This window comes from Astyanax mexicanus, chromosome 20 (assembly GCF_023375975.1).
Source record: "Astyanax mexicanus isolate ESR-SI-001 chromosome 20, AstMex3_surface, whole genome shotgun sequence".
Lineage (NCBI taxonomy): Eukaryota > Metazoa > Chordata > Actinopteri > Characiformes > Acestrorhamphidae > Astyanax > Astyanax mexicanus.
Window position 1 is genome coordinate 29,163,138 of NC_064427.1, and position 288,358 is coordinate 29,451,495.

At 37.4% G+C, this 288,358-nt stretch overlaps 6 protein-coding genes and 2 long non-coding RNA genes across 12 annotated transcripts in view; 4 read left to right on the plus strand and 4 right to left on the minus strand.

Moving 5' to 3' along the window:
* Positions 1–5,314: 5,314 nt before the first annotated feature.
* Positions 5,315–10,930, minus strand: LOC125784913 (uncharacterized). 3 transcript variants are annotated; one of them, XR_007427531.1, is made up of 8 exons: positions 10,700–10,930; positions 10,221–10,401; positions 10,046–10,086; positions 8,171–8,232; positions 7,347–7,444; positions 6,284–6,379; positions 6,115–6,185; positions 5,315–5,879 (listed from the first exon to the last, which is right to left on the minus strand). It is a non-coding gene; the product is annotated as an uncharacterized LOC125784913 (long non-coding RNA). The 3 variants fall into 3 exon arrangements; XR_007427530.1 differs by having other exon boundaries at positions 10,226–10,929; XR_007427529.1 differs by having other exon boundaries at positions 10,221–10,929.
* A 7,431-nt stretch (positions 10,931–18,361) lies between these two features.
* On the minus strand, positions 18,362–132,617 carry LOC103024460 (fibrillin-2). Its single transcript, XM_049468551.1, has 65 exons — positions 132,081–132,617; positions 127,946–128,028; positions 126,672–126,770; positions 126,333–126,431; positions 124,652–124,747; positions 118,276–118,473; positions 110,798–110,923; positions 106,968–107,093; positions 99,567–99,719; positions 98,311–98,565; positions 97,375–97,512; positions 96,927–97,046; positions 96,329–96,454; positions 95,326–95,448; positions 95,008–95,130; positions 93,173–93,325; positions 91,132–91,185; positions 90,860–90,985; positions 84,417–84,542; positions 81,674–81,793; positions 80,989–81,126; positions 77,749–77,799; positions 77,367–77,492; positions 72,044–72,271; positions 71,806–71,931; positions 71,061–71,189; positions 70,796–70,921; positions 69,859–69,984; positions 68,396–68,518; positions 66,755–66,880; positions 65,016–65,141; positions 64,341–64,463; positions 64,106–64,228; positions 63,289–63,414; positions 62,003–62,125; positions 61,431–61,553; positions 61,155–61,316; positions 60,003–60,071; positions 59,557–59,682; positions 58,898–59,023; positions 58,005–58,157; positions 57,836–57,907; positions 57,628–57,753; positions 55,231–55,356; positions 53,766–53,891; positions 53,517–53,633; positions 51,451–51,579; positions 51,214–51,333; positions 49,724–49,849; positions 48,198–48,350; positions 48,042–48,107; positions 47,167–47,292; positions 46,688–46,807; positions 45,725–45,847; positions 45,036–45,167; positions 44,796–44,921; positions 43,211–43,417; positions 42,650–42,775; positions 42,387–42,509; positions 40,636–40,752; positions 39,383–39,511; positions 35,454–35,573; positions 23,434–23,665; positions 22,717–22,891; positions 18,362–21,744 (listed from the first exon to the last, which is right to left on the minus strand). The coding sequence occupies exons 1-65, from the start codon at positions 132,260–132,262 to the stop codon at positions 21,370–21,372; spliced, it is 8,697 nt and encodes a 2,898-aa protein (XP_049324508.1). The 5' UTR covers positions 132,263–132,617; the 3' UTR covers positions 18,362–21,369.
* Positions 132,618–141,320: 8,703 nt separating this feature from the next.
* LOC103037512 (long-chain fatty acid transport protein 6) lies at positions 141,321–160,035 on the minus strand. The gene is made up of 10 exons (XM_007252443.4): positions 159,351–160,035; positions 152,934–153,140; positions 151,192–151,350; positions 150,152–150,276; positions 149,709–149,903; positions 148,833–148,923; positions 147,630–147,828; positions 145,124–145,221; positions 144,070–144,200; positions 141,321–143,192 (listed from the first exon to the last, which is right to left on the minus strand). The coding sequence occupies exons 1-10, from the start codon at positions 159,826–159,828 to the stop codon at positions 143,016–143,018; spliced, it is 1,860 nt and encodes a 619-aa protein (XP_007252505.2). The 5' UTR covers positions 159,829–160,035; the 3' UTR covers positions 141,321–143,015.
* A 3,867-nt stretch (positions 160,036–163,902) lies between these two features.
* Positions 163,903–197,587, plus strand: slc27a6 (solute carrier family 27 member 6). The gene is made up of 10 exons (XM_049468534.1): positions 163,903–164,537; positions 167,802–168,011; positions 170,879–171,037; positions 174,659–174,783; positions 181,425–181,619; positions 186,648–186,738; positions 188,043–188,241; positions 189,489–189,586; positions 191,687–191,817; positions 193,752–197,587. The coding sequence occupies exons 1-10, from the start codon at positions 164,054–164,056 to the stop codon at positions 193,926–193,928; spliced, it is 1,869 nt and encodes a 622-aa protein (XP_049324491.1). The 5' UTR covers positions 163,903–164,053; the 3' UTR covers positions 193,929–197,587.
* Positions 197,588–200,735: 3,148 nt separating this feature from the next.
* On the plus strand, positions 200,736–206,111 carry LOC111195079 (uncharacterized). 3 transcript variants are annotated; one of them, XR_002651478.2, is made up of 4 exons: positions 200,736–201,628; positions 203,089–203,336; positions 205,500–205,653; positions 205,770–206,111. It is a non-coding gene; the product is annotated as an uncharacterized LOC111195079 (long non-coding RNA). The 3 variants fall into 3 exon arrangements; XR_002651477.2 differs by lacking the exon at positions 200,736–201,628 and having other exon boundaries at positions 202,643–203,209; positions 205,770–206,109; XR_002651476.2 differs by lacking the exon at positions 200,736–201,628 and having other exon boundaries at positions 202,644–203,336; positions 205,770–206,109.
* Positions 206,112–207,387: 1,276 nt separating this feature from the next.
* On the plus strand, positions 207,388–218,898 carry isoc1 (isochorismatase domain containing 1). Its single transcript, XM_007252445.4, has 5 exons — positions 207,388–207,702; positions 209,417–209,536; positions 212,955–213,158; positions 213,409–213,525; positions 215,673–218,898. The coding sequence occupies exons 1-5, from the start codon at positions 207,433–207,435 to the stop codon at positions 215,817–215,819; spliced, it is 858 nt and encodes a 285-aa protein (XP_007252507.2). The 5' UTR covers positions 207,388–207,432; the 3' UTR covers positions 215,820–218,898.
* A 1,655-nt stretch (positions 218,899–220,553) lies between these two features.
* minar2 (membrane integral NOTCH2 associated receptor 2) lies at positions 220,554–227,604 on the minus strand. The gene is made up of 3 exons (XM_007252488.3): positions 227,400–227,604; positions 224,314–224,556; positions 220,554–222,541 (listed from the first exon to the last, which is right to left on the minus strand). Exons 1-3 carry the CDS (start codon positions 227,586–227,588, stop codon positions 222,350–222,352), a joined length of 624 nt encoding a protein of 207 aa, XP_007252550.2. The 5' UTR covers positions 227,589–227,604; the 3' UTR covers positions 220,554–222,349.
* A 3,672-nt stretch (positions 227,605–231,276) lies between these two features.
* Positions 231,277–288,358, plus strand: part of chsy3 (chondroitin sulfate synthase 3) — a 72,337-nt gene continuing 15,255 nt past the window's right edge. Inside the window, exons 1-2 of the mRNA XM_015606676.3 lie at positions 231,277–232,905; positions 237,389–237,672. Coding sequence (XP_015462162.2) covers positions 232,275–232,905; positions 237,389–237,672 — 915 coding nt within the window. The 5' untranslated portion in view covers positions 231,277–232,274. The remainder of the gene's footprint in view (positions 232,906–237,388; positions 237,673–288,358) is intronic.

Here is a 288,358-nt window from a genome sequence, read left to right on the forward strand (position 1 = left end):
ATCTCAAATGTGCAGCTTATAATAGTAAATAAAATAATGTACTATGTAATTGTGTAGAACACAAACTGTATAAACACAAACTTTAATTCTAGAATTGATATACACTATCTGCTGCTGTCAGTACAAATGGATGGCTGGATCAAAAATCAGAGGGAAAATATTAAACTGGGGATTCACAAAAATGCTTTTTCTTAAGTTCTTAAGTTTATACTTAACTTAAGAGGTCTGTTTTGGTTATTTTTCTTAATGTTTATTTTGTACCAAAAATTCCAAAAATGGAATAATATATATACCTTTATGATACACTCACATTTCAGTGCTTGGTTTGACTCTGTTTTTTTATTTTCCTAATGTTTTCTTAAGCCTTCACATCAGTGTCTCAGCACTGGCATTCAGAGCCCCTTATTCACCATTGTACTCCATTGGACATTTCAGGGACAACAGCCTTTTTTGCCCAATTATAAACACTCTTCTTGTAAAAGTTATCCAGACATAGGTTAAAAAAAACAACAACAACAAAAAAAAAAAAACAGTTGAACTATAAAGTATTGAAAGACTAGGATACTAAAAGCCAGTAATGTTAGCCCTGCTAAGACGTCCCTTTGCTGATCAATAGCTGGTTAACAAGATAGCCTCACAGTATACTGTATGTTTTTTTTTTTTTACTGCCCTTGAGCTTTTATTTTTTTTTATTTGTACTGCAGTAGAAATGTGTTTTTAGAAACTTGGCTTTATTTGTCTCACTATCTTTATATATCAGTTGCTTTAAACATTATAATGTTAAGCATAATTTTATTTATAAATTTAAATATAACAAAACATAAATGTTGTTTTAATAAACGTTAGCAATAAATAATCTCAAAATAACACATCTAAAATACAGCAGACTAATAGTTTAAACCATTAAACCCAGCCTTTCATTGAGCTGAGAGAAAATTAAGTGTGCTGTTCAATTTCCAACGTTAAGAAATGGGTTAGACAAGCTATACTAATGCACCGTCCATCATCTCAGCAGCAGTTCAGCTGTGACTTTTGGAAGAAACCAAAGTCAATGGAAAGGAGGGGGGGGGGGGGGGCTTGAGGGTGTCTGAGATTTAATATAACAATATTATTTTAATATAACTGTTCATAGTTAATTAAAATACTTACTCTGAATTACATAAGAGTGCTAGTAAAATATAAAATAAAATAAAAAAATATATATAAACATTTCGGGCACCGTAGCCCCCACACCTAGTTTTGAATGGTCGTGTCTCCCCTGATTCAGTCAGTTACAACAAGACGGTCGCCCTTTTCTTCGGGATCTTCAGGGAGTTTGCAGGAGGTGTAATTTATGGGGAACAATCATTAATGTTGGGTTAAATAATCTAGTGTTTTTTCACTCTGGTGCTGAAGGTCCGCTGCGCTGCTCTTTTATTGTGTTTCCCCTTTACTCTGTTTTCATTAAAAGCCCCTCAGTCTTAAAACAGCGGCAGTAAAACAGGCGAAGCGGTGGGCCTCCAGCAGCAGTAGTGATAACCCTGCCGGTGTAGAGTGGAGCAGCGCGAAGGGAGCTCTTTCAGTCCCGGTGAGTAATTTAGCTAGCTGGCTGTTTAAGCTCTCGGTGAAGCGCGGTCTTATTATAATACTAAACTACAGCGTGGTGAGTATTTAAACTGAAGCGTGTTAATGGCGAATAACGCTGTAAGATAGCTATGGTGCAAACCGAGCTACGGTGGAGCTGGCTAAGCTAATTAGCTTAGCCAGCTCCACCGTAGCTCGCTAGCCTTAGCTTCAGTTAGCCCGATTACCTGCAGCAGCTGCTCGTTCAGAAAAAAAAAACACAACCAGCGCTGTTTAAGAGCTGCTTTACGAGCTTCTCTCCCAGCATAGGGTGTGTTTTTCTCAATCAGCAGCTGCTTTTAAACCACGCTGTAGTTTAGTAATAAGATCGCGCTTCACCGAGAGCTGAAACAGCCAGTTAAATTACCTAACAGGACTGAAAGAGCTCCTATCGGTTCTCCGGTCTAATTCGGTCTAAATAAACCAAAACACCTTTTGGTTTATTTAGATTTAAGTTAGCAGTTTGTTCTCTTTAGACAAAAAACGAAAATAAGAATAAAATAAATAAAATTGAATAAATAAATAAATAATAAATAAAATAATAATAAAATAAGGGGGGGGGCAGTCTGCGCATGCGCCAGATTTTGCGGCCGCGCATGCGCAGAAGACCGCAAAAAAATCGGTCTACTGCGCATGCGCCAGATTTTGCGGCCGCGCATGCGCAGAAGACCGCAAAAAAATCGGTCTACTGCGCATGCGCCAGATTTTGCGGCCGCGCATGCGCAGAAGACCGCAAAAAATCGGTCCACTGCGCATGCGCCAGATTTTGCGGCCGCGCATGCGCAGTGGACCGATTTTTTGCGGTCTACTGCGCATGCGCCAGATTTTGCGCATGCGCAGAAGACCGCAAAAAAATCGGTCCACTGCGCATGCGCCAGATTTTGCGGCCGCGCATGCGCAGAAGACCGCAAAAAAATCGGTCCACTGCGCATGCGCCAGATTTTGCGGCCGCGCATGCGCAGAAGACCGCAAAAAATCGGTCCACTGCGCATGCGCCAGATTTTGCGGCCGCGCATGCGCAGTGGACCGATTTTTTGCGGTCTTCTGCGCATGCGCGGCCGCAAAATCTGGCGCATGCGCAGTGGACCGATTTTTTGCGGTCTTCTGCGCATGCGCGGCCGCAAAATCTGGCGCATGCGCAGTGGACCGATTTTTTTTGCGGTCTTCTGCGCATGCGCGGCCGCAAAATCTGGCGCATGCGCAGTAGACCGATTTTTTGCGGTCTTCTGCGCATGCGCGGCCGCAAAATCTGGCGCATGCGCAGTAGACCGATTTTTTTGCGGTCTTCTGCGCATGCGCGGCCGCAAAATCTGGCGCATGCGCAGACTGCCCCCCCCCTTATTTTATTATTATTTTATTTATTATTTATTTATTTATTCAATTTTATTTATTTTATTCTTATTTTCGTTTTTTGTCTAAAGAGAACAAACTGCTAACTTAAATCTAAATAAACCAAAAGGTGTTTTGGTTTATTTAGACCGAATTAGACCGGAGAACCGATAGGAGCTCTTTCAGTCCTGTTAGGTAATTTAACTGGCTGTTTCAGCTCTCGGTGAAGCGCGATCTTATTACTAAACTACAGCGTGGTTTAAAAGCAGCTGCTGATTGAGAAAAACACACCCTATGCTGGGAGAGAAGCTCGTAAAGCAGCTCTTAAACAGCGCTGGTTGTGTTTTTTTTTTCTGAACGAGCAGCTGCTGCAGGTAATCGGGCTAACTGAAGCTAAGGCTAGCGAGCTACGGTGGAGCTGGCTAAGCTAATTAGCTTAGCCAGCTCCACCGTAGCTCGGTTTGCACCATAGCTATCTTACAGCGTTATTCGCCATTAACACGCTTCAGTTTAAATACTCACCACGCTGTAGTTTAGTATTATAATAAGACCGCGCTTCACCGAGAGCTTAAACAGCCAGCTAGCTAAATTACTCACCGGGACTGAAAGAGCTCCCTTCGCGCTGCTCCACTCTACACCGGCAGGGTTATCACTACTGCTGCTGGAGGCCCACCGCTTCGCCTGTTTTACTGCCGCTGTTTTAAGACTGAGGGGCTTTTAATGAAAACAGAGTAAAGGGGAAACACAATAAAAGAGCAGCGCAGCGGACCTTCAGCACCAGAGTGAAAAAACACTAGATTATTTAACCCAACATTAATGATTGTTCCCCATAAATTACACCTCCTGCAAACTCCCTGAAGATCCCGAAGAAAAGGGCGACCGTCTTGTTGTAACTGACTGAATCAGGGGAGACACGACCATTCAAAACTAGGTGTGGGGGCTACGGTGCCCGAAATGTTTATATATATATTTTTATTTTATTTTATATTTTACTAGCACTCTTATGTAATTCAGAGTAAGTATTTTAATTAACTATGAACAGTTATATTAAAATAATATTGTTATATTAAATCTCAGACACCCTCAAGCCCCCCCCCCCCCCTCCTTTCCATTGACTTTGGTTTCTTCCAAAAGTCACAGCTGAACTGCTGCTGAGATGATGGACGGTGCATTAGTATAGCTTGTCTAACCCATTTCTTAACGTTGGAAATTGAACAGCACACTTAATTTTCTCTCAGCTCAATGAAAGGCTGGGTTTAATGGTTTAAACTATTAGTCTGCTGTATTTTAGATGTGTTATTTTGAGATTATTTATTGCTAACGTTTATTAAAACAACATTTATGTTTTGTTATATTTAAATTTATAAATAAAATTATGCTTAACATTATAATGTTTAAAGCAACTGATATATAAAGATAGTGAGACAAATAAAGCCAAGTTTCTAAAAACACATTTCTACTGCAGTACAAATAAAAAAAAATAAAAGCTCAAGGGCAGTAAAAAAAAAAAAACATACAGTATACTGTGAGGCTATCTTGTTAACCAGCTATTGATCAGCAAAGGGACGTCTTAGCAGGGCTAACATTACTGGCTTTTAGTATCCTAGTCTTTCAATACTTTATAGTTCAACTGTTTTTTTTTTTTTGTTGTTGTTGTTTTTTTTAACCTATGTCTGGATAACTTTTACAAGAAGAGTGTTTATAATTGGGCAAAAAAGGCTGTTGTCCCTGAAATGTCCAATGGAGTACAATGGTGAATAAGGGGCTCTGAATGCCAGTGCTGAGACACTGATGTGAAGGCTTAAGAAAACATTAGGAAAATAAAAAAACAGAGTCAAACCAAGCACTGAAATGTGAGTGTATCATAAAGGTATATATATTATTCCATTTTTGGAATTTTTGGTACAAAATAAACATTAAGAAAAATAACCAAAACAGACCTCTTAAGTTAAGTATAAACTTAAGAACTTAAGAAAAAGCATTTTTGTGAATCCCCAGTTTAATATTTTCCCTCTGATTTTTGATCCAGCCATCCATTTGTACTGACAGCAGCAGATAGTGTATATCAATTCTAGAATTAAAGTTTGTGTTTATACAGTTTGTGTTCTACACAATTACATAGTACATTATTTTATTTACTATTATAAGCTGCACATTTGAGATTTGATTTTAAGCCTTTTATATGAGAATGGCACTGACAGCGCTTCTGAAAAAGGTCACCTCTAAAACTGCTGATTCTAAAGAGTTTAGAGTTGCATGCCCACCTGTAAGACCAGACTTTTTACTTCTAAAAAAACAAGTCACTCAGATCTATCCTTAAAAACAATTGCAGAAATTCAGCAACCCAGATCAGTTGTTAATTCAAAAAAGTGACAGACAAGTGTTACAGAGACATTAGTATTTATTTCAATACATGTGTACTACAAAAACATGTTTCTGCACACATAACCATTGACCATTTCACAGTGGCAGCCTCGATTGCTTTATTTGATGTACACTCAAGCTTAAAGAGTAAGATTTACATTTTGGAGGCTTAATATGCTAAACTGACACAAACATTTGTCTTCATTTAAAGACAAAAAAAAACATTTGACAAACAAATGCATAATATTGTGGTGTATGCACGGCTCAGTAAAAAGCTCTTACAGTGAAGATGGGGGATGGACATAAAGTTGAGGTTATATAGCTATAGCTTTAGGGGCACAATATGCCCGAATCCAATCCCTAAACATCACTCACCTTTTATAAGTGTGTGAAAACCTACATTAGAGCAAAGATTTAGACCTTGTGCAGGGCTTAAGGGTTTTAGTTGAGATACACAAGCAAGTGTCGTCTGCTACATAAGTGCAGGGTCACTGAAAGACACGGTCACACCAAAGTCCTCCTTGTAGATGTCCCAGGTTTTGGACTTACGTGGGTTGTCCAGTTCCTCCCTTGACAGATAGAGCCTGTTTTGGGACCAAAGCATTATAGATTGCATTCAAGCAGCAGTCCATATGATTTTTCGTTTTACATTGAAAGCAGTAATGTTACTAAACTGAGAGGGGACAAAATATCAAAATATTCTAATTAATGAATTAAGTGGCCTGGCATTTTTATATATAAAATCTAAAACCAGAGTGGTCTGGTAGGTAAACAAAGCCAGTGTCTGCTTCTGAGGACAATGGACAGCAAAAACCTCACCTGTTGTTCTCTACAAATGAAGTGTTGAACCAGAAATAGAAAGGATAGTCCTCATACCCCTTTGGAAGACCCTGGGCATAGAGAACAATAGAGAAAAAACATTTTGCCAAACAACTGGAAAAAACGATCCATAAAATCATTCTTACGTTACAATAGATTGGGAACTTACAGCCCTGGATTCAAACATGACCTTAACATCACCACAAACCACTGGCCCTTCCTGAAAGCTGATCACCACGGCATTGTTTTCAGTATCTGGGAACAGCTGGTAAAATATGAGAACACAGTATATGAGCGAACAGTAAAATAAACACAAAGGAACAAAAGACAAACATCTGAAAGACCTTTCCCAACAATTACAATGTGATTTATGTTTTTAGTGGGCTGCTACTGTCTTTAAAGGTTCAATATTATGAGCTTATTGAATATTTAAAAGTTGTTCTTTAGTACATATTTAAAATATGATTTGGGGTTAAGATGATACCGATTCACAAACGCTTTCACTAGTGTATGTATGTACAAAATCTTTTAATAGTGTATGTAAGGCTGTTTTTTCACACTATAGTTTGTTTGCTCTGGTCCAAGTCAGGTAATTAATTGATTCTCTTGGAGCATTTCCCTCATGGTTTGTTGTTTTAACAGAGGATACAATTCAAGCTCACCAAAATGAGTCACAACAATCTTTGTAATCTCTTTGGTTGTTGGTCAGAGCTGTCTTGGCTGGGAGCAAGAAAGTAAACAGATTTCTGTGCAGTTTAACATGGAACACCAGCAGAGGTGGCATGTGTTCATTTGACTGACTCCACATCTTAAAACTGACAGAGTATGCTTGACAGATGGGTTGGATCAAGGTCAGATCATGTTCACATCACAAACCAACCAATTCAGAGTTCAGACCAACAGTTCTCAGCAGTCTCATTGCAGTTGTGATTACTGTACTCATCCATGTCCAAACAAACAGCACTACACGTAAATATGAACAGTTTATTTTGACAAATAAAAAAAGTAGGTGTGAAATCACCCTAAACTACTAAATCATTTAGGGGTTGTGGGATTAGCCCACTTCACATGTCTGTTCTGGATATGCCATATAGCTCTGGTTTTAATTAGGAAACCACTGTGTTTAAGGTTCACAGTTTTTCACTTTTTTGTACTGAAACTACTCTTGTCATTTGACTATGAGGAAGTAAACACAGTTTTATACTGTAGAAAACCTTTAAAAGTTAGCTTACCCTACAGTTCGTCTGCGTGGCACAGACACACTGGAACACCTGCTCTCTTTTCACTATGATCCGCACCTTCAGATCACTGCCATTGCCCTTTCCCACACCTGCACAACAAACACAGCAATGCCCAGGAGCATTAAATTACATAACCAATATACATAACAGTGCAGTCACTCTGAAAGGAGCAGACTGACTGCAGATTTTAATTGGAACTACACAGGAAACAGCCCTTAAACATACACTGCCCCCCAAAAGTACTTGATAAGTCAGTCTCATTTCTTTATTTCTGCTTTAGACTGAAAACAAATTGGGTTTGACATTAAAAGATGAATAGGAGACAAAAGGTCAAAAATTCAGCTTTTGTCCGAACTTACCAATTTGTCTTCAATATTCATCTTTAAATTATATTTTTGTTACACCAAAATGTTTTCACTAGAGCAGAAGAAAAAAAATCAATTGGCCTCAGTGTTTCAATACTTTTGTAGGAGAGTGCAGACATACAGCTCTGGAAAAAAAAAAAACACTTAAAAATCTCATTGAAAACCTCTGGAATATAATCAAGAGGAAGATGGATAATCTCAAGCCATCAAACCAAACTGAACTGCTTGAATTTTTGCACCAGGAATGGCATAAACTTATCCAAAAGCAGTGTGTAAGACTGGTGGAGGAGAACATGCAAAGATGCATGAAAACCATTTTTTTCCCCAGAGCTGTATGTTTAACTACTTGGTCTCAGTCTTCAACTGAGCACAGCAGAAACTAAAGGAGCAGTTCTGACACACTGAATATATACATACACATTCACCCCACCCTCAGGAGAAATACAGTACCTGCGCACTCTCAAACTAAACGCTGTCAATCAACCATGTACACACCATCGTACCCGTGCGCCCTGTTGCAACAGAAAAAACAGTTCTCAAGCTGACTTGATTCGAAATGCTCAAGGGCCCTTATCAAATATTACATTACAAACACATTTTCTTTTAACTTAAATTCAGCTGGTCAGCCATTGTGTGTTTGTTTCTTTAGTCTGGCACCCCTGCCGTCTATGAGACTACATACGTAAGAAGAAGAGGACAGCCGGGCATAAGCATAAACAGTGTACAATATGAAAAATAAAGCGTCTACTGTCGAAATTTACTAAACCTCATGCGATTATTAAAAGATCTTAAAATTGTACAACATTCTACATCTATATTTGGTACAAAATATATTTGGCTCATTGTTAAACGGGTTACCAGAGTAACCACTCGACAACCACCTTAAAGACCCTAGCAACCATCTGGAATACAACTGCACAGAAATCAGCTAGGAACACAACACAGTAGCCATGTAGCAGCACCTTAGCAGGAAGTGGGAACCATTTCAGCAGTGAATATTATTAGTACTGTATCTTTAACATTGAATTCCATTTAATTAACTGTGTCCTGTGTCCATGGTTTGGTTTCCCAAACAGAGATTAAGCCTTTCATTTGTAGCAGAGATGGAGAGACAATAAAAACAGAAAGACAGTAAAATTAATCAAAATCTTGATTAAATACTTTTGCTAGTTTTAGTTTCCTCACTGTTTCCCCTGATTGTTGCAGTCACCAGGACAGTCATGTGTGAACTGTATACCTAAAGTCTTACACACCTGCCTAAAACAACTCTCTCAAACAGAATTGCTTTAGGTTTCTTCAGGTTTATGACCCCCCGTGTAACACTTCTCTATAAAAAGTACAGAAGTACAAACTGTAGCTATGCAACAAACCTTTTTCTGCTTTTATGGAGAGTAAAATATTGGTCACACAATTCAAGTCAAGTCAATTCGGAAGCAAATCTATTTGAGACAACTAACTGCAGTTAGAAGTGACTGCATATTGAGTGTCCAGCAGATTTTGGCTGGATCACCCACGGAGTTAAGCTGCAGAGCAAACTTCAGACACCCAACATAAACCCTATTGTGAAGCGATTAGCTTTATCTATGGAGTAATGCATTTTTTCTTCATGACATCAGGAAAATACAGTATTCTTTGCTTAAATGACTCAGGTGGGAGCAGCTAATCATTTTACGTATTGCATTCCCCATCGAAAACATGTGATAAGAATATTATAACCAACTTACAATAAATACAGAAATACAGTAACATGTTCATAACAAACAGCTCTGGAAAAAAATAAAGAGACCACTTTAGTTTCTGAATCAAGTTTCTCAGATTTTGCAATTTATAGGTATATGTTTAAGTAAAATGTGTATTGCTGTTTTATTTTATAAACTATGGACAACATTTCTCCCAAATTCCAAATAAAAATATTTTAATTTAGAGCATTTATTTGCAGAAAATTATAAACAGCTGAAATACCAAAAAAAGATGCAGTTCAGCTTTGTTTGTTGTTTGATGGCTTGTGATCATCCATCTTCCTCTTGATTATATTCAATTTGGTAAAAATTGGTAAAATCAAAGAAATTGATCATTTTTAAGTGGTCTCTATTTTTTTCAGAGCTGTATGTAGGCAACAGGCTATGCTACACAATCACTTGCCTTAAACTGAGAGAAGCTCTGCACCTCTGAGGAGTCATGTGGTTCACCTTCTGAATTTGATGGCAATGACATTCCCTCAAACTGGCAGTGTAGTTCAACATGTCACTGAGAACACAATAACACAAAGTTCAATATGTGAATAAGAGCTTAGGTTCTCTGCCCAAACCCAACCCAAGGTCTGACCTGGCTCGAGATTTCCCACCACTTTCCTCAGGTTCCTCGGGCTAAAGAAAATAATATAGTTATAAGTTATTTTCATTTTATATAAAGCTATGAATCAAAATATAGCAGAAACAAATCAAACTGTTTTTAAAAAAAGTTGCACAAGTGCAAAGTGCACACTGTCCATATTACGCACTTCACCTGCCGCTGCGCTTTCCTCCAAATGTGCTGGCTCCTTGGCAATGCTGCATCAGCAGCAGCTCGAAAAGAAGCGGTGGCTGACTTCACATGTATCGGAGAAAGAGTGTGCTAGTCTTCATCCTCCTGGTGTGTTGGGGCATTACTAGTGATAGGGGGAGTCCTAACGAGTGGGTTGGCTGTGTAAATTGGGGAGAAAATGGGAAAAAAATATAAATAAAATTATAAAAGAATTTATTTTCTTTTCTTAAACCATGTTATATTATACTAGATTAGAGGAAAGTCATTCAGACATTGTTGTAGCCTAATGTTTAGGCCTTTGGATCATTGTTTGCATTGTTCATGTTATAATCTTTTGGAGATCTGTTCCTAATAATTAATAATATTTTTCTTAAATAATAGGTCTTATTCATTCTTCACTCATTCTAAACAGAACGAAAATGTTTTTTAAAAGCTCAGTTTTAATGCTCTACTTACTCAAAAAATGTCAGGTTTAATTCGGGCTTTGGCTCAAAATGACAGTGTATGGGGCAGGTTGGGTCGAGCTCTAATGTGAATCCTTATACTGCATTCCATCTGAACTAGGAATTCAGAACTGGAAATTTCCAAGTTCTAAGTAGAACATTTCAACTGGAATAAACCCACAAGTTCAGAACGCAAGATGGCTGCACCAAACATCCACAGTAGTAAAAGCAGTAGTATTTTACGTTTCATTAGCACGTCTAGCTGTTCATGTTTCCATTGTGTGTGTGAATGTGCGTCTGGTATCCCTGACAATGCAAAAAATTATAAACTGGGACATATAATGTGGGACATTTTTTGGTTACATTTGCTATAAAACACTGGTACATGATTAATAATTAAGTTGTAGTAAACATGAAAGTCTTTAGCTTATTTTATAATTCCCTCTGGAAAAAAAGAAAACAAGGGTAAAATATGTATACACATGTAGATTACAAATAGTGTTAACCTATAAATTTAAATTATTTTCTGTGCCTTTTCTATGCTTTCGCAGCACATTTTAATGACCATAGCGTGTTTAAAACATCAGAGTAGACAAGAATGTATTAAATATATTTAAATAAAAAAAACAACAACATTTATTTAAGCAATGCTAAGACACAATCTTCAATAATAAAATGTGTCAAATTCTGAGCGCTCCATAATGTAGGGCTAAATTACTTCACTCTGCACTGATGTATTAATCAGCTCAGGCCCATTTTAAACACTGATAAACATTTCTAATGTTTAACCTGTAAACAGTATGTCACACTTTCATCAAACATGATATAGAATCTTCTGTTTAAAACTTTGAACAGAATCAATTTTTAAATAAACTAATTTGGCATATATCTGGCTGTCAGGGAATATGTTTAGGTTGTGTCTATATTGTGTAGATTCTTTATTTTTTTAACAGCTTTTAAATGCATCTGTTTAAATGTTGCCTTCTTGTCACCATTACTGGTAATTTACTTGCATATATAACCAATATGCTTCCCAAAGAGTGGAAGAGAGCAAGAGCTTAATTACAGCCTAAACACCTAGATTTTTCTCTGTGAATTTACAGTTATATTCCATCTGAAACTCCAATCCAAGTTATCAAATTATTTTTTAAATAGCTTTTCTCAGTCGATAAACAGAGTCGATAAACGGAGTCGATAAACAGAGTCAATAAATGGAAACACAAAGATCACAAAGAGTAAATTTGACTTTGACTTTGTTTTTTTGTTGTTTTTTTTTTCCAAAACTTATCCAGGCCTGAAAATGACTATTTTCAAGTTCCTTGACTTTTCCAGGTTTTTCATGATCTAACTTACTGCAGAGATTGTAAACTCTGTAATGATCGGGATGCTTTGTGTCCAGTTTCCTAAATACAGCAAATTGTAACATTGTTACATAAAAATCTGTTTAAATCAATAATTCAGCTAAAATAATTGCCTTCTACAGACTTTTCAGTTTTATTTTATTTTCTTAATTGTTAAGCTTACTTTTATGGGATTTCTGTAGAGTGCCTGCTTTCCAGGTGAGGGAAAAGACACGGCAACAAACATTATTAACTATTGGATCCCAAACCAAAAGCAGAAAATCTAGATTCAAATAAGATTACATAATTAGGTAAAGCATCCCAACCTGTGACATAGGACGATCTGAAGAGTACTAGTCTTCTTCTTTAAGGAAAACCTGGAAGTAGCCTGGCCCAAGCTGATTTTATACTTTAAAATGAACTGGCAACATGGCATACCAATCCATAATGCACAATTTTTTTTATGTAAAGCTGATGTTCTAGTGTGATTTTGAAGGACTTTTTAATCTTGGGCCAGACCAAATACACATGATCTGAAGAGAACTAGTCTTCTACTTTAAGGAAAACCTGGAATTAGCCTGGCCCGAGCTGATTTTAGACTGCACAATTAATTGGCAACATGGCAGCACAAAAAAAATATTATTTAAAGCTGATATTCCAGTATGATTTTGGACTTTTTTTTCAGACCAAATACTCATGAGATGAAGAGTTCTGGTATTCTCAAAATCAATGCTTTATATTCATTATTTCTGTGCAAAATGGCTTTCATGTCATGTTGCCAATTCATTTTAAAGTATAAAATCAGCTTGGGCCAGGCTAATTCCAGGTTTTCCTTAAAGTAGAAGACTAGTACTCTTCAGATCATGTGTATTTGTTCTGGCCCAAGATTAAAAAGTCCTTCAAAATCACACTAGAACATCAGCTTTATATTCAATTTTTTTGTGCATTATGGATCGGTAGGCCATGTTGCCAGTTCATTTTAAAGTATAAAATCAGCTTAGGCCAGGCTATTTCCAGGCTTTCCTTAAAGTAGAAGACTAGTACTCTTCAGATCATGTGTATTTGGTCTGGCCCAAGATGAAAAATTCTTTCAAAATCACACTAGAACATCAGCTTTACATAAAAAAAAACTGTGCATTATGGATCGGTATGCTATGTTGCCAGTTCATTTTAAAGTATAAAATCAGCTCAGGCCAGGCTAATTCCAGGTTTTCCTTAAAGTAGAAGACAAGTACTCTTCAGATCATGTGTATTTGTTCTGGCCCAACATGAAAAAGTTCTTCAAAATCACACTAGAACATCAGCTTTATATTCAATTTTTTTGTGCATTATGGATCGTTATTCCATGTTGCCAGTTCATTTTAAAGTATAAAATCAGCTCGGGCCAGGCTATTTCCAGGCTTTCCTTAAAGTAGAAGACTAGTCCTCTTTAGATCATGTGTATTTGGTCTGGCCCAAGATGAAAAATTCCTTCAAAATCACACTGGAACATCAGCTTTACATAAAAAAATTGTGCAATTTGGATCGGTATGCTATGTTGCCAGTTCATTTTAAAGTATAAAATCAGCTCGGGCCAGGCTAATTCCAGCTTTTCCTTTAAGAAGAAGACTAGTACTCTTCAGATCATGTGTATTTGGTCTGACCCAAGATTAAAAAGTCCTTCAAAATCACACTAGAACATCAGCTTTAAATTAAACTTTTTTGTGCCTTATGGATCGGTATGCTATGTTGCCAGTTCATTTTAAAGTATAAAATCAGCTCGGGCCAGGCTAATTCCAGGTTTTCCTTAAAGTAGAAGACAAGTACTCTTCAGATCATGTGTATTTGGTCTGGCCCAATATGAAAAAGTCTTTCAAAATCTCACTGGAACATCAGCTTTACACAAAAAAAAATTGTGCATTATGGCTCGTTATACCATGTTGCCAGTTAATTTTAAAGTATAAAATCAGCTCGGGCCAGGCTAATTCCAGGTTTTCGTTAAAGTAGAAGACTAGTACCCTTCAGATCATGTGTATTTGGTCTGGCCCAAGATGAAAAAGTCCTTCAAAATCACACTAGAACATCAGCTTTACATAAAAAAATTGTGCATTATGGATTGGTATGCTATGTTGCCAGTTCATTTTAAAGTATAAAATCAGCTTGGGCCAGGCTAATTCCAGGTTTTCCTTAAAGAAGAAGACTAGTACTCTTTAGATCATGTGTATTTGGTCTGGCCCAACATGAAAAAGTTCTTCAAAATCACACTTGAACGTCTGCCTCATATTTTTTGAGCGCAATGGCTTTTAAAATATAATTTTATTAAATATATATTTAATTATTTATTGTAATATATAATTATAAATTCAGTAATTAAAATAAATATTTTACAATATACAAAATTACATTTAATACGATATTGTATATTTACATTGTTAATAAACAGATGTACTGCTTTTCTTCATTCTATCTCCTTCAGTGTTGATCTGTGAGGTGTTTAATATAAACAGTGGGTGTTTGTGAACGCTCCCTTTAGTTCACAGTGGTTCAGTGAAGTGGCAGCTGCGAATATCAAACCAACTTCAGCAGGGGAATACGAGGCTGCGAATATCGAGCCAAACGAATCTGGAACTGCGAATATCAAACCAACTTCAGCCTCGTGAAATAAATAATATCAACTTTAACGCGTTATTAAAAGCGGATTATTGGTCGCTCCACGAATCCACGCATATCTAATGAATCAGCAGACCCTTATTATGCAAATGAGCTCTGTCAGCCAATCAGGCGCCGAGTTCAGCGAGCTGAAGGGGGGGGGGCAACGAAGTCCCAGCACAGTTATAGGAAGACAGAACACTTCAATTTATATTATTATTAATTTCCTAATGAAGTAATTCTTATCTATTTATGTCAATAGTAGAGAGATAGACAATAAAGGACAGCAACATCAGAGACAGACAATGGAGGGCAGCAACAGAGACAATGGAACAAAGCAACAGACAACTGAGGTGAGCAACAGAGACAGACAATGAAGTCACATCACAGATGTAGGAAGTTTGAGTAACACTTACATTTATATCAAATTTATGTTAACAGTGGGGAGCAACAGACGAACAAATAAGGACAGCAACAACAGATTCACAACAAACTTATAATAAATAAAATATGTCTAAATTAAAAGGTTTGAAGTGTGCTCGTGTATTTAGGGGGCATTGGAGTAGAGAGCCAAATGAAGTCCACTTTTGGGGGAAAAAGACCCCCCCCCCATCACAATGCTGGCTACGGGCCTGCATACTCAGTATTTTAACACACTTTTTATGCACATATTTTAACCTTTTAACTGTATTAAACAGTTTTTAGAGATTTTAAATACCTTGCCACATAGGCACTTTATAAAATAAAATAAAAGTAAATCCAAAATATACCAGGGGCTACCAATAAATATGTTTCTCTGTACAGTTTATTTTGTGTACATTTTCCTGGATCCTCTGAAATTCGAAAACGTTTAAGAGTCTTAATGAGAAAAATGCTAGCTTTAAGCTAATGCTACAGGGGACTCGGCAGGGGACTCTTTTCGGCGCAACACCAGCGAACTCCGTCCATATGTTTACAGCATATTACACCCAGCTGCTACAACTAATGAACTAACTGAGCTGACAGTATTACAGCAGGAAATAGCCAACAGCACGGAATTACTCCAGAACCAGCTTTTAACGCTGTAGCACGTTTTACCAGAGTAACTGAGACCAGTGATAGTATAACCAGTATTATAATTAGAGCTCTATAGAGAATAAAAATAACATTAAACATAAAGTTTGTATGAAATTTAATTGTAAAGGTATCTGCTGCTGCTGTGCACTGAAAGCTGTTCGCTCCCATGTTTGGAAGAATGCTTAAAACTGGCGGAGTGGGCGTGGTCAGCTCAGACAGAGATTCAGGGCACCAGCAGTCAGTCCAGAACCAGCTGACAAATGGAGATTTAAGGGGAACGCCTTTTTAAGCCCCGCCCACCCGTGAAAACTGTGCTAAACTCAGAAGCAAAAAACTGAAGCAGAAACAAAGGTGAGATTCCAGAAGCAAAAGTCTTTAACAGAAAAAAATCCACAGAAATTTCACTGGCTGCTGTGTAAAATATTCCTTTGTTTAATTTGATAAAAAAAAACTGGAGAGCGTACACGTTTAGAAAGAGAAGTGAGTCTTAGAAAATCAATAATTCATTGTCAAAAGAGGGGATAATGGATTTAAAATCTACTTTTATCATATGATTTCTTTGTTCTTATTTTTTTACCGCTCTGTATTTGGATCAGGATATTTCAAGATATCAAGATGTCTGTATTTGTGTAGTTCTATAATAAATAAGTCCATCAGTTAAAATGGATTTAACAGTAGATTTTAAAAAAATCAGCTTGTTTTTGATCCACTCTGATAGTAAGTTATTGATTAGATTTTCATATGACTGTATACTGATTCCTGCTTGTTATAAGCTCCTGCTTTTTTCTAGTAAAGCTCTGTGTCTGATAGTATGTACAGGCTGATGATGTTATCATCATGCAATCAGTGACTAAAGGCATAAAAAAGCACCAACCAATACATGAACAAAAAGCTCAAAATGCTCCGTCATCCTTATATCCTGTTCTGGGTTTGGTTTTTGAACAGGAAGCACAGCATGTTACAGGACTTCATGTTACAGTGGCTCTCGTAAAACACACCCAATATGAATCCAAACTGCCATAAGCTTTCAGTACTGCATTTAAATTCAGCTCAAATTATTTTATATATTTCTTATTCAATGTTAAAATGGACACTGTGAATACAGGCAAACAATATTAAAATATTTGAGAATAACCCTTTAAAAAAGTGTTACCAAATGTTCTCACTGTTAATGACCAATTAAAGGTAATATATAACAATATTTGCCAGGAAAATTTCAGGAAAATCAGCCTTTTACCCTCAAAATAAAGAAACTAAACCCCTCTGCCCACTAATGACTGCTGGATATGATTAAATACTCATGGTTGTGTAATAATAAAAAGAAAACAAGCGCACGGCTTATTTTCTGTCTCGATTTACATAACATTTGCATTCAATTTTACAAGAAGCTGTGGGTATCTGTGGTAGCAGCTGGTGACTCAGCTCAAATGACTGTCACGGATTTATTAGCAGCTCATAATGCAATTCAAATAAAATTACCCTCCCCTTAAACTCCACCTAACTAAAGACACACTGCTACACCAAGCGAGCTTCATCTAAAACCTGTTCAGGACTAAATTAAACACAGAGGGGGTTTTATACACAGCAGCTCATAGGGGGCTAAACTACTGGTTTTGGGGCCCCGGATAATGCAGGACTACATAGTATCACATGAGTTTAATATATCAATATTTTTTAAAACTATGTTTTATAGGGTAAAGCGATTCATTTAGTGCTGTGTTTAAACCCTGGCCACTGGTTTGATGTCTTGTGATCATCCATCTTTCTCTTTATTATATTCCAGAGGTTTTCAATTTGGTTAAATTAAAGTGATCACTTAAGTTTCTTTGATTTTACCATTGAAAACCTCTGGAATATCACAGCCATCATACCAATATTTGCACCAGGAGTGTCATAAAGTTATCCAAAAGCAGTGTGTAAGACTGGTGGTGGAGAACATGCCAAGATGCACGAAAACTGTAATTAAAACAGGGTTATTTCACCAAATGAATATGAACTTGTTTTCTTTGCATTATTTGAGGTCTGAAAGCTCTGCATCTTTTTTTATTATTCCAGCCATTTCACATTTTCTGCAAATAAATGCTCTAAATTACAATATTTTTATTTGGAATTTGGGAGAAATGTTGTCTGTAGTTTATAGAATAAAACAACAATGTCCATTTTACTCAAACATATATCTATAAATAGCAAAAATCAGAGAAACTGATTCAGAAACTGAAGTTTCCAGAGCTGTATATAAAAGTCTAATATATCGTCTTCCTTACAGTATCGCAGTATATAACAATATATTGTAACCCCTGTGTTGTGATGTATGTCACCACGTGCATTTCCTATAACTGTAGGCCAGAACTAGGCTGTGACTTGCACAGTTCAAATCATCGAAAGCACTGCAAAAGACAGATTTTTCACTCAGATAAAAAACTCTTTAATACTGTGTTTTTTAGGACGAAATTGATCCTTATTCTTGTAGCAAAATCATAACAGAACAAACTCCACTTTGTGGCAGAGAATGCAGATTCATGCTCTCCAATCTTGGCCTTAATATAACACTGAAAAGTGTGATACTAAATTAAAAGGTGAACCTGCCCGAACCCAAGAAGTGAATGAACAGAACCATCTGTTTCTGTTTCTTGGTGGTATTTTTTTTGGTAGACTTTGGTCACCAATTTTGATAACTTCCTGTGCTCCTCCTACGTTGTTTTAGTGCCTACCAAAAAGAAAAAAAAATAAATATATATAAAGTCAGTTTAATGAAAAAGTTAAAGCTATCATATATACACAGGCGTGAATCTACACTTGGCATAATAGTGTTCAACTCTGAATAAAAGAAGTGTTTAAATCTGTAAAAAATAGTCAATTAAAACAGGCACTTTTGGTGGCTTCTCTCATGTAAGTCCAAGTGATTAGGGTGTTTTCACACTAGCCTTTATTTTGATTGGACTCGGGAGCGCTTGCTATGAAAAGTTTAGACAGTCTGACCAGGAGCGCTCCAGAACACAGATATCTGGTCCTCCTGAAATCAGTGTGGAGTTTGCTCCAGCACTGCATTTAAAGTTGTTTGATTGGTTAATTTAGTCACACTGAAAGTATAACTGCTTGAGTGTTTGTATTTAAAGAAAACACTAAAAAGTGATGAACATATATGCTTTACAATTTAGCAGAAAAATTCAAAGCAGAAAAGTGACATTTGAAACTGAGCAGTTTGGATGAAATTCTTCTGCGTGAAAGCATCAGAGATAATGAGCCCTGCCTCCAAAAGAGCCCAGAATAAATCCTGGATACAGACTTATGTACACTGACCATCCAAAAAAAACAAAAAACATAGTTGCACCCAAAAGAAATCAATAAACAGGAGGTCCAACAAATATTTTCAGAATGCACACCCTGATCGATTCCAACCGGAAAATACTCGTCCACCACGTACTGCCACTGTCTCAAAAGCTTACCTTTTAGACACGGATGCTTTACCATGGTCAGCTGCATCTCCACACCAATCTCCTGCTAAAAATGTGATCAAGATTTGCCTATATTAGTCGAAATATTTAAACCTTGCGAAAAGTATTGCAGTTTTGCACATTCTATTTTTGACAATAAGTATATCTGGGACATGTGTGAAAACACCCGAAGAAGGGAGATCATTATATTTACATGAGCATCAGAATCACTGCAGTGCATCCTGCTTACAAAAGTGTCCTTTACTGAACCTGATAGAGCTGAAGTGATGGAAGCTGTGTAAGAATGAAAAAATAAACTGGCGTGGTCAGCAAAGTGTCCACATTTGTAAAGATGATCCCCTCTCTGGGGAACACGGCCTCTGCATGAGAGCTGCATTACACTTCAGTGAGCAGCACCATTCAGAAATACCCCTATAAGCGTACTGCAGGCCTTCATGAGCACAAATATATACGAAACGAAATATACTATTCTCTCGGCATAAAAACTGTCGGATAAAAGCTTACTGCTGGTGTGTTCCTGTAGGTTGACCACTGGACCCTGTGGAAAACTTCAAGGGGAATTCCACCTGTATTTATTAATGATTTCTGCATAACTCAAGTCATTTGTATGTAAACAGAGTCGAGCAGTTTGATTTATATATGAATTACACTATATGGACAAAGGTTTTAAGACATACCTCTTAATCACTGAATTCAGGTTTTCCATTAGTCTCATTGCCATAGATTTTTAAAAATCAAGCACTTAGCCATGTAATCTGTAAATGGTTATATTAGAAAGTGAAAGCTTTAATGATTCGCTGCAAAGTGTCCGATCTCGTAAAGTGCTGATGAGCCTAATGCAGAAAAGTCACCAATGCTCTGCTGATCAATAACTGTAGAGTTCTGAACCAAGTGCTGTTAGAGCTGAAAATGAGGGACCAAACACAATTTAATGCATTTAGATTCAGAATGGAACGCTATAAAAGCTCCAGTAGCTGTAAAGTCTATTATGCACCCTGTGCAAGGCTCGATGCGATGCTCATTGCTGTCATACTTCTCATCAACAGTCTATTTCATGCCTTGCACCTGCGTCGTTTAAGTAGTACAGACGCATGTAAATATATTTACGCTTTTTCGATGGGCGTGGTGGTCTGGAAGTGAGGGGTATTCAGGTAAATTTCTGGTGTATTAATATCTTGATAGCAACAACACACTTACACGACCTAAATCAAACTGCACGGTGAACGGTTGATGGCTCACCTGTAGATCGCTAAAACAGGGCCCTAGGTGTCTCAATACTTGTGTCCATAGAGTTTTCATTGTTCTGTAGAATCTTAGCATAACATAATTTTTGTATTCTTAAAGAAAAACAGACTTCTAAAGCATTTAATGCTCCTAAATTAAACCATTTGTCAGACACTGTTTACATCTTAGTGACTGAATTATGAGGAAGAAAAAACAGTGGAATTCTATCTTAAAGCAAGGATTCAGACAATAATGTGCACACTTTCCTCCTTAACACAAATGCAGGCATTCGGAAAAGACATGTTTGGGGTGTGAAGTTTGCTTTTTTTTAGTTAGCTTAGCATTAAAAATAAGGTACCATGAGTTACCTCACAGTCTTTAAGTGGAGTTGACCTGAATAGAACCACACATTCAAGTGACTTAAATCTGATTTGAAGTGACTGGATTTGATATGTTCACACAGCCCTAAAAATGGTTCATATTGAGTCATATTAAGGCAAATAATCAGATTTGAGTCTTCACGTTTCTTCACATTTTAACTGCATTTCTGGGTGTACCTACAGTGCTTGTTGTAGATACTAATACATTTACCCCAAACTCATAATCAGTATGTTTATCCACATTTTAAGATAATAGTATGCAAGAAACCTAATTCTATCATCAGTCCTACTTGAGAATAATTGAGGTAAGTGCATGATGATCCAGATGTGCAGTTTACATGATGCTAATTACTGCTTCCAATACAAGATTTGATTAAATAAGCAAACCTCAGACACCCAGCATGTTTTAGCTAAACTACATTTCAGAGAAAGAGGACAGTTGTGTACGTTTCATTCTTGGCCAAACCACCGCTTTAAGCTTGCGGTTAAACGTCTTTTGAAGCTGATACGTAGCACCCATCGTTCAAAAAGAGAGCTGCTGTTCTTTGGTGAGTGTGAGTAGGTTTCACAGCAGAGTCACATGGGCCACACAGTGGCGATCTACTGCAGTCTGATGTGCAGTTTCATGCGCAGGTCCTGGCCCAGCTCTCCGGAGAGGTAGTCTCTGTCCCTGCCATCCTCCAGTTCACGTAGCTCTGTGTGATTGTACAGTGGAGAGCTGCTGATCTCCAGCTCGTATTCTCCTGCAGATGCCTTTTCATGCAGGCAGTGCAGGTAGCTGAGGCCCTGGCGCTGCTGGAGACGGAAGATTCCAGCTCGGTTGCCCGCTCTGATGGAGTAGAAGACGTGGTGGGTGAGCGGCTTGATGGCAGGCACCAGCTCCAGGATGTGTTCTTCAGGACTGCACTGGGACATGCTCAGCACTAGGACTACAGGCTGTTCCATGTCCACACTGGCCAGGCTGACTGGAGCTTCCTGCACAGAGTGAAACAAATACAATAATGTGGGGCTAATGATCACTCTCAGAACTGCATGATTCAGTTTAATCCAGTTCAACCAAGTCTTATGGGAAATATCCTTTAATTTAACATCTCTGAACAAACTGAATACTGAGAGTATTGACTAATATACACTACTTGGATGTCACTGTCAATTGTTATAGATAGCTGTGTGTTATACATTATCTATTTAAAATTACATGTTTTTACACTCCGTATGGGACTTGGGTCGTAGCAATATATGTCCACTACCAACGAACCTGTGGGTCATGGCACCATGGTAAGAGCCAAAAAACAGCATCACACAAGCAGAAAGACTGGAGTCCACATACCACTGCTATCTTCATCAGCCATGGCCAGCCGCATGGCCAGACCTACCTGTCTGAAAATCTGTTTGAGGTGGATTATTGCAGGGCATAATTAGGAAATCTATATAGAGATATCAAGCATGTTGCATTACACAAGTGCTACACACTACTAAATATGACCAAGAATTGCTAATATCAATATACATTTTGAATCATTTACTGTTTCTGATAACTATTTATATATATCTTCCTTCCAAATAAGACTGCAGTCCGAGCAAGTTTAGTCTATTTTTGTAGTTATTTCTTTGACAATGAGGGACCTTAACACCAAAACAAAGGTTGAGGTATGTGTTCAATTAAGATAACTGGTCAACTCTGAACATTAAACCTCCCTTGGCTGATTCAGACCTGCCAACCTTGAGAAAAAAATGATACAGCGCAGCTGTGACCACAGTTCATTGGAAAATTAAATGTGGATGAAAGTAGTGGATGGCTCAATAGATTAGCGTTTGTGCTAACCGGCCAAAAATCAAACGTGCCCATTATCATGTTGGCAGGTCCACTGATTGACACACTGTACACAATGTTAAAGAGAAAATTATGTCAATTTGGTTTTGCATCAAACCAGGAATTTCTCTCACCTCCTCGGGCTCCGTTTCATTGATAGTGCGTCTCTTCCTGATGCCTCTCTTTTGGGGACTGTTGATATTGCACTCATAGCAACCTTCAGGAGAAAGGCTGTTATCCTCGACTGCTCCAGCTGCACCCGCAGAGCTGGGACGGCTCTTCCCAAAGCTCAGGCCTGACACACAGTGTCTGCACACACACAAACACAATTGATCACAGCAGTATTAAATCTGATCATGTTTTAAGGTAATGTGAATTATCAGTTCAGATTATGCCTAATAGTGGGTGACAGATCTCTACTCATCATTTCTCAAATCACATTTTCAAGTGTACTAGGTATATGTGACAGAATGCATTACCATCCACAGTGGACAGCACCATGGGTGATAATGACAGTGGCCAGCTGTGTCTGGCTAGAATTGTCTACAGGAACAGATGGGCGACTCTGGCTTTGAAATTAAGTGAAATTACAATTACATTAAATGGATATCCCACAGGTCCATACAGTATTCTTTAGGATAAGCTTCCACAGGACATGGCAAAAGTCATGGGACGTGATATTAGTTAATGTCCCATGTATTTTGGCCTGTTAGTCAAGTACTGAGTTAACACTGTACAGCAACAGCAGCATGTCTGGGTTGTGTGCTTTAAAAAGTCAGTTAGAGCATCAGTTACCAGCACTGTACTCCTACTGTCTCCCTCAGGCCACCCCACCCCTCTTCCTTCCTCACCCTTGGCCGACTCTGTAGTATCCAGGTGGGCAGCCACACAGATAGCCTCCCTGCGTGTTGGAGCAGCCGTAGTTGCAGGGGTTCTTGAAGGAGGTGCACTCATCTACATCATGGCAGCTGGTGGAGAATTGCTCAAAGGTGTAGCCAGAGGGACAGGCGCACTTGAAGCTGCCCAGCGTGTTGTAGCACGAAGCACTACCACAGGTTCCAGGAGTGGAGCATTCGTTTTCATCTGCACAAAAAGAGTTAGGCTTTACAGAGCTTTGTGTGTGTGTGTGTGTGTGTGAGAGAGATTACGTTTCAACAATTCAGTTGTATTTATATTGCATATTATTCCTTACTAATAAAGAGTAACGGTTTATTTTACCTTGAGTGTATTGACAAATATCTTTCAATAATGATTACTTATCTTAGTATCTATAATTACATAATTATTGTGTGAAACCTTGTATTTTATAGGCATTAACCAATACTCACATTATATTTGATCATTTTTACTCACAGTGTATTTTACACGCATTTATATAAAAGATTAACCAATAATCACAATATATCCTTTACACATATAGTAAAACATTGTTTGATATGGCATGTGACTAACACAGACTTTATTATATGACAGATTAACCCACATTAACATATAACATATGAGATGTAGCTCAGGCTTGAAGTATTTTGTTTTACTGCATGACCCTAACTAACGGTCATCAATTCGACTGGTACGGGGCTAATTTGCTACAAAAAGGCTATTAGATCAAAGCAGCCTTTTGGTGAGTGAGTGCCTCCCTAAAAAACCTCTGCTTCAAAGCGGGGGGTGACGCACACACACAGATAGTGCCAGGATGGAAGAACACAGTCAAGGTCAAACACTAGTGGTCCAGTCAGACACGTGCATGCTAACATGAGATGATTTTAACAACGCCTCATCAACAGGCTTACGTCATTTTGGGTATAAAACATGGAGTCAGATCAGAGGGGGTCAGAACTCTTACTGAGACGGCTGTAACACTGTCTTATATGTATTGGTTCTCCTGAATATTCAGTACTTTGTAATAAATACTTGGTTGCTTTCAACTTCACCTCCATCTGTCTTGACTCTCCATTCAACGAACATGCAAGGGAGTCGTAGCCCAGGCGAGAGGTGGGTGCGGACCCACCTTTCAATTTTCATTTCTACGACAGATGGTGACCCCGACATTTTGGACCCTAAAGAGTCTAACAGAAGGGCAGCATCCGACGCCAACCCACTCACGGCCGAACTTCTACTAAAAAGGTAAGCAGAGCCGGTTTTATCAAATTCTGCATATTGGTTATTTCTAAATTTGAGTGGATCGGCGGCCTGGCTGCTGTCCGGAGGGAAGCAGACAGCATACTGAGCTGTTTATAAAAAAGAAAAAACAAAAAGTAGAAGCTGTTCCTACTCAAAGGTTTATAAAAAGATTAGATGTTGTTCCTAATCAAGGGTTAAGGATTGGATGCTGGCGTCTCCCCCCGGCTTCTGACGAGAAGTTCGGATAACGGCCAGGTGCAAGGCTCACCTCGATATTGATCCGCTCGCAAAAAGCCAGAGTAGACGCTGTTCCTACTGACCTCTATTTTTATTCGGTTTAAAAGAGCAGAAGTTGTCCCTGCTCGGGTAGACGAAGTACACTACTTCTCTATTTTAATTCGGTTAAAAAGAGCAGATGCTGTCCCTGCTCGGGTAGACACTGTACACTACTTCTCTATTTTGATTCGGTTGAAAAGAGCAGATGCTGTGCCTGTTCGGGTAGCCGCTGTACCTACTTCTCTATTTTAATTCGATTAAAAAGAGCAGATGCTGTCCCTGCTCGGGTAGACGCTGTACACTACTTCTCTATTTTAATTCGGTTAAAAAGAACAGATGTTGTCCCTGTTCGGGTAGACGTGTACCTACTTCTCTATTTTTATTCGGCTGGAAGAAATAACAAAACAAATAAAACGGGGTATACATGGCAGTATAAACTATAAGTTTGAGGGAAGTGAGTCTGTGGCCGATAAGTGTAAGAGAGTATGCGTGTGTATGTGTGCTTATTCCAGGGACTGAGTGTGTCTGACTTTGTGATTGTGTATGTGCGACTGACAGAGAGAAAAAGAAAAGGGTCTGCGAGTGTCTGTTACAGGGATTAAAAGTGTGCGTGTCCAGTTTTCCGGAGAGAAACACAGCCTTGTGTGGCGGAGAGATAAAATGTGTGTGCGGCAGCGAATCAAAGAGTGTGTGCGAGAGAGTGAGCGCTGCTGAAATGTGTGTGCGTATGTGTTAGACTTGTGTGTGGAACTGTGAGACTGAAAACAGTGTGTGCGTATGCGTTACAGTGTGTGCGAGACAGACTGAATGCAACATAAGTGTGTGCGTATGTGTTGGAGTGTGTGGGTGCTCATGTGTGATTGGTTGAGTGTACGAACTCTTGTGTGTCAACGAAATAGGAATGGATGAGTCCCACTGCAGGGGAGGAGTCCAAGGTGAAGTAGGTGGGGTTGGTTCAGCTTCTTGGTTTTAGACTGAGAAGTTGGTTATTTGTGAATTAACACTTGTGAGATATCATAGAAAATAGAACATCAGTTCAGTAGGGAAATAGAGTAATACACAGTGAAAATGGGGGACAGAGGTGAACAGGGGGAAAAGGCTTTTGTATGGGTAGATAGATAGATATATATATAAGAAAATATAAGGGCAAAAAACCTAACTATACAAGGTAAAGATCTATTTGTAAACGGAGCAGTGCAGTAGATATTACTAATGGTCATAAATAATTAAATAATTAACAGAGTAAAGTGCGATGACATCGATTACGAAAGTGACTGATGTGACATAGAACTATAACATGAGATAATATAATATAATATGCATACGTTATCAGACAGTTATCAGACAGTTCTAAAATGAAAATGTGAAAATGTGAATACCCAATCATGAGTACAGTGTACTTTAATGTAAGCAAGGTTGGGGAAGTGTTAATATAAATAATTAAGTTGTGGAATAATGTCAGAGAGGTGTGTGACTGGATAGATAATTAGAGAATTTAGAGAATTTAATAAAGGGATTATGGGGTTGATTCGCAAAACAAATAAAACAGAAAAAAAAAAGAAAAAAAAAAAAAAAGAAAAGGGGGAGTCAGAATTGAGGAAAATAATTGGCTTAATTTTGGGTAGTGGACTATATCTTGGGGGCCCTAACCTAACAGGGACATATGTCTAACTCTATATTATATAAGCAAATCTAATAATGAAAATAATAAAGGTGTGTGGCTGTGTCGGAATCGTTTCCTATTGCAGAAATACATTTTTACCCATATAGTTCCCTATTAATTACATTATATTCTAATCATATTGTAAAGAAGATGTATGCTAGAAATTCCACATTAACATGGTTTATTATTTGATTTTTAAATGATCAGTTAAATAAATAGAAAATGCTACATAGTGAATAGTGAATGAGTTAATGAGTGAGCCATTCCAAATACAGCTTTTTCTATCAGGTGATTTAGTTAATTATCTTACTGTCCGTTTCTTATTCAGACTGATCTCAGTTCAGTCCTACCTGAATGAGATCTATATAAGATAGATGTAATATCTAATTTCTCTAAGTTTTATGCATCTCCGTCTATGCTGATATTTTGATTATCTTAAGAGCGATAGTAGATTTCAGAAAACAGTGAGGACAGACTTTATTTTTATTATTATTATTATTATTTTTTAAGGAAACGCAGTGTTGCATCTATTTCAAGCTACAGGGAATTTGGTATTTTTCTGATAAGGAGACATAATCACATGTATTGAAAAAATGAGCTTTCTATTTTGCTTTCAATATGCTTTACTTTCTTTCTGTATAGTATTAAATTAGACTAAAACGAGATCTGGAAAACAGCATAAATTTAGTTTTCATGCTTATACAATGCCACCTATAAAACAAATGCATAATTTTCTGGCTGTAGCATGAACAAAATCAGCTAAGCAATATAAACTTGTTTCATCTGCATAATGGTAAGGTTTGCAATCTGAGAAGCAGAGCCAGCAATATAATTTATGTATATATTAAATAAAACTGGACCAAAATTTAACCTTGTGGTACACCTTTAAGGTACGGATGCCAAATCTAAATAATTATTCATTGACATGCACTCTTTTGGGTCTATTTCAGAGCAGTGGCATAAAAGCAAATAATTTAGGCTAAATTAAGTGGGAGAGAAAAGGTGATAATGATGGTAATAAATAAGATATGTATACAATAATAACAAATGATAAACCATGGGTACTTGGGGCCTTGCACAGGCTTTTACGGTCGACACCAGAGTGTGCGTTTATGACAGTGTGACATACCTGGGTTTGCGTTCCCTAACTGTCAGGAACTCTACGGCACTGAATGTTGATTAAACAGTGCTGCTACGCTGTGTGTGGTTCAGTGTGATAGGCTGGTTAGCCAAAGACGGGTAAGATCCCAACGTACTACAACGGGACAACCTAAGGCAGGCACAGTCTCGATCTGACCACCACATGCATTTTAACAGAAAACGGAGAAAACATCGTGGACGGGAAGCACAGCCCAGGGGGAGAGTGAGTGGATGAATGGAGTGATGGGGTGTGTGTCAGTGGAGGCTTGTGCAGGGTAGACCAGCCCAGTGGACAGGGGAAAGACAACAGAGGGTGGAGCAATTTTGTGTTAAGTTTTCTGAAACAGAAATTCTGTTTCAGAAAAAGGGGGAGATGTAAATAGATCACCATTATTACCACCATTATTCGCCCAACCATTATTTTTTACTTTTTTCTTGACTTTTAAACCTATTACCTTTTTCATCCCTCACCACTATTACTAAAATTTTTTGACCAATCATTATTTTATAGATATAGAGCATTTTTTAAACTTTTAGCTTGTTTATCTCTTAAAGTTTGATTTTAAAACAACCACTATGCAGATGAGCAATTACTTTCAGCAATATTGTAAAAATTTTAGCTTTTAAGACACACTCAATCCTAACTTTAAAATATGAAATGTAGACACAAAATTAGACTTTCGCTATTCAACATGTAAGCCATTTTTTGAACAAGAAAAACAGTAAGTGAGATTTGATAAATTGTTTAAGGAAATAGATGTATTGTTGATAATTGTGAAAAGCAATCTGCTTGGCATTGTATATGCATAAATACATATTTAACATATTGAAAAGTAAATGTAAAGCATTGTTCGGATTTATTTGCTAAAATAACGTGGACAAAGCAAAGCATAACATCTGTGTTTATTAATATTGATAATATTATTGTCTGTAATGGAACGATTGATACAGAGAAAAATAATCACGTTCCACTTCTCCCAATTCTTAAAGCACTAAATAAAATCAACTAAATATAGAAATCAAGTCTTTATAAAATCTTGGGAATTGAAAAAGTCAGAAACATAATTTCTTAGTAAAATAGCACACTGCAGAAAATTAAAGTGGCAGGTAAAATAATATAGCCACAAGCGGTGATTCTAAAGTCCAAGCAAGAGTAACCCAAGAAAGCCCAGTACATCAATATGGAACCATTCCTGAGACAGAAGCCACATTATGTGTAGTTTGTGCAGAATTTAAAACTTTGGGCCCTGATATTCTATCAGTCAGTGTGGATATGGAGGGGAAAATAGAGCAGCTGATCATTACGATCTATGTAAAAAACATGATTTAGATGTATTTCCAGGTGTTTGTTTCTTATCTATTATCTATATAGTATTACCAATACAATATGAGAAGATCTACAGGAAGCTTTAAGTGGGAGGCTTAACAGCAGGTGCGTTTAAAGCAGCAGTTTTGTGCTGTGAAGCAGTAAAATATGGTCTGTACAATGATGCTGCAGAGTTGAGGTGTGTGATCTTTAGCTTGGTTAGTGTTTGTGAGAGTGGAAGTGTTTGAGTTTGTGAGTGTGTGCATGCATGAGAAATAGTGTGTGTCTAGTGGTAAACTGGGTGGTGAACATTAGTAGTGTTTGTAAGATCTAATTTGGATATAACAGAGCCACAGGGAAGCAGTTACACTAAAAGGGAAAGGGATGTGAACAAAAGGAAGGTAAAAGCAAGTAATTAATGGTGATGATAATTAAATGTTGCAATTTAAAATTGAAAATTCCTAAAAGTTAGGGATTTAAAGAAATGACTAAATGTTAGGGATTTAAAGCACTTTTGACAGTAAAGATCATGATTGAGTATAACTGAAAATCAGGACAACTGAAGAAGGTAAGACAACAAAAATTGGGCTTAAATCTGTGCACAGACAAAATTTAAATATGAAATAATTAACTTCCAAGGGGAAATTAGAGCTCGAGTTAAGTGTGATAAATGTATTTTAACCATGTATTTTAACTTGCAGGAAGGAGACACGGAGGACCCCTTAAAAGACTTCCAAAATGAATAGAGAACCTTAAACATGATTATAACGAATACAAAAGTCTCGTTTCAGATCTGTTTACACAGGGGGAGAAGGAGAACGTGGTGCAAAGGTGGACCAGTCCAGACACAGAGTGGGTGCTCCTCCGCCATTACGCACGAAAGGGGAATGAGCATGGCTGGATTGGGCCTTTCCAGGTGACTGAGAGAACAACGTACGCAGATCAACTGATCTGGCGAGGGTTCTACAGCTGTGCAGCAACAGAGATCGCTCACAGAGCCAGAAGGAGAGGTGAAAACAACAGCTGAATCGTCTGACTCAGATGGAGGCCCGCAGCAGGAAGGAGGGGTAGCAGAGCCCCCGCAGCACGGGCCTGGCCTGGCCACAGCAGAGAAAAGATTTCTCAGAGCACAGCAGCAGCAGCACACAGCCTGGCTGTGACCGAGGAGAGGAATTGAGGGAGTGACTCATTCAGCAACGTTTCGATTGCGTCAAAGTACACTACATACAGAAACTCTTAAACACATCTCATTAAAAAACACACATAGTCTTATCACACACCAACTCATACTTTTCATTCACTGATATTGCAGACATCAAGGTAGTATACCTTCAGAACCCTGAAACAAGAAGAAAGAAGAAACGAACAACACGAATTGCAACTTTGACATTTACACATATAGGGTTATAAACTGTGATTTGCTAAATTAGGGGGGGAACACATTATTTTTTCTTTACAGGTTGTACTGAACATTGCTTTCCTTTACAGGTGGCCGAAAGACTCTTGAAAAAACGAAATTGTAAAAAAAAAAAAATATATACACTCTGTAACCTTAACACTTACACATATAGAGCTATAGATAATAAGTTTACTAAATACTGGGAAACTTAGAGGGAAAACACATTTATGGTTTAATAATGGCTTGCTTGGTACGGAAAAAGGGGGTGGGACAGGTCAAAGTACGGACACTATAACGAACCAGCATTTCCTCTGGTTATTCCAATATGGCTCCAGATAATAATAACAGTTGCCCTCATGGGTATAATGATAATAACACTGACCATTGTCTCAAAACAAGAACAACTAACAACGGTAGAGGGAACAATTGTAAACACATCAGCAACCGTACACCCGACAAACGCAACAGCTAAAGACCAGCCCACACAGCTTAATAGAACCAAACGATCAACCATCAATCAGCCTAACTCAAAATGCATCAGGCGCTGGGGAGGTATAGAATTAGACTAATATTGGGGTGAGATGACAATATGGACAGTGAACTTATGCGACGTGGTTACTTGTGGTAAGCAGGGGTCCAAGGGGGAAGCGGTGTACTTGTGTTGGTCCCGTGATGATAATCTTAAGTGTAACCATAAGGGGGATTCTGACGAAGACCTTCACATTAACATAAAAAGGTTTTTCACCTCATTGCAGCATTTTTTTCAAGTTGAGAAGCTAAAATAGAATGTGCATTTTACTATATTGTTTATTTTTTCATATATTTTTTTTAAATAGAATTTTATTATCATTTGAATCTTATATGATCCAGAATAATTCTCATTACCGTTACAGTAAATGACGAAGCTGGATCAACGGTTCGAAACATTTTTTGATGATTAATTTTTGATTAATAGTTCCACAACAAATCCCATCAACTTAACAGCACAGTCCTTGACAATTACTTTGATCTTTTTTATTTATTTATTTATAGTTAAGCAACTCTCATTACCGATACAACATTTGTAAAATATCTTTTATTTTTTTTTTTTTTTTAATTAATGGAAATTATTTTAGAATATGTTTGATCAAAAACTCATGGGGACAACAGGTGAGGGGTATACTATAGTAAAATGAAGAAACGTTATTATAAGATGTGAAACTTTTAAAAAATTAACATTTTAGATCCATAACGGTAATGAGAACACAATTAAATGGTAATGAGATGCTCTTAGCTAATTTCACACATAACTTAAAATGCTAATATGCTAACAACCTATAACTTTGCCAGCTGTCAAAGCCTTATATTGTGATAATATTCATGAAATAATTGATTTTTATATTTTTAAAATTTTTAAATGAGTATTAAACCATAACGGTAATGATAATACACAGTGTAACTGAGGACAGTTTTAGTAATATTAACACAGATTTCTCAAAGGGAGAGAATAGTGACCAACTGATCTTATCTCCATTTTGAAGCTTGTATCTGAAGTGATGCATCATGGGATAGCTGATCAATTTAAAGGCACAGTGTAATTTTTTAGGGGGGTAAAATCATGAAACGGTAATGAGAAAAATTGTTCGGACACAGTTATTTTGTTTAAAATCAAGTACATTTTTTGTTCAACACAAATAATATTTATATTATGTATAAATGGTGATATTTTAAATGACTTTAATCTATTTTATTGATTCGATATGCTTAGTACTTTTAATATGGTTTAACTTAAAATTAGAAAGAAGGGGTACGGACACATAACGGTAATGTGAATTTCCATACATTTTTTATTTAATTTATATAAAAATAATTTTATATGAACAATTGATCCATACAGTACTACCTATTTGCTTTACACACAATATCGGAGTTTTTGTGAATTGAGTACTGATTTAAAAAAAATTGTCATGGACATGTTCCCTGCAGCTTCATGAGAATCACTCATAACACCGACCAAACAGCTTACAAGGCCAGACCTTGTAACAAGTGGGAAACCGTAATTAGGTCAACGCATGTTAATTGGGATCCAAGCGAACGCTGGGCGACTCGTGAGCGGGAGAACTGGAATAGTATTAACATACAAAGGGATAATGGTCCGATAAATAATCTGATAACCATTGCATTAGAGTGGCAATCTGATCCTAATGGGGAAAAATCATTTTTCATAGGGGTCCGGGTGGATGTAAGTGGTAATGACCCTGTGGGATGGATCAAAGTTAGAGCTACAGATAAACCGACCTATACTGGAGTGTGAGGAAGAGCTGGAGGAAATGCTGGAAACCAACCAGTCTGGGGGATGATTTTATTGCAATGATGTCACTTCCTCCTTTGATAGAGTTCGAATTATTGGTCGCCTGGTGGCAGAGGGACCGTGGGAGAATTTTTCCTGTCATAAATTGGTTGGAAGGCTGCCGGAACAGGTTTTCGCTCCCACCATTAGCAAAATGTTCACACATATGTTTATCAAGTGTTGAACATATGTAAATACATATTTGGAGGAATTACGATGTGTTGACGTATCTGGTTGATACGTCAAAAGGGAGAATTAAAGAGTAACGGTTTATTTTACCTTGAGTGTATTGACAAATATCTTTCAATAATGATTACTTATCTTAGTATCTATAATTACATAATTATTGTGTGAAACCTTGTATTTTATAGGCATTAACCAATACTCACATTATATTTGATCATTTTTACTCACAGTGTATTTTACACGCATTTATATAAAAGATTAACCAATAATCACAATATATCCTTTACACATATAGTAAAACATTGTTTGATATGGCATGTGACTAACACAGACTTTATTATATGACAGATTAACCCACATTAACATATAACATATGAGATGTAGCTCAGGCTTGAAGTATTTTGTTTTACTGCATGACCCTAACTAACGGTCATCAATTCGACTGGTACGGGGCTAATTTGCTACAAAAAGGCTATTAGATCAAAGCAGCCTTTTGGTGAGTGAGTGCCTCCCTAAAAAACCTCTGCTTCAAAGCGGGGGGTGACGCACACACACAGATAGTGCCAGGATGGAAGAACACAGTCAAGGTCAAACACTAGTGGTCCAGTCAGACACGTGCATGCTAACATGAGATGATTTTAACAACGCCTCATCAACAGGCTTACGTCATTTTGGGTATAAAACATGGAGTCAGATCAGAGGGGGTCAGAACTCTTACTGAGACGGCTGTAACACTGTCTTATATGTATTGGTTCTCCTGAATATTCAGTACTTTGTAATAAATACTTGGTTGCTTTCAACTTCACCTCCATCTGTCTTGACTCTCCATTCAACGAACATGCAAGGGAGTCGTAGCCCAGGCGAGAGGTGGGTGCGGACCCACCTTTCAATTTTCATTTCTACGACACTAAGCACATGGGAACAAGTGGTTTAGTTGGTGTATTTCCTGGCCAAATTCTAGCTATTATATAGCTCTGGAAAAAAAAGAAGAGACGACTTAAAAACGATGAGCTTCTTTGATTTTACCAAATAAAAAACCTCTGGAATATTATCAAGAGGAAGATGGATGATCACAAGCCATCAAACCAAGCTAGACTGTTTGAATTTGTGGACCAGGACTGGCATAAAGTTATCCAAAAGCAATGTGTAAGACTAGTGGAGGAGAACATGCCAAGATGCATGAAAACTGTGATTAAAAACCAGGGTTTTTCCACCAAATGTTGATATCTAAACTCTACGAATATGAAAAGTTTATGAATATGAACTTGTTATCTTTTTATTATTTGAGGTCTGAAAGATCTGCATCTTTTTTGTCATTTGTCTTAATGACAATATTTTTATTTGGAATTTGATAGAAATGTTCATAGTTTATAGAATAAAACAACAATGTTAATTTTACTCAAATATATACCTATAAATAGCAAAATCAGAGAAACTGATTCAGAAACTGAAGTAGTCTCTTATTTTTTCCCAGAGCTATATATGAAAAGTTTCATATATAAAATAATTTTTTTATTTAATTTTTTGAGTTTTGTTTTAATAGACAGTACTTGTCTTGTTCCACAGAGGGTGCTGTTGTTCAACTGCTTCAGTTTACAATCTAACAAGCTTCCAAATGTCTGATTTCTCACTGTAATAAAACAAATGCCTTTAATCTCTGCTCAGGCGGTGTTGTGAACAATTCTATAACTGGCAGGCAACCTATATTATGTGCACACAAACAGAAAACAGCAGCTGTGAAAAACAGTGGTGAACTGAAATATGTGTGGCTGTCTGTCAGCAACTATAAACAATATGTAATGTTTAGATTAACAGATTTACTAACGCTGTTCATATAAAACAAATGACTCTTGTTGGGCGGCGTTAAGAATGTAGTGCAATGCGAAAAAGCGCTATGTACACACTTACTAATGTTTTATTTCCTATAGGTCCACTCAGTGGATTTGCCTACAAATCTATAATAAAACCAACTCTACAGTCTCAGAATTGCATGCATATTACACTGACATGTCAAAAGTCATAGGATACGACAGGGATATGTAAGCTGGTCATGAAGTGTTACCTCAGGGGATGCTTTGGAAACACTCACACTTGTAGTTGTGAGGCTTATCTTGTGAGTGAGGTTGAGCTCTGGCCAGTGTGCTCATGGCAAGGATATGTAAATTATCAGAGTATTAGTGAATTTGGCCTGATATACTGAGTGTCAGATGGATAGACATTCCATTTCTGAAGTTGCTTGGACTTTTAAAATGACTCGATCCACAAAATTATCACATTTGTATCTCTTGTAGTATCAGATATTGAAATCACAGCCATACACTTAATACACGAGGCCCCACAGGCATATCTTGAATGTCACTGCAGTGTTCTTTAGTTGGGACATGAATGAACAAATGCTAGTTCCTGTCTATATGTCTATATATATATTCATTTATATACCAACTTACTCACCAACACACTGGTTCCACTGGTAGTGCTGGGTGTAGCCTTGTGGACAGTTGCAGCGGTAGCCGCCCAACATGTTCTCACAGCCAAACTGACATCTATGGTTGCTGTCACACTCATTAACATCTACATAAAGACACAGAGACGGAGACAGAACAAATAATGTTTCATATATTGCAGAAAAGAAACATTTTATTAAACTACTGGTGATCAAATTTTGAACTTTTTAAATGTTCAACCCTGCTCAAATTCTCACAAATATCATTTGGCCAGAGCAGTTCTTGGAGCAAAAGTACAGAGATTTGTGTTTGATTACAGTTACTGCTGCTAAAGGGGAATATACACAGCTACTGAAAAGGGAGCTATCAATCAAGAACTGGGTGTTGAATATATTAATACACTTGAAATAAATACATAATCATCATATTGTTTTTCTTTTTTCAATTGAAAGGGTTTGGTTTATCCCTTAAAATGCCATGTCCCATATACTGGCTACATATGTAGATGATACAAACCATTTATTCTGCAGTAAAATAACTTATTTACTTCCTAAAAGCTTGAGGGCTTTAACATCTCCTACAGGAAATCTCAAGAAGCTGCCTGTTCACTCACTACTCCACTAAATAATTCCAGATCAGTAAAAGGAACCAAACCCAAATTCTGCATGTTTGAAAATAGGTGTTAAAAACTAGACAAATATAACGAAGTTAAAGAACAAAAAAAGTTTGTAGTGAAGTTTGTGGATACCACTTCAAATTAATGCACTCAACTGTTACACCAATTGCCCATCCAATTATTGCCAACAGAATAAAACTCCATGCATGTATAGCAGGCTATGAAACTTATAGAGAATTGTCACCAGGTCTAATGCAAAGCATGGGCTAGAGGGGTATAAAGCCCCCAATGATGGTGTTCCATCCAATACTTTTGGAATAAGTTGGGGATGATGATCATCCAACATCCTCACCTCACTAACACTCCTGTCACTGAATGCAAACAAGTTTTTTTCTTTTCAGAAATGCTTCAAAATCTAGTAGAAAGGGTACTTCCTGAAGACAGCTACTTCAACAAAAACAGGATAAACAAATTTTAATACCCTTGGATTCAGAAAAAGAAATGAATAATGTTATAATAATGTTCCAATTATGTTGTCCACAGACTCGTGTCATAGCAAGCCTATACCATAAAGACGCTCAGATTTAAATTCTCATAATCCAGTTTACACATATATAATGTATGTCATTAGTCGTTTTATATCATGGTATATCTTTTACTGCACCACCCTTGCGGCGTGGAGCCATTCGTTCGATCTGTGATGTGGTGGCACTCTTTCCTTCGCTTTCCTCCCAGATGGTCTTGTGGCATCATAACAGCATTAAATGAACTTAATGAGAAACTAAAAACCTTCCCTGGGAATGTAAAAGTGCCTTTTACGTTCAAACCCTACCAGAAATGCAGCAATTTCCAAGGAAAAATGAGCCAGCGCTGTAGCAAACTATTAATGTGAACCGGATTCGCTGGCTCCGTGCGAGCTGGCAGTTTGACAGTACATCAGTTTTCAATATACTTATAGAGAATGAAAGGCCTGCTGCTGCTGCTGCTATACAGCTCAGCCTTCTTCACATCAGTTCCCGTGAGACAGTGGCTACATTTGCTGGTACGTTTGCCGGCCTCTCTCTGTAAACTGTATAAAGCATGGTCATGATTCAAGGCTGTATTTAAAATGACTTTACTACATCACATGCCATAACTGTATACAGTTTAGAGTGTAACCATGTAGCTATTCACCTCTTAAAATGTTTCAGAACAGAGCCAGTGTAATATCTGGGAGCTGAGCCATAGTAGAGCCAAAGGCACTAACCACTGCCCCACACAGCCTCACGCTCATAACCGCAGATTAAAACTCTCCCACTGGACTGAAGTCAGTTGTTTAGTGTAAGTAGCCACGAGTAGATCGTTTGGAGAGTGCCAGCAGGAGCTGAGGTTTATGCCCTGCAGATTCCAACAAAAAAAAATCCACAAAAAAAATCCACAAAAAAATCCACAAAAAATCCAGAATCTCAGGTTTGAAAGGAATTTAAGAGGCAGGTTATGGCAGCAGTGGAAGTGACTAAATTTCATGTTTTTATTTTGACACTCCAAACATTTAGATTACGTTTACATGCTAAATAATAATAATTATTCTATAATTGTTTTTATTAAAAAAAAAATTCCCCCCATTTTTTCCCCAATTTACAAGGCCAATTAGCCAACCCACTCATTAGGACTCCTTCTATTACTAGTGATGCCTCAACACCAGGAGGGTGAAGACTAGCACATGCCTCCTCCGATAAATGTGATGTCAGCCACCACCTCTTTTCAAGCTGCAGCTGATGCAGCATTGCTGAGTAGCATCACAGCGCACTCGGAGGAAAGCGCAGCGACTCAGTTCCAATACATCAGCTCACAGATGCCTTGTGCTGCGGACATCACCCTTTGTAATGATGTGGGAAGAGAGCGCTATTTACCCACCCAGAGAGAGCAAGGCCAATTGTGTTCTCTCAGGGGTCCGGTAGTCGATGGCAAGCTACATGAACAGGATTCCAACCACAATCTCCTGGTTATAGTGGAAGCACTTGGGTAAAACTCCAGCAATAATCCGATTTTTAATTTCTACCAATAAACTCACAGAATCATGTTATGCAAATTTCAAACTTCCTTCCAATGCTCTTTGTAAACAGAAATCAATGAACACAGTTTTTAGACTTTTATCTAATGTTCCCAAACAAGATAACGTTTTTGTAATTGGATTTCCTTACAGTCAGCTGGCCTAAACCTCCATCACCTCAGTTAACATGCAATTCCTAATCTGATTACTAAGGATTTACATGAATTTGGGTGATCTAATAATAAAAAAAAATCCAAAATTAGATTTTTGCTTTGCAACCAGCCAATAAACTCACAGAATAAGATGTGACACACATATCATGTAAAACCCAAGCTTCACAAAAAAAACAAAAAAAACATCTAGCCACAATATGAACATCAACTTGTAGATGAGCAAGATTTAAATCCTGTTTAATTTTGGTTTAAGCCTTGCTCCAAAAGTGTTTTGTCTCGTGGAAGCTGTGTTAAATGCTGCTCACTTATTTCTGGTTCCAGGTCTGTTTTTATGCATGTGTTTTTATTTACTTGGACTGAGAAAAACTAAGCTAAAATCCAGCTCAGATTTCTTAATCTGATTATTAAATCTGCATTTGCTGTTTACATGACTACTCCAATTACTGCAGAAACCTGATTATAAAAATACACATGTAAAATAGTGGATTCTGAGAAAAGTCTAATAATATACTCATTTGTATCTTTTAACTGCATGCAGAGCTGTAGATAATGACAGAACAAGCTTGGGATGAGCTCTTTAGAGGAGATCTTCAGCTGCTGTGATTTTATTAGCGAATTCCCTCGTCACATGCTTTTAATGAGCCGGGCTGAATCAGGTTTCAGCTCTCAGGACAGTGCTGCTTTCAAGCATGAGAAATCCGGATACACCAACATCCAGCACTGCCGGCCACATGAACAACACCTCCCTGCTCCACTGACCTCTGAGCTGCACTCAACCATGTAGAGCGGATATATCTGACCTGGCATTTAGCCACACTCACATTCATATGATCATCAGGCTGGAACTGCTGTGACAGATCAGAATCATGTAAATTAACACTTTATTTAGTCCAAATTCTCTCTCTTTCTGTCATTTTCTCTAAAGCAGTTGACTGTAGAAGAATTTTGTGAGTAAGACTGTGTGAATTATCTAATTGAGATGTGTTTCATCTGATATACCTTATCTATTGTGTAGGTTAGTGTGTTTGTTTTCTTGCCACATTCTCAACCCCCTTGTTTTCAGGTGACACCCACCTTACAGTGGCACACAAATTGATGATTCATGAATATATTACCTTCACAGTGCAGTCCAGATGTGTCCAGGCTGAATCCTCGCTGGCACTCACAGCTGAAACTGCCCGGTGAGTTCTGGCAGAGGCCTTTAGCCCCACACAAGCTGGGTTCTGCTGCACACTCGTTATGATCTGTGAGAAAGAACACCCAATTTTCAGTAAAGAGAATTGAAATATAGATATAAAAAATTGTTGACAAGCTGCTGAATTTCAAACAGGCCACACCAAAACAAAAAGATATATTCCACATTAACAATAGCTTCTTATATGCTGACTCCCCTCTATTTAACTCTTTAAGAAATATGTAAAATAATTGTTTAAATATTGCTTTTTAGACAATGTAAAGAACACCTTCCAGATTTATAATACATGAAATATGTGAAGTGTAAAAGAACAAAAATCATTTCATCGCAAATTTGACAGTATAAAAATTCAATTACATTTTTTTTAACAAATACAAGGTTTCTGTTTGACTATAATTTAAATAAACACAATATGGACAAAGGTTTTGGGACACCTACTCATTCACTGATTCGGCACCTCAACGCATCCCAAAAGAACTGGATGGCGCATCACTGTTCTTCTCCACTGCTCCACAGCTCAATGTCTAATGCCAACACCAGGCATTAGACATAATGCCAATAGGTTCTTGTTCATCTATTGGCATTTTTTGCTGTTTATCTATTATCTGCTCCATATACTACTGGTAAAACTTATTTTTTATTTGGTTTCAAACTTTTATCTTATTTTATCTTATTTTCTAAAAGGCTAATAAACCTACCCACTTGTTAAAGATTTCTCACTAGTGACACCACAACACCAGGAGGGTGAAGACTAGCACACGCCCTCTCCAATACATTGCTGCTGATGCAGCATTACTAAGACGAATCACAGCGCACTCTGAGGAAAGCGCAGCGACTCGGTTTCAATACATCAGCTCTTGTGCTGAGCTTGTGCTGAGCGATATCACCTATTGGGGTGATGAGGGGAAAGCGCGCCATCTACCCTCCCAAAGAGTCCTCTCTCAGGGCTCCGGCAGCTAATGGCAAGAAACAGGATTTGAACCGGTGATCTCCTTATCATAGTGGCAGCGTTTTAGGCTGCTGGACCACTCGAAGCTTAGTACTATAAAAGCTTTGCCAGCAATGAGTTCTAAGTAGCTGAATGTGTTTATTATTATGAGGGGTGTCTACAAACATATAGTCATATATTATATTTCAGAATACTTTTGTGTGTGTGTGTACATGTGTACTCACCTATACAAGCTGTGTGGTGTTGTGTGAATCCTGGAGGGCACTTGCAGGTGAAGCCACCGATAGTGTTAACACACATAAACTGGCAGTTGTGCCTCTTCACCTGGCATTCGTCCAAATCTTCAAAGCAACAGCAAAAAAACAAAACAAAAAAAAACAAATTAACTCCATACCTCAACCACTTTAGCACAAGCGCTGTGAAATTAAACTTGCTTCTAGACAGATTTTCCAGTTCTTCATGTTTTCCACTCTGAATGATATCAGCTCTTTTAATAAAACCTAATAACATTTTTACCTCTTTACCAAATTACAAAATTCACAAAGGGAAAAAGAGGGATTTCTTGTTTTATTAAAGAAAGCTAAGCAATAGTTAAAGACCCACTTTATCTGCTAATGTATGCAACCAAATATTCCCTGTATTTACTCATCACTCACATCACACTGCTGTGGGTCAGTGTGTTCCTCACCATGGAAAATAGCTTGAACTCTGTGACTCTTGTGGCTTTTCGAGCATGAACTGTTTGGTTCAAGTTCTCTGACAGTGTTTTACTGAGGGTACGGATCATTCTAAGTAAGACTTGTTTGGATTAACGTTTTGTTTGCTTGTATACTACAGATCTCAGTCTTGCAGTGCTTGTGTGACTAATCACTACTAATGCGCTCTTTATGAGTTTTGAATCTGTGTTAAATGTGATCTCACAGGTTCACGATTATAAGGACACTTTCATATTAAAGTGATTCCTAAAACTAAAACAATGTGACTACATTTGAAATATTATCCAAATCTGCAGAGAATATTACAATTTACATTAAAGATAAACCACGACACAGGGCATCTTCCCACATGACTCACATTACTACCAACCCTGCTCTAGGCTTTAACATTTTTATTGTCTTAAGGTTAAAATGTACCAACCAGTCAGCAATAAGTGGACAATAAGCAATAATAAGGACATGATCTCAATCATTTTTGCTGAGCTTGATAATGCCCTTTATGCTGTATTCCAATATCTGAATATTCTTTATTCTTTTTTATCCCTGCTCTAGGCTTTAACCCTTTTATTGTCTTATGATTAAAACCACCAGTTAGACTTGTAAACAATAATATGACTCTAAACACACCGCTACACTGCTTCTCCCTAATAATCAATATGATTTTGAAGCTTCCATTTTAATGTAAAAAATGCTACACACTGTTGCTTTTCCAGAACTGAAAACCCAATACATTTTCCGCTTGAAATTTAAGGACTTTTCCTGAACAAAGGCAAGATTCTAGAAAGCAAAAAAAACCTTTCTTCATTCATATTGTATAACAAAAAGCTGTACACTATCAGGGTACATATATTATTAAGGGACATTTTTGAGCCTTAGAACAAGGGCACATACAGAATGTTAATACTGCACAATGCTTAGAGAAATGTCCTATCATTTGACAGAAAAGGATAAACTAAAGACGATAGTGGACACTGTGATGACAACTGCTCTTTCATCGCTCAGCAATAACCACTCAACACATCTCAACCGTGTAATGCTGCCATACTGGAATGTGATCATATGATCACCAGAAAAGCCCCATAGTCTGCCTTAATTAAAATCTGTAGAAAAGAGATTTTAGAAAAAATGAAAAATGCCCATAAATGTCCCTGAAAGACGGATCAAAGTCCTTTCCTTTAAAATGCAGCATGACGCGTCCAACACACAGTACTTTACTGTTAGCAAAGCTTTAGAGGAACAGTCGCGAGACAAAACCTCACCTTTACATGACCTGCTGTCCTCTTGAAGGATATAGCCACGTGGACAGGAGCACGCATAGCTGCCTTCTGTGTTCTTACAGATGAAATTACACGGCTTTGGAGACATAGCACATTCATCCAGATCTGAAGAAATAACAAAAAGGTCACTGGGATAAGTATCATATGAAATATGGTAAAAACAGCATTTATATGTTTAATAATATGTTTGAAAGCAAGATTTCTGAAACATGTTTGTGTGTGTATTTAAGTGAAAAGTGCCTTACCCACACAAGCAGTGCCTGCTATACTGGCTGTATATCCCGAGTTACAGTGACATCTGTAGGAGCCCATGGTGTTGATACACCTGCCATTCTTACACACATCTGGTATTACCTTACATTCATCTATATCTGTAGATGTTAAGATACCATATGTTTAGTGATTATATCAATTATCAAGCAAGAACCCACAATACATCAAAAATACTCAAACTCAAAATACAATGTTTATATATGATCAAAATTCTTGATCTATTTGACCTTTTTCCTGTTTATACAGTGATTATTGGTCAAATAAACGATGCTATTACCGTATAACTAATTTAGCTTCATAGCACCAGCACAGATACAAACAAGTAAGTATCACACAGCAAATTTAGCAGTATACTGGAAAATCCAATTCATTTAAAAGCCAAGAAATAAATATTAATAATTTATAACCAACCAAGTATTCATGTCCTATAACACTAGGATAAATGTCTTTGTTAAAGCCATGATCAGTAATGAACAGTAATATTTGCTAATTAAATGAGTGGTAAACTATAACTCTGATGATAAACTGCAGACCTGTGCCATCAGTAGCGTATCCGTGCCCATGTGGGCACAGTTTCTTGTACTTGGCAGTGCCAGGCAGAGGGCACAGCTCGCACTGATTCCCCCAGCCATGGCCACCGTCGCAGCAGCACTGGGACTTGGTGATGGCTGTTCGGCTGCTGGAGGACATCTGACACATGGTCTGCAGCACCTCCGTAAAACAGAAACCCTGCCTGTAGTCTAGAAAATATAACGAAGAGAGATGAGCTGACAAGAGACTGGATTTGTGAAGGTGCTGATTCAACTGCATCAATTGTTATGTTTGGATTTATTGCAATTGATTACCAAAAGACATATCCAAGTGAATTATGTTAAAAAATAGGTTTCAAAATATATTTAAGTTGTGAATGTTGTGTAATACAAAAACTAAGAAAGGCTGGCACTACTACCCTAAATGGTAAGCAGGCCTGGATACAAAAAAAAGGACTTCTGTATTTTTCACACTATTAGGCACACTATCAATAAATGTCTATTTTCTGGTCTATTTTCATACACAAGGCGCACCAGAATATAAAGGCACTTGTTAGGGACAGGGGTGTCGCCATATTTCCCTTCTAATTTAGCTAAGCTGAGCTAACGTAAGTTAAGTAAACAAAACTGTAGTTCTTTAAAAAAAAACAAAAAAAAAACACTTTTTTTAAGACGAGTCAGACAAGTCAAACCAGCGCTGGATATTAATCTACACAGATTTCTCTCCAGAAACTGTTCATTTGGGTGAGTAAAGAGCTTCCATTTATTTACAGCAAGCTTAGATTTCCACTAAGGCTGGAGCATTAGCATTAGCAGCTAACCACTAATGCTACCTAACTGCTGCCCGACAGCGCTACACTAAGGAACCCTGAGTGTTCCGGTAAAGCAGGGCACTATTAGCTAGCGGTTTGTCCCGCGTAGCTAGTTTTAACACGCAGACTACAGGCTGATAATACTCACCTCTGAACAGCTGAATGGCTAGCGCTTAGCAGGAAATGCTAATACTGGTGGAGAACTAAAATGAAACTTCTGTGTAACTCTGCATTTTACCAGAGTGGCTTTACTGCTCCTTTTTCTGACCAGTAAAATTCATACATAAATCGCATCAGATAATAAGACACACTGACTATTTTTGAGGGGAAAATGTAACTAGTTTAAGTGCGCCTTAGAGTTCGAAAAATATGGTATATGGGGAAAAAAAAACAGGTGCCAACAGATAGTGATGGCATAAACCTAACAAAGGAAAACCACAGCAACCACCCAACAAGCCCATATCAAAAACATGAACTTCTCAGCTAATTTCAAAGTTTATTTTGTCTTAGGAAAAATGTGTAATCCCTGGCTTCACAATATGTACTACATGTGGTGTATAAATATAAGAAAATTGGTGTAGGTCAAATAAGTAGGTCAACTGTACTACTTTAACAAGATTAAAAGGAGTTACAGTAAAATCTGTGGAGGCATAATGTGGTGAATAATCAGAACTGTCATTAAACTGAATCATAATGAGCTCAAAAACCTTCTACACACAGAGACACACCAATCCACATGCTCTTTTATATTATAATTTAAGTAAGTAAAGACTTACCTAGGCACTGAGTGTGTGTAGGGTCAGGCTGGAAGCCTTCTCCACACTCACACATATAGCTGCCTATGGTGTTCACACAGCGGCCATTCTCACAAATACCAGGCTTAGTACGACACTCATTCTCATCTGCAGAGTAAGAGAGTCACAAACAAGGTAAGAGATCTGTAGCAACACAGCACATCTATTTTAGCAGTATGTAATCAATATATCTTCCAGTGATCGAGGAAGGAACTTTCTGACCTTGACACAATTCATCGTCCATCCTGCGAACCATCCCGGGAGGACAGATACACATAAAAGTGCCAATGAGGTTCTTACAGGTCATGCCTCTGGTGTCACAGTCGTGTAAGCCCTCCACACACTCATCGAGGTCTGCAGAGTAAAGAGTAGGGATACACAGAAGAAAATTGTTACACTCTGCTGAAAGAAAATCTGTAATATCCTTTGTGCTTGATGATGAAATTATGTGACTGATATAAATTTAAGTACAAATTTTAATTGAATTATTTCACTCTCAAAAAACAAGCTGGGAATCCTGAACATTCAATTGATTCCACATGTGTTTGTATGAACAACAGGAGATTTTTTTTATGGTTTGAATTGCACACAATTATTGTTCTACATGCATATATATAAATTTGTCCTTTTCATAATAATGAACAAACTGGACAGTTGTCATATGTTACAAAAATTATAAAACATTTTCACATTGTTTTACATTTCAAATAATTTACATTGTGTCAAAATGGACCAATGGAAATGCTTAAATATTATTTGGATTAAAATCTTTGTACATTGTCTTTTTTTCCACCTGATTTTCCACCACGGAGGTAAAACAGCTTTTCTATTTTGCTCAAATCTCACAGGTAATATTATACAGAGTTCACTGACTGTATCTGTAGGAGATAAGACGGGAGCTGCTGACTCACCCTGGCACATTCTGCCGTCCTCTCGCAGTGTGTATCCGGAAGGGCAGGAACACTCGTAGCCTCCGAAAGTGTTGATGCAGCGAAATGCACAGAGCAGAGGATTCTGCCCACATTCATTTATATCTGTCATATGCAGGAATAAACAGATAACAATAAAAAAAAGCTATGCTTTTAACTTCAGACTAGACTAAAGCAGTGTGACTGTGATTAACATTCAAGGTAACTTTAATATTTTAAGCAAAAACTCATTAAAGGTAAGTAATATTGAGGACTTTTTAATCTGTGATATTTAGTCCTGTAAACCATCTAAATGCATTTACAACCAACATCTGTCTGCACTCTGTAAGTCATATGCATAAGAAGAGACTGGGTATGTTCTCTAGAGATGCTCTGCCAGGACTGCAATGCAGTGATTTTCAGTTCTTGCTACATTCAGTGGCTTCTTGCCCTCACTCGTCTTCAGTAAGTGATATGAATACCAAAAGGGGTTCAAAACTGTCTCAGAAACAACCCTCAAAACATCAGGCAGTGGTTTCCTATATGCAGTGGTCAGTGTCTAAAAAAAAGCACCCAGTAAACTGAGGCAACAAGGTCATGAGCACCACAATTTACAGTTTAGAGTTACAATCAGTTTACAGGATGTAAATAACCTGGTGCTATTTTTTTCAATACAAGATTCCACAAGACATCTTTAGAGGTTGAGGCACAGGGAACCAATCAGTATTAGGCAGGTAGTTCTAATGTTATGGCTTAACAGTGTGAGCACACGTATAAAACTTTCTTACATGGCAGTTGATGTTGAACTGCATTTGCTCAAACGTTAGACAATACAGCCAATACATCATATTCAGTAATGTATAACTGTAGCAAAGTAAGTATATTGTAAATAAATTGAGAAGTATTGCAATTTGTTTAAAATAAATAGATAAAAGAAACACTATGAAGGAAATGTTTGTGTTTTACCTTCACAAGCCATCATAGGCCCTGGTTCAAAACCTTCCTCACAGTTGCACTCAAAGCCACCAATCACATTAGTGCAAGTGCCATTTCCACAGGGATTTCCCACGGCACACTCGTCAACATCTGCGTGAACAGAAGGAACTCATCAGAGGCAAAACTTGGAAATCTCAATCTAGACTATGTATTTGGCTGGATTATTAAGCAAGCAGGTTTGGCGTTACATGTGAGCTTACTACAAATCATTCATAGCTACATTAGAGCTGACTTTGGTGAATCAAGAGTTTGATTGCTTTTCCAACAAAGTGCCTTGCTTCTGTAAACTTACTGTGGGAAAATGTGCTTCTGTATTCTCTAATCATGATGAATGTGATGTTTGACTTATTTACCCTCCAGTGCTGTTAAAGCGGTAGCAGAGGAGTTTGTAAAAAACACAGTAAGCTAAATGAAAAAAGATCAGCTCTAAGAATATGCAGCTTTCTTACCAACACAGTGAACTCCAGTGTAGTTGAGTGTGTAACCCATGGGGCATTCGCAGCGGAAGGAGCCATCAGTGTTGATGCAGTGGCCGTTGTGGCAGATACCTGGATTCTCCACACACTCGTTCACATCTTACAAATAAGAAATATAGAAATATAAGAAAAATGTATTAAATTTATTCTAAGGCAAAACTGACTGTGGTTAACATTCCGGAATACTTTAATGCTGTCAGCAAAAACTCATGAAAGGTAAGTAATTTTGAAGATTTTATCTTAAATTTGTGATATTTAGTCTGTAAACTGAGTTTACTACAAATCATTAATAGCTACATTAGATCTGACTTTGATGCACCCTGAGTTTGATTGAAACTATAAACTAGTTTGGTTGCTTTCCCAACAGAGTGCCTTGCTTCTGTAAAATTACTGTGGGAAAATGTGTTTCTGTATTCTCTAAACATGATGAATGTGATCTTTGACTTATTGACCATCCAGTGCTGTTAAAGCAGTACCAGTGTTCGTAAAAAAAAACAGTAAGTTCACATCTTACAATTAGAAAAAAAAAATTTTTTAATTTATTCTGAAGCAAAACTTCCACCTGTGTTTGAATTTTAGACATATCAGTTCTCTGATCAGAATTATAAAGTTATTGGATACAGATCAAAACCATGAGTTTGAGTCCTTAAATCACAACCAAGTCTTTTCAAAAATGAACATCAAGACCTTAATTTTAACATTAATAAACAGTCATTTAAAAATATATTCTCTTGTCCCATTTCAATCTAAGTTTTCTGAAAAATGCATGTAATCCACTGACTCAGAGTTATAGCTCCATCTGCTGGACAAACTTCTACTGCCCTGCTTTAAAAAACTGGTTCCTTTACCTACGCTGGTGTCATCAATTCCTGGAATGATCCCAACCCCAAAGGGACAGAGGTCACGGAATCCAGCTAAACCAGGGAGAAAATAACGTGTCAGTGGATGCTGCAAACAGGCACTTATATAAATAGAACTACTTTGTGAAAGAGGAGAAGATTCACCTTCATGTTCTTTGGGGCAAAGCTCACAGGGGTAGCCCCAGCCTTCCTTGGGCATGGCACTGCAGCAGCACCTGGCTTTGGTGGTGTTGAAGGCCTGCGGGATGGAGCATTTTCCGTTCTCAAAGCGGGTGAAGCAGAAGCTCACTCTTGTGTCTGATTTAACAAAAAAAAAAAAAAAGAAGAAGAAGCAAAAATGGTGCATTAAACCTGGGTTAACTTAGGTTATATTAAAAGCATGTGACAGTAAAACTGAGTGCCATAAGTGAATTAGAGAAGCCAGAGGAATGCCCTAATGCTTTAATGTAATGGTAGTTTTGAGCTTATCGTAAAAGAGGGACTTCAATATTTTTCAGTCTTATATCCATGTGTTAATGACGACATTGAGCTGATTACAATAGGCAATAATTCAGATTATTTTTTTAAAACAAGTAACTGCACCCTGTATCTCCTTTTTTTACATTTTACAGCTCTGAGACATCAGTAAACTATTTCATTCCTCATATATGGTTTTGTTTATTACTATTTACTTTACTAATATAGTAACATTAAGAGGAGTTGATTTAATGCTGCCTGGCTGTTAACTTGTGATAAATTTAAAGCAGCACTTACACACAGATGCCCATTTATGGACAAAATGCTGGCACCAGTAGTGCTCTATATGTAATATTGTTTTTTTTTATGCAGTAAACAGCAGATAAAATTATTCAGAGTAATTTTTCCCCAAATATTTCACCTCAGTACACTATCTCAGTGAAGGAATATAAATGTGACAGAAGTGAAACCTTTCAGTCTTAACAAAAGTTAAGTATTATATTGATAAGCAGTAACACCTGTAACATGTTCTTTTATTGTGGTTATAAATAAATAGTCTGCGGATTACTGGTCAGGAATTAAATTTGCATTATAAAGCTTCGCACTGGAACTCTAAAAACAACACCAATAGGTTTAAAAGACCATATAAGCGAACTAAACTTTATAACTGTATAATTCTTTCCCTGGTGAAGGAGAACTTCTTCCCAAGTCAAGAACACCTTCAAGAAAGTAGGTGTATCACTGTCAAAGTTTATAATCAATAAATGCATTTAGAAATTGAAATAAATACAGAGTATGATGCAAACCACTGCAAACACACAGACCAGAAACATCAGATTAGACTAATAGACTCTAAATAAAATAGACTGCATCATCGCTCAAACATGGTGGAGGCACTGTTATTGCACAGACATGTATGGCTACCAGTGGAACTGGATCACTAGTGTTAATTATGATCTGATTATTAATGGAAGTACTGAAGTAAATAAAGTGTGTATAGCAATGCTTCAGAGTATAACGACTTAAATACATTCACAAAACTGTAAACACAGGCAAAATGAAGAAAGTTGTGTCACTGTCTAATAACTTATAAACCTGACTGTATGTTTGAAAGATCTGAGTGTGAACCGAGGCATGAGTTCATCATTCTCATAAAAGATGTTCATGTTGAAATCATTTGTTTAAGTCAGAGTGACTTCAGAGTGCTGAATTACCATAACAGCGACGTCCATTATCAGACAGCACAAAGCCTGGTTTGCACACACACTCGAAACTGCCCGGGTTGTTGAAGCAGGAGCCAAATAGACAGATGTTAGGGTCTTCCTCGCACTCGTTTACATCTGGCAGGGACAGAAAGTAGAGCAGCTTGCCGTCACAACCAAACGGATAGGTATTTAGACTAGTCTGTCACAGAGAAAAGCTCCCCTCTGCTCTTAGTGTAAACCGAGAGGAGGAGAAAACACAAGTATTTATATGACCTGGACACAGAAGCGGAGAAAGAGACAACTGATTATGAACTGAAGGAAGAGGATGGATACATCAGTGTCTGGATTGATGGCAGAAAATACTGGGCAAAGGCATGCTCAATGCAAGGGCACATACACACTGGATATGTCATGTCATTAAATTCAATAAATGATGAATCTGGAACAGATCCGTGTTTTTCTTTAACCTGTTTATATAACAGTACAGTGTATAGTCATATTATAGGCTTGTTCGAAACAAGCTGCACTAACTGTTCTAGTTCGTTACTAGCATTAACTGCCAGATTGGTAGTTAAAATAAACATTTCCCATGTAGATTTTTGCTAGTCTACTTGCTGCTAGATTACACCATTTGTACAAGACATGTAGGTTTAATTTATCTAATATTGTTGTTGTTTTTCTTTCAGTAACTCTGCTTTATGATTGCTGAAGTTTTTATATTTTGCCGGCTGCAGGAATCATGAACCTGCATCCAATTCATAACCAGTTGTTGTCTGACCCCATGAGCCTGGGGGGTGTAATGTAATGGCTTTATTTGCATTTTTTTCTTTATCTGTTTAAATTCATAGTGCTCAAATGATCTGTATCTATATTTGAACTGAAAGTGTGTTCGGACTAAATCAGACATGTTTAATGATTTTAAGGTTATGCATCATTTTATTATGCCTGTATTAAGGCTTAAGAACAACAAGGAGCAAAGAAAACATGCGATGAACACTGAACAAATACATATTTTAATGGTATTTGAAATGTGTTTTGAATATATTTGTTTTAAAATACTGGTTTCATATATATTTTTTAAATAACAGGGTGGTAAATAATAGGCTTTTAAATCAAATTTAAGCATTTAAAACTCCTTTAAACTCTATATAACTGCATTTTGCACCTTTACTTAACAAATTATCAGTTTTAGAGATCTTAACATACTGAAACACTTGTCCACCCTCAACATTTCCACACATTTCACTGACCTCAGAACCTGAAAAGAAATCAACGAAGACTCTTTCTGATCAAAGTTAAGCCTAATGAACAAATTCAACAGAAATGCTGAACTGTCAACAAGTGTAACACAAATACTGGAACAGCCTTCTGGAAATGTCTTGTGAAGTGTAAACACTGCAGTTCTATATCTGAGCAGAGAACTGGAGGACTTCTGGAGGAGTGTGCACAATGTCTGAGTGATGTTGGCTGGACATTACAGAGAAAAGTGGGACACATACCTACACAGTGATCGTCCTGCACAGTGTATCCCTTGGGACAGAGGCAGCGAAAAGAGCCATCCAAGTTCTGGCACGTACCAGGAGCACACGTTCCAGGTAGGATTAAACACTCATTCACATCTAAAGCCATCGTGGACAAAAGCAAGGAAGAATCATCCTGACACATTCACTAATAAAAGTACTAATAAAAGATGCTGTGAATTTTCACACTGTGGAAAAGGACAGTGTAAAACATACCAATGCAGTTCTTCCCATCAAGGGTAAGCTCATAGCCTTCATCACACAGGCACTGGAAGGAACCCACACTGTTCATGCACTGGCCATTTCTGCACAGCTGACTGTACGGACCTGAGCACTCATCAACATCTGAAAACAGAGAACACCACAGGCCATCAAACCATCATGTTAGAATCACTTTAGTCTTTCAGTCATTTTACTCAAGCCCAATATGCATAATATTTGTGTTTGTAACAGGATGTTTAGCTTCCATTTAAGGGACTGCATATTATGCTAAAGCTAAAGGCTAATAAATAACCATCATGTCATATGTACTGATTATTTTTATTAAACGTAAGTGTGAGGGTCCAGCAGAAAAAACATGTAAATGCTTTGGGTCAGATGCAAGCTGTGGAATAACTGCAATGAAGAATTAAGAATGTATTGTATATTGTATATGTATTTCACTCTAAAAAGTCACTCAGTAACATTTCCTAAGGTCCAACAACTCTCAAACAAAACTAAGCCATATGGTCTGCACAAGCCTTAAATAGCACCAAACAGGGAGTGTTATGATGTCACCTCCTGCTATTTTGGAGGGAAATCTGTCAATAAATAGTCAACACAATAATCTGTCAACACAATAGTTTCCCATGTGAGTAAAGATATAGATGGCACCTGCCGCAGCAAACAACAACAGATAAGTATGGTTTCATTTATTCTTAGATTAATTAATTAAAATAGTTTCCTAATGCACATTTGAACAAAGTTCTGGGCAATACATTATTAAATATTCAAACATTAAGTATTGTATCAATTCTAACTTAAACTTTTTTTTCCTGCAGGTTTTGCACTTCTCCTGTTGATTAGTTAAACTTTAAAGCCACAAAACAGTTTATTGTTTAAACCTTCCTTCAAAAAATTGTTTTTTTAAATCATGAAAAGGCAGCAAAACAGGACCATTAAATAAGGAAACTTGTACGTTTTCAGATTGAAAGGTTTTAAAAATACTTATAAAAAAAGTGTTAGTTGCTAATGTGTGTAGTTGACCAAAAATGTTTACCTTCTGGCAGATTTTTAGTTATGCATAATTAACAGCATAAAAATATCACTATATATTATAGCAGCTGTTTCCACTAACTCATAGCACAAAATGAAAAGGGAGGGAAAAAGCTTTCAATCTTTATTGACACTAAATCAATGTGTAAGGAAAGTGATTGTGGATTACTGTTTTTTGTTGTTGTTTTTGTTGTTGTTTTTTATATTTCTCTCATTATTAATCACAGCCTATTTTAACAAATGTAATGCAGAATTTGTTGAACAAGACAATCTGTTGGATGAAAACTTAACTTTTAAACTGTCTGATTTTAGAGTAAATCTAATGGAGCATTTTATGATCCTGGCTCATTGTGTTGGGTTGGTTTACAGTGAATGAGTTATTGCAATGAAACAAAAGACTGACAGACCATAAAACGATAATCAAATCTAAGCGAGTCATAGAGGTCAGTGACAAACAGCACTGTGGGAATGCTTGGCTCAATCTGTACAGGATACATTACACAGTCAATGCTGCCAATAAATGACTCCAACACAATGTTTCTCATTCCACTAAAAGTTTTCAGACACAAGTAACTTAAACATGGTCTTAAAATGTTTGATAACATTGCTGTGAGATCACTGATAATTAAACCAAAACAGGAACAAGAATTAACACCAAGAAGACATCTCAGATAAACACATCTAATCAGATCATGTCATCTCTTTTGCCGTGGGTTCTTTAACAGTTATGTATATCACTATTTCTTACAAAATGCCTACGGGGATATATATATATATAATGAGATTTAGTTTACTGTCATTTTGAATCCATAAATTGTCCCTCACACTGTCAATTTCTTGAATGGACCAGTAGAAATTGTCCAAACTCATGTAAAATGAACACTCTCTTTACATTGACTCCCATTTAAAGAAAAGTGTGTTTTCACGCTCTCTCGTGTAAAGTTGCTGTTGCTGTTTTAGAGATGCATGCTTTCATTAGAGTGACATACACTCATATGCATGAAGCTCCCAAGAAGTGTCATTCTTACCTGTGCACTGGTTGTTAAGAGTGAGCTCAAAGCCCGGGTTGCACAGACAGTTGTAGGACCCCACAGTGTTCTTGCATGTTCCGTTCTTACAGGGCTGACGTACACACTCATCAATGTCTACAGAAAAGACACAAAAAGGCTTTTTTTTTCATTACACATTACAAAACTAACATTGTGGCACAGCTAAACGGGCTGCTGCTGCTGCTACTGAAGATAGGTCTTTAAATGAACTGTGATTATTTACATTACCCATGCACATCTTGCGGTTGGGGGTTGCCTTGAAGCCAGTGTTGCATGTACATATGTATCCACCTGGCATGTCCACACACTTGCCGTGACTGCAGAGGTTAGGATTTTCCAAGCACTCATTGCGATCTGTCCGTCAGAGTTTGTGAGTGAGTGTATTGAGAGAAAGAAGGTAAGAAGACAAAAGTTGCTAAAGATCACAGAAGCAGACAACACTGGCAAGCCCTGCTTTTACACGTAATAAACCATTTTGGTAAAAATCGAATCCACTTAGGCTACGTTCATACAGTAGGTAAAAGTGACACAAATCCGATATATGTTGATGTGACAGATGTGTCATTAATTTCAAATATGTTAATTGTGAAACATGACATTCAATGTGGCACTTTTTGTGACATTTACATGTTTCTATAGAAAGAATTTCACAGAAAAATAAAACATCCACAAGACAAAAGAAAGAAAAAAAAAAACACATTAAAAACAATCTTCCCCTTATCCCACCCCTTGTTCCCCAGACCCAATACCCATGTCTACCCTTCATTCCCTGGAGTGCCTTGCTACATGATTGCTTGATTGGTGTCCCTATCAAGATAAGGGACCAAACGTTGCCAGATTTTCTCAAAGTCCCTTAACTTGTCTTTTAGGCTAAATCTAATTCTCTCCAAGTGTAGAGTGTCTGTCAATTCAGTCAACCAGTGTTAAAAGGAGGGCACCTCTTTCTTTTTCCAGAAAAGTAAAATTATTTTTTGCAGTTATACCATATGCTAGAAGATGTTGTGCTACATTAGATTTCACAAGTTCTTCAGATACTCCTAGAATTATTATAATAGGCTCTGGTACTATCTGAACCTCCATTATGAACCTCTAAAAATGTTTTTACCTTAAACGTCTATGTTCTCTTGCTAAATGTACATTATTATGTGTAAGTTCTTACATCACAGAGAAGGAAAAATGGATGCGAGTAAACAGGAAAATGATCGACAGCAGTGAATGATGGTTCAAGTGTTGATATAACAAGGAATCCCAACAGCATTCGACAGCTCGTGTCTCAACGGCTCAGTGTTTCTAATGAAATGTCTGAATGCAAGGTTGTAGGTTCTGGCTGCAGAGTCAAAATGAAAATTTCAAATTTTCAAAAATTAAGCTTAAATAACCAGGAATGCAAACCAAAGAAGTGGGCATGGCCAAATAAAGCAAGCTTGAACACATTTTTGGTAATGAGCTCTTTTATAGCTCCTGTGATGCTGGCGGAGATGAAACTGAAACTTTTCGTGAAACATTGCTCTTTTTTATTAAAAAAAAGAGATAATCATTGTATTGGCTTTAGTCGCCCACCAAACTTACTTTATGTATTTGATAATATAAAACTTCAACACCATGGTTTCATACACAAATCTAAACCCATTTCTGTATATTAATGGCTATAAATAATGCTTTGCATTAGACATTAGATAAAAGTTGAGCTCACCTATGCAGGCTCCGATGGGTGACAGCTTGAAGCCCTCTGAACACTCACAGCGATAACTGCCTGGACTGTTGATGCAGTCTGCATTCCTCTGGCATAAGATCTCTGAACTGCTACACTCATCAATGTCTGCAGTACGTGCACACACACACACACACACACACACACACAGACAGTGCATTAAGTTTAAATATTGGTTTAAATATATCCTTGGCATATAAATGTAGTTTATATTGAAATTTGCAAGTGTGGTCTATGCCTGAGTATACAGAATGAAGGGAAACTGGAGTTCAGGGTGGCTTTGAGATGAGTGTGTGAAGCCGAGGCCATCTGTAGCTGAGGTAAGTATTAGAGGAGAAAAAGGTGATGATGGGTGCAAAAGTTGTTTATTGTGAAGATGAGGTGAGAGCGGGCTAAGAAGGAGTAGTTCTGGGCGTGGTCCATCTCCCAAAATTTAGTTATGAGGAACTCAACTTATTTTTTAGCAAAAATTCCTTTAAGAAACCAGTTATATTTAGTGAAAACCCTGTTGCAACTGAATGCTGGACTCAGTTTCTGAATCAGTTTATCTGATTTTGCTATTTATAGGTAGATGTTTGAGTTAAATAAACATCGTTCTTTTATTCTATAAACTATAGAAACATTTCCCCCAAATTCATAAAAAATGCTGTCGTTTACATTTTTTTGCAGAAATATGGCTGAAATAACAAAAAAAGATGCAGAGCTTTCAGACCTCAAATAATGCCATGAACATTTATAGTTGAGAAATCAATATTTGGTGGAATAACCCTGGCTTTTAATCACAGTCTTCATGCATCTTGGAATGTTCTCCTCCACCAGTCTTACACACTGCTTTTGGATAACTTTATGCCTTTACTCCTGATGCAAAAATTCAAGCAGTTCAGCTTGGTTTGATGGTTTGTGATAATCCATCTTCCTCTTGATTATATTCCAGAGGTTTTCAATTTAGTAAAATCGTAGAAACTCATCAAGTGGTCTCTTATTTTTTTCCAGAGCTGTACATACATAATACCAATATCTCAAAAACTGTGAGAGAAATTAGCTGACAAAACATTTGTTGAGTTTTTTTTTTTATCAAGAGACTATTAACAGTAATCTCTAAAAGAAACAATGCTATGAATCAGAGTTAGCAAACTAGTTAATTCCATCTGCAGTGCAATATAGGTCCAAATATTAATTTTACGCTTATGTGTGTTATTGTGTTTTAATCTTATTGTTTTTGTTTCCTCCTATGTATGCTTCCTCCCAATTCGCCACAAAAGAGCTTTAATTGGTTTGCTTTGTGTTTGTCTCTGGGCGAGATCCAACCATCATCAGCTCACTGTGTGCAAACAAGTTCTGCTTTCAGGCCCAAACCAGGGCCTCCTGCATACAGTCTGAAAACATTTGAAAGGGGAAATTAGCTATGCGCCCTGCTGTCCTGATCGAGGGGCAACCACCCTGTGACCACAAGAGGATATTGGGTTGCGGTCTTTTGAGTAAGAGCTAAATTGGGATTGACAGAGCATGTGGTGCTGCACTGCTGCCCCAGTTGGCGGAGCAGTCAGAACACAAACAGACAGTGAGATAATATTTGGAGAAGAGGAAACAGGGCTCAAACTGTGGCTGTCTTTACATAACCACTAACTCATACAAATACAGGGTTACAGACTACTACATACAGCAGACACAAACCCTTTACTGAGATTTAAATAGAACAGATGACAGCAGATAATTTGATACATATTACACAGTATAAGGTATAAGGTATTTAACAGCTCTCCGAAATAAATATCTCGTTTTAAGTAGATATAGCTACAGCTCTGGAAGAAAATAAGAGACCAGTTATTGATGATGTTTTTCCTTGATTTTACCAAATTAAAAACCTCTGGAATATAATCAAGAGGAAGATGGATGATCACAAGCCATCAAAACAAGCTGAACTGCTTGATTTTTTGCACCAGGAGTGGTATAAAGTTATCCAAAAGCAGTGTGTAAGACTGGTGGAGGAGAACATGCCAAGACGCATGAAACTGTGATTAAAAACCAGGGTTATTCCACCAAATATTGATTTCTGAACTCTTAAAACTTTATGATTATTAACTTGTTTCTTTGCATAATTTGAGGTCTGAAAGCTCTGCTTTATTTGTTATTTTGGCCATTTTCTGCACATAAATGCTGTAAATGACAACATTTTTATTTGGAATTTGTGAGAAACCTCCTTAGTTTATAGAATAAAACAACAATGTTCATTTTACTTAAACATATACCTATAAATAGCTCAATCAGAAACTAAAGTGGTCTCTTAATTTTTTCAGAGCTGTATATTATTACAATGACAAAGCTTGAAAAATCATTTCTATGTTCTCTTCTTTTCTTTTAAAAGGTGGGGCTCCAAACCTTCACATATGAGTAGCACATCATTGTAGCTGAATCCTCTCGGACATTCACAGCGAAAGCTTCCAATCTGGTTGATGCACACACCACTGGCACAGATTCCTGGGATCTCATTACACTCATCAATATCTGAACACAAGACACTTAATTAAGCATTTTAAAATATACTTTGTACTTTGATAAGTATAGAAATAAAAAGGTTTTGTCTTACCCACAGGTTTCCCAGTTTCAATATCAATCTCAAAGCCAGGTACAATATTTCCACAAAGAGTGCGAAATCCCTCTGAGGAAATAACACAGAGATATAATCATGTGTGTGTTTGTGTGTGTAGTAAGAATAAAAGTATAAGACAAGCTAAGTGTTTATTTGTTAAACTTACCAGTGCCTGGTCTAGGGCATGCTTGGCAGGGTTTGTTCCAGGCTTTGCCCATGTTGTAGGCACAGCAGCAGATCCGGTGGGTAATGTTGAAAGCCAGCTCGTTCTCACAGGCAGTGCCATTGTAATTGCGAAAGCAGAGGCTTTTCCTCATGTCTAAAAAAAAATATATATAAATATACAAAAAAAAAATAATCTAAAATAATTAGAATAGAAAACCTCCTGCTGCTAAAGCATCATTTAGGTGGGATTTTTATGTGCTCTCTTTGTTAGCTGCTGAATACAAAAAGAAGCCAGATACCTAATATTATAATATTATAGGAACCTAAATATATTAATATTAATATATAACCGTGGTATCAAAGTAAAGCAGTACAATTCAGAAAACAGATTATTCTAATGACATGACAAAAATACAACATGAGCACAACATGCTAAAACTAAGCTAAACAAGCTAACTTGGCTATCTAGACACTTCATCTCATTTCCTTTAAAATTGTGAGAACCTTGTGAAAAAAGCTAAAAGCGTACTCAGTAGCTAGCTTAACACACTCCATTCTAAGAGGAAACCATGATGATAGTAACTTTCCACCATTATTAAAGTGTTAAAAAAAGCTATACTGTCCTTTTCTATGCTACATTGTTCCTGTGAAGCTTTATGCTGATGTAAACCAGCCAAACAAAGCTTTTTCTTTACTGCAACAAGTCACTTTTATTTATTTAATAAATATGTTTTCGTTAAAAAGCTAAATATACATTTTCCATACCACCTTTAAGATATTTAATACATATAAAGTAGTATTGGAAACACTAAATATTATACACCACTGAACAGTCTAGGAAGTTAAACTGGAGCAGCTGCATCCAACAAAGTTTAAGCGCATTTCTTCACATACCCATGCAGTTATTGCCTCCATTTACTTGCATATACTCCTGAGGACAGACACATGTGTAGTTTCCCAATGTGTTGTAGCATGTGCCTGGACCACAAATCCCAGGATTCACCACACATTCATCAATATCTGAAAGAACAAAAAGTGCAAAGAAGGTTATTTGGATTAATCAATCTTTCTAAACAACTCAGCACTCTATAAATGGTCTAATGCAGGTCTAATAAATATTTTGGTATAGACACTTGTAGTTAATGCTAGAACAGAGCAGTGTGAGGGTTGTGTTACTGTTTTTGCATTTGGTTCAGCTTTGAAAGAAATGTGAACATGAGACTGAGCTGGGACTTGAAAATCACAACCGATTACTGCTTTCTCTGGCAAAGCAACAGTTGAAATACAGGCAACAAAAACACGTCTCAGTTTCCAGCTTGGGGACTGTGGTGCCTGTAATGCGCCTCTGCTATTCAACAAACAACAATATGCTGCTAAGCCAGAACTATTTGTTAATGATGTGCTCTTTACCACCTGCTGGGTGTTTGCGGCAGTTTGCTTAAATATAATCCTTGACGAAAGTTTTTGAAAGCATCAGAATTTCATTAAAAAGGTCAACACTTGGATACTGGTTCCCTACCCTCTGCACAAGTCAGTGGTGTATTTTCACTCACCCTCACAGATGCGGCTGTCTGCGTTAAGGTAATAGCCACCTGGGCAGTCACACTGGAAGCTGCCGAAGGTGTTGGCACAGTTCCCACCCTGGCACAGACCAGGGAGCTCCTGGCACTCATCGATGTCTGCGAGAAAAAGGAGACAGATCAACATCCCTTAGACTCTGCAGAGAAGCGTGCCAACCACGCACAACAAGGGTGCAAAAGGTCACCTCAGGCCTGTTCAGACACCGTAATGGGAGGCCTAGACCACAGTTTAAATATTGATGTTGTTTTTTAAGCACCAGGAGATGGCCATGCTGTCCAGCATTACAAAACTCCTAACTATCTACAAAATAAATGGCTACATTAAAAGGCAACATTAAACAGTAGATTTTTTAAATCACCAACATTACTAATCAATGTTCAATTAAAAAAATTCTGAAGTGTTTGAATTAATAAATTACCTTCTAATATGATGGTGATGGGGTTAGGCCTGAATCCTTCTCCTCCTGGGCACAGTGTGTTGTAGTCCGCTACAAACAAATCAGTTTTACAGTATTAAAAAAATACATTTGTATGAAACATTTTGGTGCTCTTGCTGCAAACTCTACACTACGTCATCATATGTTAAAAGGCACACAAATAGCTTGTCTAGTCCCTGTGGAAAAGTACTCCCAATAGAAAATGACTCATAAGCAGATAAGCATGAATCTGCTGGCAACATGCCTAATATTAGGTGTTGGCTAAAGCCTGCAAAAGCCTTGCTTGGCAGTAAACATTACTCCAACAAAAGAACAAATGCCCTTCTTTTTGGAGGAAACAATGAATAAACTTAAATCTGACATGATTAATGAAATATAGCAAATGCACCAGCCCTTTAGCACTGATTAGTAGATAAAACTGTGTTCATTTGTGTGTTTTTGAATCCTTCCATTCACAATTATAAGATTTCTCTTTTCAAAGTGCAATTTTACTGGAAGGATATTATTTTACTGAAGCATCTAACCAGTTTGTTGTGACTGTGAGTAAATGTACTTTTTTTTTAAAACACTAACCAGGTGAAATTTTTGCGTGTTATAATCAATGAAACAAATGCAAACGCGTCAAATTTCATACTTTTTTCAAAGAAGTAAAGAAGAAATAAAAACTGTATCCATATAATTTAATATAATTTATAAAAGTGCCTTAATGAATGATTTGTCAGTTTTCATATAAAAGTGACTGATAAAAGATTACAGCATAACTCTATAGGCTGTGCAATTCTTACATTAATGAGGATACTCTATATATTTTTGCTAAGTGATTTTACTTACACTAAAAAAAATATATATTTATATATATATAACAAAAAATCTAGATTAACAGTTACATAATCACAATAAATCACAGATAATATTAATTGCAATACAGATTGTGACACTAATGTTAACAGTCACAGTGACAAAAACATAATTTTGCACTAAGCAATTCTAATGAATCAACAATTTAATTGATGGCATACCTATATTTATCCTTTTACACACATGTATTTATCCTCTTACACAAAAATACTGGCACAAAAAAACAGCAAGGCAATAAAAATAATTGAAAAGGATAAAGATTGAAAGAGGGCTCACAGGTGTTGACCGGAGGGCAGCCTTCACAAGGGTTTCCCCAAGCTCTGCCCAGAGAGCAGCAGCAGGAAGAGCGACTGACTCCAACACCCACCTCCACACTGCAGGCCAGTCCACCTCGACCACGGGGCACCGCCTCCAGAAAACAAAACCCTACACGTGGGTCTGTGACAAAGAGAGACAATATAAACATGTTTTAACATTCAGATATACATATACAGTAACAATAACTACTGTAGAACTATCGTTATTATTACTAGTGTTATATACTACACTCACCAACACAACCAATCCCAGTGGGGTTCAGTTCAAAGTCTGTAGGGCAGTTACACTCATAAGAGCCTGGGGTGTTCACACAGTGTCCATTCACACAGTTTATGGGGTCCAAGCACTCATCAACATCTAAGAGAGAATTCGCATTAGAAATTCAAACAAATGCTCTAGTATAGTGTTTCTTAAACTGCGGTGCATGTACCACTGATGGTACGTGAAGCACACCAAGGTGTTGCACCACTAAAAAAACATTTACTGTATCAAAAACAGAAACAAACAAAAAAGATGCAAGCAGGAACCAGGGGATGTCCAAATCCCTGGGTTTTAAGAATTTGCCTGGTTTCATTTGAGACAAATGCAGATAAAAACATAATTTTCTTCATTTTGCTGCTTTTTTATTAAAATTTGTAGCATTCATTTATTGTGTTTCACATTGAAATCAGAATATCCAACAGCATTATTACGTACACACAGCATTTTTGTCCATATCATGCAACCCTCATTTGCTTGAATATGTTAGTAGTGATGACTTTTAGGTGGTATCAAGAACCACCATTACTGTAAGTTGTAAAATGTACCTGTGCAGTTGATCCCAGACCTGTTCAGCTCATAGCCCTCGTCACAGACGCAGCGAAAAGCTCCAGGCAGGTTTTCACATAAACCAAACACACAGATGACCTGAAAGGTGCACTCATCGATATCTGCAACATGTCACATATATGCATTGTCAACAGGGGTCTGCCATGTCATATCATATGCAATAATATTGCCAACATATTGCCAACAATATTGTAAACAATATTATACCCTGAAATATCATGCCACATCACCCACCCCTAATTATCACATCATGGTACTACTTTTTTCCTTTTTTGTTTGTAGCCAAAGAAAAAAATCACACTTTTTGTCATTATATATCTACTAGAGACAGATTTTTTTCTGTCCAGTATCATTTATTTTACTTCAGTCCTTGATATATGAAGATATTTGGATTGCACTTTTATTATCATTCTGGATTACTGACTTGGTCACTACTTGGATCATTACCATTCATTGCAGTGTTTTTTTTTATCACATATTTCATAAGGCTCTTTTTTATCTGCAGGGGCAGAATGTGGCCCATATCATTCATTCTAAAGCAGGTTTGGAAAATCTGCAAAAATGTTCTGGATTTCGGAAAGCTGCAAGAGAACAGAGGAGGGCTATTTAACAAAGGTTAGTATTCTTTATCATGTTTTACTACACCAAAATTAAATTTTACACTGGAGTTCTCCTTTAAGATTCTGCCAAATTAAGGCTCAAGTAACACCACACAGAAGCTGTGCTCAAAGGTTTCTTCAAGAGAAATCCTGTCGTCAAGCTTCAATTAAAATACATTAGGTGGTAAAGGAGGAGCTACATATGTAAGCGCATTTATATTTTGTTTGGTTTTCAGTTAGACAGATGGGTATTTATTTTCATTTTATTTTAGATTAGGAAATCACAGACATCTGGTTTTGTTCATTTATTTTCATTGGCACTGACCACAGTCTTTTCACCTAGGCCCAGTTCCAAACGTACACTCACTGTAAATACTGAACAGAGAACTTGCTTTGCCTGCTAGAGATTTACTGTCTGTTATGTCTAATGTTGCATAATAAACTTGATTTTACTGTAAACCATACGTTGCACCTTCAGCACCTTGATTTACTAGAGTAGAAAGTGAATTACATTTTTTATGTGTAAAAAATCAATATCAGATTAAATTGAACTGGCTTTAGATTTGATGTATGTAAGTGTGATGTATTAGTCGGTGTGTGTGTGTGTGTGTGTGTGTGTTTGTGTGTGTGTTTGTGTGTGTGTGCTTGCGTGCAGAAAGAGTCACCTTGGCAGGTTCTGCTATCAGGGTCTGAAATGAATCCTATCTCACACTCGCACTGGTAGCTTCCAGGGATGTTCAGACACTGGCCATTTTCACACATGTGTGTACTGTCAGCACACTCATCTATGTCTGTGTGAAATATCAGAGATAACAAGTTAGCACAGCAACGTTTAGGTCTTTATGATTTACATGCATGATGCAGAAGGTCTCATGAGGAAAGATACAAATAAAATTATATGTTTATCAAAAAAAAAAGAATAAACAAACAAACTGGTTTCAGATAAACTCTTAAGTCTGGTGCACTGATGGCCTCATATGATAAGGGGTATCTCAGCTACTGGGTGGGAATGAGAAACAACTAATGCTAAATTGACAAGACAATTGGGGAAAAAAGATCCTCAAGAATTTAAAAGGCAATGCTTTTAACTATATAGACAAAAATATTTGGCCAAACCTTCTAATTATTAAACTTAAGAGTTTCGTTCAGTTTTATTTCTAAAGGCGCATAAAATCAAGCACTTTGCCATTAATGAGTGCTTCTAAAGAGCTCACTGATTTCCAGCATGGTAATGGAATTGAAACCACTGATAAAACAAGTCAGCAGTGAGAGGTATTAATGAAAAGTGGAAATGTTTAGGAGCCACAAAAATTTAGCCACAAAGAGACAGACCAAACAAAGTAACAGGGCAGGGTGTCTGAATTCTGCCTGTGGTTTTATTACACTAATATATACATTTCTAAAACAGTCCATAAACACTTTTTAGTAGAAGAGTACCAGTAGTATAACCCCCTGCTTTTTAATTGTGTGTTCTTGTCTTACCTGAACAAGTGAAGCCATCTCCCTTATAACCTTCTGTGCAGGCACAGCGGAAAGAGCCTGGTGTGTTCACACATTCACCATCAGGGCTACACTGGTGAGTCCCTCTGATGCACTCATCAACATCTAAAAGGTGAAAAACAAGTGAAACAATCTGACAGGTCATATAGTTACACAACTACATAAACCATGTTTGCTGAAATGAAACAGCAACTGAATGTTTGCAGATGATGCTTACCATCACATTTCACTCCATTTCCTATCCAACCTTCCATGCAGGTGCAGCTGAAACTTCCAGGGATATTGACACAATTTGCATTCCTGTCACAGTTGTGGGCATCAATCTGGCACTCATCAATATCTATCAAAGACGATCAAGATTTTTTTTGTCAAACTTCATGAATGTTTACCAATGTAATGTAATAAATATGGTTCAGTAGCACCACTGCAAACAAAGGCATCGGTGGCTGAATGAAAACCATCCTGCTTCTCTCAGGCCAATGACGCTTCCTCTCTCAAAGTCTGTCAGCTGGGAAAAATGTCTTTGAGAGAGTAGTTAAGGCATGTCTATGAGTCTCTGCTATCTCACCAAGAGGTAAACTAGCCTCTGAGAGGCTTTTAATAGGGCAGAAGGGGAAGCATTTGTATATCCTCTTTTTGTAATCATTTACACATCTGCCTGAGATATAACTGCATGCAGAGATTTGCAGAAATCAGGGGTGCTTTATTTTTTTATTTATTTAAAAAAATTATTAAGGAATTTTCAATACCCTGCATTCAATATCTTAAGTAAAAATCAGGAGCATATTATTGCAGTAACAAAGCTGACATATGTACGTGTGGTAGGTATTTTTGTACTGCAATTCATACTGTACATGAGTTATTTTACCATTACAGACTCATCATATCTCACCTGTGCAGCCAGAGGAGCCTTTCTTTACTGAGTATCCGACCTCACAGTGGCAGATGAAGGACCCCTTGGTGTTCTCACACTCTCCAAACATGCAGATGTTGGAATTGAGCTCACACTCATTCACATCTGAAAAAAATCACAGAAGCATGCAGTGATCTTCCTCCAAACCCCACGTCAAGAAACTGAGCAGAAAAATTAGGCTCCGGGTAAGTATGGCTGACAGATGCTGCAGAGAGAGTGCTGATCTGGGGTCAGTTTTATTTTTAGCCTGATGACAGTCTTGACAGGAGGAATGTACAGTAGGACAATAGACGAAAAGGCAGATATTAGACTTCTGCAAGAAAAAATGTAAAAGAATGCCAGTGCAATGTGCTCATAAACAAAGTAAAGTCTAGACTATTTTTATTTGTGCAACCTGTGATACCTGCCAGTATCTTGCCTGTGTCTCGGACCGGTCTCCTCGGTGTACTCCTGTCAAGTCTCCAGGTCTCCGGTCCATGCCCCTGTTCTGGTTCTATCCAGTCTCCTGTTCAGCCCATTCTCTATGCCCCTCTCCAATATCCTGTCCAATCTTCCCCTGTACAGAATCCCATCTGTACTCCAGCCCAATTCTCTCTCTCTGTAGCCCTCAAGACCAGCCCTGCCTCCAATCTTCTGTCCATGCCCCTGTACAGAATCCTATCTGTGGGAATCCTCCAGTGTGCTAAGCGCTGCCACTATAATCACAGTAGATCGCCAATTCGAATCCTGTTTATGTAGCTTCCCATCAGCTGCCAGAGCCCCGAGAGAGCACAATTGGCCTTGCTCTCTCTGGGTGGTTAGTTGGCGCTCTTTCCCCTCCTCACTCCAGCGTCTGTGAGCTGATGTATTGGTGCTGTGCTTTTCTCTGAGTGTGCTGTGATGCTACTCGGCAATGCTGCATCAGCAGCAGTTAAAAAAAAAAGAGCCGTTGGCTGACCAGGTGTTGGGGAGTCCTAATGATTGGGTTGGGTAATTAGCCATGTAAATTGGGAAGAAAATGGGAAAAAAATAGAAAAAAAAAAAAAAAAAGAATCCCATCTGTGCCCCTGCCCAATTCCCTCGCTGTAGCCCTTTCAAGACCAGTCCTTCCTTCTATCCGTGCCCCTGTCCAATCTTTTGTCCGTGCCTCTGTCCAATCTTCTGTCCATGCCCCTGGCAGGTCTACTTGTCAGGTGTCTTGTTAATGCCGTGTTTATAACATTTAGTCTCCTGTTCATGCCCCTGTATAGCCTAATGTCCATCTTGTCTCTGTCTATTATCCTGTCCAACCCTTGTGCAGTGTCCTGCTTTTGCTGTCGTCCAGTGTCTTGCTTTTTTCCTCTTTCCTGAGCCAGACCCTGGGGTGAGTACTGTTCCATGCCCCAGAAGATATGCATTAGGAGCGACTTGTTTATGTTTACGTTCCCCATGTGCTTTTGCTTTATTGATTACGTTTTAGTTTGAGTATCTTCTCTTACATCGCGCAGTCATTAGTGTTTCCACCTGTGTCTCTTCAAATCCTGTGTATGTGCCATGTTTTCAATATCTTTTGTCTAATTCGGGTTAATTTATTTTTGGGTTTTGATGTAAGGAAAGTACGCTTATATCCTGCCTCTAAGTTTCCATTTGTGCCAGTATGTCTGTTGTCTGTCTTTTTATCTTGATCTGTGTGCCTTTCAGTTCTTCATGTCATATTTAGAGTGACAAATGCAGCATTTTTAAAGTAAACTTATATTTACCTATACATGATTTTGTGGTCATGGAGGATGTGAATCCATCGTAACAAAGGCAGTGGTACTCTCCAGGGACATTGGTGCACTGACCACCATCACATATATCAGGCTCTTCCTCACATTCATCCACATCTGGAAAAGAGAGAGAGAGAGAGAGATAAAAAGACATAGAAAGCAGGAAAGAAACAGATATAGAAAAACAGCTGGTCAGCAGCTTTTTACCTTTCCACCATCAAATTCATGTCCATGTTATAATTTTTGTTTGAAGTAAGTGTGTGTCTGTTACCTGAACACATTCCAGAATATATTCAGCCTTCAACCTTTTACATTCTCCCACCATGACTCACAGGCTATGAATCCCTGTAGTTATGGTACCTGTAACTCATGCTGACGTGTGCAAAGAGCACATGCAGTCAAAAGTGGACTTACTGGCAGTGTGTGGTGTGTGCACAGTGATTGTCTATATCAGACAGTAGTATTCAATATAAATCATTCTTGAGTTTTTTTTTTCCTGAACAAACCTGATTATTAAGCTTATTAATGATAATAGCATAATATTTAACATAATACATAATATGCAATTTAGATCACGTGTATTAAAACACAGATGGCATTTCCTGTCAATGCAAGGTGATTCTACAAGAATCTGCAATGTAAAACCTTCTAAACATTTAGTATAAATCAATGTAACAATATTTTATTTAATTCCAAGTGAGTTTGTTGAAATTGAAGTGGTCCATTTATTTAATTAAATTATGTTTTCAAAAAGTAAAAATTCAGATAAAAAAAAAAAACAGTAGCCATGGTATATTTAATATCTGTGTCTAATTGTCAGGGAGAATTTTTTGTATTTTCTGAACCTCAGTTGTAATTTAAGACCTTAAAATCATTGTAAATGCAAGGTGATTTATTTTCCAAGACATCCCAGAAAAAACATACCCCTTCCTACACTGTGTGGCTAGAACTTGAAAGACAGAAACACCTGTGAGCCACATTATGAACAATGGACAACCAGGGGATTCATCTTTTAAAGAAACTCACACAGAAAGCTTTTTTTCACAAGCTTTAAGGTGGGAAAATAAGCAGTAAATCATGATGAAAGGTACAAGGGTATATGAATTGCCAAACTGCCAGGCTGTGTTTTGTGGTGGATTCAAAAATGATCAGATGTGGTCTAATTGGCTAAAAGGTCTACTCAATAGCTTAATTTTCACAGAAGGTGCACACTCTATGGAAATAAACCAATAAATATAAATGTCTTGGGACTGGAAGTGGGCAATCAAGAACTATTTTAACATAGGGGTTGAAAACTTATATTTACACTAACACAACAATATGTCATCGGACAGCAACTAATATCATGTTTCATTACCTTTCCCATGAATTTCTTAAGTCACTTACCTGTTCACAAGGACAATTACCACCCACTGTGCTGTCCACTGTGGGCAGTAATGTTCTAGGCATCGGTGCATCTAGATATTCTAGTCCACACAGACACTGTGTTTAACCTATATAGATGTGAGCATTCCCAAGTCATTTCCTGAGGGAACCTTTTACAAGTTACAAAGTATATACAATGAGATTATGTCCTTCCTGCATCCTGCACTTGAACTTGAGAGCGTTATACTGTATACTGTGAGTCTTTACCTGTACAGGATCTCAGATCTGGCATCAGAGCATATCCTTGACCACAGCTGCAGGTGTAGCTGCCCTCTGAATTAGTGCAGAGCAAGTCACAACCCCCGTTCTCGATGGTGCACTCGTCTATGTCTGAAACAGGACAGATAACAGACCTAAAACAGGGTTTATGATGCTGCAAATATGTAATACTATCAGGTGTGCAGGTGAGGAGAGACATATACATATGAATATAATATAAGATACCACAAGGCATGAAGTAGAGAATGGCCAATCAGTGTTTTTACTGATCGTGTTGCAGTATGATTGGCAAATCTACAATACCGATCAAGGGTGGGGTTGGATGCCACACTGCCGTATTTTTCACACTATAAGGCACACCTAAAATCGTCAGTGCGCCTTTTAATCTGCTGCACTTGTGTATGAATTTTACCAGTCAGGTCCTAAAGAGCACTAAAAGCCTAAAGTAACTCTTTGGTCGTTCAAGGGTGAGTATTATCAGCCTGTAGCCCGCTGCTAATGCCAGATAGCACTGCTCGAGCAGCATTTGCATTAGCCACTAACCGGGCTAAGCAATAGCTCTTTTACTGTTCAGAGGCGAGTATTTAGGACTGTAGTCTGTGTTTTTTCGTGTTAAAACAAGATACATGGGATGAACCGCTAGCTAATATCGCCCTGGCTAAAATAATAATAATAATAAACGTTTATTGATAATGTGCCTTATAATCTGGTGAGCCTTATAGTGTGAATAATAAGGTAAACTTTTTAGGCAAACTTGACAATAAATCATTGTCCATTTGTGATCTTGCTCTCTCTCTCTCAAAATTAAGTATACTTTGCTTTTTAAAATTACATACACAATGTTGTCAAGTCTGTGAATTCCTGTGCAGAAATGGACTTTGGAACCCTTAAGAGTGTTGTTAATTATCTTTGCTAGTTCTATAGTCTGATCTTTACTGTAAAGGGCCAAAATATGTACTCTCAAGAGGGGTATATGGTTATTGGTGTTACGGCAAAAACACAACAATGATTGGTACAGCTTTGTAACTTGATATAACTATGATCCAAAGATTGCTGGTTTAAAACACATTACCAGGTCATGCTGCTTGTCATCAGCAGTTGGAGTACAACAAAGGACAATTGGCCAAGTTCTCTCTGGGTGGGTAGATGACCCCAAACACTACTCTTTGTACAGCAGCAGCAGCAACTCACAAAATATGAATCTGACCAGTTCCCAGCACTGGCTAAAGAACTGCACATCTGGGCTAAAAATCACCAGATACTTACACATACAGAGCTGATCGATCTCTCCATCTCTAGCATGTATTCAAAAAGTAGACACATTTAGGAGGAGAGTTGTTAGGATACTAAGCTTCCGTTTATTGATTAACACTACTTAAACAGCACAGAAGACATTCAGTCTTACTTCAATAGCTGTAGAGTTCTAACTGACCTTAAAAGAGAAGTTTTACCTGTACATCCTTTTCTATCAGGGGTTGATTGATATCCAGTGGAACAGGAACAGTGATAAGTACCAGCCACATTCACACACTCGCCATTCCTACACAGAGTGGCACTCAGCTCACACTCGTTCACATCTGTAACATACAGTACACATCCACATGGACACAGAAAAACATTCCTGGAAGCAATCAAAAAAGAAATCACAGGAAGAATCAAGTCATGGTAACTCACGTGGAAGAGTAAGGGCAGGAAACTTAGAGCTTAAGGATCACTGAGTTAATAAACACCCTGTCAGTTCATAAAACCACTGTTTCTATCCCTGCTGGCTTAATCCAATAGGGGTTATTTTAAGCATGAGGAGTTTCACAGAGGGAGATACTTCCTCTTTTTTTAATGGTAAACTTTTATCTTTTAGGCGTGGATCTTATTAAAGTATATAAATATTGAGGCTTTCAAACAGTCAAGTTAGATTTTTATGGACAAAATACATTTAACATAGTTAAATTTCCACTTCTCTGCTTATATCACACATCAGTACTACATAGACAATAGAGTAGACTCTAATAGAAAAAAATATGCAAAATCAAAGTCTGTCAATTTTAGACAGGAAAGACAATAAATATGTTGAAGATTATTTTGGCCACAAAAACAGTGTGAATAGACTTTTAATTTGTAGAATTCTGAAAAATAAAGCACATCGTTGCTGCCACACAAAAACCTTGTTTCCTCAAAGCAGTAATTTTACTGGAGGAGGACAAATATTCCTTAACTTGAAAGTTAGGGAAGTCAATGCAAAAAGATTTTATTAATTTGGTAATTTTGGAGAATTTCTATTAGACCATTCTGCTATGAGACATTCTGCTATATTGTAATTATGTTAAAATGGAAGTGTTTATGCCTTCTTCAGAGCTCATTGTAGGCATGTATGTGTGTTTATGTTCTCACCTTCACAAGCATCCCCATCAGTGGATAACTGATGGCCAGGTGGGCACACACACTGATAGCTCCCTTCTGTGTTCTTACAAGAGCCCCCTCGACACAATCCAGGGTTTCGCTCACACTCATCGATATCTGCAGTATGCATACACACAAACACAAACACACATTTAATAGTATGTAGGTTTGTCAATCTCAGCTTAATTCATCCACTTTCTATCTACACTTCAGGCTGACTGAATCGTCAGAGAGTGTGTTGGAATTTGACACTTACCCATGCAGTTCTTCATCATCATAAAACCACTCTCATAACCTGGCAGGCAGTCACACTCAAAGCTGCCTGGAGTGTTCACACAAGCACCATGTCCACACAGGTCAGGGGATATCTTGCACTCATCAATGTCTGTAAAGACACATGCAAACAAAACACAAACACGAAGAATACAACAGTCATTAGTCACTAAAATGGTCTTTTAGCAAAAATGAACATAGTTTTGTTTTAGACACCTTAACTTCTTAAACTTTCTGCTCCTCACTCTCAAAACTATATAATCCACACATTAGTTTCACATTAGATGCCCTTATCCAGAGCGACTTTTAAAAGCTACGTGAGATGCAATGGCATCCCTTTATGGAGAATATGCATGAATAAGAATGTACCATAAGTGAGAAAGCTAGTGAGAAAGTGAGTAAACGAATGAGTAAGTGATATGAATCTCATGAGGTGATTTACATCTACAAATAAAGGTTTTAAATGTGATTCCATTTTGGCACCTTCAAAACTTTTCAGTGGATAATTCTTTTGGACGGACATTTTGTGAATAAAAGATCCATATTAAGGTAAAGATTCTGTATCAAATTATCAACTAAAGGTTTACCCAAAAACTGTACATTTAAATAAAAAAAATGCTGAGGAGCAAGAGTCTAATAGTAAAAGAATTTAACAACAATATGTTTTCACAGCAGTATTTTCTTACAATTTAATTTTACAAATAACACTGGGCAAAATAAAAATGTACCTGTGCAGTTGCGTTCCTCTGCATCCAGAGCAAACCCTCCATTACAGCGGCATCTAAAGCTTCCGATCGTGTTCCGGCAAGTTCCATGAGCACAAATGCTTGGGAAAACTTTACATTCATTGATGTCTGCCAAAAAGAAGGATAATGAACAAAACAAGTTCCAGGCTTCAAATAAAACCACACACCTGCTAAATCAACCTATGTCCAATCACAATATGACCGAACACGACCTTTTTACCTTTATACACAGGTCTGCCTGTAAGCACATCCCCACGGTTTGCAAAGCCAGGTCCTCGGGGGCACAGTGCTTCATACTCCCGTGTGCCAGGCTCTGGACATGCTTCACACTCCTTCCCCCAGGCTGCTCCCACTGTGCAGCAGCAGGCATCCATCCGGAACCTTCCAGACACTGGCTGGACACACTCGTCCTCGTCATAGGTCAGATAGCAGTGCTCTAAACGAATGTCTGAAAAGGAGAGAATTAAATTCGGCATTTAATTGCAATATACAAAAGAAAATTAAATTTAAATACTGATATGTTACTGATATATAATACCGATATGCCCCATCACATGGGACAGGAAATGCTACTGTGTCTTTTAACTTTTGGCACATCTTATGGAAGTCAAAGAACTCTGCAATGATCCGTGGGATTTCTGTTATTTGAATGAAAAATTCTAGCCAGACACAAACATTACCACCCACTGCGCTGTCTACTGCGTATGGTAACGCCTTCTATTATATATTCCAGGTACACATGTAACACTGTGGATTGGGAAATCTTAAGTGTCTGCTTTGGAATCTTTAAAAATGGTGCAACATCCCCACAGGACGATCTCACACGATGGAATTCTCTACCTATATCTCTTATTGGGAGAGTTGCTACTGTAAAAATGCTGATTCTACCTAAAATCAATTATTTGTTTTCATTAATCCCTAATAAACCTCCTGCTGCTTGGTTTAAGTCAATAGACTCAAACATTTCAAAATTTTTATGGAAAAATAAAACATCGAGAATAAGTCTGAAGACTTTACAGAAGCTAAAATGCCATGGTGGTCTAGAACTACCAAACTTCTATCACTATTTTTTAGCCAATAGATTGCAATATGTTACAAGTTGGATTAAAACAAACCCTTTAGGCAGCCCTTGGCTGGACCTAGAAGAAACACTCAGTGGAAAAGTGAAAATCTCTGACTTACCTTTCATTAGCTCCAGTATTAAACACTATAGCTGCTTTAAAAGCCTAAACATAAACACCACTCTGACAGCTTGGTGGGAGTTTTTAAAGATAGCTAAGTCTTCACTAATACCATGTAAAAGGACACCCATTTGGAACAACCCAGATATATGTCAGAAAAAAACAGTTATTAATTTTTCACAATGGCAAGAGAAAGGAATTAAGAATTTAGAACATGTTATGCAGGAGGGGACCTTTATGTCATTTGAAGATCTTATTTCAAAATACGAAATTAGCAGTAGCAAATTTCTGGAGTATCTACAATTAAAGTCCATTATACAAGCAAGATTTAATTTAAATAATCTAACATTAGAAATCCCAGTATTGATAAAAGAGTTCATGAATCTCTATACTCCTAAATTGTTATCAAAAATATATAAGTTATTATCCAAAATTAATGATTCAATATCCCTCCCAATTACAAAATGGGATCGAGATCTCTCCATGAACCCAGATAAGAACTTTTGGACACAGATATGTTTAAACAATTTCAAAATGACGATAAGTCCAAATTTACAACTCATACAATACAAAATTCTCCATAGAACACATTATACAGGGCATAGAATGTTCCAAATGGGCCTTAGAGAAACAAATATATGCACTAACTGTTCGGGCAATCATATTGAGAATTATATACATGCTATATGGTTTTGCATGCCTGTTCAGAGATTCTGGAAGATGATATGTGAAGACTTATCTACCTGGTTTAATTGCAATATCCCAGCTTCACCCAAACTATGCATTTTAGGTGATGTAAGTGAACTAAACATGGAAACAAATATATTGCACATAGTTCTCACTGTCTTATGCATCGCTAAGAAAACTATCCTCATGAAGTGGAAATCAAAAAATGATTTATGCATAAATCACTATAGAAATTTACTTTTAGACCACATTAGTCTGGAAAGAATGTCTGCAACCTCAAAAAACCAATTGGCTACATTTGAATCTCTCTGGTTCCCACTGATCAGCTCCATCACATGATGGGGGTGGGCGGCTGTAGTCGTGTCTCCTGGTGCGTCCGGCAGGTGGCTGGGGGGGAATCGGGGGATTCGGGTGTCTGATGGCCCTTGGACTGGGGACGGTGGCTGCCGCTTGGTGATTTCTGTGTGCGGGCCCTGGTTGTTGGTGGGGGGGGCTGGATGTATGCTCTTGTGGTCTTGGGGTGTGGGTCTGGGGGGCCCATGGTGGTGGGTGCTGGCCCTGTCCGGTTGGCTGGGTTCCCCTGTGGCGGTCGGGGTGCGGAGTCCGGGGCCCTGGTGCCCGTGGGCGTCTGTCGCCTGTTTGGGTCCCTCCCTGCGCTGGGGAGGGTCTATGCCTCTCTTGGGCGCGCCGTCGTGGGGGGTGGTGGTTTGGTCCGTGTTGGGGTGTCTGGTTGGCATTCCGGGATTCTGGGTGCCCTCCCTGTGGGGAGGTAGGGGCGCTCAGGTGGGGAAGCGGCAGTCTCCCACTTAAGACCAGTTGGTCCTGGGCTCAGGACCACTGTGTGTGTATGAGAAAGAGTGGGATGTTGAGTGTAAATGTGTCTGTGTGTGTGTGTGTGTGTGTGTGTGTGTGCGTGTGTGTGTGCGTGTGTGTAATATCTGTTGTCTTTTGTATGTGAGTGGGGTGTGTATTTATGTTGTATTGCAGTGTGGGGATGGGGGCGCTGTCTTGCAGAGCGGCGGTGTCCTGGGGCCGTAGCCGCTCTACACCCTGGACTTGCCTTCCCTGTACTGCGGTTGGGTGTATGGAACTGGGTGCCTAGTGAGCCAGCAGTAGTTGGCTCTCTTCCTCCGGGGGGTAGTCCTCTGCCCCTCGGTCCTTTCCTGGCCCTTCCCCGACTCCTACTCAGTCTAACATCGCATTACACATACAAACTCATCATACAGCTTACACACATCATATTACACATAGGGTTTTGGGGGGCAGGTGCTCCCTGCTCCTCAATTTTATTTTTGCATTTTAGACATTGAGGGCCTTTGGGGGGGCAGTGTGGTTGGGTGCTGTTATTCAGTTCTCATATTACAGCTGTCCCTCCAATTTTAATAGCACTGTAGCTTTCATTCATTCTTCTCATTATACACTTTCATATCACTGCAACATGCTGGGTGGGGGAAGGAGGGGGGTCAGGTCTTCTCACACCCTGGTTTCGTGCACCCTGCCTGGGGTGTGGGTCGGGTGGTTGTTCGGGGCCGGGCTGGCTGCTTCCCTAGGTTGCCGCTGGCTCGGTACTGGTGCCCGCATGCCCGCATTAGGTGTCTATGTATGTTCTGTGTGTGTGACTGGTGTGTGTGACTGGTGTGTGTGACTGGTGTGCGTGACTGGTGTGTGTGACTGGTCTGTGAGTGAATGTGCACGTGTGCGACGGGTGTATGTGTGACGGATGTGTGTGTGACGGGTGTGTGAATGTGCATGTGTGCGTGAACAGTTGGTCCTGGGTTTGGGGCTGACTGAGCATGGACACCTGTGGGACATGGTTGCGTAGGGCGGGTTTTTGCCCTCCCTACCGCTCCACGCTGCTTTCCGCCGATCGTCACTGCCGTTCCTGGGGGGGTGGGCGTCCGTGGGTCCATGGGTGCGTGGCCGGATGCCCTAATATGGTCTCTGGCCCGCCCCCTAGGTGGCCGTGGCCTGGGGGTGGCTTGGGCCCCCTTGGCGTGGGAGGGGGGGCCTGCCGGGTGTCGGGCTGTTCCCGGGTGCTTGGGATCTCGGGGGCCGCATGCTCGGCTCGTGCAAGGGGTGCTGGCCTGCCGGAGGGGTGGGCTGCTCGCTTCCTTTGGCTCTCTGGACTCTTGCTCTTTGCCATGGGGGCTTCGTCTGGAGTCTCCCCCGTCCTCATCTGGGGTGTGCACATGGTTACCATCGGGATGTGTGGCCGTGGGTCTTCTGGGCTCCTAATGGGCTGTGGATGGTCTGGGTCCACTGGGTTCTTCCCTATCTGCCTCTGGATCGCAGGGGCATGGTGGCGGTTTCTTGCCTCCATTGTGGTAGGCATTTCATGACATAATCCGTAACACATGACATATTTTTGCAAAAAACAATAGAATAGAAGTAACTGTGCGTGTGTGTGTATGTATTTATGTGTATGTATTAATATGTATGTATATTTATGTATGTGTGTATATGTATAAGCATATGTATAGTTAGATATGTGAGTATGTGTATATATGTATGTTTGTTTATTTTCTGTTTATTTTATTTTATTATTTTTTTTTTTGTTTGTTTGTTTGTTTGTTTTTTGTTTAGTTTTTTTTTTTTTTTTTCCTTTCTCTTTTCTTTTTCTTCTTCTTGTACCCCCTCCTGTACCTCACACTCCGATCCTTCCAACCCTGAACTCCCACAACTATATCCACACAAAATATATATATATATATATATAAAAAAAAAAATAAAAAAAAATAAATAAAAATAATAAAAAAAAAAAAATAATAATAATAATAATAAAAAATAAAATAAATAAATAAAAATAAAGTATTAATTGTCCTCCGAAGAGGGGGGGTGGTGGTTGGGCCAAAAAAAAAAAAAAAAAAAAAAAAAAAAATGGTGCAACCCATTAATCACATCACCTTGAGCCTTACCATGAGTATCATGGCCAGTATTCATTCTCACTCGTAAAATGTCAAACTAGATTACTTAAGCCTCTTTAAAAAACCTAAAGCACTATCCGGACGGGATTCGTTACTTAGGGGGTTCTGGAGTAATTTTCTCTCTTATGGGGGGGTCCTCTGTGATTTTATTCCCGTCTGGAACGACCATGTATATGTTTTTCATCTTCTGAGAAAATTACAGGCTGAATTACCTACTGTTTTTCGCTGTTTTACTCTGTGGTCCTCCAGTAATTTTAATCCCATCTGGACTCACATCTCAGAGTTTCGTCACCTCACGTTTAATAAAGAAGCTATTTGTTCACTGCTACGCACCATAATTACCCTTTGGGCGCGTTTCCACAGAGATCCACATAAACACAACATCAAGTGGAAATGGAGAAGCTACTGAACGCAATGTCACGTGACAGAGAAAGCCAAAAAACATACTTATTAAATAAGCAAATAAACACTTATGGCACAGAAAGGAGTTTTTGTTCCATTTTTCTAAAACTTTTGCACAATACTTAAGTCTTATTTACACTAACACACAAAATAATTTGCAATCTTTTGCAGGATACTGTAAAACCACTTTGTAAAAATGCTTAACAATCACACCAAAATTGGCAAGTGGTAAGTTAGCACTCAAATAATGTGAATCATGGCTAAAAAACTTTTTTTTAACAGTATATGCAGCTCCCGGCCAGCTAAGGAATCCACTACACCAGTGTAAATGGTGGGTGGGGTCACTTACCCACACAGATGCGTCCAGTAGAGTCCAGTGTAAGACCCTCAGAGCACTGACACTTAAAAGAGCCTCTCGTATTCACACAACGTCCATTAGGACAAACACCAGGAAACACCTCACACTCATTCACGTCTACAAGAGAGAATATTACAAATATTAAGCAGATTAAACAGACAGATAAGACATTTCTCTGTACCAAACAACCTTGTGGGAACACAGTCAAAAGTTTCAATAAGCTAAAATGAATTAAAGACTTAAGTGGAAATCAGAAAGTCCAGCTCAAATTCAGTCTGGATTATTATTTATTACAAGAGTTCATGTTTTCTGAACATCTGCAAACATTCCAGCAAATGAGAATTAAACTGAACTCATAGCTTAAAGATCTTACCCTCACAAATGGTCCCTCTTGGTCGGGCAAATCCTCTTTGACAGACTGGATCTGAAAATATAGGCCACTGGTTGTAAATTATTTAGGCAAAAAAAATCGAAACATTAAAATACTGCAGTACAACTCTGATCTGCAGTACAACTTTCTGAGTTTTCATCCATCCATGGCCTCATCAAAATCCAGTCAATTCTATTCTAAGATCCTAAGAAAACTATAGATATGATGATGATTATACATATTCTATGGGATGAATCAGATGTTTTTGGGTTCTTTCACACTGTTTGGACTGTCTGGACTGAATTAATAAAATTTGTTCCAACCACAAGATGTGACCTTGGTCTGGATCAACTGAATCATGATTTTGTGTGTTTGCAGTGTGAACACTGATGGTTTAGACCTTCTGACCAATCACAGTTGGGGCAGGATATTATCACCACTTAACAACAGAAAAAACAGTGTTGTGCTAAAATCCCCCTAGTGTGCATGAAACCATGAAATACCTTATAAAGGTCTTATTCCTTCGTTTTTTCATTCATTTTAAAACGTCTAGTTGTGGTCTCTAGTTTGAATGAAGGTTATGTGAGCTGTTTTTTGTGAAAAAAGTGCTCTGATAATCAATTATAACGCCATTCTTGCTCATAAATATTCATACATGCAAACATATCGCCTCTGATTGGCGAACAGCACTGACACACCAGGAGGCAACGAATTTTGAAATGTTTTAGAACAAAGACATTTTTACACTAGTAAGAGTCTTTGCAATTTCATATGTTACTTTACAACATGTGTAATGCCCTGCTAAGTACAGTTCAGCCACTGACCTAGTCTTTGTAAAATGCAAAATCCACCGGAGAGCCTATGTAAACCTATAGTTACTTACACACTAAGGTGGGTAGTCCAGGTGTAGGGGTTTTGTTAGCTGAGCCGCAGCAGGAACAAACCCCTGAGGTGAATTTTTACCTTCTGGACCTGGACTACCCACCTCTACTTATACAAGTATCTAGTCTAAACAGAACTGTTCTAAACATACACACCTACCTAGCTCAATTGTACTTCGCTTGTGGTGTTACATAGAAATATTCTAACAATTTGTTCCTTAGCTCTTAATTACTGTGCAAAGAATAACACTGATGTGATGTTTGCACAAATAACACAGGAACAAGTTGTTCTTTCATGTTGTTCCTAAAGCTGTTAGCTCTTATTTGATGAGACAATGTCGCAGCCTAGCTTCAGCTCTGCCTGTGGGCGGTTGTAAGCCAAGGTGGGTGAGGCCATGAATACTAATTCACGGGTTGACGTAGACACGGGTGATTTTCCTGATTGACTCGTTTTACTAAGGCTCTTCTTTTACTAGGTACTGCAGACAATGAAGGTTTAATGTGCAGCATGCATATTCAACTCAGAGAGACCTATTATATTTCACGGGGAACAAGAAAAAGTGGATTTTAGCGAAAGGACACATTTAATATTACTCTATAAAAAACCTATAAAGCTAGGTTCCACAGAACACTCCTCAGTAAAAGACCTCATTCATGACAGGCTTAAGAATAAGCTGATGAGGTGAATTAGGCCTGAGTGGAGGCCTCCGTGGTTAACTCTATCATTAGTGAACTGCTGGCGAAAGTGTAAAGCCATGGAGAAGAAGACTGAGAAACCAATTAGGAGTTGGCATGAACAGGGAAATTCAGTCAGACGCTAAAATGCACACACATAAAATCAGACCACATGAGAGAGTAGAATGGACTATCTAATGCAGTCACAACAGCAGCTAATGACTTCTATTTCAATTACAGAGCAGCGGTGCAGCTGTAGTTCACTGCTGACACAACAGTGGCCAAAGCTCTGTCAGTCTTACTGGTGCAAGTTCACTGGAGAACATCATGAGGTTTATTTTCAGCTGAGGCATATGGCAGTAAAAGTCACAGTAATTATAAATAGCAGAGAAACATTTTCTCTCTAAAAATACGCTTCTTGTGTGGTTGAGGGTTGAGGCTATTGAAAAGGCCTGTGGATGAAAAAACATTAACCCATTAGCCTTTCCAGTGCAGATTCAGGAAAAAATCAATGGGAGGTAAAAGAATTATAAAATAAAAAAAGAATTAGCAATATTTAATCAATTTTAGCTCTAGTTTACATTTTTAACAATATTTCCCAGATTCAGTTTAACATTGTGAGGGATTACTACTGTATTTTTAACACTATAAGGCCCACCAGATTATAAGGCACACTGAATCAATCAATTAAAGAACGTCTATTTTTTTGGTCTATTTTCATACATAAGGCGCACCACATTATAAGGCTCACTTTAAGAGATACTGTAAGGAACTTCTAATTCAGCAGGTCTCACTGCTGGGTGGTGGTGGTGGGGGTTAGCTAACTAAGTTAAGTAAAGCTAAGTTAGGTACACAAAACAAAAAAGACTTTCTTTTATGAGTGCTGGATGTACATCTACACAGATTTCTAATGAAAACTGTTTATTTGGGTGAGTAAAGCACTTCCGTTTATTTACATTAAGCTTAGATCCCAAACTTCTCCAGCACCAAGGTTGGAGCATTTGCATAAGTGGCTAACCGCTAGCAGTTAGCGTCTAATGCCGTCTGACAAAACTACATTGAGAACAGTGTTCTGTAAGCGCACATAGCTTGATTTAACACAGTAAACGCACAGGCTACAGCCCGGTTAGTGGTTAATGCTAAAGCTGCTCCAGCAATGTTAGCCGCTTTTGGCAGCAAGCTACAGGCAGATAATACTCACCTCTGAAGAAAGAAAGAGCTAGCACTTGTTAACGGGTAATGCTAATGCTGCTCGAGCTTAGCATTTAGTTAGGAGCAGGCTACAGACCGATAATACTTAAGAATTAAAGAAGAGAATTAGAATTAAATTAAAGAATTAAATTAAAGAATTCAAGTCTGCAGCTTCTGATTTTGATTGCTACTATACGTCATTCATATCCCTAAAAAGTGTTTCTGAACACAAAAGAGATGATTATAGTTGCTGCTCTTTCAGTTTTATATGATGCATTTTTGAACAAATAAAGGGAAGTTTGTTAAAAAATAAAAAATAAAGCTTGGAAGAAAGTAGTGGATATCTTGGTAGGTAGCTTGCTAGCATGCTGACCGGCCACACAGATACACGTCCGCTCGTGACAGGGCAAACAGCCTTAAACTACAGAATACCAGAAAGATAACTGTTGTAGGTTCCTGTGAATCATGTGTCCAAGTTAAGTTTCTCCAGACATACCGATCTCACAGGGCTCACAGGGACTGCCCCATGCTGCCCCCAGCGTGGCACAGCATTCGGACCTCAGAGTGCCCCCATTAATATTCACTTCACAGCGGCCTTCTTGGATGGTGAGCCAGCATGTCCCTTTTAGAGAGTCTGTGGAAACAAAATTCAGTTAATATGGGCAATGAGATATATAACTTCCAAAAATTAAGTAAACTTTATTTACTAACTTGTAAATAAACATAGTTATAGGCTAAAATATTAAAATGTATGTATTATTTTAAATAAATAGCAATAAACAATTTATTTCCTTTATGCAGTTGGTATGGTATTTCTGGTGGTTGCTGAGGTGTCTCAGGTAATTGTTAAGGTGTTGTTCAGTGTATGCTGGGTGTTGCTAACATGCTCCTAGATAGTCACACTTATATATCTTATTTATCTTATCACTATTACTGTGTTCATTATACAATACAAGAACAACAAATAATAATTATCAGAATATTATGCAATACTTGTTCGACAATGTGAGAATGTTTTATATACAGTAACAGTTTATAACTGAGACAGTGTTCCTGGCACTATGTCTCAACACAGAAACAAACATGGCCCCTATTTTAGGTCTTTACATCCTGCATGACTGATGTGTTTTTGTCACTGTTCACTTCACTGTGTGTGTTTTTGCACATCTGTATACAATTACCAATGCAAATGAGGCCCGTTGGGTCAACCTTGCTGCCGGGGGAGCATTCACAAGCGAAGGAGCCAGCATTGTTCTTACACAATCCATTTATACACGGGCTGCTCTCGCACTCGTTCACATCTGCAACAAACGAGAGAGAGATCAGGATCAAGCACACAGACCCAGATCGAACAGCACATGGATGAAGCTCAAGGAGAAGAAAGGAGGAGCATAATTAGTTGCTTTCTCTTTAAATTCTACATCTCTTGTGTATTCACGTGCCATCATAACCCTGTCTAACGCCAAACGTGACCTCATGAGGAACGCAGCTTTACAGGGTGCTGCTGTATAAAAGCATAAACAGTAGGTGAGAGTCTAACAAATCACAGGAGCTCAGTGAAGAAATACTCCTGGCATGGTCGTATCTCTCCATTCCAGACAGTACAGTCAGCTTGGCTATTTGGAGAACACCTCAATGTTTCATCTGATGTTATTTTATAGTGAAATGCTGTTAGTGTCTGAAAGTCCAAGAGAAAAAGCAGCTTCTATAAACGGAAACTGCCAGGAGGCTGAGGCCTACTTTCTTACTCACATGAACACATTTCGGGTAGATTTACTGTAAATTGTGAGTGTGTCTGTGAAGCATCGATGAATCAAATCTAGAATCTCAAAAAAAATATTCTTCAGATGGGTCTGGTTTCCAGAAGCAGTTCTGGGAAGAGTTCTTGCACCCCTTAAAGCAGAACTGTGAGCTGTGAGAATGATACTAATTATCTGCCTCACTCAATATGAACTGCAGTATGAGGAGAGAACGAAAGCGAGAGAGAGAGAGGAAATGAGAGGTTAAGAAGTGAAGGAAACAGAGAAGTAATGAGGGGGAAAAGAGAAAGAACAATTAGAGGAAAAAGGAGAGAGAATAAATAATTTGGAGAAAAAGGGAATGGAATCGAACAGGAATAAAAGAGGAATAATTGAGAGAGACAAAAGGGAGAAGCAATGAGTCAAAGATAAAAATTTACATTTTACATGAAAGGAAAATGTAAAATAAACAAAGACAGTGTGAAAAGAGAGAGAGTGAGAGAAAGAGAGAGAATGAGAGAGAGAGAGAGACAGAATAATAAGAATGCCAATAAGTCAACAAGAGAGAAAAACAGAACCAGTGAGGGAAGAAATAGTAAGAGAAAGAAATAATGAGTGGAAAAGCAGAATGAAAAGAGTGGAAGTAAAAAGGAATACATGCTAGACTAAAGGTAAAAAGTAAAAATAAGTGAAAATAAGTGAGATGAAAAAAGAGAGAAGCAATTAGAAAGAGAGTGTGAAAGAGAAGAAGGGGTTGATAAAAAAGAGCGCAACTGCAAAACAGAAGGAAAGTGAAGAGAAAAAAGCTGACAAAAGAGAAAGAAAAATCTGACAGTTTAAGACTGAGACTGAAGGGCTCAGAGAAAGAAAGAAAGAAAGAAAGAAAGAAAGAAAGAAAGAAAGAAAGGGGTGAGGAGAAAGAGTGTCTGAGCGAGAGACAGAAATAACTCAGAGAAATTGACAGAATAAGACAGACAGAAAGACAAGACAGAGTCAGAGCGAGAGACACAGGTAAGATGAAAGAAAGAGAAAGAGATATTGGGAAAAAGATGTGAGAGAGTAAAAAACAGATACAGAGACAGAGACAGAAAGAAGAGAGTCATTCAGAGATAAATACATAGTGATCAAATTATACAAAAATGACAGAGAGCAAGAGTGAGACAGAGAGAGAATGATAGAGAGGAAGAAAAAGATAAAGACAAAGATAAAGTGTTGGAAAGAGACAATGAGACTGTAAGACACAGAGGGAGAGAAAATGAGAATGGGAGAGAAAGAGAACAGAATAAAGAAACAAGAGTGCATGATAATGAGAGACAGAAAATAAGAAAAGAGACAGAAAGACAGACAGTCAGATTTGACAGAGAGAGAGAGAGAGAGAGAGAGAGAGAGAGAGAGAGAGAGAGAGAGAGAGATTAAGAGGCAGTGAGTAACAGAGTGAGAGGTAAAAATTGTGGAAATGAGAGAAAAATACAAGAAGCAGAAAAAGAGTTATAGAGTTAGGGGAGGATAGAAAAAAACAAGTAAGTGTAGCTAGAAGCATGTGTGTGTGTGTGTGTGTGTGTTAGTGAGAGAGAGTGAGTGTGAGGGGAAGTAATAGAGAGAGAGAACAGTCTGATAGCAGATCCATCTCTAGAACCATTCATGGCTGCATGTTTGTGTTCCTAGTAAGCTGTTCCTCATCCAGCTCTAAACTGTATGCAGCTGTTCTGCCAGTGACCCCAGCAGACTCCACCCCCCACCTAACCTGCTCCTGCTTTAGTCACACAAACATCCTGTCGTCTCCCGCTGGTGACAGTCGGCCAGCGCCTGAGCTCAGACGGACCCTGTCCAAAACCCAGCAAGAAAGAGGCCCTGAGCAGATTTACTGCTCTATAAAAACGAGGGACCCGGCGGACAAAGCCAAGGATGCTTTTCCGTGTTTCTCTTTTTGTCACAACAAGCCAAAAGCCAAACTGTTTACAAACAAGCAAACACGCTGCTGTGGCAATAACATTCAAATCACATTCCGGGTGCTCTGATATGAAAAGGCTTGGTGAGCCCAAACATTTTGCGAGTATTGTCTCCAAAGCTGAACAATAACAATTACACTAATTATACACTGGTGATAACTGGTGGTCTATTGGCTGAAGCTTCATGCTCTAAGATTGGAGAAGGTGCACACCACCAGGTGTCTCCTTCAGCTCACCTTCACATGTCTCAGAGTCCTGCCTGTAGCTGTAGCCCTTGGGGCAGGTACACGTGTAGCTGCCGGGAACATTCCGGCAGAGGCCGTTATCACAAAGGAGACGGTTCACAAAGCATTCATCAACATCTGAAAAGAAAACAAAAAAAACAATGTATTTGACAAAAAGCCATTTTCACTAGTGATATACAGCTCTGGAAAAAATAAGAGTTTCAGTTTTAAGAGTTCAGAAATCAATATTTGGTGGAATAAGCCTGGTTTTTAATCACAGTTTTCATGCATCTTGGAATGTTCTCCTCCACCAGTCTTACACACAGCTTTTGGATAACTTTATGTCACTCAAGCAGTTCATAGAATTCACAGAAACTCAACATTTTTAATTGGTCTCTTATTTTTTTCCAGAGCTGTATGTAGCGTATTAGTGTCAACCAATGACTGAAGAAAAGAATGCACAGAGAGTCTCTTAGAAGCCACCACCAGTCTAGCACCCCTGCAGGCTGGTTGCAGAATGATATTTATCTGTACCCATCCCCATAGCTTTCATACACCATACAGCCCATCTTCCATTACATTGTTCATCTCTAGAAATAAATAAATGACAGGCATGACTGGACACAGACCAAACTGTCAACATCTGACAACTAGTTAGTTAATCATATTATTTTTGATCATGTAATGATGTGCTGTTTGCCAAATTCCTTTGCCAAAGTTTTTTTTTTTATTTCCAGCAAGTCTTATATTAATGTAAAACTCCCAATGTGATATAATTAGTTATTAGGTATCAAGCTAACATTAGTGTAGACACTCTGGATTTGGTAGTATCTGCATTTGGTCTCAGTCAGAGATCTGATCACATTTCTTTTCTGGTCTGGAGTCCATACACCATTTAAAACATTATTTGTTCATTACCAGCACGTGCTGACTCTCTCACAGCAGCTTTCTGTTTGCCTAAGTGACAAAAAAGAGTGAACGAAGCTGAGCTTTATTGCTTCATAATAAAATAATGTATCTGCATTTTTAATGCTGTTGAATCATCATCCCTACAGGACACATTGGGCATCCAGTGTTAAAATCTGCTTTGTTTCTGATCCTTAAGGCTGCACTGTAAACTCAATGAAGGCAGTCTGAGACACTTATTTTTGGGAGAAGTGGCCATGTCTACCAAATAATTAGAAGAGTCTTACTCCACCTCTCTACAATTTTGGCTTCATTTCTATATGCAGAAAATCCAAAGAAAATGGAGCATCAATGTTTATTTCTACAGCCAGTAGTCTTCTTGATACAGTGATAAAACTAAAGCAACGCTATGGTATGATATGCTATTCTGTGCTATTTATGGCAAAACATAAAGTGGTGAATGGGATGGATTTTTCATCCCAAATAAAGTTACTCTTTTTGCTATTTCTGCATCAAACAACAACTGAAAATACTTAATAAATGTATTGTACAGCACCTACTACTATTTATACTACTTTGAGGAAATAATTTGGGCTAATGTATAGTTTTAAATAAGTGGAGCACAACAAAACTAAACAGTGGACTGTATTTGACTTTTGACTTTTTTTTAAACAATAAGAGAACTTCTGCTTTTACAGTGTAAACTAAATTATAACCAGAGATCAGAAAGATGCTCCTGGAATTTATGGTTGGCCCTCAAAGGCTTGGATTATTTTGTTATTTTGTCAAAGGATGATTAATGCTGACATTCAACTTCAAAGAAGAGATGCTTACACTATTTACACAGGTCACAAACAACTAAGATTTTAGAGTCTCTCTGTGCTTCAAACAATCTAAATGAGTTTTACATAACAGAGTCATACTGCTCTAGTTCAATGCCTTATTTAGCTTGGACATTACTATCTAGCAGAGGACTATAGTAGATGTGAATAAATCAGGATTTTATATGGAAAAAATAAGAGACCCCTAAAAATGATTAGTTTCTTTGATTTTACCAAATTGAAAACCTCCTAATCAAGAGTAAGATGGATGATCACAAGACGTCAAACCAAGCTGAACTGTTTGAATTTTCGCACCAGGAGTGGCATAAAGTTATCCAAAAGCAGTGTGTAAGACTGGTGGAGGAGAACATGCCAAAATGCATGAACATTGTGATTAAAAAGTATTCCACCAAATATTGATTTATGAACTTTTAAAACTGAACTTGTTGTTAAAATATGAACTTGTTTTTCTTTGCATTATTTGAGGTCTTAAAGCTCTGATCTTTTTTGTTATTTCAGATATTTCTTATTTCTGCAAATAAATGCTCTAAATGACAATATTTTTATTTTGAATTTGGAAGAAGGTTTATAGAATAAAACAACAATGTTCATTTTACTCAAATATATACCTATTAATAGTAGAATCAGAGAAACTAATTTAGAAACTGAAGTGGTCTCTTAATTTTTTCCAGAGCTGTATATAGAATGCTTTTTGTTTGTTTTTTTGCACAGATTTATCTCAATTATTATATTCCAGAATAAATCTTAACTGTTTGTAAACGCAGAAAAATACCTTGTATTTTGAGATATGCTGGGCTAATAAATATATACTGAGCTCTAGATCATTCTCCTTTTTCAAAAGGAGGTTTTAAAAAGAACAGATCTTCGTTCTGCTTCTCTCACTCCAGAGTCCTCCCTTCAGTGCCACTGGGCCTGGCACTGCGATCACAGTCTACTGTACTACATTTTCACTTCCTGCCCGTCTTACTCCGCCAGGCTCCTGACATGATGTCATTTCAATATGAATGAAAGGCAATTTGTCTTGCAGTGAAACAGAGCTGAGTCAGACTCCAGCAGTGAGTGCAGCACGCGCGTTTCTCTGTAATCGAGAAAGTGTTTTGACTGTGGAAAGGCAGAATTTGGAAAAGCGGGACAGACTTGGAGGATTGCCACTTTCTTTTTTCGCAGTGTAGAACCTAATACCCTGTCTAGATTTTTCCTCGAAATGAAGAGAAACCAGAGCAACTCTCTATTTTGGTCAAAACACTTGACTAAATTATTAAATTTAGTCATCTACACGTCATTAAGCAAAAATTGGAACTGATATTTACAGTCAAAAAAGCTGAAATCCAGCCACAAAGGAGAAACGGTTAATGAGACTCTACATGTAGAGTTAAGGAACAGTAGTTTAGTAGCACTTTTCTTTTTTTGCTTTGAGCAGGTAAACAGTTTACATACTAATTTCTTATTGCTTACATATAAACTACCAGGTATGTTAGAGCGTAGATTCTCTGCTAAGTCAGGCTAAAGAAAATAGTCTGTAACGTAGGCATCCTTTTTTTAATGCTATATTTATTTTATATAAAGTAATGGCATGATAATCACAATATAGCAGTAACAAATCAAACTTTTTAAAATAAAAGCTGCACAAGTTAGAATGTTATAATCACGCAGCTCTGTGGTGTACACGTAAGCTCCTTCACTTGTCCGAATTTGACTTGCAGCACTGTGTGTAGCTGTTCCTAATAAACATTGTTCCTAAATGATAAGTCTATGCTTCTTCAGTGTTGCAATGTTAATTAACATCATTCTAAACAGATTTAGCAAACAGCACAAAAAATGTTTTTAAAAACCTCAGTCTTAATGTTCTACTTACTAAAGAAATGTCAGGTTTAAATTGGGCTCATATGGACAAGCTCTAAGGTATGTACAGCAGCACTCTCTTTAAAATGAAGGTGCTACTAAAATTCTTTAAAGTTGGGGATCACCAGCCCTGCTCCTGAAGAGCTATCGTCCTACAGATAACATCTTCATCTCAAATTTAACACACCCCATTCCACTGATAATGCACTCCTGGAGGCAAAAATTACATGGATCTGGTAAGACTGATTAGTGGTTGGAGCTAAAGTCTGCTGGAAAATTGCTGTCCAGGAGCAAGGTTGCAGACCTTGTAAATGATGGCATAGATTTTGTATAAATTTTGTATAAACACATTTAACAAAATGGTTCTTTTTGACTAAAAAATGATTCTTCAGTTATATTACACCAAGAGCGCAGCCATTGTAGCAAGGTTATTTTTAAGACTAAGTATAATAGTAATTATGAAAATTTGACCCCATTTTTACCTGGTTAATTTACTGTATGTGACTGGTATCTGGCTTGTACCCTGATAACATTATAATTACATGCATTTACACTTGGTAGTCAAATGTATCTCCAGTTACATCAGTCAGACTGAAATGTGATTGCTGTCTGGGACTGAACATGCAAATTAGCTCAGCCTGTAGTAAAAGAGGTCTATGAGACAAAGCAGGCATATACAGTCCTTCGCAAATTCAGTATGTATTAAAAAGTAACTACAATAAGTATAAGTTTTTCAAAGTGATGTTTCAGTTTTTTTTTTTTTTTTTTTCTTTAAACCGTAGCTGTGTACTTAGAAAAGCAATTTATTTCCATTTTTGGCTTATATTTATGTGAACGGTTTCAATTTTTCCATATTCAATCATCTCACTCCAGCATACACACAACTCCACATACACCCCTGCCTGCTGGTGTTTAATCTACACCAGAAGCCTCATTTCTCAAAGCCCAGGTAGAACATACTCTAAATCACTTAAGGTACTTCACTTTAAAAGGGCCCAGTAGCCTAATATACTGCTGTTTTTGACTAAAATTGAGGATGTCAAAAGCTGCACTATAAAACATAGGTTGATAAATTGCCATGTATAACACAATAACTTATTTTACAGTTCAGTTCAGCACCACCACTGCAGACGTAAAAATAACAGAAGGAATGTTCTCCTGTGTTAGGAGATTGAGTTTGAATTCTGGTGAAATCAGTCCAAAAAACACAACTGTGTTTAATTACATGTAGCACTGCACATTACGAAAAAAGCTGAATAAAAGCTGTTGTACTCACACTTTAAAATCCGTTATTACTAGCTGTGTCAATCGAATAAAAAAATTAATCAATCAATCAAATCACACTATTTCTAAGCTTTTGATAATAGGTATTTAAATGTGAATAAAACAATCAGTGTTAAAGACCATTAGATTTGTATTATTGGTGACAATCTCTTTAAAATAATTGTATTAATAACAACAATATACTGTGACAAAATTACAGATCAAATTAATTTTAGATTATTAGATTTTTTTTAAATGCTGGTACTTTGGTATAATAATATAGATGCTGATTAGATGTTTTAAACTAGAATATAGTAATGTTCTGAGTTTAACTAGGTGCTTTAATAGAGAAAATACATGCTAGGTGTAGCTCCATATTCCACCTTCAACAGCTTGAAAAGAGGAAATGTGCCATTAGCTGTATGTGTGTGTTTGTGCATGACCACACAAACCTTTAAGAGAGAGAGAGAGAGAGAGAAAGAAAGAAAGAGAAAGTGAGAGTGCATGAACTTCAGCATAAATAAATGGTAATCTCAACAGTAAGCGTTCCTGTGTTATATCGCTAAGGAAATCTGCTGAAATCTCTGTGGAGATTGTTAAGAGCACCAAGTTCCTTGGTGTCCACTTAGCAGATAACCTCACCTGGACCCTGAACACCAGCTCTACAGCCAAGAAAGCCCAGCAGCGTCTCTACTTCCTCCGGAAGCTGAGAAAGGCCCGTCTCCCTCCACCCATCCTCACACTCTTCTATAGAGGGACCATTGAGAGCATCTTGAGCAGCTGCATCACTGCCTGGTTTGGGACCTGCACCGTCTCTGACCGCAAGACCCTCCAGCGTATTGTGAGGACAGCTGAGAGGATCATCGGCGTCTCTCTCCCCTCCATCACGGACATTTACACCACCCGCAGCATCCGCAAAGCAACCAGCATTGTGAATGACCCCACTCATCCCTCACACGAACTATTCTCCCTCCTGCCTTCGGGAAGGAGGTACCGCAGCATCCGGTCCAGCACGACCAGATTCTGCAACAGCTTCTACCCCCAAGCCATCAGACTCCTTAACTGCAGAGACTGAACTGATGGTTTTTCTGTACATGCACACACACTCTTACCCCACTTACCCCAGAAAATGGAAAGCACTAAAAACCCTACTACCTCACTGGACTCTATTGCACACTGTGTAATAGAGTAATTACTACCTCACCTGGTCTTTTTTGCACACTGCAAAATTTGCACACTGTCTTGTTATTTATTATTCTTTGTCTGTATTGTGTTGTATTGTCTGTCTGCACTTTTGTACTGTTGCACTATTGTTCCGTCTACACTGTGTTTTTGTGCACCATGGTCCTTGGAGGAACGTTGTTTCGTTTCACTGTGTACTGTGTATATAGTTGAAATGACAATAAAAACCACTTTGACTTTGACTTTGACTAATGCGTCAACAGGCTCTGTCAATTTCATCACATAATTAATTTGTGTAAAAAAAAACACGTTAAAGTTTCCAGATTAATGTGATAATGGTGACAGCCCTAATTATAACCTACAAACTGATATACTTTGACAAATATTTGCAGATTTATACTTTTTGCAGATTTTACTCACCCTGGCAGGATCTGCCACTTTGGTCAGTCTCATATCCTATGTTACAGATACAGCGATAGCCCCCTCTCAGATTCTCACACGCTCCATTAGGGCAGATATCAGGGTCCATAGCACATTCATTAATGTCTGTGGGTCAAAAGGATGAGAAAGTTAACTGTAATTTCTGATAAAACGTCTTTATAGCTGAATATAGAATACTTTGACTGTCCATATTTAATATAGACACACACACACCAGTGTATATGTTTATAATCTAGAACTCTGAGAATTACCTGTTCCATCGATGGCATAACCAGTCCCACTTGGACACAGGGCATTGAATTCAGCTACAAAACAGAGGAAGAAAAAATTATTTAGGTTTATGAGGTTTGTGCGATGCATTTGACACATTCCATGTCTTGTTTGTCCCAAAATAAACAATATTTTAATGCAATTTGAATCTAACAGACCATTGAGAATTATATATTCTATAGTAACTCAGCATAACATGATCAGGATGTACCATCAGATATTAAGGACACATGCTGAGTTTAAGCACTGACAGCACATGTCAACAGAGCTTAAGATAGTATTTTCTTACTTGAAATGTGTGGGACGTCACAGTTACCTGTGTGGGTTGTGACTTCCAAACCTGCCCACCACCATTTCTTTAGTCCCATTTCCACACTCAGGGTTCCATTTATAGACAACAGCATGCAAAATGACTATTTTTTTCTGCTAAACAGGTAATCTTTGAGGTTCAGTAAGGTTCGCTAACCATAGCTGGTTAATTTACTGCCACCCTTGGAGTAGTAGAGATGGGATTTTTGGACACTGAAAGGTATATACTTATACTAATCACCTTGTACATTGATTATGTAGTATTAGCTCAGAAGACAGCTTGGGAATCCCCATAACTGTACTAAGTTGTGAGGTGCTATCTTGTTAGTAGGCCAGCATGTTCATGACAAGGCAGCGTGAATTGTCAGACTTGGCCTGACAGGGGGTGCCAGACAGACGGGACATTCTACTTCTATTTCTAAAGTTGTGCAGACATTTAACATTTTTTGATTCACAGTGTCTTATACATCATAGAAGGCACTGCAAACCACAGAAGGTGGCAATGATCGTGATCAGAATCTGAGCTAAAACAGTATCTGGGCTGTTCTCATAACCATGTGAAGGAACTGATTGGTCAGCCCTCAGTTCAGGTTAGAGTGGGCGTGTCTGCATATCCCTGAGATCTAGGAAACATCTTTATACTGGATACTAGTTGAACACGAACAATGAATTCCAGTTTTAGATTTTATAAGCAAACCTTTAGAAATCAATCTTGAGGGGGCTCCGAGTGGTTTAGCGTACTAAGGCGCTGCCACTATGATCAGGAGATTGACGGTTCGAGTTCAGTTCCATCGAGTTCTTGCCGTCAGGTACCGGAGCCCTGAGAGAGCACAATTGGCCCTGCTCTCTCTGGGTGGGTAGATGGTGCTCTCTCCCCACATCAATCCAAAGGGTGATGTTGATCAGCACAAGGCATATGTGAGCTGATGTTCTGAAACCAAGGCACTGCGTTTTCCTCCGAGCGCGCTGTAATGCTACACGGGAATGCTGCAGCAGTTCGAAAAAAGGCGGAGTCTGACTTAAAATGTATCGGACGAGGCATGTGCTAGTCTTCACCCTCCTGGTGTTGGGGCATCATTGGTGATAGGGGGAGTCCTAATGAGTGGGTTGGGTAATTGTCCGTGTAAGAAAATAGGATAAAATTTTGAAATAAAATTATATAAAAAAAGCTGTGATACAGATTCAAACAAATAACATTCAAATTCAGATCTTTGTGGATCTGTGTTCAAAACTGCATTTAAATTTAAATCCACATTGTGATTCTCTTTAGGTACTAATCTGTCTGGAAATAACAGTAACTCAATGCATATGGGCAGCACATTTTAAAATAAACTAGTGAAGGTAAAAATAAAAATTCAGACTTATGACTACCTCCAAAGGCTGAAGTGAATTAAAATGACAGCTTGATCTCCTTCCTGAAATGAGCACTACAAAACTGCTGTGGGTGGGAGTGTAGAGTTGCTGGGTTGGCTAGACATTTCACGCAATGTTTGACTGGGATAATGTCCTTAAACTAATGTATGTATTACTATACCCAGCAGTTCTCAATCTACTTTCCTGCATGTCGTAGTGTTTTCTATGTTCCAACACACCCAGACCACCTCACGAGGAAAAGACTGAGAACCACACACAGTCACACACACAAGCACCTGTATATGTGTTTTGTTTGGCGTATGCATTCTGAGGTAATTTAGGAGGGAATTTAAGACGTACCTGAGTCTAAGGTAGGGCACGGTTGGCAGGGCTCCCCAAAGCTGTAGCTTGCACTGGCACAGCAACACGCCGACCTGGTGACCGCTGCTTGGAAAGGCCGCACACACACTCCTTTTTTAATAGCTCCATAGCAGGTACTGCGCATGTGTGTGTCTGGTGGGAGAAAGATGAAAAAGGAAAAAAAATGCAAACGCAGTTACTCTTCAGTACTCAATTTTCTAAACTAAAAATGCTTTTTTTCCCACATTACCACTTCAATCAGGAACTAAGCACTATTAAAATAGCACAGATGAGCTCCTTTTTACAATCATAGTTGGAGAATTCAGCCGTTTAACTGTTGCCTCCGTCATCCGGACAGTTAGACTGTAAATATGTTGCATTGATTTGTTGCAATGATAAAAAAAAAATAAAGCAGCCTGTGTGTATCTACAAAAATCTCTGTAAATTTGAACAATCTTAAAGTTGTTTTACAATTTAAACTATTTTACTATTATGAAAAATCTTAGTTAAAATGTTGTAAAAGTTTGATTTTGATAATACTATATGTAGTTTTGATTGCAATGCTTCATTTTATATATTTTTCTTCAGGATATATGAAGTATTTTGCAGTTTAAGTGTATGGTTTTGTGAATTGTATTAAATATTTTGATAAAACCAGTCTAGTTTCAGGGTTCATACACTTTTTCACCAACAAATTTTCATTAATTTTCCATTACTTTGCAGCAAATTTTAATTAACAAACAATCTTTAAAACATCAGGACAAACATTCTACATGCAAACATGAATGAGGCCAGACAGCATTAAATCAGAATTTTTGTCTCTCTGTGTAAATTTGATGATTGTTGAAGCTAAAAATACAGACAGATTAGGACCCATGCAAACAGCTAGCTAATGCAAAGTGACCTGATATATTAACCCAATTATAATATAAAAAATATATTTTTAGTAATATAAACGGTATGATTAAAGTAAACACTAAGATTTATAGAGCAGATTTCCATGACTTTCTGGGTATTTTTCTTTTTCCAAAACTTATCCAGGCCTAGAAAAATTACCATCTTCAAATTCCATGATTTTTCCAGTATTTCCATGTAGTTTGTAGTTTACAAAATTGTGGTTTAATTCACACTAAAACACAAATCAATCTGACCCATGAAATTTGCTCAAATGACACGTTGAAGCTTCTGATGCCTAGAGTCCAGATGTTCATTAAAAAGATATGTTCCTGAGATATTTTCTTTCTCGAGAAGCACAAATCATTGCCTAAATTTCCTCTGCGATAAGGACAAAGAGTTTGTTCCAGTAACAGTGACTCTCAGTCTCTGAGCCTCTGTGAGTCACACAGTTTAAGGTTAAAGGAGCAGTTTGGCAGTGAAAGCTTTGGCTCAATCCTCCGCTTAAATTTAAAACAGGTTGCTGACGTCACACGATTTGTTGGGAGTGAAGGAATGGGTCTGAGTGGGTGAGTGCATGTTATTGTGTGTACGTGTCTTAAGTGTGTTTACAAGTGCAACATCATTCCCTTCAAAGTAATTAGGATTTGTGTATTGGGGAGTTTGTGTTTAGATGGGGCAGAACTGCATGCAAACTTTTAACCGAGGGCTAAGTGGATGAGCCAGTGTTTACATGGGTCTCAACCTATGACACACTTATGGCTCATGCTCGAGTGGACCACAGAATCTGGGATAAATGTCTTACTGCTTGTGTGTGTGTGCGTTTGTATCTGACTGTCTGCATGTGTGTACACTCAGCACTCACCAATCACTCATGTAATCATACACACTTACATCATATAACATATGTACATACATACTTGTGCTTTATTTATCCTTACCCACACAAGAGCGTCCATCAGGCCCAACAGCCAGTCCTGCTAAACACTCGCACCGGTACGAGCCTTCTGTGTTTATGCAGCGCCCGTGTAAACAGATGCCGGGGGTCAGGCACTCATCAATATCTGGGAGAATGGAAATTTCGCCATTCAATACACACACAAACAAAAAACAACCATATAGCACTCATATAACATTCAGAACATTTTTCTGACATGACCTGAAATCTGTTAATGGCTCACAAAACCTCAGGTTTTATTGTAACACAGTTGTGAATGTATTATAAATGTATTAAAAGTTAAAACAGTAACCAACTATACCTGTGCAGTAGCGTCCACTAGAGGCTAATGTGAAGCCATGTTTGCACACACATTTGAAGCTCCCTTCTTCATTGATGCACATGCCATTCAGACACATGTTTGTTGAGGTACATTCGTCATGATCTGCCAAGACAAAAGCAGAGAACATTGAAAAATATAAGATGTTCTCAGTTCCCATTGATTTGGAAACAAGTCATCTGCAGACAGAATCTACACTAACGTATATGGACATAAGTATTGGGAAAACTACTCATCATAATTTCTTCTAAAATCATCAGTATTAAAAAACGTTTATCCTGTTTTTGATTGAGTAACTGTCTTGACTGTCTAGACTGGAAGGCTTTCTAGGGAAGGTTTTGTTAGGAAGCATTGCTGTGAGGATTTAATAGCTTCAGCCAAAAGAGCAAAAGTTAGTGAAGTTCTGTGTAAGTGTTTGTGCGTGCCAGTGTGTGTGTGCATGTCTGTGTGTGTGTGTGGCCAATCAGTCAGCCATGGATACTGGGTAGTGTTTATAATGTAAAGAGCAGGTTCAGGTTTAGGTAAAAGAATAAGGTACAAAATAAATATTGGGACTTCATTGCTCAGCGTGAACAGATGCCCTAAAAAAATCTATACTGAATTTTGATGTAAAAACTAAAACACCAACAGTTTTATCTATATCTTTATATTCTATTTCTTCTGATATTATACATGAGTCCATGTTTTTTTAAAGGGGCGGATTGACAGTGGGACTGGGTTTGTTGGATGCTCAGCACCCCTAAACCTCTGATCCTAGAATCCCCCCTGCTAGCCACCAAAAATGAAATGCAAAGATTAGCATATATATAAATATTAAATAAAACTGTTTGAGGAGGCAGAAGAGAACAGAAAATTAATGAGACCCAAGGGTCAAATGAGGCATGGCTGGCGGTTCATGCATTGAAGTTTTAAAAGAGGAAATGAGGAATCAGGATGTCAGCAGCTGTAGAGGGGGGTGCTATAGGAGGGTGATATAGACTCTTACCTATGCAGTTTTTGCCGTCGGGCGTGAGCTGGAAGCCTGCGTTGCAGATACAGCGGAAGCTGCCGGCAGTGTTGAGGCAGCGCCCGTTCCGACAAAGCACGCCGTTATTCAGACATTCATCAGTGTCTGCCAGGGGGCACACAACACCACAACAGCTCCATCAAGACTACAGTATTGGGCTACAATGAGTGTTTGCAGCACATTTCCTCAGTTTAATACTTTCATGTTGTATATATCTGTGATAATGACCATGTTTACTAATACACAAAGATAAAACACTTCATGCTGCAATTAGAGATGAAAATTCTGTAGTTTTTTTCCATAAACAGTGCAAACACTGCAAAAGTATGGCTATTAATCTAATTCATGCATCACAGAAAATTATATTTGTTGATAAAAACCCACTTCAACCACAACTTTATGCTTGAACTCAGCTAGTTCAAAAAGAAACTGACTCTGAGAAAAAATATCCTGTACTTAAGTAGTTTTGCTTCCAAAAGTGGAATTTCCAGGCCTTTTATATAAAAGTCCCCTAAAAAGCTCCTTAATCTCTCAAAATATATCAAATCTAGCAGGTGTTCCAGAGCTACAGACTCACCAAAGCAGGCCTGCTTGCCTGGAGGCCTGTGAAAGCCTGTATGGCACTTGCAGTAAAAAGAGCCGGCAGTATTTACACAGTCTCCATTAGTACAGGGGTCAGAAACACACTCATCTATGTCTGGGAAAACAAAACATAATACAGATGAAAACAGCGTTCATTATTTTACAAATCTTACTGTTTATGCAGACATCAGTTCCTGTGAATTTGCTGTAGTATAACAGTTAAACTATCGGCAAGCGGTTAGCCTCAAGTAGCAACCACAAAGAGCTAAAAATACACCCACACTCATTCTGGCTAAGGAAGCAGATGTTTTAAAACAAAGTTATTTACCAGAATGTAACCAGATATATAAAACCATATCTTCTATATTCATTTAATAGAAAAACAGTATGAGGCACAAGCATATTATTCATTATTAATATGTTTATAATCATAGAGATATTACCAGAGCACTCTCCTAGGCTGTCCACTCTGAAGCCAGCATTGCACTCACAGCGATGACTGGACCCCACCGGGATACAGCGTCCATTTAAACACAAGTTGGGAATCAACAAGCATTTGTTGATTGTCTCATTTAGACTCACTAGAAAAAAACACACAACAGCTGGTTTTATATATATATATATATATATATATATATATATATATATACACACTTAGGTGCAACCTAAACAATGTCTAAGCGAATCAAATTCATACTTATTGAACTAAACGTTATTAAACGTATGTTTTTAAAGTTTCACGGATATTAAAATTAGTGTTTCTTTAACAGATAATTTTTTTTGCCCAACTAAACTTTTTTTTTAAACATGTAGGCTTTTTTTAAGTGTCCAAGCACAAAATCAAATCTTTTTTTATTAAAAACATTTTAATAATAAATCCCCAATCCAAGTCTTTGCCCCTGATCCAATGTGGGTACTTCAATACTGAGTACCAGCTGATACCCAATATCTGATGTGATTTAATTTTTTTTTTACAAATGAAAATATCAATATTAATATAATATTAATATTAGTTTTAATACTGGGTTAAGAAATTCTATCCGTCAATTCTGCAAAACTGTTCAAACACTGAAGTGTCCCCATAAACTGGACAAAAATAAAAAACTGGACATAAATAAAAATATATACATAATATAAAAACATTGGTAAATGTCATTATCTTAATTAAAAGAGCCTCTGACAAGATAAGATGTGGACCAATCCACACCAATCCACTGTTTTCCAGCCAACATTTTTTTGATCACCTTAAATCGTGTGCTGCATCAAATCGGTACACCCCTAGATTAAAATATCACAAATTTGAAATATCTAATGTTTAACGGATTTATTCCAAATCCCATATGCTGCTGTTCTTGCTTGTTTTACTGTGTTCCACTCACCAACAGGTCCCTGTGGTCTTTGTCCATTGCCGTTTCCATTAATGGGAATATGAGGGATCTGTGGGATTTGAGGGATCTGAGGGATCTGTGGAATGTGAGGATATAAGTTGCCATTGACCGGATAAAGTGTTTGGCCATTCAGAGTCGAGTCAGGTCTGTTGGGCTGTTGAGGGATTCTGCCTCCAAGAATGCCAGGATCCACATCTGGATATCCTCCCACTGGTACTCCCTCTAAACACATCCTACGGAATTCATCTGAGGGATACAACAAAGAAGTCACTTGTGATCAACTGCAACACACAGCAGAAACAGAATGCTGATATGAGCTTGTTATAACCCTAAATAATATCCTCGTGGGCTTTACTTACTGTTTTAATCTGTATGTATAGAGAAGAAAGACAGACGTGTCTTTAGACTGAAACAATGTTTTGATAATGAAATTATCCTTTTTTTCTACACTCATTAGTCCATTATATCAGCTCCACTCCCCACATTTCTATATTGCAGATGTATATTTACATACTGAACTCTGCAGACTGTTTCTGCTTGTTCTTCACTGATCAGGGCCACCACAGTGCAGCAGGACACACTAACATGATGGTGGTATTGTTTTAGCGTGTGTTGTGCTGCTACAAGTGGATCAGGCACAGCAGTGCTGCTGGAGTTTTTAGACACCTCAGTTTCACTGCTGGACGAAATAGTACACCAATCAAGAACTAGAGGACGGACAACACAAACTGTGCAGCAACAGATAAGCTTCTGTCTCTGGCTTTAAGGGTGTTTTCACACCCGTGATTAGTTTCTTTGGTCCATTAAATAATTCCATTGCTGCTCTGTTTGTAGCTGTGCTGTTTGGTTTGTAAGTGCTCCATCCTTGCAAGGTTACCTGTATGTGATGGAGTAATACATGGAAAGCTTCAGTTACAGTGCATTACCAGCTAATAATGGCACTCATAGAACACCTTTCAGCCAATAAAATTGCAGGATCAGAACTAACTGTGGTATAATATATACATAACACAGTATTGTACTTTTACTTTCAGTACTTCAGTACTTTATTTTAGAAAAAAAAATGTTGAATACTGTAGAACACTTTAATAAAGCACTTCTACTTAAGTCTGGGTCTCTAGTACTTTATACATGTCTGAATACTACAAACATTTTGAAAAGCTTGTTGCTAGAACCTCTATGAGCCATGTTTAAATGATCAGTGAAAATGAAAAAGGTGGAGAAATAAAAAATGGGTAAGACTTTACCAGTTCCACGGATCGGGCACATCTCTGGAACTGTTCCTCTAGCCCAGCAGAGGCCTCTATCACAACAGCACTGCATTTTTGTGAGGCGTCCTGTCATCTCCTGAGCACATCGCCCACTCAGTAGAGCTGCAAAACAGGAGCCTATATGCTGGCCTGACAAACAAACAGAAAAAAGACACACTCATATATCAGAATTCTTTACTAAGTAAAATCAGAACAGAAGAAAATGTATTAAATTATAAACCCCTGTATAGCTTTATGGTGGGCACAGCAGAGTTTAGAGAGGTTTTAATAACCTAATACCTTAATAACTCTGTCACAATCATCAAAACAATTGGCGCCACACAACATCAGCTCCTAAATTCAGTTCCATATTTGTTGCTCCAAATATTAATCCATGTGACCAAACTGAATGGCACACTGAAACCCATTTTCCAGCTCAATGCCTTCTAATCAGTGCTTTTATCACGCTGCTCATCAGTGTATGATTTGACCCGACATAATTCAAAATACTTACCGTTAGTGCTCTCTTTTCTTATCGACACTAAAGGCCTTTCACATTGTGCTGTGAAAACACACTGCACTGCACTCTCTGGCATCAGAAAAGGTGGTGGGCTGTTCTCAAGCCCACCTGTGAAATTTTAGAAAAGCTCAAAGGGCAGCAAGTCCAGTACGACCGCAGACAATGCGAAAGCCTGCAAAATCGATCACCTCATGTGACTCCTGTATATAGCCAGTACCTTTATAGCTTTTGTTCTTTTGAACTTCAGTCTCTCTCTCCTGGTCTGTCTCTCCATCATTGCAGAAATCCCCCTTTTGACAGAGGGTGAAGGTGCTGAGCCTTCTCCACTCCAGTCTGTGGGTGTGTATACACCCCCCAGATATCAACAGGATGGTGTGAAAGCCTCCAGGCTGAAGATGGCTGCACTTCCTGCAGTATTTAGGTCAGTCAGCCTCTAAAATGGGTGTTTTGTCTGACATCTGTTTGCCCGGGATGCTGTTTGCACATGTGCTTTCATGGCCTCATGAAAGTCAAGTACTTTTGCTCTCTAGCCCTTTCAGACAGACTCCAAGCTAGAAATATGCTTTCAAGACTTTGTGCTCACTTCCACTCATTCTTTATTAACCCCTTAAACTGCAAGTGCAAGGGAAGGAAAGTATTTGAGTACAATCTTTGATTACCTACTTTCAAAATTACATAATATACATAATACTTCTGATATTCTTCTTGGAGGTTGACTTGTTGAGTTCTTTAAAGAAATGTGATGTTTGTGTTCTCACTGCTTTAACACAACCACTTACTCTAAAAGGACTTGATAATTAACTGAAAAGTTAAGGAGAAATCCGATGTAAAATGGACTTTTATGAAACGATTTTAACTTTTATTGGGTTTTATGAAACAAAATAACGAGTGTGAACTTTTGCTAAATAGCTCACCCCTATTCTCCGCCAGCATTCCAAAATACAGCGCCTTTAGCTGATGCTCCCAACAGGCTTACACTACAAGCGATAGGGGCATAGTGTTGCCCATTCAAAGAAATCATTATTGAAACTCTCACGGAAACTGAGGCACTGAGAACTTCGAAAGTGCACAGATAGTTTATTTAAAAGACTGTACCTTGAGGCAGTTCTCTGGGTGTCACCATCTTGAAATCAAGTCACAATAAATCAACTGATGAGCATGAACGAATAGGTAAGATAGGAGAAGAGATTGTAAAATTACTTCAGTGAGGTTCATGCATATCCTCTAAATTATTTTCACAATCTGGTCCCCAATCGTACTTATATATTTGCGCTTATTATTCAACTTATAATGACTTAATTTCAAGATGGCAATGCTATGCCCCTATCACTAGCATTGTAAGCCTGTTGGGAGCATCAGCTAAAAGCGCTGTATTTTGAAATGCTGGGGGCAAATGGAGGTTGGCTATTTAACAAATGTTTGTACTCGTTATCCTGTTTCATAATGTTTCCTTTAAATGGAAGCCTTAAGGACCGAGGATTGAGAAACACTGTTACATAGCACCTGGTTTAAAGGTCTTGTTTACAATATTATACAGAAATATATTATTTATTATTTTGCTCATTGCCTAGCAATTGCTCAATGTAAGGGTTAACACTTATGTTTCTATTCTAGAAATATAATTTTTATAGTATTTTCAGGCCCGTGAATTGCCACACGCAGGCACTTCATGATTCTGAGCACATTTCTTAAAGTCAGATCTAGATTATAGAAAGTCACATAGATCACATGTGACTGAAATTTACAAAGAGGAAGGAAGACAGTCTTCTAGGCAACAAACACAAGCTAAGTCTAAGTCTAAGATCATCAGCAATTTGTGTCTGTTTGGTTAATGCATTCCTACAAATGCTTTTGATTGGCTTGCACATGTGTAAGGATCTGTAAGCTCTACAGGTTTTCAAAATGGCCATGTGTAACACTGAAATAGAAACACTTCAGATCTATCCTTCAGAACAAAGTGTAAACAGAGCCCTGGAAACTACGCCTGTCACTCCCTCGCTGATCCTCCTACACCCGGCAAGCTCCCTCTGCAGTGCTCAGTGGAGATAAGACAAAGGAGACTGAGGATTAGAGCCCTGACCTGCCTGCTCTTATCTCCCCACTGCATATCATGGTTCTACTAATGGCTGGCCTTAGAGCAGAGAAAAAAGAAAGGGATGTGAGCCAGGTCAGAAAATAGCATGGCTTAGAAGTGCTGCTCTACAGTCCTGCTCACCATTATTGGCACCCCTTCCTATTTTGCATAACCTGACAATATCTACAGAAATAAATATAAATGTACCAAAGTTACATATTCAGGGTTTTTTAATTGGAGGTTCAAAGTAATACAACAAATAAAACATTGTTTTTCAATTTGCATGTTGCAATTTTAAAGACAAAACAGAATAAACAGCAATAAAGAAACCCCTTGTTAATATTGAGTTGCACACCCTTTGGCTGTGATTACAGCCTTCAAACGTTTCTTGTAGCCATCTATAAGCTTCTTGCACATCTCAGCTGGTATTTTTTCCCACTCTTCCCTTGCAGTTTGTTCAAGCTCTTGAATGTTTGCAGGGTTCTTTTTCCCAATGGCAGATTTCAACTCACCCCAAAGATTTTCGATGGGATTGAGGTCAGGACTCATTGCTGCCCATTTTTTCCTTTTAAACCATTCCTGTGTGCTTTTGGACGTGTGCTTTGGGTCATTGTCTTGCTGGAATACCCATGACCTTCGACTCAAACCAAGTTTTCTTACACTGGGTAGGACATTTTGCTCTAAAATCTCTTGATAATTCTCAGATTTCATGATTCCTGTGATACGGTCAAGTGCTCCAGTACCAGACGCAGCAAAGCAACCCCACAGCATTATGGATCCTCCACCATGCTTAACTGTTGGTAGGGTGTTCTTCTCCTTATAAGCTTCATTGCGCCGCCTGTAAACAAACTGTTGCTTTGCATTGCCAAAAAGCTCTATTTTTGTTTCATTTGTCCACAGAACATTTTCCCAAAAGGATTGTGGTTTGTCAAGGTACTCTTTGGCAAGTTCCTTTTTATGTCTTTTCTTCAGCAATGGTTTCTTCCTTGGCCTTCGCCCGTAAAGCTCTGCTTGGTTTAGTGTGCGGCGTATGGTACTTGTTGAAACCATGACCCCAGACTGTTCCAGGTTGACCTTCAGTTCTTTGGATGTTTGCCTTGGTTCTTTTTCCACCATTCGCACCAACCTTCGAAGACTTCTCTCGTCAATTTTCCTCTTTCCTCCACGTCCAGGAAGGTTCTTGACAGTTCCATGCTTGGCAAACTTCTTAATAACATTGCGCACTGTTGAAACAGGGACACCAAGGTCTTTGGAGATGGCCTTATACCCTTTGGAAGTCTTGTGTTTGCTAATAATAGCACTTCTGCTGTCCTCACACAGCTCCTTTGTCTTCACCATTGTAACAAAAGAACATGGCCCAAGGTTTGGCTTTTTAAAACTCTGAAGTCATCATTCATTGGCTAATTCATGTCACATGGGCACTGATAATTTGTCACAGGTGATTATCCTTTGCGATTTGCCACAGGTGAGTGAAAATGTGTTTTCATACTAATTTAGTGTAAAGGGTGCCAATACCAGTGTCACAGCAAGCTTAAGGTTTTTCCTGTTTTTCCTTCACATTGTTTGTTGCTTTAAATTGTTGTTCATAATTTTCTCTTTTGTTTTAAATACGAGTGCTCTATACAAAAAACTGTTTCAGTCGACTACTTTTTTCAGGGGGAATTTCCACAATATGTACTTAAACTTCATGGGTGCCAATAATGATGAGCAGGACTGTACATATCTACTCAGTATTAGTGTGCAGGACTGAATACAGTGAGAAAACTTTTGCTGTAACCTAAAGACAATTTATAGTTATGTGGTATATTTTTAAATAAAGTTTTCTTACAGTAATATATGCAGTGAATTAGTTTTATATTGATTGAAGTTTATTTTTTTCTGAATGTATTTACAGCTCTGTTAAAGATTAAGAGACCACTTCAGTTTCTAAATCAGTTTCCCGGATTTTGCTATTTATAAGTATAAGTTTGAGTGAAATGAAAATTGTTGTTTTATTCTATAAACTACGGACATCCTTGCTCCCAAATTCCAAATAAAAATATTTTCATTTAGAGCATTTATTTGCAGAAAATGAAAAATAGCTAAAAAAAGATCTTCAGACCTTAAATAATGCAAAGAAATCAAGTTCATATTCATAAAGTTTTAAGAGTTCAGAAATCATTATTTGGTGTTTTTAATCACCGTTTTTATGCATCTTGGCATGTTCTCCTTCACCAGTCTTACACACTGCTTTTGGATAGCTTCATGCCACTCCAGAAAAAAATTCTAGCATTTCATCTTGGTTTGATGGTTGTGATCATCCATCTTCCTCTTAATTATATTCCAGAGGTTTTTAAAATTTGGTAAAATTAAAGAAATTCACAATTTAAATGTTTTTTTTCCAGAGCTGTATAATACATTTTATATATGCTTTTGTTCTACATACAGCATTAGTTTTACTAAACTTAAGTTTACGCTGAATGTACCAAAGGTACTAAACTTAATGTTTTGACCTAGAATAGACATAATTATACATTTCTAAATCTGGTTTTATTATTATTTAATCAATTTACAAGCTAATATCTGCCAAACCCAGAGTATAATCCGGTGGTATCACAACAGAGATGGCACCCAGCCAACACAGAAAATGGGGACTGACTCTTACAGCTTATAACACTGAGGTCTGGCAGTAAACCATTACATAACACATACATGTGTTCATACATATATAAGAAAAGATAGCCCAGGGAAAACAACTACAAACTGATGTTGAGTGTTAGTGACACAAGGACATGTCCGGTACATAATTAATTGGTAATATGAGCCAATGGGACAGTTGTAGGTTTAATTAAAAAGGTTGTATTGCACAAACAGGCCCTACAGGTCACTGTATATTAATAAATCATCACAGCTGATTCAGATTCATGAATCTTGTTCAGAAGTTATTATATCCAGCATCAGTGCAGTTCATACATTAGTGTTTTTTAATACTCAAAAAAGTATAAATGACAGCATTAAATCTGGGTTAAATAATAACAGGTTGAACACTATTTAACAGTACTGTAACATAGTAAACACAAATGGTTTACAATGAAAACAGCAGCTGATGGGAGTGTAAAATAATAATTAATGTCACATACATGGTACTACAGACAGAAAGTGCCTTCTCTCTCTGAGGCTGGAATGCTGGCAGTAGGGGGGTTGGGTGGTAATTGCAGGTTGAGGTCCAGCCGCTGACACTGTGTGATCTCTACATCACATTTTACTATTCCGCATTCTCTACCTGCCTCAACAAGCACTGTATAAAGTTAAATAAAACTCTGCAGACACACACAGAGACAGGAGACCATTGGAGGGTCCAAGGCTTAAGATGTTGCTGAGTGGGAGAGTTCTCACACAGATGTATACACAGATGTTCTTCTATCTAACTGCCTATTCATGACCTGTATTATATTTCCAAGCATGACCATTTTGCACATTTAGTTTTGATGCTTTATCCTGGTGTACAGTACAGAGCTACAGAGGTAGGATCTCTATAGAACATTAGCTTTTCACTATTGTAGTTGCTTGTACACCCTGGAGCAGTCCTGCCCTACATATGTTAGTGTTTTCCTGGTCTAATACACCCACATGCACTAGCTAATTAGTTGGATTAGGTGTGTTAGAGCAGGAAAACAACTAAATATGCAGAGTATAAAGTTGTTGTCACGCAAAAACCTACATTTACCTGATTGTATTTTACACAAATGGAATAAACTCACTTGGAATAAACAAATTTCTCACTTTCATTTAGACAATCATATCATAAAATTATGACCACCTCCTTGTGTCTGCTCCATTTTATCATATTTACTTACTTGCTTAAAGGAACACTAAGCAGAGTGTAGTATATATATGTTACTCTATATATTCTGTATGCTTCAGTTTTTAATGGTCAGGACCCCATTGCTGGACTGAGAATAGTAACACTATATATAGAGAGTAGTACACTTACTAAAAATATCAAACAGTCCTGTGGGCAGAATCTTGTGAGCAGAGTCATGTGACTGATAAAGAACTAGAGGATGACCAACACAAACTGTGCAGCAACAGATGAGCTTCTGTCTTTGACTTTACATCTACAAGATAAAGCAGCTACTTAGAAGTGTCCAATAGAGTGGACAGTACGATTACAGAATGTTTAAAACCTCCAGCAGCACCGCTGTGTTCACTAATTCACTAAAAACAGCCCAACACACACTCCTAACACACCACCACCATATCATATGTTACTGCAGTGCTGACAATGACACACCACCCAAATAATATATGTTCTGTTGTGGTCCTGACCATTGAAGAACACAGTGTATAGTAATATCATATAATATAATAATGATAATAAAGTATACAGAGAAACACACATTTAAAACGACAAAGTGCTCCTGTATGGTCATTGCAGCTGATAATAAACAATAAAAAATAAACAGTGAGTGTAGAAACTAGAAAATTCTCATAATATTTTGATATGACTGCTTAAAGGTATAAGTTTCTTTTCCAATTGTTTTTTTTTTTAGACGTTTTTGCATGACAGCAACAACGTGTTGGTTGGAAACTAAAATTATCTTTGATTAAAATAAACTGGCCACATATTTACCCCAGAAATTATGAGGAAAAAAAATAGAACAACATGAGAACCTAGAAAATTAAAAATAAAAAATATTTGGTGTAGATATTTGGTTGATTTATAAATAAATAAATCAATTTCATGAGATCCCACAAATGTGGTCTTTTTGAAAAGTCTGTTATGTATAGTGTTCAATTTTGAATCTCTACTCTCTCCACTTACCAAAGCAACGAGTCTTGTCGGCAGACAGCACATATCCAGATGGACACACGCAGGAAAAGCTGCCAACTGAGTTGGTGCACTGTCCTCCTTCACACACATGTTGAACAGTAGAGCACTCATCCACATCTGGGAAAAATTGGAGAATAGTGATCTCACATTATTCTTGGAAAATCTGCTTTGGTGGCAACAAAGGCAACTCTGAACTTCACAATGCAAGAAGAATCTAGCAATCAACATTTTTAAACAAATTAAAATTGGTCTAGTGGCAGAAAAATACACAATAATATGTTTCTGAGCACCATGGGTAATTATTTAACTTATTATATAACTAAATACAGTGGGGAAAGGCCCTAAAGGTCAGTCAACTGGGGAACTTCAAAAGTGGCAACGGTAACTGCACAACTCGATGAGCAGATGAACCAGCAGGCAAAATCCTGATGAAACATCTGCAGAGAAATAAACCATGTAAAAATACAGATTGATCACATTGGTGTGTACTAAATTAGGAAATGTTACTTAACTCTACTTATGTTCCACTTTAGAGCAGCTGTAAGTCTGAGTGCATGTTTTTTCACAATAGTGCATTCAAAACCAGGAGAGAGGAGCAGCTACATGTATCAATAATGGCCATTTAATAAAGTCAGGCAAAAAGATCAATGGAGTCATTGTCACATCATGTTCTTGCAAAACACAAAAAGCTCTTTTACTGAAAAAAATTATATTAATAATTTTATTTATATATATATAAACCCCCCAGAATTGAGCAGTGGAGCAGTGGAACTGTTATCTGGAATGATGGTGCTCCATCAAATACTTCTGGGATGAGTTGGGGAGTTGGAGAAGGTTGGTGAAAAAGATCCAAGACCCTGACCCCACTGAATCTGTATAATGTACATTGGCATTAAGGGCAGCTTGTATTATTAATGTTGTAGACGGTGGGAATGCTAATATGCCAGCAATGATATAAACTGGGAAACCCGATTTGCACTGTATTTATTAAGGGAGTGAGAGAGGTTTGGTTCTTGGCTGGGCTGCAGGCTGGCAGTAGAGCAAAGTGACTCCTCATGTTTACCTCCATCATGTGAACTGTGCTCTCAGCACTGGACTGTTAGCTGAGTAAACTACAACTAAGCAGCACTCACTTGCAGCATTTCCCAAAGCGAGAGTACTTCCCAGAAAGGAAAGCACCTAACCACATGGATCTATGACAGCCCCTCTCTAACACCACAGTCTTACAGGGTTTTCACTTTGCTAAACTTAAAAACAGTGTCTGAGCTTACTCCATTTGGAATTTTCAGGGAACTAAATCAAACTGTGTTGTGTTGATGTTTTTGCCTATTTTGCTTCTTCAAAGATAGACTTCTTTAAGATCAGATTTTCAGGCCAGTAAATTTGATTGTCTTTCAAACTTGTGGCCACCCACAAACCAACAACCCACATTATATCATAATTACCATGTGCAACAACAACTTAATTTTCACCAAACCATAAGGAAAGTTCATTTAAGTAAAGATAAAGAAAGTGAGAAAGTGATATTTGGATGTAGGTGAAACACAGATGAAAGTTTTTTGCTTAATTTTAAGACCTGCCATTAAGAAGCTAGCTAGTAATTAGCCAACCACAAATCTGGAAAACATACTGAAGTGCTGAGGTCACTGTTTCTTAGGGTTCTTTTTTAGAGTTTTAGATATTTAGTCTGTTATTTCATCAAATTTTGTCTGATTGACATTTCATTTGTTAATATTTTATATTTAATATTTCATTTGATAATTTGTATTATTGTCATTCTTCTTACAACATTTAAAATATGTTTTGTTACCAGTAGTAAAGTGTTTCAGGTTTCTGTTTTACACAGTAAAGTTTTAAGTAGCATTTGTGAATGTTAACTCTGTATTGTAGTGCTTCTATCACTGGGCTGTTAGTGTCTCTTTTATCACTACTAGGTGTGACCGACTGTTGTATGCAATAGTTCCCGAAATCATCACACCAGCACTTGGGACAGTGAGACACTTTGGACAGTGTAGTAAAGTACAGACCCTTCTACTGAATGCATTCAGTGACTTTAAGAATGCTTTCACAACCACCTTGCTTGGTTTGGACCTTCAGAATTTTCTGTTTGGCCCAAACCAAAATAGCATGTGTGAAAGGTGCTGTGAACCATGGTCTGGACCAAAGGACAAAGATATGGTCAGACCAAAAATGGTGGTCTAGGTTGGATCAACTAAACCATGGTTCGGTTTGTTTGCATAAAACACTTTTTTGATGATTTGGATGTTTGGACCGCTAACAGGATTTTGAGACAGGCTATCATCACCCATTTAACAATAGAAGAAAAAGGGACAGATGTTGTGTTGAAATTCATTATAATTTAGTGTGCAGATTATGCTTACGATTCCTGTATGTACTGTAGACTAACACACAGTTATAAACCAATAAATAAAATGAATCTGAGGGGAATTTTGCTTGACCAGGGGGTGTTTAATGAAAGGTAACCTGTGAGGCTGCATGCTGTTATTGTCTCTCGTATCACTACTAGGTGTGACTGACTGTCCCATGCAATGGTTACTGAGATCATCATCGAAGAGACATGTTTAGTAGTCAACGATTTCTCACTAAGAGGTACACTACCCAAGAGTAGAGCTTCTGCACTGACCAAGTGGCTAATCAATCCATACATTTAAAGAGTGTAAGTGTATGTTATGATATCAGTCTGAGAAAATGAAAGGAAGAATGTGGCAATAGTATCTCAGTGGGGCCTGTTTTTTTTCATATAACAATACACAAGTTAAGAGTCGATATTTCATCAAAAAATTAAGAGACTACTTCAATTTCTGAAGAAGTTTCTCTGATTTTGCTATTTATAGGTATATGTTTGAGTAAAATGAACATTATTGTTTTATTCCATAAACTACTCACAAAATTTCTCTCACATTTCAAATAAAAATATTGACATTTAGAGCATTTATTTACAGAAAATGAGAAATGGCTGAAATAACAAAAAAGATGCAGAGCTTTCAGACCCTCAGAAACAACATAATCACAGTTTTCATGCATCTTGACATGTTCTCCTCCACCAGTCTTACACACTGCTTTTGGATAACTTTATGCCACTCCTGGTACAAAAATTCTAGCAGTTCAGCTTGGTTTGATGGCTTGTGATCATCCATCTTCCTCTTGATTATATTCCAGAGGTTTTTAATTGGTAAAATCAAAGAAACTCATTTTTAAGTGGTCTCTTATTTTTTCTTTTGTTTATCAACTATATATAATGTTAGGTATGATATATATATATACTATATATATGTTCCCACATATGTTCCCACATTTTTAATAAAACCATTCTTCTGACTTTCTGCATTCCCACAAAGACACACATATTTATATTTTACAAAGTTTCCCATAGGGCCCCTTTTCAACCTCATACCTAACATTAGCAACAACAACTAGGTAATTACCACCTTCTGCTGCAACTGTAATGTCCAAAATCAAGATAAAGCAGTTCAGGCTTTAGGAAGAATGTTTTCCATATAATCTCTTTCCATTTTCAGCTGTTTCTTACTGATTTCTTACTGAGCTCTTGTTTGTTTGGTGCCATGGATACTTCAGCCCAAACAGTCTGAATATTTTGCTATCAATAGTAGACTTAAAAAATAAGTAAACTGAAACTTCAATATGTTGGTCGTTTGTTTATATAAAAAGAATGGATTTAGTAGACTTGGGGAAATGAACTCACAGTTTTTGGCAACCCAAGACATACGTAGGTTATTTCATAACGATTACTGCAGAAATAATGGTGATTGATGATGATTAATGCTCACATCGTTACTCACCCTCACACTTATTCGTGACTTCGTTAAGACGATGCCCAGCAGGGCACTTGCACTCATATGAGCCCACTGTGTTGACGCAGTTCCCTCCTTGGCACAGACCTGGCACGGCCTGGCATTCATCAACATCTGTACAAAGAAGAATTACAGATGTTAAAATATTAAAGCACCATTTTTACCAAATAATTTCAGAGGATAAACCTCATACACTATATGTCTAAATGTTTGTGGACACCCTTTTACATTCTGCTACTTTAAAAAATGCTTTCACACCATGTTCCAACCTTGTTTGGTAAAATATAAGTTATGAAAGATGCTGTGAACCACGCTCTGGACCAAAGAACCAAAAATGGACCAAAAATGATGTCAGACCAAAGAAGGTGGTATTGGTTTAGACCAAATAAAGTGCAGTAAACTTAGCTATTTGAATAATTTGGATGTTTGCAGCAATTACAGGGTTGATACAGGCTATCATCACTCATTACACAATAAAAAAATAAGAGAGAACTTAAAAACAATGAGTTTCTTTCATTTTATCAAACTGAAAAACTCTGGAATATAATCTAGAGGAAGATAGATGATCACAAGCCATCAAACCAAGCTGAAGTTATCCAAAAGCAGTGTGTAAGATTGGTGGAGGAGAACATGCCAAGATGCATTAAAACTGTGATTAAAAAACAGGGTTATTCCACCAAATATTGATTTCTGAACTCTTAAAACTTTATAAATATGAACTTGTTTGTTTTCTGTGCATTATTTTAGGTCTGAAAGCTCTGCATCTTTTTGTTATTTCAGCCATTTCTCATTTTCTGCAAATAAATGTTCTAAATGACAGTATTTTTATTTGGAATTTGGGAGAAATGTTGTCCGTAGTTTATAGAATAAAACAACAATGTTCATTTTACACAAACATCTACCTATAAATAGCAAAATTAGATAAACTGATTCAAAAACTGAAGTGGTCTCTTTTTTTACAGAGCTGTATGTTGCATTGAAATTCAATATTTTATAGAGTGCAGATTATGCTTACGATTCTTGTATCTACTGTAACTGCAGATTAACACTTCTGTTGTTATAAACAGACATAAAAGGAATCCGAGGGGAGTCTGCTAGGCTCATTCTACTGTGTGACTTGCAAGCACTTTTTTCTGCAGGGAGGCACAATTTTGCACAATATGCACAACTGCTGTATGCTTCTATAAACCAATAAATGTCCAGTACAGGGAGACACAGCCCACATAGCTCATGACGAGATAACAAATCAAAGCTCTTTACTGAACGTTGTTGATAAACTGCAGTGTAAAATTAACTAAAAGGAAGAAACAAACCGGTCCAAATGTATACAATGTAACAAAAACATGAACCTTGGTTTGGAGGCGCACCCATTGCTGACACATACTGTATGATCCAGTAGATGCTAATAGAATAGAACTATTTCTGAAACAGAAAAACATGAACCCAATGGCACCAAGCATAATGTTAGGATATAACCAGCTCCATCTAATACTTTTGGGATGAGTTGGGGAGTTGGTGCTGATCATCATCATCATCATCCAACCTCCTGACCTCACTAATTCGCTCTTCACTCTTGTCACTGAATGCAATCAATTTTCTTGAACCCTTGTAACCCTAAATTTCATGAGAAACGACGAACAAGCATTTGCCAACATTTTTGTCTATATAGTGTTTCTCCACAACAGTAACCTGACCAGAACAGAAGGAAGAAACTAAACGGTTATAAACTTAAAAACATGTGTTAATGCAACTTCAAAGCAAAAACTCTTCTGGCAAATATCTTGTTCCAATCAAAGTATCTGTCATTGCAAGTAATCTTGGATTGGAAAGCCCGGGATGTGTCTCGTCCGAAGACATATGATATCGGGAGCTTTTTGAAATGTTAAACTAAAACCACATAATTTCTTTGGAACCAAATGCACTTGGCTCTAAGCTTTCCTATAGAAAATGTTCTCAGAGCTTTCGTACCATAAATTTCTCATAGCTGAACTTACACCATGTTAAGATTTATTACAAGGCAATCATATTTTTTCTTTCTTTTTTTCTTTTGGTCTGACACGTTTTTCTTGTCGATTTTCTTGCAGGAAAGCCGATATCTGTCTGTAATATGTTTTCCTGTGAAAACTATCCACAGTACAGTAGCAGTGTGACAATGTTGTCTGAGACAGAAGCGTCATTCACGTCGCAGTAATATCCGCCTGCAGCCCACACCCTATGAAGAAGGGCCCCTTGTAAAGAAGGCCTGCAGCAGCAGAGAATCAGCCAGCTCTACAGCTGCACGGTACAGTCCACTTTTTCTACAGTACTCTACAGAGCTCTGAATGTGAAAGAGAAGCTGGGTGTTAATTTGTGTACAAAGCAGGACTCCGCTAGGCCCTGCTGCCCAGGAACAAGGCCACACTTCAGTCCCCAGAAAGATGAGACAGGTGAGGTCACTGGAAAAACAACATTTCTCCTCCTCAGACGTAGAGTGGGAGAATTATGAGGGAGGGGGAAATATGAGCGTGATCAAAACTCTGGGATTTCACACAGTCCCACAAAAAAAGATGAGTGAGTGGTTGTGTAAAGAACGTATTACAGTGAGTCATTTGCTCATCAAAATGTGCTTTATGTTTCCTGTCTTCTAAAATAATCAACCCAGAACCACATGACAAGATCATGTTTTCATGAAAACACAAACTGCCAGATTAACCACTACATTAAGACCAAATCTCCCTGAATTAAAGCAATATTAATGTGTAAAACAGACATTAGATTCTCCATCTTGGCTACTCAGGCACCTGCATGCTGCTAACAGCACTACCTATCTCTGATGAAGCAGGATAGATATCTCTCCCAATAACTGTATAACGCTACCTTAACCATATTTGTGTACAAAAACACATTAGTCGGGGAGTCCAGGAGCAAAAAAGGTAAATTCTCACTTTCTTAGGGTTTTGCAATTTTCTTGCCACTAATGGCTAAGCTGCCCCTACGTAAAGCACATAACCACTAGTTAACCCAAGAAAATAGGTTATATTCAATGTTTTACAATGATTTGACTCAATACTTTACAAGAAGTAAAAGCAGACCCAGGATGGACTATTCTAAAATAAAATATCAAAACATTTAAAACCAACCACTTTAATGAATGCAATGAGTCACAAGAGGAACATATTCTAAAAAAAAAACAGTTATTTTATTTGTTTTTATACTACTTTTAGCTTCTTTTGTCATGATTATGTGGCTCTTATTATGAAATGTGTGGTTCAAAACATTATTGTGTATTATTTTAGTAAAATGTTTATTTTAAACGGTTGTTTCTCAGGGCGTGCAATTTCGCAGCAAGACTTGGCACAGAGTATCCATTCCATGGTGTCCATTCAGCTACATAACAGTGAAACTAGCTCTCTATCAAATCAGAAAATGGGAAATAATGCAGATTAGCTTGAACAGCCATCAAAAAGGACCTACATGTGTTCTGCTATAATGCATCAGTTTCAGAGCTGAGGCTATACTACATCCAGGTGTTTTGGAGTGCTTAGGGCAGCTGGAATTGATATAAACTGGGATTAATTAATATAGAAACAAAAATCTAATAAATATAGCAATAAAAATGGCCTAAAATGCCTTTAAATAAAATCTCATTCCAATCACGTACATTATAGTTGTAAAACTGTTTCCATTTGCCTTCAAAGTTTTCATGTTGGAGAGACACAGCTTTGTTTTGACAGTGATAATGTGTTTGACAAAACAGAGCATGAAATTTCTTTTGGTTTTTGAATGAGATACAGCTCAATCAAAAGTTATTCCAGATGTGCCAGTGGTGCCAGTGCTGGTGATGAAGCTTGCAGGGGAGAAAACAGTGTCTCAGTGTGCATCGCAACTCACACTAAATTGTTACAGTATGCAGAGCATCCCCTTTGAAAGCCAAGCCAAGATGTATATGGGGGTTTTCTGGCTTCTCATTGAAGGAGAACATCAAAAGCACAAGGCTGAGTATAAAAGTAGCTTTCTCTTTGCTCACCGCATGTTGCTACCAACTACCACAACTGGTGCTCTCTATCTACTCACTGGAATTAAGTTACATTTCATTATAGAAATAGACGAGAGCGTTGCTGATGTGTGTCAGCTATAAACAATTCCTTTCACCAATCATTTAAAAGTGTTTGCTCAACTGAGCATCCAAATAAAACAAGCCCTTTTGGTCTTGTTTGAGGTAATAAACTCCAGGAGAGCACAAGAAAAAAACTAAGATGGTACTAATCAGAACAAACCTGAAAATGCCTACCAAAGTCCTACAAAAAAGGAGAGAAATTTGTTGGAGAACAATGAACAGGATGCAGTGTAACAGCACACAAATGTCACGGCTTGTTATGTGTCACGATTTGGACTGCATGGTTCGTAAAATTAAAAGTATGAATACAATGAAAAAAAAAAAGCAATTTTTTAAAAAGTGAAAATATGAATAATAATGTTGATTTTTGACACAGAGTCCAAAACTGATGGACAGCAATGCTGATGGACAGCAATTCTTAATCAGAGCCAGCTCGATTTTCTGCATTGTCTGATGCATTAAAGTCAGGCTAACCAATCTCCACTGAGCACTGTTATGCAACAAAGCTCATTCTCAGCTCATCAATGCAGACCAAGCAAATGAGCATGAAGACAGCAGCAGAACAAATGAGCTTCTTCTGTGCAGAAAACAAAAGCCTAACAAGTATAAAGTAAAAAAAATGCAGTTTAAAAAAATATACGGCAGAGCTGAAAGACAGTGGAACTATAGCTTCCTTTACACTGGTGTAAAGAACAAAATTAAATATAATAAAATAGAATATTTTTTTATAAATAGTAAGCAGTCCCTTTAATCTTACATGCAGCTTTTATATTAAAAACTGCATAAACATTACATCCTTATAGTTTATTTAAGAAAAAACGTGTAAAATATGAAAATCACTGCCACATAAAAGAGTTATTTACAGGATTCTGACAGAAGCACAGGCCTATCTACTGAGATTAACTCCGGCAGCGTCTATATGTAAGACGTACAATAAAAAAAAAACAGTAATTTGATTAATCAAACTAATCTATTAAACCTCCCAGATCTATGCTTTTGTACACATCATTCATATGATCAGTTAGGTACTAACTACTGCAGCTGCTTGCCCTACTTTTTCTACTTTTATTATTAAACAAAGACAAAAGACAAACAAAAAAATCACCGTTTTTATGCATCTTGGCATGTTCTCCTCCACCAGTTTTACACACTGCTTTTGGATAAATTTATGCCACTCCTGGTGAAACATTCAAGCAGTTCAGCTTGGTTTGATGGCTTGTGGTCATGCATCTTCTTCTTGATTATATTACAGGTTTTCAATTTGGTAAAATCAAAGTAACTCATCATTTTTAAATGGTCACTTATTTTTTCCAGAGCTGTATATATAACAATTTGAAGGGATGGTTTAATAACCAACAAAGTGGTTTATCATGCGACAGAGAGAGATATGCTCAAATGCAAGTAGATGTTCAGCTGGCTTTGAAATTGAATAAGAAAGGCACTGAGCTTGGAAAGGGATAATCAGAGAGCAGTGGTTTGATAGAGTGAATTATCAGTCAGGACAAACCAAGCCTGTATTCTGTATCAGGTGCTGTCTGTGGGCTGATTGCAGTGAAGAGCTGCTGTCAGTGCCAGCATAACAGCAGATCAGACAGCAGTCTAAGCTCACTGCAGCACACTGGCTCCTCCACTTGTTCACAATCACAGGGGACTCACAAAGCCCAGTCTGTGCCGCTGCTGCTTTGGGCACAGGATATCCACCCAGAGCTCCCAGGAATCCCTGCTCTCTGAAGTCAAACAGAGATTTAGAGCAGAGTGTGTCGGAGAGAAAGGTCCCGGGTCAGTCGGTATATTACACCCCACCTCAACGTAAAACCGTATGCACCGTCCGAAATGCACAAAGCACGTTGGACTCTATATCCTCCTGGCTTATGCTCATGATGTGCCTAATGCTGTATGTCTGCTCTATTTCCCCCTGTCTGCTTTTAAAACCATGAAGCTGCATTACTATGCTTCCTGTCTTGGACTGGGCACTGCAGTGTCCAGAATATAAAAAGCATCTTCAACTACAGTTTCGGTTCAACAACTAAACGCTGCAAGTACACTGTAAAAGTAAAAACGACATGACTATTTTTTGTGTTCTCTGGAGGTCAATTTGATTTGCTTGATCAGGCTCAAAAACAACAACAGGGAAAATACAACATACTGTACATATACTGAGTTTTAAAAGCCATGGAGCAAAAAGCATGTCTAAATTATCTAGGAAGCACAATTTAGGGTCAAGAAATGAAGAAAATCAGCAGAAAATGTTTGAATCAGGACTGCCTCAGGATAACATCTTCATTTTTATGTAGAAAACTACAAACCCAAAACATACAGTATGCACTTACCACTTTGTATTGTCATTATTGTTGTTGCTTCTCACACTTCAACACTTAATAGATATTTTGGCAAGTGATGAAGTATTTCAGGGGTTATTTTGTTGCGATCTTCATACAAACATGTCTAAGATGTGCGACAGTAGTGTGTCATTATTGCTTTTTTTAGTTTCAAATTCCCCACACATTCTCTGTTGGGGACAGTCAAGTAATAATGCCCTCAGTGCTTGGAGCCATCCCTTTTGTCATGTGTGCAGCATGTGGTTTTGCATTGTCTTGTTGAAAAATGCATGGGTGTCCTTTGGAATAGATGTTGGAATGGAGGCAGTAAATGTTGCTCTAAGATCTTCAAGTATATTACTGCGTTAATGCTGCCACCAGAGAAATGTCTGACATAAAGGTTAACATAAGGTTAATTACTGGCATTTGTACATGTAACTCTGTATTAAGGTGGTTCTATCTGCTATTGTTCAGTTAGTCTTGTGTCCTTCCCATTTATGCACTAAAATTCCTTAATAATAATTCCTTAAAATATTTAATGATATTATAAAGTTTTGGTACAGTTCTTAAACTCAAAAGCTGCTGTGAAGAGGCCAGTCTACAGATCTGAATCCACACAGAACTAAACAGGAGTAAAGCCAACTCTCTCTTTTTGCATCAAAGAGTTAAGAATACGCTAATTTGAACAGAAGGCAGAAATATGGAAACAAAAAACTTTAAGAAATAGCGTAGATTCATACTGTCTGCAGCAGAATCAAAGGCAAAGTGAACACTGCATTTTTATTTTTATCCTAAATACTGTCCAAACTTTTCATAGTAAAGTACATGTGTTCCAATTCATGCATATTTTTGATTAAAAAACAACACATATTTTTTTGAGAATTGTTCCAAATAAATTCATCAAGAGTTGTTGTTAATAGATAAGAGAAAATTTAGATATAGCAGCTGTTTTTCATTAATCCTAAAGGGTTAAAATCATATTAGTATACATATCTAGTGAAACTACAACATCTGTAACAGATATATGGTGGCTGGTGAGTATAAGTACTGACCTTGGCAGGCTCCAGTGCGGATGTTGGGGATGAAGCCTCTACGGCAGGGCTGTGGCTGAGCAGGACATTCTTCACATGGGTGACCCCAGGCCCGTCCGATAGTGGCACAGCACAGCGTCTTAGTGCACACAATGCCACTCACCTGACCCTGGCACATCTGGTTGACCACCTGAGAGAAGCAAGGACCTGTTCGGTAATCTGTAAAGATAAGCAGAGCTGGGTGTTAGCAGTATTAGAAGCTCTATACAGTTTGTAAGGGTATGATGTTTAAAGCTCAAAAAGAACTAAAATCTAAACAGTCTTGTACACCTTAAAAACTACTAAAAATTCAACGCCACAATTATCAGTGACAAAAGGGCTGAAAGGGGTATTTCCAGCTGTAGCAGACTCCAATATTTCCATATAAACAAAAGAATAGTTTTAAACAGTCCTGATTCATGCGGCTGTGAACTGGAATATATCAGGATCCTCAGTAAACTGGAACAGCAGAAAGTACCATAGCAAATTCTTTTTTGGACTTATAGTGCAGACTTGGAGACAAAATGGAGCCTGTATTTATAGAGATTATGTTGTTGACAACCTAATTGCAGTCAGTGTTTGTTAGCAACAATAGCTTATCATCTCCCATTTTAAACAAAAGAGGCAAGCAATCATCATTGACAAAATGGCTGGAAAGGGTGTTTTCTGTTGTAGCAGACTCAAATATTTACATATAAACAGAGAATAGTTTTAAACAGTCTTGATTCAGGCTGCTGTGGGCTGAAATATATCATGATACTCAGCAAATTGGGACAGTAAATCTTTTGTAACATCAGCACTGAAAAACGGATGGACTAATCTCAGTAAACTTGCCTAATGTAGATTTTGGTTGGTGGATTTTCTGTAAAAAAGAATTATAGACAGAAAGAATTTAGAAAGGTTTTCCCTTTCATCATATTCTGAAAGACCAAAAGAGTTTTTTTTAATAATGTGAATGACATGTTTTGCAGAGAAATCCTTAGGATAATAAATACTTGCAAATGTAGATCGTCACTGTAATGATCATGACTTTACTTTAAGATGGCGACACTTTGTTAGCTTACACTAAGTTAGCTTACACTATGGGTTGTAAACAGTGCTTAATGCTTTTTTAAAGTTCTTAATGCCTCGTTTTAAATGTCAGGGTTCTCCGGATTCTACCAACGAGGTGTGGAGCTACTCTAAGCCTGGATAACAGTGTAAAAAACGAATTATTTGCAGGGGCAAAATATGCCACATTAAAACCCATTGTAGCCTGTTTGGACAAGCTGCTCAAAATTGCTGGATCTTGGAAAGCTGCAGAAGAGCGGAGGTGGGCTAATCAACAAAGGTTAGTACTCTTTATCATGTTTTACTACACCCAAAGTCAATTTCACACCGGACTTCTTCTTTAAGGATCAGGAATAACAATTATAATATATTTTATCTAAGTATGTATTTATCCAGTAGGCACAGAGCATGAAGCTTTTGAGGTCATTTTAAAAGTGAAATTCAAGGTTAACCCTTCGGGGTCCTTAAACTTACTGGCTATGTTGATTTTTTTTTTTAATTTCTATGTGTTAGTACAGCACAGAAGTACAATTAAACATTTCCTAAATCTGTAGAGTTTGACTTTTTGATTGCATTGCAAGGTTCTAAGTGACTCTCCTCTGGAGTTATGAGGCTATGAAAAAAGGGCTTTAAATTCTAACCCCAGTGTATAATTCTTTGCCTTTGTCTCTTTTCTGTCAGTTCTTACACACATGCATCTTGTCCTTTTTTTACAGACGATGGGCGACTGGAACATACAGCTGCTCTGGGACACTTCCTCAGTGCAGGCACTGCCACTACGAGACCACTTTTAAACAGTCATATAAACATTTACAGAAAGCCTCGGAGGCCAGGATGGGGAGAACTCAGGAAGGAGGATGAGCTGAGATGTAAAAGCCTTATATGCCATAAAGGTTGCTTTCACTGCATGTTAAGTTTTAGGGGGAAAAAACAGCTAAGCATAAGCTACAGTTTCATGATAGCCTGTTCTTTATATCTACAGTGTAAAAGAACATATGTAAGAACATGTATTATTAGTGGTGTCAATCAATACAAAAAAATGTATCTGTTTAATTACAACAGAATTTGGTATCACTTTAATGGATGGCCTATTGTAGATGCCTCATAGATACTCAACTAACATTCAACTGACAATCAACTAATACTAAACTGAATCTCTCTAAAATGCAACTGTAGTCAATCCTAACATTTACTGTATTAACCAAGACAATATTCTGTAATTTAATCCTGATTAAAATTTTGGTTTGGCTGTGAGATAAGAGTCTTTTTTACTGTATTATACAGGGTAGTTTTTATGCTTTTGAATTAGAATGTAGTAATGTGCTGAGTTAAACTGAGAGCTTTAATTGAGGAAATAAATACTAGTGTACCTCCATATTCCACCTTCAACAACTTGCACAGAGGAAACATGCCATCAGCTGTGTGTGTCTGTGTGCACGCAAGAGTAAGAGAGAGAAAAAAATTAACATAAATAAAAAGGAATCTACCTTCTCTTTTAACTGTATCCCACTTTTCTCATTAATTAAGCCATGCTGATTATCGCACCAACGCTGCTGTACTCCCCTATTACTAGCGATGCCCCAATATCAGGAGGGTGAAGAGTAGCACATGCCTCCTCCAACACATGTGAAGCCAGCTACCACTTCTTCTCTTACTGCTGCGGTTGTAACATTATCGTGAGCCCACAGATCACAGATGCAACGCTTTAGCCCACTGGACCACTCAGAACCCTTGGAATCTACCTTCTGTGTTTAAATCACTAAATAAAACCACTAATACATCACCAGGCTCTGTAAACTTTGTCTAGCCTTGGTTGATGAACTGAATTTGGACTAAAGTGCTAAATCACATCCATTTCTTTTTGCTAAACTGTTCTGTTATCCCCTAGAGCTGTCTATGAGCTAGTCAATGCAATCCAAATCTCAAATCATTCAAACAGATATCAGCAATGCTGCTAGATCCTCTATCTGCCCATCCTGCTTCACATATGTTCCAGAGGAAGGTACAGTTAGTTCTTACTGGATTACTCACTTAAGTTCGAAAATACCATTCCTAACTGAATCACAACCAGATCTACTGCTGGGCTAAATCTTCACAGGAAATAGTTGAGATACAAATATGTGCACCATGCTATTTCTATTGTACATGAGAAAATCCAAACGTAATTCTCTGTAAAACCTTAGCTGTGCATTCTTAGCTGTAGCACTGCCCAGCACAATGCAGATGCTCTTCAGCTGCCAGCATGTGTTCTGCATTAGAGTAAAGTAGGCCTTCCACTCCACCATGTGCTGCACCAGCTCTGCCAACTCCATTCATTTAAAAGCCTTGCAGCACCTACACTGAGCATTCTGAAGAACTTAAAAGCATTTTAAGAGCTTATGGTTATCTCTCTCTCTCTCTCTCTCTCTCTCTCTGGGTATGTAAAATAGCTTTTAAGCCAATATATGTGGGAGGTGAAGCTGTAAAACTGCTCCTGGTCAACACTATTTTGAAACTTGGAGTTTAGATACTATTTATTTAAAGAATTCCCTAAGCTACATATATTTTGTCTTAATTTACTTTAATGGCTCATAAAAAATGCATTTATCCACATATTCCAAATATGCATAGCTGTATTAATAAGACATACCGAATCTGAAGTTGGCTCTTTTTTGCACTGAAGATGGGAGGCTTATTTACTTTTGGACCAGTTTCAGGATTTCAGTGTTTGGACAGCTACCATTATCCATTAAACAATAGAAGGAGAAAAAGATCTGGCATTGCACCAAAATCTGACTCTCTTTCACATGCACATAAATAACACAGCAGTAATTCCTGTATTTGCTGTAACTGCAGATTAGCTCTTATTCATAAACAGAAATATAAAAAATCCAAAGGCAATCTATTATACTTGTTCTGCAGTGTGATAAACACATTTAAATATACACATTCATTTTCTATGTGTACTCTGTACTTTGAGCTTATGGCTGAAATATTCACTATATAAGTCAAACAAAACGTGTTAACTTATTAAGGTATTAAAATTCTCAAAGGGATTCTGGGAAAGCCTGCTGCTCTCAACTGTAGTGAAGCTTAAAGTACAGCAAGAATAGGAGCACCCAGTTGTTGAAATCTGTGCTCATAAAATGCACCTAAAGGATTTTAGCTGAACGTCACTTTTCTTTGACTGGTTTACACTTACTCTTAATAGCTGCTTAGTGTTATGCAGAATTATTGTTATGCATTTATAAAAAAAATATGTGTTTGAAATATTTAGTTTTAAAACCTCGACATAAACAATACAATATTAACGTTGGATTTTTCCAGCATACTGAGCTCAGTTTACACTGTTATTACAATTGCACAGATTTTTTTTTTCAAGCACTGCTCAACATTCTGTCCACAAGTAAAGCAAAGGAGTGTTAGAACAACCAGTGGTTAGAAGCAGTTTGACACTAGTGATGAAGAGTGTTGTCTGTATAGTGTATTATTATTCGAGTGTAGTGGAACAGGTGGGGAAAATGGTTAAATGTTGAGATGTTCCTAACACATCATTGTAGCCTTCCAAAGGATGTTTTTATGCATATTTCAGTCTGGCTGAGTGTGTCCAGTACTTTTAAATCTAGATTTCTTTCTATATGTGGTACATCTCATGAAGGAGTCATTCAACAACAATAAACTTTCACTGGCTTTGGTGTTAACAAAGATATAAAACTTATGAGTGCGCTTCTATAAAAAAAACACTTTCTGTCCCTCTCATCCAAATACACTTTCTCCATTTCTTTAGAAAAGTTTGAACTCACTTTCAAGAGATCTTAGACGACGGTCAGCAGCAGTGGTCGCAGACTGGGGTTCCACTCAGTGTGTGACTTGAAAAGCATTCCTGCTACTTTGATTACAGGGGCTTTGATGACAGACCCTGGAAGTGTTCAGAAGGCTTGACCAATTTTAAAAGTATCCTATTCCCCTCAGTCTAAACCTTCCAACCAGACACGCTTTTCTTTAAAAGGGGTCAGACAGGTAAAACAGACACGCTTCACTTATGGGCACAAACATCTGTCTGAACAGCTTCTACATGGTGAAATGAGGGACAGTGCTTTAGACAATGTTTAACATGTAATAGGGAAATTGTCAGCTATAGAGTATTAGACAGAGCTTTATCTGTATTAGAGAAAGTGGCGTCTGTACAGAATTAGACATAGCTTTGACCGAATGAGACAGAGCTTCACCTGTATTAGGAAATGCTTTACCTGCTTCAGCCAGAAATTGATCTGTATTAGAAAATGTGACAGCTGTATTAGACAATGCTTCATAGGGATGTCCCTGATCCAATCAAGTGATCGGAAATTGAGGCCGAATAAGGCAAAAAAATCTGGATTAATGTTGTATCATAAATGTAACGTTACACTGTTACTCTACGAGCTCACTGTAGACTCTGCTGCATGCGTGCACTGAGAATGCCCATGCTGCGTTTACAGAGGCTAATCCAGTAAGTTATTTATCAAACCATCATCCACGCTTCTTTTTCCTCCAACTCAGATTTGGAAAAATAAGAACAGGATATGCCTAGTGCTTCACCTGTCTTAGCCAGTGTTTCAGCTGTATTAAAGAAAGTGTCACCTGGATCAGCTCAGATCAGAACGTCACCTGCATTAGAGAAGGCTTCACATGTATTAGAGGGTGTTTAACCTGTATCAGACAATGTTTCAACTGTTTTAGACATTTCACCAGTGGAATACACCATCATGTAGATCGTTGAATAAAAACACCACTGTTTTCCCCACTGTCATCTAACATTGTAAAATTCAACACTGCTCAGTTCACCCACATCTGCTCCCACTCAGCCCAAATCTTTCATGTCTTTTCCAGAGACACGCACACACACACATAGATACCTAAGACAGGTACTTGAAATACTCCTGCTGAGGAAGTGACAACACCCAGGAAACATCAAACTCAACACCTTGCTGAATGTTCTGTCTATGCACATGCATGTGTTTGTGTATACATGTGTTCTAAGGATGAGTGATTTGTGAATGTATTTTGCTGCATTTTTCTGTTTGTACTATTCCATACAATCAGAAGCTATAAAAAGCGTCTTTAGGCCTAATACACTTATTATGCACAAATCTTATTCTTAATCTACTAGATAACATTCAGAAAGATGACACATGTGTGTTAGAAGTGTAAAGAGGGAAAAGAAGAGAAATAAAGAGTGCTGCAACCGCAAGACCTCCCTCTCGAGTGAAAACAGTATAAGAGGAGTGAAACAGAGAGACAGAAACGACCCCGTGCTCCTCTCTCAGTATTAAAAGTATTCAGCTCTTACCTCTTTCACACTGAGGCCCTGTGAACCCATACACACATGCGCAGCGGTTCGGCCCAATGCAGCGTCCTCCGTTCTGACACTTCTTCTCACAAACAGCTGAAACACAGAAATTATAGCACACAGTGCTAAAAGCATCACAATGTTTATGGAACACTGGATAAAAATATAGCTTTTTGGATTCCTAAAGCATCATTATATAGCTGTGGTATAAATAGGTGAGCAGTCAACCGTGCACCATGCAGCATGATTTAGGGTGTATCAGTGTGTCTTTGCTTTTGTAACAATGGGAAAAGTACGCCTTCTGTGGCTCGAAATGCACAAAAGCATGGATTAAATCTCTTAATTAATCATTGGGGTGTTTTAAGCATACCATGACATAATCCTATCAGAGTGTCACTTGCCATTCCCTTTAAGAGCCATGTGTGTTCTGTCTTGCTGTCTGATCGCTATTTTATCGGTACAGTGCTTCTGTGCTTCTCAGCAAATGAAACGTACCTGCACGCTGTGAAGGTGTGCAAACAGGTAATTTATGGGAATAGCAATGATATTTTATTATGTATTCTGTTTATTGGCAATGTAATCATAATACATAAACATTTATAATGCTAAACAAATTTTACCAAGATTAACATTAAATATGTTAATATAAATATATATGAGCATTTTTTTGTGAATTCAAATGCAGTAAACTAACTGAACTTTTGACAAAAGATCAGGCATGTATAGTATTTATATTTGATTACACTGGCCAACCCTATTATGTCTCAAAAGCAATAATAACACATAGTATGATTCTGGATAGTCAAGCACACAGATCAATACAGCCAATAATAACTTTTGCTTGTCTTTTGACATTCTGATTATAAAAGTTTGTCACTCTCCACTGAGCCAAAAAAAATCACTGTTTTGCATTGCATAATTGCTAACTAAAATACCTGCTTTAAAATGCCAGCTGCTCTCGCAAACAAAGCCTGTCACTCACTTAAAATGAGGTCAAACCATTTATCTTTTAAAAGACACCTTTCAGCCACAGAGCGGCAGACAGACAGGGAGCCGCTTAATGTGTGAAACGATGGGAATTCCGCAAAGATCTGATTTAGGGGTCTGAACACAGAGCACCTGACATTTAGAACTGCAGACCTTTGACCTCTCACTTATATTTCTCCAGTAGACTGACAGGAGAGCAAGGGCGTTTTCTGCCTCTCTGGCTGGTCTTTTCGTCTAGCTATAACTGCTGCAAAGGAGTGACTGCAGAAAGGAGTGGCTGATTCTATGGGTGATTTATACAATCTGAGAGCCTGGAGTAGTTGACTGAGGAATACAGGTGGCACTGCAGATGCTGCACTGAACTGCTCAGCTGTTGCTTAACTTCTACCCTGTGTGCTGCTATTTATGGCAAGAAATGACCCCAATAAGACCTTGTGTGTTTCTATGAATGCTGAAAATTTTACTGTTTGAGGGCTCCATTTTAGGGGCATAACCAATGCCCTTATAAATGTTGTATTAGTCATGGCAGATATTGTAAACAGTCAGTTGAGGAACTCAAAAGGGATTATAATATGCTTAAAATGAGCAAAACCCCAAACAAAAGTATGTGTAACACTATAACTGATTATGTGACCTTAATTTATTTATGCTAAATTATTTTAATTCAATAAACTCTTGAGTACTGTATACTCACGTTGTCCACAGTAGGTTCCTGTGTAGCCCTTTTGACACTGGCAGTGATCCTCTTCACACAACCCTCCATTCATACATCTAATGCTACACTGTTGGGCTGCTGCACATAAAGAAAGAGAGACACTGTAAACCCAGGCATACAAATCTGTCCACAGCCTGTTAAAACTCCACAACTGTTTATGATCCCTGTAGGACATGGTTACCTTTTAGACAAATGCGTTTACTGACAAGGTTATAAAACTGTTCAAGCAGAAGATAATCACAAACTTTGTTTTAAACCTCTGGCAGGATTTCCCTTCCTTTTTCCAGTTTAGATATGAAGCTACTGACTGGCACTTACTGGATTTAACTGTACAGGATGAAGCGATTTGACCAGTAGTGCAGGTGCACATGTTGGGCCTGGAACAGAAGCCATCTCCACAGCTATTACGACATATGGCTATAGTAAAAAAAGAGAAGGTGAAGGTGTTAATATAAAAGCCATTATCAAGAAGTCTTTCCATTAACATGTAACTTTAATATAATTGAAATATAGTAAAATCTATACTAATTCTAGCATTACATAGAATTACTGAAAAAAGACTAAGAACTAATTTTTCCGTATGCAATCTTGTGCTTCAAGCCAAAAAAAGGCCACTTAATGCAGCTGGAGTTTTTCTGTAACATCTAACTCCCAGACATATGCCTAGGTGGACTGTATCCAAAGTCTCCATTTAGCACGATTAAGTGAAATGACCCAAACTATAAGCTTTTTAAAAAAAGAAAGGAGCTCTTAAAGTTACACAACATAATGCACATGCTGTCCTGAAGAAGAAGGCCACACATAGAGGAAACGTTAAAGACAATCCTCAGGAGCAGTCAATCAGCCAACACTTATTTACAATAAAAGATGCTAGGCTAATGTTGCTAACAAATGCTAGGCTGTCTTAACCACAGCTTAGTAAATGCATGCCACATCTGGGAGAGCACAACTGGCCTTGCTCTCTCTATGGGTGGGTAGATGGCACTCTCGCCCCACATCACTCCAAAGAGTGATGTCGATCAGCACAAGGCATCTGTGAGCTGATGTATCAGAACCGAGTCACTGTGCTTTCCTCTGAGCAATGCTTCTCAGCAATCCTGCATTAGCAGCATTTCGAAAAGAGGCTGTGACTGACTTGACATGTGTCAGAGGCGACATGGGTAGTCTTCACCCTCCTAGTGTTGGGGCATCCCTCCTAATGAGTGGGTATGACTGGTTGGGTAATTGGCTGTGTAAATTGGGAAAAAAGTAGTCAAATAGGGAAGGTTCTGTCTACTCAGCAGAACATGGCACCTTGCATATCAAAAATGGAACATGAACCCTTTTCATCATCTGAAACACCATTTGTCTAAAAAAATTTAAATGCATCACCTCCACCTTCCCTGTTTTTAAAACCTGACCTCAATCCTACTTTACTGTTTTATGAACGGGCATGACTAAGCAATATTACCCAGTCCGGAGTTAATCATGCTACGTGAAAACAAAACAAGCAAGCAGTAGTGCCAAAAAAAAGTGTCCTATTAGCACATGTCCCAGTGACCAGCTCAGCAGAGAGACAGTTTATCATCTGCAACATCTGGTGCATTACTTACGCACGACACACTGGTTGCCCCCAGGCAAAGTCTTCCAGCCTGGACAGCAGTAGGAGTGCAAGCGGGATCCGCACACATTGGGCCTGCAGAAGAGCATTGATAACATGCATCAGTTTCAGAACTCAGCAAGTCATTCCCTTTACTTCAGTTAGGATGATGCATCAAGTGTTTAAGCTTATAAACAAATCGCTATAAATTCCCATAATCTGTTTTTGAACCTTTCTGCAGCATTAATACTTAATATAATACAATCATTAATTGTTTGTAAAGACAGGCCACATCTCCATGATTAAGTCCAGGTGTCACCAAAACTAAAGTTCTTGTATTTGTTTGCTTCTGACTATTGCTGTGTTCATGATCAAGTGGGACATTGTCCGAGCTCTAAGTAGGAAAATCACATCTGAATGCAATTGCACGAAGTCAACATTGCATTGCTCATAAAACAAGCAGTAAAAGCGCATTCTAAAGCTTTTAAACTGTAGGGCTGTGTATTGGCAATAATTTGCTGATGCAATATGTTTCACAATACAGGGGTTATTAATGAATATATTGTGGGATCTAACGACACAGTACAACACTGCTAGTGATTGAAAAAAAAAAACCCACTGGCTGACACCAATCTTTGTGTATGTAAACTACTACTGTAAACTACTAATATTATATTATATTTATACTGTGTTTTTGAAAATTGATACTTTGATATATTGGATATTTCCTGAGACCTCTATTAGACAGATTTCTGCCATTCTACTGAAGTTTTAACATTTCTGCATTACTGACTGGTTCCTATACAAACAAGGTTTATACACATAGAGAATTCCGAGTGGTTAGCTGCAAATGACTTATGCATAATGACTTATGCAAATGATTTATTTTAGTTTAATCAGACTTTTGTGATTCATTTTGGCAGTAATCTCACTCATACTCATCAAAGGTTTTAGCAAAGCAGCCCCTGTAGCCAGTTTAACCTGGTATATTACCCAGATAATTATTACAACTATAAATAAATGCAATATCTGCTGCTGCTCCACATTAAACGTTAAATATGCAGTAGACCAACACACAGAACATTCTTTCTGTATTTACTGTCCTGCTCTCTCCTCACACAGGTCTGACCAATAAGTAGAGAGAATGTTACGCATGGTTTATTATGATACATTTTGGTGTAATTTAATTTGTCCCAGTGTGAAAACAAAAAACCAAGCCAGGTGGAAAATGTGAACTGAAAATGAGTTTACAAACTCATTAACTGATTCAGACCACAACAAACCAACTACACCTGTGAAAGTGCACTTGGAGCCTGTTTTACAACGAATTTGTAAACAAACCGCTCAGAATGAAATTCAATACAATGCCAACTACAACGTTTGCAGCCCAATGATCTAGCTTCTTTTTAATAATGTCTCTGAGCAAAGTTTGTAAAGTAGTTGCTTTAATCAAACACACCCACCCAAGCTTGGCTTAAGGCATAGTGCCAACAGGTTCATAAGTTCATCTTTTCCAGAGTGTCATATTCTATAGGAAATGCTTCTCTACAGAAATTAGACAAGATGTGTGAGTGCATTTGCACATCTGTGTCAGCAATTGGTGAAAGTTAATGTAGCTCAATGTCCTCAAACATTTGGACATTAAGTATAGTATAACATTTTTCAAGCCTTATGAGTAGTTCTTAGTAATAATCGTCTAATTTGGGGCTATTTAAGAAAAAAGCTATGAAGACTTCTAGCGCCTTTTAACTTATTTATAGAGTTGAACAAATGTTTACAATTCACAAGATCTGGACAATCATACAATATCAATTCAATATCAATTAGTAGTTTCTAATCAAACACACCCACTTTGCCTGGTGATAAACTGATTAATTGAATCATGTGCATTTAAAAAGGGAAACTACTGATTTTTGCTGCAGACTGGCCCTACAGCACTTGAGTTGTGCACCCCTGGATTACTAAACCATTTCCTATGCATCACTCAGGCCACCCAAGCAGGTAACCTGATTGCTACACGGAGGCTGGAACATTGCACCCACTGCCCATATCCTAATTCGAAAGGGAAGTCTGGGAAATGATGATCACCACCACACCTCATTCATAACTCCCCATCTCATTCCCACAGTTCCACTTATGCTGGGGGGGTTATTAGGGCTGCAACGATTAGTTGAAGGCTGCATTAGAGTCAGGGCTTTTTGATCAATAGGATGACAATCAGTTGTCAGTGGGCCATGCAGCAAGACAATGAACCTAAGCACACAAGTAATTCTACCAAAGAATGGCTAAAGAAGATTAAAGTTAATGATTTTGAATAGCCAAGTCATGGAGAGAAACCCACCAACATAAAGGTTGGTGGGTTTAAAACTGATTTGAAGGTTTTTGTTTGTTTGTTTTTTTACAAAGAAACTGGCTAAAGGCTAAACTTTAAGGTGGAGGACTAATCAACATTTCTAGAAATTATTAGTTGCACTTATTGCTGCACAAGGGGGTCACACCAGATACTGAAAGAAAGGTTTACATTAGGCATGTCATGATAAATCCGTGTATCATTCGTTCATTTGATATTCAATTGAGAATCAAAATCGGAAAATTGAAAAACCAATTCGTTTTTTCGTTTTTTCGTTTTTGAATATAATACCAAAAAACGAATAACGGCTTGTATTTTGTATTTTTATTTGGTTATCCAAACAAAAATTGGAAATTTAAAAAACGGACCAGGAGCCGAATTTGATTTTGATTTTGAACTTGACCCATTTGTGTGATTTGTTTATTCTTGGTGGGTTTCTGTTGCGCGGGAGTTCACTGCAGTGTTATCTACACAGTCTGTATTGCTGTAGGCTTTGGATGGAGTTGAGGATGGAGAGTTTTATCTTGTTCAGAGGAACTAAACGCGTTGCAGTGCACGAAATCTCTTCATGCGTCTTACCACCTTCAAAAAGATCTTTAATTAGGCCAGAATGTGGTTCCAGTCCGGCCATGCTGCCTACAGCAATACAGACTGTGTAGATAACACTGCAGTGAACTCCCGCGCAACAGAAACCCACCAAGAATAAACAAATCACACAAATGGGTCAAGTTCAAAATCAAAATCAAATTCGGCTCCTGGTCCGTTTTTTAAATTTCCAATTTTTGTTTGGATAACCAAATAAAAATACAAAATACAAGCCGTTATTCGTTTTTTGGTATTATATTCAAAAACGAAAAAACGAAAAAACGAATTGGTTTTTCAATTTTCCGATTTTGATTCTCAATTGAATATCAAATGAACGAATGATACACGGATTATGATAAATAAATAAAGTAACGTTAGTTATGCAATGACCAATGCACAAGTGGCATCCTATACACAGGTGTGGTTATTATGCTAATGACAATACTACTGTTTATCACAGTTATATCTGTGACAATATATATCTGGTAAAACATAGATATGGTGGCAGGCCTAGTTTATATATTTTTACCTTTAATAGATGTAATATTTATTGAAGCCCATTCCCACCACCTAAAATTAACAAAATAAAATACAGCACATTTTTTCTTATTATTCAGTCAACTGCTATCTCATTATGTTGAGATTATTACGTCCTTATTTGAGATGTATCATTATTTTGAGATAGCAAGTGTGTTTGCTTTTTTTTCTTTACTATCTCAAAATAATGAGATATCTCAAAATAATCACTTACTATCTCAAAATAATGAGATAGTATTTCAAAATAATGAGATAGCAGCTTACTTAATAGTAATAAAAATGTGTGTTTTACTATTAATACTTAAGGTGGTGGGAATAAGCTTCCAGAAATATTGGCTGCATTTTCTTACTAAACAAATGTTACCAAGTGTAATATTTTTGCCTCATTTGTTTGATTTGGTTATCTACATTTAAATGTGTAAATGTGTTTTTTAGACTGAGGATGTGCATACTTTCAAGCAGCATTGTGTAAGGCTGTATTTAGTGTATTAAAAAAAATCTTTAGTCTGAACAGTTTAGAAGAATATCCTTATTTATCAGCTTTATTTAAACAGTATGTTTTATTTTTGATACTTTTAATAAACTTCATGCTAAACGACACATTCATCCACATTAGAACATTAACTTTTTCACACACATACATCTTACAAAAACACAGCGGTTACAGCTGACTCACCCTCTCAGCGCCTCCTGTTTCCCGCGTCTCCGCACCCGGCTGGCCGCGCCGCTGTCCTCCTGGACCCGGCCGGTCCTCAGGGGCTCCGGGGGCAGCTGCTCCGCAACCACCCTCCCCACCAGCACAGCCAACAGAGCCACACACCCGGCCAAACGCCACAAACTCCTCTCGGACGACATCATACAACCCTTACAACTCCTCGCATTCGCCTGCGTGTAGTTTAAAACTATTACCTACACGTTTTTATAACTTATTATCTCCAGTAAATTAAACACGGCACGAGACTTCTTCCACTGGAGGAAGGTTAGAACAAGTCCATTATCCTCCTCAGGCGCTCGAACTCTTCTAAACTGGAGAAAAAAGCCCTAAAACTAATGTAAACAACGAAAAACACAAAAGTGCCGCACGTGTCCCGTTAAATTCTGAAAAACTGTTCAGTCCCGTTCTGAGAGCAGCTCTGGGTCTGGGGGAGCTTTGGGTTTCCTCCAGTCATCAGTGTGGAGGCAGAGCTACACATAGCGCTGCTCCAGCCGCTCGCGCCCCTCCAGGCTCTGCAGAGCGCGTGCACAGGTAGATGGCCACAGACAGGTAGAAAGGCGGGAAGACGCACTGTTAGCTTTGTTTCCTCCACCTAACTAGCCCAATTGATGGCTTGAGGACCACTACTGTAGCACCACTACATAGTACAAAACTGTGCTTTCACTCTCAATGTAGTAGCCTAACTTTACAAGCTCTGGAAAAAAAAATAAGAGAAGAGTTTCTTTGATTTTTCCAAATGGAAAACCTCTGGAATATAATCAGGAGGAAGATTGATGATCGCAAGCCATCAAACTAAGCTGAACTGCTTGAATTTTTGCACCAGGTGTGGCATAGTTATCCAAAAGCAGTGTGTAAGACTGGTGGAGGAGAACATGCCAAGATGCATGAAAACTGTGATTAAAAAACAGGCTTATTCCACCACATATTTATTTCTGAACTCTTAAAACTGTATGTAAATGAATTTGTTTTCTTTGCATTATTTGAGGTCTGCATCTTTTTATTTCAGCCATTTCTCATTTTCTGCGAATAAAAAATGCTCTATATCACATTTTTTAATTTGGACTTTGGGAGGAATGTTCCGTAGTTTATAGAATAAAACAGCAATGTTTCATTAATTGTTTAAAGCAGCATGATCAAAGGTTTTGAACCAGTTTTTTAAACAGTTTTAAAAACTACATACTGTTAATCATGATATATTGACTAGTTCTGTCATATTTACAGTGAGCCTTCTTGACTTTCATACCAAATAAATATGAATATGAACAGTAGCCCTCAGGCAACATCCTAGTAGTCAGCCACCAACATCAGTGTCCGCTGTTGTCTGGACGAATGTAGGCCTTGGCACTGGATGACCAAATTTACAATCAGGACAATATCTAATTTCAACATTTGGTGTTCGTTGGTTTTAAGTTGTGATGTTAAGTAACCAAAAGCAATCAATCACCTTCCAAACATCGTATACTTTGTGAAGGGATGGAATACATTATAGCTAGAAACCGTCAGTAAAATCTGAGAGACCTTGACAAGAGCAAAATTGTGATGTCTAGAAAACTGGATCAGAACATCTCAAAATATCAATCAGGTCTTGTGGGACATGGCCCCTGACCCCTCCTTTGAGCTGTGAAGAATGGGGTTATCCTACAGGAGATAAGTCATCACCTATATAGAAGTGTTAAACTCTGAAACACTCTGAAATTGGGGGCTAGTGTTAATTCTGGCCTTCCAATTACTGAAAAGAAATGCTACCCCTAAGATCACAGAGCAGTGCTGTGCCAAACAGGATAAGGTTTGAGTGTTATCAGCAGAATGCCAGCAAGCATCATCTGGCTTGTAGTAGTGAAATGAGGAAATTACATATTAGGTTTACATGGAAGTGTAATGACATGCACACACACTCTCTATTGATGTGTCTATAAGCTTAACTTCTAGATTGTACATGCTTATTTTAAAATCCATTTTTACTGTTTGTTAGTATAAGAACAACACTATCAGAATAAACCTGTTATTTAGTGTGATATGTGGGTTGAAAAACATGGAGCTATGTTAGAGATAAAGATCCAGATTATGGGCACTATATTGCACACACTAACCAAATTGTTTCTATATAGTGCCAATTCTGCTAAAGTGATTATTTGTTCCACAACAATATTGAAAACTTTCAAGCAGGCAAGGAGTTCTTGAAGTTGCCAAGGTGCTAGATGATAATACTGACGGAATTTTCTCCAGGTTTTCTAAATAAGTAAATGTATGTGCATTTAAGAATGGAAATTAGGTTTTTAAACTTTTTTTTTAAACAATTTACTTTGTCCTATAGCTTGAAATAACTTTTATTCTTTAAGTAACCACCCTACATCTAATCCACTGGTGAGGCACTTCATTACCATTTCTCAGATCAGCATAGCTCTACTGACCCCTAATGGATAAAAGAAGTTAAGCACCTGCTATTATTAAACTTTTGATTTCATAATCATCAGAGAAGAAATGACTTGACAGTAAAGTAGTTTATTCATCTAAACAGAACAAGATAGGTAATGTAGCTGTTAATGTAGAAATGAGCAGTGCAAATTTGAAACCACCTGGTGAAATCATAAAAATATATATTATTTTTTTTGCATATAGTGCATCTCAAAAAATTAGAACATTATTGAAAAGTTACTTTATTTCAGTAATTCATTTCAAAATGTGAAACTCAGATAGATGTGCATGGTAATCAGAAGCTAATTAGTGTACAACTAGAGTTTTCTGAACCAAAACGGCACAAATATGTAAACGTTAAACAAAAAAAATAAAAAGAATATGCCACATTCTACTGAATTCTAGCCATTTCCTATACAGAAGTGTCAATGTATAAAGCCTCTTTTTGTGAATTAATCTATGAAATGTCTTGTTTCCTCAGGAGACAGAGGCCAACTGAGGCAAAGACAGAATAAACTGAAAATTATGCTTGAGGGCGCAGTGACACTATTGTGGGCATTGGTCTATTTTATGTAGAGGTCTATCAAAAAGGCAGTGGCAGAGAGTGCTTTGAACATGTGTTTATAGAATACAACACCAGAACTAGTTATTAAACACAAACACTGATATTGTAACAATAATCATTTTGCTGTGTAGGGAAAATTATAATGCTAAATATGTTAAGTTTTAAAGAAACAGCTAAAATTTGTAAAGGCACACAAAGTATAATAAATACAATCATTGACCAAAAAATAAAAAAAAAACAAGGTTTTACATTTTTAAAATATTACAAATATTTATTAAACACAAAAAGCACACATAAAAAAGTATAAGTAAAAAATAATTTTATAGAATACTTAAAACGCTGAAATACAAAGAACAAAATATGGAATTAAACAATAAAAGCACATTCATGTCAAAGGAGAAACAGTAACAGACCATATAAACACTTAATATATAGTGACCACACTAAAAGATAATGCAAAGATACAATACAAAAATCCTAATTATAAACTATTATTAAGGCAGTAAAAAAAATTAAATACAAATAGTAAATACAAGACTTTAGGATTAAAACACAGATACTAAATACAGTAAATAGGCCCATAAATATTTGGACAGTGACAATTTTCATGATTTGGGTTCTGCATGCCACCACAATGGATTTAAAATGAGAAATTAGATGCAATTAATATTTAGACTTTCATGTTTAATTTAAGGGGTTAAAAGGAAATATTTTATGAATCATTTAGGAATTACAAAACCTTTATCTATAAACCTCCTCATTTTAAGGGATCAAAAGTAATTTGGCAAATGATCTCAAAAGCATATTAAACCACCATTAATTAAGCAGGTAAAATGGTCGAGGTAAAATGCAGATTATTTTAGGTGAGGCATTTGCAATTGGATGCTTTTACTGTGAACCCACAACATGTGGTTAAAGGCGCGCTCAATAGAAGGGAAACAAACCGTCATTGGGCTGAAAAGAAGAAATACATCACACAGATAGCAGAAATGAGGCCAAACAGAAGTGGCAAAATAACCAGTTTGGTACATTCTGGAGGGGAAAAAAAATAGTGTGAAAGAGTAACCGGGAACAAAAAATACTTTCTGCTCAGATTTAACCAAATGCAGCAAAGTTGATTGGATGGTGCTCAACAGTACAGGTGGACAACGACCCAAATCATATTGTGATAGCAACTCAGGAGTCTAAGGTAAAGAAGTGGAATATTCTGCAGTGGCCAAGTCAATCACCACATCTAAACCTGATCAAGCAGCTTTAAGTCACTTGCTTAAGACAAAACTATAGGCAGAAAGACCCACAAACAGTTGAAGACAACTGCAGTAGAAGTTTGGTGATGTTCATAGAAAGTTTAAGTATTAAGTTATTTTGTCCGATTACTTTTGAGCCCCTAAACTGAGCCCCTAAGACTTTTGTAGAAAAACGGTTGTATAGAATATTTTTGTTCAATCCCTTACATTAAACCTGAAAACATACACTTTAATAACATCTCATGTATTTCATTTGAAATCCAGTTTGGTGGCATGCAAAGCTCAAAGTATGAAGATTGTGTCACTATCCATACATTTATTGACCTAACTGTAATGTTAAACACAATTAAAAAACGTACCTATTTAAAAGTATTGAATCAGTTGCTGTATTCAATGGCGTTACTTAGCCAGGTGATGTAGAGCCGACAGTGGAGAAACGGAAAAGTTGGGGTGCCTAGACAGACATCTCCTTAGCAGATTCTTACACTGTGGAGAGGTAGAGAGAGAAAGAGAGAGATAAGCTTTAAATATATAAATTCAGATATAACAATGACCATTTAATGAATCATTTGAAAGCTCAAATGTTTCTTGTCTGGTTAATAAGTTCTGTGGCCTCAGTTAGAGCTGTGTGTGTATGGGTGCACTCACCAGGAGACAGGTGAGCAGGGACATGGAGCTTCTTTGAGGTGATCTCCGTGCTGGTGTTGAAGGGGCACCTCCCACACAGCCTGTTCAGCAGGATGATTCCTATCTGCCACACTGTGAAGGCCTCAGTCTTATAGGTCCTATGGGTAAACCACTCGGGAGGAAGCTATGCATGCGCAGACGGCCGATAAATTTCGCGCATGCGCAGACGGCCGCTAATTTTGGCGCATGCGCAGACGGCCCCCAACTTTTATTATTATTATTTCTAGAGGGAACAAACTGCTAATTTAAATCTAAATTAACCAAATGAGTTTTGGTAAAACGAGAGTTGACTTTTTAACATTAACCAGATTACCATACTTTAGTTCAGTATTAATAATGAGGCCAGAAGTTAAATATCTACAAAATCCCCGCAGGATTAGACCGGAGAACCGAGAGGAGCTCTTTCAGTCCTGTTAGGTTTTTTAACTAGCGTTAGCTAACTGGCTGTTTCAGCTCTCGGTGAAGCGCGATCTTATTACTGAACTACAGCGTGGTTTAAAAGCAGCTGCTGATTGAGAAAAAAACACACCCTGTGCTGTGAGAGAAGCTCGTGAAGCAGCTCTTAAACAGCGCTGGGTGTTTTGATTCTGAACGAGCAGCTGCTGCAGGTAATCGGGCTAACTGTAGCTAATTAGCTTAGCCAGCCATCCTCCACTCGCTAGCTCGCTAGCGTTAGCTATCTTACAGCGTTATTCGCCATTAACACGCTTTAAATAGACTTACCACGCTGTAGCTTAGCATTATAAGAAGACCGCGCTTCACCGAGAGCTGAAACAGTCAGCTAGCTAAATTACTCACCGGGACTGAAAGAGCTCCTCCGCGCTACTCTCCTCTAATCCTGCAGGGTAATCACTACTGGTGCTGGAGGCCCACCGCTCCGCCTGTTTTAGTGCCGCTGTTTTAAGACTGAGAGGCTTTTAATGAAAACAGAGTAAAGCGGAAACACAGTAAAGAGCAGCGCAGCGGACCTTCAGCACCAGAGTGAAGAAATACTGGATTATTTAACCAAACATTAATGATTGTTCCCAATAAATTACACCGGGGATTTTAGCTCCTACAAACTCCCTGAAGATCCCGAAGAAAAGGGCGACTGCCTTGTTGCTACTGATTGAGTCAGTGGGGCCACGACCATTCAAAACTAGGTGGGGGGGGGGGGGGGTTGCTGTGCCCGAAAGGTTTCTGATTTGTCTTTAATATGTTTATTATATATGATATTTTCTGAGCACTTATATGTGTTATAATGAATGTATGAATAATCATAATTTAATATGAACAGTCAAATATATTATTATAATTATATTAAATATCATGCCTCAAATCTCAGACCTTCCCCTTTTTTTCCAGTGACTTTGGTTTCTTCCAAAGGTCTGTTGATTAGAGCACGGGCGGGGCTGGAGTGGAGAAACAGGGCCAGGTTAAAGAAACAGTTTTAAACACTTTTGAGCTGAACAGCTGAATTCTACGGAGCCCGGGAGGGGCCGTGGATAAAAAAAAACAATTAAATCGAGTGAACGATGTAGCAGTTCGTGCTCACGTTTTCTTTAATTCGAGTGAACGATTTGCAATTCGTGCTCACGATTTCTTTAATTCGTGCTCACGATTTCTGTAATTCGTGCGCACGATTTCTGTAATTCGAGTGAACGATTTCTGTAATTCGTGCTCACGTTTTTATGCGCAATAAGACAAGAAGCTCGGAGGGAAAGGAGCATTTTCTCTCTTGATCTGTTACAGGGGTGCAGTAATGATAATCAGTTATCTACCTTTATAACCTGCTGTTATTAATGCACTAGTGTTACAGTTAGATGTACAGTACAGTGAGCAGATTTTGCCTGGTGGTGGAATCTCTACAGCGCGTGGGGGAGAGCCGTCCGCGGCATCGGTTCCCCCGCCGCCAGACACCTGCCGCGCGCGCAGGTCTTCACGGAGCTTATTTACCAACAATGTAGACAAATACAGTCAATTCCAGTCATGATTAAAGGAAACAAACATTACTAATGCAGGATAACTGTGTGTTATTAAAACCAGATCAAAACAAAGTTATAATGCAATGTGGAACTGTTTATAATTTCTTATTTTCAACAATAGTATAACGTAAAGAAGTATAATTTTATAAATATACAGCTATAAGACTTAGGTCCAAATGTACACTGTAAAAGTTAATAAAGATAATACAAAATTAATGCAAGGTGTGACAGTTGTCTATGAATGGCTCATATAAGACTATATAAAATCAAAATAGCTGGTCTAAAATACTATTAATACAATGTATTAAGATATTTAGTAAATAGGCATTTCATATAATAATTTGGATCAATTTGATAATTTATTCCAATATGTTTCCTAAAATAATTAAGTTTCTATATCTGATGAAATGTCCTGAATATCTGCTTATTCTCAAATCACAGTGTCCTGCCCAGAAACATGCCACAAGCTTCAAATAAAAAAATATAATAATTATAAACTTCTTAAATGTATATTTTCTGAATTATGTGTTTATTTATTATACAAATTATTAAAATATAGATTAAATCTATCATAAAAGTAATAATGATGTAACCAGATTTAAGAAGGTGTGCATTTCCTTGGAGGCTGGCTGAATGTTATTTAGAAATTAATAAACACATTTGCACATTGCATTAACTTTATTTTGATCTGGTTTTAATAACACACAGTTGTCCTGCATCAGTAAAATGTTCGTTTCCTTTAATCATGACTGGAATTGACTGTATTTGTCTACATTGTTGGTAAATAAGCTCCGTGAAGACCTGCGCGCGCGGCAGGTGTCTGGCGGCGGGGGAACCGATGCCGCGGACGGCTCTCCCCCACGCGCTGTAGAGATTCCACCACCAGGCAAAATCTGCTCACTGTACTGTACATCTAACTGTAACACTAGTGCATTAATAACAGCAGGTTATAAAGGTAGATAACTGATTATCATTACTGCACCCCTGTAACAGATCAAGAGAGAAAATGCTCCTTTCCCTCCGAGCTTCTTGTCTTATTGCGCATAAAAACGTGAGCACGAATTACAGAAATCGTTCACTCGAATTACAGAAATCGTGCGCACGAATTACAGAAATCGTGAGCACGAATTAAAGAAATCGTGAGCACGAATTGCAAATCGTTCACTCGAATTAAAGAAAACGTGAGCACGAACTGCTACATCGTTCACTCGATTTAATTATTTTTTTATCCACGGCCCCTCCCGGGCTCCGTAGAATTCACTCAGTCGCAGTTAAATAAACACACTGTCCATTTAGGAATATCTTACACCAGAATTCAAATAAAGTAACACACAATAAAAATGTATGTAAAATATACAAAAACATTGAACACAGCCAATGACACAGGTAAAATTCATTTAAAATTTTATTACAAGAAGACAAGCCTCATTAATGAGTGTTTGATCTGCTATGAATGACCCTTTCTGTTTTAATTTTTCTTTTACTGCTTTGCCAATGTTTGTCGATAATGCTAACATTTAGTGCATGCTTTCTGGAAAACAGATGTAGAAATCCACATAAAAAAATATGAAATTTGCAACGGACTTTTTTATACCCAAACTGAGAATGGAACAAGTAGTTAAACATATGTCTGCACTCCCCCGGAAGTATTGGAACAGTGAGGCCAATCACTTGTTCTGCACTAGACTTAAAACATTGGGGTGTAGGAAAAATGTAATTTCAATATTTATATTTTAGACAAATTTGTGGTTTCAAACAAAATGTGCTATCTTCTAAACTGTGAATCAGATCCAGATGTAAATATCTGAATATAAAAGCTGAAATGTGGACATTTTGTCTCATATTCTTCTTTTAATATCAAACCCAATTGTTGTAAACCCAAGTCTACAGCATAAATAAGTGATTAGGCTTACTTTACCAATCCTAATAAGTAAGACGTAGAGGACAGCGGGGCACAAGCATAAACAGTGTAAAATGCAATTCATAATATTTGCAGGTTTAACTGATTATGCTTTTCATATACCCTTTGCCCTGAAGACATTACTATAATATAAAATTTGTCAATCATAAATATGATATCACTTTTGTGTAATTGAATCACCCCAAATCTAAAATACAGTCTCTACTGTCTGTCAAAATGTACTAAACCTCATGCAGTTGATTTTGAAATTGTATAATGTTGATGTAGGTGAAGTTGGTCCCAAAATGAACAACTGTGGAAAATTGCATGCATGTTTAAATAGGGATAAATAAAAAAAAATAAACAATCAAATTACACCAAATTATATACAGACAAAAATTATGACACAAATTGAGCACAGACTTTAAGAGCAGTAATGATTCATTTTATTTCCAGTAAGCATCTTAAAACAATCATGTCATTAATCTTTTCATCTTAAACAGATGGTTACAATTTCTAGTATGAATTTTTTATAATCATTTGTAATGTAGAAAAATGCAGTTTAGGATGAGTGACGAAAAAAAAAACAGGATTAAAAGGTGATCCAAACACACACCTCCAGATTTAGCAGCAAAAGGTACAGAAATTAAAATATTTTTACGCAGCTTTGGAAACCATGTACTCTTAATACATGAATACCTTGAAAATTACATAAAATAAGAAGCAAGCCAGCATAAGAAAGCCTGGTTTTAAACTAAATATGGTAAGATATTTTAGGTAATTATGGTAAGACTTGTCATTGAATTTCTCTCTGCTATCTCTCAATGAATATATGCAACAGTACAGTATTATGCACTAATCTGTCAGTTTTAAAAAAGAGGCATGTTAAATTTCAAGTATAAAAGGACTGCAGCATCACAATACAAAGTGACTGTTTCCCAGACAACAAGTTCAGGCTAGTCATGATACATTTTTTAAGATAAGCACTGTATATCTTTAGCTAAAATAGTTACGTTTTAGACTTTTTAATAAATACTTGGACATGGATAGTTTAAAATCAACTATACTGGGGTTAAAATGAAATTAAAAGTGCATTAAAAGCCTGAAAGTTAGATTTATGTATATAGGGGATAACACAGGACACACAGTAACTCAGTGATGGAAAGGACAGGATGAATAGGATGTATAGAGGATTAGTTCTCGCATGTACAGTCTGTACTGTATAAAAATAACACTGAAATAGGCCTACTATTAGGAGGGCTAATGTTACTCACAGCTGAGATCACCTACTATATAACAATTTCCACAGGGAATGAAACCTGTGAGTTTTGTCCCCGTTTACACCAGGTCACTTCCTGTGATTTGTATCTGGATTGTATCCTGATTCCATTTTTAGGCCACATGCATTTACACTTGTTAGTCAGAGAGATTCATTTGACTTCTGTGTGGGATGAAATATGCAAATTACCTTTTTGTGTTGCAATTGAGACCCTCCAATGAATAATTATATATTGACCATTTCTCTCTTTAGGGAGAAAAAATATTTTTTTATTTTTATGCATTAATTAATGCATTAATGTTTTATACATTAAAAAGCTGAGATGTGCTTAATTTAGACATTTATACATTTCATGAAGTATACATTCATAAAGGCACTTAATGCACAGTAAAGCATTTAACTGGTTTCTCCTAAGAGAAAATGGTTGAAATATGGTTACTTTATGAAAGGGATAATAAATCAAATATTACTGAGTACTGTTTTGGTTGTACTGGGAGGATTTTTGTTTGTTTAATCCTTCTCATCAGGTTTTCTGTGTTTGTTGATAGTAGACAGTAGCACCATTTTGTTTATATATATATATATATATATATATATATATATATATATATATATATATATATATCAATAAAATGTGTATAAGAAAAAATTTGTTGCAGTTAATATATTATTTAAACATACATAATTTAACTTTACAACTTAAGCCCTGAATAGAACAAATAACAACATTGTCTCTGTATTAAAAAAGAGGGAAACACAACCCTGGGTTTTCCATGTCATGGTGTGAATAAAATCCAAACTCAGGTGCTTCTTCTTTCACCTGTCTCTTGATCATCTGTTCAGAGTCGAATTTTGCCTGTGATGATGTCATCATATAAACTCTGAGAGAGCTGGACGTAGGTTTTCTTAGAACCATCAAGAAAGTAGAGTGGGTCCTGGATGGCCTGTGGGCAGAAACCGTCCTCTACTAGCTTCTTCTTCTGCTGCTTGAAGGTCTCAGTCATGTCCAAGGACGTCTGTAGTGAAGAAGAAACAGTAAAGTTCAGAAGTTTCTTACACACAATCTTGCCTGACTAAATTAAATAGTGGGGGATTAGATAGAAAATAACATTTCATATTGTATCCAATCCCATTTTACCCCTTTTCCTACCATATTTTCATCATAACTAGCATTAAAAACAGTTAGTAATATATATTGGAGATGTTATTAATGAGAAGACTACAAACTAGTTTGGATGAATGAATAAGAGCACTTATAATGCTCAACATTGTGATTGTTTACGGATTAAGTCCAACCAATCATCTTGCTGGTTGTCCTGAGAGCAGGGGAGATCTGCACAAGCCCAGTAGCCATAACAAAGCCAAAAAACTAAATAATTCTGTGCATTATTAAGTCAAACACTACAAACCATGCATTACTTTTTAAACATATTTTTACTGATTTAAAATATATTTCAGAAACTGTAATTTGACCATCGGTTTACAGTACAGGTAGTTTGGTCTTTCCCCATTTTAAGAGATAGGTGGCTGTTCTTGCATGAGTGTAGATGACAGTCTAAATGCATGACTTAAATACAGAATTCAAACAAGAAGCAAGCGAATGGCTAAATTCAGCTCCCCATTACAGAGAAACTAGAAGTGGACGATAATAAGTAAATCATCACCCCTTTTGAAGAAAATAAAAAAAAGCTCTAACCTAAATTAAAGTTCAGGTTGCTGAACTTTACTGAGTCTCTGTTATAACTACAGACTTCCAAGTTTACCTACAAAGCCACTAGATACCACTAGTAGTGTACTAATGAAGTAATGTTTTTTATATTTATTTTTCACCAAGGTTTTGGTTATTGAATGGTTATTCTATGTGTCTTATCTATGAAAACATCTAACACTCACCTGTACTCTCAAAAACCAGGGCCATGAGTATGCAGGAAGATTCTGTACCAAGTGATTGTACAGGCTTTCTCCATCAAAATCATGGCCTTCTTTTATGACTATAGCAGCCATTCCAGCTCTTCCTTCATATCCTACACAAAACATTATTCATTACCATACATAGAATTCCAAATATATAATACTTTGCTGCATCAGGACTTGGACACCTTGAATGCATTGTTTCACAAGTGAGTATATATTAAGCAATAACAGTGCCATTTTCTTCTGAATTGTACTTTATAGTAAGTAGATTTGTTTCTTTGTACTGACAACCACTAAAAGTTACTAAGAGTTTTCCCCTTCTTCTCTAAAGCTGCCATTTTAAGGACAAACACAGGGCATTGTGTGCTAAGTGTACTGTTAACTGTTTCAGACCTGAATTATGTTGCAGTCCTAATGCTGTTTCTGTATGTAATGCACTCAAAAATACGATTATGTAAATGTAAAGTATGTAAAGTATGTATGTAAAGTTAACATTATATTATATTACATATAACTTTTTAAAGAGATTTAAGATTTAAGAGTAAGAGTTTACTCTGCCTCATTAGCTGGGATGCTGCCATCCTTTACTTTATGTCAGTGTGCAGACTAATGTTTATAATGATGTGTGTGGGGCTAAGCTGCTGTTCAATTGGCTGATAAATGTCTTTTCTCAGACAATAGGGCTTAATCTAATTGATAGAATATGCAAGAAAGAAAAAAGACACATCATGTCCATTATAATGAATGCAGAGTCTGAAAGGGTTAAATCAGTGTTTATGCTAATCCAGTATCAGATTGACATTTTCTCTATAAGGAAAGGACTGTAATTTAAAGTATTGTACAAATTACTCATTCTAACCCATTCCACATGTTCATGTGAAACCAAATGAAAATACACCATGCAATAAATTAGAAGGGCCCATACATAATCCCCACTTCTGATACAGAAAGCGATGAATTGAAGCCTGGCGCAAGCTTAGAGAAACAAGAGTGATCTTATATTTAGAGAGTCAAAGAGTCTGATTTTAATCACCTGGAACAGTGACACCATAGACGTTCACTTCCTGCAGGAAATGCAAACAGCCTAAAACGTCCGACACCTCTGTGGTGGCCACGTTCTCTCCTTTCCACCTGCCAAACACACACAAAAAAGGGCTCACATCATTCTCTTTTATAGTTTATGGGAAAATCGGATTTTAATATTTTATAGGCACAATTTACAACCACACTGCAAATCTAATTCATGCTTACAGGTTCATTAACTCAACACTTAATGAATACACAGTTAACAGATTTGTGCAAAGTCAGTAAATAACTAGAACAGAGCTCTTAAAAGGAAAAAAAAACTATTGAGAGCAAATACAGAGCTGTAATACTGGCTTTGTGTCATCTTTTGTCACACCAAAGCACTTTCAATTATTGAACTCATTCCAATGAGTTTATCATCCTGTAGGTGCCAAAACCTGTGTGTGTGTATGTATATATATATATATATATATATATATATATATATATATATATATATATATATATATAGAGTAATATAAAATGCAATATTAAAAGAGAGAAAATGTAGTAAGTTAGTAAAGGGAATTTAAATAATGCACTTAATAATCTGATCATAATTGGATTTCTGCAGCTACCAGATTAATTCAAGTGGTCCCACACACAAACATCAGATTTCGACCTAGAAATATGATTAAAAAGGCTGATGAGAGTGATGATTTTTTCTTAGTAATCAAATTTCTCAGGAATGTTTAAATGGCATACATTTTTTTTCTGTGGTGGGAAGAGAGTAAACGAAAACGTGTCTCTCTGCTTTTACAGCAATATAGAGAAATCTTTATGAAGGTCAAATGTTGCATTCCATTAGAAACTAATAGAATGCAAATCCATATTTAATGGTAAAGTGGATCCATGTTTACAAATGGCTGCAGCAGGAGGTTTGAAGTTTAGATCACATGATTCTGTGAGATTATTGGCTGGTTGCAAAGTAGAAATCGTATTATTGTTCGACTCATGTAAGCCCAGAGTTTCTCTCATTTTCTGATTATGCAAGTGCATGTTAACATGTTGATTAGACTGCTGAAAAAAAAGTATCTGATTTTCTGCAGTTATTAGATTAATTGCATGTAAACACAGTAAATGACCAAGTATGTCATAATATATAGAGTACAATGAGTAAAAGAAAGAGTAAAATAATTTCTTTTGGGCAGATACAATAACCTTTACAAAAAAGAAATGTATTCAAGTGTACCATTAGTATACTTTAAACTAAAATTAAGCAAGTATGCTTTCAGTTTACTTTTTTCTTTTTTGTACTTATCAGTGACATACTAAACATAATTATACTTAAGTATACTTGGCTTATACTAACAAGTATAGAGAAAAGTCTAAGTATATTTGGCATATATTTACTTAATCTGTAATCAAGATATTACCTTTATTACCTTTCTACAACCCTAGAGCAGACCTGAAATTACTCTAGTAATACATTTTTACATTCTATAAACTCATACAGTTAAAAAAACACAGATGCTAAGCACAAGGTCAGTGGCACCACCTCCTAGAACAGTGGGTTCAGGCCCTTAATCAATTTTTTTTTTTCAGATTTTGAAGCAAATCCTCTCCAGACAGACGACAGAACTTTAACCACAGATTTATTTCCACTAAGAGCAGCTGAGGGAAAACTGCGAAAAACATTAACAAGTTACGCAAAGTTAATGCGTTATGGATTTCCGCTGTGAAAAATAGCAGTAAAAGGAATTCTCCAGGGTCTCACTGGCCTACTTTTACTTATAATTCTGTCTCAAAGTTAATAAATGATCAGTTTTTGTTTTTCTGTTGTCAAAGTTGTTGGCATGCAGGACCTGCTAAACCCGAGAAGACAAACGGCTCCATTGTGACCCCTGCTTTCTGCTATCTTCAATCAAGGCCCCAAGCTTTTGACCTGATGACATGCTTCTTAATGCGTCTTTTGTTAACCAGTCCTCTTGTCATGGTGGCCATTTCCCTCCCCATTAACATCCCAGAGACCCCTCAACCAGCCATGGAGGCGGTTCCCTTTCACTCTATTCTAAAGTACATTACTCTCTATTGACGGGCCATCCCCGGGACGGGCTTTAGTAGGGGAGCCTTGCGTCACTGCTGCCATTTTCATGAATGGATGCAGCCTAGTTCTTGGCCTGGCTCTTCAGAAGCGGTGCCAGGACCTATTAGTCTCGGCCAGGGCTTCCACCAGAGCAGAGAGGTTGGGAAGCTGTCTGTGCTGAGCATTCTCATCGGGGTGAGCTCATTCACACGAGGGCTAGAATTAGGGATTAGGGATAGTCGACAGAAGGGCCAACAGCACTGGGAATACAGCAGGATGCTATCAAAGGCCAGTGGACCTTGGAACGCAGGCCTGTTTTGATTAATAGTGGCCCATTAATCTTAGCTTTCAATGGCTCTTTTTGAGGAAATTGCTGTGGAATGTAAAGGACTTTGAAGGACAAGCTAAACAGATTACAGAGAGAAGGAACATGAAGCATTTTTGGTACCTGAATGTGTCTCCAATCCTGTCTTTAAAGTAGACAAAGTCTCGATGGTCCTGCATCATCAGGTCTCCGGTGTTGAAGTATACATCACCCTTTTTAAAAACGTCTCTCAGCAGCTTCTTCTCAGACATGGCCTCGTTACCCGCATAACCAAGAAAAGGGTTGATGAAAGTTATTGGGGCCACCAGCAAACCAGTTTCACCTGAAATAGCAGATTTTCATGTTCAAACTACAATAGATGACTCATATAGGGAAATACAAAATACAAAATGTATTTACTCCAATGAAATAGTAAAAAAATAACCTCAGAAATGATCTAAACACACACACTTGATCAACCATGGATCCCACAAAACCACACAGAGCATGTTTTATTGGGGTGGTGGGTCATTCTAAGCACTACAGAGATGAGCCACCTCATTGTCCACTCTATTACACACTCCTACCCATCTGCTCCACCTTGTAGATGTGAAGTCAGAGACAGAAGCTCTGAATCTGTTGCAGTGACACTGTGCTGTTTAACCCCTTAACAGACCAGCATTTTCTGCCTGATTTTACACACTTAAATCTTAAAGATTTATATTTAAGCATTACATAAAAAGGTTTCATGTTTGATAATACACATAAGTACAAATTCTAATTGTAATATAAAATAGTTTTAAAAACGTAAGTAAATCTGCAATAAAATTGGCACTTTCCTAATTTTCCTAAACAGTATTTTCCTGAATACAAATCAAACATTTCATGTCCTTCAAACGTTTTGTTTTGTTATGTTTGTCTAGTTTTATGTCTATTTTCAAACCTGCAGAATTTGGGTTTGTTTCCTGTTACTGATTTGAAATTATTAAGTGGAGTAAAGAGTGGACAGACAGCTTCTCCAAGTCACCTGTAAGAGTCTTCAAAGCCCTAAAAGTTTTCAGAATGTGAATAACCTATTTTACTGCAGAGAAAGAGGGTTTTGTATCATCTATACTTACAGCCTGTATACACTCCAAGGCCTGTAAAGGGGTTAAAAACTCCAGCAGCACTGCTGTGACTGACCCACTCATACCAGCACAACACACACTAACACACCACCACCAATATCAGTGTAACTGCGGTGCTGAGAATGACCCACCACCCAAATAATACCTGCTCTGTGGTGATCCTGTGGAGTGCTGACTATTGTGAGCATTGATAGTACGGTATATAAAATTCAGACATTACCCTTTTTCACTTTTACACAGCGTCCTGTATCTGTCCGGACAGGCTCATATGTTTCTAGGTGGCATTTCAAAAATTCAAAAGGTATAGTTCTCTGCAACACATATCAGACAAGAAAAAGATATCAGTAAATCATTCACTACACGTATCTTGCCAGTAAGACATGTTACATATACAGCTCTGGAAAATAAAATAAGAGACCCCTTAATGATGATGATTTTACCAAATTGAAAACTTCTGAAATGTAATCAAGAGGACGATGGATGATCACAAGCCATCAAACCAAGCTGAACTGCTTGAATTTTTGCACCAGGAGTGGCATAAAGTTATCCAAAAGCAGTGTGTAAGACTGGTGGAGGAGAACATGCCAAGATGCATGAAACTGTGATTAAAAACCAGGGTTATTCCACCAAACATTGATTTCTGAACTCTTAACCTTTATGAATGTCAACTTATTTTCTTTTCATTATTTGAGGTCTGAAATCTCTGTTTGTTTGTTTTTTATTTCAGACATTTTTTTATTTTCTGTAAATAAAAGCTCTAAATGACAATATTTTTATTTGGGATTTGGGAGAAATGTTGTCCGTAATTTATAGAATAAAACAATGTTCATTTTACTCAAACATATATGTATAAATAGCAAAATCAGAGAAACTGATTCAGAAACTTGGTCTCTTTCTTTTTTTAAAGCGCTGTACTGATTACAATCTATATTTCTGAGCAATATTTACACAATATAATTACTACACACTTAATGACTTTAACTTCTCTAACGTCAGTACCCTTAGTAATGTGGACAGAGCACTAGCCACGGTCTCTACTTAAGGACATTTTCCAGTTAAATTTGGTCAGCCTCAAAGTCTGGAAAACATAATTAACCTTGTTGAAATAACTGGCTCGGCCAATGGGTCCGATTTCAGCGGTGTAGTTCAGAAAGCCAACGCTGGCCTCGGTTAAGCCGTATCCCTCGCGGATCTGGATTTTCCCGAAGCGTCTCGAAAACTCCTTCCACACATCTGCTCTGAGACCACTCCCTGCAGCAATACGCACATTATGGGCCATCTCCTCTGCCGTCTAGCAACAAGATTAGCAAAAAAACAGTGAGTGCAGTCGGAATTAACTCTTGAATAACAAAAAGGGAGATCAATTTCCAGCAACTGCATTAGTACTGTAATCTACTCTTTTTTAAAAAAGAGAATTTTATGCATATTTTTGTTTTAATGCAATGATTGCATATTTATTGTCCTTAAATAAAAACTAATGCAAAGCAATACAAATACTCAAACTTTACTAATAAAGAGTAAAAATAAAATATGCGCTACCTTGGGTTGATTCACCAAGTATCGACAGAGCTCTCCAATATACTGGAACACTGTGACGTTATACTGGATGCAGTCCTTCCAGAACTGGCTAGCAGAAAACTTCTTCTTCAGCACACATGTAGCTCCTACAACACAAAGGCTCAGACTGATGATACATTACAAAAAACATATAACAAAAGTAAAAAAAAAAAAGTTTTCTTTATGTATACTACAGGTGCACCTCAAAAAAATTAATATCATTAAAAAAAGTACTTTATTTCAGTAATTCAGTTAAAAATGTGAAACTCATTATATTATATAGATGTATTACACTCAGAGTAATCTATTTTAAGCGTTAATTTCTTTTATTGTTAATAATTATGGATTACAGCCAATGAAAACTCAAAAATCAATGTCTCAGAAAATTATAAAAAGACCAATTGGTACTTTTGGGAGTGTGCCAACTCCTGCTGGAAAATGAAATTCGCATCTCCATAAAAAGTTGTCAGCAGAGGGAAGCATTCATCATTGCTTTAGCATTCATCAGATTATACACTTAAAGCAAAGACAAGGTTCAAGGATTCTTTGCACTGGTGGAAAATCTTTGTAAATAAGGTTGTAAAAATGTCTAAGAACTCTTTTACAGTGCTTTAGAGAACCATTCTCTTTAGGAATGCAACTATGTGGGTAAAGGCTTCCAGGAATTATACAGGTTTTAAAATCTGTTTGTTACCACACTGCTTCCTGAGCATAACACAGTAAGGGATATCCTGTGGGCCTTAAAAACACTGAACCTCACAAGCCCTACAAACTACCGTGTGTTTTCAGCATGGACGTGCCCTGCTGCAAAACAAACACACTCGGAATTCAAACCTAAATGTGAACCTTTATAAGAGCAGATACTGTTGCAGCATGAGTCTAGAAGCAGCAGTCAGATTTAAACTACTGGAAGTTCCTATTTTAAATAAACTACGTCCATCTTAACTTTCAAAAAATGACTAAACCTAGGATAATAGTACATTCTTTCATCTCTATCTCTCCAGTGCATCAAATTTCCATACCTAGATCAATGCAGCCACCAATACCCAGGAGAGAGGCGGCCATATGGTAAAGAGGAAGGGTCAGATAGATGGTATCGTTTTCGGTGGCTCCACACAGGCGGAGGAAAGCCATGCTCATCACTGCTTTGATGTGACTGACCCTAGCAGCTTTCGGAAGTCCTATGGGAAAATATAGGGCAATCATGAACGTACTGTAAATCTGTTAAATTATACAGGATTACCATATATTACACAAATAACAGGTGAACTTTATTAATTACTGAGAATGAAAATCTGCTTTACACACCTTAAACTAGTACAAAAGTTATTTTATTGTTTTTTATCCAGTGTAGAAATGTAGCAATTACATTGTGTGTGGTACCAAACAATACATGAAAAAAACCTGACCAAGCAAAAGTACTTTATCTAATTACACAGCAGAATGTGCAAAAAAACAAATAATCAATCAATTAATTTATCAATCATTCAATAAACAAACAAGCAAGTCAACAATATTGATAGTTCCTCCTTCCTCTGATAAAATTGCTTCCTCCTTATCTCAATCAATTGCAGGAAAGGAAAGCACACTTATACTTAAAGTGTATGTTGTACTTGTATAATGATGGCTGGTGCAATTAACTGATTGTACAGCTTTGGAAAAAAATAAGAGACCAGTTAAAGATTATGAGTTTCTTTGATTTAACCAAACTAAAAACCTCTGAAATATAATCAAGAGGAAGATGGATGATCACAAGCCATCAAACCAAGCTGGACTACTCGAATTTGTGCACCAGGAGTAAAGGCATAAAGTTATCCAAAAGCAGTGTGTAAGACTGGTGGATGCATGAAAACTGTGATAAAAAAAACAGGGTTATTCCACCAGATACTGATTTCTGAACTCATAAAACTTTATAAATATGAACTTGTTTTCTTTTCATTATTTGAGGTCTGAAAGCTCTGCACCTTTTTTTGTCAGCCATGTTTCATTTTATGCAAATAAATGCTCTAAATGACAATATTTCTATTTGGAATTTGGGAGAAATGCTGTAGTTTATAGATTAAAACAACAATGTTCATTTTACTCAAAAATAATCCTATAAATAGCAAGATCAGATAAACTGATTTAAAAACTGAAGTGGTCTCATTATTTTTTCAGACCTGTTTTTTAAATACATCTTTAAAAGCCCAGTTACATCTGTTTTTGCTATAATGAAAAACTGAATTCATCATATTGTATAGAATCGTATTATACATAACGTTTATACAATGACTCCTAAAAACAATGTGTATTAAATGCTCCAATTCATTGATTCCAAAATTCTACAACTTTAAAGTGTAAGTAATTTTATGGTCACAGAGCCTGCGGAATTTTAAACTTGCCTTAAAGTGAGCATGTCCAATGGCCTAAGCACAACTATAAAGCTATAAAAGCAAAGCCGTTACAGCCTAAAAGGGGAACTAGATCAGCAATTAAACACAAAAAATTAAATAGGATTTAGCGTTGTCTGTTTGGGGCTACATGTGCATAGATATTCTATACTTATGCAAGCGGAAAAAAAACGAAACATTTAAAGATATATCACAGGGCCCACTTTACAGCCAAAAAGCAAGAAAGCAGTGAGAGTACATCCTGCATCTGCCAAACTCTCGCTGGGAAGTTCATGGACAGGGGTGGAGCCGCAGTGTATGTTTTTGTACACAAAATTCCACTAACCAAACCACATCCTCAACCCGTTAACAAAAGGAAAACAGCTGGGCAGTACCTGTGGTGCCTGAAGTAAAAATGAACAGGAAGTTGGACGTGATCTTTGGCGGCGGCACGTCTATTTGTGGCTTCTCCTCTGAGGCTGATTCTACTTTGTCCAGTAATGTGTTGACTTTGTGATTTGAGGAGTTTTCAGCCATCACCCACACATCAATAGCGCTGTCTGAGAGGGTTGGAAGAACGTCGTCCAGAGAGCTGATTAAATCTGCAGAGGACAAAAGACAAATAAATAAATTTTAAAAAGAATAAGAATATACTTGATCAGTATATTGATTAAACATTGCATTAAACAAATGCATAAGAGCAGATACATGTCTCATCTGCAACAAACAGCCCAATATAACTGATATCGTAAATTATAAAAGAATGTTACTGTAAGACTAGTGGTAGGCACTATGGCCTTAAAATAGTATCACAACATTATAACATTTTCAAACAAAACAATGACAGTTTTTGTATTTGTCTATTCTGTAAACAAGAAAATTATTAAATTTGTATAAAACAACAACAACAACAACAACAACGTGCAGAACATTTATAGTGTCTGTATATAAACTGCAATATATATAATTACACACAAATACCCCTATACAAGTTTCAAAGTGAATAGCAATACACAGCTCTGGGGAGAAAAACAAAAAGAGATCACATAAAAATGTAAAAAGTTTCTTTGATTTTACCAAATTGAAAACCTCTGAAATTTAATCAAGAGGAAGATGGAAGATGGATGATCACAAGCCATCAAACCAAACTGAACTGCCTGAAGTTTTGCACCAGGAGTGGCCTAAAGTTATCCAAAAGCAGTGTGTAAGACTGGTGGAGGAGAACCTGCCAAGATGCATGAAAACTGTGATTATTCCACCAAATATTGATTTCTGAACTCTTACAACCTTATGCATTATTTAAGGTCTGAAAGCTCTGCATCTTTTTTAGTTATTTCAGCCATTTCTCACTGACTACTTCCACAATTTGTATAGTTTTTGTATTCATATATTTATGTATATATTTTTAAATCTCAGTTTAGAATCTTACATTTCTTACTTTGCTCTCTTATTATACTACACCTATTGTTTGTTTCTACTGTGTTGTGTAACTGCTACTGGCTGCTAAATTTCCTTCGGGATCAATAAAGTGTCTGTCTGTCTGTCTGTCTGTCTGTCTGTCTGTCTGTCTGTCTGTCTGTCTGTCTGTCTGTCTGTCTGTTTTCTGCTATGAAATGCTCTAAAAGACAATATTTTTATTTGGAATTTGGGAGAATTTTTTTTGTTTTTTTGTAGTTTAAGAATAAAACAACATTGTTACTTTTATTCAAACATATACCTATACATAGAGAAACATCAGAGAAACTGATTCAGAAACTGAGGTGGTCTCTTTATTTCAGAGCTGTATACAAAAAAAAGATTTCAAGACAGAATACCACTATTATCACAATAGAGATTTTTTTTGTAATTGCTTTAGAATTTCTAACAACATCATTGTGTATGATACGACTAGTTACAATTATTTACACAAAAAGAACTTTGGAAGCACAAGAACCTCTTTCATACAGTCCTGTGGTCTGCAGTGTGTGTGATTATTCCAACCTTATTTATGTAGTAGGTTACTGATCATCCCAGAGAAAGTTCCTCAGTGATGTGCTACATTCTTCTGTAAGTGTAGGCTCCGGGCCAAGCATTGTAAAGAGAGACCCAGTAGGAAAGACTAAGTACGCTGAAGAACTGAAGCGAACAGATTCACTTCTCGCCTCATTGGTTTTAAATAAGACAATGAAAAAAAGTTTCTATTCAAAATGTCTAAATATGGCCAATACTGAATGGACTGTCAATTCCATTTTGGAACAAGACCCATCACAGAGCTGCATAACAATAGCCAGTAGACTGAGCAGTGCAAGAGCCCAAATACTGTTTGCCTCTAAAGCTACAGTAGTATTAATGTGGTCAGTTTCTTGGACAATGATTACTTCTTGTGGTGAACTCATATATAGGTTTAAGTTGAAGTTAAATTTTGATGTGATGGCACTTCATTTGAGATTTTGCTTCTGTAGAATTCTGTGGAAAGAAACGTCCTTTTAACTTTGTATCATTTTAGTCATTCACATTTAGTTCCTACTTAATTCACCCCGTCCACTTTTTTAAGATTGATTGTCATTCTGCTCCGTGGGCAACAGTATTGTTTTAGTGTTACTTATGTATATAATTTATTTCAAATTTTATCCTATTTTCTTCCCAGTTCCCAGTCAGTTGTGATTCCCATTTTCACTAATAAAGCCTCCAAAACTAGGACAGTGAAGACATGTTTCCTCCAACACATGTGAAATCACCCACCACCCACCACCAGCCATTGTGCTTGGAGGAAAGTGCAGGAATCCAGCTCTGAATGCACAGCAAACAGATGCCTGTGCTGACCACAGGAGTGAGGTAGGAGTGAGGTAAGAGAGTGCCATGTACCCACTCTTAATGAAGGCATGTCCAACTGTGTTCGCTCACACTCCGGCTGCTGATGGCAAGATGATTAAAAAAAAGTATTTGACTGAGAACAATAGTCAAACATTTTTCAATACTATACAGAATAATTTACACAATGTTCTGAAAATAACAAATAACAAAAAATCTGCCTCAACCCCCTCCTCCCAAACTAACATCCTATAAATACAATCTCTACCTTGTTCACATGTCCATGATGAGTCTTTGCAACCCTACTCCAACCCTTTTCTAACCGGCTCCAATTAAGCTGATCGGTTGCCCACCACAAGCAGAAAATCACCCAAACTGCTGCCCACTGTTCTTGAAGTTTGCTTATCATTATTACATGGAACTAACTAGCAAAATAGTTATTAAAAAGAACCATATACAACATTTCACACATTTAACTATGTGAAAAAAAAAACTAAATGAAACATTGAAAAGATACTTCAGGTTGTCCTGGTTCTTTATTTAACCCTATACTGCCCTTGCCTTTACTAATAAAAAAGATCCTGGGAATTTTCATTTTCCTTGTGCAAATGGAGTTTTTACTTTATAGTTGTTTCTGGCAGCTATTTCTTCTTCAATCATTATTTTCAGTGCTGTTTTAGGCTGTTCTACTCACTCGTATACTTTAAAAGCAAAACCCAGATGACTAAGCAGCACAAGAGCTCCAACAACAAATGTAGCATTCATGGGACCAGTTTCCTGGACATAGACAAAGGCTAGTCTTACACTCTTAAAAACAAAAGGTTACAAAAGGTTGTTAGTTTGGTCATACAGGGCTTCATGGTTAAAAGAGTATGTTCACTCAAATAAAAAAACTACTTTGAACTACCATAGATTTATTAAACGCATACTTAAAATTAACCAGTTGTTCTTTCAATGTTTCAGGTGGTCTCTATTTGCAGATTAGTGAAAACTTGATTAGCTTACATGGCTCATTTACAAACATGACTCGCTACAGAATGGGTGTAGGGTTCTTTTAGTGTTATTGACCTGGAAATCAACCATATCAGGAAATCAGTATTAGGAATATAAATAAATGTCTAAGCAATTCTAGTTCCATGCCTGTGTTACCTTCTGGTTCTCTCTAGGCTGTTCTAGTCAAATTTGTTAGAATCAATAGCCACACTATTTCTGTGTCATATTTTTGGTATTCTAAACTCTAGATCTAATTCCATCTTTTTCTCACTACTGGCATTATTGTTCCTATCATCACGTCACTAAACCTGAGCAAAACAACAAACTTATGTGATGGTACAGTGGCTTCTTATCAATGATTATCAAGCAATTTTGACCAAAAGACGATGAGTTTCTAAATGTGAGTCATGGTCATGGTTCCTCCTAAGGTTTCATCCTCCAGCTTTAAGCACATTTTTCCTTTTCTCTGACACCCTAGGTTTGGGTTTTGTGGATATATTGGGGAATTGCAGATTTTTATGAAGCTGCAATTAGTGATAACATCTGTTATAAAACACAAAAAATTTGATTTGTTCTGATTTGTTTTTACATTTGTAAAAAATGTAATCAGACAAATCTGGATCAGTTGTCAGATTTATCTAGATATGCCTTTTGTGTCCAAATCATAGTTGTTTAAATCTCATACAAACACTAACATTGTAACAGTTTCCAAGAGTTTCTTGGAATTAACACATTATTACAAGTATATAAGAGATTCAACTGTCTTTCTGAATTTTATTTATTTATTATTTTATGTGGGTACATATTTTTTGTTGTTGCCCCAGCGCTGCCTGTTTGAGCTCTATGATTCTTTTAAGTGTTTTTTTATAGATTTCATCACATTTTGAAGATTATTTAAAATCATTTATGGCTTTATGCTTTATGCGTGTCCACGAATTCCCTGCCAGTCTGTCACCTTGGGATAACTCAGTCTCTTTACGAAAATAACATCAGCAACATTACAAGCTTTATACTGCATTTACAGTTTTTAAACTAAAGACACTTGCTGTATAATCAGGAATTAATAATATAAATTCACCTAATATTTCTTATTTTTCTAAAATATTTAGCTGAAGTAAAGCTTAAGCTGCCTATCCTGTCGTGATAAAATATCAATATCAATGTAAGTATAATCATTTATAAAATCTAAAAAAATTGTGTATGTAATTCTCTAGTGCAAAGTGGTACTGGCTTTGAAAACCCATATATGTTTCCTGAGGACAATAAAAAAAGACTTAAAACTAATCTGATCTAATCTTTAAAACATAACCAGGTCATAATAAACTGTTCAAAACTGATCCGTTACACTCTGTGGGTGGAGTTGGGAAGTTGGGAGGAGTGGAGGTCAGAGCAGCATATGAACAAAAATAAAGAGTGTATAATCAGAACTGCTGTTCCTGCAGCCCTGTACTTAAGACTTAGAAATCCAAATAAATATTTTAACATTAACCCTCTGAGGTATGGTGTTGCCCTCAGGCAGCAAAGCACTTTTGATTATTACACTGTACCATTATGATTTAATATATAAACGAAGTATGTTTAAATTCATATTTTAAAGCATATTTTGACTATTTTTGTGACCATTTACTCCCCAAGACAGGGATTTTTATATTTGTTGCCTTGATGTAATAATATTAAGTTTTTAAAAGTTACTTAATTTAAAAAAGGTATTTAAGTCTCAACTGATTCCCTGCTCAGCACTGTAAAAATATTAAGCAAGTTATAAGTTATGACCTTTTTCGTTTTCTGAACTCAAATAAAAATTGGAATTAAATGAACTTGAAACTGAGAACTATAGTGAACACCTTTTCCACTGGCTCCTGCAACCATTAACTTGTATTGTGGGTGTGTCTCTTTCACCCGTTCACTCCCCATCAGTGTGTAGTTGTTCCCCCAGGCTACCTTCACTCATATTCATGAGTATATTAGGAACCAACCTTCACTTATATTTTATGCAAGGGTTAACTGACCAGCCTGGGTGTTAATGGCTATATGGGTAAGTTGGCATTTCCTCCATAAATGAGTTCCACTTGTATGTAAAAACTCATTCACTGAAAAAAAGCAAACCTTTTTTTTTTCTTTAAATGTGATTTTTAAATGCACCCTTAAACATAGCAAACTAATCACCTCAACGTACTTTTTAAGATTCTTGTTAAAATTTGGCGCAACTAAATAATTTGTGCTGGCACAATTTACAAATTGTAGTTGTTTTTGAGTTAAGCTGCTGATACAGAGCTCTGAAAAAAATAGGGGACCGCTTCAGTTTCTGAATCCATTTTGCCGATTTTGCTATTTATAGGTATATGTTTTAATAAAATGAACATTGTAGTTTATAGAATAAAACAAAAGACAACATGTCTTCCAAATTCCAAATAAAATAGTTTAGAGCATTTATTTGGAGAAAATGAAAAATGGTCAAAATATTGAGAAAGGTACATTGCTTTTAAACCTTACATAATGCAAAGAAAACTTGTTCATAGTCATAAAGTTTCAATAGTTCAGAAATCAATATTTGGTGGAATAACCCTGGTTTTTTATCACAGTTTTCATGCATCTTGGTATGTTCTCCACCAGTTTTACACACTGCTTGGATGGTTGTGATCATCTATTTTCCTCTTGATTTGGTAAAATTAATGAAAAACATCATTATTAAGTGGTCTCTTATTTTTTCCAGAGCTGTGTGTGTATATATGTATATATATATATATATATATATATATATATATATATATTTTTTTTTTTTTTTTTTTTTTTTTTTCCCACACAGTTGCCTACTCTTTAATTCGCTCTCAACAGCACACATCTACTCGGTATGCACTCTACAGCTAAACAAGCCACAACAAGCTTCTCTTCCTTACGTCATTCACATTCAGTAAGTGATTTAGGGGGTGAGTGTGGGTTATTCAGCTCACTGACTGACAGCATTCCCCTTTAGAGCAATTCAGCAGCCACACTGTAACTAACCCCCACTGTAACACCCGTCTGCCTACCTGCGCCCACCACCAGCGCCCTGGCTCCACAGGTCTGGAAGCAGTGCCTCAGCGCTTTGGGTTTTATGTTGGAGTTGAGGAAAGCGACCTCGCAGCCCAGCTTGCAGAGCCCGAACCAGACGCACAGAAAGTCCGGCTCGTTGCTCATCCACACCGCCACAATATCCCCGTGTTTAAAACCCGCCTCAGTCCTGAACACGCTGGCAAACTTGTTGCTCCGCACGTCCACGTCCCTGTAGGTGAAGACCTGCTCCTCAAACACTATGAAGGGCTTCTCGGGCGTCTTCCCCGCCTGCAGGAGGAAACGGTCGAGGTAAGTGATAACCCCCCGTCTCATCCTCGACATGGTCGCCTTCCCCACCATCTGCAGCTTTAAATAATAAATCAAGTCGATCCAAAAGTAGGGGTAGAACATCCTCTGCCAGACCCAGAGGGCGACCACCCCCGCCAGGAGCGTGGAGAGAGTCCAGCAGATCATGCTGGATAGAGAAAAGCAGTCGTTACGTGTGTTTACAGTGGTTTACGCTTGAAGAGCCTCTGAGCGAAGCTGCAATATCTGTGGAGCTGCAAAACATTTAAATGCCTTCACGTGTCACTGCGCATGCTCAGTCTCAGCCTATACAGCACTTCAGCCACTCCGTCTCCGACTCTTGTGTGAGTGGGCGGGAAGAAACAATGTATCACGACATTTAAAGATGATACATGTTTATTATATTAAACTAGTGCATCTCACAAAATTAAAAAATATATTATTTAAAAGTTACATTTCATTAATTCAGTTCAAAATGCGAAACTCATATTATATAGATGTAGCTATTATACACAGAGTAATCTATTTTAAGCGTTTATTTCTTTTATTGTTGATTATTATGGCTCACAGCCAATGAAAACCCCAAAAAACAGTGTATTAGAATCAAATTAGAATACTATACAAGACAAATTAGTACTTTTGGCAGTGTAGACAGTGTACTAAGTCCTGCTGGAAAATGAAATCCACATCTCCATAAAAGTTGTCAGCAGAGGGAAGCATGAAAGTGCTGTAAGATTTTCCGGGAAAACAATGCACTGACTTTAGACTTGATATAACACAGTGGACCAACACCAGCAGATGACACCAGTGTGTTTTATGAAGTCCAAAATCAGTGCAGTGTCTACCAGGAGATTTTACAGCACTTCATGCTGCCCTCTGCTGACAATTTTATAAAGATGTGAATTTACTGCCAAAAGTACCAAGTGGTCATATAAGATTCTAATTTTCTGAATCACTGATTTTCATTGGCTGTAAGCCATAATCGTCAACAATAAAAGAAATAAACTCTTAAAATTGATCATCAATAGATAATGTCGCTTTTAGAGCTCCCAAAATCTTAAATGTTATGTTACTATATGACAGATTACTTAGCCACTCTGAATGTCTTTATTTAAATCTCAACCATTCATTCTCAACCAATCTCAACCAGAAACTGAAAAACGTACTGCTAAGAAAGTCCCTGATGAAAAAGTTTTGTCACAGCATGATCCTGCTTCACAATTGGGATGGTGCTTGCTGAGGAATGACAGTGTTAGGTTTGCTCCACACATATTACTTATAACTTATAAATAAAAAAAAGTTATTTGTGCCTTCTGCATCACCCCAGCTTCTAAAATAAATAATAATTATATGTACTAGTGCTGGGTGATATGACGTAAAATCAATATCACTCTTTATTGAACATTTTACCTTAATTACAATTAATGTAGTTATTTAGTTTAACCTGCTTGATGTGGAAGTTTAAGTTTTTCCTATTTTAGATATGTTTTTACTCATCTATATTAAATGTGTCTTTAAAATGTGTCCTTTATTTATTTCGTTATTATTTCTAATTTATTATCTAAATGTTTACAATTCCATTTTAAACTGTAAATGCTCGGCTGCATTGTAAATGAGGGTCACCCTTAATGTAATCATGAGTGAAAATAAAAGTTGATTGATTGATTGATTGATATACTCTCAAAAATATATAGAAACTGTTTTACTAGTTAGAACACAGTTTTACAGTATTTGTAAACAGCTTGTAACCCCAACTATAGAAAATCTTACACAGGTTTAAATGAAGTTTGCTTCTTCAGCCACAAGGGTGCGCCATAGTACAAGAAAAGGCATATCTGCATTGGCGAAACATATGCTTTGCCATTGTTTTGCTACAGTGTATTTGGATAGATACCCTTTTGCTGCAAAGAACTTACTTGAATGACTAGCATTATATATAATTCACTAGTAGTAATAGTCCTAGTAGTAATCACATTTGCTGTAGCATTAATTGTGATAACTGTATTTATGTAATATTATACATATTTAGATAAAATGGAGGTGAGATCTACTGAATTATATTATAACTCTTAAATAACTTATTTTTTTAAATGCATTGCTATATACAAATGTCTTGCTAACTCCTTTTAATTAATAACAAAGAACGACTCCTAGTGGTCAGTTTTTTTGTTTGTTAAATAAGCATTTATTACAGTAGATAACTTTTTGCTAGGACAGTGGGACAGGAGTTTATTGAATAGCCAAAAGTATTATGACATTAAGACCTTTTCTGTTAAGACTACAATGGTGACATTAGGTTAACTCTATTACAAGAGAATCATGTTTTACAACATGTTTTGCAACACGTTTTGCAACATGGTGTCCTGTATCTTATTTAAATACATTAGCCAGTGCCCAGCTCTGCTTCTGCACGTCTGACCTCTTAGCCTTAACTTAACAGCCTTGCTCTAATGTTTACATGTTCCTGACTGCTTTGATTAGGTGGATCAGATGTGCTAGATTTGGGTTGGGCTTAATCTCTGCTGAGTGCTGAAGACTGGCCTCCGGTGGCTGATCTGTGAACGACCCAATGCGAACGAGATTTACAGTCACTAGAACACCCCATAATACACATTATTACTTTCAATTGTAGCAGTATGATCTGAAAAATGATGATAAAGGTTACAGCCTTGGGTGTAGCACTGGGACCAACAGCATTAAGGGGGAGGCTCATGGACCTGATAAGAAAAAAAGAACAGGATAATACAGTGTATAATACTGGACCGCCTACACTCTCTTTACCCCGCCTATCACTGTGCACTAAACCGCCACTGGAGGACACGCCCACAGAGCAAAAATTTGCTTTCGCCCTAATATCATACTGAAGTTAAGCTGAAGTTTTCTGTAAAACATTTATTCCTGCGTATAGTTCAAGTGTTAAGTGCACACTTGAAGGCAATGTAATAATAAAGTCAAATATTAACTTTGAAATTAAATGTCTAGCTGCATAACATACTTTATTAGTTTACCCAGGCCATGTAGGGTTTTTAGTTGTGTATGTGTACATTTTACTGATAATGTCTATATGCATTAAAACTAAAACTTGTAAAACCTAAACAAAAAACTAAAATGTAGACATATAGTGCAAATGTATCAAATATATATATATATATATATATATATATGTATATATATATATATATATATATATATGTATATATATATATATATATATATATATATATGTATATATATATATATATATATATATATGTATATATATATATATATATATATATATATGTATATATATATATATACATATATATATATATATATATATATATGTATATATATATATATATATATATATATATATATATATATATATATATATATATATATATATGTGCTAGCATTAAATTGTGGCTCTGTGGTCCTCTTGTCACCAGGGTGCAGATGTATAAAGTACTATAGACCCAGACTTCAGTAAAAGTACAAGTGCCCCAAAAAATGTGTTCCACACTTCAGTGGAATTACTAAAGTATTGTATTATTAACTACTGAAAGTAAAAGTACAGTATTGTGTTATGTAGTTATTACATAAAGCATTCAGGTTTGCAGGTTGAAAGGCAGACTGGGAGCAGCTTGTTTTGCTCAGTAATTATCGAACCCGGTGACAGTGCAGAGCATCTACCGCTCTGGCTTTAGTGATAATGTTTGGGGTTTGTAATGATTTGTAACATTTTTATAACTGTAACAATTAACAATGCAGCACATACAAATGTATCAGAGTAAAAGTGTATTGAAGTAAAATAATACTTCAGTAGATACAGATACAGCATTTTAGCACGTAAGTACAGCAGTGAAGTAGTTTTACATTTGGTTATTATACTCTGCTATCTCTGCTAGGGTGGAACCCTCAAATTTAGGACTTCAGTAACTTTAATTAAAATATTTTTGTATTATATGCTTTTTAAAGTCTCTTTTTTTCTTTGCTTTAAATGGACATATATTAACCAGAATTATCATGCTGTGCTTTATTGGGTACATTTGCTGTATTTGTTGCACTGTTTGTACTTGTACGGTTCCGTTTTTCTGTCGGTGAAACTCTCTGTGTCAGTACTGCCTCAACCTACTGAATGACAAGCCCACATCTGAACCACATGGCTCCTTGGATGACACACGCCCACTCTCTGTAAAGCCACGCCCCAGTTCGAGCCTGGTTGTACAACAACCAGTCACGTGACCCCCAGCGCCTTTCATAAATTTACGATAAGGAAAGTAACCTACAGCCCTTATTCAAGGATGCGCGTGCGAGCGTAAAAAGCGTGGGTTTTTATTTTTATGTGAATTGTTTTAGCTTATAAAATTTTTTATCATCCGGGTTGATTAGCACCACCACTGTAGAGAGCATGTTTCTCTCAGTTACCTGGGCGACTGCTCTCCTCACGGGGGTCTTCTCAGCGCTCCTCGCTCAGCGCCTGTGCTTCCCTTACTTTTGGAAAGACCTCTTCTACCTGCTGAAGGTGATCCGCTATGGCGCTCTGCTGGAGTTTTATAAGCGCACCAAGATCGTCACTGTCCTGGACAGGTTCGTGCAGCAGGCGCAGCGAATCCCAGACAAGACTTTTCTAATTTTCGAAGGCGCGACTTACACCTACCGCCAGATAGAGGAGAGGAGCAACAAGGTGGCTCAGGTGTTTGAGCAGCAGGGGACCGTGAGGAAGGGCGACACGGTGGCGATGCTGATGAGCAACGAGCCCGACTTCGTCTCCGTCTGGTTCGGCCTGAGCAAGCTGGGCTGCGCCGTGGCTTTCCTCAACACCAACATCAAATCCAGATCTCTGCTACACTGTTTCAACGCGTGTGGAGCCAAACTGCTGGTGGTTGGGGCAGGTAAACTAAAGCAAAGTGTGCTGTGGGGATTCATTTAGAACTGTTGTAGTTTTAAAAAAATAGAAAGCTAAAAGTATTTTTTTCCCTGGAAGGGAAACTCACAGGCGGTGTGTTTACAATGTGGCGGAAACTACCAGACAGAGCAGGCTGCCATATAGGCTACTCCACCCGACTGCTGCTTCCACTGCTATCAGTGATAACGAATATAGGCTAAAACGTGGCCAAAACACGTTGGGCTGGTTCAGCTTGTTTTGGCTGCTTAAAATGAAGATGATGTGCTCTGACTTCTTTTCATTATTCATCTGATCCCTGTTCCACATTAAATGGTAGTCATAGTATTAGTCTGTAATGTTAATAAAAAAGTTGCACTAACTTTGCGAGTTATTTCTTATAGGCTACTCCTTCTTATCTTGCACAGAGACAACTGAAACTGCAAAAAACACCCAAACATATACTAGTTGTAGAAGGTCACAGTCAAGACGTGCAGTAAAGCTGTATAAGGTTAACATAATATAAACATAGGGTGGCACAAAATACCGTTTCAACATCGTTATCGCAGTATGGGCATTTAGTCACATCACAAGACATTTCAATCTGCTTGATGGAAAATAACAAAAATGCACTGTTCTCATTTTTCATATCTACCAGATTTATATAAATAAAAGGTTACTTTATTTCAGTAATAAAAAAAATATATTATTTAAGATTCTAATTTGGTACTTTTGGCAGTGTGGGCAGTGTGCCAAATCCTGCTGGAAAATGAAATCTCCATGAAAATTTCATTTTCCAGCAGGACGTGGCAGCCAAAAGTACCAATTGGTCTTAAATAATATTCTAATTTTCTGAGACACTGATTTTTGGGTTTTAATTGGCCGTAATTATCAACAATAAACGAAATACGCTTCAAAAATAGATCACTCTGTGTGTAATACATCTATATAATTTGAGTTTCACATTTTGAACTGAATTACTAAAATAAAGTAATTTTTGAGTGATATTCAATTGCACTAGTACTTATATGTACTTATATGCACTAGTACTTATATGTTTGTGTGTACTTGTATAGGGCTACACTTTATTGCTTAGTAAACTATTAGGCTACTGTAACATACCAACTGCAAAGAGCTTTCTAATTAATTTTCTTATGTTAGCGACTGGGTCGGGTTGCTCCTGCACTGGAGTTCCTCCTTATTTCTGTGCTGTATATGTTAGCCCCTATATGTGGCCTCCTGCTTTCCAGGACTTGGCATGCAGCACAGGAAATAGAGTAGGACTCCCTTGAGATGGTGTTATATAACGGGAAGCAGATATCTCTACTAACTTCAGCTTTGTCTGAACGTCCTAATCTAATGGCGTAACATATAATATCAGGAAAACGTGCAACATTGTTAATAAATGAATAATAACAGCTTTTAAAACAACTTTAAGACCATTTGTAAAAGCTTGCCTTTTGCTGCGTGCCGTCAAACCTGTCATTCTGCCCCGTTGTCCATGTGCGTGCCTAATCTGTGCTCAGGTTGCCAGCTAATCAGTGTTCACTCTATGCTGTCGACAAATACAACTTTCATGTATTTTACTTTTTTTTTTTAAGAAAGGACCTTAAAAGTAAAGTACAATGACAACCCACTATTGCATTTTCAGCGACCTCAATTTAGGCGGGAAATAAAAATCCTGGCAACCCACAAGGTAAAGGCACTTAATGAAACAAGCATGGTTCGCAACTGCTGAATAAGCACCAGTATCAGTGCTGATTGTTAAAGCAGTGTCACACATGCGGCTGTGAAGATTTCAATACCTACCACATTGTGGAACTCATTATCGTGGTTTTTAATTTATTTATAAAAATAATACTTGTTCTGTCCCGTTCTGTTTCCCCTTGATATGGGCTATTTGGCAGCTGCGTGCATGAGCTGATCTACAATTTTTAATGTGTACATGTGTTTTTTGTTTTTATAATAATTCAGTTTTCCTAGAGTGCATTATAGTCTGAACATACTATTGAGTGTTACAAAAGTGTAAATAGCGATTAAAACAAAAACAATTCTTATAACATTAATTGGGCTACATTATATGTGCCTGTTTACAGTGATTTAGGACACCAACATATGTCCTTCCTGGACTTACCTGCTGTATTATTTAGGCAGTTTAAGTACAAGTATATATGCTGTGGTAGCACATTTTCACATGGTAGCACAAATCATTATTGCTATATAAATGCTATATATGGCTATATATATAGCATGTAGGTTCTCACCCACCGTGCCCAGGTCACTAAGAGAGCTTCTATTTCTTGTGTACTTTAAGAGCACATGGTGTAAGCCGCCGTCAACCTGCTTAACCTATTAAACACATACTATAAGGCTTCAGTCTAGCATGACCCGTAAGTGCCCTGGAAAGCAACACCTGTTTTCTCTTGTCTTTCGTAAGTAGCTGTCTCTGCTGCTGACTTATGGAAGGAGATCATATAGAATGGTGGGCAACAGGATTATTGGCCGTTCATACAATGGAATAATCTATTTTACTGAATAGATGCAAAAAATGGTTTGCTTCTGACATGTTTAAGATTAAATTTGTAAAGCACAATAGTGAACCACCACTATTGTGTAAAAGTACACTATAGAGGCAGTTATACGCTTTTCAAAGCATTTTGCAGCCAAGCAGGAATGTTGATTTTCCTTTCTAACAATCCTACGAGCATTTCCTTTGGAAAGTGTTCTTAGTGTTCCAGGCCTCTTCTCGCTTTTTTTGAGTTTCAGTCTGTTAATGTTGGCAGAAACTGTATAAAAAATGATTGAGTCAGTGGAAAGCATGATATCGAGTAAAGGGGAAAAATAAAAAGGATGATGCCTTACTAAGAGTAGTACCACAATAGGTGTCTTAAAACATTTAATTAATAAGCTGTGTATAACCCATTTATTCTATGTATTCTATAACCCTTTTTTCTCATCAAACAATAACCTTACACTTCAGTGCTGTCAGGCACACCTTCACAATCAATGTAAAAAGATTTTATAACAGCTTGTTTTGGAGCATTTCTATTGGTTAGTTCATCATGAGATTCGCTAAAAAGCAGTGTAGGAACAACTGCCACATACATATTATGTCAAAAGGAAAAAACAACAAAAACAAGGATACATGTTTTTTTACAACATTATAATAAATAAATAAAAGTTATCTGTAGAGCCATACACTCAACCAATTAGGAGCCTTTATTTGTAAGAGTACATCTTGTTGGGAAATTTATAGATTCTTGTTCTCTTCCAGACCTGTTGGACACCCTACAGGACATCCTGCCCAATCTTCATGAGGACAATATCTCGGTATGGGCAATGAAGAATGAGATCTCCCATCCTGGTGTACACTCTCTACTAGATAAGCTAGAGAACGCCTCACCTGAGCCCATACCAGCTGAGCGCAGATCTACAGATTCACTGAAGAACGCAACACTTTATATCTTCACTTCAGGAACCACTGGTATGTAATGATATTACCAAATAAACCAATATTTTTAGTCTTTTTAGAGCAATCTGCTTGCTGTGTGGGATGAACTATGGAAATGCACTTGATATTTTAAATTGGCAACCAATTGTTTACTGGTTCAGTCTCTTCCTATTCTGTGCTAAATATTAGAAAAAGTACAGAACTTAATTTAGCGCAGCGAAATTTAGACGCATCAGAAACACTACAAACACCTGCTAGTGACAGAGTGCTAGCACACAGCAAATTGAGCAAAGTTAAATTTCTGGGGTTAATAAAAGTCAGTCTGACTATTGCCAGAGTTTATCTAACACTGGACAGAGTCTCAACTGTTGGGTTTTACTCTCAGTCTGCAAAAGGACTGTGTTAACACTCGTCTCCTCCACCCCTTGCCTCACTTTTTCCTCATTGGTTGATTTTCTCCTCAAGTTTAAGATCATAGACCTCATAAACTGGAAAAAGTAAATGGTGATGTGCTTGGAGTATCTTTACTCCATTTGTTTGCGACACCCCTGACCTATCCTCTGTTTCCCTTTTATATACACATTGATTTGGGGGTATGTTCTGACGTGATGGGCAAACAGTGTTGAAGTTGAACTCTTTGATTTGCAGCATCCCAGCACCAAAAAAGGAGAGCCTGTGAAAGATCCCTGACAATATTTAACCCTGAACCTGAGCTGTATGTCCAGCAACATGTCTGATTTTTTACACTGTTTGTTTAGTAAACAGAATAAGCGGACATCTTTTGCATTCTTGGGAAACAGCACAGTGTCCGCTTGTCCGAGGGTAGGCCCTACATTCCATGCATGGTCAGCCTCGGTCATGTGATACGAACTACATCTGGAGAAAGAACTCATTCATAAAAGTTGTTCTTACTCCTCAGTCAGTAACTGCGTATGAAGCTTCAACTCGCATGTCCTGTTTCTGAGTGGTGGATATTTATAGGCGTATGTGAGCTCTTGTTGGCAATGATTCCAAGATGCCTGATCACTGCCAGCTCCTGGAACTCGGTCTGGTTATGACAGAAAATACTCCTATCTAAGAAGATTTGTTTACTGTTGACAAGAAGTGAAGCTTCTTCTACATATAAGGCACATTTTAGGACATAATGTGGGGCTGTTTAAGTCCAAATATTTTCAGCTCAAAATATTGATTTTTGAATTCAATTCCACATTCCCCATTATCTCTGGAGGAATCACTCATTTGTATATCTCTTTATTCTTTATCTCTCCCTGTTCTCACATTAAGATAATAAACCAGTGATGTTTTTTGTCCAATATTCTGGCTTTAAACGTTGTATTTCAACTCAAAATCCAAAGATTGGACAACTAAAGGTTGGACCTGATTTGGGCGATGATATGTCAGTAATACAGAACATTAACAATAGCTAACAAGCTAACAGCTGATACCCCAGCAGAGACTGATATTATTAGCTAATGGGCTAACCGCTAACACCCCAGCACAGACCGATAGCGTTAGTTAACCCGAGCACAGATTGATATTATTGGATAACGATAATGTTAGCTTATGGACTAACTGCTAACACCCCAGCACAGACTGATATTATTAGATAACGATAACATTAGCTAACGGGCTACCCGCTAACACCCCAGCACAGACCGATAGCATTAGCTAACCTGATAACAGACTGATATTAGTAGAGAACGATAACGTTAGCTAACTGAAGCGATTGTAGCTGTGTTAGCTAGAATTTAGACTAGCACCCACTTGCTTTCCTGTGTTTTACTATATAAAAAAAAGTCCTTATGTTCTCTGAGCTCCTCTTCTGTGGAAAACGCTCATATTTCCACCCTGCCAAGAAAGCACTAGGGCTAGTATAACTATGCTGCAGTTATATTATGGCATTTTTTGATGAATATTCCATTTTAAAGCTGAATTTCTGTAAAGCTGTATTGTTTTTGATGTCCTGAATTGACAAAGAATGTCTCTTGGAAACTCAAGACTTTGGGACGACGTGAATCTAATAATAAGATGCAAGAAGCTACAATAGAACATTGTATACACTGGCCTAGCAGGTCTTACAGTGGTTTCAGATTTTCTGACTCTTTGCAGTTGTTTCAGATATTTCTATTTTTTTGCTGAGTGTTCAGTAAGGTTGGTGGAGTTTTGAATAATTTAAAACCCAAATGTAAAGAGTCTTAATTTAGAGAGAGTCTCTCCCATAACCATGGTTCATATCTAAAGAATAGCCTATTAAAGTTTAGTTTTGGTTCCTAAGCAGTCTAGTAGCTTCTGCAGTCCTTTGTTAGTTAGCTATCCATTACAGCCTGTACGTTTGATTGATTTCTGCACTTTAGATCGATTTATGGTTAAATACAAACCTATTTTTTGTTTGTAAAAAGTTCATGTTCATGTTCACGAACTGATATTAAAGTGGTAGTGTCTATATGATTTTCCAGACTGACATTGTACTCATTTACTAACAAACCATGTGTGACTCTCATCAGGCACTTTGCATGTGATGGTAAGCATGCACATACTGATTTTAGGCTATTTAGAATTGCTTCTATAGATGAATAGAAGCAACACACCATTGAATGTATGGTCATTTTTAATCTGGAAAGGGAATTCTATGGATGGATTTTTCTGAGAAGGTTCTGCATAATTAAGTGTTGAGAGATAAAAATCGTTTTGACAGTTTTAATGTGAACCGGAACATTGTAGAGAAACTTTCTGACCTTCTGATATGGGTATTTGTATCAATATTGCAAAGCAGTACCCTAATAAAAATGAACCTACTTTAATCTGGTCCTATCATAATGAATCTTATTCTATGAATGTTTTTTAGTAGTTTTTTGGTGTTATGGTGTTCTTTACCAATGGATTTTCTTTTTTTTTTGTAGGTTTACCCAAGGCTGCAGTGATCACTCATCTGCAATCTCTAAAGGCAGCAGGTGGGTTCTGGGCATACGGCGGCAAATCGGAGGACGTGATCTACACCCCACTGCCTCTCTACCACAGTGCAGCCTCTCTCGTTGGCATCGGGGGCACCATAGAGTTGGGTAATGCTCTTTTCTAATGGCACATTAGTGGGTGCTATTCATACCACATCCATTACTTTGTGTAGGAACCTTTTTAGGGCAAGACAATCAACAGGGCTTATACAGAAGGCAGAATCCAGATGCTGTTCAAGCTATTTTTGGGTTTAGGTAAGCTGCAGGCCTTTAGTGCTGTTGGAGAAGTCTTCTGGAGCTCTAGTTTATACATTAGATCAGAGTTAGGCTGTATTGCTTGTTGACTTGTTTAGAATAAGTGAAATAATGAATAATTTAATAATGAGGATAACCCTTTAGTATGCTATTAGATTCTACCTTTGTGTAAAAGGCTGTCCCTCTTTTTTACCACCATTTTTCTGCTGTGTTTCTGAGCCAGGGGGCTAGCAGAGAGTTTTTTGGGTTATTTGTTGGATGGAGATTGTATGTATGTGTGTGTAATATGTGTTTGTTTGGGTGATGACAGTTTCAGTGGTGGGACCCACTCTCCTGGTGTTAGGGTAGAGGGTGAATGAGAGCTTTGCTGGTGGAGCCACTATCATATGAGAGAATTTCTGCTCATTGGTGGTCATTTCATGCCCTTTCTATCTTCAAATGAAGTTGCTAAACAGGCAACAGGGATATAGCCTTGCATTATTGCTCTGCCCTTGGTACTGATACTATATTCTGTATCTTGCAGTTGTTCTTTTGTTGTGACTAGTCAGATGAATACAGTTAATCTTTTCCTCCTGTAAAGCTGCCAGTTTGGAGAGTCATTTTTTAAAAGATAGTGAGTATATGTTTTTACAGACTGACATTATACTGATTGCCTTATGAACCATGTGTGACTCTCATCAGGCACTTTGCATGTGATGGTAAGCATGCACATACTGATTTTAAGCTATTTCGAAGTGCTTATATAGAAAAATAGAAGTGACAAACCATTGAATGTATGGTATTTTTTCATCTGGAAGGGGATTTTTCTATGGATTTTTCTGAGAAGGTTCTGCCTAATTACAGTTTTTGTCATGAAACGGAACATTTTAACTAGGGCTGTCAATGTTATAGCGTTAACACATGCTGTTAATGTGGAATCAGTAATGCATTATTATGTTTTTAACGCAAGTTAATTATGCCACCAAGTTTGACCCCATATTCCGCTGTAATCTGCCCCACATCTTTCCCCCTGCCCAACGCGTGGTCTTGCTCCGGTCATAAGCGAACTCTGGAGCATTTTGCTTGTGGTGAGAACATGATGTCAGGGTTTGTACGGTCATGAAAAAACAGTTTTGGAAAAATAAAAATACCCAGAAGGTTTTGGAAAAGTCATGGAAATTTAGACTACAAATCTTTGTGTATCCGTTTATTGATGTAGAAATCTATTTTAAGCTAAAAATTCATAAGCTCAGAGTTAATTTAGTAATTGAGCCCTAAACAATCTGACACACATTATTATTAAAAATTGTCAGATTCATTTTAGGCCTACTATAATCAATTTCAATTATAGGTTTAGTTGATTTTTGGTTTTATTGTCCATGTTAGCACTGTTTTAAAAATCGTATGGTCATGAAAATTTGCCTTAAAGGCATGGAAAAGTCATGAAAAAATCATGGAAATGTATTGGTTAAAAAGTGTATAGATCCTGTGATGTGGTCTTGATCCGACCCAGCTGTCAAATATAGGATCACCACAGAGCAGCTAGTATTTGGTTGGTGGGTTATTTTCAGCACTGACATCGTGATACTGTGTTAGCAGTGGGTGTTGAGGTACTGGTACTAGTTGGTTGATCAGACAAAGCAGTGCTGCTGGAGTTTATAGACACCTCATTGACACAGCTGGCCTGAGAATGACCCACAACCCCAATAACCACTTACTTAGTGCTGACTCCTGACATGTTGACTGTGTTTATTACCAGTGGAAATGGGTGGCCTGATACTGGAATTGGAAAAACTAAGTGATGCCCTCAGAGGCCAAAATATCATTATTACATTTTTTGTGTGCACCGCAGAGCATGTGTGTTCGTGTCTACTAAGCTATTACTCATTAAGATAATTGAGACAGAAAGCACCATTAATTAAGTGTGCGTGTTGAACTTGGTGTGGCGTGTAATCATCGCATTCTTGTTGAGGGCACCCTTTTCACCTCTGTCTGCCAGTGTGTGTGAATCATCTCCTCTATGAACCCATTTTAGGTACAGGATATATTAGCTGATACTTGTTCCCTGTTCTGGGGAAGTCTGTAAGTAGCCCCAGTGTATAAGGAGATACCATGCCCTCGCTGTGTAATGATTAACAGACTGGTAATCCATACCCTGTTTGCTTTATGTACATAATCTATATTTGTGTCTGGCTGCAAGTAAAACCCAATGGCCGACAGTGAACTCAGCAGCCGAACAGGCCAATGACTGAGTGTGCACTGCAGTTTGTTCTCAGAGTGTTTTCGTTTGTTGTTCTTGTACGTCGCATCCAAATGTATTTATTTATTCAGGCTGCTCATGTGACAGCCAGGACAAGGTTACATTTGATTCCAGCCAATGTAGACACTTTGTCCAGGCAAGACGATGTTCTGAGAAACTCTTTCACCACAGTTAGTGTGGACAAACGCAACAGCTGAAGTAACCCTCTGTGTCAGATCCAGATCTCTGCAAGCCATTCAGTAGAAACCAGATCAGCTTTCTAGAAACAAACAGCAGCTCAGTGAACTGTGCTGCTTCTGATGGCTTCTGAGTCCCTGGCTGTGGTTCTTTAAAACAGTGTGACGTTTTAATTACAAAGGCTGTTATCTGTAAGACTGTCGTGATACCAGGGGTTTGACACATGGAGTGGGACAAAAATCGATATTGTGATTATATCACTGTTTTTTTTCGATCGTGCTGTATTAATATGTGGTGTCAAATATCTATATTTTTATTAAAACATAGGTGCTTTGAACTCCCTAAGACCTGCCCCCAAATTTGACTTACTAAAGTTACTGCTTCATTACTCCACATGTTGCGCTTTTCCACCAGCGTGGAACTGGCACCCTTCTAGTTTGCAAACCTAATTTGCAAAACTGATTTCCACCAACAAAACACCTGTGGGCATATCGGTTTGTACAGGAGCGTCGCCGCTGTGCCGAGCCATATGATGTGACGTTTTAATGGTTCCACTGAAACTGGTGGAAACTTGGGCTGGTTCGATGAAAAGTACCATGGTTTTCATAAGCCTGAAAGGAACTGGTTCAAGAACCAGTTTTTTTTTTTTTTTGGAAAAGTGCAAATGGTGACACTAGTCAAATTAATAAGGTTAACCTGTGGTGAAGAATACTGATTGTCAAATTGTGTAAAAACTGACACAAGTAAATTCATAATAATAATTCCTGGTATTTGCTTATTTAGAAGTATTTTATCCTCTTCAGTAACACAGATGCCATGAAGTAGCATAGAGACTTGTCTTGCTGTATATCGAGTATCTGAGAATCACAGTATTGCAGTATCATTGAAATGGTGGAAAACATATTGTGATAATATTATATTGTTACACACCCTATGTTTCCTGTCCCTACTCCTCACTGTAAAACACCAAATGTATGTTGATTTAAAGATGTATGTTGTCTAAAGTGTTTTCTGCTAATTTACGTTGTATCTCCTTTTCTTTGCGTGTTTGTTTACAGGTGCAACCTGTGTTCTAAAGAAGAAGTTCTCAGCCTCACAGTTCTGGAATGACTGCAGGAAGTTTGACGTTACTATCTTCCAGTACATCGGGGAGCTGTGCCGTTATTTGTGCAATCAGCCCAAGGTAATGGACTGCTTAATGTCTGGCTAACTTTTAACTTTGCTTGTTGAGATTCTAGGTTCCTACCAGAACCTGCACAGAAAGCACAGATTCTAAAGCCTGGACAACTCTGCTTCCGTTGGGTTCCACCTGCCTGCGAATAAGGAAAAAAGTTAATACACCCCTTATTCGTATAGAAAGGTTTTACTATAATACTGAAAGATATGCTGTGTAATGATTTATAAAGTTATGAGGATGAAATTCAATGCAGATTAAGTTCATACATTTGATAACATTATCATAAAGTAACAAATATTCAGTCTCCTTTTTTAACAATACATATCTCATATAGGATATTTATATTAATAATTAAAAATCTTCTGCTCCACCCAAGTGAAAAAAATTGTAAAGAAACAATGTTGGCTTAAGACCAAAACTTTTAGTACAACCATAACACTAGTAATAATCGCATCACAATGAGTGAATTTACATATTCTGACACACAATGCAATCAGATTTCAATCTGACAACCAAGAGACATTTGATTACTAAGTTTAAATGTCTGTGGCTAAAATCTTACCAGGGTCTAGGCTACATTCACAATTCAGATTTTCACCAAATCTGACTCAAGGCTGTTGTTCACACTTCTTTTTAATGTGACTGCAGGCTATATTATTTTAAATAGTTAATGCTCCTAAACTGACACTCATGCACAAAAGATGAATGCTTCATTTGATGTTTCTGTTTCACCTTTGCCTGCTTTACAAGAGCTATCAAGGAGTTCTGTTGGCCCACAGCTGGGCTTAACAGACACTGACAATATGTTCTCATTTGCTGTAAAAGGGTGTGCTGATGATCACGCTGGTTTCTTGGTTTCTTTACATTTAAAAAATATATATTTTTAAATTTATAGAGGGTGTCTCTGCACCCTTTATACGCTGATTGGATGCCCATAAATGACTAGTTTTGATACGTTAATTAAAATAAAGATGGCAAAATGTAAGACACTCTGAAGAGTAATTTTACGTAAGTCTGTGTTCACATAGCAGCTAAACCTGTCCCACATCCGATGCGTCATTTTCAATTCTGATCTCTTTTACATCAAGTGAGGAGATGGTACATGGTTGGATTGGACATAAAGAACGTCCATAATTCAGCATGACATAGCATTAGACCAGCTGCCATGCAATAATAAGAAATGCGTGAGAGATTGATGCGAGGAACATGTTTTTGGTAATGGCTGTTAGGTTGAATTCTCTCTCTGGTCTATTGAAGCAGATCTATCTGGATATTATGTAACATAATGACAATAGTCAGGGTTGTTCTGATGAAACCTGGCACTCTCTTTAGATCCTCATTAACGTCACTTAGTTAATAGGAACGGTCACCCGTTATTTCTCTGCAAGGGCCGACGTGCAGAAAACTGCAAGTGCACAGTGCTGCTGCCACACAGTGCAGTCTTCGGTGGTACAGCACGTCCGTCACATAATGATGCTTCTTCACGGACGCTGTGCTGTGGGTCACTGCCATTCTTCACGGGCGACTGGTAAAAAGAAGCTTTTGTTGGGTGACCCCTGCTTCCCAGGCAATGTCTATCTCACTCTCCAGTGTCATTCTCAGCAAGTGAACAAACTGTCTGAAAGCTCCTTTGTCCCTCAGGCAGAACTGCCAACCTGCCAGTGCTCCGAGGACAGAAAAGCAGCCTTAAGCCCTATTTAAATAAAATGAGTGTTACCTGGAGAGATGCTCTTATTTAGAGGGTACAATATATTAAGATTTTGTCATTTGTCAAGTATTGCCATAAACACATTGCCCTTATTTGTCATCATCATCACTGGCTTTCTATACAGACCACTGACCACTTAAAAATTATGAGTTTCTTTGATTTTACCTAATTGAAAACCCATGGAATATAATCAAGAGAAGGATGGATGATCACAGGAGTGGCATAAAGTTAACCAAAAGCAATGTGTAAGACTGGTGGAGGAGAACATGCCAAGATGCATGAAAACTGATTTTAAAAAAAGGGTTATTCCACCAAATATTGATTTCTGAACTCTTAAAACTTTATGAATATGAACTTGTTTTCTTTGCTTTATTTAAGGTCTGAAAGCTCTGAATATTTTTTTATTGTTATTTCAGCCATTTCTCATTTCCTGCAAATAAATGCTCTAAATGACAATATTTTTATTTGGAATTTTAGAAAAATGTTGTCCGTAGTTTATAGAATAAAATAACAATGTTCATCTTACTCAAACATATACCTATAAATAGTAAAATCAGAGAAACTGATTCAGAAACTGAAGTGGTCTTTAATTTTTTTTCCAGAGATGTCCAGAGATGTATAACATTTCAGGATATTAAAGTTGACATGGTCTAATCCCATCATACCTGACTGGTCTTCCACTCCAAATTTCTCAGTTCCATAACAGTATTTTTACCACCTCATTGTATTGAGACTTTGTGTCCATCTAATCAGCTCCATTAAGCATATAGGAGCACTATAGTGCTGTATCTGTTTCTCTGCATTCTTTATTATTGTTTTTATGCCCTGTTCTTCAGTGGCTAGTAAAAGTGGATCCGACCCAGCAGTGCTGCTGGAGTTTTTAAACACTCTGTCCACTCACTGTCTGTTCTATTAAACAATGCTACTTAGATACTCCACCATGTAGATTTAAAGTCAGAAACAGAAGCTCATCTGAGTAAGTGTATGTAGCAGGACTACAATAAGTGGGTGTGCACTTTCGCTCCCTATTTATTTCTAATGGGAAAAATATCAGAAAAAAAGCGTGCTTTTGAACAAAACTTTGTATACACATGCGCATCACACAAAATCAGACCAAACAATCTGGAGCTGGGTGAAAAACCGAAAGGAAAATTAGACGGAAAAAATTACTTTGCAATGTGCATCCATAATAAACTTTTAATACAGGTTATTACTTTTCAAGTTATTTTCCTGTTTTATTAAACATTGGTGTATTTAATTTGCTTTGCTTCCTATTGCATTAGCATGCAACAAATGAAAATATTCAACAGTGCCGATTTCCATCTGTATGGCAGGGAAGTGATCTTGCTTGGGCTGTTTCTGACATCTCCATTGCCTACTGACTTAAAGCAGAAACTGTTTCTCATTGTGGAGACTGGCGTGGCCCTCAGTGGAATGTATGCACACTAATCGAGAAAAAGCATGTAAACAAGCTGGGTGTTGCACATAGAGCCGCTGTGTTAACCTTTCCGTGTACTGCAGTGACTGACTGCCTTTGTTAACCCACTCATAGCCTGCAGAGTGACTGAGTGCAGCCTGCTGAGTGAGTGAAGTATCTTGTACATTGTTATTCTACCAAAACCTGGAGAACCTGGTCTGCTGGCACAGTAAAGAAAAATTAGATGTGATACACATTTATAGATAATGTATGTTGTCGCTGTCCAATGACAAACAAGTATCCCCAATACAGCAACTTTACAGAAGAGAGAAAAAACCTTCTAAATGTTCAATGGAAGTCATAGTAAAACTAGTTTATTTCAGATCATTTTTAAGTATTTGTATTGGTCTGTTCACCAAGAAATTTTGGCAAAAGTAAGAGACAGTTTGTCTGTTCAAATTATGTAGTAAACAAAAAATCTGAAAATGGAGATACCTGTTTTTCATTGGACAGCAACAATATACACTTAATCTAAGATTGTATTTAGCTAGGCCAATTGTCGCACCCATTCAGCTGCTACTACTCAGCTGTATATTCCCCATAACTACTAGTGATGCCCCAGCACAAGGAGTGTGAAGACTAGCACGTCTGCTCCGACTGCTGCAGCATTGCAGATTAGCATCACAGCACGCTCTGAGGAAAGCAATTCGGTTCCAATACATCAGCTCACAGACGCCTTGTGCTGGTCGACATCACCCTTTAGAGTGATGAGAGGAAAGAGAGCCATCTACCCACCCAGAGAGAGCAAGGCCAATTATGCTCCGGCAGCTGATGGCAAGCTGCATGACTAGGATTCGAACTAGCAATCTCCTGATCATATTGGCTGCGCTTTAGACCGCTGGACTGCTTTGTACAACCTTTCTTAACGCTAAACTCCAGTGCACTGTTCCAGCATGACAGATCTTGTCCACATGCTGCTGCTTTCTCGCGAGCTTACCTTTAAAGACACTGACGCCATGCAATAGCCAAACGCATTGCCAGAACTATTACCAATTTAAATGTATGGGATGCTATTGGATGTGCTCTTCAGCACTCAAGCCCTACCACAAAATCTGCAGAAACTGTTTCAACTAGTGTTGTAGTACTCAAGTCCGGTCTCGGAGACCAACGAGCTAGCTTACCTCAGTGACGAGCTAGCTAAAATACTAATGTTACCAGGGAGAGAACTACTGCTAGGTAATCTTAGCGACAAGCTAAATTACACACTAATGTTACCGAAAGAGAACTAAAGCTAGCAACTAGCTAACCTTAGCAACAAGCAAGCTAAAATACTAATGGTACCGGGGAGATAACTACCATTAATGATGAGCTAGCTAACCTTAGCAAAAAGCTAGCTAAAATACTAATGTTACCTGGGATAGTACTAAAGCTAGTGATAAGCTAGATAACCTTAGCAACGAGCTAAATTACACACTAATGTTACCGGGAAGTGAACTGCATCTAGCGAAGAACTAGCTAAGCTTAGTGACAAGCTAGCTAAGCTTAGCAACGAGCTAGCTAAAATACTAATGTTACAGGGGAGAGAACTCTCATTAGAGACGAGCTAGCTAACCTTAATGATGAGCTGTTTGAGGGCAAAATGTGATTGTTTTTTTTTACATTTTCAAATAAAAATGAATGGAATTTGAATTTTTATTTTTATATTATAATCTGGTCTGTGTTGGTCTCAGTTTTTCCCGGTCTTGGTCTTGACTCGGACTCAGCTCTAGTGGTCTTGACTACAACTGTACAGTTTTAACTGTATTCAATATATTGGATGGATATAAATATTACTGTTATAAAACAAGCAAATTATGTGATTGGATCTTATCAGTTGGTTGGAAAGCAGTGTCACTAGCAATATGCTATTAGCAGTTTTTACCCTTTGAATTCTAATGGATTATAAAAAAGGGTCTGTAAATCCTTGGCAGTGTGGCTTTATTGGGTCATATCCAGAATTCATGTTCGGAACAGTCAGAGGTAAACACACAGACAGGCAGAAACAGTGCAGACAAATCCATTACAAAAAAATAAAAAAGGACAAGGGTCACAAACAAGTTAAAATAAACAGTCAAGACTATCAAATGCTATACAACAAACATATAGTGGCTTGAAAAAGTTTTCATACCCCTTGAACTTTTTCACATTTTGTCACCATTTTGTCACCACAATTGTAACTGTGAAGTGGAACGAAAATGATTTTCAAGATTTTAATCAAATAAAAATCAGAAAAGTATGATGTGACCCTTTACTCTAAATATAATTATGTGCAATCAATTGCTTATAAAAGTCACTTAATTGGTTAATAGAGCCCAGCTGTGTGTAATTTAGTCTCAGTATAAATATAAACACCTGTTCTGTGAAGACATCAGTGATATCGAACAATTACCATTTTATAATAATTAAACTATAAAATATATAGTAATAATTTGGCTTTGGTTTGGGTTTTAAAACCTAGCTAGAGCACCCCCAAGTGGTTGAAAGTTTTGTTCTGCTGTCTCTGTAAATCCATATGAATAAAAGAGAAGATTTGTCTCTCTATTAGGTAGCAGTGAGCGGTAAACTGTCGTGACCTGTTACTGTCAAAAATGGCAAAAAAAACTTTTAGCAGTAAATTCTCTGTTTTCTCTGTTGGCTAGCTATGGTGATATTGCTACGCTAAGCCTTATTTATCTCTATGGGCCTCAGCAGCACATGTCTGCAGCAATTCTGTACAGAGTGGTAAGATGACAAATGACCAAATAGCCTATGTATTTCCACTCTGCTCAACATTCACAATCAGTTTCTGAATCAGTTTCTCGGATTTTGCTATTTATAATTATATGTTTGAGTTAAACGAACATTGTTGTTTTATTCTAGGAACTGTGGACAACATTTCTCCCAAATTTCAAATACAAATATTGTCATTTAGCGCATTTATTTGCAGGAAATGGGAAATGGCTGAAATAACAATAAAAAAATATTCAGAGCTTTCAGACCTCAAATACAGCAAAGAAAACAAGTTCATATTCATAAAGTTTTAAGAGTTTAAAAATCGATATGTGGTGGAATAACTCTGTTTTTTAATCACAGTTTTCATGCATCTTGGCATGTTCTCCTCCACCAATCTTACACACTGCTTTTGGATAACTTTATGCCACTCCTGTTGCAAACATTTAAGCAGTTCAACTTAGTTTGATGGCTTGTGATCATCTATCTTCCTCTTGATTATATTCCTGGGGTTTTCAATTTGGTAAATCAAAGAAACTCATCATTTTAAAGTGGTCTCTTATATAAAATATATCTAATTTGTTGCATATAGTTAGTTAAACTTTTTAAGATCTGCTGCTTCTGAAAGAATCTGGAAACTCTGAAATCTGAAAACCAATGGACCTACAGAAATGGTTTGAAATAAAGGACATCTTTTGGCATGGATTTGTATAATACATTTATTATAATAAATATTAAGATATAAGTGTTTATGTTTAATTGTGTGTTTACCAGGGGGAGAACGAGAAGGATCATAAAGTTTATATGGGTGTAGGGAACGGCCTTAGGCAGGACGTGTGGAAGGAGTTTCACCAGCGCTTTGGGGAGATCCGGATGTGTGAACTGTACGGGTCCACTGAGGGAAACCTCTGCTTCATGAACCACATTGGCAAGATAGGAGCAGTTGGTCGATCCAACTTCTTCTACAAGGTGAGTCCAGACTTCGCCCCCTTTATTTATATATACATTTTAGGGTTACCAGTGTTCTTCTTGCAAAACTGATTGCACTTTTGTATAAAGTACAAAAGTACAATCAGTCAGTCCTGGTCAAAGACTACCATCACTAGAACACAGACAGACATTTTAAATATTTATCTTAGTCCTTTCATTCAACTATGAATCATAAGTTTTATTCTGTGGTAAATTAATAAAGGAAAAAGACTCCATTTGAATAGATAGATAGATAGATAAGTATCTATCTATCTATCTATCTATCTATCTATCTATCTATCTATCTATCTATCTATCTATCTATCTATCTATCTATCTATCTATCTATCTATCTATCTATCTATCTATCTATCTATCTATCTATCTATCTATCTATCTATTCAAATGGAGTCTTTTTCCTTAGAAACTGTCCCTAAATAAGTCATCTACATTTAACCAAAGCTTAATCTAACTAAATTCTGTAAATGTTCAGTATAAAATCCATCAGAGCATTTATTTTGTTATGTAAAAGCACAGATTTTACACCTTGAGTAAATAATTAATATCTTCCTTATATACCTCTTACAGATTTATTTTGCTTTTGGCTTTTTTTGTCATACTTAATTTTTTCAGATTATCAAACAAACTTTAATATCAAACAAATATAACCTGAGTATATATAAAAACACTTTATAAATGATTATTTCATTTATTAAGGAAAGAAAACTGTTCAAAACAATCTAGGCCTTTGTCAAAAAGTTTTTTTTCCCCTCCATTAATTAACTGTTATTAATCACACTTTTTGGAAAGCTGAGTATAATTTTACTACTAACCACAACCAGTTCTGATTACTGCCAGACCTGTAGAATCAATAAATAGTTTAAATAGAATCTGTCTGACAACATGAAGCAGGATAAAATATCTCAAAAAGCAACACATTATGCTCTGATCTAAAGAAATTGAAGAACAGATAAAAAAACACAAAGTCATTTATCAGTCTGAAAAAAGGTTACAAATTTATTTCTAAGGCTTTGGGACTCCAACGGAATCTTCCCAGAAGTGGCCAACCTCATCAAGGAGGTCACAAAAGAGCCTAGAACAAATTTAAATAACAGCAAGTCTCGTTTGCCTCCGTTAACGTCAGTGTTAATGATTCAATAATAAGAAAGAGACTGGTTGAATTTTTTTTCTATGGGAGAGTTCCAAGGCAGAAAACACTGCTGATCAAAAAGAATACAACGGTCCATCTCACATTTACCAAAAAACATCTTGATGATCCCCAGGGCGTTGGGTAAATTTTCTGTGGACTGAAGTGACAAAAGTGGAACTTTTTGGAAGGTGTATCCCGTTACATCTGGTGTAAAAACAACACATGAATTCAGAAAAAGATCATCCTACTGAACATAAAACATGGTGGTGGTAGTGTGATGGTCTGGGGCTGCTTTGCTGCTTTAGGGTCTGGACAACTTGCTGTAATAGACGGAACCAGAAATTCTGCTGTTTACCAGACAATCCCGAAGGAGGGTATCCGATCATCTATTCGTGACCTCAAGCTCAGGTGTACTTGGGTTCTGCAGCAGGACAATGATCCAAAGCAAACCAAAAAGTCCATATCTGATTGGCTTAAAAAATGGAGTGGCCTGATCAAGTCTGATTAAGATGCTGTAGCATGATCTTAAACAGGCTGTTCAATGCTAAATTATAACAATTCTGTAAAGAAGAGTGGAACAATATTCCTCCACAGAGATGTGAAAGACTGATTGCCAGTTATCTGTAAAGATTGATTGCAGTTGTTGCTACTAAGGGTGGCACAACCAAGTTATTAGGTTTAGGGGCAAACAATTTTTCACACAGGGCTAGATTGGTTTGAATAGTTATTTTTATTTACTTTAATAAATACAATTATCATTTTAAAAAGTCCCTTTTTGTATTTACTTAGGTTATCATTGTCTAATATTAAAGTTTGTTTGATAATTGGAAAAATATCAATGTGACAAAAAGGCAAAAGCGAAAGAAATCTTTATGGGGCAAATACTTTTATTCCCTTTTTTTGTGAATGTGAATTTTATATAAAAATAGTGCAGTAGTAAGAAAGATAATCTGGTTCAAGCATTATAAAATTGTTGTGAATTTAATTACTAATTGCATTTGCATCAATTTAGCAGTCTTTTTGTAATGGCTGTTACACCCAGCCCCTCAGTCTGCCCAGGCTTCACACAGTGTAACAACATCAGACAGACATGTCTCAGCTGATCTACTTCAGTGGAGGTAAATGGAAAGTCATGTAATTTTGACCTTTGGCTGAACCTCATTTTAAAAGAGTGTTGTCTTTCCATGTCTGTATGTGGTTGTTTATAATTAAAGATAGGAATTTTAATTGACTGCAAAACACTGCACAATTTCTCCTGGAGAAACTGGCCTTTTGCCATTACAAACACAAACAGCTCCATGCCAACTTACCCATTTCCTTACCCTGTAAATGTGCCTGAGCCAAATAGATATACTGTATACAGTATACTGTGTATAATGAATGAAGAGGGAGGACCTCGTCCAGTTGCTGGTCTGGGGAATGTTTAGGGTCCAAAGATCAGATATCTTCTTGGAAATTTGCCACTGATTCCATAAGGTGAATTCCCATTCTGGGATACACTCCAGACACAAGAACATTACCATTTTAAGAAATGCAGGCATGGCACAGACTTTCAGATTCATATTACATTTTTCTTACTGTTTGATATAATGTGAATCTGGCAGTTAGTCATTTTTACCTTGCAGCATTATTTCATGAAAATGGACCCAGTAGAGAAATGCTGTTTTGAAAGGCATGTAAATTTTATATACCGGTACATTTGTGTAGGTTAGCAAAATCATCTATGTAAAACATTATAAAATTATAATAAATTGTCATATTTCGTTTACATCAATTTAACGACCTTTTTTTTGGAACATTTGTACAATTAAGCTCTTTAGCCTGTTAAGATTAACTCCAGGCTTCACACAGTGTAAAGCCCAACTCCAGTACAAAACTGAAAAGGCAAAAAATCAGACACGGGTTGATCGATATGGACCTACATCAATATCACAATATTTAAGGGTATTTTTGTGATAACAATTTTCTTTGAGATATGAAAAAACACAGAAAATATTTTATTAATTTCAAGATTTTTCTACTGTCAGAAAAATAAATGTTAAAAGTTTTATGTTGTTTGCCATCAGCTGCCGAAGCCCTGAGAGAGCACAATTGACCTTTCTCTCTCTGGGTGGGTAGATGGCGCTCTTTCTCCTCATCTCTCCAAAGCGTGATGTTGCCCAGCACAAGGCATCTGTGAGCTAATGTATCACTAGTAATATGGGAGTCTAATGAGTGGGTTGGGAAATTGGCCTTGTAAATTGGGGAGAAAAAAAAATAATAATAATAATTATTAAAATAAAGGTTTTATTTACAAAGTCTGACAATTATACAAAAATACCCTTGCAGCTTTACAATGAATATTAGACTGCCTTCAAGACATAATACTGCTGTTATTACAATATTACTGTAAAGGACCATTTCAAGGCATTTGGGAGCTCCAAACAAAATTGACCCAACCACTAGTCTGTTTATATAATGCACAGAATTATTGTTATAAGTTATTCCTTCCCCCCATTGCTGAAGTTTCATATTTTGCCGGCTGCAGGAATCATGAACCTGGCTACTGTCAGCAGCTAGTGGGAGGAGCCCCCTTTAATGGGGATTCCGATAACAGTGTTGTTGTGCTTTCCTGCACAGAAGGGGCAGCCTCACACTTTGTTGTTGCATTCAGTTCATAACCAGATGTTGTCTGGGGGCCCCAGGCCATCTCGGGGCCCAAGGCAATTGATTGGTTTGCTTGCCTTGTTGCAACGGGCCTGTATCTGTATCGTGATACGCTGTGTACGGTTTGATATGACCTCTATATCACACACAAACGTGTATCAACTGGTTTACCACAGTAGAGGTAAATGAAAAGTCATGGAACCTTTGGCTGTTTTCCATGTCTGATGTCTGTATCAGTTCATAAGACAAGAATTTTAATTGGCTGCATAGCATTGCACAATTTCACCTGGGAAAACTGGCCTTTTGCCAATATGAACACAAACAGTTCCATGGCAAAAATATTTCCTTATACTTTTTGATATATTGTGCATCTTTACATTTTAACAACAGTTGTTCTTTACATAAATGGACCAAAAGAAATGTGTCAGAATTACTAAAATGAATGAAATATCTTTACATTGACTTCCAGTGAAAACGAAGAAAGGGGAGACAAGTTATTTTCTGAAATCTATTATATTCTGTATTTAAGATATTTCAATAATACAGCTACATTATCTTTGATATCTTCATTAGACCTTTAACGTTGGTATATTATTGATAGTGATAATGAAACTGTGGTATAATCACAAAAATACACTGGAGGTTTGTGATATCACATTTAATATTGCCACTGCTGTGCTGATCTATAATAGAGAGTGAGATTAATTATCTATATAAATGGATGTAAAGTGATTTCTTTCCATCTGGGAGCTGTTTCTTTTTCCCTCACTTTTTCACCAGTTTCATCTCAAATGAAGTTGACTCTCTATTTGAACTCTGTGAAACTGGAGGCTGGTTGCAACACTGAGTATAGTATGGCCCAATCTCTGTTGAGATTACATTCTTATCATGTAAACAGACGTTCAACATCTGTTTGCTCACTCTACACTTTCTGGCTCTGCATGGCTTCTGTGCAGACATTTCTGACCCACAGGCCAAACTCTGCTTTCTTTTCCCAACATGATACCTCATATTTAATCTGATTTAGTTAAAAAATATCCCATTCTCATTTTTCCTAGTTCTGAATGTGTACTGTATTTAAGTGGCAGTACCAGTGCACACAATAGCACACTATATTTTGTGATTTATAAGATATAGATATATATATAAGATATATAGGTATATATATAAGATATATATACCTCATTTCTCTGTACTAATATTTCTGCTTCTTTTTGTGCTTTGTGTTTCAGCTTCTGTTTAAGTATGATCTGGTGAAATATGACCTGCTGAGAGAAGAGCTTGTGAGAGATGAACAGGGTTTCTGTCAGCGGGTTAAAAAAGGTATTCAAATCTTTTAACAAATCTTTTTAACATTTAAATATTTTCCCTTTTTAAACACACCAGTATCTGCCCAATAAAACCAATATTGACCAACACAGTTCTACACAGGGGCACTGAAACTGAGAACGTAGAAGATACTGGGGAAAAAATAGTCTGATGCAAAATGATTGGTGTGGGGCAGTGGATAACACCTCTATGTGCCAGGGTGCTGACTAATACATTGTGTGGGAGACTGCGGTTTAATGCCCAGCCTGGGTGACTTAATGCTGCACTACACCATTAACAGTCCTTGGGCAAGACTCTTAACGCTACATTGGCTCATGTCTGGGTTAGGAATAGGAGTAATCTCGTAAATGGCCCTGGATCAGAGTGTCAGCTAAATACCATAAATGTAAATGTAAAATTTCTGTGTTTATTCCCATGACTGGAATTAAGTCCTGGACTACACACATTCTGAATTGAGATTTCCCACAGAAAGGAGAATGAAATTCAGGCTTAGCTTACTTTTCTTCTTGATGTTACTTAAAAATGTTACTTAAAAATGTAACTTAAAAAAGGGAAAGAAAAAAAATACCTTATATATATTTGAGTAAATCCGAGACCTGTTTTCTTTAAATTTAATATTGAAGACATTAAAGTTGTGCAGGAGCACATGCTGTATTATTTTGTACATAAAAAGTGTAACACAAACCAGAATATTTTTTATACTTTAGATTTTTTTGAGGACAAATCTGCACACTCTTGGTATTTTAATCTCAGTGGCTTCATGAAGGAGAGTCACCTGGAATAGTTTTCTCAGTAGCCTGAAAGAGTTCCTAGAGGTGCTGAACAATAGTTGCTGCTTTTCCTTCACACTGTGAATCTCCAGCTCATCCCAAACCAACTCAAATCACCATCTCAGTTCATCAGGTTTTGAGCCGGGGATTGTGGAGGACTAACACTTTTTTGTTTACTACATAATTCCATATGTGTCCCTTAATTGTTTTCATGTCTTTAATATTAATCTACAATTGAGAAAATAAATTAAAAAAGGAAAAACGTTTATGACAGGTACTGTAATTTATCACTCAAAATAAAAAACACTCTAATGTCTGAATATTTCAGTAGATCCTGTATTCTTTATGATCAAAAGATGCCTACATACAGCCTACGTATGTACATACATGTTCAGGCTTGTTTAAATATTAAGGAAAAAATTAAATGTTTTAATGTGGACCCTGAGGCAGTATTTAAAGGCGTAAGAATTTCTTCCATTACATGATTAGTAATGATAATTAGTGGTACTTATCTGTCTGTTTCTGCAGGTGAAATGGGGCTGCTGTTGTCTAGGATCAGCTCCCAGAGTCCTTTCTTTGGTTACGCCGGGAGCAAACAGCTGACCGAGAACAAGCTCCTGAGGAACGTGTTCGTGAAAGGAGACGCCTACTTCAACACTGGAGACCTGATGGTGGAGGATGAGGAGAATTTCATCAGCTTTAAGGACAGAGTGGGTGACACGTTCAGGTAGGCTCTGCATGTGAGAGCGATATTATCACTCTGATATAAACAACATTACACCAAGGAAACAACACTTAACTAGGAGACAAAATCATTTTAACAGAAAATATCCATTTTAAAAAGCTCTGTGAACTTTGTCTACAAAACACAATACTAATTCCTATCCCTTAAAATTTTGCATTTCAGTGTATAAGAAAACAAAAACGTGTGTTCTGAATGTCTTTTTTACGCAGTAATGGATATACAGTATAGACATAAATTCATTATAGTACTCCACATTCCTTACATGTCCAAATGTTTGTGGACACATTAAGGTGTATCCTTTGCTGATACAGATGTGCAAATATAGAATAGGCCTCTCTGGAGCAGATAAGCATTAACCTATTGGCTCCATGCCTAATGCCTGGTGTTGCTACAGCGGAATAAAGCCCCCCAGTTCATAAATTAGGCAGTTGAGGATGAGGTGGTGTGCTGAATACAATTAATTCATCACAGCAGAGCTAAAAAATCTATCTACCTAAAAAATCAAATCTCCCCCAGAAAGTAGACACAGTGACTCCAAAAAAGCTGGATCAACTCTTTTCAATTTCTTTGATTTCATAAATACAGTAAGCACAACCTTTTAACATGAGCTACGAAGGTTCACTGAACAACAACCCACTAAAACTGCTGTACAAACATCCAATAAATCATGTGATCACAGTGTGTCAGCTTTAGTGGGGTCTTGTAAAACCGGAGCTGCTCCCTGTTTCCAATACACCTCTGGTAAACTGTAATTGGTCTGAATGAAAAGCATCATGGAACAAGTTTAATATATATAGTGCAGTCATTCGCTTAATATTTAAACAAACACAATTCCATCTTAGTCAGCTATAATATATTGTTGCTGTCCTTTGAAAAACATGTGTCTCCAAAACCTTCTAAACTTTCGATGGAAGTCAGTGTTAAAAGAGTTTATTTCAGGTCATTTTAAGTAGAATTTCTATTGGTCCATTCACCAATACATTATAGCACAGTGTGAGAGACAGTTTGTCTGTTCAAATTATGTAATAAACTAAAAATTTCACAAAAATGGAGATACTTGTTTTTCATTGGACAGCAATGATATTACAGATTGGTGTAGCATTGCATTTTGATGGTTTGTAATGATTTGTGACAAACATCTGCCACAAATATATTTCTATTTGAAATTCTATATGTCATGAAATCATGCTAGTGTTGATTCTTGTAACATGCATGTGTGGTTTTTACAGGTGGAAGGGGGAAAACGTGGCGACTACAGAGGTGGCCGAGATTCTGGGGCTTGCAGACTTTATTCAGGAAGTCAATGTGTACGGTGTGGAGGTTCCAGGTAATATTTTGTTTTAGCAGACAAAAGTCTCATGTATCTTGTGACCTACTCATTATGGAACCACACAAATAAGGCACATACAGCAGAATTATCTCTGGACGTTTCTGCATAGGTACAGTATGTACCTTTGCATTTATAGTGCTCTGTAAAATAAAATTGTCAGATTTTATTGCCACAATAAACTGTATTGCATTTCACTCAAGGACATTTTAAAATGTTACATAAAACAAGAGCAGAGTGACTGAGATGGGGTCAATCTGAATGGTGCAGGTAGCTCACTATAATATGTCACTATTTAAAAAAACTGACTGTAGAAAAGCATGTACAGCGCAGTGTCTTTCAAAGGTGAAGCCACCTCAAGTCTAGCATCTCTGCTAGTTGGTTGCAGTGTGAAGTGTAGCTCTGCCCATATTTTTTAATAACTTAATAGCTACATTTGCCATACAATTGTTCTCCTCTAAACTGATATTCAATTTCCACAATTGGTTTTCATTGGGCTCATATTGTTTATATCATATCCTCCTGAGACCTGGCCTATTCATTTGTGTCCTCTGTAGTGCACATTATGTTTCTGCATCTCACATTTTACTTGTTTGAGTTACACTAATACTTCCTGCTGTATCTTAAAGAGGACATCCTGAGCTTTCCAGTGATACCACATGTTTGGGGGGTGGGGTACTGACAAATTCTACTTCCTATTTCTACAAAATGGATTCTATAACAACAAGCACATTTTATGGAAGGAGAAAGGATGAGTAAAATATTCTTTATTTATTGCATTTCTACTATGAAATTCATGTATTTTATTTATTCTGAGGTTGTTAGGAATTATTTAATGAAGTCTTAGAGCAGTTTAATTACTTTTGGGATTGAATAATGTTTATAAATGTCCTCTACAGTGGACACCAGGATGATCTTCATGTCTTTTACAGCCAGTAATTTTTAATGCATTGTTTTAGGAGACAGGACAGAAGCAAAGAAGATTTTGTATAAAATAATTGAGGGAGATTCAGACTTAGATTTATCAGATGAGGAACATGATGAGGAAGAGTTTTAACCTGACGAAGAAGAGATAGGGAGTTCTGATGAGGCAGGAAGCTCATCAGATGAGAACACAGCAAGAAAGCCGTCATCCTCTGTGGGCCAGGACTAGCACGTATGTTTTATTAAGTTCTAGGATTACCATAAGTGTTTTTATCCAGTAAAAAAAGATAAATAAACCATTCATTGTTCAATTAATGCCTGTCCTTGGTAACAGATAGTACAGTAAATAAAATAAATAACATCATACCATTTTGATTAGATTGGTTATGCCATCATTGGTTATGCCATTCATTATTATTACACGAGTCACAACGAATGCAAAAGAGAATAAATAAGCTTTCAGATAAACAGAACTTGTTTATTTTAAATCCCTAAATTTAACAAACTAAAATGAAACTAGAACTAGAATGAAAGTTCAATATATCCTGGTATTATTGTTATTGTTTAACTTGTTAAATTTCATTGTTCCGTAGATTAAAATAGTCCTGATGTCCACTATAGTAGACATGCTATAAAAATAAAACTAAAAATAAATTTGAAAAAGTCTAAATGGTAATATGTTTTATTTACTCCTAAGAGATAGGAAATCACAAAAAACATAAATTGCAAGACACTTTTTTTCTCAGTTCTCAGGAGGATATATATAAACAATGGGCTAAGCGCTGCCACTATGATTAGGGAATTGGGTCGAATCCTGTTCTTGTAGCTTGCCATCAGCTGACGGAGCCCTGAGAGAGCACAATTGGTCTTGCTCTCTGGGTGGGTAGATGGCACTCTCTCCCCACATCACTCCAAAGGGTGAGGTCAATCAGCACAAGGCATCTGTGAGCTGGTGTATCGGAACTTAGTCGCTGCGCTTTCCTCCAAGCGCACTGTGATGCTACTCAGCAATGCTGTAAAGGCAGCAGTTTAAAAATCATTTCTGTAGAACTGAAGCAAATGGAACCACAGAGGTCATGTTTTCTATAGTCATTGATATGAAAACTATAAAAATGTTTGTTTGCTGTTAGATTTGATTTTTGTTAGTGCAAATAAACAATTTTGATTTGACCACAGGGCATGAAGGTCGAGCTGGCATGGCAGCGATCATCGTGAGGCCTGAGTGTGAGTTTGACGGGAAGAAGCTGTTTGAGTGCGTCTTTGCACACCTACCAGCCTACGCTCGTCCGTTCTTCATCAGAATACAGGTAAAATCCTGAACAATGGTGGGTTCTTAGTGGCACAACTGCGTTGTGTTGGCCCAGTCATTGAGAGATATGGTAGGTGGCAGGGGAGTTAAGTTTGGTAGCTCTTTCTTAATCCTGTCGCTCATCATTATCAATCATATCAAGCATAGCTGTTGATGTAATAGAACTGTCTGTTGATTTTCTGCTCTGACATTGTTCAACTGGTCATTGGCGACATGTTAGCAGTTAGTTTTAGTTTGTAAAAATGTGGTTGAGGAACCACATTCTAGCCTTTACCCTCCCATTGCTGGCAGCCTGGTGTGATGGGGGGAAGTTCTAGCTTCTGGGTGGGAATTGGAAATGGCTAAAACAAATTAACACTAGGCTCTGGTTGACTTTAAGGTGAGGTAAGAAAGGCTTTCTAAAGGCAGTGTGGTTTGTTATGTTAGCACTATGCTGGTGTAACCAAGCAACATAACGACCACCGATTATTCAAAAACACCATTGTTTTAGCCCCATTCAGTAGATTCAACAGTCATGTGTAAGCCTCATCTGTGTATATCGACTATTTTGACAGCTTTATACAAAATTCCACATTCTCATAAATTATTAGTTAGCATGTTATTGGGGTTACGTTTTACTTTACTATAAAATGGAAATAACTGCTTTTTAAATAATGGGTTGATCTTAATTTGACCAGGGGTGTGAACTGAAGTAGGGGCTGGGTTCTCAAAGGCATCTTAGTGTCCCAGAAATTCTAGAGTATTGATATCTGTATCGTAGGAAATTCACAGAATTTTCTTTTCTATTTTTTGTGGCTGTTGAGGCTTGACTTTTGTAACAAGTCTGCCCTCTAGTGGCTATTGCATATGCTGGGTTCCCAGGTAGAGAAGTGAAATCATAATGTTAAAATTATGTACAGCTCTGGGGAAAAAAATAAAAGGCCACTTCAGTTTCTGAATCATTTTCAAAAAAAATTAAATGGGTAAAATAACAAAAAGATGCAAAGCTTTTAGAACTCAAATAAAGCAAAGAAAACAAGTTCATATTCATAAAGTTTTAAGAGTACAGAAATCAATATTTGGTGGAATATCCCTGTTTTCTAATCACCTGTTTTCATGCATCTTGGCATGTTCTCCTCCACCAGTCTTACACACTGCTTTTGGGTAACTTTATGCAAAATTCAAGCAGTTCATCTTGGTTTGATGGCTTGTGATCATCCATCTTCATCTTGATTATATTCCAGAGGTTTTTAATTTGGTAAAATCAAAGAAACTCATCATTTTTAAGTGGATTTATTTCCAGATATGTATGTTGTTATTTTGGGGCATTAAATATTTTCTGCTGAGACTAATTAATGTAATAAACATGTAAATGGAAAAATAACTAATTTATTTCCCAAAAGTGTTTTTTTTTTTTTTTCAAAACTGAGACACAATTAGATTATAAAAAAGTGAATTATAGTAAGTGAACTATGTTAAATTTTAATTGTGAAATATTGATTAAGACAAAGTTTACAAGGAAAAATTATTTAATATTATTTTTTTTCTTCATTTTTAAGATACCTTTTTAATAATAACTTTAATCGCTATAATTACTTTATGTGTCTTGAGTATTAGGATTATTTTATGGAGAAGGCCAAGCTATAAAAATCCACTCAAATATAAACACACATAGGACACTTACAAACAGATACATATTATATCAGTCACTCATCTCACTTCAGGTGATGGTCTGAGACGCATTTGCACCACATATTATACCAACATATCTCTCCAAGATGCAAACAACAACCAAACCTAAAGTTACTTTGAATTAATTTGACTATATCTTCAAATATACAATACAAAAAACTTAGAATGGTAGGAAGCTCCACCTTCTGTACTAAATCCAAATCTCGTTCAGTTAATGCATTTTAACATTTTATTTACTATTATACCCTTTTCTGTCTTTAGGAGTCTATGGAGATGACCAGCACATTCAAGCAGCAAAAGTTCCGTCTGGTAAAGAGCGGATTCAACCCCTCCACCATCAGTGACCCGCTCTACTTCTTGGACTACACAGAGAAGAGCTACATTCCTCTCACAGACTCCATCTATGAAAGCATAAAGGCAGGCCAGCGAAAGCTCTAGCCCTGAATCAGCTCAAAGGCTGGAAGCTGCGGCGCTACAAAGGATGATCTTAGATGTGGCCAACTCATTTGTAGTGTTGTATATTTGATGGGGGCTGAGAGCAACACAAGATGGCCGTCACTCTGAATAATGGATTGCGTCCTCCTTTGTGAGCATTTCACACAGACAGCGTAGGTTAATAATAAATTAGAAAGTTTTAATGACTTGCGTGACCTTTTGCAGAGAGCAGGTAGACTGATCTGCTGGATAAAGAAGAATTAGTCTGCCTCGATCTCAACAGAGCCAGTCTGGTGTCGGGTTCTGTCGACCCATCAGCCGCAGTAGTCTGCCTGGCGAAGTCTTAGAAAGCTCAATAGTGTGCATTAACTTTATCCTTCATCATTATATTCATATTCATATACATATTCATATTCCCCTCAGCTCGCTCTCTCAGGTGGTCATCAGTCACCAGTAGACATTAGCACAGAAAACAGACAAACAGACACAGCTGCTACCATCACAAAACTTGAAGCCCATCTAAACCTGCTTTACATGTATAACATTCCAGTATATTTAAAACTACCCTCTTTAACTGCATGTCTTTGTATAGGTGTATACTAATACTCTGCTTTGAAGCTCATGTTCATTTAACTAAAGATGGCACTGAGCTGATATCTAGTACTGGTCTAATATCAGCAGAACATTCTTCATTGATCTGATACTGAAGAGGGGGAAAATAGAATGAATCTGTTTGATCGTAGCTGTGTATGTTTTGGATTTTGGGCCTTATCTTTGTAAGATTGTAAGTTAGGCCCCTATTAGTGCCACAGCCATTTGTGTCCGGGAGTCCTAAAAATGCACAGCTGGCCTTGGTTTCTCTCTAGGTGGGTATGAGAGCACCAACATCGCTGAGGATGATACTAGCAAGCCAGCTGATAAAACAAAATTGGCAGTAAGTGTTCTTCTGACAAGAAAAAAGTAAGATGTAAATGCTGCTTGTCTGTGCATGTATACCAGTGGTATGATACAAATTGTTGAATTTGTATAGTTGTTGCTTAATAGTTACACCAAAAGTACTCAAAACAAACAGAGATTTAGTTTTTTTCTTATTTCCAGCTTTCAAAAGTAGCAGAACAGCTGTATTCTGAAAACACTGAGTAAACCTGAGTACCTGAGTAAAACTGACAGCATCAGATTAATCGGTATCATGAACAGTGACATGAGGATCTTCTTCTTTTTGTTGTCAATATGCTAAATCTTGGAGGTACAAACAATTAGATATTTAATTATTTACTCACTCAATCACTGCACACATGTAACAGTTTACAGTTTGTAATAAACAGTTAATGTCAATACCTTGAAATAACAAGATCTGGAATTGGCCTAAATCAACCAAAAGGATTTTACTGTAACAATAAACCTGTGCTTCGTATCAAGATGAAAACCCTGACCATACCACATTCCAGAATGACCACAGAGTGTAACTGGTTTTACAGACCTAATAGAACACTGGTCTGACCAGTGTCAGTAGCTAGCTAACTTTTCGCTATCAGTTTGTCTCAGTAGCTAGCTAGCTAACTTTCCTGTTCCACCTTAACTTTTGCAACAGATAGCAGAGGTTGGCGTAGAAGAATTAAATAAAATAAAAGCTAATAAAAGCTCATTTAAGCTTACTATCACTGAGGAATTAAGAAATAGACAATAATAATTTGCTGCAGTAGCTGCCCCCTTTTAAAAAACATACGAGACCCTAAAGTTAACTAGTTAACCAGCAGCAGTTAGGTTGCTGAACTTTAGAGCTCCACTGATATAGCACTATATCTGTATCAGGTGCTTGTATCGGGTTGTCCCAATTTATAGGGGGAGGATTTACTTATTTTATTTTGGCGAGAGAATTGCATAAACCTCACTCGACAGAGCTGACATGGCCATTAAGGCAAATTGACACATAACCACGTATCTGAAAGGAAAAGATGCACGCTGTAATCTTTGGCTGTGAATGGAAAGTCAGAGGAGGAAGGGCCATAAAGCCATAGTTTCTTACACCTTTAATATTCAACTTTTAAATTTCAAAGGTTTTAGGCCGGTAGGAGATGTTTGTTATTTTGTTTGATTGTTTGTTTGTTGGCCTTCTAAACTGTTCTAAGTTTTATCAGAAAATTATAAATTTAGCCTTTTTTTCAATTAAATGCAGACTGTGAGCTTTAATGAATTGATAATATTTCATTTTTAATCATTTACAAATTATGCCACATTGTATGTATCCAACAGCTGCTTCTCTGAGAACTGCAGCTGCAGATCTACATATGCAGACTAATATATCTGTCTAATAGCTTCCAAATTCAACTGTGCCACTGCTTTCTGTGCCCTACAGAGAAATAAGTGCACATGTACAAAATAAGCCATATTTTCTAAAACAATTAGTAGTGAAAATAAGTAAAAAATACATACTAACCGAATAACAAACTGGCACCAAATAAAAGCACTGAAGATGGCTTTAAAGAAAATGGTATCAAAGGATTACTGGTTTTGTCAGTTAACCCTTTCAGACCCTGTACCCATTGTAATGGATTTAATGTGCTTTCTTTTTTGTATGAGCCCCAAGTAAAATGGCTTCCCAATCGATAACTCTTCACCGCTTCGTGATTGCTGAAGTTTCATATTTTGCCGGCTGCAGAAATGACAAACCTGTCTGGCTGGCTGCTGTCAGCAACTAGTGGGAGGAGCCTGCTTGAGGGGGATTCTGACAACAATGTTTTTGTACTTTTCTGCATTAGGTTTCACAGAATTTAAAGGGGTCCCCACACAGTTTGTTGTTGCATTTTATTCATAACTAGTCACTGTCTTGGGGCCCCAGGCCTTCTTGGAGCCCTAGGCAATTGATTGGTTTGCCCAATGGCTGCCAGGATTGGCAATGGATGAAGTGGGTTTGACTTTAAATCAATGAATGAATGGAGCATAATTCTGGTCTGAAAGGGTTAATAGGAAAATACCAATAGTGGTTTCAAACCTTAAAAGCCCACTGTAAACAATTAGCCTATTTTATAAATTTGAACACACTATATCAGATATGTAAGAGGTTAATTATATTCAATAGTATGTCCCCTGCAGAAAGAGTGATTGAGAGGGAATGTTTACTGTAGAGCTGTGGGTTGCCCAATCCTGCTTTTGGAGATCTACCTCCCAGCACAGTTTAGCCTCAGTCGTAATCTCACAGTAATTAGAACCACCAGGGTGGTAGATCTCTGCTGGGCACCCGTGCTGTAGTGCATCAGCAGACCACTGATTTATGACTGTGTGAGAATCAGTGTCTTCAGAAAAAGCTTAAAATATGTTGTTGTTTTTTTTTTGTTTGTTTTATTAAAATTGACATTGCGTTGTTTTGTTTTTCTTGTTAATATGGGTGTTAATATGACTTTCAGGGTTTTGTGCTATAATGGAATAATGTATTTTTAATTACTTTTTTAAAAATGTTTTGCTTAAGAGAGTAATTTTTTAAATGATGCTGAATACATAAATATCTATAAGCTGTCTCCTGCCCCTGTGCAGTAATAAATGGGTCTTTTGTTATGGAGTCTTCACGGAAACACAGCTACTGTATCTGCAGCTGGCACAAACTGTTAGGACCACTGTAATACAAAGGTAACACCAGTCATTAATAAAGGTTTTTGATTGGTTAATGTAATTGCTTTATTTAAGGTATTTTTGATATGCTGTTAGTTTAATATTAATCCCTAAGGGTATCGTAACTTTTTAGTACGTATGAATAGTAAGTCTGCAATGTTAGTTTCAATAATGCTCAGATGTGTTTTTACAAGACTATTTACAACCCTGTTATTTTGCATTGGACTTAAAAATAATCATTTCTTTTTAAGGTGGGATTCTGGGGGGAAATAATGAGAAAATGCCTTTTATTTAATAGAAAATAAACCAACAAGTACCAGCCAAAAGTTTGGACATACCTTAATTTAGTGATTTTTGATTTTTTTTAAATTTCCTGCAACTATAAGTCGAGCACTCCACACATCTGGCCTGGTGTAATTTAGATAGTCTTGTTAAGATAACAGCTTTGAACATCGTGGAATTTGCTCAGTCAGTTTTATGTTGTAGTCACCTGGAATTCAGATTTTTGTTTTATTTTAAATAACGCTTAAGTGATTAATGCAAAACTACTTACCTAGTACTCCCTGATAAGACTGCCCATATCTTTCCCAAGATGAAAAAATATATAATACATATAAGTACTGAAAACAAGCAAGTGTCCAACAAAGGGAGGTGTGGTTTAAGGTTTTTTAGAATCTACAGTTTCGGCCACACCGCAGGCTCTTCGCAAAAACACTTTTACATGAGATCTACAAATATTACTTTAAATAATTACATAATAATAATTACATGTAATAATTACATTTGCTATTTTACCATGTTTCTCTTTTAAGAAATTTCATTCACACAAAAAGTATCAGCAATTATCAGCAATAGTTTAAAGCAAGGGTGTCCAAACTTTTTTTGTTAGGGGCCAGAAGTAGAAATATATGTGCAGTCATGGGCCACAGACTCTGTAATGATATGATAATGAAATATACTTCTTATAATAATACATTTTCTTGGTTACTATCATTTACACACCATTTTACTTGAGTTACTATCTTTATCTATCTTTGACAGGGTTGTGTAAACTAAGATTTTTCAAATTGATGTTTCGTTTCATAATGTGTCTTAATATTATACTAATAATTAGGCACACACTTCCCTCTGAACTCAGTTAACAAATAGTATTTTTTCCAACATGCCTAAAAACGTTCTGCATTCGTCCATTTTTAATTTCTTTGAAGTTGTAAGACTACGTGGCCCGTTTTCTGCGCCACAACCAGGGCCGGAGTGGGCCCCTTTTTCAACCCGGGAGTTTCATGCCCAAATCCGGCCCACTTTTTCCATGGAGGAGGAATTTGAATAAATGAAACAACAGCTAGCTCTTACAATGCCTTTTTATTGCATAAAAGTTCAAGTATATGTTGGTAAGTTAACAGAACACCCTTCACTTAAACATGATTCATTCCAATTTAAATCAGATAAAGATTTAAAAGGTAAAAATGTTAATTTTATGAATTAATATTACTTTGAAGCCTTTACAAAATTTACTGAAAACACTTAAAATTATTTAATTGAACTTATAATGTTCAACATATGGTAAAAAACAGGAATTTTTTTAGGCGCTTTCCCGATTTTCTATTAATTTTTTCATTTTTTTCAGATCCATAAAGAATCACCATGTAAAATTATAAACTGTTCCCTTTTACTGGTTAGATATTATAGAGATTTAAACTTGGAATGGTATTTTCTTTCTCCAAAGGAGAAAGCTGCTCCAGTTTCTGTGGCGCTGCTGTGGTCTCTTTTCCTCCTTGGTGAAGCTGTTTAATCCAGCTGTTAAACTGTTATATTAATACCATTTTAACGGTCATTAGATTGTTGTTTTTGTCCATTCTTTTGTTTTGTTTATATATACATTTTTCCTTTGAGTGTGGTTTGGTTTGTTTAATTTTATCCCCAGACGCGAATTAGCTTTTTCCGGGTTTTTTTCAGTACAAGTCTTAGTAATTTTCTTTGGTCGTGTGGAGTTTTTCGTTTCTTTTTTTGAAATTTGTTAGATTATATTTTTGTCAACATTTTGGGTTTATTTTCGCTTGTTATTTTTCCAATAATAATAGTAATTACATAATTTATTTTCTTTTGTTCTTTTTTTTTACAGGACAAGTAACATAAAAGTAAGGCAATAGTTACTTTTACTGGTAACTAGTTACTTTTATAGTGGAGTAACTCTGTTAGTAACTCTTTTTGGAGAAGTAATTAGTAACTAGTTACTTTTTCAAAGTAACATGCCCAACACTGAATATAACATGTATAAAAAATGCAAATATTGTAATTATGAATCATAATTCTAATAAACAAGGCATATTTCACCCTAAATGTTTATTTTCTGAAAGGATATACAGCTAAATAACTGAAAAGCAGAGATTCTAAGCTTTAAAATTGCATATTGGGTGTCTATAATAATTCATAAACACAGCCAGATATTAATAATGACATATTTCTGGCCCACCGGCGGGCCAGGGCGTGTTAAGAGGTTAATGATGTGTATTGGGCTCTACAAAATAAACTATGCTAAATCGACATTGCAAACTATGCTCAATAGCTGACAATTCAAGATTATTTCCATATCTCTGTTTACCGGCTGCAGCTGGAGTCTGTCCTCTGGAAAACAAGCTTGTTAATTTTAAACATTTGGCAGCTTCTTACATCTTCAAACATTTATTAATGAGCCAATGACACTGGTAAAATGTTTAATATGTATATATATATATATATATATATATATATATATAACATTTTATGGTGTGTTATAATTTTATTAGAATTCTAGTGTAAATGATTTCTAAACAGTCAATGTGTTTTTTAAACTGTTACTACTGTTCAGACCAAGATATGTTAGAAACTGTTTTTTTATGGCCCAGTTTATCCACTCCAGCCCCGCCCCCGTCAACGTTTCTGTGACTATTGGAAGAAACCAAAGTCACTGGAAAAAAGGGTGAGATCTTAGATTTTGAGGCATGATATATAATATAATTAAAATAATATTTTTAATTGTTCATATTAAATTATGATTATTCTTCTACTTATAACTACTTATTATACTTATAACACATATGAGTGTTTAGAAAATAATTAAACACATTAAAACACAAATCAAAAACCTTTCGCTCAACAACATCCCAGTTTTGAATAGTCGTGGCTCCACTGATTCACTCAGTAGCAACAAAAAAGACGCCCTTTTCTTCGGGATCTTCAGGGAGTTTGTAGGAGCTAGAACCCCCGGTGTAATTTATTGGGAACAATCATTAATGTTTGGTTAAATAATCCAGTATTTCTTCACTCTGGTGCTGAAGGTCCGCTGCGCTGCTCTTTACTGTGTTTCCGCTTTACTCTGTTTTCATTAAAAGCCTCTCAGTCTTAAAACAGCGGCACTAAAACAGGCGGAGCGGTGGGCCTCCAGCACCAGTAGTGATTACCCTGCAGGATTAGAGGAGAGTAGCGCTGAGGAGCTCTTTCAGTCCCGGTGAGTAATTTAGCTAGTTGACCGTTTCAGCTCTCGGTGAAGCGCGGTCTTCTTATAATGCTAAGCTACAGCGTGGTAAGACTATTTAAAGCGTGTTAATGGCGAATAACGCTGTAAGATAGCTAATGCTAGCGAGCTAGCGAGTGGAGGATGGCTGGCTAAGCTAATTAGCTACAGTTAGCCCGATTACCTGCAGCAGCTGCTCGTTCAGAATCAAAACACCCAGCGCTGTTTAAGAGCTGTTTCACGAGCTCCTCTCCCAGCACAGGGTGTGTTTTTTTTTTCTCAATCAGCAGCTGCTTTTAAACCACGCTGTAGTTCAGTAATAAGATCGCGCTTCACCGAGAGCTGAAACAGCCAGTTAGCTAACGCTAGTTAAAATACCTAACAGGACTGAAAGAGCGCCTCTCGGTTCTCCAGTCTAATCCTGCGGGGATTTGGTAGATATTTAACTTCTGGGCTCATTATTAATACTGAACTAAAGTATGATAATCTGGTTAATGTTAAAAAGTGTGCGCATGCGCCAAATTTAGCGGCCGTCTGCGCATGCGCCAAATTTGGATTTTATATTTTAAAAAAAGGTTGTTGTGGATTTTACATGAAGAAAGAGGTAAGCCGATGTTACTTTCACATTTTTGGAAGCAGTTTATGTACAAAGTATGTTAACTTAGCTAACTAAGCTGTTTTGGTTATACTGTCCCCAAACGCCTCGTAAACTCGAGCCGCGAGACTCTTAGAGCCTCGATTTTACCTAACTTACTATCACTAACAGGTTAGCCCTGTAAATCAACTTAATGTGCAAGTTAGTTTAATGGATAGTAACGGATTAGTAAACACGCAGGGGGAAACACTCCGTTCTTTTTGTAACCCTCGCTGTTTCTGTAAGAAAACCCTGAAAGAAAACTTCTCCTCTGTCTCTGTTTAAACAGCGATGGTTTGGGTTTAAAGCTGGGTTTGTTGTGCTGGATATTTGGTTAAGAGCAGGAGATTTTATTAAAGCTGTGTAGCTGCATAATTATGAGCTGAGATTGCTGTCTGTAAAGTTACACCCGCAGCTAACCAGTGATTTTAGAAACCAAATAAACACAGCTGTTACTGGACTGGAGGGGTTTTAAATATATAGCTAATTAAGTATTTAAAGATTAGGCTGCTGAAAGCCAGTAAAAAACATTCCCTATACTCGTTAAGAGCTTTTTAGAGATGAATTATTATTATTGAGATGAATTATTTAGCAGTGAATACATCTGTACTGCAGTAGTGTGGTATTTCATAAACTTGGTTCACTATCTTTATAGGTCAATTGCTTTAAAACATGTTAGTAATGTTAGCATAATTTAATGGAAGTGTGACTATGTTCACCGTGTACAAATAGTATTTGCAACACAAAAATACTACTTTCATCCTTTAATCTAACTTTAAAACTCTGCAGTGCAGTTTACCCTATTGGCTTTGAACAGCTTGTTTGCTGGTAAAATATAACTATCTATATAAGGTATCTATACGTTAGTATGGTAGCTAAGCTATGTCAGACCTCTTTTATTCTGTGATTTTTAGAGTAAAGATCAACCGGTTATTTGATTTTAAAAAAGCCATATATATATATATATATATATATATATATATATATATATATATGTTTGTGTGTGTGTTTGTGTGTGTGTGTGTGTGTTTGTGTGTGTGTGTGTGTGTGTGTGTGTAAGCGAGCAAAAAACAGATTATAGTTGATAAATTGTGAAAATTACATGTTTTTAGAATGTCAACTGGCAGTATTGTCAAGCAAAATCTTTTATCTCAATTTTGGTTGTCTTTCATTTTTGCTTAATCTAAATCTGGTAGTTATTAGCAATAAATATTATACTAGTTATTTACTTTACTTACTAGTTAGTTACTTTTTTATTTTCTAGCTAATACCTTCATTACAAATACAGGTAGTGTTTAAAATGGTATGGGAGGTGATGAATCAGGCATTTGCCCAGGATCCCATAAAAGCTAAAACCAGTATAAACTATTACAGGACTACAGTAACTATGTGAAAGTAAATCTACATATCTCTCTGTTCTGTAAATTCAGGCCCAGTCCTAGAAGACCCAGCATCACTCCACCTTCTCCACCCCTACCCGAAAGAGGAAGATCAGCAGCAGTGGAGGTTTCCAGGATGTTAAGAGGAGGGCAGATATGGGAGAGCAGAGCGGTGAGTCCACAATGAATGTGTTTAAGGACAGAGACCCTGTGTGCCCGCTCTCTCTAGGGAAGCTGGAGCAGAAGACGAGGAGGGGTGTTCAGTGTTTGCAGATTACCGAAATGATGAAATGCTGCCTGTAAGTCTCTCTCTCTCTCTCTCTCTCTCTCTCTCTCTCTCTCTCTCTCACACACTCACTCACACACACAGATCTTCTGGACTTTGGCTGTGCTTGCGTGTTGAAAAAAGGCTCCTAGACAGAGTTCTCTGGTATGGAATTTTAGCAAATACTACAGGCAGAACACAGTTTTTAAGTTTCAAAGTTTTGGCCTAAATTTTGTGTAGGGCCGTGGTATCAAAAGAAAGGGGCATGGTACAATGAGTCACAGCATAGGGTCTGCAATTTTTTTACGTTGGTTGTAAAATAGTGTCCACATAATCACTTAAAGCATAAAAAGTGGTCAGAATGGGTTTTAAATGCTCATTAAAAACATACAATTACTAGATTTGGTTCTGTGTAACAGACTGCGTTTAACTGTTCTAGTGGATTTAACCATACTGTTTTATATAAAGCTAAGCTACATTATTCTGTTTAGACTCCAGAGAGTAGGTGTATTGCGACTGTCTCCTCACACTCGCTAAATAGGTTAAATGCATGTGTAATGTTTAATTTATTGCTGATATAAATATACTACCGTACATTGCACCGCTAGTCTGTGGTATTATTTTATATCAGCTTTGATACTATAATTGCACCATGAAAAATGTTTCCCTCTATATTGAGGTTGGATTGCATTTACTTCTTACTTTTACAGAACTAATGAGTCTTATTTTATAGTTTTCTGAACACAGGGAAAACATATTTAACCAGAGTCTGAGAAGAGTACTTCCGCTATAGTTTAATAAAGCTGGAGTGGGTTTAAGGTACAGTAATAATGCTGATAATCTATATCTAGATTACCATATACAAAAACAAATATACCACTAAAATATGTGATCCTTATGTATATTTAATTTAAGTATTATATCATTTACTTCATATAAAACTTTTTATACAGGACTCCCACAAATCAGCTGTTATTTGTTTATTTTAATTTGTTGTGCTGGTATGCACAGTTCAGACACAGCAGTCTTTAGTCCCCAGTGTCACTGCTGGACTAAGAAAAGATCATCCAGAAAAATCCCAAAACAACACAAACGCATGTATGAAGATTTATTGAAAACTGAAGCAGGAACTTCCATTACCAGAAAACTGCTAAATATACAGACACAATTTGGCAACACTTGGCCCACGTTAAATGGAAAACTTGTCAAACACCTGCAATCATTAAATAAATTGCTGGTACAAGGGAGTAGACATTAACCCAAACAAAACATTGATATGCATTAAAGCACATGGCAGATTAGTACAAAACTAGTAAGAGGCAAAGAAAGACAAACAGGGAGGGAAGAAATGTTCCTTTTCTGCTGTAAACAACTGTATGTATAAAAAAAACTATAGAATAAGACTAATTACTTCTGTAAAAGTAAGAAGTAAATGCACTCTAACCTCAATATAGGGGGAAACATTTTCCATGGTGCAACTATAGCTGATATAAAATACCACAGACTGGCTGTGAAATGTAGCGTAGTATATTTATATCAGCAATAAATTAAACATTATTCATGCATTTACCCAATTTAGCGAAAGTGGGGAGACTATACAGTCCCAAAGTTTTAATGAGCATTTAAACACATTCTTACCACTTTTATGCTTTATTCAGATGATTACGTGGACACTATTTTACTATGGAAGTGAAAATTCGCAGACCCGAACAAGAGCACAAACGCGAACAAATGGAGCATATCTGAGCTGCGCGGCTCAACATGTACTTAATGCAGATACATTGAGGTCCTCCGGCATAGGTCCTCAACCATATTTGCTATGCTGTGACTCATTGTACCACGTCACTTTCCTTTGATGCCACTTGAAACTTGAAAACTGTGATCTGAAAGTGAAAAGAAAAAAAAAATTTAACCCTGAAAAAAAACCTGATTTCAAAAACATACAATCAGACCCTAAAAAATATAAGATATCAAATATTAAAATACACAAAGTGAAAATTGTTTAAAACAATTTCTGAATTTAATCAAAATTATATATAGGCTGAAAAAACATTTGATAGACTTTTATTTTTATTTTGAATATATTTTTGTATTTTTGAAAGTTCAAGCTTACTACTAAAACTATCAGTTTCCATACTTTTTTTTCAATATCCCAATATCCTCCATATCCTTATTTACTGTCTGTTTTGTTTTAAAGGAACACTTCTGGACCTTTCTCGTGAGTGGTTTACCCATGGGACCGATAAGGTCTGGTCCTTTACAGTGTGGCAGATTGGAATCATCCAATCCCTTCAACACCAGCTTGGAGATCACCTCAAAGAAGCTCCATATCCCTGTTCACCTGTCTTCTGGTGAGTGCACCCACACACACAGCTCTAACTGAGGGCTTTTTACTGAGCTTTCAAATGATTGATTCATTTTACTCTTTACTCTTTCTCGCACGACTGTCTGGGCACCTCAACTACAGACCATCTCTCTGCCATCTTCTCTGCGACCCCTGGCTAAGTATACAGTATGAAACAAACACACACACACCAGTTTGGGTGCACGTAGAAGCAATTTAACTTTTATATTTTCTAATTGTATCTCAGAATTACGTATTTCCATTTTGTCTTTATTTACATTGTTTATTAATTATAAATAATTATATAGTATGTAGTGTTTTGATGTCTTTGTGCTTTTATCTGTTTTATGCTTCTTTTTTTCTTTTAGATATAAGCTACATTTTTGATGCTTTGTCTTCTTTTCGTTTTTTGGCTTTTTAAATTGTTCTCTAAATAAATGTTTTTCATTATTATTGCTTGTCAGTGTTCATTTGTCACATCATCCCTGAGTTTCTTTAAAATGTTCTGTATTAGAATAAAACATTTATTTACATTTTCACTCCCTTTCCCTCCAACCTCTCTTCCCATTAGTTTCCCATTATCTCAGGACCTGCAGAAATAACAACTTTAATTAATCAAGAAGTCATTTAAACTAGGGCTGCATGATATTGGAGAAAAATTATATTTTGCATTGTGTAGGGCTGGGCTTTTACAAACTTTACAATATAACTTTAAAGTATTAGTATTTATTTGTTAAATGCAGCATGTATGATATTTACTAAATATCTCTATAATAATTTGCTGTATTCTGTACTTTTAAGTGTCCTTTTCCCAAATTACTAAGCCCCACACATTTTTTTCCTAGTTTATTTAGGTAGATCTTCCTTCTGTATCAAGCATGTAGTACTGGATTTATACTGACAGTTCTTATTGTCCTGTTGTAAAATTATTTCCCCCTGTTCCCCCATGCAAATCTAGTCCTGTTTGAAAAGGGATTTACACTTATTACCAGGGTTCAGGTTAATGTAGTTGGTAACACTTGGGGCAATGTGAGCCACACCCACAGGATGAGTCATTGTCTACTCATAATAAAATATCTGAAATTGATCAACATGCGTGTGTCCAAAAAAACTAACCAGTTACAGTGCTTTCATACCTAGAGAAATGGAAAAAACGGACAACAGTTAAACCTCATGAAATCCTGAAATTTTAGCTGAAGAGTACAACAAATTCAAGATAGTGCACAGGTGAGTCTGTTATTCATTCACTGTTGGGGTATTTTGTATGATTCATAAGAAGAAGACCTAAAACACAAGAATAATACAGGTCATTAAGAACTTCTAATGTGGTATTTTTTTGTTGCATTTAAACTGTAACATGAGAACAAGTGAATTAAAACAATGCTTATTCATATTTCATCTAAAATATTAATATTAAAATATTTAAAAATATATATGTTTGTATGTATTTGTGTGTGTTTGTCCTGCCTTTAGTCCAGGGAAGGCTTTCTACTACGATTTTGGATTATTGTGAGGATCTGACTGCATTAAGTGATGAGACACCATATGAGGAAAAAAAAATAAATACATATATATATATATACATACATACATAGTAAGAGAATGTGAAAAAAAATGTGACAGATAGATAGTATAACAGTGAGAAAGAGAATCAGACAGTACAATAGCGATTGGATACCGGGTGACCCACGTGGCTCGGTGGGCGTGGCCTGACTGGGACCCGCGTGCCTCGCAGCTCTGGGCTGGAGGAGCGCGAGCTCCCCCACTGGCGCGCTCTCACAGCATCATGGCGGACGGTCACTCGCACGGCGGCGGAAGCTCGGTCCCGGTGCTGCTGTCTCTCTCGGTGTTCTCGCGGCCCACCACAGTGCCCGCCGGCTCGGGCTATGAGGTTCTTATCCAGAAGTTTCTGTCGATATACGGGCCGCAGGTGGACGTGCACCGCAAGTTCCTGATGCAGGTGTTCTCTGAGGAGTGGGGGCAGTACATCGACCTGCCCAAGAGCTTCACCATCTCCGAGAAGTGCAGGCTGAGGCTGGTGCCGCTGCAGACGGACGTAAGGCTGCTTTATGTGGATGGTTACAGGTTTATATGGGTCTGAGACTGAGAGCAAGTGAGCAGAGCATTGCAGACAGACAGGCGCAAGCGGCGTATATCTGCTCTGCTCTGCTGTCTAGCCTCCAGTCTCATTCTCTCACTGTCTCTCACTTTCACTGTAGTGTCTGAAATACAGGTCACACACACTGTAGCCCCACTCCGCCACCTTTACCCCCTTCTGTACCCTCACCGCCTTTCTGTGACCTACATGTGTTCCCTTATTTGTTCCCTACATGTCGTAGCGTAAAACTGTGTAGTGGCAGTGAAAACGAAAGTGCAGAAAAACGGCAAGCAGAGTTTTACTGTCATAGTTAAGCTCAACTAGCTTAACCAGTCGTGCTGTTGTTTTAGAGTTAGCTTAGCTAACCTAGCTAGTTACTACTTAAGTCGTTCAGTTGATAAGACCTCTCTGCCCTTGTCATGTTGTAGCCAGTGGTCTACATACTGCTCTACACTGTATCCAGCGCGCCGACAGGAACAGCGTTGTTTCTATTAGTCTAGACTTGGTCCTGTCTCAGTCTCGACCTCGTTTGAACTTGAGTGTGTCTGAGTTTTGGGGTGTGGTGGACTCGAACATTTCCCGAGACCATCCGACTCCACTGCTGGTCTGTCTGAGGTAAAGTTTATTAATCAAAACACAAGTTTAATTAATTCAAACAGAAGAAAACATCAAACACATTTTTGCATATTTGGTTTATATGATGATAATTTAGCCTAGATATTATTAAATGTTGTACTTGAACAGAATATAATTTGGTCTTGGTCTTGAATCAGACTTCACAATTAAATCTATTGCTCTTGATTCAGACTTGACTACTAAATCCTTTAAATTCCTCAGTCTGAACTCTGAACCTGATGTGTTCCAGTCTTGGTCTTGACTTGGATTTGGCTCTTAGTCTTAGTCTTGTCTACAACACTAGTCGTGTAGTGTAGTGTATAGCTGCTGTTAAGTTATAGTGCATGTTCCCTTATTATTATGAGTCCCCTAGGGCCCATATAAACACAACCACAGGCTATAGCATGACTTGTTTACACCCTGCAAGTGCATTAAAGCCGAAGTTGTAGTGTGTCTGATTTTACAAAATAGGCCACATAATCCTCAGAGGCTTACAGCTTTGGTGTGACATCTGTTTCTGTGTGAAAGTGGGCAGAAATAAAGGCAAAACAGTGAATTTGTGTGTGAGGAAAACAGCAATATATCGACTGTAGATTGACCTTCAGTGCTTGCTTAAATCCTAGATGTCCTGGTTGTTTTTCCCCCTAGATTGCAATGTGTGGTATAATGTACCATTATATGTATAGTGGATTTAGAGGCAGCATATGGGTTAATACCGAATGTTCTCTAGCTATGGTGCTTTGGTACAGTGCTCTAGATATGTGACCTTTTGATTGGGCCTGCCTGATGACGACCCTCCTCTATTATAGCATATTATATTGTATTATATTCTATTATCCTCTTCTTAAATAAAGCCCATCCCAATAGAGGTAGAAAATCAGGTGTAGGCAGCGTATCTCTGAATGCATGAGCTGAACCCAGAGTAGATTACGCATTACTCCCATAATCAGTTGACGGGAAACAATACAGTCCCGAGAGCTTACTGTGATATTAATAGCACAAAAGGTGAACTGCTGTGTGCTCCAGGTTGTAATTACTCTTTTCTCCCCTCCTGTAGATCACAACGCTGGGCAACATCTCCCCGGCCACCACCGCCTTCTTCTGCTGCGACATGCAGGAACGGTTCAGGCCCGCCATCAAGTACTTTGGTGACATCATCAGCGTGGGCCAGAGGCTGGTAAGACTCTTGTCTTCCTCTGTCTGACCTCATTCATCTTTCTCTCTCTCTTTCTGTCTGTCTCTTTCTCCCGCTCTCTCACTCTTTCCATCACAATCCATTCTTCATGGTCACTAGACCTTTGCTGTCTGGTGTGCTTATAAACATTTCAGTGACAGTGCCCAGACTCAGCCCTACTCTATGTGATGACCCCTATTTTCTAAGGCAGGAAAGATCTGACATGACATGACAGTTTATAGTCTTCAGGCCTTTTTTTATTATTTATTGCTTCCATGAGCTCCCTTCAACACACAGTTCATCATTCGGTTTGACTGGGTCGTGTCTGACGTCAGGACACTTTGTTTGTGCTCCTTTTCCTCCCTGTGTTTCTAGGACCTGGATTTTATCTTGCATAATCCATTTCAGTCATAGATTGAGGTCAACCCAGCCGTTAAAGGCGGGATGCTCAATAGCACTAGTTTTAATGAAAAAAGAACAGTGCTCTTGAATTTCCAACAGGATAGTGCACATAATGTCATATTCTTTCTTGTTTGTTGTTCACCTGAGTATTGATTGCACTGATGTGTAGTCTTTGAGACATCATTGGCTGGCATGTACTGTGCGAGCTGACCGCTATTGAATACAGAAACCAACCACAGTGCCCTGTTCTCTAAGGCAAAGCCAGCCCCCTTTTTAAATTATTGTTATTAACACTCGTTTACGAAAAAAATTATGCCTACTCTTGTGTACCTCCCGGTGAGAGATTGTTGACTCCTAGACAATTTAAAAGAAGGCTGGTCCTTTTAATGAATTAGTCATCATCTAAGTAGTCCGTCAGCCAGCTGCCATCATCCTAGTTTGCAAAAAGCTGATGTCATAATAATTTCATAAAATAATAATATAATAAAAGATGTCTTAGTATTATTTTCAGTGATGCATTCAATGCATTGCCCTACTCATACTCTAGTTACATTTACTTGCCTGTGTGGTTTGGCAAATGAGTAAATGACTACTTAACAGTAAATATTCCTAGTGAGTGGATGGCTTAATTGACTTAAAAGACTGGTGGAGGATAACATGCCAAGATGCATGAAAACTTTGCTTAAAAAACAATGTTATTCCACCAAATATTGATTTCGGAACTCTTAAACATTATGAATATGAACTGTTTTTTTTTTGTTGTTTGTTTTTTTGCATTATTTAAGATCTGAAAGCACTGCAGCCATTTCTCTTAATGACACTAATTTTATTTGGAATTTGGGAGAAATGTTGTATGTAGTTTATAGAATAAAACAACCATATTCATTTTACACAAACATATACCTATGAATAGCAAAATCGGAGAAACTGATTCAGAAACTGAAGTGGTCTATTCATTTTTTTCCCAGAGCTGTATATGATCACTTTTTCTTCATTCTTTTAACTTCATTCTTAGTTATACTGTCATTTTACAGCAATTTGCCCAAATTATATAGTTTAATCCTTTATTTGTTAATAAATAAATCATCCAAATAGTGTTCTTAATTGGGGAATTGTACCCAAAGTTCTGTAAAAATAAATAAATGGTATGTACACACAGTCATTAAAATCCTATTTACCACTTGATTATGCAGTTTTGGAAATCATAAAAAGAACATATCCTCATGCTCAATTACTTGCTCAATTATTCATGTAATTAAGCTACTCTCGTCACAGATTTTGATTAAAATATGGATGATACAGAGTCTTAGAGCAAATCTTAGTGGCTGGGGCTAGCTCTACAGTAGGGGTGAGCAAAATCACATTAAAAAAAATATATATATATAAAATAAATGCACAGAGTGAAACTATGAATAATTTATTCCCAGACAAAATTGCAACATGATGCAATATAAGGACAATCTGGGCAATTTTGTCTATATTGTGGAGCATTAAGAGCAGACAGACACTGTATACTTTATTGTTTTACTTTATGTGTGCATATTCTAAAAATGACCTTCCTGCACATCTTACAATTGTTTAGTCTGTTGGTTGTGCATGTCCTCACTAATTAAAAAGAACTATAAAAACTATAAAACAGTTTTCATAATTTCTGCATAATTTTTGTAAAGATTTATACTGGTTTGTTGTAAAATGGTGCATCATAGAGAAACTAACACCCTCTGTTTTCATCTTATCAGCCTTATTTGCATAAAACAGCCATTTGCAATATCAATATTGCAGGGGTCATTACCGCTAAAATAATGAACTGATGACATATTGTACAGCCCTGCGCTTAAGTAGAACAAATTGACTTTTCATTATGTTTCGTATTATAGCAGACTTGGAGCTAATAACCTGGTTCATCTGCAGCACACAAGACATGTTACACCTGTTAATGTTACTATTTAAACTGTGTTTTTATTATTTTATTTAAAAATATATATAAATATATATAAATATATATATTTTTTTTAATCTAACAAGATAAGAAAATCTGTTTATTAATAATAGTGAATAGTGACCTGGCAAGAACCAAAAGGAAACACAGAAAATGACAATATATTGTCTCAGAAGTAATTGTAACATTGTCATTCAAGGCAGTTTTATGCCACTTATATATTGATTTATAATTACATACAATTGTATTTACACTGTTTTACAGAGCAATTAATATTATTTCAAATGAGTTTTTAGTGTTTTGCTTAGTTTAGTTTTTTGCAATTCTATGTCTAATACTGTCATTTTTAAAATTATTTTTGTTGATTTCTAACACATCAGAAAATGAATAGCAAGAATGCTGTTAAAACATTGGTGACAAAATATAAGCATAAGGGGCAATAGTTAAGTCAGAAACATTGATTTAAGGTCACATTCATAATTATCGCATGTTAAATCGATAATGTTATTGTCCTACCAGGTGTACACACAATTATTGAATTACAAACATGTACAAGTATCACTTAATATACAGGTGCATAAAATAAAATAGAATATCATTGAAAAGTAGATGACATGACTCTCCAAACCATCACTGACCCTCAGTAAATTTTACATTTCATTTGGAAATCAAGGGAGCAGAGTCTGGAGGAAGAGTGGAGACACACAGTCCAAGCTGCTTGAGGTCTAGTGTGAAGTTTGGAGAGACATGTCAGTGCAATTTTCTGCCTCTGCTGACAATTTGGAGATGCAGATTTCATTTTCCAGCAGGACTTAGCACACTGCCGACTCTGCCAAAAGTATCAATTGGTCTTATATAATATTCACATTTTCTGAAACACTGATTTTTGAGTTTTCACTGGCTGTACGCCATAATCAACAATAAAAAAAATACATGCTTAAAATAGATCACTCTTTGTGTAATACATCTATAGAATTTTTTAGATGCTCCTGTGGTCATTTAATGTGGTCATTGAAGCTCCTGAATCAGTATTGTTAAATGCTGTGTTTTATTGTAAGTAGTTTTTCTTGTGGAATTTAGCTGCAGGGAGCTCGTATTCTGGGAATACCTGTGATCGTGTCTGAGCAGTATCCTAAAGGCCTGGGCAGCACGGTGCAGGAGATGGACCTGACAGGAGCCAAGATGGTCTTTCCTAAAACCAAGTTCTCCATGGTGCTGCCGGAGGTGGAGGCCACCCTGGCTGAGATGCCTGGAGTCCGTAGCATCGTCCTGTTTGGAGTGGAGGTTAGAGACTGTCCTGCTTTGTCTGTGTTATTGCTGTTCATTTTCCAGAGGAGTGGAACTGAAGCAGTACTGTTAGTGATGCTGATAGTTACTGCCACCTAGTGAAATAAAGTTCTTATTTCTTATAGTCTTATAACTGTTTCCTCTGTTGTTAGATTGTAATCCTAAAATAGTATATAATAATACATATATGATGACACATGATAAACAAATAACTAACTCTAATGTAACTCTGATCTTGTGTATGCAGACTCACGTGTGTATACAGCAGACGGCTCTGGACCTGATAGGAAGAGGTTATGAAGTCCACATTGTAGCTGACGCAACTTCCTCCAGGAGCATGATGGACAGAATGTTTGCACTAGAGGTAACAAACACCTAGATGTGGATACCTACCTGGATATTTAAACAGATTTAACAAAAAACATACATCAACCATTTCTGCTTTTATATATTTTAGGCATTATATATTGGACAACAATTTTACACTAAAAAAGTAAAATGTGTTTTATTTAGACTGCATGTCTTCATAAAGCCACTCAAAATAAAAAAAAAACTTATAAAAAATAGTATAGGCCAGGGGTCGGCAATAATTTTTAGCTGCGGGCCAGATATTTTCCAAGCCATTACGTGGCGGACCACAAAAAAGTTTTAAAATATTTTTTTTTTTACTGGAAGGGTGTGTTGATGGAAGAAAAATATGACGATTGATAAAATAATTGAGTGTCACAGGACCAAAATTAAACAAACTAACAAAACATAAAATGATTAAATAATGAAATAAATATGAAGCACAAAAATTCAATTTAAATAAATAATCACAGCAGGAGCTGGAGAAGTAGCACCACAGATGGGTTGCACTGTTTCTCTTTTTGAGTTTCAGGTGACTCAGAATTAAGGTAAAACCAAACATACTGCTTTCTCTACAGTTCAGCAGTAGTGTGTAAATTTTGTCCAATATATCATAGAATAATAATTCTGTAAATAAATAAATATAGAGAAGTGTGTGTGTCTGTGTGTGTAGTTTATTCTCTGATCTTTTCTTCAGTGAAGAAGTAGCAGATTGAGTTTGTCATCATTAGAGTAGAGTGTTTAGTTTCAGGCTAGAAAAGCATGTGGGTCGCAGCCTGAGCGATTTGTTGCTACATGAAAGGATGCTGAACCCACTTTGATAGCGTTTGATTGTTTCTGAGCAGATGTTTGTGTTTTAGATGTTTCTCAACTCATTCTGCTAGAATTAATCATGGCAAATGGTATGAGATTTTTCCATTTAATTCTGTTCATACCCTTCAGCACCTTTATGCTTCTCTAATGTTTCTAAAATGCTGTAATGCTTATATAAAGTCTAGTTAGCCTCAAAATAACTATGTCTAGGCAATTTTAGCTAATAGTTTGATTATTGTCTCTCATTTGGTCTCTGTTTGTTTAGTGAACTTTCCAGTAGGAACAGTTAGGGCAGAGAATTGTAATTTTTAGCCTGTTTCTCTGCACACAATCAATATGAGGATTACTGTCTAAAAATATGTATAACTGCATTTCACTCAGATATATTGTGTTATTGGAAATACATTCATTTCAAGCCTCATTGCTTGGGTCCCCATCTGACAAAGTGTTTATGCTTTGGATCGGGACATTTGCAAATACACAAGTATTGATTTTAATCTCTTGTTGAGTTTAATGAATTCTGCCTTGAAGAATGCCGGAAAGACTGACAAAAACACCCACATATAACATTGTCATAAAAGAAGCCATGCGCCAACTTTTACCCAAATGTTTTTAAGTCAGGTTTTCAAGTTTGGTTTCTTAGTGTTCTGAAACTTTGAGGATAATGTAGTTAACATATATATAAATGCAATTTACACATCATAAATCACCAAGATCTCCTCAAATAGATGGATATTAAGCCTCTCAGACCAATCTTTTGTCTTTTCCGGCTCATATGATATACAGTTGTATCTATAAAGGTAAAAACTGGCCTTAAAATGAGTTTATGATTATCATAAAGGACGCATTTTATACATGCATTTCTGGACAAGCTGAAAAATATGGAACCAGTATTTGAACTAAAACAAAAAAAAAATGATACAGACCGATGCTGTAGAACAATATTACGGGATTGGTTTTCAGAATAATTAGGAGCTGTGCAATTGTACTTAGCATAAGGCATATTAGCACACAAAATATTCTTTACTGGTCGAGAGAGGATCACTTTGAAAACACTGTTTTTTTTTTCCTTTCTACACTGAAAATGTCTTGTAGTGCAAGAGTAGACTTAATCCCTTTCAGAGAAACTACTGCTATATCTCTCTCTATCAGGTATGATGACCCATGAAGCAGATACTGTTTGGAAACTGGTCCAGATTAGTTGGAGAAGTGAAAACACTGGCATGTACTGGGCAGGGAATAGAACAGCACTCCATATCCTTAGTCCTTAGTGCTGATGAGAACTTATAAAAGCTAATAAATAATAAAAGCTAATAATAAAAGGCCTAATAAAAGCTCTTTGTCTTTCAGCGTCTAGCTCGAACAGGAATCTTAATCACCACCAGCGAGTCTGTCCTGCTCCAGCTTGTAGCCGACAAAGAACATCCCAAATTCAAAGAGATCCAGAACATCATTAAAGCCAGTGCTCCTGAGTCTGGCCTGCTGTCCAAGGTGTGAGAACATCTGGCCACTGAAATGTGAGGCAACCCAAAAAATGTTTGGATTTTGGCTGTTGTCTCTTACAGATTTTGCAAAATACACTTTAGATATTAATGGGGTTATATTCTGAACGTTTTTCAAACATAGAAGTAAATTTATGTGTTTCAAATCGTACCAAATTAAAATGAAAACAGGTTAAAAGTAGAGTTTTTAGGTGGTGGTGGGTTAGATGACATTTACTCTGTGGTGTTTGTTCTGTGCTTAGCAAGAAAACTGTGTGACTTGCCTATAGTCATACAAATGTACCATAATAATGGAGGGCTCATTGATTAAATTGGAACAGCTAAAGTTTAAGTTCTGCTGTGCACCAGACCAATATGAAACCATTTGGCCTTAACGATCTTAAAGAACACCACTGCAAATTCAAAATGCCCAAGAAATTGGATAAACCCTCTGTTATGTTTAACTAGAATCCATTAAAATGGTATTCTGATTTTACAATTCATTATAATGTTGCGGCCATAAACACTGTTAAATGTCCATTAACAGAAAATATGTAAAAAAAAATCTAATGTTAATTAATAATAAATTGAAGGTAAAGTTGTCAGATTAATGAACTGATAAAGTACACTATAAACTCATATAAACGCATGTTTGTATTGTGGGTGTTGGTGTATTCCGGGGGTGTTTGGCTTAGACAGGGTTACTCAACATAAAAATACAATTACAAAGTAATATCTTTGATTCTGTGTTTAAAAAAGAACAAGGTTTCCAATTTTCATTTAATCCTCCTAATCACTAGCTTTATTTATTGACAGCCTATTTTCCCAGCTGTATGTGAGCTGTTACAGAATTGGCAATGGTTAATGATTTGGAGAAATGCTACTGCAGGCAGACTACCTCTTTACTGAGTTTACTGATTTGGTCAAATTCTTGATTTAGTGAATGTGTGCATGTTTGTTAAGGCATGACCTTTTTTACACCCTAATTATTCATAAAGATCAAAGAACAAACTATGGAAATAGGAGTTATTGTTATGGAAGACATGAATTGAAAAATGAGCTAATGTAGCACACTTTAAAGTTACTGATCTCTGATTTCTTTTTTTGCTGTTTCTGTTGTATTTGTGTTAAAATATTTTGTAGGTTCTTTATGTGGTATTTTCCTGTTTTCGGTGTTTTCTGACTTTGTTTATGCACTCTAAAACATGGAATGTGCACTAAAGTTACATCATCCTTTAAATCTGGATGGAAAGATGGCTGTGTGTGCTTGTTGCCCAGTGTCCAGTCCAGCTTCTCACTCTGTTTATTGTCTGTTTTTTTAATTCTACTTTTTTATTATTTTGTTTGTTATCTTTTAAGCAAAGATATGCAAAGACATATATTCATGGTGCAGAATAAACAGCAGGGGGTTTTCCTGGAACTACAGGCACTTTTTGGCCTTGTGATTAAAAGACGAGGCCAGGTCTTTTTTTGGTGATTTTTGGTTAAATGTAATATAGAAAACAGCTAAGTAAACTTCTAAATAGATATATTTATAAGGATGTTTGACATTTTGTTGTTTTATGGTTATACTGTCACTGTTTAATTCATTTTTGGCCTTAATGACATATTGATTTAAATGATGTTTTATTGTCTATAAACATACAAGTAATTTGTGATAAATGGACCAGATAGAAGTGATCTAGAATCATGTGGAATTAATTGATGCTGCACAATATATCGTTTCAGCATTGTCATCGCAATGAGTGCAAATACAATAGCCATTTCAATATGTGCAATGTTACATAAGGCCAATTACATCATGCATTATGCTATAACTGGTTTGCAGCAAAAATGTTTTTAAACATCATCTGATCTCATTTTCTTTGATATATCTTTAAGAGTCAGATTATATCTGCTTAATATCATTTATTTTACAAATCTTTGGTACACAGATTTTATGATTAATATCAGGACAAGAAATCTTGTAAAAAATAATTTATATATTTTCTAATTGTAATACATATTGCAAAGCAGTGAAATATCCAAATGTCCGTTTTTTTGTTTGTTTTTTTTTAATAATGTGCATCAAATTGAAATTAGCTTAAATTACATTACCTTACATTCTGACAAATATTTTTTAATGTGTGATTGTGTTTTCTTTCATAAAATGCTACAATATCAAGGTCTCATACAATATAGTTATTGTCTCATATCAGTTTTATACTTATTAGAGAACCCGCTGATATAAAACATATGATGATACAGGAGATACAGCATTTACAGTATTTAACACACTGTGATATACAGTATTGAGATACTGTCAGAAAGGGCATTTTTTTGCCATTTTTAAATCACATTTAGGTCAACTTTGACAGTGTAAAAAAAAAAGACACCCACCAACAACAAATCCGAACAGTTGCCTGACACCAAATCAAAAAATCGTTATTATTGAGAAATCATAATACTTAATATTTCAGTACATTTGTATAATCATTTATGCCCATAATACATGTTGTTTATTTAATTTGTCTTGTTTAAAAAAAAAAACATCATCCAGCATATCACTGCTGTCACATACGAATAAATATAGTAAATTACACTCAGCAGAAATCTTGAAAATCAAATTTGCTGATTGAATTATTATAAGCTACCACATAACCTTGGAATCTGGAAGAGCAAATGTTTTTATTTTAGTTATTTTTATCATTGTTAAAGAATGTTTAGCTGTAGCAGACAGACTGTATAAAGTGCCTGTAGTTCCACAAGCAAACTTCTGCAATTTCCCTTCCCCTCCAGATTATCCACAGTATAATCATTCCTGTTTTTCTATCCCTGTAAAAATCAGCTGACACACAACCTGTCTGTGTCTCGCTTAAGTGTATCTAGACCTGAAGTGAGTGTGCAAATGTAAACCAGCCTGTGTGTGTAAGTGTGTGTAAACAGAAAGAATATATACAGTGCCTATTTATGAACTGTCCAAACTGATTGTACCTTTTGCGTTTAGCCGACTTTCTGATGTGATGAAATAGATTTAACGTTTCTGTAAACCGATAACATTTTTTGTAACAGCAAACATATACAGTAAGTAATAAATGTTTATATGCATTATGGAATATGGAATACATGTGCCTTGTTTATGTTTCATTCTTGTCATATAAATGTATTGTGCTTTGGGTGTCTAACTAACACATCCCCACAGCTTAATGCAGTAAGATGTGGTGTTAACACTAATTAACAGCAGTAAATTCACTTGGTCTTAGTGAACAGTTCATATAATGAGGCAGTCTAAATTTCCTTTGTTTGGTTGTTTAATATCTTATAATCCAGTCTGACCATTTAACTTTCGATCCCACACAATTCAATTCAATGTTTTTTATATAAAAGTTTCTGTGAGGCTGGTGAGAATCATGACTGTTCATGTTAAGGACTCCAGAGGGCACTCTCTAACACTCTAAAAATTACCTGTTAAAATCTGTTATCTGTTTTGACCCCAATTCTAATTTACTGGACATTATTATTATTATTGCTAAAGGTGCCACAACAAGTTTTTAAGGACAAAGACAATTTTTTTTGTTACATATTGAATTGCATAGTGGATAACTACTGTAGGTTCTGTTTTAACCCATAAGAGCCTAGACCCAGTTCTGAAGATGTATTAAAAATAAATTAATCATGTAAATTATTTGAGCAGATCATAGCCCATATAGTTCACGTTTTTTTCCCCCCCAAAACAATGAAATGACATCTGTAAATATTTTACGGTTAAAATCACACTGTAACATTACAACAACAAGTCATTGTATTATTTGTTTTTTAACATTGTGTTCTACAAATGGGATCAAGACTGATAATATTCAGCTCTTTTAGAAAAATACTATTTGTTTGAGTAAAATGAACAGTGTTGTTTTATTCTATAAACTACAGACAACAATTTTCCCAAATTCCAAATAAAAATATTGTCATTTAGAGCATTTATTTGCAGAAAATGAGAAATGGCTGAAACAACAAAAAAAGATGCAGAGCTTTCAGACCTCAAATAATGCAAATAAAGTTTTAAGAGTTCAGACATCATTATTTGGTGGAATAACTCTGGTTTTTAATCACAGTTTTCATGCATCTTGGCATGTTCTCCTCCACCAGTCTTGCACACTACTTTTGGATAACTTTGACACTCCTAGTGCAAAAATGTAAGCAGTTCAGCTTGGTTTGATGGGTTGTGTTCATCCATCTTCCTCTCGATTACATTACAGAGGATTTTAGAAAAGAATATTTTAAGAGGTCTCTTATTTTTTTCCCCAAAGCTGAATGTAATATATAACCTTTTACTAACTTTACTAGCGTTCGAATTGTTTAATGTGTTGGCAGCTGTTTTTCTCAGACACTAACTGAGCAAACCAGCATTTTGTAAATGAGGTCACACTCAAACTGTCCTGTGATGCACTCAGGATGTTCAGTAGGTGTCACTCAGGTACTTCATAAGTTAAATACAGCACAGAATAAGCAATCTTTGTCAGCATTGGCTCTTTTGTGTTAATGTGAAAATCAGATTTGTGTTCTTTGTGTGATTGTTTATTTTTTCTAACTTTGGTATAAAAAAAATTAAACAATGACTAATCACAATCTTTCAGATCCCAGAACTGAAGAAGAGGTTGATCCTGATTCCTACTATAAGCAAGCTGTGATCTACAGACAAAGCTTTTCTTCATTTCTTCTTCTCAGAATCCCACCGGTAATGCAGGTTAGATTATCTGCACAGTATGTGGCTGCATTGAGTCGGTTGTGGCCCAGCACGATAAAGACGCTCACTCTTTTTTTATACAAGATATTTTAATTGTACCTTGACAAATAGAGTAGTTAGACTGTGAAGTGCATCCTCAATGTCTGGATGTGTATGTGTGTTCTGGAAGTAGAAAGATAACACAGCACAATCTCAATCTGTCCTTATTATCTGTGTGACAAGATAATAACACCATTCATTCTGACAGTGACTATAACTCTTCTTATTGGAATTAATGGAGACATAACAAAGAATTGAACCATTACAGAGCACTCTGCTTAACAATTTGCAAACCACTCCTCATATGTCTAGTAATTTCTTATAAAAATAACTGCTGGCAGATTTACTTCTTTATGAATTCAAGAATGATTAGGAAAAAACGAGATGGATGTTGCAAATACCTAAAAATAAGGGGATCTTCAAAAGGTTCTTTATATTGTCAAAAGATTTTCCACACTATAAAAATATGGCTTTCTACAGTAACAGAACTTGATTCTTCTATATGGCATTGCTCTAGGAACCATGGGAAGCACATTTATTTGAACTATTTATAGATTTCTGTTTACAGATCTACCGCTCTGGCTAGGTTTCCAAAAAGCATCTGACCAAAAAGATCAAACTAAGCACTAGGGGCATACGAAAATATTGATCTACAGGTGTCGAAAAATGTTCTTTTGTAATGTTATATTAATTTTAAATTATTTTAATTATTTTGTTTTGTGTTTAAACCCTGCCCACTAGAGGGAAGCTGTACTTTGATGTTTGATACCACTGTCATAATTGGAAAAAAAAAAAGTTTTCTTTTACTTAGATGTTATAAATATAGAGGTCACCAACTTTCTGCAGAGAATCGCTACAGATGCACATCTCAAGAACAGAGCGTAAAGAGCTTCATAGAAAAGGTTTCAATTGCCAAACAGCTGCAACCAACCCTTACATCACCAAGCACAAAGTGCCAGATGCAGCGGTGTAAAAGCATGTTACCATTGGACTCTAGACCAGTGGAGACGTGTTCTCGGGAGTGACTAAACATGCTTCTTTGTCTGGCAGTCGGATGGACGAGTCTGGGTTTGCCAGAGTCCAGGGAACGGTAATTGTCTAACTACACTGTGCCAAGTGTAAAGTTTGGTAGAGGGGGGATTATGGTGTGGGCTTGTTTTTCAGGAGTTGGGATCAACACCTTAGTTCCAGTGAAAGGAACACTTCATGAGATTTTAGACAATTTCATTCTCCCACCTTTGTGGGAACAGTTTGAGGATGTCCCCTTCCTGTAACAACTTGACTGCGCACCAGTGGACAAAGCAAGGTCCATGAAGACATGGAAAAGCAAATACTTTTTGCAGTTGCAGTTTTGCAGTATGAAAACATTAACATGCCTTTGGAAAACTGTCTCAATCAAGCATCAGGGGTATTAAAAAGACTTTATCTGCTTTTGTATGGAATTACTGTCTTTGCTGTTCAGGAAAGGCTATTCATGGTCATATAGACAGCTAGGAAATGCTCACATGCTGTTTAAAGTTTTCTTAAATATTTTCTTTAAAAAGAAAAGCTCAACCACTAAGAAAATCCTGTTCAATCGAAGGTACCTCACTCGTTGCTGGTCTCATGGTGGTGCTGCTGTTCCTTAGAGCAATACAAGAGTTCTCCATTAGTCTGAATTAGGCCTGTGTAAGCCCAAGCAGTGACATGAGCCTGTGGGTAATAATCTGTCCAGCAGTACAAGAGGCCTTGTTAATCAGCTGAGATAAGAGAGTCAGTCCTTTTAGCCTGATTCCATTAATCTTCCATTAGTCTTTTCTTTGTGTCACTACAATTGGCACTGTAATAATGATCACAACTACGAACACTGACAGAATGACTGAAGTGACGATTTTACAAATTTTGTTCCTTTTCAGTTCTGCTTCTTTCTTCTTCAGCAGGGAGTCGAAGCCTGGGGTGTAGAGATCCTCCAGCCAGAAGTTCAGTTTCCTTGGGTCTTCCTGTAAGACACAAGAATCATCTGGAGTAAACACTCAGGAAATACATATATTGGGACACAAAGATGAAATACACAGAAACACACGTATAAACAAGCCTTATGCTCAAACCAGAAATCTACTACACTACACTAGATGCTTAGACTACAGCAGAAGGACAAATAAAGAAGAAGAAAAAAACTCATAGTGTTGGGGTCATTACATGTGATAGGAGGAGCCCAAATAAGTGGGTTGGGTACTTAAATAAAAAGACAAAACAAAAACTTATTTTTTACCCTGAAATATTACTTTAAAATAACATGAGTACACTGTTTGTTTAATGTTTCATGTGACTTTTATATTGGCCAGGCAGTGTATTTTACATACTTTTACATACAAAATTTCCTCCAGCAGCTCATCTGATCTATGTGTATCTATATAGATTCTATAAATATGAATGCAGGACCAAGTATAGCAGAAACTGAGCTGCTTTTGATTTGACATTCTCTTTAAACTCAGCATCTCATCACCAGCATGCTGAGTGTGGATCTGAAGAACAGTGAGACTGAAACACAACAGAACATGTCCCACATTCCTGTCTGATTTTTTTTTGTCACATTATTTTTTAAGGTTTTCATAGTGAATAGGTGCTTCTGAATTTTTCCACCTCTGTTCGGCTCACTATCCTGGATTTGGCTGGGTGACATTACATCTGGTGAAATTTAAACTTTCGGGCGTCAGGTAACGTTAACAGTGTGAGAGAGGAGCACACTCGTATTTACTGTCACCAGCTTTATCTGTACTATTTTATGTCCTGCAGTCGTGTTTATCATAGACTTGAACTAAAATGAACCAGAAGGGTGAAGACTAACACATGCTTCCTCCGATACATGTGAAGTCAGCCACCGCTTCTTTTCGAGCTGCGTTAGGTTAGCTATTACCGAAACAACATTTTGGTAACAACCCAGCTAACTAGCCACTAGCCACTTAGCTATAAAGTAACAGACCAAATCCATACAAACAGTCGAACAAACACCTATACAAACCATTATTACCATAGTGAAAGCAGAAAAATGCACAAAAAGAGAGAAATCGTCCCAGTGTACCTTACAATCAGCCTTTTACCTCTCGCTAATTGTTAGGAAGGCTTGCCCGAGGTTCACCAGACTCTCCTCTCTTTGTCAAGTGCTTTTTTGCTGCTCTGTCAGCTGCTAGCAACAAGGGTTTCTCTCACAACTAGCCTGCTTTTCGCTCTACACTGGTAGCATGTCCCTTGTATTTGCCATGAAGCAAGACTGACCCCTGCAATGGCCAAGACTTGTGAGCCCATGGGCGCGGGCCGAGTGCTGCTGAACCTGCAAGTGTGTTTTTCCTCTACGGACCACAAGGGTGTCCGATAGAACCTTCATTTCCTTTTTAGTTTCCTAAGTATTCATCTAAAACAGTATAAACGCCATTGATTAAATAAAAAATGTTGCATAGTGTGCCTTTAATGTTTAATGTTGATTTCACATATAAATTTAACACGGTATTAACCACATTTTCAGCCAAACTGGTATTTCTGGTGATATTAAACCCTAATCATGGCTTGACAGAGGTAAATATCAAAGTGTTCGGGAGACTGACAAAATGTATTATTTTTAGAACTCATGAAGTCTTATACTAAAAGCAGCAAATAAAAAAGAAGCAACATTATCTGAGACACTGGGTTACATCTTCTAATTTGACTTAAAAACCTTCTACTTCATTCCAGTTCCCCTAATGTTGACTGATTCTGCTGTTTGTAGACTGCCTACCTTTAGATACTCTGCCAGGTTGCCATGCATAGCATGTCTGTCATAGTCCTCGATGGTCCACGATGGTTTGGTTCTGTTGTTCTCGTCATCATCAGGATGGATGTCCATGTAGAGGGGATTCTGTTTGATCTTTGGTTTCAGGGTGAGTGGTGTGATGTGCTGCTCCAGCTCACGGTCTCTGAAGTGTGGACTGACAGGTGGAGGTGCTTGAACTTGTGTTGCCCTCAGCCCCCTGCGCTCCCTCTGTGTGGATGAACAGATTTGTTTCATGTTTCAATTTCACTTCAATATCTCCACAGCATTTAGGTCTGGCAACTGTGTAGCAAACACACTGATATTCTAAAAGTCAAGGGATACAAGTATGTAAAAGGACTGTGAATTAATGCATGGATAGACTTGTGAATGCTTACACTGATATAAGTTGTTAGTTGTTATCTTGTGAGTGAGGCTGAACAAAAGGGGTGGGCGATATGGCCCTAGAATGAAATTTCAGGGTATTTTTCTGATAACAATATGCAAACAAACAATTAAAAGTGCTTCCAATTAAAAGCATATCACGATAAGGAGTTTTTTTTATACTACATTAGATTTTTTTTTAGATATTATTGCACATTACCATATGACACACCCCTACTTAACAGTGATGAGTGCACTCATAGCAAGCCACCATGGTTTATCATAATTCAATAGTGTGGCCTTATAAAATGGACGCCAGATGTACAGAATGTTTCATTTGTGAAGTTGTGGGGGAATTTATCATTCTTTGATCCACAATGTCACGTGTGTGTTGGGAACAAGACATACAGCTCTGGAAAAAAATTAAGAGACCACTTCAGTTTCTGAATCAGTTTATCTGATTTTGGTATATGTTACGGTGTTATAGGTATATGTTTGAGGAAAAATGAACATTGTTGTTTTTTTCTATAAACTTCAAACAACATTTCTTCCAAATTACAAATACAAATTACAAACACAGAAAACAAGTTCATATTCATAAAGTTTTAAGAGTTCAGAAATCAATATTAGGTGGAATAACCCTGGTTTTAATTACAGTTTTCATGCTTCTTGGCATGTTCTCCTCCACCAGTCTTACACACTGCTTTTGGATAACTTTAAGCCACTCCTGGTGCAAAAATTTAAGCAGTTCAGCTTGGTTTGATGGTGACCATGATTCAACCAAACAAGCCATTTCTGCACCTTTGCGTCTATGCGCCATTGAACAGTTTTTAATTGATTTAATTAAATAGAGGTCAGAATACACTATAAGATTAGTCTAGAATTTGTTAATTCTTTTCTGAACATGATGAATAAATCATATTCTATAAGGATTCTGTAATCTGAGTGATCCCTTTGCAAACACTGTATAAATGATGAAAACCTTTAGCAATAAGCTCACACCTTGCGGAGAGATGGATTTCAAACTGGGCTGTGAAACACTGATATTCACTCAGAGCTTTGATCCTTATATGTGTAGCTCTGAGTGAGAAGGATCCAGTGATATTTTTTTCTCTCACAAAACTATAAAGGGAATAAATGTTTGATCTGTTTCAGTAAATGCTGAACCTTGACCGCTGCTCACTGTGTGTGGGCTTGTATCGGTGTAGGGGGTTCAGAAGAGACATTGCAAAGATTCTTCTTAAAACTGAAGCCAGATTTTACAGAGGGAAAGGTACAGTGCAAACAGTCAATTCTGACATTATGCTTACTTATGTATAGATCGTGAGCTTCTATGGTAATTCCAAACAGGTTCCAAGTTAGCATCTGAGGATATGGGGCAAACCATAGCTGAAAGGTTAGCGATTTAGAGCAGTTTTAGAGAAGGCACGGGTTTTATATATTGGATCATGCGGCTTGCAATTAGCAGCCTGAATCCAAGATAACACAATTGGAGATGCTCTCTCTCTCTCTTTCTCTCTCTCAGTTGCTAGGTGGCGCTCCCTCCCTTCATCACTGCTAGTATCTAGCTAGTATCTGCTAGTGTCTGTTAGCTGCTAAATCAGAGCTACCAGCCGGTAACTAATGAGTGGGTGGGATAATTGGCCTTCCAAATTGGGAAGAAAAAAAGGGATTGGGGAGAATCAGGTTTGGGAACTGAAGGCTTCTGTTTTAATTGCCAGAACTGGAATCTACAGCTGAGGTAGCCAACTTCTGATGGCTGCACATGACTCCAGGTGTGTATTCCCATAACCCTGTTTACTAGTGGGGGTGTGAGTGTGTATACATAAAAAAAATACATGATACAGATACTGGATGGTGTTTCTGCCCCTGGTGGCTTATCTGTGCACTGCATGCGCCAGAAAAATACAAGCAGATTTCTGAATTTAAAATTATGTGAGTATTTTTTTCTGTAAAAAAGGGAAGGTTTAATGGGTTGATAAATATTGCATTCTCTTTTTTATTTTACTTTGTTTTTTTTTTTAAATGTTGTGAGCAATGAACTCCTATTGTATCAAATATGGAACAAATTAAAAATCTTATGTGTAAAGTGAGCCCTTTAAATAAATAACCATTTGTTTTGGTAGAAATCAGTTATTTTCTTTTTATTAAGGGTCGTCATAAATAAAGAAATATAAGTATAAATAAAACACATTTTAGTTTTTTAATGTAAGAAAGTTATAGATAATAAATCATTTCTTCCGAAAGGTAGCAATGGTTGATATATGGTTCTTCATTGAAAGAGCTCAATTGTTACCATTTTTAAATTTCTCATTTAATTTAAAGATTCGTCAGAATATCAAACAAACACTCCAGTTTGAATAAGATTTGGATTTTTGACAACTATTTGATATTTTAGGCTTTAAAGGGTTAAACTCCCTCTCATATCTGCACGTTCTTGAGGGTATATTGCTAAAACAGACTAAAAAAGCTTTTATTATCATACAGCATGTTATATGAAGTTTCATAATTAAAGTAAAAATATGCTTTATTGAGATTTGAAATCTGCTTTAATATTCAAAAAATATTACAAATACCCTTTAACCTGTCAGATTCCCTCTGCCCCACCTGAGCCCTCCTCGTCACAGTCGATCCTGGTGTTTTGATCCTGCTGTTAACCTGTTTAGCCTTAAAGAACTGCAGGTACCTACCTGTGAATACACCGTGTTCTGCCACTGCCTCTGGCCGGAGAGTGCAGCCCCAATCTGGAACATGCCGTGGGTGGCTGGTAGCATTCCCACATCCAGCTGGAGGAATTTCTCCGGGTGATTATTGTTTGGGAGAACCGTAATGTCCATGTTCTTCACACAGATAGCATGGTGTTCTGAGTCTGACTGCATTGATGACTTATTGATGAAGAGGCAGGTGTCAGTAGCAGGTGTGTGTAACCCTATCTGACCCCACCGGCCTGGTTAACACAATCCATTTTGTGGGGAATTAGGACAAACAGAGGGAAGTCACATTATATTTGAAATGTCCCATAGAAGCTATAGAATGCTGAATTGACCTCCATATATATGCATTTGAGGCCTCCGGCATTAAATGTGGATGTATTGTCTTCCTGGTATATACAGCTCTAGAAAAAACAACCATCAAACCAAGCTGAACTGCCTAATTTTTTGCACAAGGAGTGCCATAAATGTATCCAAAAGCAGTGTATAAGACTGGTGGAGGGGAACATGCCAAAATGCATGAAAGCTGTGATTAAAAAACAGGGTTATTCCACCAAATATAAATTTTTGAACTCTTAAAACTTTATGAATATGAATTTCTTTGCATTATTTGATCTGCATCTTTTTTGTTATTTCAGCCATTTATCATGTTTTGCAAATAAATGCTCTAAATGACAATATTTTTATTTGGAATTTGGGAGAAATGTTGTCTGTAGTTTATAGAATAAAACAGCTATGTTCATTTTACTCAAACATATACCTATAAATAGCAAAATCAGAGAAACTGATTCAGAAACTGAAATGGTATCTTATTTTTTTCCAGAGCTGTATGTGGCAATGTGAATTAAGGAATATTAAATAACCACACAGCTTCAGAAGTGGAATGTCCATCCATCTCCCATATACTCAGATATATCAGGCCTCACTCTAACTCCAATAACCTACATAGCCTCTCTCACAAGTTAGGTCGTGCGTGTTCCCAAGCCATCCTCTGATGACGTTTACACTTGATGATTAATTTACATGCTCCTAACTCAGTGATCTGTATGATGCATGACTCTGTGCACTTTATATTCAGTCACTTTGTCCAAGCACACTGTGTGTATTAAAAGTTTACCTTTTTAAGTGTTTGTAAAACAAAATTAAGCAAACAATTACATTTACGCTGTAAATTAATAGATTAGTCTGGAATAATAGTATTTTAGGGATGGTCTCTAAATTTATTCTTGCACTCCACATGGTAAAAAGTGCACAGTTACTGAACTTTACTGTTATAGTTAATTGCATTATTAAATAGGATACCTTTCCTATCACTAGAGGGCGATATGCACCGAGTAATCAATAGATACCTTAGGGTCACAGGTGGATGTAAGGGGACATTTGTCAAATTAGCTTGTTGCCAGTGTCAGACAGATAACGAGTGATATGCTTGAACAATTGATATTCAAATCTTTTATCCTTTATTGTAAATTAGGTTAAGCTAAATTTAGCAAAATGCCCACAACTGATGTCCCATTCTGGAACAAAATTGAACCTTTTTGTTCAGTGGTGTGTCTGTAGAAGGAAGACGAATGAAACATATGCTGGAAACAATACTCTGGAGCTGCTTTGTTTCCTCTGGAACTGGAAACCTACAATGTGTGGATGTATGGAGGGCAATATGGATTCAACCCAACTCAAGTATCAGGGAATCTTATAGGAAAAAATGTCACATCTTCTATAAAGAACTAAAGCTTTGGTGTCATTTCACAATTCAACAGGACAATGATCCCAAAATGATCCTGAGTATACTTCAATGTCCTCCAACGCTTGGTTTCAGAAGAAGTCCTGGAAGATTCTGAAGTGGTCATCATAGTTATTTGACTTAATGTCAGTTTAGAAGATTAGAAGCCTATAGGAGGTCACTGACCAAGAGGAATGGGCTGAGATTCCTTAGAAGCACTGTCTGAACAAAGCTGGTGTCGACTACCGACAATCAGCATGGGACAAATGATTGAATAATAGAAATATTGATACACAGATAATTAACCTTTCCAGTCGTTAAGCCATGTGATGTACTTAGTCCTATTTCCCTAATTATCACACTGACTGCTATTTTTTAGCTCTCCAGCTGTCAGTATAAACCCTCCAGAGCAAACTTGCCCTTGTTTTGAGTGTAAACTCATTAAAATATTGGCACATAATTACATTCTAATTAGTCAGATTTGGCAACTTACAACTGTTTTTAAAATGCCTTGCCCTTTCTTCTTCATCTCCTTTCCTGCACTACAGCGGAAAGCAAAATGATGTAGATGTTGATTATGATGCCAGCATTCAGCATTATCAAGCATTTCAGTGTATTCTGCTCTCATCCATCAAAGGTGTCAGTCTCCAGCTCTGCTGCTCTAACGCGGGTAATTACATTCACAAGCTGATTTGGGGGCGAGAGACAGAGAGAGAGAGAGAGAGAGAGAGAGAGAGAGAGAGAGAGCAGGATAAGCTCTAAATTCCACAGCATCCTTCAGGACCTGAGTTTGATGTGCTAGGCCTACGTGCTTTTCAGACTGGGCGGCTTGGCAGCTGGAAGGTTCTGCAGGGGGAACAAGTGATTGCTACTTTGACAGGGTGTATTGTGGCTTATGTGCAAGAGAACATTGTGGTTTTAGAAAGCAGAACCATGTGTAATAATGATGGTAGGTAGATTTAAGGTGTGGAGCATTCAGAAAAGAAAGAATATCTCGGAGCAGGAACCAGTTCCAGTTGTAATGAATTCAGTTTCTCAGTTTGCACATAAATTTTACCCAGACAGGACATGCATATTTTCAATGTGATATTCATATTAGATCTTGAGGCAAAATGAATGATCTTCACGGATACAACCATAAAGCCAAGATGTTTGGTTCAGAGAGTTTTATACTGGCAAATCAAGGCGCTCTTTAACGATCTGTTCACAAAGCGTTTTAAACCACAAGGGGATTTGTATGATGTACCGCCAGAAAGGGTTTAAAACAGACTTTGGTATGCTAATCGCATCGTGGCCCTCGGGGAACGCGAACGAATCAGTTGAAACGGACATTTGATGTCGTGAATTGGACGTGTTCAGAAGAATCGGTTCTGAATCACTAGCTGGCTTTAACGCAAATAAAAGAATCGATTCTTTGTAATGGTTCGTTGTATATTACCACGTTGATTAAGAAATTAGATTTTTTTTTTACTTTTTCACTTAAATTAAGACTCATTAAGTTCATAAGTTAACCCCATTACTGTTACAGGTTTGTGCCATGTTTTACACTGATTTCGACACTGATTACTGATTTACACTGATTTATTAGCATACTATTCCTAAAATCCAGTTGCTACAATTCAGTTTTGAAAAACGTGAATTAGTTCAATATGGTTTTGTATATTTCCATAGTGATTAAGAAATAATGGTTATTTTCTACTTTCTTATTTAAATTAAGACTTGCTGAGTAGGAGTCTGGTGCTTTTTTTACTCATTAATAGATGCACAGATTTTTAAAAAAGTGATGGTAATAATAAGAGTTTTTACATTTTATTAGGTGGGATATATATATATTTTTTTAAAATTAGAATAGCATTATGTTATTTTTCTATTATTAAAAACAAATAAAGAAAAGTAATACGAGTAATAAGTTCAGAATCAACTCCATTACTGTTACGGCTTTGTACCTTTGTATTTTATTCTAAGCTTTTCTAATCGTTTGTAATTACTTTACACAGAATTTGACACTGATTTGTAAGCCTACATTTCCTAAAATCCAGTTGTTACAATTCAGTTTTGAATGTGAAAAAAAGGTGAATCAGTTCAAAGAAGAAAAAAGAGAAACGATTCGAAAAGAGTGACTCGTTGATTCTTTGACTCGTTCGGGAGTCGAGCTCCGTTATTGGCAGCAGCAGCAGCAGCTCCGCGCGCGGCTGGATCTCCCAGTAGACGGCAGTTTGGGAAGAGCTGAGCAGCAGGAGAAGAGGAGCGAGCAGCGGGCTGCCTGCTTCACTCGCTCCGCCCTGTGACAGCCAGGCGAATCAGGCGAAGCCTCCGCTTACTTTAGCTACTGGGGGGATTATCCCGAACACTCTGACAACTGAACGAAGCTGGCGGTCATAGGAAGAAGTCGGGAAGAAGAAGTCTGGAAGTGTGAGGAGCCCGAGGAACTTGTTTTAGGCTGCGGGGTCAAACTGTAGTTTTTAACGGACACAAAATGGCGAGTGAAGCGGGGGATGCGTTAACGTTAGCTGGCTAGTCTGAAATTGCTTTGGTGGTTGTGTGCTTGAAGGGGGGATACCTGAATCAGTATGGCAGCGAAGAAGTCGGGGTAGAGAGACTGAAGAGTGAAAAATAGTAGCTTTTCTGGAAATATGACTTTAATTATTTAAGCTAGCGTAGTTTATAAATAACTAGCCGTTGAGGAGTTTAGTGTAACATTAGGTAACGTTATAGCTAGTTACCAAAAACTCTCTGGACAGTTAGTTAAAGCTAGTTAGTTGACGATAAACATTTCTGGAGGATTTTTTTCCCTCAGGAGGAGAATGTGATTATTTCAAGTCGTTAGCCAGAGCCATGGCCGGCTTTAGTGGTCAAACAAATGCCACGTTATTTCTTTCTGGAGGAAAAAACACCCCAACTCTTTCCGTCAGAGTTTTAAAGCCGCCCTCTCCTCCGTGTGTTTACACGGAGCTGCCCGTGGCTGCCTTTCCCCGTCTCCGCTCCAGCTTCTTCAGCTCCAGCTTCTCCAGTCCTGCTAGCTAACTAACCATGCCCACCCGCCGGTGTTCTTCTCGGTCAACTGAAGCCGACCTAGCCGCATCATTCGAGGACAACAGGATTCTGCTGCTCGCCCCCTTCCTCTCACTACCATGGCGGTGAGGTCCAGGAGACCGTGGCTCAGCGTGGTTTTAGGGGTCGTGCTAGGTTTCACCGCCGCCTCCTGGCTCATCGTGCCCGCCGTGTTGGAGCTTAACAGCGGCGGCGCCAAGCGAAAGTCACCGGCGTGCTCCTCCTACTCCTCCTACCACGTCGGGGCTTTGGCCGCGGGGAAAGTTTGGGAGGCCGGCGGGAGCTCCAGCACCGTGGCCGGCCGTGCTCTGCGCAGGGAGGCGGAGGAGGAGGAGGAGAGAGAGGAGGACGGAGATAGTAAAGAGGGAGAAGGGGAGGGGACCCCCAGGACAGGCAATGCTGGGGACCCTAGCTTGCCCAAACACTTCCTTTACGTGGGGGTCATGACTGCTAAGAAGTACCTGGACTCCCGGGCAGTCGCCGCCTATAAGACGTGGACTCGGAGTATTCCCGGGAAGGTGGAGTTTTTCTCCAGTGAAGGCTCAGATGTGGTGCCCCTGCCTTCCCCCGTGCCGGTGGTCTCTCTGACAGGGGTGGATGATTCATACCCGCCTCAGAAGAAGTCCTTCATGATGCTCAAGTACATGCATGACCATTACCTGGACAAGTACGAGTGGTTCATGAGGGCTGATGATGACGTCTACATCAGAGGTGACTGGAAATTTACCTGTGTACATGTTTCTTGTTTGTTTGAGTTTCTTTGGGGTCTACATAGATAGATAGATACACACTAAACAACTGAGGTACGGTATAAGTTTCATATTTGTACCTTCAAATGTAATATTTTGGTCTTTACTAACAGCAGAAAGTACAGATTTCTGCCATTTAACCAGCCAAAGTGTATATTTGGTATTCTGTATCACTGTACTAATAAACAATATATATTTTAATTATACATTTTTCTTTTGAAAGCCAGACTATTTTGGATCAACAAGTTCTTGAAACATATTCAGTTGATGATAATGTTTATACTCTTTGCTGGTACAAAATATATGGGTAAAAAAAAGACTTTACCTCAATATAAGGTACAGCACCAGCGACAAGCTTTATACTCTTTTAAGTTCAAATCTGTACTTATTTTTCTTAGTGTGTAGATAACGTACCAGTGTGGCTCCTTTATGATCAACCCGACTGAGAACCAGAAAGTTTTGTCTATGTGTTGTTTCATGTTGACCCCACACATGGATGGGATGTAAGTGGTGTGACAAGGGGTTAAACAGTAAGGGTTAAATACGGGCCCTATCCAGATTGTACTCTGCACATGGGGCCTAGAAGGGATTTACGGTAGTCTGTAACAGCATGGTCCATTTAAAAAGCCCATCTAGGTTCCAGTAAATGTACACGTGTACAAACCCACTCAGAACTCATGGCCACCTGGAGCCCACCTGAATCTCACCTAGCCCACATTTTACCCATGTTCAGGGAGATTTATTGTCATTTCACATCACATGTGGTACATGAGGTGGAACGAAATTATGTTCCCACAGTCCAGTTTCAAATAAAGAGCAATTGTTAAAATAGATGAATATAAAGATAAAATAAAATAGGATAAAATTAAAATAATATAAAGACATCAAGATAAATTCAAAATATACGGAGTAAAGAAGTAGCAGCATCATGAAGTTCAAAGTGCAAGTGAGCCTCACATGAGCATGTTGAGTAATAATGTTAAAGTTTTAAATATTTAGACTCTCAAAAAATGTTTTTCTCATGGGTCAAAAGGTCTTAACACTCACACTTACTCATTTACACAGTTGGTTTCTTAAAGAGGCAAAAAAATTAAGGAACCATATATGCTTCTTCTGTGGGTGGAGTGGGAACTAAGGTTTCTTTTTTTTTAAACCAACCAATACAAAATCATTTGGGATGGGCTATGACAATATTTTATTTTTATTTTGGTACATTTTCTCTCAAACTGTCTTCAAGGTTAATCATGGCTCTTGTACATACTGCTAGCTCCCACCCATACCTTGCAGTTAACTGATGATATTCAGTCAATTGCATTTAATCAGGAAAACTGCACTGGGATTTAACCCTCCAGGACCACAGATTCCTACCCCAGTTTAATAGATCGCTCTGAGGAACAGTGTAATACTGTAGGCAGGCACTATATTTAATTTCCATATATCCTGACAAAGGAGTGCAATTTAAGCCTGAGCTACTCCACATGCATGAAGCACTGCATAGACGAGAGGGTGAACATGTTCTAATAGGAAAAGATAAGAGCCTCAAATTTCAGCCTTATCTTAGTAGCTTAGTACTTTCAAGCCTTTGTCCATTCAGCTTTATAATAACCAGCATTACCTTAATGCTTACTCCACTTTCTGCACCTACACAAAGTCTCTCTGTAAAGGCCTGTAATTCCAAATAAGAGGAGCATGGTTAAAGGAAATCTTCTGGAGTACTCTTCAACATGAATCTTCTGTGTTTTTTAAAAAAGGTCCTACTTCACACTTCAGTTTAGTTTTTCACAGCATGTGGTTTGGGAAAATTTCTTATTTTATCTTTTTACTTAGTTTGTAGAATGTGTTTACAATAGGGCTGTTTACAGTTGTTGACTACAGTTGTTCACTACATAGTCTTTTTTTTTTTTTTTTTTTTTTTTACAAAACTGTCACAATGTGATTTCTATGCTACATATTATTAAATTTTTCCAGGGGCGGTCTTTGTTTCACACATACACTGCTGCCTAAGCCCCTCCATAAGCCAATGACATCATGAAGTTAGATTTATGCGTTGATGTTAAAGGCACTGGATACAATTCAGGAGAATGTCTGTTGATATTTGAACGTAACAGCAAAACAAACCCACCTCTTCTTTCTACACTCCTCTAGGAGCTCTGTCCCTCAAATTTATGCAAGCACATTGCCAAGGTAACAAATCTGGGCTTACGGACCAAAAGACAGCAAGCACAAACACAGCATTCAAAACACAACGTCCAATCACAGAAATACAAAAACAACAGAGTAAAAACTAGTGAGAGATGTTTGTATCAAATAAACTAGCAATAATAAATAATAAAGCTAGCTATTAACCTCAGCAATAGCACGACAGCTATTTTTGTGATAGCATACTGTCTAGCATTCTTGTCCAACATTATTTTCTCTGTTATAGCACACTGGCCACCAGCCATTTTTTAATATTTTTAATTCCAAATCATTTTAGATATTTGTGTCCATGAAACCATAAACAAATGTAGCACAATCAGATTGTGATAGGTTTACACCTGCCCTGCCCTTGCCCTTACCATATCCTATTCATGAGAATAAAGATCCCCTATTGCTGACAGGCTGGAATAGTGTTGTGTGGTATGACTTAAGCCACTTTGTTTTGCATTTTTAGAACTGGACCTGACTATGAACACACATGACTTTGTAAAATAGTACAAGGAAACTATATATTTAATATATAGAATATATAGAAATTTATAAAACACTTATCATCTATGTAATAACTTGTCTTGTAATAATCCTACCTTGATTGTAGTAATTGTTGTAATGGGCTATTGTATGTTGTTACATTGTATGATTAAGGCAATCAAGCTAGAAACTACAATGTGTAAAGTAGATCCTGGACACGTTTTCAAAGTAAAGCAGAAATAATGAAATAAGAACTTATGACTGTGTAAAACATAACACAGGAGTACAGTACGTTATAGAAGAGCGCATGTTTTCCATCTGATCTAAAATGCACATCATTTCGCTCTTCCCTCATGGAAAAAAATAAATCCACTGTTTGAAAACACTGCTGAAGAATGGCCTACCCATGGTCTGAAAATATCTGGTATAGGTATTTCCTTTTCTAGATTGAGTATAATATAGTCTGGATGTTTTTGTGTTTGTGAGTGTTTCTGGCTTTTATCGCTGAATTATGTTCTCTCTGTTCCTGTCAAGATTGATGTGTGCTTGTTATTGTCTGACTCATGCAACAAATCATGAAATAGGACTAAATTATTCCTGCATAAGGAGCCAGTGACTTAAGCCATATAAAACATTCTAAGAAACATAATGATATAGTATTAGATAGAAAATAACTGATCTATGCCTTTAGGACCAATTTAGCTGTCTTTTAGCTCAATCGGCCCAGGCCTTTATGATCTACTGTGTATTTATTCTCTCTCAAGATGAAATAGCTTTTGGAATCAATCTTATTAAAAGCACTGTGAATTGTACAACTGCATTAGTAAGCACAACTGAACAGGCCTGCTTATCAAACGTTAAAAACTCCATTATTTCTTTAGTTTTTGCTGTTGTATATTTGGTTGTGGTTAACATATTACCAAAACTTATTAACATATTGAAAGTCACTGTATCGCTGCAAGGTTGCACTCTCGAGAGGGTTATCCAGTTAGTGCCAGCTCCATAGATTTAACAGCGGGATAAACAAGGAACTTCAGTTTCTATGATTTCCAGATATGGTCTGATCGGCTCGCAGAGTCAGATAAATTATAGAAATACCAGCTGATCACATTTTTTTGGGTGAAAATCAGTAGATACAAATAGAGTGTAAAGCCTATCTATCTGTCCTTCTCTATTGTTAGATGTAATAAAAGAAAGAGCTGCAGCGGAAACCTCACATCAAAATTCTCAGGGCACACTGACATTGCAGGGCAGTGAAAGACTATAAGCTTCACTTGATATTGCATTAGAGCATTGAGTAGTGCTCTGGGCTGAAACTTGCTGCAGTATTCCTCAGGATATAGATAGATACAGCATTTTATTTTAGGATGGCAACATGATAAGCCTGACAATTTATATGCTTACATTTGAAATAAAGTGTAAAATATATGTGTACCCTGCCAGATGAGGTAAGGGACCTCCGAATGCTTAGATCAGTGCCTGAAGAACCATAGATTTTGTTCCCTTGTTTTTTTATTAACCTTGTCATATAAACAGTAGGATGAAAAACAATCACATATCCAGCAATGAAGGGTTTCATATATTCAGTCATGGAGGGAAAAAAATAATTCTCTGAGCTTTTAAAGTGTGTCTGATAAATTTTCCCTCAGATCAAATGCAATAAAGGGAACCCAGCTGTATTACTGCGATAGTTTGTTTTACAACCCCTCACACATTCCTGTACTTTCTCATTCTCTTTAATTTCTTTTTCTTTTCTCTATCTCTCTCAACTTTAGGTGAAAGGCTGGAACTTTTTTTGCGCTCGCTTAACAGCAGTAAGCCGCTGTACCTGGGTCAGACAGGTCTCGGCACCACAGAGGAACTGGGGAAGCTGGCTCTGGAGCCAGGGGAGAACTTCTGTATGGGAGGCCCGGGAATGATCTTTAGCCGCGAGGTGCTCCGCAGGATGGTACCCCATATTAGTACCTGTCTGAGGGAGATGTACACCACCCATGAAGACGTGGAAGTGGGCCGCTGTGTCAGACGTTTTGGGGGAACCCAGTGCGTCTGGTCTTATGAGGTAGGGCTTCACTATATACCGCCTTCTAATAAATGTGTTCAGTTAATGTTGAAACAATACCACTACTGTTCCATCTCCAGCTTGCTTTTTGATCGGACACAAGGTTTTCGTAAAAACATTAACATACAAATTTTCTGTTGTTAAGAATAAATGAGGTGCAGAAGAACTATACTATCTGAAGCCACACAAGTAATTTCAAATGTTTATTTGTCCTTTTTTTATTTTCATACTCCCATTCACACCTATTCCTTTTCGCCTATACCAAATCCCAACCTCCCTTTTGTCTGACAGCTACCAAACTTTATGTACTCACTCAGAGCATACCCCCAAGCTTTAATCCAGAGTCACACTGAGATGCACTCATCTATTTGCTGTTTTGTCATCATCTCTCACCTCCTATTTACTCCCTTTCATTTTCTACATACGCCCAAGCCATAGAGTTTCTATGTCCGGATGACCACTAATCTTTACACACTCCATTAGAAATGGAAACTCAGCTCTAATTCACAGCAATATTGTTCTAAATTCATCCGTTTGTTGTTTTCTCATCTCTCATTTCACCCACTCAGTTGTGTAAAAATTCCTAAATGTAACACTTATTGCTGACACAAATTTGCAACAGCACACACACAGCTTGCTTTGTCTCTGTAGCTTATAGGACTAGAGAATAGGACTCTAGCCTAATGTCAATGGTAGGCTAGATGGCAATATAAAGCCCCCAGCATTGAGCTGTGGAGCAGTGCAGAGAAGCACTGTTCTCTGGATTGATGGTGGTGCCCTGCCCAGTACTTTTGGGATGAGTTGTAGAGTTCGAGGGTTAGGGGTGAGGTGAAGTTTGGTAGTGATCATCCAACAACCTTACCTCACTAATGCTCTTGTTGCTGAATGCAAACAGACCCACACAGCAGTGCACTAGGGTCTTTAAATCTAGTAGAAAGTACCTATATCTAAATGAGATTGATTTTCTGGTATATATAGCTAGAAAAAGATTTTGCTTTGTGCGCCTTCAGTAAAGCTGTGTGTGTTAACAAAATATATATATCCAAAATCCCCTCGGTAATTGTTTAGACTGGGAATTCACAGAGGATAATAAAACAAGCAGCTTATTCATATAAAGTGAAATTGTTGTGCCAGAGTGGAGCTATGTATGGAAATATTCCAAACAGTCAGACAGACAAATTTGTACAGTGTAATTGGTGTGACCACAAGTTATCATGCTGTCCCAAAGGAGAGAGATTTCTCCACAGCGAGACTGGTTCTTAATCATCTCTGGCCTCACCTCATGCCTGAACAAGTGTACATGCTTATATTCTTAAATAAGAAGTCTTAATATAGCTTAATCAAGCAAAAGTATTGGTTAGGGTTTTTGTAATTTGCATTTAAAATGTAACTGAAAAAAGTTATTATAGTCTTTCCTTTTTTAAATACACTGTCTGTGTGATTTCATTGTTTTAGTGCATAAATTACTGGGTGACTTACTGAAATTTCTGTACTTTTTAACTTTAACAGCTTCTTTTTTAAGGCTGGAGGCAGAAAACTGATGTAATTTCCCCACAATGAGGAGAAATGAAACAAATATTTTATGTAGAAATTACAGTCTTTATTTCTTTATTTATTTCTCATTTAAATGTGTCATCATTTGCTCATCTGCAGTGTGCCTGAACAGGGTTAGTGTACTGATATATTATTAGGACCATGATGATATGAGAGGAGACTGTAAGACCCTTTTTGCAGCTGGTCACTCCATGTGATAACATTTTAACCATATGCATTTACACTTGCTAGTAAAATGTGTGTGGGATGGGTATGCTTATTCATTTGTTATGTAACAACCAGTTGTTTATCTTCTTAGCCTGTTCCTGTTATGTATGTTCAATTTTATGTCAAATTTTACATGATGCCTTGCTGTAATAGAAGGAGTTTTAATTAATTTGATGAAGGTGCTAACTAAATGAATAGGTTAATCCTGCATTGAAAAATATTGGTTGTCAATTTCTGTGAAACTGACACCAAAAATTCCTGGTATTTGCTTATTTAGTAGTATTTTATAGTTTTCAGTAACACAGATGCCGTGAAATATCGTAGAGAATGGTATGTATGAAAAGAAAGTCTTAAAAATGTTTGTAACTGATTAGATCTTGATCGATGTTTCTAAGGTCGTGGAAGGTCAGATTAATAATTGCACATGGGACAGAATTAAAGCTGTTTCTTAGATGGATAAATTTGTGTGGTAAAAACTTAGAATAAAATGTTTGCTGGTAACATCACAAGAAGAGAAGGGACAATGTGGTGCTAGTGCAGAATATGCCCTATAAAAGGAAATTATTGTGGTTGGTGGATCGCCACATCAGTCAACTGGGGAGCTTCAAAAGTGGCAACGGCAATCAGGCATTTAGACACTGTGCCACTCACTGGCTTATGACAGTGCGCTCTTAATATGAGCAAATGGACTTCATTTAAATTTAAAATAAACTGGTTGATCACATGGTGTGTACTAGATTAAGAAATGTTAAGATTCTGGGAAACATAAAAATAGGACAGATTTTCAGTTTGAGACAGCTGACAAAAAGCTTTGGGACAATTCTGGGATGGTTGTGAAAAAAGTTAATTTGGAGCCTTGTGTTAGAAAGCCTGACAGGTGTGAGAACTTTGTAATAGATCTCAGAATTTAAAGTTTTGAATAAATATATCAAACATATTTAGGTCAATAAACAATTAAAATTGTATTTACCACTTACATATTAGCATAATAATGCAATGATATACTTTATAGAAGCAAGCAGACATTATTAATAATGATATTCATAGACTGTAACTGGAGTTTTTAAAAATATGCTAAACAAATAAAGCATTAATAAAGTAAAACGCATTCACTTTAATGTGCTCTCCTGGCTAAGAAAAATAATAATGGCAGAGGTCAGAGATAATGTGTGGGTGGAAAAAATGCAGCGGAGGAAGTATTATGTTGCCTGGATTTAGCTCTGTAGTTATTGATCAATCAAACAGAGTGATCAGTCTGTTTTTGTTGAATGCAGCTACTTAAGGTCTCATAAGGTTTCATCGTTTTCTCTGTTATTAAAGTGATAATTTAAACTTGTTTCCACAACCAGTAGCACCTCTCATTAACTGCACCGTCACTAGCACACCAGGAGAGCTTATATGTGCTTTGCTTTCTTTACAATGAGCAGCTGAACCTTTAAACTTGTGTATTCATAAACATTGCACAGCTCTGCCATGTCTCTTACACTAGCTTCTATAAGAATTAGCTGCTTTGCAAGATTTGAAATCTGAGGGACTGTCTGCTCTTCTAAACCTAGTCGGCGATGTGCGAGTGCCTCATTATCTACATTCAGTGTAGTCTGTTTTTGGTTTGATTTATTATTTTTTTATTTTGAAAGTTGCCAGATGTTTCCACGGTCTGTGGAGTGTCCCAGAGGCAGGCTGTGGATGACAGGTGTGTTGCTGCTGTGCTATTTGAATCTCTTTGTTGAACAAAACCTTGAAGTCGATTCATCATGTCGTTAAGGGCATTCAGCTCTAGGCTTGCTCGCAGTCTGGCTGTCTGATTGTATTATCTCTCTCTTAACTTTTCTCAGCCTCTTCATTATTAATGAGATTTGTAGGCCTGAATACTGAGCGAGACTGTGGAATCATTTCCTCCTTACAGCGTTTACCATGCAGCGAAAAATAGAGCTGGAGTAACTATGTAATGTTTGCAGCAAACATCTTTAGGGAGATAGATTCTGACGTTGGGTATTCCATGGTTGTTAGAGGAAAAACTTTGCATTAACCTTTTTTACAGTTCCCCAGAGGAGTTTTAAAGTTAATAAATACACACATACAGTGCAAACTTTAGTCTGGGGTGGATTTTAGGACAGTTTGTCTTTTCTCGCCTGTGCAGCAATATCTGAATTCACACTCCTCGCTCTGCATGAGCTTACTGTGGAGCTATAAATCGAAGGCAAGTTGCTCTAATCTTCTAATACCCATTCATTTAAATCCAGGGAAGTTTCCAAAGCACTAGTTCTTCAGCTAAAAAATACATTTCATTCTTGAGCAGTTTTTACCAACATATGTAGCATTGTTGTTTGGATTTGTTCAACCTCCCTCCCCTCACCAGTTTGTGTAATCCCTCGTAAACTCGAATGGCTTTTGTGGTCTGGAGAACTTCATATGCATATTGATTAAAGTGGAGGCCTCTCACTTTCCCCAAGGCTGGAGTCGGGTTAAAGCCTCTCTGGTGCTGCACTCTCCTGTTCTCCTGTGCTCTCCGCCAAATGCTGATGAGATTCTGCCTCTCCTCACTATAATGAGCGTATCTCTGCACATGTGTGATGTTTAATTCATTGCCTGTCGTGATGATGTAGGCATCGTTTATTTATTTCATTATATATTTCTTATGCTGCTGAGTATAATTATACATGGTGATGACTTCAAAGGCATTCATCTTTGGGCATTTACAAAATTAAAGTTTTGTTTTATTCATTCCCGATACATATATTATTCCATTTGCATTGCACTTGGGTGCTGTAGTCCCACAACAGTTGTTAAAGGGACCCTTTAGATGACAGGATGTGAAGTGATTTTGTAAAGCATTAGCGAATTTGAATTCATAGTCAGTTATGCTCTAAATCGCACCTCAGATAAATTCTGCAAGTGCTGTTTCTTACTAATTAAATGGATTTGCATCTTCACATAGGAGAGCTCTTCTGTTAAGTAGCGCTTGTAACATAGTAATTAATTTGAAATAATTAGATTAATTAAATAACTATTTTAATGAGATTTTCAAAATGGGATTATCAAATTCGTACATCTTTACATATAGAAGCTGCCTTTGGGATTATCAATAGACATGCTTGCGCCTCTGTGAGAAACCTGTAAAGAACTCTTATTTACAATTTTACACTTTTCTTTAACTGAAATACCAGCACGTTATGTTTGCACCTTGTTTAATGTAAAAGTTGCATGTTAGAGTTGTTATGCAAGAACTAAAAACTGTAATCGTAAACTAGATCACTCATATATTTGCTCATTTATCGCCCAGCTCTAACAGTACTATTCTTATTCTTATGTTTTCTTACATAACAATTGAAAAAAACAGTATTTAGAGCTATGAAATATGCAAACTAAGCAAGCACGGATGTGGGAATTCTGGGCAGATGCCAATATCTGTTATTACACATGTATATAACCTCCTATACCCATGCTATTATATACAGTACATTTATAACTTATAACAGAGAAACTACACTCATCTGTACAACTTACATTAATTTACATTTTAGCTTTTAACCAAGGTTTTCAGATTTTTTATTTATATATTTATTTTTGTTTGTAACTCGTCCTTACATACACTGGTCACAGGCTTAAACTTTTTTTTAAAATTAACAGGTTAAATGAAACAATAGATCTATTGAAACTAATATAAATGAGTGAAAATAGCTTAAATTAATGGATTTTGAATGGAAGTGAAGCAGTCAGTAAAGCATGGTCCTTCTCGTATTGGCTCTGTAGTCATTACCGAATACTGGGAAACTTGTGCTTGTCTAAAGTGTCTAATGTCATAAATACATGGGAAACATAATGGGAAAAAAGTGGGAAATTAGCAGAAAATTGCTTTTTAGCATGGTCCTTCTCCAGCATATAATAAATACGTCTGCAGGTAAAGGTTTGAAAATATCTGCAAAATCTAGGCATTGGCCTGATGCTGATAATAAAAAAAAGCAATAATCATTTGATAATTGATGAAGACCTGAAGCCAAAACTGTATAAATCCAATACAAAAACAACAGTTTAATCTAGCTATTTTTTAATTATAACAAGGAGTTCCCTTCAACCTTACAAGCTGTTTTTATGCTAAACAAGGTGCAAAAATAAGCTCCCTATACTGCATTTAAATAAGGAAAAGTGCTACATATAAAAATCACTGCCACATAAAAGAGTTATTTACAGATTCCTGACAGAAACACTCTACAAGCTACAATCTACTGAGATCCCTCTGGCAGGTGGATATAAAGATGTATGATCTCGAATTTCATCTCCCAGCACCAGTTCTGAGATATTAAAACGATAAAGATAAAGAAAATTCACAATACTACAGCATTCAGTCGCATTTAAAAAATCTGCTTCTGGATTTTGGTTGCATATAACATTATTTGTACTTCTCATGAACCCAGGCTAGCACTCTGAAATGAACCTTACTTCTTTCTGTGTTTAGATTCTGAAACTCAACTGCATAAACATCACATTGGCTTCAGCAGAAATTCAAGGAGATGCGAGCCAACTTCTTCTCTAAACAAAGCTGAGAAACAGAATCCCTCCCACGAAAAAACAACACTCCTCCAAATCCTCAAGATTCCTTCTGTTCAGTGCATTCAGACAACACTATTTACTCTGTGCACATTTTCAAACACTCTTGTTTGCATATAGTCAATTTAAATCTGCCTTTGATTGAGATATAATGTATTACTATAGTGCATAAACACAGCAAGTGTAATTACTGCACTCTTACTCTTTTTTATTGATCTTTGCTCATTTTGTTAGATTTTGTCTGTGATTTAGGCTGGATGTGCACAGTCTAGTTAGAATAACATTACCTCAGCCTTATTTCAACCCTCTCTGTCCATCTTGTGAACTCCATTGAGCATATAGGAGCACTGTAGTTCTATAATTACAGACTTTAGTCATTCTGTTTCTCTGCATCCTTTTTTATTAGCAGCCAGGACCCCACAGGACCACAACTGTGCAGGTATTATTTGGGTAGTGGATCATTGTCAGCACTGCAGTAACGTATTATATGGTGGTGGGGTGTTAGTGTGGGTGTTGCGCTGGTATGTGTGGATCTGACACAGCAGTGTTGCTGGAGTTTTTAAACACTGCTATCACTAACTGACCACTCTATTAGACACTCCTCTCAGCTGAAAGGTTGAAAATTAGAAGAGAGACTTAAGCTCTGAATCTGTTGATGCACATTTTGTGTTGGTCATCCTCAAGCTCTTCATCAGTAGTCAAAAGATGTCACCCAGAGGTTGCTGCTGGCTGGACTTTTCAGGTTTGTGAACTATTCTTAGGCCAGCAGTTACAATAAGATGTTTAAAAACTCCAGCAGCACTGCTGTGTCTGATCCACTCATAGAGGAACACATTTAAAAATGGAAAATTTGGTATGCAGAGAGAAAAAAAGCACTAATGGAGCGAATGCGATGGACAGAGAGTGCAGAAACAAGAAGGACCATACTGAATACTGAACACAAAACGGAGAACTGAGCTTTTAGAAAAGCTACAGGCCTCATCTGACATCACTATCAGCTTCATCCAGCATCACTACCACAGTGTTAGCAAGCTGGCTACAGGCCTCATTTCAGATTACTATTGGGTTTGCCTACTGCAAACTTAGCAAGGATTTCAATGCCTTTTAAGGTGTCATTTCACTAGAAACCATAGACCACTGAAGTCGTGTCGTCATTTTGTAGTCGACGCCATGTTGTTTATGCCCATATTTGGGGTCCCTTTGGGGTTCCGTTTCTAAGCGGTTCAAGTCAATACGGGATTTGAATGGGCTTTTCAAAAACACAGAGAAAAACGTACAGGGATCTAACTGGATTTATTTACCACAGAATGTGATAGAGACGGGTTTTTAAAAACCCTATTAATTTTTCTCATAGACAAAAACCGCTTAGACACGGAAGCCGTACGAGGACTACAGAGTGACGCACGACTTCAGTGGTCTATTTAACACATACTCTTTTTAAAATTTAGTAGTTTACTAGTTAGATATGCATGCTGCACGTGAAACTGTTCTTCTAAGTCTTTGTCTGCATTAGCCAATAAAAGAAGATACAAAGAAGACAGAAAAATGAGTGATTCAAGAAAAGCCCCCAGATTGACATCAACTGTAAATTAGGAATCATGGCTTCATCCACTTTGGGTTGTGAACGCCCATTTCAGATCAGTGGAGGAAGTGTCACAGTTCTGTTAGCCATTCAGACCCAAGACATCATTGCATATCATAAGTATTTATAAGTAAGAGCCAAATTTGGTTGTTCTTCTCCGCCCACTCCTTCACTAAACTAAAACATCCTAAAAACAGGAGCACCGGAGCTCACAGGGCATTCATTCATCATTCATCAGTCCATCGCAAAATAATGAAGAAACGATGAAATGAGACTTAAGGCCCTCCCACTGAATGGGTCTATGGCCCCAACTTTAGTTAGCTAACTCTGCTGAGAAAAATGGTTTCAGACCAGTTTTTAAACCTTCCTCCATGTGGAAAAGCTACCAGAACCATACCTGCAGTGTATAAAAGGCCTATGATGGCTGCAGTAGATTCAGTTCCGTTGGTATCTACTATAAAGAACAAGAAGCATCATGTTTTAAGAATGTTGTTTTCGAGGATCTGTTCTCATGACACCCCTATTGTTATTAGTTGCTTCTTCACTTTATTTAACGTTCTTTTCTTTTATCTGATCAATACACAAAACCTAAGTTTTCCCTTTGATATTGGCAAACAGTTATCCTTGGGAAACAGCCGTTCTGCCTTAAGACTGCTTCTGCTGAAACGGATCATTTATAGCCCAGAGAAGATGAGAATTTGAATAATTCCTCTTTCTTTGTAGAGACGCTGCTGCTGAATCTAACTGTTGATGTTAGTGCTGGTCAGGATTACATTATTGTGTGCCTAGTGACTGTAGGGTTTAATAGATTTTGTGGGGGAAAAGCTGTCTGCTGTACAACTCAGCAGTGCTCAGAACTCATTATTCAAGCTTTTCTCTTTATGTTGAAGTAGTCCAACGCAGGTGACTTTAGCGATAATGTTTAAATTCTGCTTGTGATGTCTTTTGATGTCTGCTCTGTGTAGGCTTGCATTTACTGTTTGTGTCTATGAGAGAGTGATTTGCATGTAGACACACCAATTTTATAATTCATGTACTGGAACAGTATATTGTACAACAATGCATTGTTGTGTTTTACTCAGTTTAACTCGGGTATCTGACTGTGAGCGACTGAGAGAGACTAGATTGTTTAAATCATGTTTGTGAAATGCTTTGCTCCACGTTGCTGAATATCCGTTCAGCTGAAACGTTTGTGAGATTGTGATCAGGAAGTTGCTAATCTTAGAGGGCTTCCCGTAGAAAACAGTTAAGCAAGGTCTGCAGAATGAGGCTGCGGGACAGGCCGCTGTACTGATAAGCAGCTCCTTACTCCAAACTGCCAGCAAGACTGAGCAGTAATCTCAGAGGAACATACTGATCCTGGATTGCTTCAGACACTGAAAGGAGAAAAGTATTGGTACAGCTGCTCATTTATGGTTTATTCTGAAATCAGTAGTGTTAAAAAGATTTTGGAGCATTGCTGTGAGTATTTGGTTGTATTCAGTGACGAAGGTTAGTGAGTGCAGATCACTACTAGAGTGGGGCAAAATATTATAAATATTGATACATACGAAATCGTTTTATACAAAACAATGACCATATCATAATAATATATGTGTCAATTATATCATTATAATTAAAGGAGCAGCATAAAAAGTTTATTCTCAAATAACTCAAGCCAGCACAATTTGCTAGGCTAGTCAAATACTAGGGATGTAAGAAAATATTGATTTTTATTGATTCTTATGGGAATATTTTGTTCTACTGATTTTTGTTTTACTGCAATACTGAATCAATTATCAAAGAAAACAGTGTTGATTTTTTCAATTATCTTACAAGATAAGGTTGTAAATTAGATAGCAGTGTTGTACTCATTCTGATTGGATATATATTCTATTGGTATTCTATAGGATATATATTCCTTTATGGTACACTACTATATGGTAGTGTTTTTTTATACTATGACAGTTTTTTTTAAAAATGAAATTTAAGCAATCACAATATATCATCCAGCTTACAGTATCTTAACATTTCACAATATATTGAGTGGGAACACTAGGGGTGGGCGATATGGCTCTAAAATAATATTACAATATTTCATGGTATCTTCAGGATAACAATACTTTTGGCGATATGACAAAACACTGAATAAAAAAAAAAACAAGAATACACTATTGCAACAAAATAAAAATTACATTTTATTATTGCATACAAAATTATATGGCACACCCCTAAGATATATTAAAAAAATATAAGAATTAAAATTATTTTGATTTGTAACAAAAGTCAATGGTCCAGAATGTCATGATACTAATAATGCACTCCATATATCCAGGATTAAAATAAAATAAATTATACTGGACAGCTATAATCTGTGTATAATCTGTAGATATGGAATGGGAAATGAGAAAAGTGTAATTATTTTTTTGGGTTAAAAACAGCAGAAAAAGTATTACCCTTATGTGATAATAAGGGGTGGCTAATATGTCAGGGGTATAATATCGTTCACGATATTCAATAATATTGGCAATATTATTGCGAACAATACGATATTGCACACCCCTAGGTTACACACATTCCTTTCAAGTTTCTACTTTTTTCCCATTTTCTCCCCAATTTACACAGCCAATTACCCAACCCACTCATTAGGACTCCCCTATCACCAGCGATGCCACCATGAGGGTGAAGACTAGCACATGATTCCTCCGTCTGCCACCTCTTCTTTTCGAGCTGCTGCTGATGCTCACAGCTCACAGACGCCCTGTGTTGCGGACATCACACTGTAGTCATGTGGGGAGAGAGCGCCATCTACCCACCCGGAGGGAGCAGGGCCAATTGTGTCCCACTGAGCACCGGAAGCTTAGTGTTGCATGAGCGGGGGTTCGAATCTGCGACCTCCTGCTCATAGTGGCAGCGCTTTAGACCATTAGGTGCCCCCCTCAAATTTCTACTTACATATACAGTTAGCTGTTACTTAAAGCTCTTTTTAAAGGAGTAAGCAGTAGCGAATGAGACCGAGTATGTGAAATGGCTACAGCAGTCCAATTTCAAAACTGTGAAGAGAATTGTCTCCCCCGCCCTATTGTCTGCAGACACAGGGCAACACTACACAATACAGAGATGCTAAAATGCTACAGTGTGCAGCACTGATGGAGGTGGGTGATATCAGCTGCATTTAATTAATTGTGACCTCAACAGCCTTGAAAGTATTTATAGTCTTGGAACACTAAAGATCACAATCAGCTCAACCTAAACCAGCATGTTCAATGTCACACTCGTCACACACCAGCCTCAGCCTCCGGCCTCCCAGCACTATAGTCTCATTTGTAGGTTTTGCAGAAACATGGATGTAAACATCATGTTGCTTCATTTAAATCCTGTTCAAACTTTCACCTGAATATTTAATTACAGACCCTGTGCTGTGAACTGAGCTGTGAGCTGAGTGCTGAATGCACATCATTACGAACCCACTGTTTATGTTATGACTTGCTTGTGAGGCTTAACCGACAGCAGTGACATTTTTATGGTGTTGGATGAGGTCATTAAGAATCCAGGCACAGTGCTAGACCTTACCAGAAATGGTCTGGGGAAAGATGCTGTTATTGTTTAGTTTTTAAGAGTTATAATAATCTTACTTTGTGTTAATGTTTGATTATTAATGTTACATTTGCTTTGCTGTTCATATTACACATTATATTTGCCTTGATTCATGTTCGGAAAAATGGTTCTGTATAGTGACTGACATGCCAATAGTAATGGTACAGGAACTAGTGGTGTATCCCATGTCCTATGGAAGCTGAAGAATGCTGCACTTGTGGGATATGTTTTCCTTTTTCCTGCATTAGAATGTGCATATGATTTGAGCTAGAGTCAATTGTCTGTTTGCATGCACAGTTGTAGCCAGATGCTGCTGGTCACAATCATAACCACTGCACATTCACTATCACAGCTGAACTCCGTGGTCCTCCGGTAATTTTAGTCCCGTCCAGATGGACATGTCTGAGTTTCGTCACCTCGAGTTTAATAAAATAGCTATTTGTCCACTGCCACACACTGTAATCACACTTTGGGTACACATTTCCACGGAGATCCATGTAAACACAACAGCAAGTGGAAATGGAGGAGCTACTGAACGCGATGTCATGTGACCGAGAAAGCCAAAAAAACTTACTGGTCCTCTTGTTTTTTTTCAATTGCAGTCCAAATGCAAGAGTTTTATCACTGAGTCCCCCTGAGAAACTAATCCCGTCCGGATAGGGCTAATGTTTGCCAGCCAGTTCATTTAATTGTAGTGGGGTTTGAAGTGGTGGGCACATGAGTAGCATTTAAAATACAATTTAAAACATTTTATTTTTGCTGAGTTCTGGTACTGTAATTTGATGGAAATGTATCTCGTTTCATAATAAAATTTTTACACATTAACTGCACTTCTGGAAACATTAAACCCACTAGACGAATTTGGTGACCAGTAGAAAAACCTGATTTGCTTAGATTCTTTAGGCTCTCCTGTGAACTCAGTGAAGGTAGTCTGAGATGCTTGTTCTTGATTATGTGGGTATGGATCCCTCTCTGGCCTTTACCCTGCAGATTCTGGTTGCAATTTAGACAACATTGTGGGCAATTTTTGTGAAATTAACAACATTAGCTTATAGTAACACCTGTAATATTCTGTAATCCTCACTCCACAGGGCATCAGTGTTTATCAGTGAATTTCTGGCCCTCATTTGTTAACTAGATCTGTTTATAACTAGAAATTGTGTTTAAGTTTGACTGAAGATTAAACAAATACAAGCACATTGCTCATGATACGTTAGGCACACTTTGCTTCCAATCCTGCAATAAACACAATTAGCTAAATGAAAGATGCACTTGCTGTAGGCAGTGAGAAGCACTGTGTCTTTCATCTACCTTCTAACGCAGAAGAAGATGCCAAGTCCTATCCAGCCAACCAATTCAAAATAGCACATGTAGGCTAACGATGTACTGATGTGTCCTCTGGCCATTTAATCCTACGATGTAATTAGCTCTCCCAATATGCGAGCTCTACTTTTGAGGTACTTTAATCACAGGCCGAGTTCTTATACTGAACCACTTCCAAACATGAACCATAAAGCACATAGAAACAAAATTTATTAGCAGCACGTCTGTCATACCGGCCTTCAGTTCCAATAACTAATGCAGAATTAAAGGAATGATATGAACCAGTACCCTCCTTCTTCCTCTGCCCACCTCCCCTCTGGAATTACGCTGAAAGTGCTAATCTTGCCATCTGCCCTCAAACTGAAGCCAAAGACGTGTGCCAGGAGGATGGAGCTTCTTGTCCAAATGTCAAAGCACTGGGCTTCAAGGTCTCTACTGTCTCCTTCTGCTTCCTTTTAGAGAGGGCTCTGTCTATTCAGGCTGAAAATGAATGTTTAGGAAATGATTGAACACAAAAGCAAAGAGCCTCAAAGACGTCAGTGTCATTTAGAGAGACTCCGAGTGGTGCTCCAGGTTAAAACGCTTTTTATAAGCACAACCTGGCAAAAGGACTTTTTCATAAAGCAACTGACATTGCGTCATCTATGGCTGGGGCTCTGCGGGAATGCAGTTGGCTGCATTACCCAGGGAGGGATTGGATGCTAAGAGTGGCTCGCTCCTTCACACTGACTCTTGACTGTAGATGAATAAAGTGGGTCTGAGGTGAAAATCCATTGTAGAGGAAAGAACACCGCCTTGATAATTCTGTAAAGGTACACAGAGTTTTTACACACTCAAACAGAAAAGCATTGAATTGCAATGAAAATCTGTGCAAATGGATTTTATTCCAAGTCATATTAAAGCAAGGCTGCACCATATATTGCTTCAGCATTGTCATCGTCATCACAATGTCCTCATGATCAGTAATCACATCGCAGGGTGTGCAGTGTCACATGAGGCAAATTAAACCATACATATTAGAGATTGGTAGATTGATCGGCATCAGAAGATGTATCGGTAGCAGGCGAATTTTCAGTCAATACATGATCGGCCTTATTATTTCTCTAATTTAGGCGATCCGATTCAGGAACTAAGGTTACACTGCAGCAGCTCTGTGTGGATCACTGTTTTCATCGGGGGCAGTTTGGTCACAGGAAGCTGCAGTTCCTTGTCTATCTGCTAGATGGAATTCAAGAGCTTGAGCACACGTGCTAAAACTTACAGCCAGACTAGCTATATATTTGGTTAGCTCAGCTCAGTCTGGAGCTTTTTCTTTCGGTTTAAGGACTAGCGCACCTCGTGGAGAAAAGAGAAAAAGGTTTTAATCCAACTAACTGGATAATAGCGCTCTTTACAAGACATCTTTAAGCCCAATCAGTGAGTAGCAGAGCTAGCTAACACCGCTGCACCAGCTGTCAGAAAGTGAAAGGAATCATGTTCAAACCATTTTGAGTGCTGAAAAAGAAGCAATTTTCTGTTGTTTCCACTTTAGGCTCCACAAAGCAGTTTGGTACCAGTAATCACAGATTACTGTAATCACGCTTTTTCACCGTCGTGGAACTGGCACCGTTTTGAACCTTTTTTAACTAACAAAAGTAGGTTCCAGAACCAGGAACGTTCATTTGCAGCGGGAAGTTCTTCAGTGCAGTGCAGTGCAACAGTGTAGTGCAATCAGGGAAAAGAAAAGAACAGTTACAGAGGAAAAAGACAACAATCAGATTGAACGTCTTGATATATTAAGTAAAATGTGATTACTAACATAAGTACATTAAACACTCCTCACTTACTGCGATTTTCTTGTTGTTGTTCAAATCTCTAAGCTAAATATGTGAATTAAATGCAGATTTTGACATGAGATTTCATTTAATCTTAATTAGAGTAGAATAGACTTTATTAAAAGTATGTTTGGCCGACCAACACAACCAACATTACCAAGCTGGTCGAACACCAATCTAGAAAAAGGTATAGAAAAAAAATATCATTTGTGTATCGGTACAGAATTCAAAGTATCAAAGTATCGCATCGGTACTGGTATCAAAACTTTTTAAATGATACCCAGCCCTAAACAGAAACACACCACACTCGATTCCTCAAGACTTTTAGTCAAGAATACCCAGGAGTATATTGAAGCAGATCATGCTGTTGCCTGCACTCTGCACTGATGTATTGTGATGATGTGCAAATGTAATACAGTTTAACGATTAGAATTTTAAAATATGATAAAAAGAGGAAAAGCCTCAGTGCGTATCACTAATGAAGTACCAAGAGGTTAAAGGCCAATGTGAAAGCTATTAGATGAGCACTACACACAATCCGAATGATTTATATACCCTCAAAGTGTCATATGTACAGATACTGTAAGTCTTGGTGCATTTGATGCTGCACGTCAAGGATCAGTAAAATTGAGAAGAATTAGCTTTAATTTTACAGCATATTTGCATGTTTTTTTTTTACAAGCTTTACGAGTTATTGCTGTCTGTGCTTGTGTTTGGCTTCTCAGTGTGCAGTCTGTAGCTTAGTGTACACATGTATGCTATGTAAATATGCGCACCACATCATTACTGGACTGAAGGAATGAGCGTTCATACTGGCTGTCCTGTGCTCGGACTGAGAGCTCTCTGGGAAACACAGAAAGGTGCAGTGTGTCGCACGTCTGTGCCGAAAGCTCTGACAGATGGTTGCTGTAAGAACTGGTGGTGTTTGTGTGTGTGTGTGTGTGTGTGTGTGTGTGTGAGAGAGAGAGAGAGAGAGAGAGTGCATGTATGTTTGTCTTTCTCTCCAGTAATCTAACTGAGTATCCAAGTAACTAAATACTAATTTGAGGCTTAGTATATTAATACTGTATGAATGTTAGTCCAAACGGTTAAGCATAGTTTTATTTCTGCAACATGCATCTTCATTTTAAGATTTTTTGCATTTCGTAAAAGGCCTATTTTAAAATGAAAAATAAATTGCAGTGCAAGTACAATGACTAGTTTTTGGATGGTATACTTGCACAAGTAACGGGTAGGCTACTTTAGACAGTGGTGCTCTAAAACTGGCATGCCTGTGACTACTTCTAAGGCCACTGAGCATCACTGTGAAATACTTCACACATATCTGACACTCCACCATGTTGACACTAATATTGGTCATCAAAAACGAGCTGTGTTGAAACTAATATTTATCATCAAGGCGTTGCCCACATCTGCACTAAGAGTCAGTTTACCAGACAGGGATTAAATCTAGACTATATTTTCATTTTAAGAGAATATCTCCATTTAAGAATTTTAGACTTATTCCTGTCTGAAAAACTGCGTATAAATGTTCACATGTTTCTGGGCACCCTTTTAAATGAATGCACCACCAATAAATAAACAGTGTTTTTTGTATTGTTTATTTGCTTGCCGCAATACTAAATAAAATAATTGGTTTTGATACCTCTACCAAACATTTGAGATGATGCTTTAAATGATAAAATCAGAACACAAACCACAAATGCAAAACTCACCTTTACTTTTTACATTTTGTGACTTTAACCATAAAATGCTGAAACAGTAATGTTTGCTGTTAACCTACTACTTTTTAGTTACATTAATTAATTTGTTATTTTTAAAAAATAAGAAGAAAGAAAAGCCACCATTGAAAAACAATTTTTAGCAACCAAAGCCACATGAGATGCAATACTAGTAATTATATGATTATTGAATATCATGTTTTAATATCTTTACATTTAAATTCATTCAAGATAAAATAATAAAAGATGTAGATGTTCATCAGTATGTAATGAAATATGTTGAGGTTTTAAAAAAAAATATTTTGTTTTCATTTACTTTTTTAAATTGTGTTTTTAATGTGTTGCCTCAGGACAACAGTATGCAGTCAGATCTCTTCTTAAGCAGTGCTTGTTTTTTCCTCCAAATAAAATAAAATTCATGCCACAGAGGGATAAGAATTACACCAATACTAGTCCACATGTATGAAATGATTTTCTTGCTGACTCAGTCTGCAGATGAGAACTAAGAAAAACATGAACTTTAGTGAATTATTTTAGCTTGTATCTAACATACTTGTCCATAAAATACGTGTCCATTGGTAGAGATGGCATAATTAAGTTGATTACAGTTCAACCCTTTTTTTAATAATATAAAGCGATTCAAAGAGCACGTTTACACCTAGCATTAACATGTGACTACAAAAGGATTTTGCTTGCATATGTCTGCATAAAAAGATAGATGTAAACACCCCCAAAGCGCGTAGTGATTAAATTGCATTTTTTTTGTTTTGTTTACCATGTAAAATCAAGCTACATGGGAGGAACCACTAAAGCTGTTGGGCAGCATTTACTAGCGCTAAGCGCTGCTATTGCTGCTGCTAACCACGCTGTTGAAACTGTTGGAAATCTAAGCTTACTGTAAGTAAATGGAAGCGCTTTACTCTCTCAAATAAAGGTTTTTCAGGAGAGAAATCTGTGTAGATTAACATTCAGTGCTTATTTGACCCTGAAAGAAAATTGTTTTTTTAAGGATTACAGTTCTGTTTACTTAGGGCACTACCCCCAGCTTCCCCATTATAAAAGAAACATGGAGACACCCTTGTTCCTTACTATTGTCGCTTAAAATGCGCCTTATAATCCGGTGTACCTTATGTATGAAAATAGACCATAAAATAAACATTCATTGATAGTGCCCCTTATAATATGGTCATTATTTAATCCATAAAATACGGTAGTGCAAGTGTAAATGGAACGTGTTTTCTGATGAAATCTCATTACATTCTGTCAGGGAAGCAGAAATGCAAGTGATCTTTATTGTGTATCTTGGTTTCTTCCTTTTCTCTTTCTCTCTCTCACTGTGTGTGTGTGTATGTGTTTGTGTGTGCATGTGTATGTGTGTGAGAGAGTGTGTATAAGTGTGTGTGCATCCTTATTTACTGGTAGACGACGGCAGTGTGAGTTCCCCTGTGGTTTTAACAGTCCTTTGCATTTACTGAGAGCTGTTGTGGAAAGCGAGAACCATCTATTGTTCCATTGCAGTGTAGAACCACCAACTGTGCTCTGACTCCCAGAGCAGGACAGCTTTAGTAAGAATCCACTGTTTACAGGTTTATTAATGCAATAAAATAAATTCATTTCAAATCTGATCGCACTGGGTTTGGATTTTAGTGACAAGTGTAAACAGAAATCAGTCAAAGTATATCCAAATTTTATCCAGATATATAATGGAGGTTAATGCCATGTGTGAACAGGCTCAAAATGTGTTACAAAAAAGTTAAGAATCTTAAAAGGATCCAATTGCAGCTATTGCTGAGACAGATGTGAAAATGCACACACACAGCTTATCTACTCTTTTATGTAGACATACAAGTTGTACCTATTGGAACCATGCCTAATGCTAAGCAGGGACAAAATATGTATAACAACAGTGGAGTAGTGGAACTGTGTTCTCTGGAATGATGGTGCACAATCTGATGTAATACTTCAGCATCGATATATATTACAAAATAAATATTTTCAATAGGTGATATGATTTTTTTCAATACTTCAATTTATGTTATGTACAGCATCTGTCACTAAAAGACTTTCATTACAGGGTGCATGAAACATGAGTGACATGAGTTGGAAAACTAATTTTTCAGAGGTTTGTGGGTATAGATATCTGTTATAGGTGTTATTTGCAGTTATGTGGCTTTTGGTTTGGTTATATAAATAGCTGAGCCACATTGTATCACTTAAAACAAAAAAGATATTATCAACCTTTACATGTTAATGCATGCAAATAATCTGAAAACTTGAATGCAGTTATTATCTTTTATGCAAATTAATCACGGCACCAAGTTCAATCATACAGAGTCCAAGTTTACAGAGCCTGGTGATGCTTTAGCATCTTTTAGCGTTTTTTTAGCGATTTTTTACTGGCATTTAGTGAAGTTTAAGGATAACTTTTTACTTACAGCTGCTGGCACATTTCCTTTCCAAGTTATTAAAGGTAGAAAAATGGAGCTACACTATTTTTCATTTACTTCGTTAACAATCTAAATTATTTTTTCTATGAAAATAGCTGTTATTAATACAGTTATTTTTAAGCAATTGACACCATTAATATAAATATATATTTTTATTTTATTATTATTTAATATTGAATCTTATAATTACATGTAAATACACACTTAAACAACTCTTAAGTCTTAAAAAGGTAAAATAAAAAAAAAGTGTGATTAATTGTGAATTAGCAATAGAATTCCATTGTCATCAGATCAACACAGCAGTGCTCTGAAATCAAGCAAAAACATTTTAGGACAATAGATATAGTCAGAGACTCGAACAAAAGCATGATAAATTCTTTTTTTCATACCCTTAATTTCAGAAGAAACGCTGAATTAGCTTTTGTACGTATGTCCTATTATATTCTTATCTTTTACTGGTGGCTTCTAAAGCTTTCTCCTAAATTGAATGCTAGTTGCTCATTACTTATGGACTAATTTAAATAGCAGAGTCCCTCATAAAGAATATATGGGTTGGAAAAAGAGCATCTAACTAGATAGCGAATTATTCATTTTACAGTGCCCCCTCTCTGTTCCTATGCGGCATAAATAAGAGAGGACACACTGGGAATTAACTACCCCAGGCTTAACTCTATGCTTTCATTCTGAGTCACCAGTACTAGAGCACAGACACACGTAAACACACGCACACTTACACACACACACGCACACACACGCACACAGACTCATATACAGACAGGCATAAGTGTTTGTTCATTATTCCTTTTGAAGAGGGTATCTGTGTTAGAGCTCTGACAAAGCCGTCCTTGTGCAAAAGAGCAGCATGATGATGAGGCGTTGTAGACACACACACATACCCAGACTTAAAGGTCTGTTCTCCACATGACTTTCAGCACCCAACTGTTGACACCTTGGTTTCCCGTGAATCCTTAGCTGCTCCAGTATCTATTTTTGCTCATTTTTTCCATATTAAATTTGGTATGTCTGAATGCTGCATCTGACGTGTATTGATTTAGACTCTGTGTTTGGTGATGTGGCTCTCTGCTCAGGGGCAGCTGTGACAGAGCCCGTCTGAGCTACGCTGGCTTTGCCCAGTCCTCGCCTTCACACCAAGTGGCCTTACTTGACCCCAAACATACCGTACTACTTCAGCCAAATGCTGCATGCAGTAGAGAAGAAAATGTTGAGGGCACAGAAGCATATGTCTGTCACAATAACTATTTTTGTTTGTACTATATATTGTCTCAAACATGAATGCATATATATATATATATTATAACACCATTTCATTTCATGGATACAGTATAATAATAACATAATAGTATAAAAATGTAGTTACACTGTAAAGAGATTTGACCTTAAAGCAGCAGTCCCTACATTAATTGAAAGCAAAAGTATGTCTGAGTTGGGAGAAAACAAAATATTCAAAATAATAGTATTAGTGACCCCCAGAGACTGTAGTCTGTGTGTTTACTGTGTTAAAATATAAGCTTACTATAAATAAACAGAAGCACTTTACTCACCCAAATTAATGGTTTTTCAGGAGTGAAATCTGTTTAGATTGTTTAGATTTGTGACACCCTTGTTCCTTACTACTGTCGCTTAAAATGCGCCTAATTATCTGGAGAAAATAGACCAGAAAATAGATGTTCATTGGTAGTGCACCTTATAGCCTGTAAAATACGGTACTCAGAAACACCTTATTTCAATGTATTTACATTAATCTTTTAGGTGCAAATTCTTTTGAGAGCCATCTCTAAAATCCCCAAACCCCTAAAACTTACAGAATGTCGATTATAATATTAAGAATAATATATATATATATATATATATATATATATATATATATATATATATATATATATATATATATATATATATATATGTCATAACTGAATATAATATTTTTTAATGTATTTTAAATATCTAAATAAATAGAACAATCCATTAAAACAATGTAAGCATACATGTTCAACCATAGGTTCTCATTGAAAACAAAAGAATAATATTGAAATTAGCAAAAAGTGTTGTCCTTATGTATTATATTTAGATACCTTGATAATAAAATTATTGTCAATATTTGAAAAGGCGTTTATTATGTCATTTTTGTGTAAAAATTATTATTTATAGCACAATGCTCTCATTTATTCAGTCAGTCTGTAAAGCTGTGTAATTTTTAGAGATATCATGAGGTCGGATATCATGATGAGCATACTGTCCACTGAGCACATTCCCTGTGTGAACACATGTTGCAGCTGAATAATAATAACCCTGTTGAAATCGCTTCAGATTCTGTTCTTCTTGCTGTTACTCCCCACACCTCTGAAGCGATGTGCTGAAGGAAGCCTTGGAGAGGTTTGCATGCATTCATATTTATGCTCTTATGTTTTATTTATCACCTTTGTTTGTGTTGAGATTTCTCAGACTACCTGTATGCAGTGATTGAGGGTTAGCATGGATCAGCTCACACAGAGGTCAGACACTAACGTCGTTAGCACTGTCTCCACGTTCTGCTTCAGCTTTATTTATTTTTCTGTTTTTAAAGAGAGGACGAAAGTTGTGAAGAAATTTGTTTTTGTATTAAATCAGTTGCTTGGTTTGGGGCCCAGCCAACACATTTTCTTCACAATACAGTGTTTCTGCTAAATATATTTCACAGAGGCGGCCAAACCATTCAAAATTATTGCCGCCACTGCTTCAGAAATTTAAGGATGTAATTAAATCGTAATTACAGCACAGGTCTGCCGTCCTCACACTACGCGCTGATAAATCCTGAGTGTGCTACGATTTGCACATATCATTATGACAGTACTATATAAAATAGTGTATACACTATATTGCCAAATGTATTTGCTCATCTGCCTTTAAGATTAGGTTGGCTCACCCTTAGCAGCTTTACCTGCTTCAAATCTTCTGGGAAGGCTTTCTGCTAGGGCTGCAGTGTTTTATATATATACGTATATATATATATATATATACGTATATATATATATATATACGTATATATATATATATATATATACGTATATATATATATATATACGTATATATATATATATATGTATATATATATATATACGTATATATATATATATATATATATATATATACACTACACTCTTCTCAAAATCAGCAGATGGGTCCACGCAGACACGTGAGCAGAAGCCATTTTAAAAAGCTTTGATTGGTTAGTACTGCTGTCAGTCAGATAAGAATCCTGTAGCAACTGAAAAACACAGACTAATGCTTTGAATTAGTTGCTGTTTTATATTTTTAGTTAATTTATAAAATAAATGCTTACACTTACAATAACTATAAATATACATATTTATTTATATTAAATATATATTTCCTGATAAAAAAATATGTAATTATTTACATGCACTTTTTGTCACCCCTTCTCTGAAGGGTTAGAAGGGCCTCACTGCACACCACTGAGATATATATATATATATATATATATATATATATATATATATATATATATATATATATATATTGCAGTATTAAAAAATGCAGGACCTGTGACGTCAAAAGCCCCGCCCCCACCTGCACCCCACCTGTCTCGCATCAGAGATCCGGACTGACTGAGAGCTGAGTCAGCCGAGCACTCAAAACCTGAGGAAAACTGTGTCATTTCCTCAGTGCAATTTTGGCTGTAACTGGAAATATCTGTGCAAAACTGTGCCGGAGGTGCACAGCTTCCAGTAGGCTGTCTGCTGCAGTGTTTAGAAGCACGTGCCCAGCCATGTGGAGACCATGCGACTACCTTGTGTTTAGACAGAGAGAGAGCACTGCTCACTTAGAACACTGTGTCTACTTCTTGTGTCAAGAATCAAAACATTGCAACATGAGGTGTTTGATTTAATTGCCTTAGGTTACATTGCACTTCCTGCGATGTGACTACTGCGCTTGTGCACATCACAAATATGATGCTAAAACGACATATCGTGGAGCCCTACTTTCCACAAGGTTTGGAAGTGTGTTTATGTTTAATGCATTAGTGAGGTCAAACAAGGCCTGGCTCACAGTCTTCACTCTAATTCATTCTAAAGGTTTTCTGTCGAGTTAAGGTCAGGACCAGGTGCAGGCCAGTCAAGTTCTTACACTCCAAACTCGCTTATCCATTTATGCACCTTGATTCGTGCACTGGTGTGCAGTCATGTTGGAACAGGATAATTGTGTCTTCTAGTAAGGCAACTGAGCTCTCAAAGTGATGATCAGCTAATTGTTAACACTGTTGTGTGTTGTCTTCTTAATTGATAGAATAATTAAATTATGTTTGTTATCACTATCACAGTACCAGCATTGCAAATCGTGTTTTCATTCTCAGTAAAATGTTCCCACGCATGACTTTCTTTCACTAGTTTCGTGTCTCACTGCCTTTCTTCTGTTTTCCTTCTCAGTAATTGCAGTGCTCCATGTAGAATTTTAAATTAAGTGAGAAGAAAAAGCAAAGAGCTTGATTTAAATCGGCCTAATAAAAGATTTTAGAATAGAGTGGAGTAAATTTTTAACAGCAGTGAGACTAATCAGCCTCTGATTAATCATTAACAGTCCTCTCTACCCTCACTCGACTTTTTATGAATCCACAACTTTGACTTACAGACTTTCTAATTTATTAAGTTCTTGAAACTTTCCTATCTATCACGCTGGCTTGGAATTTTGGGCAGCAATTAATTTTTGGAGAGGGGAGGTGGAGATAAATGCTGTGTCCCAGCCTTGAGCCTGGAGGATGGAGTTGCCTAGACCCGTGACGCTGCCAAACTGGCATGAGGCCTAACACTGTCAAACCTCTGAGCTCTAAGCTCACGTCCGCCTCCTCACTTTGGCCTGTGAAACAAATGTTCTGCAGAACTCTCGCTGTTTTCGAGAGGCACACATTTAATCATGTCCGTCTCTTTACAAGCTGCTGTGCTCTCTCTGGCTAACAACATCAAAAGCATGGGCACCAATCATTGCCTCACATAATCATTTTTTGTTCTACTTTTTATGTTGAGAACAGTGCAGTACCCAACTCAATCCAACTTCTAATGTTTTTATCTTTACCTGATAAAACTGATTTGTCACCCAAAACAAATAATTTAGGCCTAAGTAAAATTTGGGTGTTTGACATCTGTCCATTAGCACTTTTCATCAACGCATTCTACTGTGTTCTTGGCTCACTGTGTGGGCGTGTTCATGGCGTTTTTTAATTGAAATTAAGCAACAGAAACAGTCAAATTTAATTAACCTAATTTATAGTATACCATTTTCAGCTTCCCTTTGTGGCTGAAAGGTGCCTGTTTTGTGCGTGGGAGGCTTGTATGCGTGTGACGTAGCGTAGTGTACTATTCCCCTGATTGGCTGGACTCAGCACAGCGACTGGATTCATTTGAATAAAGTTAAGCGCTGCTGAACTCTTTCACGGGACAGTGAGGTTGCGTTCAACACAACGCAACCCAGCATGCACCTTGGCATGTGGCGGCTCTCTCTATTGAAATGAATGGGATGCTTAATAAAGCTTAAGCGCTATTGGACACGTCCCATGACAACAAGAAAGTTTATCATGTATCCTGGTCCAAAACTCTTGTGGTTCATCACAAGACCACAGTAACAAATGACCTTTACATCTCCAATGAGTTGATATGTCTTTTAATCCTAACCTATACTATCTGGAGAAATTTACAGTAGAAGTGGTGTATCATTTTGAATGGAATAAGCCGTATCTTTGCATCTCTGCACATTACTTTGATATTTCCGTATATATTATCCCACTCTTTATCTGCCAACATTTGATTCAGATCCCTTTTTCCACATTTTCCTGAGAGCTAGTAAAGAGTTTCTGCCTCATCAAGTAAAACACTAAACCTTCATGACCTTTTCCCTAGTTCTTTACTCATTTTCTCATTTTTTGACAATGGTAAAAAAAAATGTATCTATGTCAGTTGTACCAGTGAAATGGGTAAAAACTGTGGTGTTCTTCTCAAACCGTCCCTTCCCCAAGAACAGCTCTGGTGAAAGCTTACTGCATTCTGCATTCTTGCTGCATTCTGTTTCACTCTCTCACACAGTCATCCAAATCAATTACTGAAGCAACAACTAGCCTGAGGGTATACAGCTTCTTGGGAGCTGAGTTCAAACACCAACAAAATATAGTGAATTGTTTAATTTAAAAAAGTCTAAATGCTCAATACATCTTTCTTCTTGCACTTTGTTTTCCAACGTGATAAAGATTTAGATTAAGGCTCTGTAATATTTAATTGTATTTCTGTTTTGAAGCTGAATGTGAGTCATGGTAATATTAATTATTACAACACAAGTCTAACTTTACATTATTGTCCAAACTTGGTGTTCAAAGTGTGTATGTGTGTGTGTATTAGGGATGTCTGATACCAGACAATTATTAGTCAGTACTATTATAAACAAAGTTTTGCAGCTTTCTATACACATTTTAACACTGTGAATATAATAAGCAAATTTAATACATATAATTCAATATAAACACTTATTTTTTTGCAGAATCCGCCATTTTCATTCCAACAATACAGATGGACCAGATGGAGCCTTTGGTTAAAGATATAACAACTCTTATTGAATTGTTCTGGACAAATACTTAAAATATGAACAAATTAAATATAATTTAAATAAGTAACACTGCGATGGATTGGCGGCCTGTCCAGGGTGTATCCTGCCTTCCGCCCGATGCTGGCTGGGATAGGCTCCAGCCCCCCCCACGACCCTTAATGGATAAAGCGGTTGACGATGAGTGAGTGAGTAAATAAGTAACAAGAAAATTATATTACAAAACCAGTGACATGTACTCTTTTAAGTATTTAAGTGGAATGCTTTACTCATATATGTTACAAATATATTACTGTTATCTAAAATGACTGTATAGACAAAATTCATGACTCATAGAATCAAATAAAAGACCAGTATTTGCAAAGAGCAAAAAGTTTTTTTTTAATTATTGTGATATTTAATACTGTCAGCTATAAGCCTATGGTTTATAAAAGATCAATTCTGGGAGAAGTCATGTATGTAATGATGGAAGATGAAAAACTTTATAGACCCTTGAATTCCCTGTTAACCTCAACTCTGTCCTCAACCCTCTCTCTCTCTCTCCCTCTGTCTACTTTGCTCTCCCTCTCTTTCTCGCCCTCTACCTCTCTCTCTCTCTCTCTCTCCCTCCCTCTCACCCTCTACCTTTCTCTCTCTCTGCCTCTCTGAATAGCGGTGTTTATGTATTCAGCGTGTGGAGAACAGGAGTATGATTTATGGGGCTGAGAGGGAGCTGGAGCGGGGCATGTTAATGAGAGTTTTAGTGGAGGGCACTGAGGAAGGCTTTGTGCTCAGCTACCTCTGTGCACCCCACCAGCAGGCTGCCTGCACAGCCTGCATTAGCATGCGTCAAGCTTGGCTCACCTAGCCACCCGGACACCAAGGCTAATCCAGCACAATAAGGGCCCGTCACCTGTCTGCTTTCAAACAGGCAGATCTGGTCTGAGCTGCGTAGCTTTGATAGAAAAGTGTTTACCATCTGAAAAAAGTTTTCTTTGTTCTTTTTTTGCCCTTTGGCTCAGGTGGAAGTATTAAAGCAGATGATATATGTGCACTATAAAACAGGACCTCGTGCGTTTATGAGCCTTGCTCAGCACTTGATGATCAGTATTACCATCCTGAAGCTGGGGTGCGTGTAATGTACAGTGTTGATGGCAGTGTGCAGGGACGATACGCATTATCATAATGTCCAGAATGCATGAAAGTATAAATTGCATACTGCGATAATGCTTTATGATTACATACCGAGTATAAGTGAACCATCTCTCAACTTCAATCTTTTCACAGCCTGAGACCTGAATCCATAACAGGATTACATACATTATAGAGCCTCAGCCCATGCCTGAGAGATTGTAATCTCTAATTCACTGGTGCCACTCACCTCGAAAACCTCTAAAAGCCCTAAGTAACAGTGCATTTGTGCATGCGGTAATAACTCCATTAACGTAATTATGACTTAAATAGCTTGAAGTGGCAGGTTGTAGAGCTGTCCACTGTGGTTTCTGGATGATGCTGTTTTTCCCCACTACTCCCCCTCCTACATTCATTCCAGTGGCTTGTTGAGATATTTACACAATAATACACAAGAGGGTATGTGCTGTAGTGTGAGATATTGGCACTGGTGTGCTGCAGTCTTAGACATGAGGCTGGAGTCCCACTAAATCAGCACTAGAGCCAGTAACCACAGTATAGCTCGAGTGTATAATCATGATATATCACAATTCTAATCCTGATAATTATCATTGTTTAGAGACAAGCCTGCAACACATGAAAAGTATGGATGCATGATAATATCAGAATTATATCAGTATTGGCTGATATTTAGATATTCAAACCGATACTTGTACTTATGCCGCAATATATGCCGGAAAAGGTCAAAGTTATGCAGGCCACGCTACTACAATAGCCGTGTAGTCTCTCTGTAAGTTATAAATGTGTATATACTGTGTAATATGGAATATATAATATATAATGTGGAATATGGAGCTACATTAGCGTTTTCCCCCATTAAAACTCTCAGTTAAACTCATTAAATCAGCACATTACAATATTCTAGTTTAAAAAGAATCATTATACCGTAAAAAAAAGTATCTAGTCTGCCAGGTATAAATCACAATACACCAGTAGTACTGTCTCCTTCCCAAAAATACAGTTAATTACCAGCATTAAAAAAATGGAATCATGATTTTATTATTATTTTTTTCCTGATTTAGTTTAGGCCTGGACAATAATTTGGGATCTGTATTTATCTTGATAAGAAATGTTTCAATAACAGTGATATAATTTTTGTGGAATATCGATGATATGTATTATTTACAGAATCTGTCATGGACAGGCGTTTTTTTTTACTGGCGTCAGCTCACTGCAGATCAGAACACAATCAGCCTCCGTAGCGGGGCTACGTCAGTGCGTGATGACATAATCACACAGGCACATAGCCAGATAGGCTAGGCTAGAATCGGCTAGGGTAGGCTTGGCTTGGCTCCGCATCTAAAATTTTGAAACCAGCCTAACCAAGTGGATCTGATGCAAGGTTAGCCTGGAATTACCCGCTAAGGCTAACTTTTTGGCTGTTTAGAGGTGAGCATTGACCTGTAGCTAGCTAGCTACCTGCTAATTGTGTTAGCCATTTAGCTGTTCAGAGGGGAGTATTATTGAACTGTAGACTGCACTTTTACCATGTTAACCATGTACCTGGGATGAACCGCTAGCTTATATCGCCCAGGTTTACTGGAACACTCAGGGTTCCTGTCGGGCAGCAGTTAGGTGGTATTAGCAGTTAGCTGCTAATGCTCTTGCCTTAGTGAAAATCTAAGCTTACTTTAAATAAACGGAAGCGCTTACCTCCCTCAAATGAACAGTTTTCAGGAGAGAAATCTGTGTAGATTAACATCTACACTTAACTTAGCTTAGCTTTACAGGTCTCACCCCCCAGCAGCGAGACCTGCTGAATGTAGAAGGAAAACATGGCGACACCCCTGTTCCTTACTAGTGCCTCATAAAATGCCTTGTGTATAAAAATAGAACAGAAAATTTATAGATTTATAATTTGATGCGCCTTGCAGTGCAAAAATGTATAATTTTGTTTGTAGTAAGTAAAAATTGGTTTAACTAGTTAACAGATATCACTCTTGAAAGCGTAGGACACAAAGAGTGAAATGTCCAGTTCACTTAAAGTGGACAGCTCTATTTACATGTAGATTTGTGACTCGTTTGTCCTTAGGGGGGCAGAACAGAGAAGGCGGGCAGGCGAATGATGATGGCCGCAGCACTTCTGGCTGACAGTTCCCGGGCCAAGTCTGTTTGTCATGCAGTCCAGGACAGGACGAGAGAGGGGTCATCCCACTGAGAGCTCTACTGACACAGCTTTATTTAGACTAATGCATTGTGCCACAGAGCCTCGGCAGAGCCTTACTGGAACCTATTCAGCACCTCAAACTTGTCAGCGCAGAACAGGATGATGGATAGATGCAGCATATGTGCACATCCAGACATTATAGCATTATTATTTACTGTCAGCCCCACATGATTGTCTTCTGTCTGTCCACATAGTGGCAACTGGGAAGACTTCACTTTTGCACCGCGAGAGATCGTCTTGAATGTGAACGTCAGTTTAACATAAATATCACGTTTTAATTGGTGACAACCACTTAAAATTAATTGCTTTGCTTATCATTAGTGTCTGCCAGAGCTGTATAATGAGGTATTGGCCGCTTCTAGGTTTCATCTTTGTAGCATAACTGAAGTAAAAAATGCTTATTCTCTGCTTGGCAGTGAATTGACAAAGTCACTGCCAAAGCCCTATTCCATCATTCATTCTTAGAGGGGGAGTGGTTGTTATGGAAGTCACTGTCAGCATTAAGTGGGTGAAGGTCATACAAAACTCTAGAATAAAAACAACAATAACTTTGTGACAGTATAGGTAACCAATTTAATCATTAATATTATGTATTTATAAGGCATTCTTGTGGCTGCAGTGCAGTGTGGTGCATAATATCATGCAGATTCAGGCCAGCAGCTTAAGTTAGTGTGCAAATGTACCATTAGAAAAGGGAGCTTGGCCTGACTGGTGCTTATAGAGAGTAAGTTGCAGTTCTGCTGACAGACACACATTGTTGATGAGACAGTGGAGTCAATGGGGAACAGCCATACTGGTTGGAGCTGACAGAAAAGCTACTGTAACTCAGATAACAATTGTAATGAGCAGATAAAGACCAGTTTATACTACTGCGTTGAACCTACGCCGTAGCCTATGCCTATCCAATGAGACATATGTCTTGGGGCAGGAACTAGTATTGTGTCCCATTCATTTTTGTCACAAGATAACACCTCACAACTTAAGTACAATTTATTCACAACAAAAATGAGCAAGAGACAGAACTGGATGCTACAATATCTTTTTACTAAAGAAAATGACCAAAAAAAGTAACGCACAGTGACTTGGATTAGTAACTTTAAACTGGTAACTAGATTGGAAATAGTAATAGTAAGTTAGATTATTTGTTACTAAATAACGCGTTACTGACATAGAGAGAAGAATATAAAAATATCACTCTCACTAGGATTCAACACAAAAATAAATACAGTTGAAATAATGATGGGCCAACACTCTTCCAGTGCAGCTTTTCTCCCAATTTAGCTTAGCGCGTTTGCTTGTGTGCCTGTCAATAACCTCCGCTTCATGTTAATCCTTAGCTGGAGTGGATTATAACCTGCTGGATGCTCTGACTTTTCTCGCATCATTGAATCCAAACAAGGGAGAGATGATTGCGCTCAGAGAAAGTGAGCTGTCAAACCGTGGCAGTTCGTGCACACACTCCCTAACCCAAAGAAAATCTCATTCTCAAGTGTCTCTCGTCAAGATCGAGCTCATTTTATCCTTTTTTCTGCTTTCTCCAGGGAGTATCATAGATAGCTGAAATGATGTGTTTATTTCAAGGTGAAATATTGTTGGTACAGTGCGTGCAGACCAGCTCAATAAAGGAAAAAACGGCCTCTTTGTGTTTCTGTGCTGGTAGAGGAAGTTGCTCTTTTTTTATTTGGGAGAGTAGGAACAGCTGGTGTGCATAAGCATCTACTGGTGATGTCGAGAGAGTGGTGTGACACTCAGAGCTTCAACAGTACCGCACTTTCATGCTTGAATAGCTGAGCACATGGATCATGTCGGCGATCTGTAATATCATCGTGTGGGTGGATTATTAGCGTGGGCAATGACCGTTTTATGAGGTGTTTTAAAAATGCATTTGAGCAGATTTGGAGATTACTAAACATTCTGAAGCGTGCACGCAGCTCATTCTCAGGGATAATAAGAGGAAAGAAGGACGGCCATTGTATTGCTTTCCCGCTGGCCAATGTGTCCTATCTCAGTGATAACTAACAAGTAGTTCTTTACAGCCGTGAAATGAGCCCATAATCCCTTGCTTACAATGTTGCACCATGATAATGACACGCAGTGTAGCAGTGGTCCACTCTCTCTGCAAGATATCACCCTTTTTATGGAAAGAAGCTCAAACCACATCGTAATATGAATTTATTCAAGGCGGAACCTCGCAACCAGACTCTCTGGGGTGATTCCTGTACAGCGTGTTTACTAAAAACAGGCTGCTTTAGATTGGAGTGCTGATGCAGAGATTTTAAACACTTCTGTAGATTTCCAGTATGCTTTTTATGAAAGCCACACTTGTCCATCTAGGGAGGAGAGGGTCCCATATGATTATTGTTTATATGTAGGGCTGCATAATGCATCATTTCACCATCATTTCAGCATCATTTGCAATGTGCAAATGTGCAAAACTCATATCTCAGGATGCACAAATGTCAAATTACAGGGGCTATTCAATAAAAATTGAATTAAATTGACAGGGATGTCCCGATCACGTTTTACCCCTTTGTTATTATTTTTTATCTATTATTAAAACAATGGTATCAAAACAGCCAATTTTTCTAACAAAATAAACAAGTATCAAATAGCCATGTAAATGATTAGCATTTAAATAGGCATCTTTTCTTAAATAAACAATCTAAACAATTTCACACAACAACAATTCTGTAATTAATCATAACTAAGGTCCTGATTCGTTTTTTAATGCTGGCATTTCTCTGTATATGTGGGAGGAGGAAAAAAATAATAGTGGCAGACTAGATTTAAACTAGATTTTTTTACTGTAATATAATATCTCAGGGTAGTTTTGTAGCTTTTCAAATTAGAATATTTTAATGAGTTACTCAGTTGATGAGTTAATGAGTTTAAAAAAGAGTTTTAATAACCACAGTATATTAGCATATTAAATATAATAATTTAAAACCAATATAAATAGTCTTTCTGTCTCTAATTATTATATATTTTTTTATATATATGTGAATACCGCATTGATGCTTAATGGTTAAAACCTTGTAAGAATAGGAGTAAAATTAGCTATTTTCACAGTAGTAGAAAGTACATTATTCTGTAAGATGTCTTGCATGAAATAGACTCCTAATTGGCTGCAGATTCAGAGTGTCACTGCATTATGTACACACACACACTCACACACATACTCTCTCTCTGGAGCATTTGTAGTCAGAAAGCATGAAAGGTCCATTTTGGTGGTCCTGACTTCATTTCTGTATGCTCAGTGACCTTTGTGGACTCATCTCACTGGATAAATATTACTGTGGTGAGGATTTTTGCTGAACTCCAGCTGCAGGCATCAGTGTATTGGTCCTTGTTCTGACAACAAACAGCCAACTGAGGGGCAACATAGTGGATGATGGAAAATTACATAATGCATAAAACACTTGGGATAACTTGCAATATTCAGCGCTTATGGACATTTTAACCCTTTTGGATGTTTCCCATTTTATTTCTTATATATATAGCCAGGATAATTAGCCAGTTTTACAAAAATGAGCTTCCAAAAAATCCTCAGTGTCAAAGTGAAATTGTACACAAACTCAACATCCCAACTGTGAAGCATGGTGGTGGCAGCATCACACTGTAGGGACGCTACTCAGCAGCAGGTCAGGGAAGGTTTGCCTAGTGAGAGTACACCCTTAGTGCATAAGAGAACAATGACTTGGTAGAAAATTTGGTTTTGCAGAAAGACAGTGACCTGAAGCTTACAGTGAAAGCTACTCAGAAATGCTTTAATTACAACATAGGGACATGTTCTGGAGTGTGAAAACCCAGACCTCAGTCCAATTAAAATTTGTCACTCGACTTAAAAAGGCCTGTTATTACCAGGTCACTGTGTAACCTGACAGAGCTTGAACTGTGAAGAATAGAGTACCAAATCGCAGTGTTCATATGTGCAAGCCTGATGGAGACCTGTCCAAAGGTGTCTTTGCTAAATACTGACTTAAAGGGGATGAATATTTAAGCAATAATCTATTTTACATTATATATTTTTTAATGTTTTTACTTTGACACTAAACAGTTCTTTTGGACAAAAGCCAAATTATATTGCTAATGGTTCCATTTATAAAAGCAATAAAATGGGAAAACATCCATATATTTTTAATACTCTTGTTATAGGCACTATAATAAGGCTTGGTGTAGTTCAATTCTAATTACTTTCCATCAGATTTTGGGCTTCATTCATTCATTAATTCAGTTTAAAAGGCCCTTTAGCAATCCTCAGTGGACACTGCCAGGCGGTGCTTCAGGGATGTCCCCGTGTGTCACTTTGATTCTGCTAATCATTTCCAAGAGGACCTTAATCCCAACGTGCCAGACAAGACCTTTGATGTTGGAAAAATGTTAGAAATCTTCAGTTTAAAGGATTTTTCAGCTCATAAGTGCTGGAGACTACATTAAAAAGCAATTCCATTTGATCCATTTTGAATCTCATATTTGTGTCTAATAATATCAATGATAAGTATGCTTAATTAAGCCATTCTGAGATCAGTTGAGAGAATGGACTCATTTCCCAGTGTAAATCAGTAACATGTGGTCAGGAGAGGTAGCTGTGGTAGATACTGTATAATGTAATGAATTAAATCACAGTGGACAAGCGTTTAAAGCCTCTCCCTGTCAGCCAGCTCCCTGTAATTAATATGCATCCCCGAAACCCATTAGGTGCTCGACAGGACGCTATAGGAGAGCAGCGGTCGGGGAGAAGATTATAACTAATGAAAGCCAATCTCTACACACACAGAAAGAGAGATATTTTACTGTAATTATTGCTCAGTTTTACTTAGCACAGAAGAAGAAATGAGGAATTAAAATCTGATTGTGGAAGTGAAAGTATTAGTATTATTTTTGTACATAGAGTACATTCTTAGAAGTTTTTACTCTGTTCACTAATATGCAATCAGTAAGTGCGTTTACAAGCACTTCAGAATTAAAATGATCAACATCTGAAAGAGCTGTAGTTATCTTATTATTCAAGTAGGTATGTAAACATCATACTCTGATCTGAGGAAGGTTAAAATCTGAATAAGAAATCTGATCATCTCAGAGCAGAAGCCAGATTTTGGACTATTTCAGAGTATTTTTGGATTTCTCAGTACGTGCATGTGTGAACACAGACCCTGGTACCAGAAATAAATGAACAGTGTTTAACACAGCACTCGCAAGATTGCGACAAAACGCTTTTGAAACAATACAGTATACAGTACATATTCATATATATGTATATACAGTATATTCATATTGTTGCTCAATATAACAATACAAAACGGCAATATTTGATTACCTTAATTCATGTAAACATATTGACTGGATTACTGGCAAACTCCAATGTAGAGGTGGGATATAACGATATGTTATCGTATCGCAGTAAGTTTTCTTAGCGTATCAACAATATGCTTTTTAAAAAAGAGGATATCATCAGTGCTTACAGAGCACTGACCATTTGGGTCAGCATTCTTTAAGCACTGCTAATATCTAACATTTGATTACAAAGAGTGTAATTATGCTGGATTAAGTGGATTATGTCCAGCTAAAACTGAATGAAAATCACTGTTGCTTTAAAAGAACAAGTATTTTAATATAACATGTATATAGCAGTTTTGTTTAGCAATTTATCACAGCAACACATTGTTGTTGAGCTCAGAAGGCAGATAAACTTTTATTTATGCTCAAGTTTATGCTGCCTTTCTCTCCCTTTCTCTCTCTTTCTCTCGTTCTCTCACACACTCACGTGGTGATGCACACACAAACACAGCTGATAATAAGTTTCCACTTTTCAAGCTGTTGAGTGTGGAATATGGAGCTACACTAGTGTTTATTTTCTCAGTTAAAACTCTCGGTTCAACTCAGTAACTCAGTAAGCACATTACAATATTCTAGTTTAAAAAGCATAAAAACTACCCTGAGATATTATAATACAGTACAAAAAAAGATCTAGTCTGCCAGGTGTAAATCACAATACATTATTATTACTGTCCCCTTCTCAAAAAAACACAAGTACCAGCATTTAAAAAATGTAATCATGATTTGATCCATGATTTATTGTTGGGATTATTAAATTTTTTAAAGAGATCTGCACCAATTATGTTTCTAACACTGATTCATTTAAATGCCTATTATCAAAAGCTTAAAAGGTGAAAAGGTGAATTCTATTGTGATTAATCTCTGCAGCAGTTGTTTTATGAATGGTGTGCTAAAATGCACTCAATGGGTGAAGTGTTTAAGTTACTCTTTAAGTAGCAGCAAATTGAATTTGTCAGCCTTCATGAAACGCTACATTTGTTTGCGCTGAGATGTTTAGCTAGCGTGAATAATCAACATGTATATTTCCACTGTTTGCAGTGATTGACACTGTGATTGTTTAAACCCTTAGGGTCTGCAGAGCTCAGTCCTCTCAGAGGAGATAGCAGTACACCGAAGAGCAGGACCATGATAGCGTGGCAAATAGCCTTGTCACTGTGATTTAGTGTATTGTGAGCTCACCCTGGATCGACGCCCAGCCTTTTAGAGCCTGATCATCCATCTTTATGAATGAAGTGAAAGTCCGTCTAAAGATTCTAAAAATTCTCCAGTTTACTCACTCCTATAGAGCCCTCCCAGAGTAAACACGGCCAGTCAATACATCCTTTATTACGAGTCCCCACGTGCCCGTTTCTGCCACAAGCAAACCTCGGCTAAGTACAGGGGCTTATCTGTGCAGGCTTCTGTATACAAATGCACACCATTACCCTTCAAACTCACATTTATAACGAAACCAAAGAGGAAAGAAATCATTTTTCAAATCTTGGTGGCAGAAAATAAACATTTATCTCACTGATTTATTTGAGTTATATGTCTCTATGAGCTTCTCCTAAATTGTTTTACATTACCAGGATAAAGTGAGTCAAATCTGATTTATTTTTGCTGTAATGCCCTATGTTTACTTCGTCACTAACATGCATTTTGTATCCAGATTGTGCCTGAATACACTGGATGACTGGGTTCTGTTTACACATCATTAAAATGTGTCCCCAGTGTGACAAGATGCGATCTTGTTTTATTTTTCCGGGTAAAAGGCACACACATAAATCATGTTTAACTTCATGTAAACAACAGTTTCTCATCACAGTTGTCCAGCTCTGGGAGACTGTGAGCGGTTTAGAGTAATGGTGGGGGATTTACAGCTCAGTAGAACGGTAGATGATTCTCTCATTCCCATAACAGCTCTATCAGAAAATGCTGCTGTGGAACTCGTTCTGTATTACTGCCCTCACCTACCGTTAAATAAGTAAATAAGCAAGAGCTTAAATATATGCAAGCTTACGCACGCACGCACAAGAAAAGGAAAACAATAGAGCAAGAGAGACAGAGAGAAAAGCTACAAAAGCTAAAGATCTGCAGTATGAAAGAAAAGAAATGACTCAATAAAGGGGCTCTATATGCACTGGGAGACTTGGAACACCTGGGGAAGATAATGAAGGGACGGAGTAACAAACAACAAGTTTGTTAACACTGATAACAGGGCGGGGCTAGTGCAGAGACAAGACAACAACAAAACAGGGCCATGTCCTTAAAGAGCCACTAAATCCTAAACCATATTTTTTTCCATTAATAGCTAAAATGTGTTCCTTTTGGAAGTAATAAAACATACCAGTCCTGCTTAAAATTATTATAAACATTACCCAACCTTTAAAAAACACTTTTATTTTGGTCATTTCTGCCTCTGCAGTGCCCTCACAGGTTTTAACTGTTCTATAGGTGTGTGTACTTTATGTGGACTCTCACAATATGCAAATCAATCCAATAATGCTCCCTCCTCATGACGTCCAACCATCTGAGTCTCATCGTTAACAGAGGCACAATGCTGCTGCAGCTCAGCCAATCAGCTCTCCCTCCTGCCCTGCATCTAAACCCATACATCACACAGTGACCCACCCAAACTACCCCTCCCATTTTTTTTAGCTTTTTTTTTTTCAAATTTAAAATGAGGGGGTGGAGTCAGGGGCGTTTAGTGTCTCTTTAAAGAGCACATGGGAAAGACAACAAAACAGCCAGAAAAGCAAGACAGGAACCAGAATGAAAAAAGCCCTATCTGGACGGGATTCGTTTCTTAGGGAGGCATTCGTGAAAAATATTTCACACTTCTATTCATTGATAAAACTCTTGCATCAGGACTGTAATTGAAAAAAACAGGAGGACCAATGAGTTTTTAGGCTTTCTCGTCCACATGACATCGCGTTCAGTAGCTCCTCCATTTCCACTCGCTGTTGTGTTTACGTAGATCTCCGTGGAAACGCACACCCAAAGTGTAATTACGCTGCATGGCAGTGGACAAATAGGTATTTTAATCAACGCGAGGTGCGTCCGGACAGGACTGAAATTACCAGACAACGACGAAGTTCAGTAAAAAACAGTAGGTAATTCTGCCTGTGAAACACATACAGTATCGGTCCGAACAGGAAAAAAAATCACAGAGGACCCGCATAAAAGAGAAAATGACCCCAGGACCCCCTGAGAAACTAATCCCATCTGGATAGAGCTAAAGAAAAGAAGAAAACAAGACAGACGAGCTATGGTGTGACAGGAGCCTTGTAAGAAAAGCAGAAAAGAAATTGAGCTGCTTGGGATTGAGTGCTTGAATCATTCCATTTCTGATTTTTTTTTAAAAGACTCAACTACATAAGCTAATTAGGATAAGCCAGCTCTTGTCACATTTTCTGGTAATGCTTACACTGGCCTGCTCTGCTGTGTATAGTCTTGTATAGCTTATACACAGCTCAAAGGGTCAAGCTTACAGTGCGTAACTTTTACAGTAAGTTCTTCTGTACACACATTATGATTCTTTTCATGCACAGTACAGTTACTACAGTAGATTGCCTCATTGGACTGAGGGATTTCACTGCACATACTTCCTTTGAAATGGAAAGTAGTACTGTTCTTACAGTTATGAATCACCGCAGACCGACAGCTGGCAACCCTCCAAGTGTGAATATAAATTTTGGCCTTGCTCAAACGCTGCTGGTGTCAGCACCCCTTGAAGGACATTGAAGACGGATGGCTCACGCCAGTATTGGCGGTGGAACGTGAGATGAGATGACTTTGTTTCATATGTGTTTATATGTGTCATTTACATTTGACTACACCAGTGGCTTTTTGAGGAGGAGCTGAATGTTTGATGACTGAGATGTATGTGAATATTGGATTCATTTGGTTTGAGACATGAACGTATACATGAAATTAGTAGTATAATCATAACTTAACCAGTGGTTAAGAAACAAATACAGATTTAGGGATGATAGTGAGTATGCTTGTGCAAAATAAGCTTTGCGTTAATTATGGTTTACTGGCAGAAATGGGCTTCAGGGCTTCTTCTTAGAGATGGTACAAAAACTGTATAAAGCCAGTTGAATCAAAATTAAATAGACTATCTGAGATATTTTGAGCTTCATGAGGCCTGACATTTGTGTCTTGACAACAGGCAGAAACCTATGGTCTGGTGGTGGGCAATACTATATCGTATACAATATATCGTGAGACAGAAATATCATGATATTAAAAATCCATTTTGTAATAATAGGTCTGTTCTGTCTTAAAAGTAGTCTATTATTTACTGTGAAGCTTTAGGTGTATTTATTGTATAATTGTTTTAGTTTGCAGTTTATATGCATGCACTAAATATTCTGCAATATTATTTGCTGCATTATATTATTTTATGCTATATTATTTATTCTCCCACATTATGATTATTCTGTTATTCTATTATACTATATTCCTGAAATTTTAGTATTTTAGTTTTCCTCTATCGCCAAGTATATCGTTATCGCAAAAATACCCTGAAATATCGTGATATTATTTTAGAGCAATATCGCCCACCCCTACTATGGTCTAATCGAACAAGTTGAGAACAAGTTAGGTCTTAAGTTAAGGTCGACTTTGAGGATGTACATCACTCTCTCGTGATTGGTGGAACGGCGGGTGATAAGGTTAATTTACTTAAGACATGAAGATTTGTCCAGAAAGACTGGAGGAGGCTGAGATATGCTGGCTGAGAGCTTCAAAACCCAAAACCAAGGAAGTTCAGTCTGGTTGTCTTGCATAGGCAAAACTCTGAATAGGCAATTAAATTTATTTCCCTTCATTTTTTTATTGCGCTTTGATTTCAAAAACCCTTTTTTATCCGCTATTTGAATAAACTGGGATTAGACTGGCATTTCACACAGAGTGAGTGAAACAGATGACATAATTTATTTCCCGAACAATATTTTTTGATGGGATGCTGACATGTCCAGTGTTCAATAAATATATATATTTTTATTTTTTTTAGCCTATTTAATTTATTTTATGGTTAAAAAGGCATCAAAAATAATGAAAACCTGTGAAAAATAGTGTTTGGTGTTCAGCCTTCAACAAAAAAAGGTCAATTTATTCAATTTTGCCAAAAGCTTTTATTCCGGTATATCGCTATTATTAAACATTAGGTAATAAAGAATATTCTGACATTGCAATTGGAGAAATATTTATTTATATTTAAATATCACACATTAACAAAACATAAATAAACACACTGTAAAATTATTGAGTTCATATCGACCTATTGTACAATAATGTGATTACTGTGGCATTTCATTTAAACTCGTGGAATTCCTTAGTCACGACATATCGTGGTTAATTAACAGGGTTAAAATGGTGAACTGGAAAATGGCTGAAAACCTGGCCTCACATTAGAGCTCTACACATTTTCAGCTTTGTGCTGGGTCCGCTGTTCCACCGCCCACTCCTGTGTGCAATCATCGCCTTTCTCGTCCCACTGGGACTTCAAGCACCAACAAAGTGCTCCTCAGTTATTCAGCACAGCCGAACTCTGCCCATTTATCACTAGCATGGAACAGTGGTTAAGGCATCGTTTTCCCCTCCTGTGGTACTAATGGCACTTTGTCTGTCAGGTTACTGTATAGCCCTCAACACAGAACTGAGTCTGATTTACAGCTGATGAGCATAATGGGTAAGTCTTTAGACCCACAGGACTTGTTTTCTATCATTTCCTTCAACAACAAAACCCCCAAAGCAGATCAGATTGAGGAACACCTACAGTTCAGTACAGTCAGAAAGCAGAGTCATAATAACTGGCTCACAGCTGGAATAGCTCAGTCATGACCAGAATATTATTGTATTACTTGTTCTTGGCGTATATCTGTACTTTTTGGATTATTTGTGTTGAAGACTGTTAGCATATTTTAGCTAATGTTGATATGAAAGCTTGCAATAGCCAAAATATACCCAAGAGAGTTGGAGCCATATTGAAAGTGTAACTACGTGGCTACGACCCAGTTCAGAGCTCGGTCTATAAACTGAGTTCCTTTGCAGTGAGGTGTTTAGAGCGATTCTCCTAGGTTTAGGAACATACTGAGGAATTCATGTGGTTTGGCAGTACAAGCTCAAGTCAGAAAAGGTTGGAATGGTATGGGGTAAAAAAACCCAGTGATTCTTACATTTACTTTGACTTTGTTCATTATTTACAGAGTATGAACCAATGATTGCATAAAAAATTATATGATATCTGATTAATGATAACTCCTTTAAAAGGTAACTTATCTACTTTACTGATTACTTGATTTTAAAAGAAACCCCATGCCACCTTAACATAAAAATGACCAGTTTTGCCAATACTTACTTTATTGGAAGCTGTGCTGCAACTCCAAATGTTTCTTCAAATTTTGCGTAATATTTTTGAAGCTAGGTAGCACATTGTTATCAGCGCCAACAACCACTAGAAAATGTGCATCTTTCTCCTCCCTCCATTGTTTGCGTTTATATCGCTGTATGGTATTGCATGTGAGTTGTCCTCATGCTGAAAACAAGCAAAAATATATCTTTTCACTTAGGAAAATGACAAAAATAGTTTTTGATCTTTCACGTGTTTTTGCGAGAAGCAATAAAACCATTACAAAGTGATCATTCTTAACCCTCACAAATATTTTTAGTTGGAATGTGTTGCAGGCATGTTTATTAACAAATTAAATAAAGTTGACCAAACACAACATTAAAATAGCTTGGGTTTACACTGTTCTTTTTTTATTTCATTTGTATCGTCCCTACTGTCCCAACCTTTTCTCATTTCAGGCTGTAGTTCTTAGACATGGGTATAATGGTTCTTCTTACACATCATCAGACTTATACAGTGTATAGAAACAGCTATATGTTTGACATTTTAATCTCATTGAAATGCATAGGCAGTGCGTGGGCAGATAATGTAATTTGGTGCAGATGGATGAGATGATTAAGCCGGCCTGTCTTTAAAATGAGCGTAAATGGCAAGGCAGGCTGATATACTGATAGCCATCTCATTGAATAGAGAGATTGTCAGTAATCCACATGTCGTGGGCAGAAATTGACTGATCATGCAGCAGCTGGCAAGTATTTCATGATTTTTTACTCAATTTTCCTTTGAAAAAGGACTTTAGAGCTTTGGAGAAGGGTGGATTAAGTAAAGTACTCTTGTGATTTCAGAACTTTAATTGCCTACTTGACTCGCTTAAACTTCAGTAGCTCTCCAGACTCTTCGGCCTGTTTGATCAAGATGTTGCAGTGAAGTGCTCGACTGTCCCTATAAACCCTCTTGCTTGCTGTCTATGGAAGCAGCTCATGCTTGTCTCGTTTCCTCTTGTCTGTTTTTAGAAGCTTGTATTTTGGTACAGAGCAGACTGCATCTGTTTTGTCTGAAAAAGATCGGAATATTGATTAATTTCCTCTCTGTTCGATTTGTTTCTACTGTTTGATGGTCCATCTGAAATAACTTAAAGCCCAATGAAGGAAACACCACAACTGAACATGGTTAACATAAGGCTTAAGCTAAGCTGTCTTTCAAATGAATGCCAATGTCATGGCTATGCTAATAGTCATCTCATTGAATAGAGAGAGTGTCAGTGAGTGGGTTGAGTAATTGGCCGTTTTAAATTGGGAAGAAAATGGGATAAAAATTAGAAATAAAATATATTTTTAAAAAAAAGGATAGAGAGGTTGTCAGTAATCCACATGTCATGGGCAAAAAGTTACTGATCAAGCAGCAGCTGCCCAGTACTTCATGATTTTTACTTTTCCTTTTAAAATGTCTTTAGAGAAGAGAGCGTTAGAGAGGAGTGGATTAAGTAAAGTTCTCTTGTGATTCAGAAATTCAGTTGCATACTTGACTCACTTAAACTTCAGTTACCTGCCAGATTGTTTGATCAAGATGTTGCAGTGAAGTGTTTGACTGTTTGTAGATATAAACTCTTTTGCTTGCTGTTTATGGAAGGAGATCATGCATGTCTCAATTCCTCTTGTTCATTTTTAGAAGCTTCTTTCACTGTCACATGTATTATGGTTTGAAGTAGACTATTTTGTCCAAAAAAGATCTGAAATACTGATTTGTTTCCTCTGTGTTCGATTTGTTTCCACTGTGTGGTTGTCAACCCAAAATACCTTGAAGCCCAATGAATTAAACGCCACTATTGACGATGGCTATGGCTATTCTAAGAGTGTCAGAAATCCACATGTTGTGGACAGACAGCAGCTGCCCAGTACTTCATGATTTTACTGAACTTTCCTTAAAATAGATCTTTGGAGCTTTACAGAAGGGTGGATTAAGTAAAGTACTCTTGTGATTCAGAACTTTAATTGCCTACTTGAGGCGCTTAAACCTCAGTAGCTTGCCAGCCGGTTCAGCCTGTTTGATCAAGATGTTGCAGTGAAGTGCTCGACTGTTTGTCCCTGTAAACCCTCTTGCTTGCTGGTTATGGAGGAAACTCATGCTTGTCTCGTTTCCTCTTGTCCATTTTCAGAAGCTTCTTTCACAATGTCACATGTATTTTGGTCCAGACACAGCAGCCTCCTACCATTTATCTCTTAACGCGCTGTCCCCGGAAAGAAGGGCGTACAGAAGAGCAGATTGAATTTTCCCTCGCCTTGCTGTTAGCTTTCATGTACTCCTGAGTGTGAATAATGTGATGCCAATTCAGCCCTGCATCCATCTTCATTAGAGCACTCAGACATAAAGCACAGATTTGATCTCCGTCGCCCGTCCCTGCAGTGAAGGTGGCACAGCGTGGAATAAGAACACTGCAGTAAGAAATACACGGTCATTATCGCAGGTTTGGCAGCAGATATATAGGCTCTTCTTACATCTCTTTCAGATTGTGCACTAGAAGCTGACCTTGGCACATTAGGATTGGGTATTCCCAGCCTGTGGTTGTGGATTTGATCCAGCAGAGATATTAATGACCAGATCGATAAAGCCAGCAGGTTCTGTGCTCGCTGTGAAATGCTACACCAGAGCTTTGGGTCTATTTTTAGATATTAGGAACTTTCTACTTTTAATTATTACATTATAGAAATCAGCGTGGACTCTTTTAAAATGTATTATATGAGCTCAGACTCACCTTAGTCACACAAGATTAGCACTTAATATTTAAATCCAAGATATTTAATCTCTAATTGTCTGGTCAACTTCATTTCATTTGGCAGGCATGCCAGTATAGTATCTATAGAAACTCCTGAAGACAGAGCTCTTCAAAGAGCACTTACTCTCTTAACACCTCTAACACACTAACTACTTCTAACCTCATTTCCCATTTCTTGGCAACAGAAAACACAGGTGACCACTCATGTGAACAGTGAGTGGTTGTCATCTGAGGTGTGCCATGCACTCAACACATGTACGCTCCGCTCGTTACGCACACACACGTACACAGAGAAGTAAACAAACCCAACCTTCACATTAAAAAGTCAGAGCACACCTGGCTCTTAAAGGGAATATGAGGCAAGTAACACACTGGTTTGTTTATTTCATATTGTGCTCAAAACACAGCCATGATTAGTTAAGATAATTTATACATTTTGGAACATGCAAGACATAATTTTCCTGTCGTTGCGATTGCAAAGACACACTGACACGCCCTAAATCAAGCTGTACGGTGCACAGTTGATGGTTTGCCTATTGCTCACTAAAATAGGGCCCTTGGTCTACATCACACGACATCCATAAGAAATCAACACCACTTTTGCACATGGTTAACATAAGGCTTCTGTTTTGCCTTGTAAAATGTTGGACTTTATTATAAACTTTGCTCTCTTTATTTAATAATATGTTATTGTTTGTTTGCACCTCTTACTACAACTTCATGAGGTCAGGCTTTCCAGCACAGCTAGTTTCTCTTTGTTGTGGTTTTCAAGAGAACGTAGAGGGTTGTTAGTCTTAAGGGAAGTGGTTAGGCTGTTCTGCTTTGCGTCTCAACTGCGTTCCAAAACGCTATTTTCAGTGACGTAGATATAAATAAGACTTTATATGGTATAAAAATGAACTACTGGCCAATTAAATAAATAACCTTTGAGCTTTCTACAAATAAATGCAGCCTAAAATAGAGTTACCTTATCATATTTTTCTTTAGTAACATGCCAGGATGCTTGCTGTTGAACCACTATGGCCTTTCTGAGAAGAGGAAGTACTGACTTCTCTGCATTTGATGAAGTAGAAGACTGTAAGCCTGTTTAGCCTGTAGGCAGTCAGACTGAGAGGAAGGGATTTTTAAAGTGAAAGAACATTTAGTATGAAACCTGTAACAAATAATACGTCAGCGCAGAGCGTAAGCAGGTGCTTTATGACCATTTTTTCCCCCGGAAAGACCTAAAAATAGCTGAAATGTTTTTTGTAGTGTGATCTTTACCTGTAAAACCTCTTATTCTGGGTTCACTGGATTTTGTACCATTTCAGGTTATTCACAGGCCATGAAGAGCTTAAATGGTAAACATTAACTGATAAATGTGGGTGTTCTAATCTTTGGACATTGAGTATGTGCAGTATGTCTCAAGTTATCATTTTTTGCATTCTCCCAGGTTAGCATTGTTAGCCATTCCAGTTGATAACATTGTATAGTACAGTTTTTGTGTGTCCACAGATAGAAGTTGGAAAGTACTGTGTGTTTGATTTTGTTAGTTTTAATGACAAGTGCTTATTAACTCTATAATTCTACTCTTTTTACTACTGTTGATGTGCAGTGTAGCCATCTTTAATTATGGAAAGGTTGGTGAGGCTTTCCTGACAATTCAAGTAGGATTTCCAACTTGTGGAAGCGTTCCAGATTAATTACCTACTTGGAACACAAGTATGCACTGCAGCACAGGCTATGCCTTATTTTTCAGAATTGAGTACTGAGTTTAAGTATAAATCTGCATAACTGACATAGTTGGGCAGCTCAGGAAGTATCTTGCGAATTAGCATGCTGGCTAACTTAAGATAAACTGCAATAAACAGTAAAAATAGGGGGAAAATGGATAATACATTAATTGCGGCAAACCCCATAACATTAGATGGAAGCCTAGAAACCTAGTTAAGTAAGCCTAGTGTGACCTCAGCTGTAGCATCATTCATCCACTGTTCCTCCACCATGTTAAACATTATATCCATAGAGCCATAATCTCTTCACTGCCTTGGAAGAGAATCAGAGAATAGAAACGTACAAAGACCTTGGAGAATATTTGTTTTGGCTTATTATGTAAAAATTATGTATTTTTAACACCATCACTGCCTTTGACAGAATGCTTTTCTTTTCAGACCTTGATGGCAGAACTCACCGTGCTTTAAAAGCCTGCCTGCCTGAGCTTGTGATCCACCTGTGAAGTCGTCTCAAAGGGTCTACTAGCTACAAAGCTCAAAAATAGAGATTGGCAAGGCTCACTGCCTCTAAAGCTGTTTTAATGTATGCAAGAAGAGTTCAGGGAGCGCTGGCGCTTTCCAATGGTCTGTGCAATTCCCAGGTGTGCTGAAGCTGGAAAAATGCTTTTAGATGCAGGAAGCTGCTGTCCTCCCACAGGCCCTCCAACTGAATTATGGCCTCTGTTATGATATGCTCTAATGCCCAAAGCAAACTGTGTGGACTCAAAGCTGATTAAGTAGCTCTCGCTAGGCCTGAACATGGGAGAGGTTGGATTAACTGAGCAGCAGAAATTGCCTCAAAGACTGCCTGAGTGGCCCAGCCAGCCCATATATACGATTCATCTCTGCCCATGCATTTACCATTCCTGCTCAGTCTTTGGGGAAATGCCAAGAAATGCCCAGCACAGAGTGTACAATGTGTAATACCCCACCATCACCTGTACTATTACTTGTTCAGTTCTCTTGCTTTTCACTCTGATGGATATTGCCTCTCCCCGAAAAGGCAATAAAGCACACTGGCCGCACGTATTTTCATTTCTTCATGTCCAGTGGCTTCAAAGAAAGGGATTTCATTAAGAGTGGTCATTTTAATTTACTTTTCCTCATTCTAGTGAATGCCTGTTTAACATTTCTACACTCACCTCTGCTCAGTGAACTGACTAACCATGACATAGAAAAATCAAGGCATATTATTTCTTTATTTCTCTTTTATTAAGCAAATTGAGTGATATAAAGGATTTCATATTAATGCGAGCTGGCCTTATACTGCGTCTCTGACAGCTTCTGAACTTGCGACTCCTTTTAGATTTCAAAGCAGTCTGAAACAGGCTATGATTTCACACACTGTCTGCATTAATACAAATCAGCCAGCAGCAAGTGTTTTGATGTATCTTGTTTTACTGTCTGCGTCACAGTCAGGGTTTTATGTGATGTTTTTTTATTTTTATTATATATGCTGTATATCACCGTTTGACAGTTTGCATTCATTCTGTCAAATTAGCCTGATGAACATCCAGTAAAATGAATTTTTAAAATCGCTGGCCTCAATTGGTCCACCAAACACATCATTTCCTGGTGTGCAAGTGCATTACAACTCCATTAACAGTGTTTCCACAACTTCTGCCACCTATTTTAGCACTCCTCCAACTTCTGCCACTAATTGCACATTAGTGCCTCGCATAACACTCTAATGTGCAATGAAATGAGGCTTTGCGAAAATCAATACGGGTTGGAAAAATTATACTAATGGGATGGTATAATAACTTACCGTATAGATTATTCCTGATAATGTGGTAGCTAGAAGTTTTTAAAGCAGAGTTGCTCATACTCGTTAAGAAAAGAATTCTTCAGAGATTCTTTAGTAAATGCAATGATTTATGATCTTATTTTACTGGCAAAAGTTGATTTGTTTTTAAAAGTAAGAACACAAATCATGCAGAGCTCATGATTTAATTTGGGTTTCATCAGGCTTTTTATAATCAGTGAGAATATGTAAACACTGAAATATTACTTAAAACAAATGTCTTTTCACTTATCGCCTGAATACAGAAAAAGCTTTTTTACTTTTTTTGGCAAACAGTCTTCAGATTAGTGTAGTTTTGCTGAAAGTTTGGCTGAACCCTTCTGTCCATACTGGTTTGCTGCACCTTTTACAACAGCTATTTTGGTTCAGACCAAACTCAAAATCAGAAGGTCCAGAGCAACAAGGTAGGTGTGAAAGCTTTCACAGCAAATCCTAGAACTATTTTCAGTATTGTACAGTACCCTTACAGTTCTATAGAATGACAATTTCAGTCCTTTTTTGGCTGGAGATCACCACATTTCTTTGCTCAAACGTACACAGTTTAGCTGACCAGTTTATAACTCTGTATGTGAATAAGAACTGGCAAAATTGTGAACTGACTCTGGTCCTCCTGGTACACATCATACGCCATTCTCATTCAGGAATCCATCTATATAAAATGCACATTTTGTGCTTTGCAGTGAAGACTATATATTGAATGAGTGACGGGTAATATTTGAGAGAGTGTGTGCAGAGGGTTATTGTGATATAGCTTCCTCCCGTCTCTCAAACAGGGGTTTACACTCAGCAGCACTTTGATGAGTTTACTTGTCTGTGGCTTTGAGCTGTAAAATTGGAGACGGGAAAAGCATCGCTCTCAGCCTGTTGGAAGCCCTTTGTACTCGAGCAGCAGGCAGGCGCTGTTGGAGCGGAGCGGGCATGCGGATGGTTTTGCGGCACGTCAATTTCTGTTGTGTTATCTCACTCCGAAATGGCTGTAAATGATACATTTGATGTACAACAGACTTAAAAGAGAAACTCGAGTAAGACTTTATGAACTCAATTTATTCTCACTGCTCCTCAGACTCAAACCTCCAGCAGCCAGTGAGGAAGGTCCAGATCCCCTCCACAGACTGAGCCTTCAAAAGCCTGCATGCTCAAATGAATTTCTCTGCCTTCACTAATCTCAGGTCCCACTGGTTTCTAACTCATCCATGTCTGAGAGAGCTGATAATTCTCTCCCCACACAGCTGATTATCTTCCCCCAGATCAATCTCAACACCAGCAGCCAGAGAAAATATCTTAAATAGCACTGGCTGTTATCTCAGTTGGTGTGTAGTTATGTTAGTGCTGTCAGCTTTAGTCCGGCACTTGTTTTATGATTCACATTTTTATAGTTGGTGTGGTTAACATACAGCACCAGCCCAACCTTTGTTATGCACATTAACAAAGTAAGTGTAATTTCTTTCTATACTAAAAGAGTTTTGTGCCTTTTTACTTTAACCCTGACACTACATTTCATGTCAATATCTTACTTTTTACTCCCGTTTTTCATTCTCTCCTGTTTGTTTATTTACCTTTCCTAAGCACAAAGACTGTAAAAAAAGATTGACATTGTGTCTCAGTTCCCATTCATTCAGTGAAAATGAAGCCAAAATCTTGTGCCATGTTGGCGATCCTGATACCCGAGTCTGCGCAGTAGAGCACAGAGGAGGGAGAAAGACTGTGGAGAGACAGCCTACTCATTTACATAAACCCGCCCCTGAGGGCTGCCTCGCGGTCACAGGCTGCAGAGCAGAGCGGAGCTGACGGTCTGTTTTGGTCCCGCCCATAACCAGCCGTTTTTCGAATAGAGCTGTGGGGATATAAAAATTTGAATATAAGCAGAGGTTACACTAGCTGTTGCATTTAAATAATGGAAGTAGAATTACAATATATAGTGGAAAAAACGTGATTGAAAGTTGTCTGTTTTGCCATTGAAAACTATGGGGATGGGTGGGGTTATACAGCTTCACTTTTGAGAGACGATGCTCTGTCCAGCTATACACAGTCTATGCCTAAGCACATGGCCCTCTCTGTGTCCTTCTTGTCTCCACCCATGCCTTCAGTGCTCCCATCTGTGTTCATTTGTAGCCCTGCCCCCTCATTAACTGTCCTCAGGTGTTTCCTGTTTACTGTCCCCTTCTGTGTGTGTATATATAGCCCTTTGTTTTCAGTGTTAGTTTGTCGGTTCTTGTACGTTTTGCGTTTGTTAGGTTGTAGCTTTAACTTTGTTTTCAGTCTTTGTGTATTCTGTAATTCTCATAGTTACCCAGTCTGTGTATTTTCCTTGTTATGTGTTTATATTGGTTTATTTCTGTTTAATACATTTATGATCTCACATTTGTGTTCGCTCTCCACGTCCTCTACCTACTCTGTTCTGACACTTTTAGCTTGTGTGTGCACAAAAAGGTAACATGTCAAAAAAAGTAAAGAAGCTTACAGCAAGCTCACACCAATCAGGATAAAGTGCATGTTTAGGTCTGAACTTGTTTTAACCTGTTAGATGTAGCTACCTACTGCCAGCATACCATTCAACATCAGTGCATAATTTTAGGAGCACACATCTACATACATTACGGAACATATGGACTGTATAGATGTAGTTAATTTAGTACAAGAACACTAATTTGTGAACCTGTGTTTAAAGCAAGTTTTAAAGTCTAGGCTCAATTCCATTCCTGTTTTGTACCCCTAGTCTTTTTTTTTCTTCAAGTTTAACCCTGAAATTGTCCTTAAAGCACCTGATCCTTCAAGCATCCTTCAAGCACCTGATACAGATATAGCTATAACACTTTAGCATACTTCAGCAACCTGGCTGCTCATTTACTAGTTTTACTAACTTTAGGGCATTTTATGTCTTGAGAAAGGGGGGAGATGGTGCATCAATAAATTGTTATTGTTCATTTCTTAATTTATCTGTGATGGGGAGCCAAAATGAGCTTTTATTGACTTTTAATTTTCTTTTTTTGGGTTACACCTCAAATGCTGCAGCCTCTGCCAACTCTTGCACCATTTAAGGTGGAATGAAAAAGTTAGCTATAGCTAGCGACTGAGAAGAACTACTAGTGGTTTTCATGCTTTTTAATTGACATAAATTGGAAATTGACATAAAACATAGAATCTACACATTAAAATATGATAATGTAGTGGTTATCATAATGTTTAACAAGTAAAATATTCTAAATTGTGGGTTTCTTTGGTCACTTGTGCTGCCATCTTGTCAGTAATTCTCATAACCCTCTGTTTTGAGTGTGCCTGTGAAAAACTTCTGTTTGAAGGGTCATGTAGCTCTAACACGCCCCTAACCCTCCAGCCTGGCAAAAATCGGGACACCCTACCCCTAGGGATGCACTCTTGGAAAACTTTTATTGGCGATACATTTTACCTTGGGTATCTCTACTAAAACCACATCAAAGTGCATGTGTTTTATAGTTACATTGTCTGCAACTGTTGTCTGCAATTGTAGGCCAAACCCTACTTAATCCACTGGTTTTAATGATTTACTTTGACGTGGACGTGAACGGTTGTTTAGTGAGTTTTGCTCAAACTAGGGAAAATCCTTGGAAAGCAGGCATGAAACAAAAAGTGTCAGCAATATGGGGAGGTATACCTCTTTTTTACAAAAGGCTGTGAAAACTGAGTTCCAGTAGTTTTATACTTTAGAGGATTTATGGATACCGGGAACCTGCATGGTTCCCTAAAGCCTTGGAGATGATTTTCTGTGAACAGTGATAGAGTATCAAGGCTTAGAACTGTTATGATAACTGTTATAAAGGACTGCCTTAAACCTAATGAACCATCATTTCAAAGAGAAAAGGGAGGGAAATTGTGAACCAGACTTCCTGCCTACAAAATACAAAAATACGACCAGCCTTATGTCTGTTTAGTCTATTTTAGGGTTGTCACGATACCAAAATTTTGACTTCGATACCGATACCAACTGTAGTATCA

Bases quoted from the DNA above. Each gene is read 5' to 3' on its own strand.
- LOC103037512 (XM_007252443.4), bottom strand. From the start codon at position 159,828: ATGATCTGCTGGACTCTCTCCACGCTCCTGGCGGGGGTGGTCGCCCTC. The intron at 151,351-152,933 runs GTACTGCCCAGC...ATTTTCCCATAG, and splicing joins TTTTACTTCAGGCACCACAG to GACTTCCGAAAGCTGCTAGG. The intron at 147,829-148,832 runs GTAATGTCTGAA...CTGCTATTTCAG, and splicing joins CTGTGTAAAAGTGAAAAAGG to GTGAAACTGGTTTGCTGGTG.
- minar2 (XM_007252488.3), bottom strand. From the start codon at position 227,588: ATGCAGTCAGACTCAGAACACCATGCTATCTGTGTGAAGAACATGGAC. The intron at 224,557-227,399 runs GTAGGTACCTGC...TCATCCACACAG, and splicing joins AGAACACGGTGTATTCACAG to AGGGAGCGCAGGGGGCTGAG. The intron at 222,542-224,313 runs GTAGGCAGTCTA...TGTGTCTTACAG, and splicing joins ACCTGGCAGAGTATCTAAAG to GAAGACCCAAGGAAACTGAA.
- slc27a6 (XM_049468534.1), top strand. From the start codon at position 164,054: ATGTTTCTCTCAGTTACCTGGGCGACTGCTCTCCTCACGGGGGTCTTC. The intron at 171,038-174,658 runs GTAATGCTCTTT...GTTTGTTTACAG, and splicing joins CGGGGGCACCATAGAGTTGG to GTGCAACCTGTGTTCTAAAG. The intron at 191,818-193,751 runs GTAAAATCCTGA...TTCTGTCTTTAG, and splicing joins CGTTCTTCATCAGAATACAG to GAGTCTATGGAGATGACCAG.
- isoc1 (XM_007252445.4), top strand. From the start codon at position 207,433: ATGGCGGACGGTCACTCGCACGGCGGCGGAAGCTCGGTCCCGGTGCTG. The intron at 209,537-212,954 runs GTAAGACTCTTG...TGTGGAATTTAG, and splicing joins TCAGCGTGGGCCAGAGGCTG to CTGCAGGGAGCTCGTATTCT. The intron at 213,526-215,672 runs GTAACAAACACC...TTTGTCTTTCAG, and splicing joins ACAGAATGTTTGCACTAGAG to CGTCTAGCTCGAACAGGAAT.
- LOC103024460 (XM_049468551.1), bottom strand. From the start codon at position 132,262: ATGATGTCGTCCGAGAGGAGTTTGTGGCGTTTGGCCGGGTGTGTGGCT. The intron at 107,094-110,797 runs GTGAGTAACGAT...AATTTTTCCCAG, and splicing joins AGTCACGAATAAGTGTGAGG to ATGTGGATGAGTGCTCTACT. The intron at 44,922-45,035 runs GTCAGAAAGTTC...CTTACTCTGCAG, and splicing joins GGACGATGAATTGTGTCAAG to ATGAGAATGAGTGTCGTACT.